The sequence below is a fragment of the Neospora caninum genome, chromosome XI, assembly GCF_000208865.1.
Source record: "Neospora caninum Liverpool complete genome, chromosome XI".
NCBI lineage: Eukaryota > Apicomplexa > Conoidasida > Eucoccidiorida > Sarcocystidae > Neospora > Neospora caninum.
In genome coordinates this window covers 1,915,543-2,191,093 of record NC_018397.1, presented here as the reverse complement: position 1 = coordinate 2,191,093, position 275,551 = coordinate 1,915,543, and the positions used below count along the sequence as shown (strand labels likewise).

At 55.7% G+C, this 275,551-nt stretch overlaps 33 protein-coding genes across 33 annotated transcripts in view; 19 read left to right on the top strand and 14 right to left on the bottom strand.

The window, feature by feature from the left end:
• Window positions 1-1,948, top strand: part of NCLIV_055730 (hypothetical protein) — a gene marked incomplete at both ends in the record, with an annotated part of 6,494 nt that extends 4,546 nt beyond the window's left edge. The window contains 3 exons of the mRNA XM_003885127.1: window positions 414-647; window positions 1,210-1,383; window positions 1,802-1,948. Of these exons, the coding sequence (XP_003885176.1) occupies window positions 414-647; window positions 1,210-1,383; window positions 1,802-1,948 (555 nt within the window). The remainder of the gene's footprint in view (window positions 1-413; window positions 648-1,209; window positions 1,384-1,801) is intronic.
• A 2,723-nt stretch (window positions 1,949-4,671) lies between these two features.
• On the bottom strand, window positions 4,672-10,817 carry NCLIV_055720 (hypothetical protein; the record flags this gene model as incomplete). The annotated part of the gene is made up of 4 exons (XM_003885126.1): window positions 4,672-5,118; window positions 5,600-5,916; window positions 6,145-10,737; window positions 10,790-10,817. 4 exons carry the CDS (start codon window positions 10,815-10,817, stop codon window positions 4,672-4,674), a joined length of 5,385 nt encoding a protein of 1,794 aa, XP_003885175.1.
• A 4,170-nt stretch (window positions 10,818-14,987) lies between these two features.
• NCLIV_055710 (putative 60S ribosomal protein L23) lies at window positions 14,988-17,167 on the top strand (the record flags this gene model as incomplete). The annotated part of the gene is made up of 4 exons (XM_003885125.1): window positions 14,988-14,997; window positions 15,863-15,904; window positions 16,429-16,502; window positions 16,874-17,167. 4 exons carry the CDS (start codon window positions 14,988-14,990, stop codon window positions 17,165-17,167), a joined length of 420 nt encoding a protein of 139 aa, XP_003885174.1.
• Window positions 17,168-21,165: 3,998 nt separating this feature from the next.
• Window positions 21,166-33,422, top strand: NCLIV_055700 (conserved hypothetical protein; the record flags this gene model as incomplete). The annotated part of the gene is made up of 17 exons (XM_003885124.1): window positions 21,166-21,206; window positions 21,647-22,220; window positions 22,685-23,095; window positions 23,627-23,766; window positions 24,605-24,794; window positions 25,136-25,265; window positions 25,676-26,110; window positions 26,772-26,925; window positions 27,312-27,396; window positions 27,829-27,945; window positions 28,252-30,218; window positions 30,332-30,478; window positions 30,998-31,143; window positions 31,283-31,407; window positions 31,844-32,625; window positions 33,113-33,234; window positions 33,397-33,422. The coding sequence occupies 17 exons, from the start codon at window positions 21,166-21,168 to the stop codon at window positions 33,420-33,422; spliced, it is 5,592 nt and encodes a 1,863-aa protein (XP_003885173.1).
• Window positions 33,423-35,876: 2,454 nt separating this feature from the next.
• NCLIV_055690 (hypothetical protein) lies at window positions 35,877-39,494 on the bottom strand (the record flags this gene model as incomplete). The annotated part of the gene is made up of 7 exons (XM_003885123.1): window positions 35,877-35,923; window positions 36,435-36,558; window positions 36,666-36,739; window positions 37,360-37,487; window positions 37,878-37,961; window positions 38,324-38,462; window positions 39,446-39,494. 7 exons carry the CDS (start codon window positions 39,492-39,494, stop codon window positions 35,877-35,879), a joined length of 645 nt encoding a protein of 214 aa, XP_003885172.1.
• A 3,520-nt stretch (window positions 39,495-43,014) lies between these two features.
• NCLIV_055680 (hypothetical protein) lies at window positions 43,015-59,974 on the bottom strand (the record flags this gene model as incomplete). Its single annotated transcript, XM_003885122.1, has 18 exons — window positions 43,015-43,139; window positions 43,443-43,719; window positions 43,980-44,135; window positions 44,370-44,758; window positions 45,050-45,267; window positions 45,881-46,242; window positions 46,541-46,666; window positions 47,283-47,339; window positions 47,708-49,453; window positions 50,674-50,770; window positions 51,464-51,579; window positions 51,711-51,777; window positions 52,192-52,340; window positions 52,731-53,254; window positions 54,001-54,257; window positions 54,540-54,739; window positions 54,938-55,200; window positions 55,468-59,974. 18 exons carry the CDS (start codon window positions 59,972-59,974, stop codon window positions 43,015-43,017), a joined length of 9,636 nt encoding a protein of 3,211 aa, XP_003885171.1.
• Window positions 59,975-63,547: 3,573 nt separating this feature from the next.
• NCLIV_055670 (conserved hypothetical protein) lies at window positions 63,548-67,659 on the bottom strand (the record flags this gene model as incomplete). Its single annotated transcript, XM_003885121.1, has 4 exons — window positions 63,548-63,697; window positions 64,439-65,054; window positions 65,455-65,745; window positions 66,308-67,659. The coding sequence occupies 4 exons, from the start codon at window positions 67,657-67,659 to the stop codon at window positions 63,548-63,550; spliced, it is 2,409 nt and encodes an 802-aa protein (XP_003885170.1).
• Window positions 67,660-70,597: 2,938 nt separating this feature from the next.
• On the bottom strand, window positions 70,598-73,406 carry NCLIV_055660 (conserved hypothetical protein; the record flags this gene model as incomplete). Its single annotated transcript, XM_003885120.1, has 5 exons — window positions 70,598-70,685; window positions 71,214-71,279; window positions 71,750-71,907; window positions 72,308-72,456; window positions 72,734-73,406. 5 exons carry the CDS (start codon window positions 73,404-73,406, stop codon window positions 70,598-70,600), a joined length of 1,134 nt encoding a protein of 377 aa, XP_003885169.1.
• A 5,126-nt stretch (window positions 73,407-78,532) lies between these two features.
• On the top strand, window positions 78,533-85,402 carry NCLIV_055650 (hypothetical protein; the record flags this gene model as incomplete). Its single annotated transcript, XM_003885119.1, has 12 exons — window positions 78,533-78,668; window positions 79,339-79,480; window positions 80,016-80,112; window positions 80,587-80,713; window positions 80,945-81,032; window positions 81,510-81,742; window positions 81,995-82,296; window positions 82,819-82,965; window positions 83,173-83,407; window positions 83,780-83,846; window positions 84,482-84,662; window positions 85,280-85,402. The coding sequence occupies 12 exons, from the start codon at window positions 78,533-78,535 to the stop codon at window positions 85,400-85,402; spliced, it is 1,878 nt and encodes a 625-aa protein (XP_003885168.1).
• A 2,447-nt stretch (window positions 85,403-87,849) lies between these two features.
• NCLIV_055640 (putative Wd repeat protein) lies at window positions 87,850-94,754 on the top strand (the record flags this gene model as incomplete). The annotated part of the gene is made up of 13 exons (XM_003885118.1): window positions 87,850-87,876; window positions 88,228-88,509; window positions 88,941-88,986; window positions 89,575-89,678; window positions 90,289-90,438; window positions 90,837-90,929; window positions 91,483-91,579; window positions 91,810-91,898; window positions 92,106-92,338; window positions 92,792-92,907; window positions 93,604-93,692; window positions 93,851-93,992; window positions 94,609-94,754. The coding sequence occupies 13 exons, from the start codon at window positions 87,850-87,852 to the stop codon at window positions 94,752-94,754; spliced, it is 1,614 nt and encodes a 537-aa protein (XP_003885167.1).
• Window positions 94,755-96,738: 1,984 nt separating this feature from the next.
• NCLIV_055630 (conserved hypothetical protein) lies at window positions 96,739-106,682 on the bottom strand (the record flags this gene model as incomplete). The annotated part of the gene is made up of 2 exons (XM_003885117.1): window positions 96,739-97,222; window positions 97,612-106,682. The coding sequence occupies 2 exons, from the start codon at window positions 106,680-106,682 to the stop codon at window positions 96,739-96,741; spliced, it is 9,555 nt and encodes a 3,184-aa protein (XP_003885166.1).
• Window positions 106,683-112,133: 5,451 nt separating this feature from the next.
• NCLIV_055620 (hypothetical protein) lies at window positions 112,134-113,467 on the top strand (the record flags this gene model as incomplete). The annotated part of the gene is made up of 3 exons (XM_003885116.1): window positions 112,134-112,268; window positions 112,663-113,003; window positions 113,236-113,467. 3 exons carry the CDS (start codon window positions 112,134-112,136, stop codon window positions 113,465-113,467), a joined length of 708 nt encoding a protein of 235 aa, XP_003885165.1.
• A 752-nt stretch (window positions 113,468-114,219) lies between these two features.
• Window positions 114,220-115,361, bottom strand: NCLIV_055610 (conserved hypothetical protein; the record flags this gene model as incomplete). The annotated part of the gene is made up of 3 exons (XM_003885115.1): window positions 114,220-114,456; window positions 114,730-114,789; window positions 115,215-115,361. The coding sequence occupies 3 exons, from the start codon at window positions 115,359-115,361 to the stop codon at window positions 114,220-114,222; spliced, it is 444 nt and encodes a 147-aa protein (XP_003885164.1).
• Window positions 115,362-119,522: 4,161 nt separating this feature from the next.
• Window positions 119,523-125,090, top strand: NCLIV_055600 (hypothetical protein; the record flags this gene model as incomplete). Its single annotated transcript, XM_003885114.1, has 10 exons — window positions 119,523-119,752; window positions 120,366-120,418; window positions 120,697-120,749; window positions 120,914-121,001; window positions 121,801-121,893; window positions 122,125-122,336; window positions 122,924-123,043; window positions 123,336-123,402; window positions 123,875-124,011; window positions 124,311-125,090. 10 exons carry the CDS (start codon window positions 119,523-119,525, stop codon window positions 125,088-125,090), a joined length of 1,833 nt encoding a protein of 610 aa, XP_003885163.1.
• A 496-nt stretch (window positions 125,091-125,586) lies between these two features.
• Window positions 125,587-128,163, bottom strand: NCLIV_055590 (conserved hypothetical protein; the record flags this gene model as incomplete). The annotated part of the gene is made up of 1 exon (XM_003885113.1): window positions 125,587-128,163. One exon carries the CDS (start codon window positions 128,161-128,163, stop codon window positions 125,587-125,589), a length of 2,577 nt encoding a protein of 858 aa, XP_003885162.1.
• A 3,983-nt stretch (window positions 128,164-132,146) lies between these two features.
• Window positions 132,147-136,190, top strand: NCLIV_055580 (putative endonuclease/exonuclease/phosphatase domain-containing protein; the record flags this gene model as incomplete). The annotated part of the gene is made up of 7 exons (XM_003885112.1): window positions 132,147-132,500; window positions 133,024-133,422; window positions 133,693-133,786; window positions 134,012-134,188; window positions 134,888-134,944; window positions 135,056-135,490; window positions 136,075-136,190. 7 exons carry the CDS (start codon window positions 132,147-132,149, stop codon window positions 136,188-136,190), a joined length of 1,632 nt encoding a protein of 543 aa, XP_003885161.1.
• A 1,477-nt stretch (window positions 136,191-137,667) lies between these two features.
• Window positions 137,668-138,642, bottom strand: NCLIV_055570 (conserved hypothetical protein; the record flags this gene model as incomplete). Its single annotated transcript, XM_003885111.1, has 1 exon — window positions 137,668-138,642. One exon carries the CDS (start codon window positions 138,640-138,642, stop codon window positions 137,668-137,670), a length of 975 nt encoding a protein of 324 aa, XP_003885160.1.
• A 1,560-nt stretch (window positions 138,643-140,202) lies between these two features.
• Window positions 140,203-145,038, top strand: NCLIV_055560 (putative alcohol dehydrogenase class III; the record flags this gene model as incomplete). Its single annotated transcript, XM_003885110.1, has 9 exons — window positions 140,203-140,292; window positions 140,736-140,870; window positions 141,112-141,302; window positions 141,617-141,686; window positions 142,350-142,441; window positions 143,047-143,231; window positions 143,557-143,656; window positions 144,148-144,285; window positions 144,927-145,038. 9 exons carry the CDS (start codon window positions 140,203-140,205, stop codon window positions 145,036-145,038), a joined length of 1,113 nt encoding a protein of 370 aa, XP_003885159.1.
• A 1,317-nt stretch (window positions 145,039-146,355) lies between these two features.
• Window positions 146,356-152,970, bottom strand: NCLIV_055550 (putative platelet binding protein GspB; the record flags this gene model as incomplete). Its single annotated transcript, XM_003885109.1, has 1 exon — window positions 146,356-152,970. The coding sequence occupies one exon, from the start codon at window positions 152,968-152,970 to the stop codon at window positions 146,356-146,358; it is 6,615 nt and encodes a 2,204-aa protein (XP_003885158.1).
• A 4,668-nt stretch (window positions 152,971-157,638) lies between these two features.
• On the top strand, window positions 157,639-162,250 carry NCLIV_055540 (hypothetical protein; the record flags this gene model as incomplete). Its single annotated transcript, XM_003885108.1, has 5 exons — window positions 157,639-157,981; window positions 158,567-158,826; window positions 159,137-159,513; window positions 159,692-161,033; window positions 161,303-162,250. The coding sequence occupies 5 exons, from the start codon at window positions 157,639-157,641 to the stop codon at window positions 162,248-162,250; spliced, it is 3,270 nt and encodes a 1,089-aa protein (XP_003885157.1).
• Window positions 162,251-165,992: 3,742 nt separating this feature from the next.
• On the top strand, window positions 165,993-168,710 carry NCLIV_055530 (conserved hypothetical protein; the record flags this gene model as incomplete). Its single annotated transcript, XM_003885107.1, has 1 exon — window positions 165,993-168,710. The coding sequence occupies one exon, from the start codon at window positions 165,993-165,995 to the stop codon at window positions 168,708-168,710; it is 2,718 nt and encodes a 905-aa protein (XP_003885156.1).
• An 8,692-nt stretch (window positions 168,711-177,402) lies between these two features.
• NCLIV_055520 (conserved hypothetical protein) lies at window positions 177,403-179,681 on the bottom strand (the record flags this gene model as incomplete). The annotated part of the gene is made up of 4 exons (XM_003885106.1): window positions 177,403-177,480; window positions 178,120-178,210; window positions 178,715-179,097; window positions 179,436-179,681. The coding sequence occupies 4 exons, from the start codon at window positions 179,679-179,681 to the stop codon at window positions 177,403-177,405; spliced, it is 798 nt and encodes a 265-aa protein (XP_003885155.1).
• A 1,832-nt stretch (window positions 179,682-181,513) lies between these two features.
• Window positions 181,514-187,562, top strand: NCLIV_055510 (conserved hypothetical protein; the record flags this gene model as incomplete). Its single annotated transcript, XM_003885105.1, has 3 exons — window positions 181,514-185,372; window positions 186,129-187,004; window positions 187,516-187,562. 3 exons carry the CDS (start codon window positions 181,514-181,516, stop codon window positions 187,560-187,562), a joined length of 4,782 nt encoding a protein of 1,593 aa, XP_003885154.1.
• Window positions 187,563-188,642: 1,080 nt separating this feature from the next.
• On the bottom strand, window positions 188,643-194,389 carry NCLIV_055500 (conserved hypothetical protein; the record flags this gene model as incomplete). The annotated part of the gene is made up of 4 exons (XM_003885104.1): window positions 188,643-189,020; window positions 189,518-189,852; window positions 190,132-190,374; window positions 191,593-194,389. The coding sequence occupies 4 exons, from the start codon at window positions 194,387-194,389 to the stop codon at window positions 188,643-188,645; spliced, it is 3,753 nt and encodes a 1,250-aa protein (XP_003885153.1).
• Window positions 194,390-198,763: 4,374 nt separating this feature from the next.
• NCLIV_055490 (Heat shock protein 70 (Precursor), related) lies at window positions 198,764-202,050 on the top strand (the record flags this gene model as incomplete). The annotated part of the gene is made up of 4 exons (XM_003885103.1): window positions 198,764-198,866; window positions 199,595-200,254; window positions 200,578-201,221; window positions 201,457-202,050. The coding sequence occupies 4 exons, from the start codon at window positions 198,764-198,766 to the stop codon at window positions 202,048-202,050; spliced, it is 2,001 nt and encodes a 666-aa protein (XP_003885152.1).
• Window positions 202,051-204,033: 1,983 nt separating this feature from the next.
• On the top strand, window positions 204,034-206,055 carry NCLIV_055480 (conserved hypothetical protein; the record flags this gene model as incomplete). Its single annotated transcript, XM_003885102.1, has 3 exons — window positions 204,034-204,307; window positions 204,440-205,234; window positions 205,373-206,055. The coding sequence occupies 3 exons, from the start codon at window positions 204,034-204,036 to the stop codon at window positions 206,053-206,055; spliced, it is 1,752 nt and encodes a 583-aa protein (XP_003885151.1).
• Window positions 206,056-206,936: 881 nt separating this feature from the next.
• NCLIV_055470 (conserved hypothetical protein) lies at window positions 206,937-211,454 on the bottom strand (the record flags this gene model as incomplete). Its single annotated transcript, XM_003885101.1, has 2 exons — window positions 206,937-208,298; window positions 208,626-211,454. 2 exons carry the CDS (start codon window positions 211,452-211,454, stop codon window positions 206,937-206,939), a joined length of 4,191 nt encoding a protein of 1,396 aa, XP_003885150.1.
• A 5,612-nt stretch (window positions 211,455-217,066) lies between these two features.
• NCLIV_055460 (conserved hypothetical protein) lies at window positions 217,067-220,787 on the top strand (the record flags this gene model as incomplete). Its single annotated transcript, XM_003885100.1, has 6 exons — window positions 217,067-217,176; window positions 218,123-218,214; window positions 218,755-218,866; window positions 219,171-219,250; window positions 219,623-220,421; window positions 220,730-220,787. 6 exons carry the CDS (start codon window positions 217,067-217,069, stop codon window positions 220,785-220,787), a joined length of 1,251 nt encoding a protein of 416 aa, XP_003885149.1.
• Window positions 220,788-223,712: 2,925 nt separating this feature from the next.
• On the top strand, window positions 223,713-224,798 carry NCLIV_055450 (putative FUN14 family domain-containing protein; the record flags this gene model as incomplete). Its single annotated transcript, XM_003885099.1, has 2 exons — window positions 223,713-224,072; window positions 224,589-224,798. 2 exons carry the CDS (start codon window positions 223,713-223,715, stop codon window positions 224,796-224,798), a joined length of 570 nt encoding a protein of 189 aa, XP_003885148.1.
• Window positions 224,799-227,624: 2,826 nt separating this feature from the next.
• NCLIV_055440 (conserved hypothetical protein) lies at window positions 227,625-228,965 on the top strand (the record flags this gene model as incomplete). Its single annotated transcript, XM_003885098.1, has 1 exon — window positions 227,625-228,965. The coding sequence occupies one exon, from the start codon at window positions 227,625-227,627 to the stop codon at window positions 228,963-228,965; it is 1,341 nt and encodes a 446-aa protein (XP_003885147.1).
• A 4,434-nt stretch (window positions 228,966-233,399) lies between these two features.
• NCLIV_055430 (putative SET domain-containing protein) lies at window positions 233,400-241,686 on the top strand (the record flags this gene model as incomplete). The annotated part of the gene is made up of 7 exons (XM_003885097.1): window positions 233,400-238,091; window positions 238,583-238,667; window positions 239,384-239,516; window positions 239,945-240,073; window positions 240,402-240,536; window positions 240,878-240,994; window positions 241,623-241,686. The coding sequence occupies 7 exons, from the start codon at window positions 233,400-233,402 to the stop codon at window positions 241,684-241,686; spliced, it is 5,355 nt and encodes a 1,784-aa protein (XP_003885146.1).
• Window positions 241,687-243,985: 2,299 nt separating this feature from the next.
• NCLIV_055420 (putative leucine rich repeat protein) lies at window positions 243,986-249,859 on the bottom strand (the record flags this gene model as incomplete). The annotated part of the gene is made up of 2 exons (XM_003885096.1): window positions 243,986-245,682; window positions 246,391-249,859. 2 exons carry the CDS (start codon window positions 249,857-249,859, stop codon window positions 243,986-243,988), a joined length of 5,166 nt encoding a protein of 1,721 aa, XP_003885145.1.
• A 4,838-nt stretch (window positions 249,860-254,697) lies between these two features.
• NCLIV_055410 (putative WD repeat domain-containing protein) lies at window positions 254,698-272,437 on the top strand (the record flags this gene model as incomplete). The annotated part of the gene is made up of 10 exons (XM_003885095.1): window positions 254,698-258,282; window positions 258,666-259,191; window positions 259,737-261,272; window positions 261,579-262,339; window positions 262,496-263,242; window positions 263,603-265,402; window positions 265,771-266,147; window positions 266,545-267,425; window positions 268,332-272,150; window positions 272,400-272,437. The coding sequence occupies 10 exons, from the start codon at window positions 254,698-254,700 to the stop codon at window positions 272,435-272,437; spliced, it is 14,070 nt and encodes a 4,689-aa protein (XP_003885144.1).
• Between the last annotated feature and the right edge of the window lie 3,114 nt (window positions 272,438-275,551).

The following is a 275,551-nucleotide window of genomic DNA, read 5'->3' as shown; positions in this document are numbered from 1 at the left end:
GTTTCCACAGCGGCGACTGCTCAGGCAGAAGCACGGCTCTCAAACACTCGCGACTCTCCTTTCCCGCCTCCCGGCAGGCTCTCGCGTTGCCTCGTGTCGGGGCGTGACATCTGTCGTAGGAAACTCTTTCTTCAGGGCGGCCTATTTCCACGATCGAACAGTGTGCGCACCGTGTCTGAACCTCTCCTTGACCCTGTATTATTTAACTCAGTTAACTAGTTTTGGGTTCTTTCGAGGCCGAGACAGGGGAAACGTTGCCTTTCCCGTTCCATGTGCATTTATGCGAGTGACTGGGATGCTTTTTTGGTGGAGCGGCTCGATACCTCAGGCGCGCGGCATACGCTGAGCAGATTCGAGTGTTTCTGCGGAGAGACGCCCAAGTTTTCAACCCCTCTCGATCGCTGTCGTTGCAGGAAGCCCTGAGTGTGCGGTCTCTGCCGACCTTGGTTTGGCTGTCGAAGGAGGGGGAAGTTTTGACGAAGCGGGGAGTGCCGAGCGTTTTGGAAGATCCCGACGGTGAGAGGTTTCCGTGGCAAGACAAGGACATCAACGACGTGAGCGAAACTGTCGAAGGCATTGCAGATGAGCCGGCGCTGATCCTCTTCATGGAACAGATGGACGAAGGCGCGAAGGAGGAACAAGAAAAGGTGAGCAGGAAACACCCAAGGCGTGGACCACAGCAAAAACGCGACAAAAAATCACAACGCACGAGGAGCACCACCTTTTTTCACGCATGAGGGTGAAAACGAAAGTCGCCCCCTGGCGCGTGCACCGAGGAAAATCACCGCTGGAACGCAGCGGCACCTTCGTTTCCTTTCTCCTCCTTCTCTGTGTTTTTCGTTCCCCGTTTCGGCGCGAACCTCGGTCTTTCTTCAGCAGCCGACGCGGTTTCGAGATTGCACTTTTTGTTGCGCGGTTATGAAAGCCTCTCACGCGTTGTGTGAAGAGGCGGCGAATGCTCCTTTTCCACCCACTGCCCACGTAATACGCCGTAACCGCCGCCGCTGTTTCGAGTCCTCTAAGTTGTTCACGTCGCAATACGTTCCTTATAAGTGATACGTGGATTCCGGTTAGCACTCGCGCATCAACGGCGAGAGAAGGCGACTGCTCAGATGCGAGCAAATAGATCGGCAAACTCCGTGCTGGGGTCCTCTCTCTCTGCGAGAGCGAATCACTGAAAGATTTTTCTGGGGAATTTTTCCGCCGCAGGCCCTCGAGGACGCGATGCGAGTCCTCCGAAGTCAGAAGAACGACGGCGGCGTGCCTCCGCTGCCTCGGCTCTTCACAGCCAAGAAGCTCTCGCCTCGCTCCATCGCCCTCCGAAGAATCTGCCGACAAGAGCCGGCTCCCGGCACAGGCAAAGAGACAAAGGGGCCGACACTGGTAAGCACGCGCCTTACACAGAAGCGCACAGCAGTATCGCGAGCGACACACACATATACGGAAACACACGTACATGTGTATATGCCCGTGGACTAGAGATGAGGACGTACCTGTGTGTATCTAAATATCTCGACTGCAGTACACGCACATGAATCGACGCATCTTCTTACACGTGCATGTATTTCTTTGTCTAGAAGAGATAGGTGTGTGACTGGGTGTACAGGTATTTCTCAGAGAGTTCAGCCTTCTTCTCGACGCTTCGACCTGTTGTGTGTGACTGGGAGTGTCGCGCCTGCATGTGTCTACGGAACGCGGGGCCTTGCGGAGAAACGCCGGGTCCGGTGGAGGGAAACTTTACGGAAGTGGATCTGGAAAAGTCGGAACTTTTGTGAGTGCGTGTGTGTGTGTGCGCGCCCAGACGATTGTGGATTTGATCGACCAGAGCTACTACACTTATCCGCAGGACGACTCGGGAAAGATTTTGACGGCAGACGAGATCGTTGCTTTCGTTAAGAAGTTCCGCAACGAAGAGCTGGAACGGAACTCTCTGGCTGTTCCCGAGTAGACAGCGCCCGCGAACGCGCTGTCGGACTCCGACAAATGTGACTTGTGCCAAGATACATGTGGAAACCTATATATGGGCCATGCATCTACACAGACCTCGCCCTGCATCTGGATATCTACACGTGTGCATCCATTTGCACGCCCCTCTGTCTGTAGATCTGTATAGTCACGAAGACCGAATCCTGCGTGTAGCGTCTCTTGCAGAGAGTGTGTGAAAGCATGCATAGGCAGTGGAAAGGCGGAGCGCTTTTTGGGAGCGGTCGGCTTGCCTTTGAAGGCCATCTGGAGATCCTAGTGACACCACTTTGTCTTTTTGGTCGGTTCTCTCTCCTGTCTTTGGTCCCAAAGCCCCGCGGATCCTCTCTCGCTCTTCCACTTTTTTTCTTGGCCCAGCGTGGTGCCACGCTGCTCTCTGGGTGTGGACCGAGAGAGTCGGGCGTTCGAGCCGTTACACAAGCACACGCTTTTGTCTCGTGTTCTCTCCGCTGGCCTGTTTCAAGTCTTCTTCTTCTCGGTCGTCTTTTTATTGTTTGTCCATCGCTCGCTGCGTGGCGTCTTGCGCCTTTTTACGCAGCGTGTTTTTCTTGCACCGTCTCGCGTCGGCGCCCGTGTTCCGGTTCCTTTCTCCTCTTTTCTGCTCTTGACTCTCAACGGACTGTCTCTCCGCCCACCCTTCGGGAACACCCTACCAGCAAGCTGCGGGCGTTTTGCCAGAGTGCGTCGTACATCTCTTTGCGCGCTCAACGCGATACAAGCTGCGAGGGGCCGCAGCCCTCCGTTCTTGTGGGACGAATCGGCGCCTGTGTGGCGCGTCTCTCTCTCCGTCCGACAACCGCAGTCCACACAAAGATCGAATGCACGCAAAACTCTGCACAGTGCACATCTGCCTGAAAGATCTGGGTTGCCTGTCTCTAGGCGGTTCGACTCCTGGAAATATCTGGCGAGATGTGAGAGCGAAAGATCTCTAGCGCGTGAAAAACGGTATTTCGGCGGCAACGCGAGGGGGGCTGATGGGCGGGACCGCCCTGCATCGACGGACCAGGGACACAGAAAAAAAAGTTTCCTTCCGATCCGCGTGCTGCGCGGGGAGACCAGAAGAGAAGCAAAAAACGATCCATTTTCAAGCAGGAATTTCAGAGTCGCGCGCCCAAAGAATAAATGCGACAAGAACCTCTCTCTCCCGGCCCTCGTCACTGGAGACGAAGCCACCGGAGAAGCGTCCTCACCCCGCATAGCGAAGCGAAAGGGTTCTAAGAAAGACACCCGGAAACCCGTAGAGAACAAGCGAGATCGAAAATCGGGTCTTTCGCCGCCACACCAGTGTTTACGTACGGGCGCTACGGCCCATGAAAAACGCGGAGACACACACGGAACTGCGGGCACGCGGGGGGGGGGGGGGGGGGGAAACGGGGCGAGAAGAAATGAAGAGAGGCGCTTTTTTCGGAAAACAGACGAAGCACGATGATGTGCCCGTTCAGCTCGGCCCTCTCTGCGACTGGATTCCCTGTAAGCTGTATATCGAGGGGAATGGACGACGCTCCCAGGCTGGCAGGCGCCCCCCCAACAGAGCCGACACAGTGTCGCGCCTCCAGATGCCAAAAAGCATATTCGTTTTTCTGCATATATATATATATATATATACATATATATATATATATATATTGATAGGCAGGCATGGTGATACGTAGATGTATCGGTGCAGGTTGATACGCATGTACAAATAGATAAAGAAAAGACATTTAGGGACTTGTCCGTGGCGCGAATTCGGGTTCCGAATTGGGCCTTGAGGCACGTTTTTCGGCGATTCTGGAAGCTTTGGACTACATATGCTCCCAACGTGCAGGCGGGGCCGAGGAGCCTGGCATGGCGCGTTGAGAGTCTCTGCCACAAAGCATTTTCTTCACCCTTCTGCATGTCTCAAACAGACGTGTCGCACGAGCGGATGAATCGGCGCAGCGGCGAAAAAAATCAGTGAGCCGCGCATCGTTCCACGAGAACGCGCGAAGCAAAAAACCTGATTTCCACTCGACGGGTTTCTCCATTTCCCACAACACATCGCCTCCCACGGACCCTCAAAACATCAGCTCTAGACGGCTATATGTGTATAGGTGTGGATAGGTGGATGCATGCATCTACACGTAAAGCTATTTAGATATTTTATGAAGCGCCACATGAATGCAAACACGTGAATACAAGCGTACATATTTAGAGATCGACAGGCGCGCTTAAAGATACGCACATCTGCGTCATGTGAGATGGGACTTGCGATGTGACCCAGTTCTCACGTTTGATGCTTTCTCCCCAAAGGAAAAAACCCACTTCACACGTGTTCTGCAGGGAGACGCAAAAACCGCCCACGCTTCCCCCCGCCCCCCCCCCCACCCGCCCCGATTCTCTCGCGTCCTCTTCCTTTGCACACCGGTCCGTTTCCACGGGTGGACTTTCTCTCGCCTGCTCGGCTTTTCCTCAGAACCTGCACGCCTATGCACCTGCTTCTCAGCCACGTTTCCCTTCGCCTTCGGGTTTTGTTTTTTCCGGGGGATATATAGCCGGGAGTGTCCTCGCTTCAGTGTGGAAGGGGCGTGGGGGAGGGGCGGGGAGGGTTAGGGTAGCAGCCTTGTCCCTGCTGGCCTCGCTTCTCCAGCGCAGCAGTTTGTCTCTCTGCTCTCGCCTTCGCTCACACGTCGCGCAGGCTTCCCCTTGTCTCTCTGTGTCTTTGGATCTTCATCGCATCTCGACGAGGCAGCCTGCCCCCCGCGGGCTCGAGCCGCCCGATCGATGCTGGCGCGGACTTCCACGGGCTCCCTCGCCTCTGCCAGGCGCGAGACCTCTCCTGGCAAGCGTCGAAAAGGAAGAGATGCCTTTGCTCCGGCCTTCTCTCCCGCCTTCGAGGCGCCGGGACCGGAGGCGGGAGAGAGTCATCAGGCGCGCCTTCTTCGCGTACTTCTTCGCAAACGTGTAACTCGCGAGTCCGAGTCTCTCGTTGATCCGGCCGGGCGTTCGGCCACGCAGCTCGAGGGCGATGCTGTGTGTCTCCTCGAGCATCTCCTCGCGACTTCCGAGTTCGGGAGCAATCTGGTACAGCCATGGAAAAACGCGTGGCAGCCGCCCCCAGAGCAAACCGCCGAGACCAATCAACAGACTCAAGATCCACTGCTCGCGGTTCAGACCCTGAAAAAGAGAAAAGCAAAGAGACCGAACAGAGGCAGAGTTCACAGGTGCGGAACGAGACGGGCGAAGCGGCCAAGGAAAGCAGGAAAAACGCTATAAATAGAGAGAGAGAGGCCGGAAAGGAAACAAGTGGAAAGACACAGGTCTCAAAGGGACAAAATGTGGGAAGCTTACAGAGAAACCATGCATGAGTCAGAGAGGCGCCTACACGGCGTCGACAACACGGAACTTGAAACCAAGGGCGTTTTCTGGGGGAAAGGTTGACACTGCGGGACGCAGCTGGCGAGGTGTCCAGGATTTCTCGTTTCTGAATCTCGCTGTGGTGAAATCGATGTCGCGAAACAACGCGGAGAGACCCAGCGTGCGCGCGAGACGTCTGCTCGAGCGCCGCCTTTCCCAAGAGGAAACGTTTACCACACGGAGGGGTTTCAAAACACATTGCACGAGAGACTCTTGCGGCTCTGCGCCTTGGACTGCTGACCTCTTGATTGCAGCCCAGAAGCCTGCCGCCGCATTCGGTCATGAGCACCTGGCCGACGAGAATGAGGACCCAGATGCCGAGTCCGAGACGGTTCCGCATCATCCCGAGAATAGACGCGGCGAGACTGGTTTTCTCGATCTGGGTGTCGTCGACGTCTCGCGCGTTGATCATGTTGAAGATTTGCATAAAGACAAACGTGTTGAAGACGAACGTCCCGTGCCGCGAAGGCCCGACTTCCCGCAGCCAGTCCAGTTTGTAGTCGTCTTCGGTCGAAAACAATTTGTACCGGCGGCCAGAGACCATGCGCGTGCCTGTGTCTGAAGATCCGCAAAAGCGCACCGCAAAAAAACCGCAGTTTCGGTGAAGAAAACCCCGCGACACCCTCGGCCTGCCTCTCTCGCCTCACACCCCTCTTGTCTTTCGTCTCGTGTGTCTCCCTTTTCCTTTTCCCCCGCTCTCAACCCCTCGTTTCACCTTGGTTCGGTCTCCGTCTTTTCGCTTCCTCTTCGCTTTCCCTTCGCTGTCTTTTCGCTGTCGCCGCTTACAAGTGGCGAAGTCGCAGTCGGAGAATTCGCAGAATCCGAGCGTCTTGCGCTCTTCGTCAGTGAGGAAGGACCATTTGGTTTCGGGCAGGAAGCGTTCGCCCCAGAAGATGAGGCCGATCATGACCGTCAGCTGGTATATCGCAGAGGCGACGATGCTCGTGAGCATGGTTCTGGAAATCAGATAGCTGTCTCGGCCCTGGGGCTTCCGGTTGAGGAGATCGTCGGTGGGGCTCTCGGTCGCGAGGGCGAGCGAGGCGAAGGAGTCCATGATCAGGTTCACCCAGAGCATCTGGACAGCGGAGAGCGGCGCCTCGCGCTCGACTGCCGCGCAGACGACAGTCAGCACGACAGCGACGACGTTTACAGTCAGCTGGAACTGCAAGAAGCGCCGGATGTTGTCGTACACGTTGCGGCCCCAGCGAACGGCCTTCACGATGCAGGTGAAGTTGTCGTCGAGCATCACAATGTCTGCCGCCTGCTTCGCAACTTCCTTGCCGGAGAGCCCCATGGCAAAGCCCACGTCGGCTTTTTTCAGCGCCGGCGCGTCGTTCGTGCCGTCGCCCGTGACTGCGACAACCCGGCCCTTCTGCTTCAGAGCCGTGACCAGTGCGTACTTGTCGCTCGGCTGGGACCGCGCGAGAACTTCGAGGCGACTCCAGATCTTGTCGAAGGCGTCAATGTCGCGCACGACGTCGACTCGCAGCGGCCGGTTTTGCTCCTCCGCAGTCTTGGTGTCAGTCGCACAGGCGCAGACTTCCGTCTGACACGCCTGACAGACGACGCCGCCGATGGCCCGGGTGAAGTCCGGGCCAAGCATGGCGATCCCGCCCGCGTCCTCGTGGAAGATTCCGCAGCGTTTCGCGATCGACTTCGCCGTGATGATGTTGTCTCCCGTTACCATCCGGACCTTGATGCCCGCCCCTTGACACTGCGCCACAGCGCCCGGCACCTCGTCGCGAACCGGGTCTTCGATTCCAGCAATCCCCAGGCACGTCAAGTTCGTCTCCGCCTTCAGGCAGCACTGGAGCGGCGGCTCACATCGCTCGCGCCAGTCAGACTCGACTTCGGGGTCAATGTCGCGAAACGCGAGACAAATGGTGCGCAGCGCCTCCGACGCCATGGCATTGACGACGGTCTTCTCGATCTCGGCCTTCTTCGCAGCCGTCAAAGGCTCGATCGCCCCGGAACTCAACGCGACGGACGAGCACTGCGCGAGGACGCGCTCGCCGGCGCCCTTGACAAACACGCGGAGAATGCACGGCGACCCCGCGTCTCCGTCTCGAGGGACACGCACGACGGAAGTCATCATTTTCCGGTCGCTCGAGAAGTCCTCCCGGGCGATGAGTTGCACTTCGTCCTCGCCCAGAAACCGCCGCCGAGTCGACGCGTAGTCGCCGCCGCAGTGTTGATCCTGGAACGCGAGGAGAGCGCATTCGGTCGGCGACCCGACGTGCTTGACGTTCGTGACCGTCGTTTCTTCGTCGGTGCCTTCCGCGACGACCACGTCTTCGGGCTCGAGAAACGCCGTGCTGTTCAACGCAATCGCCTGCATCAGAAGTTCCCACTTGGTGTTTTCCTCTTGCAGCTGAAGCAACGCCTCGCAGTCGACTTGCTCCTCCCACGAGCCGCCCTCGACGGCCTTGGCCGAATGAGGCGACGCGGAAGACGCCGTCGTAGACGTGGCAGTCAGCGGCATGTACCCACTGGGGGGTCTCGAGTTGTCTGAGCGGGTCGTGGAGTTGAGGGCGAGCTCGACCTCGCCTCCGCCTCCAGAGAAAGCCGCGCCTGCAGCAGGCCTGCGGGAGGCGTCTCCAGCTGCGGCGGCACGGGCGGCGGAGCGCGTCGAGGGAATGACGACGGTTTTTTCTCCGTCCCAGAACTGCGTGACTGTCATTTGGTTCTTCGTGAGTGTGCCCGTCTTGTCGCTGCAGATCTCGTTCGCGCCGCCCATGATTTCGCAGGCCGCCAAGCGCCGAACGTAGTTCTGGTCCTTCAGCATCTGGCCGATCGAGTACGCGAGGGAAATCGTCACGGCGAGCGGCAAGCCCTCGGGAACGGCGACGACGAGCATGGTGATGGCGGTGACAAAGAACTCCACGTGATCGTGGACGACGTCGAGGGCCGACTCGCGCGTCGCCGGATCCTGGAAGAAGTACATGGTCCAGAACTCCAGGAGCAGGACGAAGAAGGCAACCACGGCGCTGATCAGGCCAAAGTTCCCAATGTCTTCCGCAAGCGCGTTCAGTTTCCGCTGCAGCGGCGTCGGCTCGGCGTCGTACGCCAGCTTCTGGAACATCTGTCCCACCTGCGAATAGCGGCCTACCGCCACGACGAGAGCAGTTCCGCTTCCCGTGCTGAGAGTGGTCCCGGAGAGGAGAACCGGGGAGGCGACCTCGTGGTGTCGCGCGAGCTCGGACTGGACGTACAGCGCGCCTTCGGCCTTGGGACCGTCGGAGACGCCACTCGCTGTCGACATGGGGTGCGTCAGCGGCAAGCTGCACGGCGGGACGGTGTTGTCGGCCTGCGTGGAGGCCTCGGCCTCGTGCTCCGGCTCTTTGACCCGCTCTAGCAGATCGTCTCCGGCTGCGCTGAAGTCCTGACTGTCTCGCGCGCGAGGCGAGACTGCCTCCTGCGCTCCAACTTCGCTCAGGCACTGCTGGAAAGGCGCCTTTCGAATCATATCGCTCTCGCCAGTCAACGAACTTTCGTCCACGGTCAGGTCGCGAGCCTGGACGACGAGGGCGTCCGCGGGGATTTCGTCGCCGGCCTCCAGGTGGAGCAAGTCGCCGACGACGAGCTGGAAAACCGAGATTTGTTCCTTCTGGCCACTCCGAATCACCGTGCACTTTTTGTCGTCCTTCACGACGGACAGCTGCGCAAACTGCTGCTCCTTCATCCAGTCGTTCCCAGCCGTCACCACGACGACGACGAGCACCGCCACCCAAATCGCCACGCCCTCGAGGATCTCGACCTCCGGCTCCTGCGAAAAGAGCAACGCTAGGATGACCGAGAGGAGTCCGCAGAACATCAGAACCCGGAGAGTCGCGTCGCTCGCCGCCTCAATCAGCAGCGTCCAGAACGAGGTCAGCGGTCGGTGGGGGATGCGGTTGACGCCGTACCGGCGCTGCTGGGTTCGGACGAGGTCGTCGTGCTCGGAGCCGGTGCTCCGCCGGAGCAGCCGGCCGATCCACCACTGTCGGCTCGTCAGCCCGCCAATCAAAGGACCGTCTTCCTCGCTGCCTTCGCGGCGCCGTTCGCCGTGGTGGCCGAGAACGAGGCCGCTCGCAGAGCCGAGCGAGTGGAGCACGCCCAAGGTCCGAGACACCGCAGACTCGCCGCGGCGCACCGACCCTTCTCTGCCGCTACGTTCGCTGTCGAAGGAACCGCGCAGGGAAGAGTCGTGCCGCTTGAGAATCGGCAGGCCTTCGCCGACGTCGGATCCGACGCTCTGCGAGATGGCTCGGATGCCTCCCATTTCGTCGATCAGGTCGAGGTCTTCGTGGTGGAGGCGCGTCACATAGGCGTGCACAATGTCCATCAGCTGTGCGCGGCGTTCAGCAAAGACTTCCTTGTCCTCGTCGTCGGGCCATATGTCCGACGGGGAACCCTGCGCGAAGGACGTCGCGGGGCCATCGGCGTGAACAAAGAGAACCGGCTCGTCAGTTAAGTTCTTGGAGTCGTGTGCGTCCGGCGACTCGCGGATCAGCGCGCGCCGGAGCTGGCCGCGTCGTTCTTCGTCGGCGAGGCTGTCAAGACCTCCCAGGAGGCGCCCAGCCAAGACGAAGGCGTAGGTTGCGGCGACCGCGAAACCCGGGAACGGCAAGAGCCAGCACGAAGCAGCCCCCACCAGAAGGAGCGCGAGGATCTCCGCTGCTCGCCAGACGTCGGCGCCGCCGTCGCGCATCAGCCGGTTGCCCACGACGTTTCGGAGGAAAGAGAGGAACGCGACGGTGATCCAGCAGCCGGCGAGTTGCCAGTTTCGCCACTCGAGCGAGAAGGGGGAGAAGGAGAGCGTGGGTGGGAGGCCGCCGGCGACCAGCGAAGGCAGCAGCAGGAGTGCGCCCGAGAGGTTCTGGTAAAAGTTCAGTTCCGCGCCGTGGCCGCAGGGGGTGTGGAGCGCTTTGGGTAGGAAGCACGCGCGGAAGAGGACGGTGGCGAGCGTCGAGAGGAGGGCGTAGAAGAAGAACGTCGAGCCGCAGACTGCGCAGCACAGGAGGGACGGCCCCACGAGGAGACACGTGGACACGCAGCGGAGCGGCGAGGGCCAGTGCGCGCTGGAACAGCCGAAGAAGTAAAAAAGCTGCGTGGTTCCGACGGCAACGGCCGAGACGACAGGCAGGTAGAGCGGGTTCGGAAGGTGCGCCACGAGGACGTTCGAAAAGAGCACAAAGAGACAGTAGGACACGGAGTACGGCAGGTAGCCGAGGAGCGCCTGGAAGTCGGGCCAGCGGAGACGGGGGAAATAGCGGAAGTTGTGGAACGCGTCGCCGAACTCGCCGAGGACGAACGCGCACAGGAGAGAGCAAGTGAGTTGCCACCAAGTGAGCAGAAGCGGCGCAGGGAAGAGCTTCAGGAACCAGAACGTGAGGAATACTTGGCCGAGCGTGAGGGCGAGAAACGAGACGAGGAGCCCGGGGCTCCTTACCGCGTCCTCGAGAAGGCCCGCTGCCCATTTGTCTCGAAAGAGACGGGGCAAATCCCGGATCTGGTCCTTCAACTCCTCCATGCTTTGTCGCTCGCAACACAGGTGCGTCGCGCTCTCAGTACACAACCGGGGCTGGCCGCGCGCAGCGGCCGACTCTCTGCAAGGAAAAAGGCGAGTCGGATTCAGAAGCAGGAAACTCGGTCGCGTCACGGAAACCTCGAAAAAGGCATCGTGGGGCCCTACAGCGGAGACAGACTGCGAGAGATGAAGAGACCGCCAGCCCCCCACCGGCGACAGCGGCTGCGGCCGGAAATCGAGTGGAGAATCGGGCGGATCTGCGGGTCGGAGAAGAGCCCGAAACAACACCCGAGACGCGGCAGAGCAGGTGAGGGGAGAGACGAGGTCGGAACCGCGGCAGACCTAGAGAAAACGGATAAAGAAGCAGGTGTAACTGAGTCGAGGAGCAGCCGCGGAGACCACACGTGAGGCGGAGCGCGGTCTGCTGTCTCTCTGTGGCACTCGAAACATTTCGGTACGGAGGCTCCCTTTTTGTGTGTGCCTGCGTGTTTCCATTCCTAATCGCGAGAAGAAAGGCAAGACAGGGGAGGGGGGGGGTGCGTGGACAAGGCCTGTGGACAGAAAACAGCCAAGGCCCGTTCGGCTGGTGACGGGTGGCCGCGCCGAGTTGGCTGAGCGCGCAGGAAGAGAGGCGAGATCGTCCTTCCCGTTTTCTCTGTGTCTCGAAAGATTCGCGCTCACGAAAAGAAAGTGGAAAATGGACCTGAGTTCGCTCCCTTCCGCGGTTTCGCCGACGCGCTGGACCTTTCGACCTGCTCGTGCAGCGAAAAGGCCGCACAACGCCCAGCTGGTGTCTGTACGGCGCGTTGAGTGTCGCAAAACCCGAAAGGCCGGAAGAAGCGAAGCATGGCCGAATCACACCGGACAAGGACGGGCAAGCAGCAAGGACGGGAAGACGAGACAGAAACTAAACGCGTCGTTTCAGGGGACAGCGCTGAGCGAAAAGCCTGCCGACTGCGCGAAAAACTGCAGCCAGCCTTTGAAGACACCCAGCCTGCGCGTGGCACATGTCCCGCACGCGGCCAGATATTTTCTCGCGCTCTGGCCGCGAGTAGGCTAGCGAGCGACAGTGGCACGGGTCGAGGTTCGCCAGAGAGAATCGCAGATGGGAGGCGCTGCAAAAAAAAATCCGGTTCTCCACGGAAGAACGGAGGAACTGAGAAAAGAAACGCTCCTCGGAGGCGGGTTCCAAAGAAACCGCACAGCTACGCAAGCTAGAAGACGTCTCGATGCTCGAGAGAGGGCAGTCGACTGCAGATACGTAGCTTCTGGTTCACGAGTCGTCCCCTGAAACGCTATTTTAGCTGGACAAAGGGAGGTCCAGACCCTATACTCTGTGTTCTTTCTGCAGAAAAAGTGCGAAACGTGTGTGGTTCCCCTCGGTCCAAAAAGCGTTCGGGAACCCACCACCCAAGGTGACGACACCGCCGCGCGGCGGAAGAGGCAACAGCGGCCAGATAAGGGGTTCCTCACTTGTCCCCTTGAAAAGGTAATCCTGTACAGAGTTTTGGCGGAGAGAAATTCCGGTTGTAGCCAAAGACAAGCTCACTGGAACTCCGGAAGGCTGTTTCCATGCAAGGAGCAGTCGCGGCACTACGCGCCAAAACGCACGGTGTCCCGGGATCGCGAACGCCTCGTCTGGGACTTCGGACGAAGAGTTGTCACACTGCAAGGCATGCGATGCTCGTGCCTGTTTGGGAGAAAGCACACTGCATAGGCGAAAAGGAACTCGAAGGCCGTGTATTCAGAAACCTGTCGCTGCGTCAGGTGTACTGCGCAGAGCGGCCAGTGCGAAGCCATCGCAGGGCAAAGAAGAGAACCTGCTACCTGGTTTCGCATTTGTCTGTGGAGACGGTATTCTTCGAATTTGCTATGGTGCTCCAAGCGGCAGCATGCGGTGAGCTCTAAAGTGTGTTCGCGACACGATGGGAATGTGTCAATCTTGCGGAGCCCAGACTGGTACTCTCGTGGAGACAGTGGCACATATTCAGGAAGTGCTAGAAGCGGCCACCGTGTTAACGCTGACGCTTCTATCGTTTCATGGGCCGATCTGCAACGTACAACGTTCTTTCGCTGTGCCGCTCCAATTTCGTACCCCGAGTTTTACAGCACGCCACACCATCGGTTTTTATCTGCTTGACGGATCCCAAAGATGCACGGTGGCCTTCAGAGGAAAAACAGTGATGGCTTTTTTTCCTAGGATGTTGGGTCGGCCCCCTACGAAGCGGCTGCTAGACGGGCGCGCCGTCCACACACAAAACTGGCAGCCGAGAGACGTTTTCTTCGTGCGTAAGAGAGTGAACGCGAGGGATTTTGCCTTCGTTGTCTGATCTTGTTGACAGCTGTCAGTGCGGGCGAAAAGTATCGCTCCGTTCAATACCTATGACGGACGTTACAGGCTTTCAGGTCTGGGCCGCTCATCGCATGCCGTCTGCTTTCGGCAGCAAACTGGCGTGAACCCAAGCTTCGCTCTCTGAAGAGTTCTTCTTGCGACTTACCACGCAGGGAAAAGCTCTTGCACCAGAAACGAGCATGTGCCTGGGAGTTGGCCCTCGTTTCTCCGAGGGCAGCGGTCACCAGCTTTTTCCGCACAGACGGATGAATTCTGTGACCCTGTGTCCATGAAGCGGTTTCGATCCATCGACTACACTCGTTTTGAACTTGCCTTCGCCATCTCTTTCGGACAACAAAGGTGTGAAGAGGCCGCGCGCCGAGATCAACACAGTTGAAGGCCGGAGGGGCTCTCCTGCGTTGGACGACGAGTCGTGTCGCCGACTCTAGCTGTCAGGGAGTGCGCCTCTCTCAAGGTTTCTGACAGACTCATTTTCACCAGTGTGTTCGTGGGATTAGCCGGACTGTTTCTTGATTCCTCTCGGAGCAGTTCACTTCTTTCTAACGGAGTCGTTAGTCACGTGTGCCGTTTGCGTAGGGCAGTGTCGACACTGCAAACCTAAACGAGTGCGAGTGGCGGCGGTACATCCGTGAAGTTCCCCGCCTACGGACCCCAAAGGCACTGAGGGGGATTCATCATTTTGTTGCCATGCTTCGAAACTCATCACACAGTTCTCGCTGTCCAGGTCCGTGGACGTGGTCAATTCCACGGGTGGACTGTCCGCCGCATTTTCTGTTCCCGTTTGCTGTGGGCGACGTACAGATATTTCCGACGGAAAATGACCATGCGGAAAGTCGTCGTCACCACGCTTAACTTGTGTTCGTGCGGTTGCCTGCGACCGGCTTCATCGTGAACTTTTTTTTCATCGCAAAGTGCAAGTGACGGGTGCATTTGGACCGGGTAGCACTTTGTTGGGACCAGTATAGGAAACCGAAAAGTACCCAGAGAAGAGATGTGCAGCGACACATAGCTCTCCGCCCACGATCCGTATGTGACCCGACGCTTATAGAGCCGTTGAGGCCTACGGGAATATCACGCCAGAGAAAGAGGGTTCAGCCTCTTCCAACGCAGAGCTGTCCACGCCGAGGGGACACTCGGCGGTCGTTTCTCCTTCTCAGAGAACTAACCCGCAAAGATTTCGGAAGGCCGAAAACCCCATGCTCGTGCGTTCACAGACTTCGTGACGCACATTAGGGGGCTTACTTTCCAGACCAAGGGACCAAAAAAACGAATCGGGATATGCAACGAAGAGCGTCAGGCGCGGGCGGTAAGTTCGCGGATGCCCGAGCAGGAACGCCCAGTATACTCCAGAAGTCGTATACACCGCGAGGCCTCTCTAAAGATCCGAAATTCGCGCTTCTCTGTCATTTCTCCCCTGGGAAAAAGTTTGTTTCTTGTTTTCGCCTCTGGCAGGGGCCGCTGAGGCATCTGTGAAAAGCCGGAGCCTTTTTTGCTTGAGTCTCTCTCGACTTTTGTGTGCCGCCGCGACTGTGCGGTTGGCTCTCTCCGAATGTAAGCCGATGTGTCTCCCGCCTGGTGAAAGCATGTAGAGGCGTCGTGGAGAGCGCCCTCTTTTCTGCGAGTTTTCGTTTTTTCTTTTCTGTGGGGGATAGGCCACATCGCGCGCCAACACGTCGTCCCTTTCGCTCACTACTGTCGGAGTTCCGTTCTCTTTTCCTCCGTATCTCCGTTTTTCTTCGTCGGCCTTTCTTTTTTTTTCGCGACAAGATGAAGAGAGGTACGTCTGCGCTCGCTTATGTGGGGAGCGAAAGAAGGGATCCCCGAACGCGGTTTCTTCCGTTTTTCGGGGGGCGTCGATTGCTTTCTGGGAACGAAAGTGAACTTTCAATCCTTTCCCCCTTCTTTTCGTCCACGCATTCGGCGTTTTCCGCCGCGATAAATGCGTCAAATACGGCGTTCCTGGCGCCACGCTGTCTCCGCCGTCTTTCTGCGGCGGCCTCGCCTCCCCAGCAAGCAGCGACGGACACTGAGATTTTTCGAGGGAAGAGCGAGAGTGTGTTCCGCGCTCTTTTTTCCGATGCCGAGTTTGACTCGCGTTTCCCTTTGTGTGATGGGGGAGAGACACGGAAGCTGGTTGAACTGCATTTTCCATCGCTCGAGAAATTCCTTTCCCTGTTTCCGACCTTTTGAAGCGCACGGGGGCCCTCGCGCTGCTGCCGGAACAACGCCTTCGAGGGCGGGGCTCGGCGGCACACTTCTGGTGTAATGAGGGGAAAAAGAGGCCGAAAGACGCATATGAAGTGCATGCATCGACGGGGTTCATTGGGGACTTCTTTCTAGAAAGCCGCATCCCCGGAAGCGCCTGGCTGCGCCGCCGGGGAGCGCCCTCGGGCTTCCCGTCTCCCCTGATCCCCGGCGTCTTGCGAGCCGCTCCGTGGCCTCTCAGAGAGAAAAATCAACTCGTGACACACATGGAGGACTCCGTAGTGCTGCCCCACAGCGAACGAATCTCCCGAGCGGTCCATAGTTTATATATATATATATATATGTGGTTGTACGGGCATCTCCACCCAGCTCTGGGTTTCTTTCTGGTGTGCGTGCGTAAATTTCTCTCTCTGCGTGTGATTCGGTTTTCCGTTCAGGCAGGGGAGGAGCTGGTGGCAACAAGATGAGGGTGACCCTCGGTGAGTCTCTCGTGAGGGGATTGGGCTGTCCCAGACAGACGCCAGTGGGAGGCAAACAGCCAAGTTTTTTCGCGCATTTTCCTTTCTCGACTGCCTCCCGCTTTTGACGCAGCGCACCGTATAACTTTCCGCGCATCTCCTGTGGTACATCCCGCATGGAGAGGGGTTGTCACCCCCGTGTGGTTGACTTCCTCGCACCCCGAGGAGTCTCTGCAACCGAGGTTCAGCGTCAGCGTGTGTCATTTCAGGGCACTCCCAGCTTTTCGGCCGCTGTGCGGTCTGTACACCGTGGCCAGTCTGCTTCATGCGGCCTCCAAAGAATGTGCGGCTCTCTTGCGCCTGAGCACGCTCTTTTCTCTGTTTGTAGCACGGCGTGGGGAGACCGTTTTCTGACGCCGATTCGTGCATCTTGGGTTTCTCTCTGTGTTCCTCCGCAGTTTCCCCTGGGTTTTTGCACGCGCTCGCCTCGCGAGAAGCTGGAAGGCCTTTTTCACCGGTGTGGTTTTTTGTTTTTTCCCCCACAGGTCTCCCCGTCGGTGCCCTCATCAACTGCTGCGACAACAGTGGCGCAAAGAACCTGTACATCATTGCCGTCAAGGTGCGTCTCTAGGCGGTCGAGCACGCACATGTAACACCCTTTGCTCTTTCACATTTTCTCCCGCGTCGAAACACACAGATGCATCTGTGGATGCATATATCTTCTCGCGAGAGGAGGGTCTCTGTGTGCATGCGGAAGCCGTTGTTTTCTCTCTTCCTTCTGTCAGCGGCGATGGCCGCATGTCTGCCGACTCACAACACGGCACATATAGCCACCCCGCCTGCATATCTCCGTGCCAAACCTTAGGAAAGAGATGTCTATCAAATTTACAAAAATGTGTGTGGCGATCGAGGGAGGAGGCTCTGTTTTTTTCCGTGCCGATTCGTGGACTGATCTGGACTTTTTGTGTTTCAAATGCGTGGCTTTTTTAGGGCTGGGGCAGCTGCCTGAACCGTCTGCCGGCGTGCTCGTTGGGCGATCTGGTTTTGGCGACAGTCAAGAAAGGCAAACCCGACTTGAGGAAGAAAGTCCACATGGCCATCATTGTTCGACAGAGAAGAGCGTGGCGCCGTGCAGAGGGCTACTTCATCTACTTCGAGGACAACGCCGGAGTTGTCGCGAACAACAAGGGAGAAATGAAAGGTTCTGCCGTCACCGGTCCCGTCGGCAAGGAGTGCGCCGAGCTGTGGCCCAAGATCTCCGCTGCGGCCACTGCCATCTGCTAAAAAGAACCTTGCGTTCCGTCTCTCTCTTCTGCACGTGCGTGTGTGTCTTCGTTTCTGTCTCCCTAGTTCTCCAAGAAAGAGACTCTTTCTTGCTCTCTGACTGGTCTGAAGCGCCTCGCGCGCGCCCGACCCCCTGTCGCTGTTTGACGCAGAAGAGGTTTAGTGTCTGAAGGCGCGTCGTGGCGGGGGCGGGTTATCCGCGCGCAGAGAACGCGGTGGACTGTGAGAGAGGAAAACTGACGCTTTTCTTTTTTCCTAAAGAGAAGAACAAGTGGCTCCGAGTCTCCCCCCGCGCGGCCAAGGGCCGTCGCGCATTGCGCGCACAGCCTTTCTCCGCTGCGACCGACTTTCCTTCCCACACACGCCTCTGCCCAGCGAGCGATGGAGGCCAGCCCCACCCTGTTTCAGCCGGTTTGGCGCCTCGCCTAGGAGACTGCGCTTGCCTCACTTTGCACAAGCGTTGCGGAAACAGGCCTCGCTTCGCAAGAGGAGAGACAGCGACGCACCAACACAAAACAGTCACGACCACATCAAAAGCAGAAAGAAGAACAAACCCCCGACGAGGCACGCCAGCAACACAAGCCAGTATAAAGAGGCAATGTGGGGGAAGACACACGTCTCATGCGCCGCTTTCCAGAAAGCGCTCTCGACGTGTGTATATACGTGCCTTTTTTTTCGCATGCAGAAATGCATGTATCTACATATACACCATTATATTGGGACACTCGGAGGCAGCCTGTATGGGCACCAAACTCCCAAGCCTTCTGGGACTTTCTGTACGACAAGCGGCAAACTGGCAGCGGGGGACGCGGAAATATGCTTTTGGGGACTCGGGGAGATTTGCACGTCTTCCTTTCAAAAACGGAGGCGGTTCTTCGTACAGCCACGGAGGCCTAGAAGACTCCGGTTTAGCGGGGGAAAGGCCAAGCTGTATCGCTTCCCTGTCTTGTGGACTTCACCTCTGTTTGGTGACAGAAAAACGACCGCCTCGTTTCAACTCTCTCACTAAGAACCAGAAATGGTTTGACACAGATGGAAGTGACTTCGGTTCACACCCAGAGCGCACCTCTCTCCGTTCTCGCCTGTCTCCTGTAGGCACGTAGACCTGCACGAGATACACTTACCATGCACTGACATACTCCCACATATAAATGTGTCGCTGATTTTACAGACACCTATATTGTATGTATCATTTATGAATATAGTTTACGGATATTTATCTGCGATCGGCTGCAGAGCTCTACATGTCTTGAAATGAGTCGAGAGGCCAAGACTACCTCTTTTATCCATATATCGGTTTTCTGCTTTGGTGGATCGCCACCTCCTTTTTCGGGATGTAATATTCGAAGTCGTACACGTGCACCGTTCACACGGACGCGCAGGCCATTCTCTTCTCCGCTGTGGCGAGGACGGAAAAAGCAAGCAGTCGCGAGGAAACGAGTGACTGATGGCCACGGGGCTGGTTCAAGGAGCCAAACACTGTCTTCCCATCTTCCCTGAATGTCAAAAAAAGCCCGTTTCCACATGTACGTACACCCGACTCGTGCTCGTGCTTGTCGAATCAATATATATATATATATATATATATATATATATAAAAGAACCTCTGTCTCCAAGGTGTATACGAAGTTATCTACACATCTACGTATATATGTCTATATGGCGTGGCAGAGGTATTTATCGATGGTAGTCCTGTTGCGGAGATACAAGGAAGGCCGATGGAACTCGCACGGTCTCGGCAAATGCTTCGCAAATGAACAGGACACGTCGATGCTGCGATGCCTTGGGATGCACACCGTCGGTCACCACCCCCCATTTTTGCGGCTTTTTGCGCGAGTGCGCTTTTCGGAGGCATTTTCCCGCGAGGAGCGAGGCAAAGCAACCCATTTTCCCGCGCGTTTTCTTGTCCTCTCTTCGTTCGCCGTGAAAAGAAGACTTCTCTGACCGACGCCTGGAAAGAACGAGACACCGTCTACTTCGCTGGGCACACTCCCCCCTTTCTCCGCTTTTCTCAGTCCTGATGTGTTAGCCACCCCCTCAAATTGCCTCCCTGTCTTGTCTTCTCCCTCGAACCTTTTTCCAAAAGAGACACATCTCTCCTGAATCAGAGAGAAGGGAGAACTGTAGCGACAGAACGCGACGGATAAGAAAAACGCAGCGACGAGGTCTCAGCCTCTGTTTCGCAGTTTGCGCAGCACACACTCGACGGTGAGAGACTCCCTGCGCCCGACCACGCCTGTGTTTCGCACGTGTTGGGTGTCTCCATATTTCCACCCGGAGAACAGAAAAAACACAGATAAACGCAGAAGAACGGATTTCGCGCTTTCCGCCCTCGCTGCAAGGGCCGGCGCTGCCTCAGGGAAGATCCCGGTGTTGTGTGGATGCCGAGAGGACAGCGCCGCTCTGGACAACGGGGACATGTCGAACTTCGCGAATAAAATCTGTAAACGTGAATGTGCACATGCGATTGCATCCACAATTTCTATTCACTCAGATTTGTGTGGAAATATGGAGCCTGAAACTTTGTTTTGGTGACGCGTTGCTTCCAAGCAGGCACTCCCTGTACGGAAACATCTGGAGCGCAGGACCACGTTTCCTCTGCCTCTCTCCTTACTCAGTTCTCCTTCCTCTTCTTCCTTTCCTTCCTCTGCTTCCTTTCCTTCCTCTGCTTCCTTTCCTTCCTCTGCTTCCTTTCCTTCCTCTGCTTCCTTTCCTTCCTCTGCTTCCTTTCCTTCCTCTGCTTCCTTTCCTTCCTCTGCTTCCTTTCCTTCCTCTGCTTCCTTTCCTTCTCCTTCTTCCTTTCCTTCCTCTTCTTCCTTTCCTTCCTCTTCTTCCTTTCCGTCCTCTTCTTCCTTTCCGTCCTCCTCTTCCTTTCCTTCCTCTGCTCCTTTCCTTCCTCTGCTCCTTTCCTTCCTCTGCTCCTTTCCTTCCTCTTCTTCCTTTCCTTCCTCTTCTTCCTGTCCTTCTCCTTCTTCCTTTCCTTCCTCTTCTTCCTGTCCTTCCTCTTCTTCCTTTCCTTCCTCTTCTTCCTTTCCGTCCTCTTCTTCCTTTCCTTCCTCTGCTCCTTTCCTTCCTCTGCTCCTTTCCTTCCTCTTCTTCCTTTCCTTCCTCTGCTTCCTTTCCTTCCTCTGCTTCCTTTCCTTCCTCTTCTTCCTTTCCTTCCTCTGCTTCCTTTCCTTCCTCTTCTTCCTGTCCTTCCTCTGCTTCCTTTCCTTCCTCTGCTTCCTTTCCTTCCTCTTCTTCCTGTCCTTCCTCTGCTTCCTTTCCTTCCTCTGTTTCCTTTCCTTCCTCTTCTTCCTGTCCTTCCTCTTCTTCCCTTCCTTCCTCTTCTTCCTGTCCTTCCTCTTCTTCCTTTCCTTCCTCTTCTTCCTTTCCTTCTTCTTCCTTTCCTTCCTCTTCTTCCGTCCTCTTCTTCGCCCTGCTCCGGTTTGTTCTGCTGTTTTGCGTGGCCTTTCTGGTTTTCCTCCACGGGAGACAACCTTTCGGGCCCTGTGGCGGCTTTCCCTTGATTTTCAGATTCTCCTGAGCCCAGAGTGCTGAGGAGAGCGTCAGAACACCTGCTTGTCTGGTCTGCTTTTTTTTCGTCTTTCTTCTCTTCCGTCTCTTCTTTCTTCTCCCTCTTCTCCGCTTTCTCCGTGTGCTGCCTCAGCTTTCGTGCTGTCTCCGCTTCTTGCTGAAGTGTGGAGACGACACATCCAGTCTGATCCGAGAAGATCCCCGCGTCACTTCTCGGCCCCTGCTTTCCACTTTCCCTGCACACTGTCTCCGTGTCGCCCTCACTGGACTCCCTTCGCAGTGCCTCTATTCATCTCTTTCGACGCAGACTTTCCCCGCGTTGCAGAGAGAAGACTGGAAGACGCGAAGTCATTCGTGAAAAGTGAAGCCTGCCGTGATCCCTTCCCCGACAGAGAGACGCCTGTGTTTACTCCCGGATCCTCGGAACTCCCCTGGGCCCGAGGTGCCGATAGGCTCGACGCGTTTCTGACAAAATCGGAACCATGGAGGAAGACGAGGAGTTGTCTCTCCCCAACAGGAAAACGTAAGTCCGAAAGGGTAGGCCTTTCGCAACTACCGCGAGTCTGCGCCAGTCCAACATGTCTCTTTCCACGACCGAAAATACCCGCAAGCACCGAGATGCACACTATACAGTCTGCCTTCATCAACACATTTCCACATACCCGTATCTATCTATATGTGTATATATATTTGCCCATATATCTCTATATATATCTATATATCTCTCTAGACAGTTATATCTGTGTATTTTCTTTAATAAGCTGTCGGTCCGAAGGACAGACTCTAAACCTGCGCGTCAGAGTTCCTCAGCCGCACCGGTGCACATCGAGGAACGTCTGCAGTGAGGAAAGTTTGAGGTTTCTAGCGGGGCGAGAGTCTCTCGTTCCTGCGGGTCTGTGGGACAGCTTGACTTTCGGTGTTTCGTCTCCACTTCTTTCCTGCTCGGAACTGTTTTCTCCTCAGCCGTCGTCTTGTTCGACCGCAACTCGATGACAGCGATGACGAGGAGCCCTTGAGTTCTTCCTCGTCCTCGTCCTCCTCTGCCTCTTCTGCGTCTTCTTGTTCTTGGAGCAAGGGAGGGGAGGGAGTTCGGCGGCGTGAAGCAGAGGAAGAGCGCGAGAGGTCGGGCGACTCTCACGGCGCGGCGCACGAAGACGACGCCAACCCCGTCGCTGGTGCTTCACCTGTGGCGGTTGCAAGAAAGGAGAAGAAGAAACGCTGGGTGAAGAGAGATGAGAGCGAGAAGGAAGAGAGCGAGAAGGAAGAGAGCGAGAAGAACGAGCATGAGGACGCAGGAAAAGATTCGGGTCTTGATGACTGGAATTCCTTTGCAGCTGAGATGCGAGAGGGAGAGGAAGAAAGCGAGGGAGAAGTTAAGAGGCGCGGGAAAGAGCGAAGGAAGAAGGACAAGAAGAAGCGGCTGGAACTGCTCCGGCGGAAACTGAAGCAGAAAGACGGCAGGAAAAAGAGCAGAAAACACAGAAAATGTGGCAGTAGTGGAGACGACGGCTCGTCCCCAGACGAGGATTCTGAAGAGGTAAGACCGACGCCTTGTCCCTCCTTTTCATTTTAGAGGCATTCGTCTTTCCCCCGAGTTTCCTTTGCGCTCGTGGCCCCCACCCTCGCTGGTTTTCACCTCGCTGTACTGTCCTAACTGTGTCGTCCTTTCTGCAACCTCTCGTTTTCCTTGCCTGTCGCCTTTTCTCTCTTTCGGGCGCTGCCTTCTCGCCCTTTCGTCTCGCGCCTTCGGCAGCTTCCGTCTCCACCCCTCGCCTGGGACATCTTCTTTGCTGTTTCTCTCCTCCCTTCGCCTCGCCGCGATCTCTTCCGATCTCTTTCTTTCCTCTATCCTTTCCGTCGTGCGCTTCGCTCTCGTGCCCTCGGTCCCCCCCTTCTTCGTTTCTCTCCTCTCTCCTTTGCCGTCTCCACCATCTCACCGTCATTTTTCATTTCCCGTTTCGTTTCTTCTTTTCTCTCTGTCTCTTCTCCGCCTTCCCACAGAGTGCGAGTTCGAGCGACGGAAGCGTAGAGAACAGTGCAACCGAATCCTCCGCCTCTTCACTGCTCTCCTCTTCGGACGAGGACGAGAACGCGTCAGGACTATCGGACGACTCTTCGCCCCCAGGAAAGGGCTGCGGGAAAAGGAGTCGGAGACAGAGACGGCGTGCGGGAGGCTCTCGAGGCGAGAAGCTGAGAGAAGACGAGAGCGACGGCGACAAGCAGTTCGCCGAAGATGACGAGACAGCTGCATGCACACTCGAAGACGCCCTCGCCTGGTGTTTCGACTCCATCGTGAACGAGGAAGAACAGGGAAACCCCTTTGGAAGAAAAAACGTTTCTCCAGATGATCTGGCCTTTCTTCGCCGCGTCGAGCACCTACGCTGGGATGACGAACTCACACTCGGCGGGGCTGTAAGCGCGCAACGTTCGTCCAACTGCGCATCACACAAACACCTCTACGAGAATCTATCAGGCTATCTATCCTTCTAGGCCTATCTTGTCTCGATCTATGTACCTCTCTACCCATTTTTAACTATCTCTCTACCTTTCGATTTCTATCTGTCTATCTATCTATCTATCTATCTATCTATCTATCTATCTATCTATCTTTCACTATCCATTTACTCTCGTATGAATGCGTTTGCGTAATAGACTCCGTGTGGCAGATATACCTGGAGACTGTACGTGTCACCGTTTCAGATACCTGGCTAGCCACATGTATAATGCATGCATGCATCCAGATGCCAGGCAGTAGGCGGGAGTGTGTGTGGATATGGCGGTTCGTTCGAGAGAGCTCTCTGTTTCTGCGGTCGCTGCAGTTTTCAGATTTTCATCTGTCCTTTTAGCTGGCGACATGGGCGTGCTTGTCCATCTGGATCTAGGCGCGGTCTGAACATTTTTCTCACCTTTTTCGAACTGTCTCTTTCCTGTTTTTCTTTCCAGCGACCTCTGCTGGAGGCTTTCGATTATCAGACGCCGAGGCCTGTCGTGACACCACAAGTCAGTGTGTTGACGAAGGAGCAGAAGGCGATTGTTTTTCTTGATTTCCCGAACGAGATGTACAAGACCGAGTACCTTCACTTGTAAGGAGAGGAAAAGACGAAACGAGGATACGCAAAAGAGTACAAAAAGCCCTTTCTCCTAAAGGATCCCAGATTACCTTGATAATCTTTGTCATATTGATGCATGATGTTCAATCTGTTCTCTTTCTACAATAGTTACCATCTGAACTATGCTCTGCTTTTCTTGACTGCTTGGCAGCCGCCGGTCGTGCTCCATGCGACGCTGAGGGGGTCACGCCTACACGGCAGCGTCCAGGCGGTTCAGAGGAGTTTTTCACGCATTCAAACAGTGGAAATATCTCCCTTTTCATCTCCTGTCCGCGCTGCAACTGGCTGAGTGCTCTTCTCTCTGCGTCCCTGCTTCTCGTCCTACGAGCCCGCATCCCGCCTTTTTTTGATGTGTGTCCCTCTCTCCTCTTGCTGTCTCTGGTTTTCGTTTTCTCTCAACCTTCCTTGACCCTTTTCCAGCTACGATTCTTCGCGAGATCCATCGCCCTCGCCCTGTCAGCCTCTCTGTATCTTTCCACCTTCTCATCTCTCTCTGGAAATATTCCCCTCTCGCAATTCGTCTATCTGCCTCTCTTCATCTGCCCACATCCACCGCTATCTATCTATCTATCTATCTATCTATCTATCTATTTCTATCTGTCTATTTCTATCTATATATTTCTATCTATATCTAAATCTATCGATTTCCATCTATCTCTAAATCTATCGAAATATGCGTCTCTGTATCTCCAGCTGTGGCTGTCTCTGCGTAGCTATTTCTATAACTCCGCTTGCATCGGTCTCTTTCACAGGTCTTGAAAAGTGTGGATTGGATCTGTGTTTTTTCTCTCGTTTTGATTTTGTTTTTCAGACGCGTGTTTGACTGGAAGTCGCGGCGCGTGATCGTCGCAAATCTCCTCAAGTGCGCTGCGCAGCAGCTGGCGGCGTGGCGCGACTTTGATAGCTGGTTGCAGGAGACGAAACGGTTTGGCGCCACGCGCGAAGAAAAAATCAACAAAATGTTCCAGTGCCGGGTCGCGGAACCTCGGGGCTTGAGGAAGGTGAGAAACCGCAAACGAAACTCGTGAGACAGAAGACACCCAGGAAACCAAGAACCTTTCTCAACCTCACCAATCCACATCGAAGTCCGACACAGAACACAGAGAACCCATCTCACGTCTCCTGGTGTGAGTCGCGCCTTGTCCTTTCCTTCCACTTCTCTCCTTCGCCTTCCCGCTCTCCGCATTCGCGTTGTCCTTGCTCTCTATCTTGGTGCATCGCGTCTTTCTCCTTCTATCGCTCTTTATTTCAACCTTTCTCTTCTTCTCGTTCTTCGCCGCGGGATGGCCTTGAGGTTGTCACTCCGTTCGCAAGCTGCTTGCCCGATTTCGTCTTTGTTCAGCTTCAACATCTCCTACTGAGAGCCGAACAGTGCGGCCTGGTCGAGCGGAACAAGTCTCTCAGCCTTCGTCGCTGTTTGAACATTCCTGCGTCTCTCCTCGCCCAGACCGATCGGAAACAAACAGTTCCCTGTAAGACGACTACCGCATGGCGCTCAACACACATTTACGTGCACCACGAAACTCCTCTTTATCTCCGTCGTGCTGTCGCACAATTCGCGCTTCTCAGCCGGCGCACCTGCGTCTCTCTTTTCTTTATCCTCTTAGATGACTTCACCTCTCTCTTCACCTTCCTCTATCCTTAGCTTGCTCTTTCTCTTTGCCTCTCTCCCTATTTCTCTCTTTTCTTTCGCGAATGGTCTTGCGTTTTGGGAGCTTCTCGTTTTTTCTGGCGTTTCGCATCTGTCTCTTTCGAGGCGTGCAAACCTCGATCTCGTCCATGCGGCACTTCGCGTCCGTTTGGTCCTTTTTACCGTCTCTTTTTTCTTTACCACTGCCAACCGAGGCACGTGAGAGTCTCCTATTTCCGTGTCTCTTTCCAGCGGGCGGAGTCAAGGCCGAACAGGAAGAACAGGCAGAAGCGTCGCCTGAACCTGCGGAGGTTAAGGGTTCGCAGACTGCTTCGGATGCGGCGACTCCTCCCTCTGTCTCGCCTCTGACAGCGAGCGCTTCCATCGGTTCCCTGTCCTCGCCGTCGGCGTCCGCTCCCTTCTCATCCTTCTCCGTCCTTGGCGAGAATGGCGACTCTCTGGCGCCTCCAGGCAGCGACAACGCTTTCCTGGCCGACGCTGGGGGGCTGTTTGCTGGCGAAGATCTCTTGTTCAACGACGACGACAGTTCGCTCTTTGACGGATTCGACCTAACGAGCCGGTGGACTGCCTCCGCCGAGGCCAAAGCTCCTGGTGGCTGGGGCGCCCTCAAACGGACAGTCAACGAAGGAAACTCGAACGGAAAAACCGTCAAAAGCCGCGACCAAAGTAAGCACCAATTCAATCCCATACCCGGCCCTCCTTTTGCCATACACACAGGCACATACATATTCATATATATATATATATATATATATGAATATCTATGTAGATATAGAGGTAGACCTGTTGAAAACACTGCCTGAATCTAGGAACCTCTGGATGCCACCGAGTGCTCCCATACATCCAAAAACACATCTGTCGATATGCATCGACCTATCTCTGTATATATAAGCACATGTGGAGTATGTGTTGAGTGTGTGTCGAGGTGGTGTGATGAGGTGAAACAGCAAGTTCGTTTTGAAAAAATTCTCTGTACAGTGGCATCGAGAGACATAGACTCGCAAGTTGTTGAATCTGTGTATCTATAGCCATAATCCTCTTCCGCGGATATATATATATATATATATATAGATATATATCTTGCCTGTGGAGGTATTTCTGCGGTAGATACGCAAATCCACATAGGTACGCAAATGTGTACATGTTTGTACGCATGAATGTCCATACATGCATATGCAAATATATATATATATATGTATACACATGTATATATATGTATATATATATATATATGTTTATGGTAGAGCGTGTGGGGGGTGGTCGAAGCGTTTCGGGGAGTGATTGAGGGGCGTGACGCACGTCCGTGTGTTTTGTCGGTGGCTGTCAGTTGCGAAGGAAGTGGAAGACATGAAGATGCGAGAAAAGGAACTGAAGAGACAGCGGCGAGAACGGCGCGACGAGGAGAAGAAGGACGCGCGCATCCTGGCGATGAAACACCAGTGGAGAGAGTTGCAGAGAATCGCAAGATGCACGCACGAAGGGTAGGGGAACAGAAGCCCAGAAGCGGAGAGACCTTTACAGGTAGCACGGCAGAACCAGATGCGGGGCAGAAACGCTGCCTTCGCGTAGACAAAGAAAACATTCCTTAATATCTGGAGCAGTAGATTATGATACCAATTAAGGCGTGTAGCATTTCCTATGCTCATCAGCATCACAGCTATCTCATCATAAAAAACCTGGCAAGACGAAAACGACGCGCTAGGACGGAAGAGAAGGAATTTGCAACTGGCGAGACCCAGAACACCGGAGTCTAGGCAGGTGACGCAGAGGGAAATCGAGGACAAGAGAAGAAATGAAGCAGCGAAAAGAGGAGAGGAAGACAGATCGAATATGCAGGAACCGGCGTGCGATTGTTTCTTTTCTGCAGGCCGCGCTTCCATCATCCTCGCGAAGAGGAACACGTGAAAGGCCAGGAAGAGTATACATCCAAATTCCGGGTCTTTGCTCGAGAAGTAAGTCAGAAGCTTTCGTCACCCTGAGAATCGCTACCTTTCGCTTCTGCGAGTGCTTTTTCCACTTTTCGTGCCTCCGTGTTGTCGCGCTCTCCTTTTTCCTCTTCACGGCTGGGCAATTCCTTTGCTCCCCGCCTCGGGCTGCGTCGGTACTGCCTCGCTCGCTTTTGCCTCCGTCTCTGTCTTGGTACCACTTTATCTTTTCTCAGTTCTCCGACGCCTTCGGGTGTCTTTCCCCCTGGCTACCGTCCGCGGCGTCTCTTCCTTTCCTGGTTCTCCCTGAGCGTTCTCTCGCTGCGTTTTCTGTTGGCGGTTCGCCCGTGTTCTTCTGGATAGCCTCTCGCGCATTTCCTTTGAATCGAAGTCTTCTCCTCCTTTTTCTGACGGCAAGTGTCCGTTTCCGGTCGCTCTGCTGCCTCTCGCTTTCTCTAGGAACTGGTGTACATCCGCCCGCCGCAGGAGGTTCACAACAAACAACGCGAGGCTCTCGACCTCTACCTGGCTCAGCTGCGGCGCATGCCGCAACTCATGGAGGCTCCTCACAAGTTGGTGCGTCCATTTTGGTCCTCTCTCCCCACCTGCCGTTCCCCCGTATCTTTCTCTGCCTTTCTGTCTCTGTCTTTACCTCCCTTTCTCTCTCTCCGTCCCTCTTTCTCTTTCCCTGTCTTTCTCTGTCTCTCTCTTTCTCATTCTGTGTCTCTTTCTCATTCTCATTCTCTGCCTCTTTCTCATTCTCTGTCTCTCTCTCTGTCTCTTTCTCTGTCTCTTTCTCTCTCGTGTGTCTGTTTTCTTCCGCGTTCTTTTCTCGCCCTTTTCGATTCGGCTGTGAGCTGCGCTCCGCCGTTTCCTTTGCAGAAATTGGCTGCGAAGTTCGGGCTCATCTCGCTGCAGTCGAGCTCGGCGGACGCGCTGGAGGCTCCGACTGTGAAGAGGCTGAAGGCGAACGCGCCGTGGCTAGCCGAAAAAGACGAGCAAGAGAAGGCCTGGAAAGACCTCGCGACTGCGCTCGGTCAGGAGCCCTGGAACGTCCCGCTGCACTTCATTCCTGCGTCCATACAGCCGCAGTGGAGCGAGAAGAAAAAGCAGGAAGAGGAGGCACAGAAACGGAGAGAGGAGCAGAAAGAAGAACAGAGGAGACAGGAACTCGCTGCCAGTGCCCTTGACAGACCAAGAAGTCGCAGCAGCAGTCCTCTCAAAACAAAACTCCCCACGCCTTCCCCTTCGTCTTCTTCCCCTTCGTCTCCCTTGAGCGTTTCAAAGAGAAGACACAAAGTTTGTGCCTTTTCAGCTGCGTCGCCTGCGGGGCCTAGACGCGGCGTATCTTCGGAGACCCCGTCGGCTCTGGCTACGCCTCAGAGCAAGAAAAAACATCTGCTAAGGCGACACAGCTCCGGCAGTCTCCACAACTCTTCCTCGTCCTCGCCTTCTTCCTCTGCGCCTTCCTCTTCGTCTTCCTCTGCGCCTTCCTCTTCGTCTTCCTCTGCGCCTTCCTCTTCGTCTTCGTCTGCGCCTTCTTCTTCCGCTGCGCCTTCCTCTTCGTCTTCGTCCTCTTCGTCGTCGTTGCGTTCTGAGGAGGTTTCCACTCAAAGCGCAGGCCGGCAGGAGCACGAAATGCCGAGAATCTCGGAGCCGAACGAGGTGGAGGATGAACAGGCGAGCCGAGACGGTGCAATGCTCCTGGAGGCACGCGGAGAAGCGAAGGAAGGTGAGAAAGGGGCGAAGAAAGGTGAGAAAGGGGCGAAGGAAGGTGAGAAAGGGGCGAAGGAAGGTGAGAAAGGGGCGAAGGAAGGTGAGAAAGGGGCGAAGGAAGGTGAGAAAGGGGCGAAGGAAGGTGAGAAAGGGGCGAAGGAAGGTGAGAAAGGGGCGAAGGAAGGTGAGAAAGGGGCGAAGGAAGGTGGCGTCGAAGAAGGGAAGAGTCCTGAGTTTTGCCCCCGAGACTTGCAAACTGAAGAGACCGCAGAAGCGCCAGAAAAGCTTCTCTCCAGCAGACGAGAGGACCAAACGACGCCTCGCCGAGGCGTGCGAGAAGGCTGTCCTCAAGACGAGGTAGAAGAAAGGAAAAGCGGCGACGAGGGAGGCAGCGTGCGAGACACGAAGGGAGACGGGAAGGAGATTGTTGCCGAGAATGAAGACGTGACGATGGAAAGCGACAAACCGGCAGAAGTCGCGCCACCAACCCTGCTCTCTCTAGCCGAGAATCGCTCGTCAGCTTCCGCACTGCCTTCCGCTTCTTCCTCCTCGTCCTCTCCGTTGCGGTCTGCGTTGTCTGGGGAGGGTCGAGGTTCGTATAACAAGCAGAGAGGCCCGCGACAGATGAAGTTGACGGAGTTGTTTCGGTTCACGCTGGACAGAGCGCAGAAGAGGAATCGCGCGTTCCCGTCTCGCGCGGATGTGCTTTTGTCGAGTCTCCGAGGCAGAGAGCCGCCTCGCCCGGCCTTCACTCCGAGCGCAGTGTTGGACGACGACGGCGAAGAACTTGCGAAGCAGCTGAAGAGGAAGAAGAAGCGGAGACTGGTCACGGACGACGGAGAAGATGAGCGCGGAGAGGGACAGGAAGAAGGCGAGAAGGAAAAGAAACCCGAAACGCAGGAAAAAGAGAGCTCAACAGACCGAACAGACAGTGCTCTGGAGAGAGAGCAGAAGAAACGGAAAGTGACACTACCAGACTCTCAAGAGGAGGAAGAGGAGCAAGAAGAGGCAGATGGCAAAACATCCCCAGGAGAGAAGGAAGGCGCCCACGAGAAGAAAACCCCCCCCGCCGAGACGTTTGCGGGACGGCTGCTGGACGAGGCCAGACGCGCGCGGAGGAAGGAAAGAAGAAGGTAGGAAAGTCGGACATGCAAAGGGCGTCTTTGGTGAGATTTTCCTCGTTGGAGGGTCGCGGCTTTTACCTGAGACCTGAGGTCACCCACGTTCCCTGGGATGTTGTTTTCAGACAAATGAAGGAACTTATTCGGCAGATGACGGAATTCGAGGCGGAGGAGAACGACGAGGAACTCGAGGGAGATGAAGAGTACAAGTCGGCTCTCGCAGAACTTCGGAGTCGGCTGATGGAGCCTGAAGAAGACGAGTTGAGTGACAGGTGAGGGATGAGGATGAGAACAGATCCTTATATGCTCCTGAGATTAAGCAGGTGTGCAGAAGGAGAAACCGAGCAAACCCTCGGCCGCCCCTGTGTCTCTGTCTCATTCGCTCCGCTTGGAAGACCGAGAAGAGGCGATCGAAGACACGCAGGGTGCACATGCCGCGGAACGACGGGGGGAAAGGTTCTACCCTGTGTTCGCTATCTCAGCGTTCGGATTGATATTCGGTACCTGTGCAATCTGAAATCGTTCACGCACCCCTGAAAAAGAATAATCAGAAACTGCGAAGGGAAAGCAACCCGACAAAAAAGGCGGTCGCGCGCCTCTCGGTGTTTTCTGCGGGCGGGGCGTCGCCGCCAGAAAGGCCTGTAGGCGAGAGCCGCACGAGAGAAGAATTAGGGGAAGAGAAAGAAGCGTGGGATGTGACGGAACCGTAGATTCCTTTTGGGAAGAAAACGTTTCTTTCTCGTGCGTGGAGCGTCGCCTTTCACCTGCGCATTTGCCTTGCTTCTCAGCAGCGATGAGGAGTTTCTCGAAGGCTTGTTTGCTGCCAAGGAGGACGAAGTCTTTGATGCAGAGGTTGAAGACACCGAAGCGATGCAACGGAAACTTCGCCACGATCTCGAAGAGCGAGAAGACAAGATCTACGAGCGTCTCATTGGCCGTGAGTCTTCCGTTTGTGTGGGTTTTGCTTTGCCTTTGCCTGGGGGGAAAGCCTCGGCGCCTCAGCTTTTCTCCGCAGGCTCAACCGCCGCGATTTCCCTTCTCGCTTCTCTCCCGCGTTGTATCCGGATCTTTCTCAGGCTTCCAGAAAGGCGGCGAAAACGCGGTGGAGCTAACTGAGGCGGAGCGCAGGGAACTCGAAGAGGAAGAGAGAAGAAGAAGGGAGAGGCTGCAGCGGAAGAAACGAGGAGATGAACACTTGGCGGTAAGTTGAGGGGCATAAGCCAAAGTGACTCCTGCGTTTGGTTTGCCGGCGAAGGAGAGAGACATCTGTAAATAAAAGAGGCAAGACACGCGCGAGAGAAGCTGCAAATGGGTGTCTCAAGAAGGAGGAAACAGGTTCTTTTATGAGTCGAGAGACCTGCTGCTGACAGTCCCTTCGCACTGTGTTCAGTCGATTTTTTTCCGTTCTGCAGAGAACGCGGAGATTCGTGGCCAAGGACTGCCGAGGGAACGACAGACGTTTTTTCGACCTTTTTGGGCGTGTCACCCTCGCTCTTTGTCTCTTCGTTCTGTGTTTTTCCCCTAGCCTCTGAGTGTTGCTCTTGCCTGAATTGTCTCTTCGGCGTCTGGAGGCCCGGCCCTTTGTTTCTCGAGTTGAAATCGCGTTTTTCGAGGTTTCTTTTTTGTGCTTTTTCCAGGGCATTGAACTGGACGACTGGCTGTCTGACGACAGTGAAGACAGCTCGCCTTCGGAGGCCGAGTCTGAAGAAGAGGAAGACCAGGAATCCCTCGCTGCTCTTTCTTCCCTTTCCAAATGGTCTTCTCTGGACAAGGTGCCGACCCTCGCTTCTCTCGCTTCTGCCTCTTCTCTCGCTTCTCCGGCTTCGCTCGCGTCTCTCTCCAATCCTTCGCTGCTGGTTTCGCAGTGCCGGGAAAACGCAGAGAGGCGCAAGAAGGTTCTCGAGCGGCGCAAGAGGAAGGCTGGAGACCGAGAGAGAGAGAAAGGCCCAGCGCTGGGCAACAGCCGAAGACTCAGTGCGCGTGGGGAACCCCGCAAAAATTGCGCTCTCTCTGCGCATTCTGCCGCGACGGGGCGACGAAGGCAGCGCGACGCGGACATGGAAGAAGAGGGCGGCGTGGACGGGAAGGAAAACCGCCGGAGAGAAGGCGAGAAAGACGGAAACAGAGTCGCTGGTCTCATGGACAAGGCCGCCCCAGGTCTCGCCTCGTCCGTGTCGGAGAGAAATGAGAAGCGAGACGAGGTCGGGCTTCCCCCTTCAGCTGCAGCTGCGCATGGATCGAAGAAGGCGAGTGTGTCGAAACAGAAAAACCTTTTCAAATCGCGTCTCTCGACAGCAAGCGCGTTCTCCGCCTTTGGAGTCTTTGGCTCTTCTAGCCACTCGTGCAGTGTGCGCTTTGCAGACGACGATAGCAGCTTCGGAATGCGAGGAGACTTTGAAAACAGCCTCAGCAGCCGAGGGTGAGCTCGCCACGCTCTTGACGGTGTGTTCGCGCTGTGTCGGTCCTCTCCCCTCTCTCATATTGCTGTTTGAATTTTTTCCCTGTGTTCTCGCGGTTTTCGTCTTCTTTGCGGGTTCTGCTGGTCCTGAGGGGTTCTTTCCCAAGGAACAGGTAGACAGCTGAGGAGAAGTTTAGGGAGCGACCCGAGCAGCGAGGGGAGACAGGCAGGTGCGATGTCTCCCGGCGGCACTGTTGTCCTCTCTCCTCCCTTCTCTTCCCGCTTCTCCGCGTGTTTTCCCCTCGTTTCTTGTCCTCATCGGCGAACCTTTTCCCAACTCGCATCTTTCTGTTTTCTTTTTCTGCTCCTTTTTCTTCGTCGTGTTTTCTGTCTTCCCCTTTTCCCGCCTGCTGCGTTTGGTCTCCCGCGCTTGTTCGCGCTCGCGTTCCCAGGTTTTTGCTCTTCGTGAAGTTGTTTGCTGTCCGCGTTTCTCTCTGCTCCGCTTCAGACTGCCTGGGGGGGTTCCCAGTCGAGACGCAGCCCCCAGCTGGAGCGGCAGCGCGCGCAAGAGCAAAGCCGAGAAGACGGAAAGAAGTTCGCACTCTGCAGGGGAGAAGAAAAGGTCGACAGGTGAGCGAGGACAGGGAAAGAAATGCGGCTTGGCAGAGAATCGAAAGGGGAGAGGGACGTCTCGCCGGACGTTTGAAAGCCAGCCCGAGACAGCGAGACAAAAAGACAAGCGAGAAGAGATGTCCGGGAAAAGATTTCGATGTGTCCGCTTGTCCATTGCAGGGTTCGCCGGACTCCTAAAACGCTGACCGAGACAGGGACGCACAGGCACCGGAGCGCGATGGGGAGAAAGAAAACGGGCGTTTTCGTGAAAACGCACGCGGAGGATTCAGAACAAGACATGTGGAGTTTCTCGCTCCGACCAAAAAGGGTGGCGGGGGGAGAGAACGAGAAGCGAAGAGACACTGAAAGGTGACAGACGAAAGCGACAAACTGTTTAGCCTATATGCGCCCCATCTGTCTGTACTCTGCACGGGTCTGTATATCTGTGGGGTTGGAGATGTGCATATGTAGATTGGGGGCGTCACACGTGTCAGTCTTGAAACGTAGTTCAAAAGGTTTGGGCGCCTTTCATCATTATCAGCCTTGACTCCTGTGCAAGCGTCCACAGTTTGTCTCGCGGTCCTTTGGTCTTGCGCATGCGCTGTCGACTCTGCGTAATCGGTGTATTTTTCACTTCACGTGTCTCAATCGAGGCGTCTGAACGTCTATTGAATTCAACAGTTTTTAGCTGTCTACAGCAGCCAACAATGGCGTGCATGCGCGTGCCTTGAGGCCCTACGAGATCTCGACGTCTCTCCACTTGGGATGACGCCGCGCGAACTGAACTCGCTTTTCTTCTGTCCACAGAGCCTCTCTCGGTTCCTCTCCAGCTGCCTTTTTTGCGCCTTCCGTCTCTCGGCGAAGTCATCGTTCGTTCGTCAGCACACACTACACCGCCCGTTTCAGAGTCGCCCCCCGTCTCTCTCACTGTGTCTACGGACAAAACTCCGCTCTCGCGTTAGCCTGGAGGGCTTCTTGCGTCGCGAGGCCACAGGAGACTGTCGAGTGTACCCTTGTGTGGTCTTCTTTCACGCGACTCCTTGCAAAAAAAAGCTCGGGTCTGTACCTCTCCTGGCTTCGCTCGTCTCTCGCCCGCAACAGCACTCGCCCCGTCCAGACACCTCAGAACCTGCGGCCGGGGAGACCGCGCAAGCAGTTTGATAGGCGAAGGCGTTTTGCATGTCATCTCTTGGAACTCCTAAGAACGTTATAACGTTATATATATATATATATATATATATATATATATATATATATATATATGGTCATGGAGTAGAGACTCGCGCGGTCAGATTTAAGGAGGTGACTTGGGATTAGGGGAAAAACGTGCACAAATTCTGAATCGTTTGACGCGGGAGACATGAGAGGAGAGAGACAGCAAAGGGCTTTCGTTCCAAAATTGCTTCAGAGTTTGAGAGACGGAAAGCGCTTCACAGAGCACCTGAGGCGGCATCTGCTGCGATGTCAGAGACAGAAACGGGGCCGTAGAAGACCGGGGAAAAGGCGGAAGGGGGCGGGGGGGGGATCAAGTTTGCACTGTCCTGGGCGTTGAAAAGGGCAAAGAGAAGGCCGGCTTCCCACGCGGCCTTCTCTTTGGCGAGAGAAGACGCGGCAAAAAACGGCGAGAGAACAGGAGAGACTGGAAAGCAGAGAGCGCAGAGACAGGCAGGGCTGCGACGGCGATGCAGAGAAGTTCGCGGCTCTTGTAAAAGCCGAGAGAAACCAAGCGCCGTCGCGTCTCGCGAGAGCTGTGGATCCCTGGCAACCAGGAATGTGCGTTTTCAAAAAAATTTAAAGGAAAGAGAGACAAGACTGAAGGGAACGACGTCGGATAGAAGCACTTTTCACGGACGCGAGGAGAGGCGAGATCTACAAAAAAGGACGGAAACGCCGCTGTCCTTCAGAAGACACGGAAGAGACGCGAAAGTGACACGGGCCTCGTGGAGCCTCTGAAGGCATCTCCGAGCTGAGGGGTCAAGGAAAGGTGTTTCTCTCCTCTCTTTTGTTTTCGAAATCCTCTCTCCTCTCTCTGCCTTCCTTTCCTTCCCCTCTTCATTAACCACCCCGAAAAACTGAGCACAAAGCTGGAAACAGAAAAAACACATGAAATTAGTCTGCCCCACGTGCTTCGTCTTTGCTTCCATCTCTCCTCTCCCTTCTTCTCGTCTCTCTCTTCTCTTCGTCTCCTCCTTTTCTCCCCTCTCGTCTGCACATCTCTCTTTCCCTGACACCTTTCTTCTCTGCAAATAGACAGCCCGCGCAAATGAGCGAGTCCGGTTTAAACCATGTAAGCGGAAAATCCCTCGTCTCGTCTCTGGGTCTGGACTCTTCACTCTTTCTTCCCTTCTCGTAGGGCGAGTCTCCTCCCCTGTTTCTTCCTGCCGTTGGACCCTTCTTCTCCTCTTTGGAGCCTCCTCGCTTTTTCGCTCCTTTCCTTTACGCTACGCCGATTGCCGCCCCTCTCCCCCCCTCTCAAACTCTAAACTGCGTGTCTTCTCTCATCATTCACGAATCCGAGTACTTCTCTCTCTCGGCAAGGATTCACCCTTGGCCATCCCTTCTCGCCTTTCAACGAATACATGCGCCCTCTTCTCTTCCGCTAGGATCGCCTCTCTTCACTCTTCATTCTTTTGCCTTTGAGAAATCTCGGCCCCTTCCTCTCAGCAGCAACTTGCCGATCTCTGCTCCGCCAGGCTACGCGGTTGCTCTGAAAGAAACAGAAGAAACTCCGACAAAAACTGAAAATGCAATCTGGGCGACAACCCCTCACGCGCTAGCTAGAGAAAACGACACGCAAAAATGCAAAGAAACATACCGAAACATACCAACGAGCACCCTAAAAGAGAAAAAGAAGGCCTTTTTTGCCACATGGCTTTCGAAAAAAACTTCGAAAGACACCCCCGCATCATTCCCTCTAATCCTATCCAGAAATATCTACGCAACTCCCATCTATTCGTCAACCTACTTCTCGATATAAATATTGCACGTAAAATAATATATATATATATATATATATATATATAGTAGCCCTCCATGTGGAGAAGCAATCTACAAAGAGTGTCTACACCTCTATCTACATACGCATGTGGGTGTAGATGCTTTCTGTCCCGTTGTTTGTTCTCCGTGTTCTTGTTATGTCGCAGATGATGCAAATGTACAGTTAAGTGCCTGCACGCAAATGTGCAGGCAAATGTGCGCGCATGCACGCAGCCCCTTACCTGAGCCTTGGCGACTGCCGTAAGAGTTGATGGGACCGCACTTAATGCCGTGAGCTTCGTTGCTAAGGTCGTATATGCCTCGCTGGATGTTCTCGTAGATCTTTCGCGCCGTCAGAATGAACGCCTGAAAGACGGAACAGAAACGGGAAATCAGCAAATCCTTATTCCCCCTGACCTTTTTAAACCAACGGTCTCGCGAGTTTCAACGGGGACGGCGTTCTCTCTCCTCACCTCGTCGACATTCTGAGCAGTCTTGGCCGAGGTCTCCAAGAAAATCAAACCGTGCTGACGCGCAAAGGCCGCGCCTGCAAAGAATCCCATGTTCCACACGAGAAACATTTGAGCTTTGCATGCACCCCCGTCCGTAAACACAAGTGTACTAACAGATATACACAACTGTAAACATCTGCATCTGTCTGTATAGCTGTATGGATACGCAGAGGAAATAGATGGGTAGACGTGAACGAGAAAGAGAGCAGGAGAGTTGATACTTCTGCGGAACACAATTCCGATCGAGGGTCAATTTCTGCGTCATCCCGACATGCAAAACCCCTGTCCATGTGTCAGCCGAACTTATCTCCGTGCACATTCTCGATGCCACAAAACCGTCGAAATCCGTAGACACAAATACGCGTTATGAATCCACTCGTATATATATATATATATATAAACATATTGTTACGGGCATGTGTGTTGACAGAGGCAAGCCTGCATGCATGCAGGCACACTTGAAAAAAAGACTTCTCGATCGTGTTCGAACCCTGACGCACGCCACGCGATTGAGACGCCTTACACGTTCTAAACGGGTTGTTACACAGCCTCTTCCCGGTGTCTTACGCATGAAGAAAAGCAGTGTCTTTTGTGCATTTGCTCCGATGGTTTTCACCGCTCACATGGATCCTGACAGCTCTCCGCTGTTCCTCACCTTCATCAAAGCTGACCTCTCGGCGCTCGAGGTCGCATTTGTTGCCAATCAACATGATCGTCATGTGAGGGTTCGAGTTTTGGCGAACTTCATCGAGCCACCGCGTCAAGTGAATGAACGTGTCTCGCCTAAAAAAAAAATTCGCTCATCCATACATGCATGCATTCGCCTCATGACATGCATCCAAATATATATATATATATATATATATATATATATATATGGGCCTGCATACATTGATAGATTTGTAGATCAGTAGACGTAGACGTGCACCATCATGTGTCGGTAGGCACTCTGGCGGACGTCGAGAGCCGGTGAGGCAAATGAATGGGGGCATCCAACGTGAATGAAGCCTCGCGAAAATTCACAAGACTCCGATGTGTCTGCATCATTGGGAACCCTAATCGAGACACAAATACACGTATTTATACATGCACGTATAGACACATTGGTGACCGAACGTGACAAACGTGTAAACGGCTGCATGGCGACAACTTGACTGCGGAAAGTGCAATCACCTTGTGATGTCGTAGACGAGGAGGGCGCCCGCAGCTCCGCGGTAGTAGGACCGAGTGATCGATCGAAAGGACTCTTGTCCTGCGCTGGAAAAACAAAAAAGAGATGGGAGAAGACCAGCCGTAACGACTGAACTCAAGAGGCGACGAGACAACTCTCTTTAGCTGCACGCGTGTGTGAGAACGTGGAGGAGTTTCGCGAAGCTTGTCTCTCCGCGAACGACAGCACGCGCAAAAATACAAAAGTAAGCGCAAAACGACAGAAGAAAGGCGCCCACGCGGGTGTCTCCTCATCCAATCCACTTTTGCTGTTTCGTCGTTCCCTCCTACCCTCTCCTCTCTCCCTGTCTCGGTGTTTCCCCGTGTGCTTTCTGTCCAGCGGTTGAGGGCGTCTCTAGCCTGCTTTCATTTCGTTCTTGCTTTCCCTCTCTCCCGCGTGTGTGCCTCACGTGTCCCATATTTGCAGCTTCACTTGGCGCCCTGCGATCGAGATCAGCCGCGCGCCGAACTCGACGCCGATGGTCAGGTCGTGGTCAGTCCGGAAACGCTTGTCGGTGAACTGCAGGAGTAGGCAGCTTTTCCCGACACCTGTGCACAGAGGAAGAGAGGAAGCATACAATTTACACGCGAGAAAACGAGCTCTACAGCCCTGGAAGTCTCACAAGCGTATGTTGACGCCTGACCCCGTGTCTCGACAGCCGCCTCGCAGCGGGGTTTGAAACCCCACCTGGACTTTCACGCCGAACAGACCGAAGAACGGGATGCATTCGACAACGGTTCTTGTTTGTCGGCGGCACACACGGATACTGCACGTGCAAAACAGATTTATAATCTAAAAATTCCTATTATATCATATGAAACACCAAAAGCTTATAAAGCTCACACACAGGTGGAGAACGCGGCGAAGAACGCCGAAACCACGAGCTGGACGCCAGTGCTTGAAACGACTTTCGAGACCGAAACAGAGAGGGGAACAAGCAAGCAGTCCTCCCCGACACAAAAACAGAGCGACGCCTACCTCCCCGTGTGCTTCACTGTCACCGAAATGACAAGAACTGGGCAACGCAAACAGAAATACACAAGGAATTATATATATATATATATATATATATATATATATATATATGAAGATGATACGAATAGAGGGAGATGACAAAGCTGTCAGTATTTCCACCAGCAGGTACGAACAGGTGTGCACACGCAGAGAAAGATCTCTTGAGTCTAAACGTGAAGCAATCTAAACACGCAAGTTTGCAAGTGTATATAGATAAAACATTAAGGCCTATACGCATCCCGAGATTGTCTATCGAGATGTACAGGGGACATCCCGTACCCCGTGCCTGAAAATCCTCCTCCTTCCCATTGACCATCTTTCCCCAGTTGCGCATACATGACACGACTCACTTCATCTATACAGACGCAAAAAAGATATATATATATATATATATATATATATATATATTTAACGATAGAATCCCATGATAGGACCGCCTTTATTTGTCTAAAGCAGTCTTCCCGGGATTAGGGATGACGCGCAGAAAAATATGTGCGTTGTTTGTTCCGTGAGATACCTGTGTCTCCAATGATGATGTATTTGAAAAGGTACTGGTAAGGCGACATGGTCTCGACTTCCTCGGTGGAACACGAAACACGATAGCGAAGGCGACCTCCGCGCGCCGTCAGCGGTGTCTCGCGTGAATGCAAAGGACGGCGCTGAAGAAGGATCCTCTTTTCCCTTAGACCAGGTCAGGGAGAATATACCCTCTAGAATGCGGAGAAAAGTAGGAAGCCGCCGGCTTCTTTAGCTACTTCTACCGAAGGTTCTGCGTATGTACCGGGGCACGCCCAGCCCCTCTAGAGAAACGGAAACGAAAAATCTTTCGGGGGAAGGAGGCTGAACTTTTCGACCCCTACGCGGCGGGGAACGCCCTGTTCGCAAGAAAAAAACGAAAAATATTCGTAACCTTTGTTTAGCTTGCGGGGGCAAAAAGTCATGAGGACACGGGAGCTCGACAGCGAAGGGAGAGGGGGGAGGCCCCGTGCAAGTCGCGTTTTTCGGCCGTAAAACAAGGAAAACAAACGCCGCGTCCCTCTAGGGTCATTCAAAACCAAAATCAGGGGAAATTTGCAGAAGACGGACGTTAAACAGACGAAACTGACCAACGTGAGGAAAGCCACAATGGCGCAACCTCATTTCGAGAGCCGAGACGAGGCGGGCCAGGCTGTACATACACAGTAGCCTGGTCGGAGCACTTGGGGAAACACGAGTCGAAAAAGCTTGTGAAACCGCGAGAAAGGAGGCGGATGAAGAACGCGATACAAACCGTAAGGGCGTTGGAGAAAGCGGAGAAAAGGAAGGCGACGGACAAAACGCGAAGCACGAAGGCTCTACACGATCAGCAACCGTTGCCGCGAAAGACATGCGGAGGTTTCAGTCTTGCGATGCCGGACGCTCTCTCTTTGATTTCACGAACACAAAGTTTCCCTTTTTAACGGGAGTAGCCAAAACGAGCCAATGGACAATCGATTTCGACCCAAAGACAAAGTCTCAAACGCCAAAGAGCCGCTGCAACGTGGAACGCAGTTGCGAAAGGTTGCCCCCCGGTCGACGAGGTGAGCTGTCGTCGCGAAATCAAGGTCTTTTCTTTGACAGAGCCAAAGCGTCGGTTCACATGGATTCTTCCTCTCGCTCTTGCTTGCTTGCCTTTCATAGACTTTTGGAGATGGGAGTCCGCGAACAAGACTTGCGCAACCAGGCAGAAGAAATACAGATCCGAGGGCGGCAAGCTCACCGCTTCAACAGCGGCACGGCTCGAGAAAACGAAGCTGAGAGATGACGCCCGAAGAACGAGTCGCGGAAGATCTCGTTCGCATGAGGACGAGATGTGAGATTCTCGTGCAACTGCGTCAGGTTGCCGTCGTGCTTAGATGAACTTCGTCCCTCACTCAACCAAGACAGCTAAACAGTCTTGCCTTGTGAGCGGTTCCTTTCCGGTCATTTGTATTGCCCTCGCTCTGCTGGTTCACCCGCTGCTGGTGTTTGACTATGCTTGGAGAAGAATCAGAAGAGAAGACCATAAAAGGTGTTTGAGCATGACCATCGTAACACGAATACCAGCAACTCGCGACGAGAGGGAAAGAAGTTTCGGTTGGGCGGCGGCATTCGGGGCCGCTCCTTACCTCGTAGAGAGTCGCGATTACTCGCACAAACTAGTTCCTTAGATAAAAACCAGTAAACCAAATTGTCGTATCATGCGTCCTCTGTAGAGTTTCCATCCGTTTTTATCGATGACAAGTATTCCTTCCCCTCTCTCACCTCGGAGGCGGGAAAAGGCTCACGGGAAGACCAGCAAAGCACATAAAACCCCAGGTACCTCCAACACCTCTCTCCTCTAGACACAACGCGCCGAAGCAGAGAGCAAGATCAGCACAGCGCCCAGCAGCCATCGGAGCACAGATTGTACAGCTCTCGCGTGCATCGTAGTTCACACCTATCCCTCTCTGTGTCAAAGGAGTGTAAAAGAAATGTTCAGGGGAGCGGGATTAAGGCCCCACGAGCACCAGCTTCTTTTCGTCCGCTATCCACGCGGTAGAGACAGTGGAGACAGAGCGTAATTGTGTGCGAATTCTGAATGAAACCCACCAAACCAAATCCAGCTGGCTGCCCCCAAAAGCGACAAACAGCCAAGAATTGATCTCACACCGCGAGCAGCGGCCATCGAAGGCACCTTTCCACAAACGGGATTCAGGCCGAAACGCCCACGGACCCTCCGTCCTCTTCTCAAACCGACTCTCTGGCTGAAGAAGGATGCACACAAATTTCTTGGTAGCTACCTATGCCTACAATAACTCGCAGGCATATCCCCATGCGGCAGTCTAGCCTTCTGCGTACCTCTGTGTCGATATATATATATATATATATATATATAGTTCCATCCGGAAACCGGTGGAGATGCCTGTGTTCATATAACTATAAATCTGCAGATTTACATATATACATGTATAGGACAGCATTTGCTCAGCCCACAGTTATATGAGACTGAAGGGGACGAAGGTGCGTGTCTCTCTTTCGCTTCCTGTTAGTCGACCTGTGTAACCGTATCTCTCCCTAATTGAATACGGCAAGATACGCAGCATTCAACATGCGCGTGTCTCCCTCGTCCTTTGGACGTCCACACAAATGCGTGATCAGGGGAAGACAGCGAGAGAGCAGCCGTATGGCAATGAGAAGCGTCGATCTCGCGTTCAGTGCAGGCCTTTTGGGGTGATTGTTGTCTTCAAAATGGATTTCAGACATCTTTCAAAACCCCGGTTGTTTCCAGAGTGATTTCTCACCCAAGCTGCAACACGCGACCGTGGCTCGAAACCTTTCTTCCGCGCTTTTTACACTTCCCAACTTCCCTAGATCTCGAGCGATGATCCGATACAGAGTTGCGAGACTCTAAAACGGCGTCCTGTCTCACCCGATCACGGGAAGGATCTCAGCCGAGGCTGCCTCTCAGCTTTTGCCTCGAGATGTCTCAGGCAGCGAAGCTCCTAGGCAAAACTCTGGCGGTACACGTGTGTCTGTTTTTCTCTGGGCTGTTCACTCCTCTCTTCTTTTCGGAATGCATTCAAATGCTGACGCGTGCCGCACGCCGCCCAGTGCAGAGGCCCGAATACAGTCCCCCCCGAGAGTCCGTCGCAGACCGAAAGAGACTTTCTCGACACGGAAAGACGCCACGAGAGAAGCGGAGATAAACAACGCCCCGATAGCACAGGACACACAAAAGCAAACACCGCCAGCACGGAAAGACCGAGACATCCCTACGCCGGCACACATCGTCTCTGTGGACGAAACCGAGAAATATACAGGCGAGTGCCCGTATGACTAAGTCGACCGCTCTGGTACCTATCCGTGTCTACCTATACCTACGAGCATGCACCGCTGACAGTTACGCGTACACAGGCGCGTGCGCGAGGGTTTCAGTGTCTAGGCCGGACAGGCGACCGTTTTCCCCGCAGAAACCTGGTTCCTGGTCAGCGCCTCGTGTCCGGAGTCTCCAGAACTGTCTCGGCGCCGTCGCGTCTTTGAGTCCGGCGCGAAGACGTGCGGGTCTCTGTGGAGCGTTTCGCGCCGCCTGCATGCGTTCTCTTGCTGTCACAAGGCGCCTTCGTGGAGCAGCGGAGGCGGCGTTTCCGTCTCCGCAGAAAGGCCCGCTTGAAGGCAGTTCTCGAGGGCGATGACCCTCCAGAAGAGCAGGCAAACCAAGAGGAGAAGGAGGCCTGAAAGCACGAGAATTTGCGCGAATGGGGACGGTACAAGCGTCAGAAACAACGCGACAGACTCTCCATCTCTCGATCGCAGGAGCGTTGCTGCTTCCTGTCTTACTCAAAACATTCGTGCTATTCTCCGGTCTCTCCTCGCTATCCCTTCCGTTTGTTGTCTTCGCTGCAACAGCTGCACGTGTCAGACGCATTTCCCCCCTTCTCGGCTTTGTTCTCGCGGAGGGCGTGCTCGCCCCCTCTTCCCGGGTCTTTCTTTCTTCGGACTTGTTCCAAACCCGCGAGTGTCTCTCGCGTCCTCACCTTCGCAGAGTGTGGAGGGGACGAGGCGCGAAGCCAAGCGGAGCAGCGAAGAGAGGCTGCAGATATTCAGCAGGATCTGCCAAAAGTCTGCCCAGTACGCGGAGCCTCGTTCCCGCGCGCGAGCGAAGGACGGCGAAGAAAGAGGAGACAACAGAGACCCGGGCGCACACGAGACGAGCAGTTGCAGGCGACGGCGCGTCCGCGCGTCTGCGAGAGTTGCACAGCCAGAATGCGCGCTAGGAGCCGACGCGTCAGGTGGAAGAATGCCATTTGACTCCTGAGAAGGACACACGAGAGCGCATAAAAACTCCTTGAGATGGGGAAATTCACGCAGGCCTCAACACCACGTGATACACGGTTCTTCCCTCTCTTTGCCCGTTTCGCTCCGTTTCCTCCGCTCGCGCGAGTCGCGCCTTTTTTGTCGCATCCTTCCTGTTTCTTCTTGTGCGTGCCGTCCTGTCGCCCCCCTCTCTGCCCCCCCTTTTCTTGCGGGTCTCCAGGGTTTAGGCGTTCAGCCTCTGTTTTTCGCCGCCTTACTCGGGAGGCCTTGACGGATTCAGCCTGCTTGCCTTCGCCGCGCAAACGACCTTCTTCCGCGGCCTCAGTCGCCGCCTGCAGAGCCTCGCGACTGAACTGAAGAAACTGATTCAGAGCCTCAACAACTTGTGCCTCGCCCTGCGACGTGATCTTCCCCTGTCGAACACGCGCACATCCACAAACGCATGCCCCAGCTCTGATCGTGTCGTCGGTTTCCCCGCCGCAAGCAGCCAGGGAGACAGAAACGCCGAGAAAGACGAGGCGACAGACACGGAAAAAGAAGAGGCACACCGAGAAAGAACTAACGACAGACAGGCAGAGAGAGAGGTTAATAACAGTGGGAGACAAAGAGAGACATGAGAAGAGCGAGAAGCTGTGGGACCTCGTTACCTGGAGAAACGTGCTCTTGACGAAGACGACTTCGTACTCGAAATCGAGTTGCGTCTCCGGCATCTCCACTTCGTTGTCTCGTTGTCCGCCTTTTCCCCTTCCGCCCTCTTCTCTGTCGCCTTCCTCTCCACTCTGCCTCCCTTCCTTCTCGCCGCTGTCTGCGGCTTCCCTCAGTCGCTCGAAAGAGAAGATACCCCGCGCAGCCGCGTTGAGAGCTGAGAGGCGATACCGGACGCGAGTGAAGAAGCAGTCGGAGAGAGGAAGCCCCCGCACAAACGCGTCTTTCTGGACCACCACGCTGGAGTCGGAGAGGACAAACCCCGTGTACCGCTCCTCCAGCTCGCCTCGCGAAGGAAGACCCAGCAGGCGATTCAGCGTCGTCACAGGCACTGAAAACAGAAACAAATCGGTATCCATTGCCCCTCCAGCGCTTCATCCTAATCTCGCTTATCCAGAGAGGTATGGAGTCCGACCTATAACGTACACGTCCCTTTTCTCTCTCGTTCTCGCCGTTCCCCGCTGTGTCCGTTTTTCGCGCTCTCGCCGTCTCTCTCAAGAAACATACGGCCCGCCGAGATTCTAATACGGCGTCTACCTACTGCGCGTAGCAAGCACTACCCTGAAAAACCCGTGCTGTCTTGTATTCGCTCGGTTTTCTACGTTCCCTGCACTGCACGTACAGCTCATCTCGTAGGTGAGCTGTCTCTGCGGCCGTCTCCGCGTCAAGTCCATAAACACTTCCTCATCCTTTCTCGTCTGTTCGTCCTCCTTTTCCGGCTTTGCGTTTTCCGGATTCTCGCCTTTCCCGCCGCTGGAGACAGCCCGCGAAGCGAAGGGAAGGGCCGGCGTCCACACCGGGAACGGCGGCTTCATCGACGCCTGCTGAGCCTCCATCGCGCTGCAAAGAAAGAGAAGGTTTTTGGCGTCGCAAAGAGCCAAGCGAATAGAACAGAGAGTGGAAGAGAGGGGAACAAGAAGGGAAAGAACCACGTGCGGAGAGAAGCCCGATTGAGGGCTGTTGATATGCAGGAAAAACACGGGCGACAAGCGCCCAGAAAGACGGGAACGGAAAGGATGAAGCGAAGCGCGATGCTGGCCAGAGACGAACCGCGTGGAAACGCGAGGCAGTGAAACGATCCTCGCAAAGGGAGTGAGAGGTGGAGCGTTTTTCCCTTCGCACGAGGTCTCAAGAATGCGGCGTTTTTTCCCCTCACCCTCTCGGGTGTTCTTGCTTGTGTTTCTCCCTGCGCATCAGTGTGCACTGCTATGCTTCCTCCGTTCCATCGTATCTCGCTGTGGTCCACACCCTCTCCGTCTTGTCTGTTCTCCCGCTCACGAACGCTAGACGCCCTCTTTCCCCCACCCGTTCTTTGTCTCTTCTCTCCTGGTGACGGCGACCTGTCGCTCTCTGTGTGTCTCTCTCTGCCTCTCCCTTTTTTCTCTGCCACTCTCTGTCTCGCGCTCTTCTGCGCCGAGTGTCCTGTCCCCCCCTCGCCTCTGTATGTCCTCACCGGAAAAAAGGGTTTTTCGGGTTGTCGAGATCCTCGAAGAGGATGTGGAGCACGTCGCCGAGATTTAGGTTGTACTTTTCCCCCGGGACAACCGTCCGGAGAGGCGCCGACGGGCACGGCTGCCGCTCGTCTGGATCGCCTGGCTCTTCCTTCACTTTCTCTTTCTCCCGTTCTTCGCTGCAGGCCTGGTCGCCTCTCGCTTCTCTTTGCCGATCAGCTTCGCCTGCCTCGCCGTCGCCCTCGCCCTCGCGTGAGACGCCGGCCTGGCGCCTCGCTCCTCTCTTTGCCAGTGCCTCCTTCACCTCGTCTATAAGCCGATCCGCTGCCGCGCAGTCGGAGGGAAACGGAGCCGCGGTCTCAGCCTAGAACCAACAGATGAGGACGGGGAACGCGAGGGGTGAGTTGAGCAGACCACGAGGCGCAGCCGTGGAGACGGAAAGAGAGTGGAAAAAGGAGAACGAAGAGGAAAGCGAGGAGGAAAAAGCGAGAAAACAGGAAAGAGTTCAGCGGGAAAGCAAGTGGGAAGCCGGCTGAGAGGCAGAGAGAGGCACATGCTGGACAGGTGTAGGGTGCATCATTACATGATAAATATGAAGACACATGCGTAGACAATAAGAACCGGAGCAAAGGCGAATGGATTTCCACGGGCCTTCAACTTACTTTGACCGCGATGAAGCGACGCCGAGGCGCCGCTGAGCGCTTCTCGGGCGCGGGCGATTCTTCGCAAAGGCCCCCCTCCTCGTTCGCAGCTTCACCGTACAGAGAAGATTCGATCATGCCTCGATTCTGAATAGAGAGACACAATTGCAAACGCTTCCAATATACACACGCCAGAGCCAAACGAAGCTCTGTAACCCAGCCATGGATGCATAACCATACGCACGTCAACATATACATACAGAGATTTCTAGAGATACAGGTGAAAAGAAACAGATACATCTATGCGTATTTATATATGCCTTCCACAAAGACTACTTTAGCACAAGCCTACGCGGAGCACAAGCATTGATGTTTGCAGAAAACGCGAGTGCATGCATTGGCGAGAAATCACCACCCTGGGCCTCGAAGACCGCGAGGCTCTGCAGGAGCGTCCCGGCCCACGGAAAGAGCAGTTCACAGATCTCACTCGGCATGTGCTCAACTGCATGCACGCCACGCGGCATCAGCTGTGACGATTTTGACGACGGGGATACTCCACTCACATTTAAATAGGCACACAAAACAGATCGAGAAACAGACAGATGAAATGTATACATCGATGCATCTGCAGATATGTAAAATCTGATATACATATATATATATATATATATATATATGGACAAACGTGAGTGCACAAATGTATTCGTTTATTTGATTATGAAGGGAGTCCTTTTTTTGAACGCTCTCGAGGTTTTGCGCCCACCCCGTGCTCGATCATGCGTTTGTGGATTTCCCACAGCGCGAGAATGAAGTCAAATGCCTGAAAGAGACACACCGAGAGACAGGTTGCAAACTCAGAAGAAATCTCTGACTCCGCGAAGAAACGAACGGCGCTTGAAAAGAAAAAGAGAGCGGCTGGAAGAGGCCCAGGGGCTAACGGAAACGACGAGAGGGCGACAGAAAGAAGACTGCTCAGAAAAGTGCCCGTCTGCCCAGACCCGTTTCGAGCCTTCCTCACGGAACAACGCATCACGCGACCGCATGCACCAAACGCGCAAACGAAGAGGACACAAGGTCTCCAGCGGCCGCCTGTGTCTTGAAACTGCTCGGTCCTTTCTCTCTTTTTCATCCGCCTGAAATCGCCTCCCGCGCCGCCTTCCTGTCCCCCCTTTAGGTGTCTCCCCTCACGTCTGCATCTGGTTCTTCCGTCCTTTGTTTGTTCGCGGAGGGTTCCCCGCACTTCGTTTCTTCGTTCTGGGCTGAAAGCCCATCCGCCTGCTCTCTCCCGTCGCTTCCTGCTGCCTGACCCCCACGACCGCGTCGGGCTCCTAACTGGATATCTGTCTCCTGTGTCTCCTCCCGCCCTTCGAGCGCGGCCTTCGCGCTCGCCCCACCACAGCCGCGAAGCGGCTTGTCTTCTCTGTAGCCTCTCTTCGCGAAAGATTCTTTTCCACTTGTCTCGTTTTCAGCCGCAAGTTCAGAGCGGCAGAAAACCTCCCCGTTTCCCTTCCCTTTGAGATGTCTCTCCAAGAGCGCGCGCAAGAACGCATGCAGAGATGGCAGGCGAGACCTCCGAGGCCCCGCCCCCAAAGGGACAGATGAAGCGGGGCACGGGCAGCGAAGCGGCAAGGCAGCATCCCTGGAAGGCGAGAGCGGCACAGACGGTGTCTCTCTCGTCTCATTGCCATCGGCGTCGCGGCGGACAGCCCGAGCTGGATGCGAGGCCGCAGGGAACCCGTCTGCTGCTTTTCCAATGCTGTTCAAGACCGACGGAAACGAGGAGACATCGGGAAAGGGAAGCGCGACGCCGACTCGAGAGACGACACCCGGGAACTTGAGAGTCTGTCGCCAGGTAACTCCGTGCCCGTGCACGCTCGCGTGCGAATCCAGATCTGGGCACGTCTCTTTCCGATATTCTGGATCTCCGTCACTCTCCTGCTGTGCCGTTTCTCCTCTCGCGCCTTCCTCCGATCTCGTGTCGTCTCCCTTCCCTCCCTCAACTCCCTCAACTCTTCCACCTTCCTGTTCCTTCCCCACCACGGCAGGGGCTCTTGTTGGGCGCCGTGCGCCGTCCGTTTTTTCCGAGGGCGTCTCCTCCCTCTCCCTCTCCCTCGCGCCTCTGCTCTCCGTTCGCCCCGCTACTCCCTCAGCGGCCCCCTCCGGCCCGGTCTCCGTCGCGTGCGCCTCTCCCCCTTGCCGTCTCTGTCGTGGACTGTCTCCGCTTCTTCTCCCGGGCTGTTCCCTCTCTCCGGCAGACTGGTAGAGCAGACGTTTCGCCAGGCGCGTCCCCAGAGTGCCTGAACTCGACAGTCGCCATGCTTCGTCCGCCGCTCTTAAACAGCCACCCGCAGGCGCCAAAGAAGAAGAAGATCGAGCAATCATTTCTTCACGGGCGCGTCGGGCGGCAGCGATCGCAGCTCGTGCCTTCATCGCCGCCAGAGCGACGGCTTCTCCGGTGTCTGGAGAGGCGCGAGAGGAGAGAGAAGAGAGGGACAAAGAACGCAGCAGAGAAGGCGAAAGGGAAGAGCACGCGTGGGGCGAAGAGGAGGGATGAGGCAGCTGCGTCCGGACTTGAGGGCGATCGTTTCCGACGTTTTCGCTGTTGACGCGGTTCTCTGGGACAAGAACACGCGAAGAGCCCCGTTCCGGAGACGAGGAGAGACGGGGCAGAGTGTAGGTTCTCAGAGAGGTAGACGCAGGCTCTCGATCAACACGGGGAGAAAAAAGAAAAGAAGCCTCCCGCCCTTCGAGAACCTCCGCGGTGGAGGCCTCGCCCATCTTCGCCCCGTCACTTCCCCACATTAGAGGTTTACGGGGGAAAATGCGCGAGGACAGAGACCGGAACGGAAAACGAATAGGGCATTGAACAGACGAAAATGCACAGCCACTTGTTCGATCTAGGCATTTACGCATGCGCCGACATCCAGGTATGGCCTGCACACAGACGTGTATCCCCGACTATACATACACACATAAATATATATATATATATATATACATATATATGACTACAGGCGAGCGGATGGATCCACAAGTGTGTCTTCCATAATACAGACGCGTGCGAAAGTGCGCCGTGAAACGGAGAGAAGAGAGACGAGGGTAATGCGGTTGGTGTGTCTACGTGTGTTGCGGAAACGCGTGGAGCCGCGGGGACAGTAAACGTCCTCCTACGAACCCTCCACCCCACAGCGGAGCTTCGAAGATAGTCAGGGAGATTTGGTCTCGCACATTTTTGCGAGAAGAGAAAGCGGAGGAAGAGAAAAGAGAGGAGACGCGAGATACGGAGGATGGCGAGCTTTTGCGGGGCCCTCGGCTTTGGGGCTTTCCGTAGTGGGGCCGGGTGAGCATGCAGCCCCAAAAATAGTGAGGGAAGTCCACGAAGGCAAGAGGCGACTCAATGGGCGTCGTCGAGAGAGGGGCCGAATCCCTACGCCTGGATTCAGTCTCGTCCTTTTCGGCTTCTCTCTGTCGAGATTACGGAAGAGAGCACGGCTGCCCCTCTCCTTCTCCCCCTCTCTGTTCTCTCTGTCGTACTTTCTCCTTCGCCACCCCCCTTCCACTTTCGGGATCTTCCCTTCTTTGCGAGATTTTCGACTCAGCCACAACGCAGAAAGAGCGAAACAAACACACCAAAAGGGCGAGGAGACACAAGCGAGAAGACACACCAAAAAGGCGAGGAGACACAAGCGAGAAGACACACCAAAAAGGCGAGGAGACACACCAAAAAAAGCGAGGAGACAGAGGAGAGAAAGGCGAAATCCGGTACACAGAAGGGGGCAGAGGAAATCCGAGGGCCGGGGAAAAAAAACCGGCAACGCGTGGCAGTGCGAAAAGAGAGGCGAAAGAGCGTGACAGAGAGAGCCCAGCATAATCCAAGACCGCAAGAGTAGGCGAGCCTTCATTTTTTTATCTTCATCCAAAACGAACAGAAACGAACCGGAGAGCGACAGAAGAAGAGACTAGAGAAAGACAAAACTGTGCAGGCCTCCGTGATCGAGGCAGGAGACAGAACGAATGGAAACTTTGACGAAGATTCCGTTGAAGATAAGACAGAGAACGGGAGTGACGGACAGAGAAAGGGAGTTGTGAAGATAACTGCGGACTCATGATTCCCCTACACACGCAAGGATGCATGCACTTGGAAAGAGCCGTACCTTGTCGCGGTTGAGGAAAGTCGCGAAGAAGTGCCGACGGTCACCAGTCAATTCGATCTCGATGGAATTGTCGAAGAAGAACGCATTCACTTTCTTTCTGGAAAGACCCCAGACTCAGAATTCAGTTCAAGGCATTCAAAGAAACGCACAAAGAAGTCCCCCCTGGCGGCACGTGTACGCTTGATACATCCACGTGGATACAGGCATATATAGAACGACAACATATATATGTATATATAGACAAACATACGTAAGAATATCTATGTTTATGCATGTATCTACGAACAGTGCGTCTCCGCGCACATTTCTCCTCATAAATACAGAAAAACACTGAGAACCCCAGAGACAGCCCCACAAGCCATATCTCCGTCTAGAGACAGAGACATATCTAACGATATACAGAAATACATATATATATATATATATATATATATATATATGCACATATGTGTATACATATATATTTGTATGTATGTATGTATATATATATATATATATATTTGTATATATATATATATATATATATATGGAGATTTGAGAGAGATCCACAGATGTGCCTGCAAATAGACGTTTGTGTGCATCCGCGTTGCATCAGTGTGCACCGATTTCTCGTGAAAAGTGAGTTGAGCAGGCACGGAGTACAGGGAAACGCGTCCTCATAAGTACCCAGACATATTCCTCTACGAGAACACCTGTCCGTATTTACAGACTGGCATGGAGCTATGCATAGACATCCATGAATATATATATATATATATATATATGGAGAAGAACTAGCGTTTGAATTCACCTGATTGCGACAATGTCTTGCATCTTCATGACGAGGACGGTCTCGAGACCAAAGATGGTGGTTTCGTTGAAGAAGGAGAAGAATGCGAGAGTGTTCTGCGTCACATACAGCCTGCCCTGAAGACCGAAAACGAGGACAGCAATAAAGCGCGCGTGCATGCACAGTGCGTGCATGCGCGCGGAGGTGCCTAGACAGCTGAGGGGGGCAACCATGGAGACACTGTGGGGCGTTGAACGGGTTCACTCACTTGCAGAAGAATGCGCCTGGACAGTGCGCAGCTGTACGACTGCAAGACGAACTCCGCGATTCCAAATCTGAAAAAAGCCCACAGAGAAAAGGAATCTTGGACTGGAAAACAGAAACACAAAAGCAAAGGCGATACGCGCTAACTCTGTACGATAAAAGACACATGGTCCGCTCTCCAGATGCACGCGCATCGGCATGCATATTGTCAGAAACCTCCTAAACAAGATTAGAATACATATATCTATATATATATATTTACGGAGGACCTACGTACTTGTGAAGAAATGATAATGTTTCTGTAAGCAAATGATTCGGACTGCGTTCCTCCCTGGTTCAAGACAAGTGTGTCTATATATATATATATATATGTCTACAGAACAGCTCTTATTTCTAGTTGTTCTTCTGATTTTTTTCTGACGTCATCACACCACGGATCTCTGTATCGGTGGCTCTGAAAAGATCATTCTTCTGTGCTCGGTCACCTCTGTCGGAATTCTTCTTGCTGCATGCGGTCGTAGCTGCTGAGCGAGGCAGCGACAGCGGCGGCGGCTGCAGCGGTGGAGTCTCCTTTCGGGCGGGGCTCGAAGCCGTCTCGGGACCAGAAGTTCGCCGCGCTTTCAGCTCGGCTGATCTGGGAAACACCCGCAAAAGACAGCCCTCACCGAGGCAGAACAGATGGCGACACGAGGAGCAAGTTGGAAAGGCACGACACCGGGAAAGCGAAGCGAAAAGCACCCCCCACGAAAAAGACGTCAAGAGCGGCATCCCCTCACCCCTCTTCCCCCCACCGCCCCCCTGAAACCAGCCTCTCGGAACTCTTCCCGTTGAGCACCTTGTCACCTCGACTCTGTTCCACGTCCCAGCCTCTTTGTACCAATCTATATTGGGGGTTGGAAGTCGTTTTCCCAAGAACTGACGCGATCTCCTATTTCCTAGTACCATTAGAGAACTCTTTTGGTCTCTCCTCTCTCCTCGCCCCTCCCCTTCCTTCTCTCGTTTTCCTCTGCGGTTTTTTACTCACCTGTCGCGAGTCGCCGCCGGTATCCCTGGAGTCTCTCTCTGCGCCTTGTTCGCCGGGAGCGCGGCCTGGGAGAACCGCGGCGTCAGCTCTGTGTTCTCTGCCGAGAGAGTCGCCTTCGCTGAACCCCTTCCGAAACACAAGTCTGTTGCGATCTTCCGCTCTCTCTCTTGCTTTCCTCTCAGCCTGCGCGTCAAGCTCCACGTCTTCCTGCGTTTCCATCTGCTCCATCCCCTCTTCCACTCGTCCTCCACCCCCTCCCTCTTCCTTCTGACTTTGTCCTTCCGCGATTTCCACGCCCGACGAACTCGCGTCCTTGCCACTGTCGCTGTCGCCTCTCCGCCCGCGCCTCCGCTGCGGCTGAATGCGGCCGGTGGGTTTGAAGCACGGCGGGGGTACACGGCAGGACGACGAGCGTCGACGCTCAGCGGAAGGCCCCGCTTCCTCGGGCCCCTCCGTGGCAGGCTCGCCCTCGGGAGTTCCCGTCGCAGTGAGGAGCGGCGCTCGATCTGGAAAAACAGGAAGAGCTGCGCACAAGACCAGGGATCGGCACAGGCTCAACAGAACGAGTGAGAGACCGGGCGGAGTACCGAAAAGGGTCTCAAATGAGGTGCACGCGGAGAACCGACAGGGAAGGCCCCAGGGCGGAGTCGCACGCACGCGGGGAAGGACACGGCCTAGGGTGGAAACGCAGCTCAAGAGAAAGGAAGCGAAGGAAGAGAGAAAACACTCGTGGACGACGAGACGCGAGCCGTCCAACGTCGGGGCAAGCGGGGAGCCAGAAGCAAAACGAAGCCGAGGATGCAGAGGTGCGAGGAGAAATGCCGCAACTCTGCCAAGCCTTCCGCAGTGACCGCCCTCCTCTCCCGCGAGGAAGCGCTCTTCTGGTGTTCCTGCGGGATGTGGAGGCGCACACGCGCGTTCGCCTCGACGCCCCGAGCCACTTTCGTCTCGGGACGAGAGCCAGAGTGTACAGACATCCGACGCAGACACATCCGGGAAAGGGAACGGGCGCTCTCGCGACGATGTCTCCTCCCCAGTGCGCCGCGGTTTCGTCTTCGTCCCGGAGCGCAGGACTCAAGAAAACCCGTTCCGTCTGGTTTTACGTTCACCGTTCGCCATTCGACGAACGTCTCCGTTTCCGGTTTCCTGGTTCCTCGACACCTGGAAAGAGGGCGCTCGATCGGGCGATGCACGTTCTTTCCACGGCACTTTCACCAACAAGGGGACAAAAAAGGCGGGTGTGCCGCGCTGGCCCGACCCGCTCTCTCACCTGCTGCTTGTCCCTCGCTGGTGGTCAGACTGGTGTCCTCAGACCGTTCATCTGTCTCCTCGCCTTCCTTCGACTTTCCAGCAGCGCGGGAAGCGCCTTTGGTCGTCGCGTGGAGGAGCGGAGAGGCAGAAGAGGCCGTCGTGCTGGACCCTCGAGCAGAGAAGAAATCCAGGACCAGGCGCTCCAAGGAGCCCCGGTCTTTCTCCTGGATCGCCGGCCGAGTCGCCCAGACGCTGTCTGCCGGGACGAAGACGCAGCTGAGAGCGCGAAAGCGAGACGAAAAACGCGAAAGAGATGCATGCAGTTGCGGCACTAACTACGTACGCAGAGCGGAAACGACAGTGAAGAAGGGAGAAAAGAAGGCAGAAACGAAGAGAGCGACGAAACGCAAGAACTGAGAGAGAAAGAGACGAGAACAAGAAGGAAGGATATGTGAATGTCGACCTGCGTGCGCACGTCTGTCGAAGGAGCGTGCAGAGACAGAGAGGCCGCGCCTCGCAAGTTGTCTGAAATTCACGCAAGACGGCCGCACAGCTCACCTAGCAGGGAAGACGCCTGCGACTCCGCGAGGGTCGAGGCCTTCCCACAGCGGCCCGACAGGGACTGTGACGCGGAGGATGTCTCCGCGCCGAAAGAAGAAGGCGCGATTGGGTCCGAGTCTTGAAACGGCGGAGGAGAAGGACGACGCGGTGAGGGCGTCGAACTCGGAGCCGTCAAAGTCGCAGAGCGCAGCGCATTCCTGACAAGCGACACACGCAAGGCCGACACGCACCTCTCCTCTTTCGCCGAGAGCGGAGAAGTGCGTCCAGTCGCGGAAAACGGACGCCGCTCACCCACACGCGCCTTCGTCTTTTCCCCAGCAGACACTAAAAAAAGTCGCACGTTTCTGCCTTGTTGCCGCAAGTGAAGCATCGGTTTATGCAACCCGCCTCCTCACTAGCTTGATTGAGCCTTCTTCCAGAGCCATGACGGCGGAGACCGGCAGCTCTCGCTCGAACTCCTCGGCCGTCTTCACCTGCTCGCGAGGCTTGTCGCCGCCCTCTCCGCGGCCTCTACTCTCGCAAGTCGCTTTCCTGGCTTCTGCAGAGACTGCACGCGGCGCAGGCGTCTCGGAAGGCCCGTTCACGGAGAGCGACGACCCGAGCGAAGCGGCCGGAGACAACGGAGAGGAAATTTGAACCACCTCGCGCCACCAGAGGGCTGGGGGAACACAGGGAGAAACACAAAAGGCGGAAACGGAGACATCGCAAAAACATCGGAGAAAACGTGGCTCAGGGTTCCTCTGTAAGCACTATCCGTTTCCCTCTCGCTCGTATTCTCTCTCTATCACTCGTAGTCTTTGTCTCTCCCCCCTCAAAAATTGAAGCTCCAGATACTCGTGTTTCGTGCGTTCCGTCTCGCTTGTCCCCTGACTCTGCGTTCGCGGTCTCCTGCGCGCGCTCCCGTTCTCCTCGCTCCCGCGCTCACCCGTCTGCTCGACGCGCTTCATTCGCTCCGCAGCCGCCAGGGCAGTCGGCTGTCTCTCGAGTTCTCGTCGCTGGTCTCTCTCTCGCCTGCCGTCTCCTCTCCCGCCGCGCCTCTCCTTCCGCGGCTCGCCTCGCCTGTCGCGCCCCACCCAGTCGCTGCCAGTCTGCGACCGCCTCGCGGGCGACGCTGGCGAAGCCGCCGAGATGGACAAAGGCGAGAAGTCGGCCAGAGACTCTTCCGAGAGCGAGCGCGACCTCGCGCGGCGTCCCGCGGCGAGACCCGCACCTTCCCTGGCCCCTCGCCTGGCGAATCCGGGGGAAGACGGAGCGGAAGAAGCCAAGTCGACAGACGTCAGTTCCGAGCCAAAGGGAGAAGACGGGAGCGATGCAGGCGACGCAGGCGGCTCGACACCTCGGCCCTTTCGGGTCAAAACGCCGGAAATGTGCTGTTCTCCGGTCCCCGGCGCGACGTCCAAGTGTGACAAAGATACCCCGGTCGCCAACGCCTTTGGCTCTGTCATCGAAGCCATGGTGCTCGCCGAGGTCTGCAGAGAGAGAGACGCCTGCGGGCCTGGGACCGATGCCTTGTCCTTCTCCTCGTTCTCCGCGCCTTCTGAACACCGGATGTCCTCGACCTCCGGCGCCTTCCTGGTCCCTTCCTCACTCTCTGCAGCCCGATCCGCGGGGTGTTCCTTCTCTCTCTCTCCAACTGCCGCGCTGTCTGGGAGTCGTCCTTCCGCCCCTGCCGCGTCCTCGCTCCTCGGCCTCTCTCCGCGGTCTCCGGCCGCGCTGAGGCTCAGTCGGCTGCCGTCGCTCCGCGTCTTGGCCTTTGCGTCTTCGTCCCGGGACTTGAGTCTCCTCCACTCGCCCTCGCGTCTCCGCTCTCTTCTCTCTCTTTTGCCCTCGAGCCCGCGAAGAACGCTCCGTTCGACGACGGGAAATACCTCGGTCAGCCACCGAATGAATGCCGGTCTCTCGCGCGCACGCTCCACCAGTTGACTGGCCGCCCGGCACTCCGCAGCCGCTACAGACACCGCCTCAATGCTCGTCTGGTGCACTGCCTTCGCCTGCAGAAGGAGGAGACTGCATCGCTGCGCCTCGCCCGCACAGACTGTCTTCAAGAGCTTCTTCAGCCGCCCCGCCGCAATCACCTCCTGGTCTGTCACGCGGCCAGTCAACTCCTGCAGCAACTCCAGCGACGCACTCGAGCGCGCAGCCTCTTCAGGCGACGCACCCGGCGAAGCCTGAACAGAAGGCAGCGAACCAGCGGGGACCGCTCCGCTCGCCTCTTCGCGCACAGGCTCTGCACTCGAGACAGAACTGGAGGAATTCGAAGAACTGGAGGAAATCGAAGAACTGGAGGAAATCGAAGAACTTGAGGAAGAAGTTGAAGAGGTCGCAGAGCGGCTCGAGCTGTGTTCGCTGTCTGATCCACTGGTTCGTCTCGAGTTTTTCCCTGCGTCTTCGGAAGTGGGTGTCAGCAGAAGACTCGCTCTGTCTTTTGCGATTTGGTTCAGCGTTTCCGCCTTCGCTGCGCGCGAGGCGCTGAGGAGCCGCAGCATGTCGCCTTCTGCAGATGCGAGCTTGCGAATCATGGTCTGTTGCTGCGCCAGGCTCTCGTCCAAGAGCCGCAGAAGGTACTCCCCGCAGCACGTATGCAGCGTGTAGCTCACCTCGGCAACCTCACCGACACAGGTCTGGAGCACCTGCCAGCACCCCGCCAGGAGGAGCGGATCCGCTTCCGCGGACGACGCGAACGCCCCAGAGCCGCCTTGACCCGCGGGCGGCTTCTCTTCGCGCCGCGCTCGCGACGCGCCGGGCGAAGGCGTGGACGAGGCAGATGCGCTGAGGGCGAGCGGCGCGTCCGGCGAGGACGCGACAGGCACGGAGGGCGAAGACTGAGAAGACGCGAGACAGCTCGCGGACAGAATCGCCCTGTGGTACGTGCAGAGGGCCTGCATGAGGAGACGCACAGCATCCCGCATCGCCTGCAGGCGGCGGTGGACCGCGCGAAGCCGCCCGCACAGATCTCGGGACTCCGCCAACACAGCGGCCAGCTCGTCGCCTGGAGAGGAAACACATAGACAGCCGCGCGATTTCTGCGTTTTATGCTTTCGACACTTGTGCTCTTTCGGTCTCGACAACACGTGGTCTGCTGACGCACCTGCAGTTCTCTCGCCTGACCGTCCTCGCTCGCTCTCCGCCCTGCTCCCGTCGCTTTCCCCCGTCTTATTCCGACTCCCAATGACTGTGTCCGCGACTTCGTCAGGCCCGCGCCGGGGCGCCTGGCGGCAGGCCTTCGCCTCCGCAGGCGAGGCTCTTCCCAGCGAATCTGCAGCCCCGTCTCCGGGGACACAGGTCGAGTCGTTTTCTTCCTTCTCTTGGACTGTCAACGCCTGCAGTTCACCTTCTTTCTCCGTCTCGAGCGTGATCTGGCCGGGCGCCGCAGGTAGGGGCTCGCTGTCTCTCGGCTCTCGCCTGTGTGCGGTTTCCCACGCACCTGTCTTGTCGTCTTCGCGGGCTTCCAGGCCGTCGTCGCATGCTGGATCTCTCTCAGTCTCTTCTTCCCGCTCGTGTTCCTCGGCGGGTCCAGAGGTCCCGTCGACAAAGACGCGGGCGGCGCAGCGTGCGCTCTCGCGGTCGCCAACGAGGCACCGGGTGACTCTTGGCAGCAGCTCCTTCTGGGCTTCCGCGAGGGCGGCTTCGAGCGCTCTTTCCGCTTTTTCTTCGGCGTCGACGAACCGCGACAGCGCGCGGAACACGCCGACCAGTCCCGCCTTTTGTTTCCGCAGAAACTCGCGCTCCAAAAACTCCTGCTCCTCTGCCCAGAGGTGCGCGACCACCGCCTGCAGAGACTCCGCAGCCTTCGCCGCCGCTACGCTGGCGGCCCCGTACTCCCGTCTGGACTGTATGTACACCTGAAACAGCTGGTCCGCGCGCTGATTCTGGCGCTGGAGCTGCGGGAGAAGCACGGCGACCGGTCCGCTTTTCTCCCGACTCTTTGAGTCGCTCGCGAGGCGCAGCGGAGCCGCAGCGGCTGAGCTCGCGCCGGCAGCATCCGGCCGTGGGCTGTGGTTCGCTCCGTCGCGCCGCCCTACGGTTGGCCCTTGGCCGCCGGCAGCCGTCGCAGAGGACGTGGAGGCGGAGAAGGACCAAAAGGGTGAAGACGTAGGAGCTGCCGACGCGCTGCTTGATGCACTGTTTAGGTTTTGCGTTTTCAGCCGCTCTCGCATGAGCACAGCCGCCTCAGCGTCAGCGACGGCCTTCTCGTACCTCGAGAACGCGCGCGTCTTTCTCTCCCGCGCGAGACGGAAGGACGCAGTCAACTTGGGTAGCAGCTGGTCGAGCCGGGTTTTCTCGGTTTGGAGAGACAGGTGCTGGTGCGCGGCCGCTTTGCCGAGAGCCGCAAACGACGCGCGCGCCTCGGCGTGGTGCTGTAGGCAGCCACAGACGAAAAAGAAAAGCGATCGACCGACACGGGTGACAACTTCTTCGCACGGCGCGTACGCCTCCAGGCTGCACTCCCCATCGAACGCCCCGGGCACAGCGGCAGCGCACTCTGGGAGCGGCGCGGAGGCGGCAGCACCTGGAGCCGAGGCGCTCTCCAGAGGAGGCGAGGAAGCGGGAGCAGCTGAAGAAGAGAGACAAGAAAAGGGAGGTGAAGGTCGAGCCGACAAGGCAGGAAGAGAAGTGCAACGCGAGGCAGAAGGCGACGGCGGCAGCCCGACAGATGATGACGAGGGCGTGGAGCTGGGGGAAGACGCGAGCGGGTGGCCGCAGGGATTCGATTGCGGTCTAGACGGCGCGGGAGACAGTTCAAGGGCGAGAGAAGGCGAGGCTGCTTCGGCATCCCCGCTGGCTGCCTGGGTGCTCGCGTTGGAATCTTCTTCTCTCGTGTTCTTCCGCGATTCGCCGGGCTGTGAAGAAGGAAGAGACGAAGCAGCAACGCCGAACAGGGAGCCGTCGTCCCCCGTGGGCCGCGTTTCCGCTTCTCTCTCCCTGCCGGCTGGCCAAGAATTCCACGAAGCCGAAAGATAAGGGGAAGACGAGGGAGAAGAAGACGGGAGCGAAGACGCGGAGAAAGAAGAGAAAGAAGACGAGAAAGCAGAAGATGTGGAAGAGGACGAAGACGTCGTCAGACCCTCGCCCTGTTTCTTGCTTTCGTGGAAGAGCAGAAGCTCCTGAAGATGTTTGCGCGCATCTGCGGGCGAGAGAGAAGACGGCGCACAGCTGTCTCCAGCGAGTGCTTTCGCCTTGGACAACGCATGAATTAAATCGTTTTCCGCAGCAACGATGTCTTGACAGAAACGCTCGAGAACCTTTGACGCCCCCTTCTGCTCTTCGAGAAGCTGCAGCAGCGGCTGCAGCGGCTGGTCGCTTTCCAAGCAAATCACAGAAGAGCCGCGGCGCGCGGCTGTCGGCGAGGGAGACGAGCACGGCGAGCAAGAAACTGACGGGGAAGAAGATGCAGCCGACGAGGGATGCAGGTGAGGCGCGGAAGACGCCATTTTGAACACAGAGAAAGCGTCCAGCGGAGATGCAGAGGAAAGCAATCCAGAGAAAGGACCCCGAGGGAAAAGCGAAGAAAAAAAAGACGGCGAGCCAGGGGGAAAACGTACGGCAGACAGAAACAAAGAGCGCGTCAGAAGAAGGACGGTCTACGTCAGTTCGAATGTGCCTGGGCGTGTTCGCTTTCTTTTGGGGTTGGCAAAGATGCAGGTCGTCGGACGATTCCAGGCAAGAGATGTGAAGAAGAAAGACGAGATAGAGAACCAGGGAAACAGGATGCGCATGCAAACACTGCACGGCGAACTGAACGCCAACCCAGCACACAAACACACCGGCAGAGAGAAAACAAAGAGAGAACTCAGGAGATAAGAAAACGAAGGGGAAGGAGTGAGAGTGAGGAAGATGAGGGACAAATGCGAGGGCCGTCGACGAAAGCGCCTATCGGGAGGCAATCAACCTTCCAGTGGCCTCATGGCGGGAGGAGAACAGGAAAACATAAAGTTGCCTCAAGAAGCAAGCTGCCAGCTCTCTAACGAGGTCGCTGTGAGGCAATGATTCGCAGGCCATCTTCTCAGGCAGGAGAGCACAAAACGACACAGCGGTGTACATCGTTTTGTGCCCACCTGCCTCTGCGTCCCCGCCAGACTCGGTTTCTGTATTCTCGGAGACTGTTGGCTGGGGATGAAGAGAGACCTCGTTCCTTTGTGTACACAGGTGAGGGTTTTTTCAAGGTCTCCCCTGGTAGTTTGTTTCCCTCCGTAGCGTCACACAAGCGATTACGCCTCGCTCGGTGATGCGTCCCCCCCCTCTTTGTCCTTACTGAATGGCTGCTGTTTTGGCTCTTCAATTTGCATTGAGACAAGCCTTCTTCGCGTCCAGATATGTCGGCTTGTGAGCAAGCGCACACAGAGCGAGATGCACGCATAAAAATCTATAAATGCGTGCATGCATAATCTGCGTCAGGGAAGTTTCCAGGATTCCCCGCCAGCGGCCTCGGCACGCAGATCACTTTCTGTCGTACACTGACAGCCGTCAAAAGCACGTCCAAAACTGTGCCCTGTCGTGACACAGTTTTTGTAGAGGCTACCGAGGAAAGACGACTGTGAATTTTTTCCGGGAAGATGGGAAAAGGTGCCTTCTCGCTCAGGGAAAAGAGGCACGAGCCGGCCAGCTCTCGAGTGTAGGTCGACGCCGTGTTTTCACGAAGTCGCGCCACAGGGATGGCGAGAGAGGACGAGAAGGGGAGCAGACGGAACGGAAGACCCAGGTTTTTGGGGAAGGGAACGGAAAACAAGAGCAAGAGGGTGAGGAGAAAGGCATGTCTCATATCGCTCAGTGGCAGAACTTAATTCGCTATTCGAAGGCGTGTCCGACTGTGCGCTGTGTTGGCGGTGTTTCGGGTGTACATGCACCTCAGACGGAAAAAGCTGGAAGCGCGGGAGTCGAAGCGGGAAAAGGCCAGAGAATGAGTCAGGACAGACGCGTTTTTGCCGTCCACTGAGGAAAAGAAGGGTTCTCTGAAGACCGAGAGGTCCGCGAAGCCCGGCAGACAATCTAGCTACGAAGAGAGTCACTCAAGTTCCAGTTTCCCTCGAAAAGCAGGCTCGCGGGAATGAGCGGGCAGCGCACAGCGCAATCAGCTGCCGGCAATGCAAAAAAGTGCACAGAGAGTACACCGGCTTAGTTCAGACAGAGTTTCCCGTCGAGCTTTTTTCATCGTTAAGTTGTTGAGACAGATTTTCCTCTCGAGTTTTTTTCATCGTTAAGTTGTTTTTGTGCACTGACAGAGGTGGTTTTGGGGAAGACAAGCGTGGACGGGTCTGTGTCGCGTATCCACTTCTCTCAAATCACCGAGGCGTCTGCCGGGAAGCCCAGAATCCCCAGCAGGATCGGTTCTCCCCGCCGCAACACGAGCCTTCAGCAAGAGGCAGATACTCGAGACACACACGTTGTTCCCAGCTTTTCGTATCAGCAGGCGGAGCCTGACTCCGGGACAACCTCACTCTTTCAGCAGGAGCTCCCTGGAGTCACCCCTTGCCACACAATCCTGGTTTCCTCGATGCCTGCACAGAGACAGAACGCGGAGGTCGTCCTGTGCTCAGTGTCTTGATTGGCATTCGATCGTTGCCCAGAAGTTTCACTCGCGAAAAAAAAGTGGTTCGTTGCAGGGTTCCCTGGGAAAGGTGGTAAGCGAGACAGGGGCCAGTTTCGTGGAGTCGTACGAGAGGCAGTACCCGTTGGTCCGTTGCGGCAGCTGCGCTCTGAAAAATCACAGACGCATTCACTCGCGCCTCTTGGAGGCGTTAAAAGAAGCGCCAAGGAGGGAACTTCGGCAACCGAGAAGGCGTCTGGGCGAAGAGCGGGGGCATCCGTATATACGTATCTTTCTTGAATGGTGTTTTCTAGCGGATGAAGCGGTTTTAACAGTGTGGCTTCCTAGGTAGTCCCAAGCGGTAACCTCGTTAACTCCTACGGCATGTTTCAAAGAACTTTCTCAACTGCTAGTGTAGAAAGAGGGTTTGAATCCGAATGACTCCCGGTGTTCCGGGAGTCCTATTCACTAAAACACCGATCCACCCCGACACGCAGCATGAAAAACTCGAGGCTTCACCGAATCTGTGTGTCATGAAGAAGCGGAAGGGGCATCTCCAGTTTCTGCGTGTATCTCCGAAAATGCGCAACTCAAAGGCAGAGCTCAACCTCCAGCTCCGCACTTCTGTGAGGTGTTCCTGTGTGTACTGAAAACGGACGGGAGATTTTTCTCCCGCTTGAAAAACCCTCTCCCGTTGTTAGACTAGGAGGAAACCCCTGTTAATGTCACGAGGAGATGCATTCAAAGTTCCGAGGAAAAGTGCAGAAGACACGCGCTCTTATTCGTCGTGCGCAGAGGAAGCTGCTGTTAGGAAGTACCTTACCAAAAGCGGCTTCGCTTGTTGCCATGACTCTGGTTTCTTTAAAAGCGGCGCGATTCTACCGGGAAAAACTTGTCGTTTACCCGAAAGATCCCTCTGCTGCTTTGGAGTGACGGTGTAGGTTTTGCATCCCAAGTTTAGGAGCAGAACTCTAGAATGCCCTTCATCGACAGTGAAAAGAACAGATCCAGCAGCTGAGACAGACATAAAGGGGCGTCTGCTGTCAGTGGGTACCCGCTGTAGCGTTTCTTCGTCTAAGGCGTTCTCCGTTCCTGTGGATAGTCGGTAATGACAATCACTTGATAGTTGTGCCTCCACCCGAGGCACGAAGAACGACACCGTTCTCTGGTAGAATCAAAAGCGCCAAGACAAGGACGGAACGAAAGTGAAAAAATCGCCGTGAAGAGGCTCGACACACTTTTTACTGGGTGCGCGGCAGCCTCCGTGTAATGCAAGTTTTTTCCAGATAGAGAGCGAGTTTGCATTAACCTCTGTGATCGCTTAAAAAAACGTTCTTGACACGCGGTAACGGAAATCCTGTCTGTTTTTGTTTTTGCGAGGAGGGCGGAAACCAGGCGAGGCCAACTGACAACGCTGAAAGCGTGTCCTGCATAGGGGCAAGGGCCCCCGGTGTCGTGGAGGCGAAAGTTTGTTTCCGATTTAAAGGAAAACCGAAGAAACAGTGGAGGCGACAGATGCACTCGCTGGGCCCGCGCACGCTGCGCGAGCGCAAGGCATGCAAAGAGGAACGCGACCGGGGGAGAGGGAAGGGGAAAGTTCTTTTCCGGTATGCGGTACTGTGAAGAGAACCTGCAGCATAGAACATGTCCCGCAAAAGAGACCCGTACAAACATAGCAGCTACTTATGCACATCTAAACATATATAAATTCTACATGAATATATAGACAGACGGAGACTCAAAGATGGTCACCGGGACCCGCTGGAATGTTCACACCTATGGACACGAGTGATGAGAGGCATATCTGTAGATACTCGTCACAGCGATGGAAGAAAAGAGAAGGACGAAAGCGCGGACACCAGAAGACGCCTCTACAGAGGCATGGCCCCTATGAAACAATGTAGGTTGTGCCCAAGATCGCCGGTGTATTTCAGCATGCCAACTACGGAAGGCGCGGCGCGCTGCGCGAACTACAAAGATCAATACTCCACAGTACATCTCTCCGTTGCTCCCTCGTCCTTCACTCCCCTATATATATAAATATATATCGACATCCACTGGTGTGTAGGAGATTGACAGCAACATCTGTATCTGCTGCTCAACAGGCACGCCCTTGCAGGTGCATATTTGTATCCATTTGTGGTTGTGTGTACGAGCTGTACATCACGATAACGTCTTCTGCCAGCCTCTCTCTATTGGTTTCCATCCATATATATGTATATATACACGTATATATGCATATATATATATATGTATATATATATGGAGAAGTGGAAACAGACAAAGGCGTGTCTGCCTCTTTGCTAGACAGTTTCACAGTCGTGTGTGTTTCTTGGGCGATGTTCGGCGGAGAGCACCTCGCTCTGCCTACCATTCGCTGATTCGTGTCCCAGAGCCCTTCGTCAGCGAACGCTCTGGGATCGCACACGCCGTGGAAGCAGAGAGCGCAAGGCCGCACTTGTGCCTCTCCGTGCGAGTTGTCTTTTCGCCCACTGTCCTCGCATTCGACAGGCACCGGCGCGTTTCCCGCACTTCCGTTTTTCCTCTCGGGAGACGGAGACGCGTCCCCTTCGCGAGACGAGAAGGCGGCCACACAATCGCCCTCGCCGGGGGACAGAAGAGAGAACAAACCCGAGACAGGCGCCGCCTTCTGCGATGTCTTCAGTACGTTGGAAACAGTTGAAGGGAAATTCCTCTGCAGGTCCAGGAGGAACGCGCGAATGAGGAAACTCAACGGCGAGGGGCGCGCCGCCAGCGCAGCGTCAGAGGCAGGAGCTTTCGAGCCCGTTGGAAGCGTCTCTGCGTCGGGCGGCTGAGACGTGAGCGTGGACAGAGGATGCAGGGGAGAAGCTGGAGACTGGAAAGGAAGAACAAGGCTGTAGGGCTGTGTGGAGAGAAACGGCACGCCGGCGTACCGGCAGTACAGAGCCGCCTCCTTCGCGGAGATCGACAGCAGGGGGCGAACGAGGGAGTAGGTAGGCAGGAGGCTGGAAAAAGAACCAAAAAGCAGAGAAAGCAAATGGTGAAACGGCGACTAAAAACACGCCGCGTTGTGTGAGGGCCTCTCAGGACCCCGGCCGTCGAGCGTTCGTTTTCGTCTCCTGCTCTCTTTCACAGAGACACTAGAAATACCCTCATCTCGCAGAAAGGGTGACGGGACTCTCTAGGCACGCGCTCCTGTGTGGGAGACGTCCTTCATGATTCTGCTTAGGTGCAATGCTCAAAACAGCTTTTTGAAGCAAATGGACACGTAGTGGAGAAGCGGCGAAACGCCGAGATAAAGGGTCAGCCTTGTTCTCTCTTGGAAGACGTGTTCGCCGGTGCTTCCTTCCAAAAGAGAGGCCGGAAAGCCAAGGCCTGCACTCCAGCGTCGCCCCTTCCGCTTACCGATGATCCACGAGCTGGGCGTCCTGCTGAAGCGTGAGGCCGTCGCCCTGGCACGCCTTGAGCAGGAGGCGGACCGCGAGGCGAGTGCTGTTGTCTCCAACGCACAGGAGCGCAGGTTTTCGGAGGACACTCCGGTGCGTTTCGCTCTCCTTCTCTTGGCCAGTTTCAACGCTGCGTGAGATGGTCTTGCTCTGGGCTTCCAGCGCTTTTTGCTTCTGTTCACAGGGAGCGGGAAGTCTGTCTTCATGCGGCGACGGCGTATGCAGGAAGTAGTGGAACAGGGACCGGAAGCTGAGAGGAACAGGCCCAAGCGAAGGCGAGACACAGGACACTCAGTGGCAGCTAGGGGGGGTACTCGGCAGAACCGCCTCGGAAAGGCTATACGGAGACGGAGGACATGACGCGAATGTGGAGGGAGGAAAGACTGCGCAAGCAAAGCGAGGTGGGTGAAGGCGGCAAGAATCAACCAGGGCGTGCAGGGACAAACACCGCTCAGACGCACGAAGCGAGAACTCAGCGAGGCAAGATTCACAATCAGACAGAAAAAAATCGAACTCGGAGGTCGCCGCAATGGAAGGCAGGCGCAGAGAGAGAAGAAGCCTTGAAACGCCAGAGACACGGAAGGATCGAAACCCCCAAAAACGACGAGAAGACAAGACCAACCGCTCGAGTCGCGAGACGGATGCGCGGCCCCATGACGACGGCAATAATGGCAAACCTCGCAAAGACGAAAAACACGGAGCGAACCACCGGGTAACGACACCGGGAACCCCTGAAAACAGTTATTTAGAGGGGTCGTGTTATCGTGGCATTGTCCGGTTTGCTGCTCTAGGACGGGAAACAAAAAACCTACATGATAACCCGGAGAAACGTCTCGAAGGCGTTGCCGTCCTCAGCGAGGACAGCGTGCAGATGCGCGCGCAAGGCCGCTTCGAGATCCTCTTGTGAAGCAGCTACAGACGAGCAGTGCGAACAAGGGGACTCAGAGGAAGTCGCAGGACACGCGCGCGTGGGAAAGGAGGAACCGGACGTGCCGTATAACGCGGCCGTCGGCCGAATAACGCGCAGGGGGACACCCAGACCCTCAAGGATCCCCCGCAACTCCTCGACGAGAGGTGAAGACGCATCGCTCTTCCCTTCTTGTCGGCCTTGAGAGGATGCGAGACCAGGAGGCAAAAACGACTGAACGTCGACATGAACAGCTACCAGCGGCAGAGCCGCAGACTCCTGTGAGGACGTTGAAGACGACGAAGAAGACGAAGAAGAAGACGAAGAAGACGAAGACGAAGAAGACGAAGACGAAGAAGACGACGAAGAAGACGGAGACGAAGAAGACGACGAAGAAGGCGAAAACGATGAAGATGGAAGAGTTGATGATGGTTCGCGCTCCGCCTGCGTGTCCGGCGTACAAGTCGGTGACGCCGAGGAAGCCGCTCTGCTCTGTGGGCCGTCCGCTTTTCGTTGTCGCTCGGCCAGCGCCAGTCTCCGCAGTCGGCCTTCTTTCTTCCGTTCCCACTTTCGTCGTCTCTCGAGAAGGTGGTCTCTGAGGACGTGGACAAGCGCAAGCGACGCGGCCCCCCCCGACACGGCTACGTGCCACACGCGCCTCTGGTCCTCGTCTTCGGCTGTCGTCGCTCTTCCGGCTTCTCTCGCTGTCTGTCCCTGTTCCTGGCAAAAACGCGTCGCTCCTTCGCCCTCCTCGCTTCCTCGCTTACGCTGTGTCTCTTCACCGAGCAGTGCATCTTGGATTTGTCCCTTGGCCCCGTCGCCCGCGCCTCCGGTTTGCTCAGACGTCTGGACTTGCCGGTGTGCCTCCTCGACTTTCCCGAGGTTTGTAATGACCGTGGAGCGGACGAGACTCAAAAAGCACTGGCGACAGCTCTTCTCGCGGTCATCGCAGACGGCCCAGTTTGTCTTGCATTTGTAACAGAGAAAGCGGCCGTTTTCCAGCGCGGTTCTCACAGGTTTTTTCGGCACCGACGCTGGCTGGGCCGCGTCCTTGCCGGCTCCTCGCAACGACCGCAGGCGAGCGTCGGCATCGCCGGCGAGGGGACGGCCCGCGGGCGGCGCCATGGTCGGGAGAGAAACGCAGGCGCCAATGGAGGCGATGGACGAGAGCAGCGAAAAGGGATTCAGGAGAAGCGGTGAGAAACGGACGGTGAGAGGAAGCAAAGGTGGAGAACGCGGCCCAAGACGAGGGACCATACGGGGGCAAAATCTCGGAGTTTGAGCTGTTGGATAGACAGAAAGAAGCCGCGAGGGAAAGGGAAGACTGCAAGATTGGAGAGGAAGTAAAAACGGAAGAGCCAGGGGAAAAAGCCGCAAAACTCTATCAGAAGCACAGCCTCGGACGAACACCGGAGACACCCGCGATCGATTGCGCAGCCAACAAGGGAAAAGGCAGAAAATGAGTGCAACGCCCGGCACGTTCCTGACAATCGAGTGCCCTGGAGCCAGTCGGGTTTTTTCGGGGCCTGACAAAGATAGTAAAGAGGAAACGCAGGGTTTTATCTGGATGAAAAAAATCCCATCGGTTTTGAAAAGAGTTTATCTTACTTTTACCCGTGCGTGCATGCGCGCATGCAGGGGATAAATACCCGCTGGACCCGCCTGATGGTAAACCCAAATGCCTGTTTCCTCAAACGTGCTAATGGCCGGTGCTGAACCATTGTACTCGAGTCGACCCATCTTCTTACAAGCTTTTTTAGTTCTGATGGAGCCTCCACATCATATCACTCCGTACCAGTCAACCGGTTCGTCTGTACATAGTGATATGTCTCCACGTACATCGTACACGTGTGTTTCAGACACCGGGATCTATATCTGTTTACGTATATGCGCCTAAAAGGGTAGCGGCCGCATCCAGATGCATTTGGAGTCGTTTTGACCGCTGAGGCGTCTCTCAGTAGGACGGCGGCACTCGATTCGCCATTCAAGAATCGCCCATTATAAGGTTTCCACCTTTTTTGCCCGACTCGCAGACGCGACAAGTTTCTGACAAGGCAGGAACACCCTAAAACGTGTGAACCCTAGTCGAGAAGCAAACAGGGAGGAACGAAAGAGACGGGGGAGAACTTGGCTGTCGTGTGATCGTGCGGAACCGGACCTGCTGGGGGCATACGACCACAGTAGAGTATGTTTGAAAGTCAGCATAGACAATTGCGCCAGTTTTTCCATGGCGCTTTTACAATGTCACTTTAGTCCTGTTAAAGAGAAATGGAGGCAAGTTTGGACATGTGCGAAAAGCAAGAAGCATAAAAGCAGTGGCAAAGTGTGTGTGTGCGCCTCATGTACACAACACGTCAGGCGTTGGTTTATCTATTTTACACGCACTCGAAAAGGCCGTTCTGTCTTGCGTTTCTCGCCATGTCAGGTTCGCGCAGCTCTGCATCGTTTGGGGGTGTCTTCATCTCAAAATGGACACACGTTCGCGTGGCGAAGCAGCGCTGCCGACTCTCTCCCTCGTGTTTGTACGGCTACTGACACCAGACGAAATCGAGTGCAGGCTGTCACCGAAACCCACAGTGCCCTTGAGTAAAACGCAAAGATCGAAGTGAGGTGTTCCTGGAACGCGACCCCCCTGATGTGCCAGGTAACGTTGCTCATTCAGATGAAGGCAAATTCCCTCTCTCCTCCCGCTCTCAACAGACTAGACGAAAACAATCACCGCTGCTGAATCTTTCCATGTTCCTCGTTTGCCTGTTTTTCGCCCAAGTGTCTGACGGTGTGCTTCTCACTCACGCGACTCTCCGCGATCAATGCGCCCGACACCGGAGTGCCTAGGGAATCCACAAAATCCTCCCAAAAACCGGGGCGCGCCGGAGAAAACCCCCGCGCGGACAGGGCTCTTGGAATGGAGTGGCAGTGACAAGAGTTGAGAGGCCTGAATGCGCGCTCATGTTCACGGACATGGCGTTTGAAATGTTCCCAGCAATCGGAGATGCCGATTGACGCTGTTTTACGGTTGTTCACGCGACGGGGAAGAGAGAGGTGTGTTCGCGTCTCCGGCACAAAAGGGAGCTAAGCGTTCCTTTGAAGGGAAGTGACTATCCGTAACGACGCCGCGCTTGCAAAAAAGCTGTAGGGAATTTCAAGTATCAACCGCACGAGTTACACACGATCGGAAAACACTAGATGCAAGCGGCCGCGTCTTCGATTGTTTGTTTTTGCGAAGCATGCAATGGCCTCGCGATCTTGCGGTCTGCAGAGCCAGCTTGATGCAGTTCTTTCAAGTCACACCGGCAGTTTCCCCCCTGGAGCTGACAAAGCGTTGTGCACTCAGCGTCTGCGCTCTCCCTCTAGTAACATTCGGCTACTTACACGATGTGTTCGCAGGTGCGAGTCTGAGAATGCCGGGACGTTTTCGCGGCTTTAGCTACAGCTGCGCGGTACCGCGACGGGGAGCTGAAGGACACACTTCTTCACACATGGTCATTATTCGGAAAGCGACTGCAGAATCAATTTGCCCGGAGGCCGCGCCGTATTCCCTCAAGACTCGTGCGACTGTAAAGCGCCGTCACGGCCTGCCGTAGCGGCGGAAGCACGGCAGGTGTTAAACGTTGGAATCCGATGTGGACGCCTGCTTCTGGCCTTATTCAATGTTTGGTTCCGGTTGATCACGAAGACAAACGGAATCACGATGCTGGTACGTTTGCCATCTGGGTCCGCAGTAGCACACACTAACGGGACTATCCATGTGACAAGACACACATCCGTGTCCCTGCGAATAGTTGTCCGCCTCCCAAGCTGCGACGGTGAGGTGTAAAGCCCACTTCGTGTGTTCCGTATAATCTCGCAAACAATACCAAGCGAGACTCGGGAAGGTCAGGAGGACAGCACGTTTTCCTACCCTGGGGGCCATCCAATAAAAAGGACAAATATCGTCGCAGCGAAGACGCGCGTTCAACGAACACGTAACACAACGACAGTTCCACCGGAACCACGCACCCCCACGTGTCACCAAGTTCCTCAGTTTTTTCGCTTGTAAACGGCATAAGTGTGATCTCGTGCCTGGTCAGGGCCACTTGAAGTGGGGAGCCCCTCCTGTTTACCCACAGGCACTTTTGTCATCGCTGCCTCGTGTGCATCCTGTTCCCCCAAGAAACAATCCACGAAAAGACAGGCGAGAAAAGGAACGGAGCGATCATCTAGATGCCTTTTTCTCAGCTTCCTTCGCCTTCTGCATCATGATACGCAAAAAGAAGACGAAGCCGTTCCTGTGCTCCTCATCCCTGAACGAACACACAAAGCATGCGGCAACTTCACGACGGAGATGAGAGCGAAGAATCGAGCGAACCTCCCCAGGAGGATTCATATCTGTACTAAAAGCACAGAAACAAGGAAAGCGACTAGAAGTCCACGTTTGCACCCGATCACGCGGAGACACAGACCACACGCTCCCGCAGTTAACCCCACAGAAACATGCGGGGAAAAGGCGACGCAGAAACCCTGACGGAGGACGCAAACACACCGCAGGCCATGCCTGCGAAACACCAACATACAGGCGGCTCTCTCGCTCTGTCCCTTTGTGTGCGTGGCGTCGGTTGAACGGTGACCTGAATGTCTTTACCCGACGTACCACAATGCCGACATCGAAAGGTTTTCATGCACCACGCTAGATCACATCTCCTAACTCGTGTGCGGTCGGATGCAAAAAGTTCCCACCCGAAGCCAAAAAGGCGTGTGCCGGGAAACGAAACGACAGCAAGGGCGCTCAAAAAAGACTGGACACCAGGTTCCAACGAGGCAGAAGAACTTACACGAATACGAGGGAAAGGGTTCGGTAGGACGGAAGGTGAACGACGGCGCAGAATTTTGGGGACGGCCTGCAGCAAAACGTACGCGGAACGAAAACGAGACATGCCCGGAACGTTCACTGTACGGGAAGAATCGTCGGGGAGCCGCGAGTTCCCGTGAGTTCTCGCGACCTTTTTTCCCGGGAACACACTTGAGAAAGGGGCAGAATGCAGCAGAATTTTGCGAAAGGGGAGCAGAGAAACAGTCGCAGGGAAGCATCGGTCAAAGGGAACAGCGGGACGGGCACGTTGTGCACCGAGAGGGAGACACAACTACTTCCGGAACCGAAGGCCCGGAAGGCGCCGTCTATTCTCCAAGGAAACGCTTCGTCGAGGGGTTTGACGCACAGCGAAAAGCTGTATATATATACGTATACGCCCGTGAAGATCGATATCCTGCCGCTTGGACAGGTCTCTGCAGGGGACAGTCGCCCACCTGCGCGCGGAACATGCCACGGAATGCATCTGCAGAACCACGCCGCCCTGGATCCGGATCTTACAGCTTTTCGTCGAGTGTTCCGTCCTGAATCCGTTTCTCCATGGCTTGGAACTCCCGCGAGTTTCGGCCAAGTGAGACGGACTCAACGGACGTCAGGGCCACCTTGCGCGGGTTGATCGCCGTGTGGAGCCAGTTGTTGGGCTGGGCGATGATCAGAAGCTGGACAGACACACCAGAGACGCGCGAATCACACAGGCGACGCATGACCACGTTCGGATGTCCAAGAGCGAACGAGTCTGCGCCGCTGGGGGGCAGGGAAGACGGCAACAGACATGTACAGATTTTTCGCAACGACGGACGGAAAACCCTGCTCCGCCCTTGCCCTCACAGAATCAGAGAGGAGTCTGCACAGGAGACACGCATGCTTAGAGTCTTAAACGCTCGATTCCGCAACGTTTACGGCTTCGGAGCAAGGCTTGGGCTCGATGGAGAACGAGGCGGAAAAAGCTACGAAACAGCTGACCCCCGTCGCGAGCGGGCAGCCTTCCGCGCACAGTGCGAACGAAGGAAACTTGTGACGTGTTCTCTGCCACTACTTGACTCGCTTTGCCGCTCTTACGCAGTCTTTGATGATCACATTTCTGATGAAGGCCACGCCGAGGCAGTTGATTTTCACAAGAATCATGCCATGCCTGTAGCCAGCCTCCATGCTGTTCATCCACTGGATCATATTGTTGCCCAGGAATTCGCGTTGCATGTCGTTGAGCTCTGCGCGCGGCAAGCAGAAGAAAAACGGACGGCAGACGCTACCCCAGTTTGTCATTAATGCGGTCCGAGACCACACGGCAACCGCGACACTTCCCCCCCTGAAGTCTCGCCTTGTTTTCCACTCTCAAAGTCCACACTAGGTTTTTACCGAACCAATCGAATCCTCGTGAGACGAACACGGGAGAAACGGAGAAGCCGCGTAGGACAACCGGTTGCCTAGCTTGCCTGCGCCCTTCAAACCGTACGCCTATCCCAGACCGAGGGTTTGGAGGCCTACTGTGCAGATCCTGAGAGGTGAAGTCCTCATCGTCGTCATCATCGTCTGCGCTGTCTTCGTCATTCGCTTCGTCTTCGTCTTCCTCTGCAGTCATTTCGGTGTGAGATGATTCCGCAATCTTGGCGAGCGCCTCAAGCTGCTGCGGTGACAGCGCGTCTGGGGCAGCCACACTGTAGCGCTGGATCGTCTGGTTCAACGCCGCCTTTTCATCAATTTCCTCCCGAGTGACGGTGTCTTCCGGCAACTGCTCGGCCTCCGCTTCAATGTTCTCGATGGCGTCCAGAAGTTCGTCTCGGTTTTGTTCGGCGAGTATGGACTTGCCTCGCTCTGTCTTCAATGCCTCCGGGACAGTGGCATACTGGTTTCCCCACCCTTCATCCCCGGATTCGTCATTTTCTTTGTGCATGACTGAGAACTTCTTTCGGAGACTTTGTTCCTGGTCTGTCTCGCTCTTTTCCGCAAAAGACGTTTGCAGTTTGAAGACAGAATTGCGCGCATCTGCACGAGGCCCTTGTCGTCCCTCAGAAACAAAGTGAATCGCTCTTTCATCCACAAACACACGCTGCTGCCGCAACACGCGCAGCAATTCCCCTTGGCCCTTCGAACTCTTTCGGCGGCCCTCCGCCGCGACTTGGAGCGCGCGAAGTTTGTTCCGCTGCGGCTGGCTCGACATCGTGACAGGCTGAGGAATTATGTAAACAGCCCGAGGAAAGGAAACAAAGCACGAAGGCCAGTCTACACGGCCGCTTCGCTTTCAAAACTTTTCTCGGGACACTCACAGTGTATCAATACAACCGTGGTCTGCAACTGCAAGTCCTCGCGCGGGGAGACGGAGTAGTATAGCATACGCCTCTGTTGCCGCTCCCAACTCACGGGGAGAATCGTCGAAAACCACGAAATCGCAAAGTAACAGACGATGCCTAGTGGTTTGGAGACAGAAGATAACGGATGAGACTTTGATGCTTCGCGGAATGCTGGAAGCGTACCGTGGCATCGGCAAAGCCGCACGGCCAGCCTAATCGATTCTCACGCCACAGAAAATACGTTGGGTGATGTGCACAGAGGACTGCGGGGGCCCTTAATCAGTGAAGGATCCTGAGGTATCGCCAAGGCTTCGGAGAAAATGGATGCACCGCGATTGTCGCTATCCTTACCACGCGACGTTTTCGCAACAGCGGAACGAACCAGCGACGGCAGCTTGGTCAACGGCTGGGAGAAAAAGAGCTACTAATGCTAGCCACACACCCACGGTTCACTACGTGAAACGTGTCAAAAGTTACGTTCACGGATACGGGAGTAAGGAAAACGAAAATCCAGGAGAAAATCACGCGATGCAGGAAATGTGTACGTGAGAGCCACACAAACTGGTTTCATAATTCCCGCCGAAACGGCTGGTGGAGCAGTGCTTCACCGGCGTGTATTTCGGGTTGAGGGTTTCCCTCGACTTCGTGGAAAACAGAGAGTGTTCTCGCGAGAAAAGTTCCTTTGGGGCTCAACCGAACAAAGCGCAGACGAAGAGGACCATGAATCGACAAAGTCCGGAACCTTTCCTGTTTTTCACCCCGTCAAAACGATCGCGAGATGCTGTTTGACGTGATGCTCCGATGCAACCGGCCGCAGGGCTGGGTACCCGCGTTTGCCGAACCCGCCCACGTGTAACTTCGCTGCCGCGAGGCTGTCGCCGGGCACTCGTGCCGGGGTCTGTTTCACCTCGTCGTGTTTCCCGAGTTGGCGTTTTTATTCTGGCAGTCTGTGGCCAACAGATAACCACTCGCCTCGGATACCAAGTTCTAATCGACCGATTCGCGGTTTCAATCGCCTCTCTGTCGGGCGACGGCGCGCCAACACGAAACGCGCCGATCCGGGGGTGGCTCGAGCGCACCGCAGCTGCAGGCTCCCCTATAAACGAGACACGAGAGGCGCAGATACACAACCCACGCAACGAGAGATGCTGCAAAGGTGCTTGGGCAGATAGTCAACGCCCTCGATCCTACTTCGTGTCCTATCATGCTGCACGTCCAAACTGCTTCGTCTGGTACAGATCCTTTCAGCGTATTCGTCTGTAAGCGCGACTAGTGCATGTGTCATCCAGACACTCCAAGTTTTCGCTGACCTCCCAATATGCCATGTCCCGGAATCAAGCTCCACACGATGTTGGACGCATGCTCTTGAAGGATTGGGAAAAAGATGCCTGGATTCGGGGAGGAATCAAACACAGAGAAAGTCGGAAGCCCAAAAAACGGTGTGTGTGCCAAGTTCGAGACTCGTTCACGTAGTCTAAGGCCGAGGGGTAATCTAAGCGAACCCCGCGAAACAGCCTCTTGGATTCGACGATTCTAGAAAACAGACTACATTAAAGGGTGCAGTTAAAGTATTGGTACGGGTTAGCGTCAGGTATGTCTGCTTCATTGGAGGCGCTTTGCTCACCACACGTACCCGAGGAAAGAAGCCTCCGGAGTGGCAACTTTCATCATGCAAAGTCAGGCGTTTGAATCGCACGAGACATTCCGACGAAGTAGTCGCTCGTAATTAAGACGACTGCAGCAAATTCTAATTTGCAAGGGGGTGACATCGTAAAACCGACACAACACAGAGAGACATAGCCGGTCCAATCGTTGAGTATCATCCGGCAACCAAACTGTACAATCGGTTGTCTGCCGTGTACAGGAGAAACAGGTCGATTCTCCTCCTTGACCAAGTTGTCAGCGGTCTTTAAATGCCCTTCCAGAGCAGGAGTGCGCAGGTCGCCCGCACTCGTAGCCTTAATCCACAGTGTCAGCCTGTCCTATTTGTGCATCCGTCGTTCCGGGCGCGAGGAGTTCACGTTGTACTACAGGTAACTCAGGATATTTGCGTTTAACTGAGGAGCCTTAGATGTGAGATTCGAGGAGCCGAATACCAGGCTGCGTACAACGCCGGTTTAGAGTCTTGGTCTTGTGGACAAATTTAGTTAAGATGCACGACAGTACGAAAGTTTGTTCTGGCGGGTGCGCTATTCGGCGGGGTCATTTGCCGGATGCACGAATATGTCTTCCCCAGTGGCTATATTGTCAAACTCGATTTGCTTGAGCAATGCACCTAGAAAAAACAACGGTTTGTCCTGGCTTTGATGCTCCTCAACGACCGCGCAGCTAACGTGTTCATAAATATCAATTCGCGGTCACTTCATTGCCAGTACCAAGCAAGCTGGTCTGAGCCAACGCGCTATTTATGCATCCCAGCTATGAAAACATATCCGTTCAGTGACAACTCAACCGAAAGATAACCCTCTTGCCATCCCCACTGTACATAACAGCAACTTCAGGTCAGTGTTTCCTTTACCATGTGAAGACGGTTTCGTCCTGTCGCGCCTCGCCAGCGACCGACGCAGCTAGACAGCGCATTAGAACACCCAACAACCACTCATTTCACTATTTCCCACGAACACGCATCGGCGTATGTGCCCACAAGGTTGTTCCACGCTATTGCCGATGCCTGGACGGCAGTATACACAAGCATAAGGCTTCAAAGTCTCGACGCCGGCCCACAGGACAGAAAAGAAGACATGACTCAAGTATACGCGTCACGCGCGGTGATGCCCGCCCGTGGCATTCCGTGTCAACACAAGGCAACACATCTTCCAGCTTGAGGGAAAACAACAACCCGGGTATTATTGTTGTTTCTTCCTCAGTTGTGCCCTCTATTGTAGAAAAGGAAGTCAGACAAAAATTGTCTCATTTTACGAAACCACGGGGAAGTCGTCAATCAGCTTGTCTACATGTCGGTGGCAGACGAGCGAGCGGCTTCGCGTGATAAAAGGGGAGGGGGCCATACAGATGGGAAGGGAGGTAGCGAGGAATTGAGTGTTGACTCTCCCTGTACATCATAGTCTTGCTGTGTTGGCTAAGAATAACGTCAATTGCAGGGTCGCCATTATTTTGTAGAACTCTCTCACGTCTTCGTCTTGTTGCAGTCTCGCTGATAGCGAGGCATGCGAATCCCTCACGGCCGTAGCCACAAGTTTCTGTATCGCTTTTCCGGTTCTTTCCTGCGCCCGTGTCGCGTTAATTGCCTCTCAGTTGTTTGCTATCTACTTTCGAAACTATACGCATGGAAATTCTTTAGGCGAGGAAAGTAGCCTCTGTCTTCTTGCGAGCCTCGCAACACCATCCGAACGGACGTTGTTCGTGTTATATCGGACGCCGTTTTTTCTCGTCTTGTGGCGTCGCATTCTTTTCGTAAGGGGGTAGATCTACATTATCGACAAGGTGTCTACACACTGTTTGTCTGTCTTGTAAATAACACGCGACTACATGAAAGTACGAACTTGTTCCACAATACTACCGCAGTTCCTTCCGCTGCAGCTCCGTCGTGTTACGGCGTGCCTCCATTTTCGCTGCCAGATGTGCAGTACGCCGATACCGATGCGGGTAAATACTGCCGCTTGTTCTTGAGGAAAGCGCTAGAATCGAAGTTCGCGTGTGCACAGATTCCATCACTGCTAATGTAGCCCGCTTCCCCGCAAAAAGCTCAGCAGACGAGTGACAGAGCACTCATCACCCAACAGTATGACGACGCCAAGAAATTACCGACCTTGCTCCGGTGTACATACACTGGTGCATTCCCGGCATCCTGGTCAAATACTCAACAGAAAGTGGCTATAGAGCACGGTGGACAGAACGGGGTTCGTATTCCTGGTTTCAGGACTTGTTCATGCATCTTGTATTCAGACACGTACCTCGTGGTCTTTTTCTTTGGCGTACCGTGTGGAGGCAGTGGTGTGTTTTTCGGGGAATCAATTCTCTGCCAAGTGCCGCACTCGTCTAGACGGGTTGTCAACTATGGACATGACGTTCTGCCGTGTATGTTTGAAGGTCGATAGTCTATTATTTGGCCTCGAAGAGAGTTTTTTTTTTGTTACCTTCTCGCTTCGACGTGGGCGCCGGCGGCCTCGTTCTTTCCATGGGTGGAGCCCGGAGTCTTGGTCTTCCGTGTCGATGCACGCCTCCGCCCACCCTGAATTGCCTCTTTGTCCTTTATGCCATCTCATTCGTCCTCGGCGTTTGGTTTGCGCTTTTCCCGGCTCCCTGCTCTTTCCTGTTTGTCTTTTTCCACGCTGATGCCCCTCGTCTCAGACTACCCTCTGCCTCAGTCAAGAGTTTCACAAGATGGATAAACTTCTCGAGCCCCTCACTTTGTCATCTCCTGGTGGTCTTTCTGACGACTCCTCTGATGATTCTCCTCGAACTCGACGCCCCGTTTATCCGTCGAGAACCACTGACAGTGCCCGGCATCCGGATATAGGAACACGAACGCGCGACCGTCCGCGTGAAGAAAGAGACAAAGAACCACTGGATGTCTCGTCCTTATCGTGGCGTCTGCATTCCAGAGCGTCCAAAGATTTGCACGGCCTGTCATCGAGTGACGAAAAGCTGTGGAAGTACACAGATGAAAATGGCAACAGCGGGGTAAGTGTCAGACCTAAGGCAACTTACAGTTCCTGCGTACGCGTACCCTGTACACTTCGTTTTGTCACGGTGAGAAAAGCGGACAAACGTTCTCACTGCTACGCGCTGGCGTATCCATCAATTTCCGTGTGTAGAATTGTATCTGTGCACCACTCTATGTCTCTCACTCCGCGAGATGTGTTTGCCGACTGAGCGCCGTGAACGTTTCCACTCGACTACATTTCTCTGTGAGCACAAACGGCAGAAATCTTCATTCACAACCACGCGAGGCACTTTGCGCCTCAAAGCCTCGATTCGTTCCCCACGAACGTTGCGTTATTCTTCAATTCACCATGTGCATCAACAGGGACCGATGACGTCATGGAGAGTCCTCAAGTGGCTGGAGGCAGGTTTCTTCAGAGGCCGCGGAAACCAAGTGTTCTTCAGCTCCGTTGGAGATAGCGCTCCGCCGCGAAGCCTGACTGATGCGTTGCCGGCAATTTTGCAAGGTAAAGGGAAAGCAGAAAATGCCAGACAGAGACGCCGTTGATGGGGTGTAGTCTCAGTGGTTTCCGACCGAACTGTAACACAATTGGGCGATGGACAGCGAAGGTGGATGTCTCGGCGCACCGCGGGAAATCTATGGAGAACGAGAGCGAGCTGGAGAGAGACGAGAATAACATGATCAGGCCTCTTTGAGGGATGAGCGCATCTCGCGTTTCGTCTCGTCGGGCCATGTTCAACGGCAAAGCTTACTCTTCATCATCTTTTTTCTGTACATGGAGAAGCAGAGGAGCACAGAGTTTTAGGTACTAAAGTTCGTCGATGCAGGCATTTAGCTTCACTCCAAAGAAAAATGGATAGCTCGGTCACCCCCGAAAAAAAGGGATCCGGGGAAGGCAAAGCAGCGTTATCGTTTGATCTGATGCGTGAACTGTGTGTGGGGGCTTTACACGGAAACGTTTGAACGCGATTCAGAATGCAGTCAGGGCGAGTTCTGCCGGTCTCACTGCCTTTCTTTTCACATGGTCCCCATGAAGGTTTGCCTACGTTGATCGCGCCTTTCGCGAGAGAAGAATGTTCCATCGAGATCGCTGGCCGGCAGCCATGGCGGCGCCCAACATACTGCAAGAACAGCGTCTCTACGGGAATTTGTTTCTTGTGGTGCTTCGCGCGCAGATGCCTACATTTCGATGGAGAAGCTGATCGCGCCGCAGGCGCCCGGCGAAAAAAAGGACGAGACGATTGAAGTCGTCGAAGAGTCTCCCATGCAATTTGCTGACGACGCTTTCTCCACCGATGCCGTCCTCGACATCCAGAAGTACGGCAATGAAATGGATCCAAAGGCACTGACAACACGTCCTGAAGGCTTCAGTCTGCACCAGGGTTCAGCGATCGAAGAGAATAACTGACAGCCTGCATAGCGAATCGCCATGGGGGAAACGTGTCGCCTTCGCATCGGCAGGAACCCTCTGGGGAAGATGGACCATCCATGCCTAGGTTCTTGACTGTGGTCTCTGGCGAGGCGGGTACTACGATTCCGCACTAAAGAAAGGACCGTTTCTGCACAAAGAGACTGCTGCATCCACTCAAGACCGCGAACGACCGAGTGTGCATACACCCGCCCGTCGTCGCTCCGTGTGGAAGCCTGAGTACTTAACAGGCGAAGTAAACTCCGTTGAGCTGTCAACGTGGACGCTCTGGGAGAAGCTCACCTCGCGTGGCTGAGCGAACAAACACGTGCAAAAACGAGGGTGTCGTGAACTGCCTGTTCCCGTTTGGACGTCCCCAGTGCTGGCGACTCAGTGCTTGAGACACACGTCTGTTGTTTTCTTTGTTTTGTGCTTTGTTCACAGACTGCACAAGAGCTTTGGATCTTGCGACCTCGTCGTATGGCTCGTACCGCCTCAGGAAAAGACACACCCGGTCGACGAGACTGCGCCAGACTCCCAGGTTCGTTGTTTCTGTCTCTTCCAGCAGCAGTGCTTCCTCTTTTTAGCGTGGTCTTCTTCTTTGGTGGGTCCTTCCTCAGCCCAGCCTCCCGAGCCTCCAATTGCCTCTTTCCACCCCGGCGTGCCCCCGTCATCTGCATCTTCTCTTCTGCCTCTGCGTATCGTCTGCGTTCCCGGGTCTCCTGGCTTTGCAGCGTGTGCCTTGCTTCGTCTTCTCGCATTCCGTTTTGCTTCGTTGGTCTTCAAGAGAGAGGCCTTTTGTGTCACAAGCGTTTGCTCTGCTATTCCAGCTTTCAGCTCTGTTCAAAGGTAGAAAGATATGCCGTTGTGCTTCCAGTAGAGCGCACCCAGATAGTCGTGTGGGTGCTTTCGGCATGTCGCCTCGTAGATGCATTTAGGGTAATTGTCTGAAGCTTTTCTGAGCCTTCCCTCACATTTGCGTCTTTCTCGATCTCACCTGCCTTCCTCTCCGCAGTTCACTCCTCCCCCAAAGACGTTCAAGATTCCTGTCCATAGCGCGCTCCTGCGCATTTCATCGCCCATCTGGCTAAAGGAGCTGACCGTCGTGGAAGCAAAACACCACACAAAGATGAAATACCAACGTAGGCCAGTTCTGCGTGTCTCATTCAAATCCACCTCTGCTGGAATCGCAAGGCATGCGTAGGCGCACATGTCCATACAGCCCAAAAGCGTTGACCCGGGGCGTGTCAGCGCGGTTTCACGTCTTCTGCAGTCATCTGGGTTCTGCACGCGTGCCCGATCGGGAGGTGAAGGACCGTGCCTCGAACGCGGAAGGATTTCTCTTGCTGAGGCTTTACGGTGATGGTTTTCAGGGAGCAACGACGGCAGTGTTTTGATGAAGCATGTGATTGAGACTTTCCACCCTGCGGCGATTCGCGCGATCATTCAATACATCTACGGGTGAGTTCGGGGTTAGTTTCTCTTCGGCGCCTGTTGGTGATCACAGCTGTGCGCGTTTTGGTGCGCCTCTGTAGATACATGCAGATAGAGATGGACATACAGAGGTAGATCAATAGAGAGGAGAGCTCATAGGCATACAGTTAGACGCAGATATACATACAAACACCGAGAGACACAGACACAGAGAGGTAAGGATAGGGAGACGACGCCCTGTTGAGGAGCCTCCGGATGCTTTCTTTGTTTTGCCGCCTGTTGGTTCCGTCGCCGATCTGTGCACACTGAATCGTGAAGTCGCCGCGGCAATCCAAACACCTGAGCGTACGTGTCCACGTGATCCTGTCGAAGTACGTGTACACACGTTTCACATTTCTAAGAAAGATGGAGATCCGTTCGACACACCGGCGACTGTAGCCGCTTTCTGAGGGAACCCGATGGGACCACTTCGCCCGTTCGTGTTTGGATTCACTTCGATCGCAGATACCGTCAGGAGGTTTTGCAAGCAGATCCTTTTCTTCAAGTGGCGGTGTACAAAGAGGCGTTCAGACTGGAGATGAAGCAACTGCAAAAGGAGGTGTTGCGAGCTCTCAGTGCCCCCATGAGCATCGGCCCTCTTGTATCTCTCGCAAAAGCTGCAGAAGTGATGAAAGTCGATCAACTTCTTTTGGATGCCATTCGCATTCTTGCAGACTGTGCCTACGCTCTCTTTTCAGGTAAAACGCCACACATCCATTTCTCCATCCGTCGCTCTTTTTGCATGCGTCTCCTAACATATATATATATATATATACATACATGCATCTCTTTCTTTATAGTAAGTATTTGCGGGGCCGGGCTCCGTTCGCTGCTGTGGCTTGTACGCCAGTGCAGGGCGATGCGCGCAGCCGCGCCTTCTTCCTCTGCTGCGTCTTTCGAGTCCGGGAGTCGAGTTCTGTCTTCTTTTTGTCTGTGGCGCGCGTGCGTAGGCATGCGGCACCTCCAGCTCGGCCCCAAGGGTCTCCAGCTTCTTCTCCTGCAAGACAATATCCAGCTGGACGAGCCTCAGGTCTACATTTGCGCAACTGCGTGGCTGACCCAACAGGGTTCCGACCAAGCCTCGGCGTCTCGTTGCGTCTCTTTTCCGAATGACGCAGTTCGGTCTCCTCTCCTTGTGTCTCCACGGACACAGAGAGAAACAGATTTCCTGCATCAGTTGGAAGCGGCTGTCGACAGCAGAAAAAACTCGCTCGATGACCATCAACCGAATCGCTCGCGCGACATGGCCATGGTAGGCTGGTTCCCGCGGAGCGGAAGCTTGGTTCTTGTCTCTTGCTGGTGCTTTTTCTGGCTGACTCCTGAGCTGCCGCATTCTCCGCCTTTCTCCTAGCGCTTTATTCTCTGGAACCACACGCGAGACGTTCATGGCGAACGGTCCCCTGCCCCACGTCTCGTGCACCGCCTTCCTTCGCTTCTTCGGGCTCTCCGGCCTTGTCTCTCGGTACACGCCCTAAGTCGGGTTGTTTTTTCATGTGTGGGATCTCCACGTGGAACGAAAAGCCGACCCGCCTCTTCTTCTGTCGTGTCTTTTCCCAGTTGCCTTCGCCGTTCGCTTCCTGCTCCCTCTGTGTCGTCGCTGCTTCATCTCCCAGTTTTGTTGCGCCTCTTTTCCCTCGTCTGGCTCAGCTTCTCGCACGCTGCGTGCTTGCCTCTTGTGCTCGCTGCTGCACTCGTTTTCTTCCTGTCTCGCGCGACTTGTTTCTCCCGTCGTGGTCTGCACTCCTCCGCCCTGCCGGTCTTTTGTTCCTCACAGGCAGTCTACCAATCGATTCGCTTCGACTCCATGTCTCCCGGCCAGATCCAAGTCTGTCGGGATCCTCTGCTGGACTCGCTGCTGCTGGAGGCCTGTCTCCGAAAATTCTCTCACAGGGAGGCGAAACCGCGAGTGTTTCCTTGGCAGGTGCGGTGCCTCTCCTTTGCTTCCGCGTGTGTGTCTGTGTGTCCATTGCCCCCGATACATCCTTCACTATCAGCCTCTCCAACACCTCGGACTGGGGGAAGCTTCGCTGGGCGGACACCTGGCGGCGCGTGGGTCTCTCTCCTCGGAAAGGTGGAAAGCGGGAATTGTCGTGTCTCTCTGTTTCGCTCGTGCGCGGTGTATGTACAGGCCAATGACCAATTTACAGTTGAGCGTGACGGTGGGCTTTACCCTGTTCTGATCAAGCGCACGAGGCGCACGGTGCAGAGGTTCAGAGAAACCGACGGAGAACCCTTGGTCTGGGCGTGGACGCTCGGGGACTCTCGGCCGGTCAACGAGGCGCTCTGGGCTCTCGAGATCGTGAGGACCATGCGAGGCAGGATCCACTTTGGGATCGCCGTGGAAGACAAAAGCACGCAGTCCAGTAAGCACACGGGAAGGCCGGGAAGATGCGAGTCCGCGACAGCGTAAACTGGGAAAGAAACGAAAGAAATACTGGACACCAACTGTGAGGCAAGGAACGTGGACGCCTCAAGGTACCGTGTGCTGACGATGTTGCAAAGAGATGCGACACTCTACTCCAGTTAACACTACAGCTGGGGCAAGAGCAGAAGCCGGAGGGCGCGCACAAAACGGAGGATCCCAGAAGGCAGGGAGAGATTCTGAGCGTAGAACAGGAAGGCGGGGTACACCCGCGGGGGGATAGGCGGGAGAGGGGGGACTGGATCCACATTAGGAACGTCGCATATTGAAGGTGGACACCTCAGAACCTAGATCGATTTCTTTTTTTCCGCAGGAAAGGTTTGCTACTTGGACCCGGCGGAGAGGGCATTTGTGACTGGTACCATCACCAACGATCCAACGTGAGCAATGGAAACAAAAGGGGGGAAAGAGCAGGGGAAAGGCCACCGCGGGATTGGCCAAAAGCGAGACGAAGGAAAATGGGGAGTGCAAGCACGAGAGACAAAGAGCGCAGCAAGACGAGAGGCACAAAAACGCGTACAGGCGAGACACGCCCAGGAACCGCGCTCGACGGGAGACGAAGGAAGCTCTCAGCTAAAAAGTGCGCGGGCGATAAGAAACCATAGCCATTTTAAGGGTATGCAACAGGCGACGGATGTGCGGCCTCACAGAGAAGAACCGCGAAAGCTCAAATAGAGACCTGCCTGGCGTCTTTTCACTGGCGCTCCCGCAGCGACATGGCGGATGCACTTGCGACAGATCCAGCGTTGCAGCCATCGCAGAACCCGAGCTCGGAACAGAGAACTTGCGTCTGTAGGGTTGATTCGGACGGCTTACACGGCCTCGTTTGTCGTGCAGCCTGATCGTTTCGACACGGCCCGTGTTCTGGTTGTAGAATCCCACGCTGCGTTAAACCACACACGTCGGGGAAGTTGGCATCGAACGGACGTTTAACTGGAGCTTCGGAAAGAGGCCCTACGGGGACGAGGGCGCTGCTGAGAGAAAAGAGTGTCTCAGGTTCCCCTCTTTTTCTCAGGGCTGTTTCGTACCGGACAGTTCAACCAGGCGGCGAAGTGCGATGGAGCCGCCGCATGACCGACGGGGACATCGTGGTCATGCGAGTATCTGTCACGACTTCTGCTGTCCACCTGACCATTCAACTTTTGCGGAGCAAAACTATGAGGGCGTCTTACATGCTGGCTCTACGTTCTCCTGTGGTGAGAAAGAAAAGCCATTTGACGCAAAAAGAAAAGGCGCAGACAAAAAAAGGCGGGAAGAGAGACAGATGACGCTCAGTGACCATCTGCAGCCGAATCGGTAAAAGCGTGGATGGGGCTGCGCGTGGCGACTCCTGCGGCGGATGTGGAGAAATGGAAACCTCAAATGTTCAGTAGAGCGCCACTTAAGAGTCGTCACACAGTTTGAGTAGGGTGGCTGTATGGACGGGAGGTACACGCCTGTCCATTCGCGTTTAACGTTGGAGCTAAGGGAGCCTCGTGCGTGCCGGCGGGGTAGGGTGAAAACGAACACAGGGGGAGAAACAACAGAGTTTCTCAAGATAGAGAAAGGAAGCAGAGACGAAAGGCACAATGGAGGAGAGGCGTTCAGTGTTCACGAGCGTCGGCGCCAAGCCTAAAGATGTGCGTTGTACTCGACAGGAGGTGACCTCGAATACCGCACGCAGGGTACAAAAAGTTTGGACGGAGACGGAGGCAAAGACGAAAACGGGAATCATGTCGCATACGAACGCACGCTCTAGGGATTTGTGCCCGTCCTCTCCCGTTTCGCGAATAATGGGATAGCGCGTTTGATTTATTTTCTTTTCCCTGTACAGTCTTTCCCCGGTCAGCTTCTTCAGCGGCCATTTCTGAAAATCTGGCCTTTCATCGAGGCCGTCGACATTGGCGACACACTCGGCGTTGCGGAACTGCAGGTTGAACCGATCGACATTCCGTAGAAAACGGAACTGGAAACGCACGAGCTACCATCACTCAGAGCGACAGACGGGGGTGAACACCCGACGCATGGAACGCTCTTCCTGGATACGCCGTGGCAGGTGGGGTGAGCTCTGGGCTGACTGCGGACTGCGTGCGAAAAAATGGAAGTGTCTACTTTTGTCGGGAGAAAAGGGAGGACGCTTCTTGACTGCCTCTAGCAAGGCGTCGCGCTGAAACATGTGTAGAAGAGTTTCACCAATATCCTCGCGGGTTAGTGCGTCAGCACGCAGAGTCATCTCGCGCCGGAACCTAAGGATGTATCAACTGCAGCTGCATGGTGCGATGATCGAAGGAAAACGCTGTCCTTCTAGAGGTCGAATGGGTTCGTTCTCTCGGCGCGTGCTGTTAACTCGGGCGTCTCCGCAAAGTCGGAATTCCCGGGGAGTTTGCATTTGCAACAACAAATTCAGAGGGTCAGTGCACGGGGTTCTGTCAAACTGTGCGCGTCCAGCGTTTTCTACGGACTCGAGAAGTGCAAACAGGAAGGAGAGGGTAGATGTTCGTTTTTCATCGAGATCGCAGCGAGGAAACGCGTCCTACCTTCTAGGAAACGGAGAAATGACGACCCTCGAGCGCCTTTCCTTTTCCTGACGCCGTTCTCCACACGCTTATACGCAGGGCTACATTAAGAACGGTACCTGTGTATTTCCGTGGCTGGCCAACGGTATGCATTTTTGCTCTCTGTTTGACCGGGGTGAAAGTACGTGGCGATTCTCGGTGGCCACAGCCACGGTTCAAACCTCTAAATCAATGAACTTTTCAGGTGTACGTTTAGTTCCGCTTTCCAGTGGAGTGGGGCACTGCGAGAAAACCGTACTTTGGCGAACTCTCTAGGTTGACGGAGCCGAGGAGAATGCTGACGACTCACACCAAATACACACGGTGTGCCAGGAATCGTTTCGCCTTTTGCCGTTCTGTAAAGGAACAGCAAGTCTTTGGAGAGGCCTCTAAACAGAAATACCTCCTTTCCCCTCCACAGTTCGTCATAACTCCGCTCGCGTCACCTCCACATCCTCTGCGCGCCGTGCACACCCTGTCCATTCGTCTACGGAGAACTAGCTCTCCGTAGCGAACTGAAACCGCATATTCCTTTCCTTCGCTGCAGCGGTCCCATGACGCTCCCTTGTTCGCATGGAGCCGCTCATATCTTTCCGCATTCTCCGCTCCATTTTTATCTGTTGTCTAACGAACTCTTCAGGGGATGTCACCTTCTGAATTCCAGTGTCTCGTGCGGGCAGTCCATCGCCGCGCACGCCTTGGGATAAACTTCAGAAACACAGACGCCACTTGTGGGAAGTAGTCGTTACAAACATAGCAGCACACTAGGATTGCACGATTTCCCACCTAGCTTCTCTAGGACGGATCGTCTCTGCTTTTTCTATCCACACTCTTTCGCCTGTATAGAAGCCGAGGCTTCTTTCGCGCCGCGCCGCTGGACAGAGGACGAATTTGCGTGGAACGACGGTGAACTTTCCTCGTACACCAGATGCCTTTGAAAGCGACAGAGTTGTGAGGACATAGCCAGCCTCACCGGACCAATTTAACCGCAAGTGGAAGCAGTGAACTCTTAAATAAGTTTGGAGACGTGCCAGGGGATCCGGTCTCTGGGAGACAGAAGCATTGGAAATCCCAATTTATAATACGTAAACGCGAGTCTAGCTTCAGTTATCTGATTTGTATTGCACGCCCTGAGTACGGAGAGAACAGGAAAGTTAAGAGAGGTTACCGGATATTTCAACCGTAGCTGGAGATCAATGCTAAATCTGGAGTCGCGCGGGGACGACGAAGACTTCCTCGGTTCCCTTCTTTCTGGTTCAAACGATCTTTGTCTTTCCTCACAGCGCTTTATATAACTCACCAAAGCGACAGAGGAAGAGGTGAAACGAGTCGCAAATCATCCAGCTTTCGCCGGAGCTGCTTGGTCCGTTCGCCATACGCGCGCGACACGGGGACCGCAACGCTTTGTCCACCGCAGACAAGAAGGAGAGATAACTGGAAGGTGGTTTTTGTTACTTCCGTTTTCCTTTGACGCTTCTTCCACACGGACACTCGAGATTCCGTTTCTTCGGCTTTCGGAACGGTGTGCGCGCTCCAGCGTGAACTCGCTCCCCGCGCAAAGAAGACTGCTGAGAGCATGCGACACAAGTCGAGAGGCAGCACAGAGACAGCGAGAGAAGAAAAAGCGAGAAGAAATGTCGAGAAGACCCAACTTCGTTTTCTAGTTTTTCTCCTTCCGAAAGGAGCGGTCTGAAGCGCAACCGAGAAGCCAGTTCCCCGTTCCTGCCGCGACGCATCACAGCCAATCTCGGCTCTTTGTGGGGCCCAGCTTCTCCCGTCACCCAAGGTCGATTGTGTCTCCGGTGTCTCCTTTCTCCTTTTTGTCGTCCTTCGCTTCTTTCGTTCGACAATGGGGAAACGCACAGGGGGAGATAAGGTGAGCGAGCAAAGAGACGTACTCTTCCGCTGTGCCGTCTAGTCGTCTCGTTTCGTTGCCATCCGCAGTTAAACCTACATAGACATACACCTATATACATATCGATACACAAATATATATATATATATATATATATATTTTCATCTGTACACACGTATGTATATATATAGAGCGTTAGAGAGTTACTAAGATGCATGCTTCTGTTTGCATATCCGTAGGTCATAGACATGTAGGACTGTAGTGGGCGTGCAGCAGGTGCCTCGACAGCGTTGCATTTGCGTTTACGTTGCTCCGCCGCTCTCGTTTTCTGTTTCGCGTAAAGAGGAGGCTGCATTTCTGTCTTTCTTTCAGGCTTCGCCTGAGGAAGAACTGCCGGGTGCGTCTGCGGCTCCGCATGCACAAGATCACCAAGACGGAAGAGACAGGAAAAGGAAGACAAAGGAGGGCGAAGAGCGCCGCGAAGAAGAGGGAGAAGAAGGTCTAGAGTTTGAGGATCCCTTCGGCGACGAATATGACGAAGAGGACGAGCTCGCTGCGCAGATGAAAGCGGACGACTCAGACAGCGATGCAGAATCTGAGATGGAAGACGACAACGACGGAGATACGGAGGCGACTGGAAAGGAAGATGGAAAAGTAAGTGATTCTAAACGGCGACAATGCTCTCGCTCTTTCCGTCGCTTCGCGTTGACTCGGTCTTTCTCTGTCGCTGCTGTGGCCTCGCTGTAAACGACATCCACATGCATCCACTGGCCCCTCTACATGACTGTCTGTGCTGTTGGTAGGCTCCTTTTTGGGTCCTTATGTGAATGGGCGGTTGCCTGTCCAGATATTTGTAGTCTGTGGTTCTCCCTTCCCATCTGTTGCGTTTCTCTTGTCTCGTTTCTCTCCTCGTCCGCGGCGTCCACTGCTTCAATCCTTCTCGTTCCCCCCGCCTTCCCTATCGCAGTGGTGCCTTCGTGCGCTTTGTCACTCCGTCTCTGAGAATCTTCGATTCGTCTCCCTTTCACGAGCCGGGGGCGGAGTGAACAGAGAAATGTCTACCGCGCTGTCTCTTACCCTCTCAGGTTGTAACTCGCGCGTGGCGACCAGGAATCGACAGCCTTGCAGAAGGTGAGGACGAAGACTCAACTGCGAAACTTCCACTCTCTCTTCCTTTCCATGACAACAGCCGCGACTGCCGCGTTGTACATTCATATATACATCCTCGCATATGTGGAGGGAAACTAGAGAGATACTAGGCGGTGCAGAGATACATGCTTAGTTCTACTCTATATATATATATATATGTATATATATACATATATATATATATATATACATATATATATATATATATATGGAGAGAGAGAGAAAGGAAGAAAAGGAGACGATTCTCGATGAAGGGGCTAGGCTGCACATCGTTAGTGGCATTATAAGAACATGCGTTTATATACATGTATTTATATTTTCGTGTATTTTTATATATTTGTATCTACATATATACATATATTACACATGGGAGATAGAGAGGTCTGGACACGTTTTACAAAAGAGTGTGAGAGGGGCAAATTCGCGTTTTTAAGGTGGAGACGGAACGCGGGCGAGCCGAAGAGAGGGGCAGAGAGGAGAGAGACGAGCTTTGGGGAACACAGAGAGAAGTGAAAAGACAGCGCGGGCGAAATGAACTAACCAGCCGCGTCTTGTGTGTCAAACGACCAGGTGAAGAGCTGGATTTCGATCCCTCTGCTTACGAGATGCTACACCGCGCTACGATGGAGTGGTCGTGTCTATCTTTCGATATCCTTCGCGAGCCGCATGGAGTGGTAAGAGCCGAGAGGAAGACGGCTTCTCTACCGCCCGAATTGTCTTTCCGTTTACGTTTCTTGAGGCTGCTTCCTCTGGCTTTCGTGTTCCTGCGGAGGTGTCGGTGGAACGACAACAGCGATTCGTTTCCGCACACCTTTCGCTTCGTGCTTCGTAATTCCACTTTGCCGCCTATCCAGCTCTCTGCCTCTCTGAGTCCTCGTTGAGTCTGCCGCGCTTCCCTCTGCTTTCTGCATCCTGTCTTCGCTCCCCTCTCAAAGTGTCTCCAAACCCAGTCCTCGGAGACTCTCTTTCTTCTCCGTCTCTTTTTGTCGCTTTGCTCTTCGTTTCCATTTCTTCTCCAGTCTGCCTGCGCCAGTATCTCGGCCATTCGCTCTCTCTCCTTGTTTTCGTCTCGCGCTTGTCGCCACCGCCGTCTTTTGCTTGGCCCCTCTTCCACCTGGGTTCGCCTCGAGTTCCCGCGCCTCTCGAAGCGTTGCCTGCGTCCTGCGGCGCGCGCCGGTCTGTCTCTCTGTCGCCCATGCGCTTCCCGTGCTTCGCCTTCACCACGGCTCTCCGTTCGGGCCTGGCTCCAACCCCTGCCTTGTCTCCCCTTTCTCTTCTTTTCAGCACCGCACAAAACCGCCCCACACCGCATATGTCGTCGGCGGCACGCAGGCAGAAACTTCCTCCGGGAATCGGCTCTTCATCATGAAATGGAGCGACTTGCACAAAACGAATAAAGACGCGCGCGACAGCGACGACGACTCGAGCGACGATGTACGAGGAACCAAACCAGACAGGCTGCCGTCAACAAGGAAACAAACTTTCACACGCGACCCCGGCGACGTTAAAACACCCATCTGCCTCGGCAAACCTACCTCCATACACAAAAGCATTTAAATATATATTTATACAGATTTTTCCAAACGTGCATCAATACGTGTCTATCGTTCATATATATATATATATATATATATCACGCGAGCGACTTGGATATATATATATATATATATATATATATGTCGTTCCCCCGTTCTCGGGACTGTCTCTGGTGGATCTCCGCTGGTGAGGCTGCTCTGTAGAGTGGATCTTTTTCCTGTCTCCTTTTGGTTTTCTGGACTGTGTCCCCTCGGCGTGATGTTTGGACGGGTGGTGACTCCGTGTGATGCTTGCAGAGCGACGACGAAGGATCTGATGAAGACCCGAAACTCGAGTTTCGAATCATCGCGCACAAGGGGACCGTCAATCGCGTCAGATGCTGCCCGCAGGTACGCGCGCGTTCTCTTCTGTCATCTCGGCGCTCACAACCCGATCGGTCTCTGCATGGGACGGACCCGTGCGCGAGTGCGAGGTTGTACGCTGTTTTGCCCACACATGCATAGAGGCTCAGTTGCAGGCGGTCTCTTGGCCGTTCACGGCACAGGGTTTAGGGTGCACACCTGTGCATGCGGAACCTGTCTTGTGCCTTTTCTTTCGCGAGTCGCCGCGATACGCAGGAAATCAAACTCCTGACGTTTTCTGTCTCAACGTTGTAGAGACTCGTTTTCTTCCGCGTCCACCTCTTTATCGTGCTGTCGCATGCAGAGAGCGCTGTGCATCGCTGTGCGTGGCCCTATGTACGTATATGTGCATATTTATATATATATATATATATATGTATGTATTTATGTATGTATGGACATCCATGTATGCGTGGGTGCGCAGTAGGTTTGCATCAGATAGTCGGGGGGCTGTCGCTCGGTTTCTTTCGGTTCAGCTGCAACCCGTCCCTGTCGCTTGCGTGCACGGGAACTGAGGAAGGTGCGTTGTTTCCGTTCCCAGATGAATCGCCTGGTTGCTACCTGGTCAGACGTCGGCGAAGTGAACGTGTGGGACATCGACAAGCAGGTGAAACGCCTCGACGACCCTGGCGCCGCCGGTGAGAGACACCACAGACGCTTGCCATCTCTGCTGTAGATCTCCGCTTGTGTTTTTGGCCGGGGGTTTCCTGACCTTTGCGTCTTGAGAGTGGAGACTCGTTTGTCGTTTCTCGGCTGTGGCCGCATTCGAGCTGCGCTGCGTCTCGTGTCGCGCGTTCGTTTTTGCGAGCGGTCAATGCTGCAAACGTTGCGCGCTTGTATCTACTTCGTGTCCCTCGCCTGCGTTTAGGTCCGCCTCCGACTCCCCAGCAGCCGCCAAAGTTCACCTACAAGGACCACGGCGTGGAGGGCTATGCCATCGACTGGAATCCTGTCCACGTAAGCGCCAAGATCCGCGAGCGCCCCGGTTTGGGCTTGAGGCTCGGCCTCGTTTGTGACGGGATGCATGCGTCGCCAAAGCAGGCTGAGGCTGCGCGTGTCTCTGGGCGGATCTGAATTCGCGGCCTCGCACTCGACGCCTTCCACGTTTGCCGTTTAGGGTCTACGCTCTTGCGTTCTTCCGCGCTTCGCTGCTGTGCCTGGCAGACTGGCAAACTCCTCTCGGGCGACATCGAGGGCGGCGTGTGTCTGTGGGAGCCTCAAGCGGGAGGATGGGCCGTCTCGAAAATCATGCATGCATCCAAGAAGAAAAAGAAGGGCGCGCCGGCGCGGTTCACAGGCGTCTCGGAGGGCGCAACCGTTGAGGAAACGCAGTGGAAACTCGGCGGAAGTGGAGCCGGCGATGTCTTCGCCACGGCTTCCAACGATGGCGGCATCAGGTAGAAACACCAAAAACCCAGAACCCTTCACACATGCAGATTCTACGTATCCACATGTGGATGCATAGACTCGTTTACGTGCATACGTAGCCGTAAATGCTTCTGTATACTTACGGTTTAAGGTGTACAATTACGTATGTACCAACATGTCGCTTCGCCCACGTGTATCGGCATATATATATATATATATATATATATATATGTTTAAGTACGTCTGTACGTAGGTAACGGATTTACACGTAGACACGTGCGTTTGTGTGCGTGCACGTGCCCGGCCGCGGAGGATCGAGCTCTTTGTGCGTTTCTTTACGAGTCCGGGTGTGGGTCTGTATGTGGGGACAGAGTGCATCTGAAACCTTTGTCTGCGTCTGTAGCGATGTGTGCATGTGGAAGTCTTGCTCGCCTCTGCGTGCATCTGGTTCCAAGTTGTGGGTGGCTCTGCGTGTGTGCCAGAATTTACGACACGCGAAGCAGCACGGGGGCCCCGTCTCTCGCTCTCGTCCACGCACACGCCTCGGACGTGAACGCGCTTCGATGGTCTCCTGTTCACCACGACCTTCTTCTTTCTGGTTCGTTTTCGGACACGGCATGCATACACCGTCGCTCTTAACCTTCCCCTTACGTGCGCACATGCCCGCGCGTGTCGAGTTCTGTTGTGCTTGTCACGACGACGAAGCTTGAAGGCGAATCCCACGGACCCTCAGTGGCAGTTACGATGGTTTCATCGAGACCGCATTTGCATGCAGGGCTAGGTAGACAGAGGTGTGGTGGGGCATGTGCGAAGCACGCCAAACAGGATTTTGAAGGGAGAATGAGTCAGCGCATGCAGGGAGAGTCACACCGGCAGGACGGACTGAAAGCACGATTGCGGTTCTGTAGCCGAATTACGCTTCAGCGTTCCGGAGCTTCGATGGGTTTCTGTGTTTCTAGGGGACAGGAGAAACACTGCCCCATACATGGCGTTTCGACTTGATAAAGCTGACGACGGCATGCGGCTGTGAACCGACTGGCCACAGTGCTCCACTGCGGAGGCGCGAGCAAGCACAGTGCCTAGCCGTATCTGCGCTTGTGGTTCTGCATGCAGAGATGCATGGAGAACCACTCTGCATACAACTAGGTGTCAGTCCACACATGGAAGCTCTGTCTGTTTCCAAATGGAGACTCGCATGTGCGTGTCTACGGCCCGTGTTGGGGCGGCTCCAGTTGGCGGGGATAGGAGCCGAGATTTACTGGCTGTCGTGGCTTTTCTGTTCGTTTGCTTCCAGGAGACGAGGATGGATGCGTGAAGGTGTGGGATGAACGGTATGGGGACGTGCCTCTCGTCGTCATGCAGTGGCACAAGAAACCCATCACGGTAAGGCGTTGCAAAACCGAGTCCCGGAGCTGTGATGCTTCCGATCGTTTTTTCGGTGTCGTGTGCGCTCGAGGGCTCGGCGCTCTCTCCCTCCAGGCCTTTCCTCTCGCCTTTCCATCTTTCGTTTCCGCTTTATCGCGTGTGCCGTCTCTCTACAGTCGGTGGACTGGCACCCCACAGACGAGGCGACATTCGCGACCTCGTCGTTGGACGACAGCGTCGCTCTCTGGGACATGTCGGTTGAAGTTGACGAAGACGCTGAAGAGCGGGAGAAAGGCGGGATGGCAACGGAGAAGAGCGGTAAGGCCCTCTCGCTCCGGGAGGCGTGTGCGTGTTCAAGAAAAGACAGGGGCGCAAAACGCAGACTGCGCAGGCGATCCTTCCTTCGCCTGCACGCTGAGGGTTGCACAAGAATAGCCTTGCAGATGCACGCTCACAAAAGATACACATGTTTATATCTATCTCCGTATGCACCTCGTGATGTACGCACATGATTGCATGTTCCCCGTCTGTAGATGTGCTTCGCATGCGATGCATGCGCTCTTTTGACCTCTCGACGTGCGCGGAATTGTTTGGATTTCGGTTTTTGCTCTGCCGTGCCGCACTTTCGCGAGCGACCTTTGCCGTTAGCGACGCAGCATTTTCCCTCTGGGAGACGGGCGGCTGTGAGGCGCGGCTCCGGCTCTGAGTTTGAGGCGTCGGGGACTTGGCGCGCAGAGCTCGCAGGTTCGCAGGCTGAGACCGCGAACCGGGTCGAAACGCGGTTTCTCTCGGAGTTTGCACTGCGAAGAGGAAGTTTGCCGCGGCGCAGCGAGCTCTCGGGAGTTCGTGCGTGTGCCCCGCTTCAACGGGCAGAGGGACTGCACTCGACGGTGGTCGATTGCAGAGAAGTGGTGTTGTTTCTGTGGTTTCGTAGACGACGCGAAAATGCCCGAACAGCTTATGTTCGTCCACATGGGCCAGGAGCACATTTCCGAGATCAAATTCCACCCGCAAATTCCCGGCGTCGTCATCTCCACTGCATGCGATGGCTTCAACTTCTTCAAGACCTGCAACATTTAACGTTTCTCCGCACCCCCGTCCCCCTGTTGTCCGATCCACGCCTTCCTCGCAGCGGAGACAAACGGTCAAATGCGTGCGTGCATGTCGAGATGCATGTTTGCAGCTGCCTCTCCTTATACAGACGTGTGTCTAGTCTCGCGGACTCGCCGTGCTTCTGCCTGCTTGTGTCTGAACTGAGAAACGAAATCCCTTTGGCTGTCCATACGAGTCTCTGGCCGTCGCGAGCGGCTCACGGGGGCAGCCGAGGGAGCAATAAAAAAACGGCCTCGTGCCCCGCCTTAGCCGCGCTTTCACAGGGAAATCAAAGCCAGAGCAGTCGCCGTTTACCTCCATATTCTCGCGCGACTTTCAGGAATCTTTCCAAGGCACTAGCTACGAACGTGGCACTCTTCTGCGTCCGTATCGTGCCTTTCGTTTCCAAAAATCTATTTGGTCTTGACCACAAAACTCAAGCGCCGGCGGCCGAGCTTGCCAAAGGCCCCGAGGCGTCTCCAACGCCATTGCAAGCCACACTGGAGAGAGCTGAGGGTGCGCCCTCACGTGTGCCTTCCACGAACCTAAAGACGAAAGCGGACTTTGAAAGTCGTGGACGGCGTCTCCACGTACTAGCCTAGAAGCAAGGCTGGGTACATAGAGAGACGTTGTGAGAGACAAACGGTAGAAGGCACTAGTGAAAAAGATCTGGAAACAGAGACGCGCAGTTCATGGACGGATATATCCAGGCCAAAGTGCCAGGGAAACCGCAAAACGCGAGGATCTCTCTGTCCGGCCCCCCGCTGTGCATGCAGCCGTGCCTGCCCGATGGGAGACAGAGAGACCCGAAGAGACAGCAGACGCGAGGCTCTGCTGTGGAAAGCGAGAGAACGATGAGGCGGAACTGAAGCCGCCTACTTCTCTTGTGTGGGCGGCAACCTGCTGGTCTCAACACCTACCGGGGTCAAAATATAATTATACCAGGAGAGATATAACAAGCGCGAGAGAGAGAACAAGCGGTGGACAGAGAGGCCGGTCTGCTGTATGAATATCATGGGTATTCACTTTGGTAGCTTCGACAGGGGACACAAGCGCGAGAGAAAAGGCGAGCGAGAGGACGCTGCTGGGGGGAGTGTGTGCGCGCAGCGAGGAAGAGAGACAGAAGAGGGAAACAAATAAACACTGGACACGCGGGGGTGGAGAGAAAGCGAGCCAAAGAAAGCAAGAAGAGAAAGAGACGAACGAGGATCAAGGAGACGAAAACGAGGCAAGCCTTGACGGAGAACGCATCAGTGAAGGCGCTCCGCTGAGAGCGAGCGACCAGAGCGAGTTTCGCGGTGTCGTGAAACTTAGCCCCGCCTCATCGTCTCCCGGGTTAAAAAAGAGAACAAGTGACTTCTGGGAAGCAAGTTCGCGCGCTACCGCCCAGGTCTGTCGTTTCCAAAAAACCACGGAAAACGTCTGGAAACGGTGACGAGAATACCACCACACCACCATCAGGACCATCTCAATGCATCCGGACCGAAGTGGGGTGTGAACGCGTAAAACGGAGGCGTGGCGGCAACGCGAAATGAGCGAGACCGATGTGACCCGACCGTGCTCATCCCTTTCAGCCACGATTTCGGCAAAAAAGGTCTCTTCTTCTCTCTGCACGGACAGTTCCTCTCTTTCTGTCTCTGCCTCTCTCTCTATCTCTCTCTGTCTCTCCCTCTCTCTCTATCTTTCCCTGTCTCTGTCTCTCCCTCCATCTTTCTCTGTTTCTCTCTCCTCCTCCCTTTCTCTCTCTCTGGGGCTCCCCCTTCTCCATGGAGCATACGCCGGTGTATGCGCGCCTCTGCGATTCGTCTTGTGCCACGCGGTTCTCGACCGGAAACGGTCCGTGCTTCTTTCGGTCGCTCTTCCGCTCTCCCCCTCTCGCTGCTTGCTTTCGGTCGCCGTCCTCTCTTCTTTTTTGCGGCCTTCTCACAGAGGCGCACACTAGGACCATTCGTGTTTCGAGGCCCCCGAGCGTTCACCCTTCCCCTGGGCGTCTCGACAGGCTGGTGAGTCTACCCATGCCCCTCGCCTTCAAGTGCTCAAAGTCTGGGTGGTTCAGGCGCAGCTCTCTCAGCCACTCGGTCACTTTCACCTTTTCCTTCTCCATTTTTTCAGTGAATTCGACGGTTGCGCGCTCGCTTGTGTCTCGTGTCTCCGCCGCTCCGCCTTCCGCTGGAGGGCCCTCGAGGCTTCGGGTCCCGTCCCCTCCGCCTTCGGCCTCGGAAGCGTCTCTTTGGCTGCCATCCGAGGCGTCTCCCGCCGGCGAAGACGCCAGAGGCCGGTGGCCGGTGTGGATGAAAAGCGGAAGGTCGAGACGCGAAGGGATCGTGGCAAAACGCTGCAAGGTCGGAATCCCAGTCGCCTTGTCGCGCGTCGCTCGGAACCGATAGTACACGAGGTAGGATGGCGCCGGCGTCATGCGGAAATCGCGCTGAACCGCTTGCCAATACACGCACAGCCTGCAAACAAACACAGCCGCCCAAACAGCGCGGCCAAAAGAAAATGAGGCGAGCAAATCGCGAAAACGGCAGACAAAAGACAGCACGGGAAAGAACATAGAAGGGTTCTCCAATTCCTCAATTTTGAACGCGAGACTTGCGCAGGCGGAGGCGAAGCAAGTCGCGAGCGGCGTCCTAGCGCGAACCCGGGAAAACGAGAGCACCGCACATGCAGTCAGCGTCACAAAAAGACACACACAACGGCTCTTGCGAGGTCAAAACTTCTGCGGTTGCGGGGTACGCGGACAGGAGTCCCATTTCCACCTTCCCGCGTCCAAGAGCCTCTGTGAAATGTGCACAGCGCCCCAAGGACCAGCTGCCACAGCCCAGCGGTCGCGCGGCGGACTTACCAGGAGAGATCCTGGTCGAGGTCGTCGGACTGGGAGACAAGGAGGTTGAGCTGTTGACTCTGCATGACTTCTTCGCCCTGCAGGAGTCGCTCGATCTGTTGAAAGAGCGGGCGTCTTTGGTACAGCAGCCGCACCTCCGTGTACTTGAAGCTCGGCTGCTTGGCGGCGTCCTGGCCCGCAGAAGTTGAGGACGTCCAGGCGGCTGGGGTGCGTCGTGCCACCACGGGGATCGTGAGGGGGAGACGCAGGCCTTCCTTTGCGTCGTCGCTCGCGCTTCCGCGTCTCTCGGAGCCTTCTGCGTGTCTCCCCGGCCCGCCTCGGCTTTGCCCCGCCCGCCCCGGCTCCGGGGCAGAGACACTCGAGGACCGAGAGACGCCCGCCCCAGAAAGAACAGGCGACCAGGCTGCGCGCCCTGAAGCACTCGCAGGGAGGCTGGGCGTTCCATTCGGAGGCTGCGCGAAGGCCGAGGTGGGTGGCGAGCCGTGCACGCTCGTCGCAGCCGACCGCGCGCCCTCTCGCGAGGAGACAGGTGTCCCTCGATCCGAGGCGCCTGTGGGCAGCGGAAGGCCCTGCGAAGGGAGGAGCGCGTCGCCGAGCGACGCCGAAGCGGGGTACAGGTGGAGAGCCGAGAGGTACGGAATGTAGACGACGAAGGACAAGTTGTCGTTGGCGTCCAAGAACGGGATCTCGAGCCCGTACACGCTTGCATCCTCAAACGACTGCCACAGCGCCTCGAGAGAAAACTTCACTTCTTTCGCATCTCGCTCAACGCTCGACCTGCGGGAAGAACAAGAGGACCACGACGAACCCCGAGACGCCGCAGGTTCTTCGCCTCCGCACTCCCGCGTCTGCCTTCCCCGCTGCGTCTCCACGCGGGCTTCCCTCCCGCCTTCCAAGACCTCGCCTTCAGCATCGGAACACGACGGGGTGAGTCCCCTGTCGCCCCTGTCCCAGTCCTCTCGCGCTTCCCACACCTGCGAATCCCTGCCTTCCTCGACAGTCGAGCCCCCTTTGTGAGCGACTCCATTCTGCTCGCTTGCGCGCGCATCGTCTCTGTTTTCCTTTCTCTCGCTTCTCCGCGTCTTCTCTAGCTCCTCCTCCCCCGCCGTCCCGCCTGCCTCCGCCCCCGACTCGCGACGCTTCTCCCTGTCACCCTGGGCCTCTGCCGAGCGTCTCCGGCGGTCCGCATCCAGCCGTCTCGAGCGCCCTCTCACGCCGGGTTCAGATTCACTTCCGTCTTCCTCGAGACAGTTCGCTGCAGGAGTCGTGCAGGCGTGGAACGCCCGCAGATTCAGTTCTGCTCTCTTGCCTTTGCGCAGCAAGCGCGCCGTGGTGCGCGAGAGACGCGTGTCCACCATAGTGTGGGGCCTCGCGCCTTCCAGCGACGCAGCGTCGGTCAACGGAGAGGCAAACACGTCTGCAGGTTTTCCTGAGGCATCGACAACTGCCCGCCGCACTTCCTCGCCAGAGGAGCAACGGCATTGCCCGCAGGGAGCAGAGCGACGCCCCCCGTCTCGCGTCTCACGAGGCGACCACGCCCAGTCAGACCGATCTTCTGTCTCCTCTTGCGAGTTCGCCGGGCCGTCTCGACCCTGCGGCACGCGCTGCTCAGTCTCCCGCGTCGCGCACCGCGACAGAGTCGAGCTGGACGCGGCGGTCTTCTTTCGGCTCGCCGCCCGGCTCTCTTTCGGAGCCCCGCAAGACTCCGAGACAGTTCCGAGATGCGCGGCCTCTTCCTGGGGGCTGTGTAGGGCTTCGCGTCTCTCCTTTCCCCTCGACGCTGGACGCACATCTGTGCCCGCAGGCTGACAAAACGAACAGGGACAGCTTTTGCCCGAGTTGTTCTCGCCCATGTGCGGTCCGCATCCACAGCGCGCAGCCACGGCTGCCGGAGAGCGCGGCCGCTCGGGTGTTCTCCCGCCGCTGTCGGAAGCCCGCGAGGAGGGGCAACAGGGACACGAGCACCTGGACTGCGGGGACGACCGGCCTGCAAATTGCTCCGGGGCAGAAGCCCCAGAGCGCGCTGCCGTCGCGGCTGCGGTCGTCGCGGGGACGCAGGAAGGCGATATGTGGGGAGGGTGACAAGAACAAGGCGACTCGGACGCGCGCGGCCCACGAGCAGGAAGCGAACATGAAGACGAGCGACTGCGGACGAACGGCGGTCGAGCGCCGTTCGACTCACCTGTCTCCCTGTCCGTCCCCGTGGCCCAGGCCCCTGCCGCCTGGCTAGCTGCAGCAACAGGGGACAAAGAGCCCACAGGACACGCCCGGTCGAACCTCCGTGGCTTGTGTGCGGCCTTGTCCACGGCTCTGGCGTCGTGGACGAAAGGCGAAGCGGCGTCCGGTTCACCGCACGCCTGAGGTGCGCCGGTAGGATGCAGGTTCAATGTCGCCACCCGCGGCCGAGCTCCCTGCTCATCGTGCCTGCCCCAGCGACAGGAACCCGACGCGCCTTCTGCCGTTCCTTCGTAGTCTGCTTCTGGAGTTTCTGGGCGTCTCTGGCCGTCGAGCCAGGCTCTCTCCACTGCTTGGGGCTTCTCGTTCCCCTCCCCACCGTGCTTCTCCTGCACACCTCTCCGCCTCTCAGCTACTCCCCCCTCCGCATGCATCGCCATCGGGGACTCCCACTCGCATCTCTCGAGCATGTGAGCGCGACTGGGAGACACCGCCGCAGTCTCTGCTGCGAGCCCCTCCCCTGGGCCCAGCTCCTCGTCTCTGCTCGCCGTGTCCCTTTCGAGCTCCACCGAGGCGTGCGAACGGCCGGACGGGGCGGGCGACGCGAAACGCCGGGGGGGGTCTCGTGCGTTCTCGGCGCCTGTGTCCAGTTCCGGGCTTCTGTCTCCACGCCGACCCGAGGGTCCAAGGCTACCTCGCTCGCTTCTGGCGACGCCAGAGTGTACAGGCTCGCCCTGCGTCGTGGGAGACGCGAACGGCGAGGCTTCCCCGACCCCCTGGCCTCCCGCCTTTTCGCCTCCTTTTTGGGGCGGCATGGGCACAGCCCACGTGAGCGCACGACCGGCTTGAGGCGGGTACGCAGGCCCCGAAAGCGACAGAACGACAGGCATCGGCGGCGCGGAGGGTTGAGCAGAGGCGGGGACTGGCGCTCCGGCTGCAAAGACCAAATTGTTTGGGCGCGCGTCAGCCAGATGCGAAGTCGAGGAAGGGGGGAACCTTCTCGGAACCGCGAAGGACGCCGCAGTCTGCAGGAACCCGGTGGCGGCTAGTGGGCCAGCGACCGTGGCGGACGAGGAGCCTGCAAGGTAGCTCCGATCTGTCCCTAACGACGCCGGAGACCCTGCAGCCCCAGCGCCGCCCTCGGCGACCCCGGTCGGAAGCGGGGACGGCCCCAAGAAGGTTGGATGTGTGTACGGGGCGACGAGGCCCCCAGGCCCCCACGCCGGCTGAGGCAAAGCCTGCCCGACCACGCCGGGGTACGCCAGCGGCCGCATCAGCACGGGTGGGAACGGGGTATGGCCCAAACACGCGGCGCCCTCGCCGGCAGGAGCGAGCGAAGGGATCTGCCCTGGGACGGTCGGCGTGACGAAGGGGCGAACCAGGCCGGCGCCTATGCCTCCAGGTGCTCCAAGCGGGGCGTGCGCCTCTGGGGCCCCGGGGGCCTGCGCGTAGCCCCTCCCGGCTGGAACGAATCCCGGCAAATACGGGGAGAAGGCCTGGATCCCTGAGTAGGCCAAAGGCCCGGCAGTCGTCACCGGGTGCGCCTGGGGAAGAAGCGACGAGAAAGGGAACAGGTGCGCGCCGGCCGGCTGCGTGAGGCCTGGAACGCCCGGGCCAACGCCCGCGAGCGTCGAGAGGCCCTTCGCCTGTGTGAGGTCTTCGGGCCCCGGGCCCACCTGGCCTGGAGGGCCCGAATAGGGATAGAAGGCGGGCCCAGCCCCGAGCCCGCCGACATTCCGCATGTAGGGTAGGGTATAGTACATCCACGGCGAGGCGACAAACGGTGGGCCGGGGGGCCGCTGAAGGAAGCCGCCCTCAGTCGGCAGAGTCCCGGCTGCGGGGCCGGCGAGCCCGTTCCAAAGGAAAGGGCCTGGACCACTCGCATGAGCGACCGGACCGCTGGGCGACGTCGCAGGCGCGAAGGTGCCGGGGGGAGGCGCGGGAACGAAGCCGGCGTTGAGGACATGCGCCGGAGGAGGCAGAGCTGGTGGAGACGATGTCGGAAGGGCGTGGGCGACGGACTCGGCTGACGGGCCAAGGGAAAGCGAGGCTGAGGGCAACGAGGGCACACCTCGGGGGGGCGTCTCTCCTCGAGTCCGGTTCCCACCCCCCTGGGGTTCGCCTCCGCACCTTCTCGGTCCGGAAGACTGGCCAGTCCAGTCCTGACCGTCTCTGCCCCTTTCAATCTGACGCCCCAGCAAATCGTCCCCCACCGGGTTTCTCGACCCAGAGGCGACATCCACGCCTTCGGTCTGTGGCAACGGTCGACACTCGTCCCGGTCTCGGGCGCCGCCAAACGTGTTCGCCTCGCCCCAGCTGCCTGCGTCCTCCCGTTTCTCGTCGGGCCCTCCAGCTGCGGCAGTCGCGGCGTCTCGGTCGACGCGCTCCGGGCCTCTGTCCTCGCTCCCAGAGGGACAGTGGCTCGAGTCACTCGGACTTCGAGGCAGCGCCCCGGCGAGTCCGCAACCGTGGGGGAGATCCTGGAGCACGTGCGGGTGCCAAGCCGGCGTGGCGAGGGCCGCCAGAGGGGACGCGTTCCAGAACGGACCAGTCTGCGGCGGAACGAGCGGAGAAGGCGGGCGGAGGTAGCCGAGATTCGGGCCTCTCGCCAAACCGTTGGGGGTGCACGGCGCGGGCCCGTCGGGCGTCGGCGTCGCCCCCGGCTTCGGCTCGGACGCCTTGCCCTCGTCGCGACCGGCCACGTGCTGCTTCGCAGACAAAGGAAAGAAAGGCGCCACGCGGGACGGCGGCAGGTTCGTCTGTAGGTGCTCGTAGAACCTTGCCAACCACGCGGCGTACTGGATTTGAGACGCGCGCCGCAGGTGGAACTGCTCTCCCTGGAACCGCTGCAAGAAGATCTGGTGCCAATACAACTGCTGACGCTGCCACGTCCCATACATCTGTCGAAAACGAAAGTCCTCGTCTTCGCGCTCGCCGGCGCCCACGACGACGGAAGGCGGGTAAACCAGGAGCGATCCCGGCGGCTGACGCAACGCCGCCACGGGTACCACCGGACTGTCCCCGCCCAGAGCGGAAGACGGGTACGGTTGGAGGTTGAACTGAGTCTGCGGATCCCCTCGACTCGGCTCGTGACTCCCCTCGCCGCTGCCTGGCGCCGCTTCGACCGGCTCTCTCTCACCCGCCTGTCCCTTCGCTTCGCTGCCTCGCTCGTCGCCCTGCCCCGGTCGCGCCTGCCGGCGCCCCGGCGACACAACTGCCGTGGCGCCAAGCGCGTCGTCCCTCTCTCCACAGCCTTCTACCACTGCGCTTGCTTCCTCTGGCTCGGAGTCCAGTCTGCGCGCGAGCCGACCCGCTAGTAGGTCCCCCGTGCCGTCCAGAGGCTCAGGACGAGACGCCCCTGCGGCGCACGCAACGGGTGATCTGCTGCGACGTCCCTCCTGCTCGCCGCTGGCAACGTCGAGCTCTTTCTGCTCGAAACCCACGCCTCGTGCAGAGGATGTGTGCGCCACTGGGCTCTCCTCGCCTCGCGTCGCTTCGAGTCGCCGCGCTGCCACTCCCGGATCCTCTTTCTTGTTCTTCTTCTTCCTCCTCTTCCGCTTCTCGTCGGATGCTTCTTCTGGTGACCCGCGTTCCGCGTTTTCCGCAAAATCTCTTCCGGGGTCCGGCCGCCCCGCGACCGCTGTCCATCCCTCTCCCGCGCGTTCGGTTCCCTCTTTCAAGACGTCGCCTGCGGCCCTGAGAGCCGTCGCCGGGTGGGCTTCGCCTTGAGACGCAAACTCCGACGGAGAGAAAGACGGCACCGACGCCGAAGGCGGAAGCGAGGACGTAGAACTGGGAGAGGCGAACGAAGGATCCGAAGCGCTAGAAGGGGTACGAAGAGTACGGGTGACACGAGAAGGGGACCCCATCGGGGAGGGCGGCCTGAGAGATGAAGTGTTTGAGTTGGGGCGAAGCGCGTCATTCTGATGCTGAGGCGAAACACAGTTGGTCTCTCTTTCCGCTGGCGCCTCGGCTGGTCCATCTTCCGTCTCTCCTCCGTGCCTCGGTTCCTCGCCAAGTCCCGTCGCCGCTCCCCTCGCTTTCCCTCCTCCGTCTCCGCCCCCTACCGCCTCCACCGCGGCTTCGTCTTGCTCTTGAATTTTCACATCCAAAGGTGGAGCGCAAACCGGACCGCCTGCAGCACCTCGCTGCTCGCTCGCTTCCTCCCTCGAGAGACAAAGCGGCTTCTCAACCACCTGCAACGCCGAGACGTGCCCGAAACCCGGGTCCGGAATACAAAGGCCGTCAGCGCCTGTGACGGATCGTCTCTCCGTGACGTTCTCCGCTTCCGGAGACGCGCTAGACATGCTCGCCGCGGGGGGCATCCCCGCCTGGTTTTCCGGTGACGCTGGTCTTTGGCCGCGAGGCGAGACTCGCTCGTCTCTGTCTGCCTCCGCATTGCTGTTGCCCGGGAGGCCATCACGGGGTGGGGAATCCCCATCACCAACGTGTCCTGGAGTCGCTACACCTGGCACCTTTGGCCATAACTCTGCGGTTTGCGTCAGAGGAAACGGAGAGGATGCATGGAGCGTGGGCCCCGCTGGATCTTTGCCGCCGAGGAGATGCTCCTGCATGTGCTTTCTCCCGGGCGCTTCAGCATCTCCGTCTCGCCGCGACAGCAAGACGACGGAGACAGGGCTGTCGTCGTCGCAGGGACGGTCTTCGGGCTCGCCTTTCGTCTTACACAAGGAAAATATCGGGAAGACAGCCGCCCCAAGATACAAATTGACATTGGGGCGCCATCGCGGATCCTCCGTCCCTCCCAGACGCTCGCTGAAACTCACGTCTTCCAGACTCGTTGCACTTTTTGTCATCGGTGCCTCCTGGCCTTCTGTCTGTTTGGCTTTGTTTCCACGAGAAGCCACCGCAGATCCGTTCTCCTCGTCGACGATTTCGACCCTGGCGGGAACCCAAGGAACGGGCAGGGACCCGCCGTCTTGAGCTGTCTGTACACCCTGGCTGTCGTGGCTGGGCTGCGCGCTGTCTTCTTCCGCCTGCAGCTGGCCTTCGTCTGCCCAGTTCTTGGCGCGTGCCGCCGACTTTGGGAGCGGCCATCCGGCGCTACACGGCGGGAAGGGCGCAATCTTCCAGTCGACGATCCGAACCAAAACGACGCACAAGACAACTTCCTTGACAAAGAGTTTCTCTTCTTTTCCGCACATTCGCGAGTCCGCGTCGAGACTCCTGCTCAGCCCGCCCGTTATCTCTGTCCCTTCGCCGCGTGTCTCTGCGGTCCTGAGCCGCGTGGCCTGCCACGAGACACGCGCAAAGGCGGTCCCGCATGCGCTCAGGGAGAGCCATCGATCCGCCTCGCAAGCGCACCACGACGAAACTTTCTTCGCTTCTGCTCTCCGCTTGCTTTTCTGGAACCGGAGGAAACGCGCAGATGTCGACCGATCCACCGCAAACGCGACCACGCGCTCCGGGCCATCGGCAGTTCCCGCGCGCTGCCCGAGAAGCGAAACGAGGACGCGCCCTTCTCTCGCCTCCGACTCTCCCTCCCCTGCCGCGCTCTCTTTCTCAGTCGCATCTGCGCCGAGGAGCAGTTCCTCAAGCGTCAGCCACGGCGGCGGCGAATCTGAGGGCTGTCCACTCGGGTCCTTACTCGCCGGGGCAGAAGCACACACGTCCACCGTGTCGCCTTCCTCCGGTTCGCTGGGCGGGTTTCCACGCTCCACACAACACCCTGACGCGTCGCCGCCCGAGCTACGCGAACCGACCTCCCGAGGCTCAAGGGAAGTGCTTTCTGCGCGAGTCTCAGAGACAGAACTGGTCGCCTCCCGCGGCCGCCGCGGCCGCGGATAGAAACGAAGAAGCAGAAGCTGCGAAGGAAGGCCGGACTGCCGCAGTTTGCCCACACTCGCCTCGAGCACCTTGAAGGCGTCAGGTGTATCGACACTGCAACAGCCGGAGTCCGCTTGGCCAGTGTCGCGTTCGGAACTCGTGAGCTTTGGCCACTCTTTTTCGTCTCCCGTGACAAACAGCTGTTTCCCCTCTCCTCTAGCATTCGACCCGACCGTCTGGGTCGTGTCTTCGGCCGAAGGAGATCGCGCCCGCTGTGGGTCCGGCGCCGACGGTGCGTCCTCCCTTCCCTGTTGGAAGTCCTCTTCGAAGAGACTCCCGTTACGACACGCCGCGCAGGAACAGTGCTTGGCGGGACAGAAAAGGATCTTGCGCAATTCGCCGAAACTCCCTGTAGGCACGAGAAGCTGCTGCGGGTTCCCTAGTGACAGCCACGACTCGCCTTCTGTATATACACCTGCTCGAGCCACTGTCTGACCTCCCTGTGCATCTGCCCCCGCTGGGTCCCTGTAGGGACTCTCGAGCTCCCCTTCCTCTTTCGCTTTGCTTTCGTCGAGGTCCGCCGCGCAACCACCGACCCCAGAAGCCCCAGAAACTGCATTCCCCGTCCGATTCTCTCCAATCTCTTTCCCTCCTTCGCTGAGACCCTCACAGCCCGGCCGAGTCAAACGGGGCGGCCTGCAGAGATCCTCGTCTCGTGCACTCGCCCCCTCACATTCGCCTCTCGCGCTGCTCTCCTGCACGTCTCCAGCCGACGCCGCGGTTTGCCCGGTTGGGCCCACTGACTCAGGAGACCCATGCACAGGCGCTCTCTCGCCGTCTGTTCTGGTCCTCCTGTGGAGATCGCGAGGAGACACGAGTGCATGCCCAGTTTCGTTGCCATCTGCGTTAGGGGGAGCCGCGGGCGAAAGGTCGGCCGCGACAACTTTCCACATCACTGCCTGGAGGGCGCGGCTGCACGCCTCGGCGTAGACAGCCGCCGTCGCCGCCGTTCGGCGACAGTGGCCAAAGTTCTGGACACATCGGCTGGTCGCTGGGCAGTTTGCACCGAGCGGGGGGAAAGAGGAGCGGGGCCAGGCTGTTGGGCGCGACATTAGCGAGAGCGCTCACCCTCCAAATTTCTCGCCCTCTCCCCTGCTGGCCGCGCAGAGACCCGGAGCGTCCGGCACACCGCGAGAGATCCAAAAAAAGCGGTCCGCGAGAACCTGTGGATTGTCCTGTCTCTGTGGGGAAACATGGATTCACCCACTCGGATCATGCACGGCTGTGTATGCCAGCTCCTGGCAAGTGTATGCAGGAGGCATCCACAGATCGACTTCAGGTATATCCGTGTGCTCTGTCCGTTCAGGACGCACACACTGGAAGGGGACGGCTATTTAACCAAATCTTGGTCCCAGTTTAGGCGCGAGCAGACTCCCGCAGGAGATTCCGACGTGCACCAGCGAGAATGCGGACGACGCAGAGAGCCAGAAAAAGGTGAGGCAGAGACAAGACAGAAGAGACCGAGGAGACAGAGGATATGTGGGCTACCGACGAGAGAGGAGCCGGGTTCTCTGCGGTGCCAGCAACGCGTGGCCGTGAACGAAGAGCAGAGAAACAGAACAGAAAGAAACAAAACGGAGAGAAACAGCCAAAGCAACCAAGGGCCCCGCCATCGCTGCCATCAAAAGGCACGGCGAGGCTCTGTGGCGCACGCGAGCGACACACTGGAGGTGCGCCAGAGAAAGCCGATTTCTGTTGTCTCTCTCTCGCTCGCCACAAAACTGCACGACTGTTCAGAAGAAACGCGTTACCGATTGGCGGCAGAAGCGCGCGTCGGTTTTCTCTGCGTGCGAAAACGCCGCGTGCGATTAGGCCTGCGACACCGCCCAGCACGCACGGCCGAGGCGTGCGATCCCGCCGTCCTCTATTTCTAATATATATGCCCACAGAAGGGACAGCGAGGACAGTCGTTCATCTCGATATAAAGACGCAACAGCGATTACAAAAAGCAGTATGCGTGCAGAAGACTTGCCGACCCAGAGAGCTTTCAAAGGATCCGAAAGCTGGCAATCCGTTTAGGCCCCGCACTTCGAACTATCAAATTGCCGCTCGGGGTCAGAGAGCATTCTGTGGCGCTCTCGCAGGCAGAGTTTCCCAACTTGCTCCTCTCCTCTTTCACGGCGCCAAAATCCACCCTCTTTGTATGACTCTCGCAGCGGCCACGGCGTGCTTTTCAGTCTCCCTCTCGATGCTTTCTCCTCGCTTCCCTTGGTGGAGAGAAGACACCCAAATCGAAAAGGACGGACTGTTGCTTTCGTTTTGACAGTGCAATATGTGTGCGGACGAAGCGAAAAACCCGATCCAGATTCCCGGCCGGACTCTTTCCGAATTGGGGGCCGGAGCCTGGGGAAAAGGCTGGTTCAGAGGAGAAGAGGATTGGACCGAGGCGAGAAAAAGTGAGGAAAAGGATTCAACGTGGTGGCCAAGCAATAGGGAACCACGCTGACAAGAGGAAGCGAGGCGATTTCAGCACCTTCGCGAACAACAGGGGGCTGCTAACCGGCGCCAGGAGAAAATCACAAGCACGCAACGTAACGACAGCGGCCAGTGTGAGGGGTTCTGTTTGACGGGGCACAAGGCTGAAATTATATAGGCGAAACCGGGGAGGAATGCTATTTTGAACAGCAAGGATTCATGTATGGGAGCATTCGCAATAAAGAGTCATTAGAAACCTTCCCTGAATAAGAGAAGAACCAGACGAACGCGTGTCCAACAAACAGGGAACACATCCAGGGGGGGGGGGTCAAATTTCCTCGCATGAAAAAAAACGGAGCGTAGCCGTAAGAGGCGGATAGGCAAAGCCGCCAGAGTTGACACGATGAGGATGGACGAATGACTGTGAATTTTACAGATAAACTGCAGTCGGCGTGTGCTGCGCTGGGCGCCCTGTACAAGGCATCAATCGGGGTTGTACATGGAAACGGAAGGAAACTCAGACACTCAGAACACGAATAGGCGCATATCGAATCCACCTGGTGAAGCAGAAAAGAAAAAGAAAAAGCTTCCCAACGCTGCCAGCACTCTGCGGGGGTTTTGTTGCCCAAAACTCCGCTGTTGACAGCCCTGTCGACGAGAACGCAGGAAAGCGGGGGGGTAACAACTGCCGCTACGACGCGCCACTGGCGAGAAAAGCAGACGCGATGTTTTCGCAGCAAGATGCCAACACGAGAGAATCCCACTACAAGGGTCGGCCACGTACACCTGTCGAAAACCTCTCAAGTCCATTTTTCGTTTCGCTGCTGTTCAGCGAGGAAAGGAAACAGCAGAAGTAACATATGCCCAACGCAAGCAGAAAGTGATGAGACAGCAGAAGGCGCGCTGAGGGGCTCAAAATTCTCGAGGGGCCCACCCCGTATTGGAGTTGTGTGGGCTGCTTGTCTGAGCAGATCTGTTCTGTTTGACCGAACTCTCGTGCTCTTCCTCCTCCAATGCCAGGTTTCGGAAGTATAGGACATAATGGGGTCTTTGAAAGAAGCGTAAAGAAGGCGAGAGAAAGCCAGCAACTCCGGGGGTCTCAGGGGACGGGTTTCCTGTCTCGGCGTTCTTTCACCCGTTTGCCCCTCCACGGCTCGCAGTCGCCAGGCTGCTTTCTGAGCCAGCGTCGCACTTTCAACACTGGAAACTTGTGTCTTGTGCGTGTATATAACTGCAGCATTGCTCCCACCAAAAAGAATTAAGCGGCTCTTCGAGGACTCACTGTGACCATCGCATGTTCCCTAGGCAATTAGGTTTGGAGGCACGGGTGACCGTGTTGTTTTTAGTTGTCGTGCTCTTGCCGATACTGTCAAGTCAGAATTGGTCACGCAGTTTTTATCACCTCGTCATTCCACAACGAACTATTTGTCCACTTCCTGGAGCTTGTCGCTAAGACCATGTATCTTGTAAGATCTGCAGTCAGTGCCCTCTGACGTTCTGCCAGACTACCAGTGCTCGTGGAGCCGCTCAGAAACTGGACAGTATTGATGTGTCGCTTCGTCCGAATTTCTGAGGCCTTGCACGCTAACTCAGATCTCATCTGTTTCTCCGGCCGATGCCAAGCTTGCCAGCTCTTCTCATCCACAGTTTTTCGATGATACAAACCAGCTGCGGCTTCCTGGTCGTCTGTGGCAAGGTAGCCTACAGTCCAACTTAGGTTGTCCTGTACGAACGTGAGCCTGGTCCCATCGTCGCAAGTGCCCTTTTAGCTGGATGACTTTGCCGTCGGTGATCAGCAAAAAAAAAGCGAACGTAGCTCAGCCATAGAAACGGATGGTTAATCGGGAAGTCAAGTCGGAGGGGAATGGGCAGCGCTCCTGACAGCCCGTCGGCATGCCAGTAACAAATTCTGCACCATTTCACGCTCCACGGCAAATAGTGGTGTCGAGCAAGATTCCTCGAACGCAGGGTGACGTAGACATATTAGGAGAGGTGCAGCGGTGTCACTAACGTGTAAGTGGCCCGTTGAGTAGGGTGCAGTACACGATGAGCTGCTGCCGACTAGACAGTATCAGTCGAATGTCCTACGTACATACTGCCGCACACGTTCCACGACACAAGCGATTGCGTGATTATCAAAAGCTGAGGATACCCATGATTGGTCAACCCTTGATGGCTGTGGAGGCTCGAGGAAGGTTCCCGCAATGAAGCGGCCGCCGCGCGGGGGGGCAGACGGTCTCGTCCCCTGAATGGGGGCCTTGCCTCAGCTCTGGTTTTCAAGATTTTACCGTTTCTGAAGGTACAGTGGAGCCTAAACACCAGACGGGAGCTCTCTTAAAAGTCCACTCGAAGGCACCCTGCTTTGTTTTGGGTGTTTCGGTGTTCTGAGGTGCAGCTGGTGTCCGTTCCAAACCAGTGATGTGCTTCTGATGGGGGGGCGGCTGTTTGACTGTTCCTCTTGCGGCACATACCGACAACCGGAGGCTTCGCTATTGTTATGAAAAAAGGGTCGGAATGTATTTCAGAAGCAGACCCTCAAGCACGTGTGGTGTGACTGTGGGCGTGGACTATCAAATGAAACGATGTGCTCCAACGCTAGTCTAAGTCTCCAACATACCTTTTACCTACAACTGTACGGAACGTAACAAACCTCCAGGTTTAAGTGGGCGCGACGTCTTATTAGTGCGCCGGTGGTCGCCAACGCCAGGGCCACACGACGTCTGTCGCTCCGGGCGGCCCGCTAGTCTTACCTTCAGCTCTGTGCCCACGAGCTGCACGAGGAGACGAACTGCTGTCATTGAGTTGTTCCCATGAACTGGGCTCAGTTCAGTAGCTGACCCAGTGGGCCCCGGAAAAACGGCCGTGCATCAACAAAAGGAATCCGTTTATCTCTCCTTCGGTCGCCTGATCCGTCTGGCATGTTACAGTCTGCTTCTCGAGAAAGGAATGGCGTGCTCGTTATATTGAGCCTATTTGTGACCGCTTTCGTTTCAACACATAACTGGGGTACGGCATGGATGGGTCACTAGACGAATTTGGTGCATCATGAAACGACGCATATTTACTGATGTAAGGCAGCTGGGGGCGACAGGGCTCTCAACCGCACTCTACAAGCATCTCGCCGTCTGCTAAATCGGGCATAGATCGTTTCCTTACGTACAGATGGCAGCGTGAACACGCATTACGCACACTAAGAAGAAAACGGATCCTTTGCATTTTTCCCCGTTATACTTGGGTGATGATGCTCGAGATAAACAGCGCAACGCGCTGCGAGCTCGAATGGCCGTGACAGCTACCGGGAAAACGGCAGGCCAAGAGTGATGGAAGCAGTCGTGGGTTCAAAGCAGCACCTTACGGAGCCCAACACAGTGACACTTGATTGAAATTTGAGTCGGCAGATGATCGCTGCAGCTTCAGATGTGTTAAGACCGTCTTTTCAGTATGTGCTTACAGTTCAATCCGCTAGTTGGCACGGGCGTGAAACCATTGCGACGCTGAATCATCGAGCATTAACATAGACGGTGTGATACGCTAAAAGTGTGCTCAAAGTTTTCGCTCTGTTGTTGAATAAAGTTGCTGCAAATATCGCATAAACCGCACATGCCAGCTTCTCTATCTTTGCCTGTTTATTTCACTGGCAAGGCCCCTCTCCTCTTTTGAAGCATTGCGCATGTACGAGTTGCAGTGTGCGCTCTGTCGTCGTAGCAGTTCCCCGTCGTGGCGACGATGTTTCGGTCAACAGGACACCTGACGGCATCATCGGAGACAGAAGCGAGGCGAAATTCTCTTTTCCACTGAACGTGTCTGTCTAATTCGCAGCGCACCCCTGGTAATGCATCTCGCATATTGTGTCGCCTAGGCTTTGTTGGTCTGTCCATGAAGAACAAGCTGGGAGGCTCCAGGGAAACCCCACGCCAGGTGTAACTGCCTTACGGATGGTGCCGATAGTATCTTGAGAGTTAGCAATTCCTTGTGGTCCCTCAAAGTAGCAGCTGCTATTGACCGGCTTCACCCTTCGAGTAGTCGCGTGAAAAATAGTACCGACAGAACGGACCACGTGCTCGAACGTTTTTTCTGTAGGCACTACGATGGGGTCACCCTCCTTTCGAATGTCCCGCCAGAGGCTGGAGGGCGTGATGCGTTGGGGATATGCTTTTCTGTACATTATGGACTCACTTCTCTCTCTCCTCGGAGTTTACTCCCTGATATATTTCGTCTTGAGGGTAAGTTTTCGCAGCCAAGGACGGCCACCGGGAACAGGAGCGAAAGGGAAAACATATAGCGGGCTAAGGGCAGTGCAAAACATGCCTCAGTTAGATACTTCACATGCCAAGGAATCTGCCCAGCCCGGTGCCTGCCTGGCTGCTCGCAGGTCCGTTCCTTCGACGTGGACGGACGGCCCGCAATTTAGACTTCTACAGTGTGTGCGAGCGAAAATCACAAAGAGGGGATCGACGCGCCAAGGCTCCGGCTCTTTGACAAAGCTCAGTGTTATATTCCAGAGGCCCCAAAGTTTCGACCGTTTTTTTTCGAAGTCGTGATGATATGGTGTTCAAACGTTCGGACTGTCAAGGCACTTTATACGTTTGTGTTGACTGCCTCTTCGATTACGCGTAGGTATGCAGTTCCCCGTCCGTAGAGGCCGCATCGCTGACGCCTTCCTGGCCCATGGCCAATGAAACGAATTTCTCTGCCGACAGCAGTCGGCCTCTCCTGTCCAGTCCTTCTCTACGGCAGGAGCTGGCCCTAAGTGATGGCGCTCTGGGCGATGAGGTGCACTCAAGTTGGGACGCTGCGATTGAGGTCGGATGCATTGCAAACTTCATATTTCTAATCAGTGCTCTTCTGGCGAGGGAGGCAGCTAGCTTGTCAGTTACGAGGGCAAAGCACTACGTCAGTACAGAGGCATCAGATGATAATCCTATTAGGAGAGCCTGGCGGCTTGTCAGATTGCACAGGTAAGCGCGTGGGTATCCCAGTATTCAGCGAAACACCACATGTGTCTGGTGATTTCTGGAACATGCTTTTGGCAGCATACACGCCAGGAGAGAAACATTCTGTCCTCACTGTGACTGCCCGCCGAGCATGTGTGCCCCGGCCACGTATACCGACGAGGCTGAACGTCCACGTCAAAAGGTAACTAACGGTACACTAATTCGTCTTCATATGCGATCAAATGTGCTTATACAGGCTCGTCGGGAAGCTGCTCTTTGGCGTCCTGATACTTTCCTGGGCGTCTTACGTGTGGCGGGCAGCCCAGCTTTGCTCGGGTCACTTGGACGGGGGAGAAGATTGGGACTACTGCTATGCCTCCTATAGTGCACTTTCTGGACCTCATTCGTTCTGTGTCACTTTCATTCATTGCATCGTGCTACCATATCTCGTTCTCAAGTTGCTGCCTGACGAGCCGACTGATCTCTAACTTTCTTTCCATCTACTCCAAGGCTGGAGGCGTCCTCCCGTCGAATACGTTTTGTAATTTCTGCTTTAGCGGATAACCATCAGTGGGACAAATGCGCTGCGCATGGCCCCGGATTCTACCGTTGCTCTGATGCTTCCTGCAAGAACTTAGTCCGTGTATCTGAGCGTCAAACTGTGCTGCATTACAAAGAAATGGCTTCAGATCGCTAGATTTTCTGCATTTCAGAGCCGGTGATTTTTAAAGTACTTGACAACTGATAATCACACTTACAGGCACATGCCACGAGTGAGCACATTTTTTCGATTCCTGACGCGCGATGAGAAACGCCGCTGGCGAGGGCAATTCATACTCTGGATAGTCCACGTACTGCTACCGGACAACGGCGGGGATCCTCTGTGAACCAGATGCGTGCACAAGAACTCTGGCTGAGGCAGTGAGCTAATCTGCACCCGTATGCGGGGACAAAGTCGGGGCGTTACGTAGCAACAAAGAAAGCTGCTACGTCCATGGATTGTCTTACACAATCTTGTCCCTCGCTACTATGTTATCTGCATCCCGGGAAAATGGCAACCGGGGGAATCTGGGTAAGCGGTAAGGAGGCGGTGGACTCCGGAAAAGCTGCTAAGGCTCGTGCTGGTCTCGGTCACCACGACATCGATAAACAGTTCATCAGCGAAGAAAACAAGTGAAGTACAGATTTTATTCTTCAACGAGGTTTTCCTGAGTTCAGAATTTTTGCAGACAGTTAGCAGTCAGTCATCAACAGCCATGGTCTCTTCAGGGTCAACGCTATGGAGCGATTTGCCGAGGCCAAGCGCCTGCAGCTCTGCGTCGTGACGCTTTCGCATTGACGATATCTTCTCTTTTATTAGTTTCCCAAGCTTCTTGCGTTCTTCTCGCTCTGCAACAACTTTTTTCCGCAGCTTCTGCCTTTGTTTTTTCAGCTGGGCGACTTCGCTCTTCATTTTCCGCCACTCCGCTGCTTGCCTCTAAAAACAAAATTGACACTGGGAGTTCTATAAGTAACACGGGGAGGGAAGGACTGACTGCGCCATGCACATAACCACAGTCGACACTAACGGGCACGGCGAGCTCAATAACCCGATGCTGGCATGAAAAGATTACACGGCAGCATCCTTCTCTCCAGGAAATGGCCATGCAGCGTTCTGTTCTGGTGGAAACCGACTTTGGCAAACCTTCATCGACACGTCACCGGTCTAGTAAAATCGAGCAGATGACGAGGAAAACAATAGCGAACCTACCTTGTGAATCTGCCTGCCTCCTGTGCCAGGCTCTTCCGCATTCTCGCTGGTGCCAACCACCTGTAAAGGAGGCATTCCAACACAGCAACGCCTAATCAGAAGCAGACAGGACTCCATGTGTGTGTACGGAAGTCTTTAGGCTACAACCGTTTTTTGGAAGGGGCTGGCATCTCGATATACTTGTGGTATGAGATGGGAACCGTCGTCTGTCGCACCGCTCGCGAAGAACACCGGGTGTATAAAGATGAGAGCGTTTTCTCTTGAGGAGGGAAGTCACCCACAGTACGGGAAAGCGAGACCACCGGCGAGATAGCTTCTGGAAGGTATGTCTCCCAGTCTCAAAAAATCCGCGATCAAAGGTAGAGGTACGATGAACTTGGCCTAAGAGGCCAGTTTTCAAATATACCTCTCGAACGAAATATCACTCCGAAGTGGCCGTCATGCAGAATGAAGGAAAGCGTTTAGATGTCGATGCCCGCTCTTACTCCATTGTTTGGTTTATCGGACAGCTTCGAGTCGTCGATAGCCTGGTCGTGGTTCGAGTCCTCCGCGTCTCCCACCATGGACTCATCGACCTCGTAAGGCGCCGCCCTGCTTCCTCTGTTCTTACGTTGCTTCTTTGCCTTCCCCATTTCGCTGTTCTGTGGCCTATGGCTTGTAAGACGGACAACCGAGCTACCCAAAATCTACGGCCGATTTGCGCGCCGCAATGTGGGGCCCCTTTTCGTACAGCGGCCAGCGGCACGATTCGCGCCTGTAGAAAAAAATTCATGCCCCTGGAAAAGGCATGGAAAGATTGTGATGGGTATGAAAGAAAACAAAGCAAAAACAAAGCAAACGCCACGAAGTCAGACCAACGTACAATAGTTACAACGCACAGCATCGTGAGACTGGCTGATGAATGGCATCCATCCCAAGGGAAATACGGCAAGAAAGTCAAATTGCTGCATGCGACTGCAAATTTTTTTCAACGTCACGCATGCACACAACGTAAAAAGTGCTGCGAGGTACTGGCAAGCCAGGAGAGCGATGGAAGGCGAGCTGAGACGACAGGATACTGTAAAACAAGAGGTACAATGATTTCGGTAAAGGAAGTTGCGTTTCATACTGTAGTGGGCAGGAAAATAACGATAACGAACTAACTGGCTGGGTGGACTCTTCACATCTTCATGCGCCGTACAGCGAATTCGTGTCCGGCAGCTTGAACCACGCCGTGGAGCCTCAGGGCTATAGGAGAGGTGTATTCCACAAACATTACATGATCGAACAGTTCATAGTCGAAGCGGCATCACGACTTTTTGCTCCGTCTGCAAACCACACTGTGGATGGGGCGGTGGCGTCAGCCCCATAGTTGACCGTAGTTGAGATATCGCTTGTACGCAAAACAGGTTTTGTGCACTATGGGTGTTGGGAAGAAAAGCAGATGCTGATATAGATAGATGGTGGTTCACAATATATCTACCCTAGTTCATATTTAGGGGCCGCAGTGCAATAGAAAAGGCGATACGTGCCTGTAGACTCGCCATGTGCTGGCACGAGTCGGGCTCCTTCGCGCACTGACCACTCTTATTACTAAGTTGTCTTCTCATGTACGGCTTTCTTCCGTCATGCATCAGCCATCTTGTCCTCCCACGTGGCAGAGGCGGTCGTGGTATGCTCTCCATTTGGTGGCTTATCTCCCTTGCTCTCCTCGTCTCCTAGGTTCGTTCTGTGCCCTTTCTGTGTGCATATCTTCTCTTTTCAACGTACTTTCTCCCTTCGCCGTTCTCTTTCTTCTACCGAAACGTGCGTGATTCCCTTTTCCAGCTGTGACTCGGCGCCGTTTGCCTCGAGTAAGAGCCTATGACTTCGATGTTTTGGTCAGATACCTTCACGTTTATGGTGCTAGGTCTTTCATCGGGGTGGTAGCTGAAACGCTATATATATGTTCTATCAATGTGACTCACACTCGATAGGGGATTTGGATTGAAACGATCATCTGATCCGCATTGACTAGTTTCGAATGGTAGGCATATGCAAGTGCGACATATTAGTGGTCACTTGGGCGATATTGCTGGCAAAACTGAAAGTAATGCAGGCAAGGTCAAAAACGCGGAACTGCGTTGCACAGTTTGCATATGACCACCATTCGTAGAAGCTACTGACTCTCGGAAAGTTTTGTTCCCCTCCCCACAGCGGATTCGAATGCAGTTTCCTGTTCACTGTTTTGTACCAAGGGGTCTGTTGTGGAATTCCGTAAGACGGCGCCTTCTTGGTGACCCTAAAGCACGGGAACACCCGCCGTTCATATGGGGGTCTTCTATCGCGGAGATATATCAACCGAAGCAAATATTTCAATGCGCAACGCAAAAAAGTACACTGAACGGCACTTTTCTGCAGGCAGTTTGGTGACCTCTGTGTCAACGCCACGGAACAACCCCTGGTAAATGCGCCTCCGCTTTTTCAGACAGTCCATGCATTTAGAACCGTTCTTGCTTCACAAACGACTCTCTACACCGGTCGCTCCATTTCGTTGACGTCGCATGTCAGAGCTCTCTCTTCAGCAAAAAAATGTAGCTCTGATGATACCTGCGAACTCTGCAGGCGCAGGCTGTAGGCCAATGTCACAGAAAGACTTTTGTAGAAACATAAATAGCTGGCCGCTCTGTGGGTTGGTAGCAAAGGCTCGAACCACAACGGTGTTCAACTGCACGGTGACCTGGGTTGTGCCGCAGACTAAGACTGTGAATCCACGACGTCAAGCGGTGAAACGTCAGAGCAAAAACGAGGTCTGAATTGACAGGACATGAGCCAGTACAATGGCTTGTTTTTGCATGATTTCCTGCGTCAGCTTCTTCAATGCAACGTCTGCGGTGGTAAGACACCCCATATCAATAAGTCCAAACTGTCTCCTTCTTGATTCATATTTTCTTTCTTTTTCTGTTCAACCGAAGCCCCTCCTTCCTTCAGCAACGGATTGCCATGCGGTGCACTCGTGAGGGAGTGTTTTGCCCAAGTAAGCAGTATTGCACCGGCAAGGTCGTGCCTTGGAAAACACGTACACAAAGCCAAACTGCTATTCTGTCCTACAAAACGCATTCATCCCAGCGGCGGCTACCCAGGTGGCATCCACGGGGGCCCACATTCTGCCGGAAAACTCATGTGTACTGGTGCCGGTGCCAATAGCAGGGAAACAGTTAGCAGCCAAGAAAGTTCAGGGCCAAGGATCGATGGACGGCGGCCGCGAAAAGAACATAATTTCAATAAAGGAATAACGAATGCTTTTTATTTTCGCTCGACGCGATGCAACATCGAGTGTGCAGCACACGTTGTGGTTCGTATGGACGCTGTCGTGGCACGCCGAAACAAAAAAGTCTACACTAGTCTGCCTTTCGCCTTTTATCGTTCCGCTTGATTATGGCAATAACGATTCAGGTAAAAAGAGGTCACAACAACCATACGCCCTTGTGTTCGCCGTCTGATTCTTGCTATGTCGCTGCCGCATTTGCGTTCTAAACGCAACCTCTCCAGTCCGTGGTGTGCCCCGCAGACACTGGTGCACAGCCTGCTAAAGTGTATTGACCTTTCGCAAATTTAAGATCAATGAATGTGGAGGTCTCGGTCCCTATGAGTATTGCTGTACATGGGCCTTCTTTAAAACTGTGACGAGGTTCCTCTTGCCCCGCGGCCACATTGACGGCGCTGCGCTGCAAGAGCGAATTTTTATCAACGAAAAGCCTGCAACGACGACTGACGACTACAGCGATAACGCCCGCGAAGAGTTTTGGTGGATGCGCACTACGTGACCACACTTCAGAGGCAGGGCCAGGGAGGTAAACTTGCGTGTTTGATGCGACGTCTACAACACACGCACAGCGGGCCCGAAAAAACTAAATCCGGGGGCAGAGTACGCGAGGTCGTCACCCCCAGTGCGGCCAGTGTAAGAGTTGCGAAGCAGCTCATACCAACCGCCCCTCACTGTGCTGGACAGAAAGGGCTTTTTGTGACCGAATCCCGCGCAACCTACACCAATCTGAGGATGATCAGCGCCGCAGCGAGCTGGAGCACACTCTTCACCCCATAGCACTAAAATGTGCCACCGGGCATGTCGTCCTCTGTACTACCCTATCTCAAGAAATTACGGCATCAAGCTGCCCCCGTAGTCTCGTCAGGGGCAAGGTTATGCTGGAGGCAGCATCAAGCCACTTGTTCCTGGGGCACAAACCTAGAAATAATAATTCTCACCTGACCGACAGTCAGACGAAAGAGAGACTCCAAGGAAACCAGAGTATTTTGTTTGAATTGCAAGAGAACAGAGTGGCACTGAGCGCCTGCAAAACGCTCGGCGGAAGTCTACAAACCGATGCTGGGCGAGCAGGAACAAGATCGAATGAACAGAGCCCCCGCAGAATATGTTCGTTCGCTTGCGGCACGTGACAGGATGGATCGAACCCGCAGCTGTCTGTATATGTGAATCGGTAGTCTTCCACATATTCTGTGATGCTCATGGTCACATACCCTTTCTGCCACTGTGCGTAGAAACAACAGCTCGCCTGTAAAACGCGTGTGTTTGTCATCAAGTGCAGTAACCATGATACCTGCTTTCGGGCAAATGAAATGACACCGGGCCCCCCGTTTGAGAAGTCTCGCTCTACCTAGAATGCAAACTGGACTGTCGCAGGTGAAGGCGATTCACTCGCGTTTTTCGATTCTGTCTCTCAAAGCAGCAAGAGTCATAAAACAGGTATCGTTTTTTCAGTTACGTCTCATATATCAAGTGGTGAATTAAAGAGACAATTCAAGAGGCAACGATAATGGCCAGCTATCCAACCAAAGATGAAGACGAAGTCTGCATCAGCGAAGAGTCCAGCGAACACGGATCCCCTGAACCATCCTCGGGTTTCATGCCCCCGATTGCCACGCGTAATCGTCCGCGGATTTCAACATGCGAAACCGCCCATGTGGAAGCTGTGACTGTGTTCGAGCTTTTCGACTGGTCGTGTGAGGAGGGGAGTGAAACGGAATCAGATTCCTCTGACGAACAGTACGTCCACGAGCATGGAGCTACTGACCCGAGAGCACCTGATAAGGTGCCTTTGGTCCCGATCGAAGAAATACCTTCTGAGCAACAGTCGGCGTGTGCAGGAAAAAGCACACAGAATGCAGAGGCTTCCGAGCGGGACGTGCTTCTACCAGAAGACTCCGCAGAAGCAAACGCTGATCTGGAGGCCTGTTTCGTCTTTAGAAGATGTCCCTGTGGCCAAAGCCTAGGCCACGAAGAGAGAACGTATGGGAAAAGGAAAAGGAAATTACGTTCCTGGCGCGATAGCTAAATGCCGGTTTCAATGTTCCTCGGAACACCATCGTGCTGAGGTCGGGGGACGCCTCACATATTCTACTTCTTCCGCCGGTCCGCAGTAGCAGGAGACTCACCAACCACAGCGACGTTTTCCACAGTGTGAAAGATAGCAACTTCTGCTGTAACACTGCAACACTATTTTGTGTTGAGCGACAGGAATGCCAGCCGTGGACTTCCATGGGGAAATCCTCTTTTCTCTGAAGCGTCTATCCCTTCAAATCCCTACGCATCAGTTACCAGGCCTTTGGACTCTGTAAAATGAATTTCGGAACCTCTTTATGTGGTGTGTCTCCTGTAGGATGCGGTGGTTGATTCTGGCCGGTTTCTGCTGCTGCATCCCTTGGGGCATAGGTTCGTCATTAGCTACGCGGTATCCATTACCCTGTCATGACAGTGGACACAGGCGCGAAGCCTGATAGTCGAAGGCTTACACCATCGGCGCTTCGTTTTATCGAGCGCAGTCATCCTGCAAGAATCTTTTGCACTGGGTGGTACAAGACCAGTTACGACTGGCTAGCAATACCGTTCCACCTTCAGCCAGCGCTTATGATTCTTCACTCATCAATATGGGCAATCCCCACCGCTGAGCGATTCACAAAAATCCTGGATAATGGGTGCCTTTCTTTCAGGCATGTACCTTGGCCTGTTCACAGAACGCAAGAAGGATCGCGGTTTAAGGCTCGTAAGGGAACACGGCAGTGGGGGAGTCGGCCGTCAATGAAAATGCTGCAGTCTTGTGCCACTCTTGGTTTTTTGCTGAGACGAGCTTGAACGTATCCAAACCTACATCATTTCAGATAGGCTGTCTTTCGGCCGACTTTGCTGCGCTGCGTCTGCGATTCACAGCTCGGGAAGCTTGCGGCGCTTCTCTGGGCGATTGCATGGGTGGTCTTCATTGGCCTTTGCATTCTGGTTGTAATCACTATTATGAAAGGTACGACGGGCTACACGGCTACACGGTTATGCTATGGGTTTTGTTCTACGATAGTGAACAGTTAGGAGATCGTTATAAGAAAACGGGGTAACAACAGCACTGGCTTTAAAGCGCTGAGTGCATCAGGACACTGCGGATGTGCATAGCTTCCCGTGGAAATCAGGTGGCAGTAGATCGTCCTCAACCGTAACGATTGGGCACTTGGAGAGATTAGCTGGTTACCATGCTCTGGCTGCATGCTTTTATATGGATGGTTGCTTCGAATGAGCTATCCATTCTGAGAATGGCAGGAGGCAAAATATGATGCGTCGCTCGTGCCAGGCAGTGAGCGTTTTCCACAGCATGCACTACTAACACAACGTAAGAAAATGACAATTTTTGCTCTAGTCGAAAGTACCCATGTTACTCTATGGACAGCTCTGATGTACCATTGAGGAGAGGAAGTCCTTTGGTGTCTGGCTTCAGGAGATACCCAGATACTGATGCCTGTAAAATGGGACAGTCCGTATAATATGCGCCAGACCACACGCTGCGGGACACCCGCAGAATCAATCAAAGTTGAGCATGAAGCCAGTAGGTAATTCTCGCTTGTCTACTTAACAAGCTTTCACAATGCGCTGGATTTGCAGTCCTGGTTAATTCTACGGCACACAAAACGCTCGTTTGCGACCCTGCCTCCCAGCGATGTCTTTGCAACGAAGTATGCCTTATGAGCACACCAGAAATGTGTCTGAGAGAATGCACGCCGCATTCTATAACGCTCATCAGCGTTGTTGGTGGTGCTGGTGCTGGCGCTCAGTGACGCATGGTCTCAGCGAAAAAACGTACGGGACAGTGGCGTTCATGGGTCTTATGCCTGCGAGAACGTGGTCAGATGCTGACCTCCTCGAGCGTAAGTAACAAAGATGGTACTGATCATACTAGCATCTGAGTAGTAGTTTTCTCTCGCTGTTGATACGAGTGACAACAGTGCCTATTACGCCTAGAACATAGCCGATGTGGAATAAGCACCGAAACGTACCTCTACGACAAACATCGAGTGCAAGCTACACAGGCGCTTCCCACTGGCAATTTAAGACGTAAATTCATAAACATATGTCCCATCCGTTTCTTCTGCCTACAGACGTGTACAACCTCGGCTTTGACGCTATCTCCATATCGCCGCCTGGCATCGGTGACACGACAAATATTACTGCCCAGAAGGGAGGGTTTTACACGGACGAGAATTTCCTTAGTCAAGTCCTTGAGTCTTGTCTCGACATCCGACTGAATACAACCGTGTTCGTCTCCCACAGCAACATCGTCACTCGTCAGTTCTTCTTTCCTCTCCTCATGGTATCAGGCCACACAAGACCACGTAATAATAAATCTCTAATAGTGTGGTGCCCTGCGGAAAGGCAGTTGGTTTTCTAAGCGAGAACACAAAGCCAACAAAAGCAGTTGGAACCTGACAAGTGTCAGGGCATGATTCTATATCTGTTTCACTGTTTTGAGGACTAAGCGGTTCGCGGCAGCATTCTGTTCCCACATACGTCATAGGCTTGCAGTGTTATCGATTCGAAACACCCAGTAGCTCTCAGATCTAACTTATCCACCCGCTGACACAACATGTTGAGGTGAAACTGTCAAATGCTCTGCTCAAAATGGTGCAAAGTAAGGAACACCGAAATTGCCTTCTATGCGTGCCTTCTTTTCACCGCTCCTCACCCCATGAGTGGGAGCAAGAAGTAGTCATGGTCTTATGACTATTTGAGTGTATGCGTAGTGAGCTGAGAGTGACCTAACGCCCTCGTAAACTGCAAGTGGTTTAGAGGGTAACTGGAGAGGTTCAGTCACCAGGCTCTCGGTACAAGGCATTATTCCAGCTGCGCAACTTCACGTCTTCCAGGAGGTGCTCTGTTCTCTATTCTGTACTCTTGCAGCACCAGCCGCTGTTTGGCTTCGTACTCTTCGACACGTACACTGGAGACGAATGGATTACAGAAGTGAACCCGATGATGAATGACCATGAGTTCTACATGCCAAAGACACGCAACTACCGAGTAAGGCCTTCCACGGTGATAACGGGATTTGTACCGGCGTTCCACCACGTTGTGTCTGCTGCTCTAACCGCTGTGGACCTTGACAAGCGAGAAAGAGTGACTTCGGCTGGTGCGAATTCAGACGACGTAAGAATTTAACTGTGTACCAAAAGAAAAAGCGGAATCTGCGTGCATGTATATATATATATATATATATATGTATACTTTATGATAAATGTTGCATGGATCTGAGACGCGTACTAACTAGCATGGGGCTCGCTTGAGTTTTTCTTTTGCCTTGGTGTTTTCTCAGTATGTCGGCACTCGTCGACTTTCCGAGAATGCTGGTAACCCAGGGGAGTTCATTCACAACCACGTATGTCAGACCCCACGGGTCCCCGTGCGGAGTTGGGCTTACCTACGAACGAAGAAACAACAGATGGCGGTCCTCTGTTCTACGTCGTCTCACCTGTGTGAACTGTTACCGCGAAGCTAACAGAAAACGTTCAGTGAGGGGCAGATATCAAGGCAGTCTCACTTTAGTTTTGAGGAACGCGGCAGCGCGTACCATAGTGCGCGTCAAAAACACTGTGCACCTGATGGGTAAAACTGGGAACTACTTAACGGACTTTTATGCCGAACGAAATAAAGTCACGTTACCTTTTTGTTGCCGCACCGTCTTCGAAGCCCATGCCCGACGGTTTGTCTTCGTTCGACCGACCTTGGAGATAATTTGCTGTGCTGTCAACTTACTGTTTCAGGTGCCACAGATGCTTGAGGCTTCTGCGAAAGGACTGCGGTTGCGATATTCGTCAAATCAGACGTTTTTATTGCCAACAGATTCCGCTGCAGCAAGCTTTCCGGTCATGCCTCGCGTGCTACAAGCTACTCAGTGCATCGCCTCTCCCACGGATGATACAGATCAAAATTGGGATAATGATGAGCCGGATCTCTTGGGCCCATTCCAGTTCTTCAAGGGAAAGTACAAAGTAAGATGTCCGGCCTTGCGGTTGGTCCTCAGAATTCTGGCAGCGCCTTCTTCCGGCGTGAACAATCCTCGCACTCCCGGGATGCCCGCGGTGTGGCGGTGAAACACAGCCTCCAAGTGACATGAGAAGAATGCAACGATGTAGCCAAGCAAACTAGAGTGCAACTGAATAGATGGCCTCTCGACCACGGGGGAGTCTCATCTGTGCCAGAAACTGTTTGGCTGAGCTGGGAGTGCTTTCTCACAGGCGACAAGTGATTGATAGGAACCTGTCTCTTACCCTACTCTGTTTGGAATCAGGTTCCAGGTTGGGGAACAAAGGAGCAAGCACTTCTCACCCATCCTCTCGACCCACCTCCCAGCGATAAGAAGTCCTTGTTGTCTTTGATATCATCTGGAAAGCTGGCGGAGGAGGCGGATTCCACACGGGCAGCTGACGAGGAGCGGGCGGCTCGGATCCGGGAGATCCCAGTAGAGTATTTCGATGAACTGAAAGTTGCGCTCAGTGAATTTCTTAACGAAATCAAGGACCGTGTCGACATCGATGACTACCATCCAGATCGCTTACCCGTCGTCTTGAGAGAAGACCGGAAAAAAGAATATATACGCGCCCGCGAAAAAACGACGATTATCTCGAAAAGCAACATCTATTGTCTCTCGTCGGAGGCTTCAAAGTTTCCCTCTGGTTCTTCACCACAGCGCAGTTTCCAGAGCAGTGAGAGGAAGGCGATGGCTCATTCTGGGACATACGGTACAGCAGAAAAGGTGTTGCGTCCGTCAAGGCCCCTGCCGCAATTTGGACCAAACGAAACTGAAGCTGACGAAGAAGAGTTACTTTTGCTGTCCCCGCGGCTTCGAGGGACGGATGCGCACGAACGCGTTCCCACAATCCTAAGGAAACTGCCTTGGGAGCATCTCGGACCCCCTGCACCTGCCGTTCATCCTGAAAGATTCTCTGCTCCTCAAAAAAGGAAACTCAAGAAATATTACGCTAAACTTGACCGTAACAGAGCGAAACAGGCCGCAAGTAGGCAAAAAACGTCAGCAGAAAAGCTGGAGGGTCTAAAGAACAGGACGTAATTCAATGAAAAGGGAAAACCGCTGTGGAGCGATTGAAGAAACTATCCGTAAGGGAGAGGGCCAGTTCCGGAAAAGCCTCTGACCATTCACCTGAAATAAATCCCTCCTGCACCTTTTCAAGGTCGAGTGAGTACCTTGGAAACTCGCCGAATGGTTTTTTAAAGGGTTGGTTCTGCCTTCTACAGCAAAAATCGACTTTCCGGGGGCTACATTCCTGCGTCAATAATACCCTTGCTTCTGTGGTCTCTCTAGTTTTTTTCGAATGCATATGTACTTCCGTCATTCGTGTTCCGTTCTTGGGTACGTAGCAAACGTCCTGCTGTTCCCTCTTTGTGCCCTCGGCCGAAGGTCCGCTGCGTTTCATAAATCTTTGGTGTCAGAAATATCCATCGCATATCGTGCCCTGTGAGTAGCGTGGACACATATCACAGAAAAACTCGGTGGGGTGCCTATGGGTTCGACGCAAAGCTCTCGTTAACGCGTCCTTTATACGGTTTTAGTCCGGTTCGTAAGTTGGAGTTTCTGAACGCATGCAGCTATCAAATACAGGCACACGGATGCCAGCCCTTCGCAACTCTTGAGAGAGGCGGAATCGATGACGCTCTTGCCATCGAGAGACCATACAGCTTCTTTTTGTGCCGCCCACACTGTCCCGTTCCTGTTGCCCAACATGCTGCAGAAGAGAAAGGCCCCAGATAAATTCATCCCTCCACAGGGCTTGAAAATATTTTGTGAATCTGCTGAACTCTGCGAAGCACAGGTTGGCCGCACCTCCTCGACATGGCTGGGCCGTGTCATCGGCAAACGCATTGCCGGACAACCTTGCAGCGACCGCAAGGCCAACCGGCTTCTCCGCGGAGTTAGCCAGAGCATTTGCGACTGTCTGATCTGTTGGTGCATCCTTGGTTGTTGCCGGCCCCATGGGATGGCCGGAGTCGCATTCCGTCGCATGCGCTTGCGCCTTAGTGCCTAAAGAACACCGATTCGCATACGCTGAGCATCGTCGGACGTAAGCGATAAAAAGTTCCGCTCGTCCACACCACGGAGCCTCCAAGTGAGGGAATAGATGGAGAACTTCGGCATTAAACTTGAGGGCCTCGGTGAGCAAATTATGAGCCGCTCGCATTGGACCTGCGGGCGTCGTAGGAAAGTCGCTTGCAGGGGGATCGGCCGTTTCGCAAGAGGCAAAAACAGACGCAGGCTCCTCGGCCTGCAGCAACTCCGACGCCCCGGACGGCAAGAGGATGGAGCACAGAGATTCCTCAAAGAGCTTTGAGATATGGTGAAATGGAGCATGCGAATGCGCTAGAAGGCCGCACTGGCACTCCACAAAGGACCTAAGCCGCTGCATGGTTAGATCTCGTAAAGCTTCAAGCACCGCGTTGTCCTTAGCTCCGCCTATATGTATGGTTTCCTTTCTTCCGCTTGCTTGCGCCGCCGGAGTGTTGTCAGCCGAGGGTTGGTCTACGTGCAGACTGCGAACATGAAGATGGCCATGCAATGCCTTCATCTCCTGTTCTATTTTCGCGAAGTGCTCCCAAGCCTGATAGCTGTGAGGCCGCTGTGCAGCATGCTCTGCCACCAGAGCAAGCTCAGTGTCTAGAAACCCAGACAGCTCTGCTGTCAGCCACCGCACCGAATCGTGGTCTTCAGCCGCGTCCACGCGTCTCTGCAGGAACTCTGGTGCACAGGTCCTCTTATCGTCCCCTTCAGGGATGGACGCACGCTCCAAAACTCGCTGAAACTCGGAATCTCCTGGGTCATGGACATTCGATTTTCGTGCAGTGGGAGTGTCCACTGGTTCCACCGCGTGACTGCACGCATCGCTCTTGCCAGGTGCGGCCTTGGAGAGCGCACCAGCGAGTTCTTTCGGGCATATTTGGAATTCTCCTACATGCGAACAAGATTCAGAAGCATGTTTCCTCTGACGAGCGAGACACAACAGAGGGCGAAGGCTCGTCCGGCACACGAAGCGGCGGTACGCCCACAGGTCACCACATTTCGGATGAAGCTCGAGCAGAAGTTTCACCGACGCAAGTTCTTCTTTTAGTTCCTCCCATACCTGAAAAAAGAGAGTTTTAGAACTCTCCGTTTTCTTGCTTCCGTCTTCTTGGTGTCCGCTGATACGCAGATCCGGAAAATGAACACCACTCTGTCCTTCTGGAGACGAACCTTCGTGTGCCTTTGCATTTATCCATCTTCTTTGTGTCCCATCGTCTCCCTCTCCTTTCACCGTTTTCAAGAGATGACTCGTTCCCTTTTGGCACACGACGTCTTCGTCTTCTTCAGTTCCTGTTGCCTCCCCACCTCTACGGCCCTCGTTCTCACTGTTTTCCGCTCGGTCACAGAACGGCCTACGGCTGCCGGTAGGACAGCTCGACAGATCAGAAATAAGCCGTTGTGCCTCCTCTCCGAGCTGCTGTACGCGCTGCTCGGCAAGCGTTAGAGCGAAGGGAGAGCTTCCATTCATGAGCAGCGCCAAGCGAGCCCACCCAACCCAACCCCTTTCCGCGATTTTTCTCGAATCTGTGCGAGAGATACGTTTGTCACGTGATAAACGGGCGAGCTCGGATAAAGCAATTGTGTAAAACCACCTTTCTTTGCACTGGCAAATTGCCAGAGAGTTTCCCGCGTCGTCAAAACTGACTCCAGTCCATTCCTTTCCGGGATTTTGGTTCCCGTTTTCTTCAGAGGGGACACGAATAAGCTCGCCTCTGAGATTCTCTTCTAGATTCGACTGAATCGCCTTCTCTTGAGAACACCGATGGACACCAGCGTCTGACACACCCTCTGGTTTGCATACCCCTTCACTGACAACATGTTCAGCCGAGAGCTCTCTTGCGCTGATGTTCTCTGGCGAGCCAGCTACAACATCAGACGATACGGTTAAGTGCGCATGCCGAGGGAAGAAAACGTCAAAGGTGTCGCAAGGAAGCACCGCCGCCTCCACAAGGGCGCTTGGAGGCGCCAGAATGTTTGCGACGGAAGACGCGAGAGAAAATTCCCTTCCTCTGCTGCCGGCCAACCTCTCCCGGTCAACATGGGTCACCGAGGCAAAGCTTAGCCGCTCCATAGCTTGGATTCACCAGTTAACACGTTCTGCTTCAAAAAAAAAGTATGTTCCCTGCCCTGTGGTCCCAAAGAAGTTGAGAGACACTGACGTGCGCTGACGGATCCCTCTCTGGGTCGTCAATGTGTGAACCGTCATACGCACTCTTCGAGTCCCGTGATAAACGTAGTACGGGCTTACAGGACTACCCCGGTAAAGGTCCCATGCGCATCTTGGGGCAGTTCAAAACGCTTAAAGAAGTGCATGGATTGTCGGATGACCGCATTGGTGCAGCCAAAATAGAAGCGAATCGAATCTCTCTGCTTGAACAGAGTCCGTGCGCATTCATTCACTTCAAATCAACTCGGCTGGATTCGTCGTCGTAGGCAGACAGAGCGGCACAAGGAAAGACACACGACGGAAGTGCGCTGGGAGCTGCATTTGTCCCTGCAAAACGGGAACAACACAGATGACTCCTGGGTAAACTCATAAGGTTTTCTTGGAGGAAAATACGCAAAGCAACGGCTGGGCCAGTTCTGACCAAAAGAGGCGTCGCCGCAACGGCTGCAATATCAAGACAAAGGCTGGAAGAGAGGGGAAATCGGTGGCACACAGTCGAACTCCGTGGAGGCGAAGGAACGGGACAGAACGGGGCAGAAAGCAACGGACAAAGGTAAGACGAACTCTAGAGAAAAAGGGGATGAACTGTCTTTTCTGTTTGCCGACAACATCCACATTCGGGATGGGCGAGAGTTACCGGAGACACCGACGGCAAACGCGACTTCGCGCTACGGTAGAGACGGCGCATCACGCTGGATCAGCGGTTTCACATGGTCTCCGACCTGAGTAGCGCGTTTTTCGGAATTGTTCGCGTCAGTTCCAGTATTTGACAAATTTCCTTCGTTCGTACCGAGAGGCAAATTCCGATTTTCGTCCAAGTCAGCCATTGATCCCTCCTAAGGCTCCCTCTCGTCTTCGGGTGTCCCACCAGCAATCGTCTCGTCGGTACGGAGCTCGTTCAGGCCTACATGCCGTGGCTGATTACGCGTTACCCAATGGGACTGTTCTCCGATGGAACACGCTTTCGTTGATGACACAGCACCTCCAGCGACACTCGAGATGGCAAGACGTGTGTGCCTCTCCCGTGAGAAGAAGAAAGAAACTGCAAACCCTAGTTCCCCCTCTTGTCGAAAGTAGTTGCCGAGAAAACAGAACGACATGGCATCCGTTAGCTCTCTTTAAAAATCATTTCCAGCGTTCTTCCTACCTCATTCTCTATGTGTGGCAAGCTTGCTCTACGTTTTCGGTATTCAGCGATTGGGCGTCCATTTGTACGGAAGACAGAAAGCCAAATCTGGGCTGCTCTGGTCAATTTCCGTCTCCGACTGCGTTGCCCAGTTGATCCCTCTGAAGGGGAGACGAGCGAAGCGTGGGGACGCTGCGTTTTTTGAGGGGGAACGGAGCCTGTTTATGTTGCTCGAGTGTCGAATCGCATTCACTGGGCGTTTGTTTTTCTTTCATTGCAGTGTTTCCTCATTCGCTGTCCTCAGCTTCGTGTCTCTCTGCTCGGAATCGTGCATCCTCTGCCGTTGCAGGTGGCCCCATTCTTGTGGTTTCTACCGTTACGTACCCCTCCATATGGAGAGTGGCAGCCATCGTGTGTTAAAGGAAAGATGCTGCAGAGCACGGAGTGTCTAGGAAAGCCTGACAGAGCATAGCTCGCCAGCAGTAGAGCATGCAATCTGGTCTTCCCATTCTACGGTGGCAAGCCCTAGCGTAATGCAGTTGAATAAGCAGGAAGACGAGTTTCGTAAAGCTGCATTGTCTTTGATACTTACCTCCATGGCCAATCCTCCTTACGTGGATGCCGAAACCCAGAAACGCTGGCTGCGATATTGTACACAGACAAGTTGAGCCAACAGAGGGAAAGACACCATATGAGAAGAAAGTTGAAATGCTTCGCAAACAACCTTCCGGGTAGGGGAGGGACATCTTTGAAGAACGAGGACAGAGAGAACGGCACACGTAGAGAGCCCGACACAGCTTCTCTATCGCTTCTCTTTGCATATGCACAAACAACTTTCTTCCTTGGAGACAGCGCGTCGCGCTCACCTAGGAAACACATAAGGGTGGAGCGACTCGAACACAAGAAAAAAAATCTGCACGTTACAGAAGGATAGAATCGCATCTTTTTTATCATGCACGACGCCAAGAAAAACGAAAAGGCCATCCGCCATTCACCTTCGTAGGTGGTTTCATCTCCTTTTTTCCGTCATTGCGGCAGGCCGGCCAAATTATGCGATCTATTGTTGTCGGCATGAAATTAGATACGACAAAAAAGAAAAGTCAAATTTTTTTCCCTACATCAGTCTCCCTGGTCATTCCTCGTCATCTTCATCCGCCCATCTCGTTAGCGACCAGCTTCGTCTGCTTCTTCAAATGCAACAAGGAAGCCAGAACATCAGTGACGCCCCATCATCATTCAATTCAGGAACTTTCAATCAGACCCACCCTCGACTTACGGGGCTCGCCACGCCACTTCTTTCCACACTGTCTTCTAGTTGGCACCGTACTGTATAGCGGGCTGTTGGAGTGGTGCACAGATCCGCTTACGTACTACTGGCGTTGAATGTATTTGACAAGGCACGAACCCCAACCATATTTTGTCGCCACAAAATGTTCAGCTCGTGGCTCCTCAAAAGAGAGACCTACTCAAATACAGCCCCGGTAGTTCTGCAGAAAAGTCAAGCGTTTTTCAACTAATCTGCCAAACGCGCCCCTGGACACCCCTTGGGTAGGATCTCTTTTTACACTTTTCACAATCCAGGATACAAGAGGCAACCAATATACTTTCAATTAAAGGCATGTAGTAAGCAGGTATTCTGCACCGACAGCCCTCTGGCAGGCTCGGATACAGAACCTCAGGCTGGCACACAGCTCCTGAACAATACCACGTGGCGGGGTAAATATGCGATCAATGAGGCTGCAAACTAACGAACGATGGCGATAAAAAAATGATGAGATACAGACGGAAGCGTAAAAGATGTACGTTGGAGAGAATATGGGGCAGCTTCATGGCTCATTGTTAATGAACGAGCGCCATGCAGGCGGGCCTCATTCGATTCACACATACCCTTTTGAGACGACTCACCAAGCTGACGGCCACTCAAGCCAGGAGCCTCAGCGATGCTTGCATGCACGCCCTGCAGAGATCCTCGTCAGCTCGCTTAACACGATTTTCATTCACCTTCGTTTACACAGCTGCCATATCGTTTTGGAAGAGGGAGGATCGATGCCAGCCAGCAGATCCCCATCTTTCATTTTGTGTAGCTAACCAGGGCTGGACACCACAATCGTTGCTTCTCCATGGGATCGTCGAAGTCTCATCGTGGTCACGAAGACACCGAGCAATAGTGGCTTGCCTATTTCTTTTTGTACCCAATGGTTCCTTGTGGAGAGCAGGATCAGTGAGTTTGGAAATGGGGAAGCTGTGAAGCAAGGCCTGGACCGTTCCTACCCCTCCAAGACAGCAGAGAGTGCAGATCATGTTGCTGCTTCGAAATACTGGGAGCACCCGCGGTCTGCCCAGTCTTCTCACGGAAGCAAAATTATTGGCAGGTTGGCAGGTCTCCATAACTTCTTCCTGACAACAGGGAGCTTGTTCTCCTGTTGAGTTTGTCCGGTGCGTTATCATCACGCGGCCCTGTTCTCAATTTGGTTTCCGCGTCGATCTCAGCAGCGGCAACGGGTACAGAAACAGAGTGTGAGGAAAGCCGCCATGGACGCAGCCTCTCCGACGAGCCGGATGTCCCGCTAATCTCTGCTGCCAAGTCTCTCTCTGTGCCTGCGTGGGTAGCGTTGTGTCTCCCATTTGTCTGGTTGGCCCATCGAGCCTCGCGGAACGCTTTCCTTGCTCCTGCCTTGGCGGTTCCGAAAGCTGAATCTTCGCATTCGTCAGTTAGGAGCTCTCTCTTGTTCGATGGTCCGCCGTTTCCTTTCTTGCAAGAATGAGTACTGAAGAAAATTGGATCATCGAGGAAGATGCCGAGGGACAGCAGACTCCAACTGCGCAGATGGCGCAATGGGATACGGCAAGAACAGAGAATAGCAACACCAGCAGCAATGAAGCGTCAAACAGTGCATATGCGGCACGTGTTTCGGGTTCAGAAGGGCCTCGCAGTCTCCACATGTCTTTCGGCGTCTCGAGTACCGCATCTAGTGATGCAAGCGAAGGGGTTTACGGCCCTAATTTGAGGATTCTTGTTCTGAACGCTTATCTTGTGCCGCCGTCTATAACGTGGAACCCTTACCTGTGGGCTCCCTTCTGGTCGTGCAAACGGCCTTACCAGCGGGCAGAAGACGTAAGGCCTTTGTAACAGCAGGGGGAGTGTCTTGAAGGAAGCGCGTTAGAAGGGGTCATGACGAGAAAGCAGCTGATCCCGTGGTCTTTCCTGCACCTTTTTGCATATAGCAGTAAAGAGATTGGCCAAGAGAACGCGAAGATTCATTTTCGGACGCTAAGTTGGAGTACGGTTTCCACTTTGTAGTAGAACGGGCCCGGCCCTGGTTGTTGTTGTGTCAGGGTCCATGGATAAATTAAGCAGAATCATCTCTTCATACCCTGCCGCTTACGAGAATGCGCGCTCGCCCCGGTGATTGCCGGCAACAAGCCTTGTGGCTTTAGAGTAGACGAGTTAGGACTACGACTGTTAAGCAGTTTCGGCATAGGCGAACAGCAACAACTCTTGGTTCAGGATATAACACTTCACCTTTTCTTGGCAACTCTGCACGGGAGGCTAGGCGTGTGTGTGCTGTAGCATTGTTTTTCTTAAGACATTTTTCTTCACGTAGTTATTTTCTAATTCCTGTGGTCTCTGTTTCTAGGTCGGCCACCTTGCCGCTCAATATGACATTGCCTGCCTCCAGGAAGTGTGGGGAACGAATATGGCAGCTATGAACGCGCACGTTCTTCCGACTCATAGTATTCTTCCACAAACTCAATCGGGAAGCAGGTTCCCTTGCGTCGGCGAAATGATTGACCCACTGCAGTTCTACTGGAAGAAGACGGGAGGTCTCTGGTTTGCCTGGCGTCGAAGCAAGTGTGCCTTTATAAGCATGGCCAGCCATTACTTTCCCTCTGGCAGTCAGATGCCTTTCTCCAACCAGAACGTGACGGCTGTCGAGCTCGACGTCAGTCCTGTGTTCCCAAAGCACCGGATTATTGTCTTAAATACCCACTTCTCGATCCTCGGAGTCAAATCTCGACGAGTCAATCTCGAGTCTGTAAGGAAGTTCATTAAGGAACTTGCTTGGAAAGCATATCTATTGTCTCTCGGGAGGCAGTATGATGCCGGGATCAACGCAATGAAAAGCCTGTCTGATCCGGATGTCGCTCCTTCTTTCCTGCCAGACGTCTCCATGCTTCTATGTGGAGATTTCAATATTGATTCTGATAGATCGCCACGACAATATCGACGCCTGAAGACGATGGACGGAGATGTTGTCATGCGAGATCTTTTCCTCCCAGAACATAACCCAAATCATGCATATCAGTACACGTATTTCACTCAAGAAACCTTCACGGAGAAAAAGAAGAAGCATTCGGTATTACGGAAGGGAAACTCCTTGTATCCTTGGCCCTTCAAAGGTAAGCGGTCCTTTGCCTCTCCCTCTCCCCTGGCCGTCAAGGGCCGTGAGGTTGCTCACATCTGTGGCTGGTATAATTCGCCTGACACTACGTGATCGTATGATTTACATACTAAGTTAGCGAACGGCGTTCACGGATCCTTAGAGAGACTGAAAAAATCTGCGTGGACACGTTGCAATTCTGCTTGCCCATATCGATTAGCTGTATTTTCCGTGTTTCTGTCAGGGCGCGTGGACTACATGTTCGCTGTAGATGAAGTGCGGCTGTCATCACAGGAGGTTTTGGATCTCGTTGAAAACTTTCCTCCCGAAGTCGTTATTGGTGACGATTACGAGGAGATGGATATCCCAGTTCTCAAAGATGGCTCGTTGGTCATTTTGTTCAAGAAAATCTACTGTCTAGGTGGGTGGCGCCCAGATTTCTTGTCAACTGCACAATGTATGTGACCATATCATTCACTGTCAGCAATCTGTGTCATTCCTGCTCATGGATCTTGACTTACGGTCAGTGTCGTTAGGCATTACAACTTGTGAGTCCACCAGATCACTGCAACGCGCGATGATAGAGTTCTTCTCCCGGCTTCAGTATTTGCACGGCATAACTCGCCACCGCTCCCTTTTTGGGGCGATCACGGTCACAGTACAGGGGATGTCGATTTCACCGTCTGGTGGTAAAGGTGTTTATAGAGGTATGAAGATAGTAGTGTGCATTCGATCCTTAGATAGTACTTGCATTGAGCGGTACGAACTGGTATCCATCAGGCATTGCCCTGGTGGCTAACAGCTACATGCTATAACATGTTAAGCTTTAGAACCTGAATATCAGCCATGCCGGGGTTAAGGGTCCGTCTTCATTCGAGCGCAGTTGCGGTGTGTCCGCTGTGCTGACAACTTGTACCAGACTCATGGAAGGGGTCCTTCTGAAAAGCTCTTCTTGCGACAGAGAGGGCGTTCATTGATATTTTGCTAGAGGTTGGCAAATAAGGCTGAGTTGGAGAGACTTTCGGAGCTTTTCGATTGCTTCCTTGTTTGTGCTGTTGACTGTTTCCAGTCTTCATCCACTGTGCCGGTCCCAGGCCGTGTCTTTTCTTTCCTTGTACAGGCATGGACATTGTCGCGCAGCGACAAGGTTTTGAGTTGTCTGACCACTGGCCGCTAAGTGCGCGTATTACAATAGGCGCTCCAAGTGTCGAAGCGGACTCTCTTCCAAAGCCACGTAAATGGCAGTTGCTTCGAGGGGACTCCTTTTGTGTGAATAGCTCGTATTCAGGGGCGGGTAGGTCTGACAGCAAGGTTCCGACAACAGATCGGAACTTCAAGGGTGCCGACCAATCGAGGCAGCGGCGCGTGACGGCTATGAGAGACTTCGAAATTGGTCCAGCAGACCGGGCTCGCCTTGTTCAGGAGTTTGGCTATAAAGGACGCCTAACGGTTGGTAGACAGCGCCCGACTCATGCTGCCGGGCAACGCCCATCCACCACTGCACCGTCGGAATGGAAGGCCAGGACCGTGGCAGGCACCGTGACGACGGAAGAAACTGTTGAATCGGATGAAGAGGAAAAGCAGAGATGGAAAATTGCGGAGCATGACCCCCAATCTGCCGTGCCCCCTGACGCTGAGGACACACAAACTGAGGAGGTGCCTCTGCGCTCGGCGCTTCCTGAAAGCAGGTTTCCTGCTGAAGATGAGAATATCGCCACACCAGGTGAGTAATGCACATGCATGGATAGCTCTATACCGCGTTTACTCGAATTGGAGAACTACGGAATAGAGGATACAGACAATCCCGAACCGCGATGCAACGACTGGAAGACAAACGCACAATCGCACATTTGCTCGGGCGTTTCCGTCCACAGAGGTCATAACATTTCCAGGGAAGAGTACTTCTCTTTCCACTATGATCGGGAGATGTCTGACTCCCTCCGACTTGAGGGTCCAGCTGAGTGTTACACCTCCCACACCACACGATCAAGTGCAACAGGTGTGAGCTTCACATGCCCCGAATCGCGTCAGCAGATGCAGCCCGATTGCTGGCACTGCGAAATGTGCGAAAACGGTGCCGCCTGCGTTGTAAAGTGGCTTAGCTGACAGAGAATCGTTTCAGGTTGCCGGGGAAGGGGTGGCGTTCGAGACTCTTGTTCTGCACAGTCATCCGTCTGTGGTATTTAGGTCCTTGCCTCAGGGAGTTTCTTAGGAGTATTGTAGTAACTAGACGCTACGCTTTCACTACTTCATGCTCATAGACTTCCTGTTTTGTCTACATGCGTCCTGTGTTCTCTACTTTATCAGAGGTGGTCCACCGACCCGCACGAGTGCCTCTCGCTATGAAGCGCGCCCAGGAAGTGCAGCAGGCTCGGGCCAAGGCGATGGGCGAGTACAACCAACAACCACTCCGCAGGTCGTGAACATCTTGTTTTCGTCTTGTCTTTTCTGGGAGAAGAGCGAAAACATATAAATCGCAAGGTTTTACCTTCCGGGTCTTCGAATTCTACTAGCATGCTCGCCAGGTGTCCGTTGAGGAAAGTTCACACTCTTTTTCGATGGCTGATTGAACACGCGCAGGCGAGCTTGGGGAAATTTACACTCGAAACAGCAATTCCAGGATATCTCACATTTTTGTTTCCATTTCGTGTCGCGTTCTTCTCTGTGCGAGCATCCGAACACAGTAGAGTTGGCTGTATTTTGCGAGACCTGCAGGTTGTACGAGGGTATGGGAACACGCCTCGGGGTTGTATGCATTCTACTCAGAAATTCGCTCAGGCTCAGCTGTTCATGGCCGTGCTTAGCTGTGAGCGGACAGTCGGTGACGGATCAATCCAACTCAGGAGAGATACGAGGAGATGGAAGATTACGGCGCCGTTGTGCAGGTGCCTCACCTTCCAGCAGAAGAATCCCCACTTGTTTACCGCCACTGGGAAAGACACTATTGCATTTCGTATCTCTATCAAGCGATCATATTACCGTCAGTCTCAAGGGATTATACTTCCACTCAATAAAGTGCGTCTTCAGGCTGATAGAAACTGTCTGTTCCAGTCAATGATGTAGGTGTACTGTCCCCTACAATCGCAGAGGCGCGCGCTGCTATTCAGTCCGTTCACACAAAGAAACGTCTCATCATCGGTATTCACGTGTTCAAGCTTCCCAGTTGACACAGAGGTGCTGCTGCAGCTGACTCACCTCGTCTTTTCTAGATTTTGAAAAGGGTACACGCATCGCTCGCCACATTTTCTCTGCGCTAGAGTAAGCTCCGGTCCATCGCTTACTGGAAAATACAGCGGCAACGCCGGTTACCCGGCATTAGCCGCTCCCGTTGACCCGATAAAACAACCTTTTAAAAGTTCAACAACGCAACCTCCACGGCACATGCAATGATTTGCAATCAGTTTTCGCCCCCGTATACACTCTGTGTCTGCATGCGGATATTTTTCGTGAGAAACAAGCTCATCTGACGGTGAGCTCTGTAGAAGAGGAAATAGGTGAATCCCGTCATAGGCGGTACGCAACGTAATCGTTTCACTCCACTGTCTAGGGAGTTCGTGTCTCTACGACTGCCGTACAAGGTGCACTTGACCGCCGCATGAACAGACCGCCTTCTCAGTGACGCAGCCTCAGTCAGAGAGATAACACCGACGGAGCACGTGAATGTCCCTTCCTCTAAAAACCCAGCAACTGCCGAATTCCTGTCTCCTTTCTTTCACGGGATAGGGGATGAAAAAGCCACGTCTGCGCTCGGGGCTTCATTGCTTTTGTCTCACTTGGCACCCATGCGTAGCCTCACCCCCTCCATCGGCAAAAACCCGAATACGTGCCAGGTCTTTAGTTTGCTTGCGACGGCATGACAATGCAAGCGACACCCATGGCGCCAGTTGAATCCTGACACGGTCACGCCGTCGCCTCACAGGACCCGTCGGCACTGGGCTGACGCTCACATTGGAGAAGCATGTCTTCGCTGTCGTTCAGCACATGAATAGCTCTGCGGACACGCTGTGCGAAGTTGTCCAGTACCTCCTCCATGATCGTGAGATCCTCTGTATCATTTACATCTCTTCCCAGGACATCCTCCACGAAGGCAATCTGTTTTTCTCGGTTAATGCGGGCGTTCATCCAGCCCATTGCGATGCATGCGCGGACAACTGCCTCAGCTTCCTGAGGACTGACGTGTGCCGTTGCTGCTACGGTGCTCTGAATATCTGCTGAGACTGCATCTGTCCGGTCGCAGCCCTCGAGTGTATGTACACCTCTGCGTGTACGCACTGCACCTACCTCCCCTGCCTCAGTGGCCGCACCCCACTCACAGGCCGCACAGGGAAAAATATCTTCTTCATTCACAGAGAGTAAAGAGGCAAGGGTGGCGAAAGAAAGCTCTCGACAGTAGGAGGCAAGCGTCAGCGTGGTGAGCATCCGCAGCTTCCTCAAAAGAACTGGAGGCAGAGCAGGGAAGTGCCCGGAAGCAGCTTCAAGAGACGTACACTCTTCCAAGCAGGAAACCTCCGGCACTAGACCTTGGCGCTGCATATCGCGCCCTCCGCGATAGTCTTCGACGGTCCCCGTGCTGAACAGCTGCACAGTGGCCAACAATTCAGTAAGGCCCAGAGCGAAAGACGGGGACACATCGAAAAATACAGAAGGTGCATCGGAGACTTGCCGAAGGCGCGTTATCTTCGGGTGACTGAGCAGCTCCGCGAAAAAGCAGAGTGAAGGGTGCAGGAGGGCTTGAACGAGAATTTCCCCGACGGCCCGGGGCTCCTCGCCCACCTCGTCGAGGCGGCGGCAGAAGCTTTTCATGCAGGCTTCCGAGGATGAACCGGACGGGGAAGAAGAGGTGGAACAAGCGGAGAGTGACGTTGACACAGACATCTTGCACAGTTCAGAGATTCTACACTACTCAACAACGTGCCAGTCCACGCTCCCTCTCAGTCTTCGCCGCCTCACCAGCTTCTTCTCTCCGGGGCGAAAAGCGGCAAATCGTTCATCAAGGGGAATGGCACGTGATGGATTTCAAATGAACGAAAAGGTGGAGGTGTATGGCGTCTTTACACTCGCGAACCGAAAAAGAGCACTGCAGCGACAGGCGTAAGCCTAAGGCGAACAGGCGCGACGCTGAGAAGAGGCAAGAAGAACGGCGGGAAGAGGGCACCGCAAACCAAAGGGAAGGCGGTGTAAACGTGTGTGGGGAAGGTAGGAAGGAAACGAGAACAATGCGAACGAGGACTCAAACGCTTGGTAGGAGACCTTGTCTCGACGTGTGTGGTCCGGAGACGAACGACGGAAATTCTTTTTTTCAGGTGGAAGAGGACCTCCAGTCTCAGAATGTCGAAGCAGGCAAGTTCGGAGGAAAAAACGAATATGGGGATCGCGTGTGGGTCTCGTGCGTGGCAGAGGACAAACGAAGCCGTCGACATCGACACTTTGTGTGAGGAGACGGAAAGGCGCTCGACGGTAGCGCTGTGTTCGTGAACTCCCCGCCTCTATCGAGGAGGTGCGGGAAAAAGGAAATCCACCTTCAGTCTCAACATAGAAAACAGCAGCTGCAGTTGAACATCACTTTGAGCCGAAAAGAAGAAACACGCAATGTCTCCGAAATCTTCGTGTCTCGCCACGGCCCGCCAAGGCACACCGCCGGAGTGCATGCGGACATTTGGAACACCGCCTCGTTTTTCCGTGCAGCAGAAAGTCGTTTCCTTTCTTCACAATGGGCCACAGATAAACTCTGAGGTTTCCAAGAAAAGAGGAACAGTCTCCAGATGTCGTTCTGGGGCAGCTTCTTGCTTCAGGGGACACCAAAAACGCGGCCGTCGCGAGAAAAACGAGCGAACGCGGCCGCATGCACGCAAACACTGTCCCGGACGCGCCGTGGAGTTGCGTTCCCCTAAAAGAACGAGCCAGCGAGTCTGTGCTTGCACTATCCCTAGCAGACCACTCCTTTTTGTATAGTAGCTTCCCTGGGTTGTTTGGTGGCAGTCGCCTCTCCGGTGTGCTCTCTAAAGTGTCGAGCGACGGCCTGCTGGAGAAGAGACAAGCTTTCCGTTCGGGCCTCGCCTCGGCTTCTGATTACGGGAAACGGGGTTGTTCTCGTGTCTGTAGATACACCTTCACTTTAGGAACCCGTGCGGTTGATCCCCAACTGGTGTGCCAGGCATAACGCGGGACTTAGGATGCCTTTTCCCGCTGAGTGGGTGCATCCGTGGCTTCCTGGTAAAGCAAACTGACAAGATGGAGAGCGAACGCGAAGATGCTGTGCAACCCAAGCCCATCACCTGCAAGGCCGCCGTGTGCTTCGCCCCGGGGGAGCCTCTTCAGGCAAGCAGACAGAAAGGAAGCGAGGCATTTGAGCACAATTGCACACTAGGCGGCTGTTCTAAGCCGGAGGGATTGCTGGGACATCACCTTAAAGACGCTCTTCGCTTGCTCTGCGCAATGCAGGTCACCGACATTGTGGTCCACCCTCCCAAAGAGGGCGAGGTGCGCATCAAAATTCTCTATGCCGCTCTCTGCCACACTGACGAGGTGAGGACCAGACGACGCAGGACGGCGCCCCTGCCGCGCCACTCTCAAGGGGTAGTCCCTTTGACGCTCGGACCCTCACGCCACCACATACACAATTGGATACAGATAGCTAGCTATGTACAAACTGTCATATATATAGATGTAGAAGCACACTTCAGATGTCTATATCGCACAGATATAGGTACGTCAATGGGTGAATGTGTAAACGTAAGTGTGCCTCGAGAGCTACACGCTGAAATCTATGTTTTGGCAGGTGTGTAGGTACGCACAGGCACACATACCGATGTTTATGTGTGTGCGAAGCATCTGAATACAGGTACAAAACTGTAGGTTCACACCTCGACCTCTAAAATGGCGTGTTTGTGGGATTCCTGTAGTGTCTGGGCTCTCGTGCGAGGAGTTAAATTCTTCGTTTTGCTGTCTCGTTTTTCGGCGGCTTTCAGTTCTCACGAAGCGGAGCGGATCCCGAAGCGAAGTTTCCTTGCGTTCTCGGACACGAGGCGACCGCCGTGGTCGAGAGTGTCGGCAAGGGCGTCTCGACGTGCGCAGTCGGAGACTTCGTCATTCCCTGCTTCATGGTAAGACGCCATCGGGAAGAAGAGTCACAACGCAGGCGGTGATGAATGTGGGCCGCAAACGGAAGAAAAATGGCGCCGTAAATTCACTTTTGCCCGTTCAAACCGCCTCCCTGTTGTTTGGCGACTGCCGCACTGTGGAGCGGACCTGGTTTCTGCTTCCTTCCCACTGTTCTCGCGGTCTTCATCTTCTCGTTCTTCCGCACATTCGTTGTCCCTCCGCCCGTCATGCTCTGTCTCACAGCCGGAGTGCTTCGCAGAAGATGTCCAGGCGCGCACATGCGGGATGTGTGAGGGATACGAGAAACTCAAGACGCACCTCTGCGGCAAGATTCGACAATTCACTGCCCAGGGCGTCATGGCTGCTGACGGCAAACCGCGTTTCTCGCTCAAGGCCGACGGCTCCCCGGTCTACCACTTCATGGGAACCTCAGCGTGAGAGGAGAGGGAGACAAGGCGACAAGAAGCACGGAAAAGTCGTGACGAGGAAGAGCCTTCTGTCTCCGCTTCGAAAAACACACTGCCTTTCCATCTGCCGCTATTCGAAGGAGGCCCCCTTTCAGCTTTGCACGATCCGTTGCGTCCAAGAGACTGCTAGGCAACACACGGTACAGAACCCGCTACACGGCGTGAAGGATAGGCTGGAACCCCAGGGAGAGAACACAGACATTCTTGATATGAAAACGCCGGCGCGCTCAGGGCTTTGCTTCCTTCGCACCTCGTTCCGTCGTCCTGCTCGCTTGTCTCAGGTTTTCGGAGTACACCGTGTGTCACCAGGAGTCCGTGGCTGTGATCCCTCGCGACGCACCTCCCGAAAAGGTGCGTCCTCTCCTTCACAACCCGATTTTCGCGCGTCCCATCCCCCTTTGTAAAAGCCCAGTTCGACGCCAGAAAGCCGGTTTGAATGGGACGTTTCCAGTTCCCCATTAAAGTGGCAAGCAGGCACATGTCAGCCGGCAGAGAGGCAGCCTCGTGTCTCCGGAGGCGTGTGCGGAGATTCCATGTACACAAGTGCGTACGTGTGTAGCTGCGTCTGCGTTCCAATTGGCTTCACCGTACACAGAGAAAGGAAAGCCCGACAGTTCTACGCACAATCCCTCGATTCACAAACCGCAGAGCACAGGCGACACCCCTGCTGCTCTCCCGTGCCACGAACAAACGGCCGCGGGCTGCACTCGAACCTGCGTCCGGGTCTCGCGTGTATAGAGTTGCAGGAGACACCGATCGCAAGGTCGGTGTCTGCATTCTTTCTGACACACTGTGGCGAGCACACTGCCAGTCTCCGTTTGTTGCGTTCTTTATAAACGGCACTGTTTGTTTCCTGCCGTTCGATGTGAGGCTCTTCTAGCTGTGTCCTTTTGCCGCTTCCTCCCGACTGACCGGGTGTTCATCTGTGAAGTCCAGACGGGCGAAAAAGTCTGTGTTTGTTTCGAAGTGTGTTCACTCTGAAGGCGAAAATTCCCTTCTGTCCTTGCCACTCAGGTCTGTCTCCTCGGCTGCGGTGTCGCGACAGGCCTCGGAGCCGTGTGGAATACTGCGAACGTCGAGGAGGGATCAACTGTCGCGGTCTTTGGGTGAGGAAGCACGGACGATGGCGCGAGTGGTAGAACTCATGCGGCGGTTTAGAACGACGGAGAAAGCCTATCCTTGTGTGCACTTTCGGACCTACGAACTTGCGTATTCCCAGCGGCTAGCTGGCCAGAGTATCACACTCGAGTTTATTCGCAAGATATGGCGAAGACAAGGACTTCTCGTTCTAGACATCGAGTACACACCGCAAACAAGACGACTGCGGCGAGTGTGTGCGGCTCCACAAGAGGATTCCTTCACCGTTCTGCATCCTGAACGGGACTCTGGTGCAAAACGAATCGAGGCGGCTTTTCGTTAGATCTCCATCTTCATATCGCGCTCTGCCATGCTCCCCACTTCGGGTGTCCCCCTTGTTCTCTGTCGCCTTTGCTTCGTTTCGCCTTCTCTCGGCGTTCTTGCGCCGTCGGTGTTGGCCCTATTCGGTGCCCTCTTTGGCTCTCCGTGTGCCTTCACTACCTGGCAATCTCGGCCTGGTTCCGCGTCACCCTTCGACTCTTCTAGAGTGTTTTTCTCTGTGGAATGCTCTCCCGTTTTGCCACCGCGCTTGCGTCGCGCTGTCTCTTCCCTGTCCGGTCCACTCTCTGCCCAGGCTCGGGTGCGTCGGCCTTGCGTGCGTCCAAGCTGCGCAACGGCGAGGCGCAAGGGAGGTCCTCGCAATCGACAAAAACGAGAAAAAATTTGATCTCGCTCGGCACCTGGGGGCGACAAAGTGCATCAACCCAGCCGAATACGGCGATCGCCCCATTCAAGATGTCATTGTCGAGCTCACGAATGGTGGGAAGCTTCAGAGACATGCCCGATCTGCGTTTCCTGCTTCTCTCTGTCCTGAGAAGTTGGAGGACGCATTTTCAGAGCTCCGTAGATCAACACATCTTTTGTCAAATATCCGCGGATCCACCTGTAAAGATGCACATGTTTTATACCCTTTCACCATGTGTTGGCCTTGCGCCTCACCCACGCCTACCCTTGGTTTCCTTTTTGGTGTGCCATGACACTCTGGCATCTCTCCTGGTGAGTGTGGCGAGGGAGTGTGTGCGCTTGAAGGGCGAGAGCAGAAGTCGCGTGGTCTTCTCTTCTTTGTCCCTTTTGCTTCGCTCAGGCGGGGTTGATTACGCGTTCGAGTGTGTAGGGAACCAGCACCTGATAAGAGCGAGTCTGGAGTGCACGCACAAGGGATGGGGAGTCGGCACAGTCGTCGGGTAAGGCGCTTTTTGACGGGGAACGGAGGCGCGAAAGATCTTCTGTCCGCTCGGAACTGACAAGAATCGTGGTTTTTCTCATTCGCGTTTTGATGCTCCTTTTCTTCGAACCCTTTCTTTTTCTCTCGCCCAAAAATGCCTTCTTCGAACGGTATGCCCGCTCCGAAAGAGCTGCCGCCGTTTCCCGCGGGCGGACCTTGTGCCCGAACCGGGACAGCAACCGTGGCAGGTGTTTTGCGCTCTGCTTCGTCGGGCCTCTGAATTCTCAACCCTCCGGCTTCTCCCAGTTACTTGTCCCTGTGCTTTCCTGCTGGCATCGCCCGTGTCTCGCCTTTCCGGCTCAGAGGAAACGACGCCTGCGTCGGAAAAAGAAGGCTCCGTTTCGCGAGCGTTGCTTTCAGCTGTTTGTGACTCGCTTGTCTCTGTTCCTCGCGGGACTCGTCCCGCTTCTGCACTGTGTTTCGTTGCTTTGTCTCGCTGCGTGCTCCCAGAGTGTGTGCAAAAGAGGTTTCAACGCGCCCCTTCAACCTCATCCTCGGGCGAACGTGGAAGGGTTCTGCCTTTGGCGGATGGCGACCGCGCACGCAGGTGCCGCAGCTCGTGCAAAAGTACCTCGACGGCGAAATCAAGTAGGCTCGGCGCGCGGCAGCTGACCTGGCGCAGACTGAGCGGACGAGCCGTGCGTCGCTCAGGACGCTCCGCGTGTTCACCTATACGCTTCCCCGTGTCTTTTCCACGGAAAAAGCTGAATCTTGTTCAAACACAAGGGGGGAGCCATGCGCCGACCAAGTCACTCGTGGAATAGCGCTACCTATCGTAATCAAGACGATCATAGAATACACCCAAATGCAACCCATCCCCTGACAACAGTTTGTGTCGGAAATGGGTGACGAATCAGCATCCGGGTATTTTAAAGCTCGAATCTCAGGGGAAGTGGGACAACGCGGCGCCGTAGGGTACAAACAACTGGAACACTGGGACTTCTTTCGAACTGCCCTCGCTTTTGTGTCGGTGATAAAGGCTGAGCCGAGCAGTGAGGAAGGCGCCCGCCGCTTGTCCGGGTGGGAGCCGAAGCGTCGACCGGGTCTCTTTCGCGTTCCGTCTGAGAATCGATGTCGCGCTTTCTTCGTCCTGCGTTTGTAGCTGCGCGCAGCCGGTACAGTTCCGTCTGTGCGTTTCACGTCGTTTCTCTGGGAGCTCGGCGGTCACATAGAAGGTCCAGCAAGAAGCGAACGACGGATGCTTTCCCGCTCTGCGCGCCTGTCTTCAGACTGGATGAATTCATCAGTCACCGCATGACGTTGTCGGAGGTGAACGAGGCGATCCGCCTGCTTCACCTTGGCGATGGCATTCGAACGGTCTTGAAGGTTACCGCTGACTAAGACACAGAGGCGCAGATTTATCCCCCTTTTCCGGAAAAACGAACCGCAAGTGTTCTGTTCCTAAGCGTGGGGCGGGGGCACCCCGGCTCCAGGAAGGAAAACACGCGTCTGTTTTTCCCCCGCTGGAGAACAACCACGACGTTGGCCTGTTGTCGAAGCGAGTATCCCGTGTGTAGAATGTGAAGTGTCATAGGTGTATCATCAGTGTGGGCTCTTCGTCACGTAAGCGCGGTGCTAATGGAGAATAACGGTGTCCCGCTGGTGCTGGTCCTTTGGGCGTTTTATTCCCGCAGAGACGGATCTCGAGGTTCTCTGCCTCGTATGGGAAGAGGGAAACCTCGAACGCGTTTCGCGGGTCTGTCAGCAAACCCCAAGTCTTCCGCGGCTGGGGAAGGTATGTATCTGTGATATACCTATGCATGTGCATGCATGTAGATTTGTGCATGGGCAGGCCAAAAGGGAGTCCCTGGAATGACGTGTCACGCTCAGGTAGGCGAATCGTTCCCCGCATCCTCTTCTTCGTAAAGAGGAGACCATTTTTTTAATCAGCCCCAAGCTGACAAGGGACCGCGTATTTTTGAGAAAGAGTGCCTTTCTTAGAGATGCTGCTTCGGTCCTCACTGAATTTACGTGGTAGCCGCTCGCGCATGTGCTCGGTAGCCGCGTGGCGGTTCACGAGGGGAGCTTGTCAACCGCTCATGCTGGCGTTCGTTTCCGAGTGAAAATTTTTAATCAACATGAAGGTCCGGTTTGTTTGCAGAAGGCAAAGGTGAAAAACCCCACTTCGAAAGGACAAAGCCACACTTTTTTTGATACGAAATCGCATTCCACGGCCTCAGCCAAGCGTGCATGTATCGGACAGTATCTCGGCTAGTTCTGCTGTCACACACAACACGATAGGATCAGTACGAAGAACTCAAAACACAGAGAGTTCAGCTTAACTGCTGTTCCGCATCCGGAAGCACGGGCAAACGTAACTCGGAAGGGAACACGACAGATGAACCGTGGTTTCTAACTTCATCTGCCTCGACGAGACCGTTTCTGCACTGGAGAGAACAGCCACAAGGGTGGACTGCGGCACGTTTGCGCAGAGGTTGCTCCTCTCCCCTGGACCGCTTATTTCATATGCGGATGTCTGTTTTGTACAAACAAGTGACCATGCACGGAAATTCTGTCGTCTCACGTTTTTCAATGCACACACGACGTCCACCGCAACTCACCTTCCGCACGCAAACTTATCGCGCATGCGCGCTTTTAAAAAGAACCCAGGTATTTTTCTCGAAATTCCATAGGCTCCTTCGCCTGACCCGCTTCTTTTCAGAGGCCTCTTGCGGCCTTATATCTGTCCTTCCACCTCCCGACGATGCTGTCGCAAGCTTCATACTTCTGCCGCAAAGCTTCTGTCTGTTCGATACCGTCGACAGCAGGCAAGCTGCGGCCCCGGACCACTTCATATCCATTGAACGAAGGGGGACGAATGCCTAGGTTGCCTTTACTCTCTTGAACTCGCACTCCGCCTGCTTCTCCACGGTGTGCTTCGTGAAAGGAAGGCAGGAAGGTCGATGGGAAGCGGCCGGTTCCTGACTGCGGACAGCTCGGAACCGACGCGTGCCCCTGTCGCGAAAGCCGAGAAGGAGAAGCTGGGTGCACGAGGCTCGCCTCTTGACGGTAGAAAGACGTGCGTGGAGACATCACTGTTTGTGCGGGGGACTGCATGCCACTGTACGTGTCTGGAGTGCGGAAACTTTGTCCATGTGAAGTAACAAACCCTCCAACGTTGTCGTGTGCCGGCAGCCGTGCACGGTCACTGGCTACGATGGGGGAAGACGAGGCATAGAAAGACTCGCTTTCCCGCGCAACAGTGGAGCCGACCTCAGACAGAGCGTCGCCACCCGATACAACTCTCACAAAGGAAGCGGGCGGGCCAGGTGAGAGAGCCTGAGATAACTGTGGAAGCGCTTGGGAACTTGGCGGGCACGGCGCAGCGTGTGCGCTCTGCGTGCCTTTCACCGATGAGCAGTCGAAACCACACGCTAGGCTGGCAGCGAACGGAGGTCTGTCTCTTGGTTCAGAGAGATTGTCTACGTCTCTTGCAAGCCTCCCTTTGCCAGGGTGGTCACGGGAGTCTGAGGCAACCCAGTGCTGTCCGTCGCCGTTCTCCCAGCGAGGGAACGGCCTCCCGGGACGCGTGTTTTCTCGGGAGAGGACCGAAGGATTTGCCTGATGTCCATTGGGCTCTGAAGAGCCGGAAGACGAGTTTTTCATTCCCGAAAGAGCGATGGATGGGAGAGGTCGACGCACCGTTGTCGTCGTGGGCAACGCCACCTCGAGTGCTCCAGAAACTGTCGCAGAGACGCCAAATGCGGAGCGCTCACAATGCCCGTCCCCTCGTTCCATTCCGACTTGCCTCGGCATCGTGTGAGCCTCTGCAAAATCGTGGGAAAAGCTCCCATCGTGGCACGCAGTGCGCTCCTCTCCGCCGTCGGTTGAAGCCACGTTGAACCATGCACTGCTGCGCAGCAGTCCACGCCGTTCGTCTCCGCCCACCTCCATTGGAGGCCTGTCTCGCGTGTGGCACAGGAATTCCTGTCTCCTCGCTGCGTGCAAAGCACTCATGTAGGTGCTGTCTCCGTCGAAACTCCTGGTGCCCACATCAGGCTTCTCCATGTGCGGCCTGTCGCCTCCAGGTAAGCGAGGGGGAGGTAACGCGTCGCCGTCCACCAGAGTGTCCAACCCCTTCTGCAGCAGTGTAGCGATCTGCTTAACCATCGAGCCGCCCTTGGCAGCGGCGCTTCCAACCTCGTCGACAAACTTCTCGCCAACGTCCAGCAACTTCTCTCTCGCCGCTGCCGCCACTCTCCCAGCCAGGCAAGTCCCTCGAGAGTTCTTGACGCGTGGCGACTCGCAGCCGTCTCTCCCCGAACACGGCCCTCCGCTCAGCTCCTCAGGCTGAAGCATAATCGGGGCGGGCGCCGCAAAAGGCAGGCGTCCCACCCCGCATTGGGCATGCGGGGCATACACCACATCCAGATGCTGTCCGGGAAGGCTGCTGTGAAGCGGTTGAGAGGCAGCCTCGTAAGAGAAACCCGCATTCGAAAAAGGTGCCTCCGCGAACTCGCCTAAACGTGGAAGACTCGCAGAGCGGCTCATGCTGCCGATCTGGGAAAACGGAAGAGCAGCCGCGGACGGTCGCAAAGTCGGCTTCGCGTGTTTGTCCGACAACGTGGCCGAGGCCGCGCAGGCACGGGAGGGCCCGTGGGTCTTCAGCCCTCCGAACAGCCGCGTGGTGCCGCCCAAAAAGCGCTTGCGTGGAGTCGAAGACTGGCCGTTCTCCTGAGGCATCTCACTCCGATAGACAGACGGCTTCCCGCCGAAACCTAGTGGCGGAACAGAGAGATCCGAATATGTCGCGTGGAGCGGCACCGCCTGCTCGTCTGAAAAGAAGGCATCTGGGACAACTGTCTCCGCCAGTGTAGCCGTCGTCCCGCATGCAAAAGCGGATTCGGGGCACGGACCGCTGATTCCACGAGGGGTCATTGGTTCAGTCGGATTGCGTGCCCGGCACTTCACAGTCCGTTTGAACGGTCGAATCGGTTCGTGTGGACATGTGACGGCAACAAACGGCCCGAGATGTTGAGGCATTTGAGGAAACCTGGTCATGTGGCTGGCGGCGGCGGAATTCTGAACATGTGCTTGCAGCATGCGAGACTCGGCGCTGGCAAAAAATGTTTCGTCGCCTGCCGTGTATGGTTGCCCAAAGCCTCCAGAAGCCAAGGAGTCGCCGTGGGCGTACCCACCGGGGATCGAGCTAACCGTATCATGATAAGACCGAGAAGACTGCAAAGCAGGGGGGTTCTGAAAGCCGCTAGCCACGGCGGTGCTTGGTATTTGGAACTGCGCCGACGCCTGAGAGCATGCCACCGACGACGGTGCGCGTACCTGCGCATGTTCGCCGTGGAGAGCGACTGCTGCGCCTGCAGGCAGACCCACAGGGTAGCTCTGCATTTGTGGGACGCCTCCTGGAGAGACCGTTTCCTGTCTTGGTCCATGCGATGCGCCAGGGTGAAGATTCCCGGCTCTCTCGTGCTCTACCGGCCGGCCTGCGGCGGCCCCTCGATCCGAATTCACGTAGAACGCACTCGGCAAACGCGGGCATTGGGTGCCACTTGCGGTCCCCAAGCCTGCCGTGTTCCCGGGGGCGAATGCGCCAGACTTATGCGAGGCCTGCAAGACTCCAGCGGCCGCACTCGCCTGGGCCGGAAGCGTTTTCTGCTCAAACGCAGCTCCTGGCGCTGCAGTGACGAGCGCATGCGATAGAGAACTTTCGGGTGCCTTCGATGAACCGGAAGGGGAATATACCGTTCGGCTACACGCCGCTGGAGGAAGGGAGATAACCTGCGGACGGAGCGTGACAGCCGATGGCGCCATGCTGTCTGTTTCTGTCGGCAAAGGATGGGAAGACGGCGAGCAGGCGTCAAAGCCGCTGGACCGCGTCGACGATCGCGGGCTCAAGAGCACCTGGGAAGGTGAGCACAGCGAAGCGCAGGTCAGCGAACTTGCTCCGAGGGAGAGGATTGGACTCGATTCGTCCAAGCACGTTGACCCCCAGCCTCGGCTAAGATGAGAGCTCTGCGAAGGGCTAGGGTCAGCCTCCTGAGTTGCGTAGCGAAGACGCGGTGCCGCCGCACAGGTAGCGGCGTCCCTGGGATGCTTCTCGTCGGCAACCCATACACCATGGCTGGCTGGCAGAGAAGCAGTGCTTCGCTGGTTGAAGGTTCCTGTTTGTTCGTGAGACCGCACTGCCGCCGGCTGCACATCCTCTTGAGAATCTGGACACAGATTGTGGTAGTAGAGAGGCTGGTCTGTTCTCGAGGCCGGAACCTGGACGAGAGCGTCGGAGCTTCCTGGGAACGAGAGAGGCGGCGAGGCATTCAAAGGGCTGTTCGATAGCGGTGTAACAGAGCCTGACGTGGGAGAGACAACGACGGCGCCACCCACGCCTGAAAATAGGGCACCTAACGGACGGGGAGATGGCGGGAGTCTGACTGTCTCTTCACAGGTCAGAACCGCCGAGGAAAGCGACATATTCTTTTTGTACTGGATCCCTCCATTCGGGCCAGGAAGGCTGGATGACATTGCGCTGGAGGCTGAAAACGCGCCGTCTTGCTGGGCAAGCTCAAGGTATCGCGCCCTGCTGGGGGAGGGCACCTCTGTCCAGCTGAGACTCGCGTTCTCCTGAACGGGAAAGAGTCCTTCGCCTACATGAGATGGGCTAGTCTGCTGGTCTCTGCCCGCATGGAGCGGGAAGGACGGAACGGGGCCTGGGAGGTCAGAGCGAGACGTGGGCGAGGCGTTTCCCTGGTCCTCCGTCTCGCGCTGCGGCGTTTGAAGCGCCGCTCCCATGCAGCTACTCTCCTCGGAGCACTCGTCCACAGCCTCTCGACCGCGTTCTTGTGCGTCATCGTCGGGATCGAAACTGTCATCTGAGCTCCGCATCCCCCCGAACGAGGGCAGTCTGTCTTCTGCGCGGCCGTGCTCACAAGCAGCCGCTGCGCGTGTGGGAGAAAGAAGAGACGCTTGGCCTTGCCTCGCTTCCGTATCTGTTTCCTCTGCGGCGTCGGCGCCAGGCATGAAACTGAACTTGCCTGCGTTTTCTTCGCGGGCGCCTTCAGAGAGTGGAGCCGAAGCGCAAACGTCGTCCGCTCGTTGTGGAGCGCGAAGCGTCTGGACTGGCGAGGGGGGGGGTGGCAGGCAAAGCTCTCGCTCGTCCCCTGGAGGTCGATGTGTCCCCGATCCAAACACCGCCGTTTGGTTCCGCCCTGGCACAAACGACGCCCTTTCGTCTTCAGTTTCCACGTGCAAGAACTGTCGCTTTGGATCCTCTAGAAGTACGCGTTTCTGGTTTTCGCCAGTCTGTCGAGACTCGCGCACCCTCTCCTGTTCGCGCGTGACAACGCGTGCGAGACGACCTTCCACGGGTGTGTGGCCGGTCGCTTCTTCCCCGCGCTTCCTTCGCAACTCCAGCTGCGCCAGCAGTTCCCGCTCGTCCTGTTCCTCCTCGAGACGCAGCTGCTTCTCCATCTCCGCCCGCCGCAGTTGCCGCAACTTCTCCAGCTGGGCTTGCAGCCGCGTCCATTCGGCTTCGTCGTCTGTCTCGCCTCGAGCCTGTTGACTTCTCGACTGCCTCGGTCCCGCCACGGAGCCCGGACCGCCCGAGACGGACTGAAGAGGTTGGCAGTGCGTCAAGGGCGTGCCTGAGCACATGGGGCGGCGAGGCCTGTCTTGCGGAAGAGGCGTGCGGTGGCCCAGCAACGCCACATTCGATCCTTGTGGCGTCGAAGGAGGCGTGTTCCACAAATCGCCTGGAGCAGGCGCTTCTGCAGGGACTGGTCTTCGAGACGAAAAATCGCTGGGAGATTCCTTCAAGTCGCGCCTCCCTGCGGGCAGATGCGAGGGAGATGCCACAGGGGAAGCGCTAATGAAGAGACTCGTCAGGGCCGGAGGCCGAGACAAGATGGGAAGCGGCGCCGGCGCAGAAGAAAGAGGGGAGAGCACGGAAGCGGAGGGTACGGCACGCGATGCACACGAGCGCGCGGAAGAGCCGAAGGAAGAGGGACTGGAAGACATTGGGAGGCTACGTGGCATATCGGCAGGGGTGTCGTCGGCACTGGATGCAGCGAACGGCGAGTCTGAGGAGTCGCAGTGGAACGTTGGGGGGATGACACTGAGTTCGCGACTTTTTCCGGTGTTGCAGGCCTCCTCGAGAGTTTCCGCCGAAGGCGGGCACTCAAACCTGGGGCGTTCCTTCGCGTCGCCAATTGGGAATGTCGGAGCGGATTGAGAAATGCAATTTCTCGTCTGTTCTGGGAAAAGTAACGAGGGTTCCGAAGAACACAGCTGCGTGGAGGACGGAGACACAGGAGCAGAGGCATAGCTCTGCCACGGGCCACTAGCGTCTCCACAAGGCTCCTGAAGGGCGGATTCAGACACGTAGCTCGTAAGAAATAGGGAAGTTTGACCCGGGAATACCGCCTGATCTTGCGGGGCGCTGGAGTCGCTTTCCTGGTGTTCGCCCCCGGGGCCCAGCAGCTGCTCGGAAATACACCCTTTGCCCTCTTCGCATTCCTCTTGTCCGAACTCGAGATGCGAAGCTTCTAGCAAGGCATCGTGATTTTCCGTCTCCGCTGGGATCGCCTCAGGGCTTTCGGTTCGAAGCATCCTTGTTTTTCCTGACGCGTTCGACTCTGAATCGGTGCCGTCTTCGTCAGAACCGTACACATTTAGCTGACTCACGCAGCCGAGTTTGACATTTTTCCCGCTCGCCGCCACCGGGGATTCCACAACCGAGCGGGGCGACACACAGGCATCTTCGTCCTCGGAAACGCCCGCCAACTCCGAACCACGTGCGCAGCGTTCCGAGGCGTCAGAAGAGGCGTCAAACACCCCCTCTTCGGTGCACAAAGTGTTTGATGGTTGGTCTTCTGTGCTGGCAGACGGCGCGCGGATATCTGCGTCGGCTTGACCTGCCGGACCTTCGGTGTCGCCTTTCGCGGTTGACGATGAAACGTGGGAGTGGTCGGGCGTCTCTGAAGCTGCAGCGAGATACGGTGGAGTCAACACGTTTGCTTGCAGGTGAACTGCGCGGGAGGGAGAGAACGCCTGGCGGTTGGCGGGATAGCTCTCGCTGTACACTGCGGCCGAGGAGGCTGCGCCCACCGTCACACCACAGACGTACTCTGCCTCTGGTGGACTGTCGCAGGTGAAATTGAAAAAACTTCCGGCCTCCAACTCATCTTCAGACAGAAGGTCCCCATCTGGATCGTAGACACCCCTCGCGACCGCGGATTCTTTCGGAAAAGTGTCGACTTGGGGCTCGACGCTGTCCGGCAGCGCGCCGTGCGCCGCAAGACAGTCCACCGACTCGGGGTCCATGCTTCCGTTTTCGGTCGAGGAACGGCGCCGAAGTGAACCGCAAAAGAAAACTTAGAGGGTAAGTCACCTCAGGCAAGAAAACAAACGACGAGGAGTAGCCAGAGATTCATATCGAGCCGAGCGGCGCCGTTCGCAGTCGATGACAGTAACCAAGACAGGGGCGCTCTGTGCTGGTGCGGGTTGGTCTGCAGCAGTCGACGCGGCTGAAACATAGACAATGCCACAGGCACCTAAAGTCTAGCATCCTTGTTGGGCGGCCGGATGAGTCACCGAGGCCGAATCCTGCACAAAGACACGTGAAGACAGAGCTGTGCAGCTTCTTTTGATGCCGCAGGCCTGGCGCGATACTCGAAAACCGATGCTGCCAGGAACGACGCTCACGGGGTATATACACTCGCGGAATGGGCACTTGACCGTTGCCTCAAGACAGACAGATTCAGAAAGATCGAGAGAGGAATGGACTCGACTCACTAGGAATGTCTCTCGCGTCAGAGGTAACAAGCGTTTTAAGAATGTGAGATTTAAAAAGCTCACGCAAACAAAAGACGAAACAAAGTCCGGAACCTGCCACAGCAAACGTCGAGCGCCGCGCGATTTTCGCACCAGCGTTCGCTTCGAGCTTCGATGGCTCGGGCCACATGAGTCTCGTGGGAGGTGCCAGTGCATTGCAGTTTCGACCTGGATTTTGCTTCGCTGCGCGGTCTTTTTTTCCGCGTTTAGGGAAGGCATCCGCGCATGCGTGATGGTAGCTCGAGTCTCTTAAGCGCTCAAGCGCCTTACGGGAAAATTTTTTCGGTGGCCCCATAGAAATGCATAGACTTTTGCCAACCAGAGTGCTTAGAGTTATGTCAACCACGCGGCTCGCTCTCTAGACACCGCTGGGCGCTAGTAATGCTGTCAAGTTCCGAGTCGAACGTGATTCCTGACAGTTCATCTTGGCAAATTTGCCGCTCCGTACACAGCTACTTCAGACATCTAAAGACACCGCCAGACAGGAACGCAAATAGACAGTCGGCGACGTTGCAGCGCAGTGGGAGGCGTCCATGAAGCTCGATTGCTTCGGTGCATACCGCGAGAACGAAAGTCGTCGCCAGAGGCTGCAGCAAGAGGTGCACAATTGAAAGTTATCTGTCCGTATCCTCAAATGCTCTGGATGGCTCCTGCGTCATTCCATTAAAGCAGCCTGGTGTCTCAGAAAATGCAGCAGCCCACCGAGCTTCCTGTAGTGTCAAGGGCTGAGGGTTCGCAAGTTATCGCACGCTAAATCTTGAGGGGTGTATTCAAACGTACGACTAAAAGGGTAGAATGCCGTAGTAAGGTTTTCTGTAGGAAAGCGAGTCGGTTTCTGGATGGCACAAGATAGACCAGTTGAGATATCAACGATATACGCCGGGGTCACAACAGAACCAGGGACACCATTCACCGTCATGACTTTGCCACCTGAATCCTCCACGGGAGATGTGGACGTTCAGGAATCACAACAACGATTCATGTTGTGTTGGTGGAGTCTTTTCACGCGGCCTACTCACCATGGTCACAGATCAGTCAGACTGGTCCTCTGCTAACTGAATAGTCATGAACGGGGATCAGGCCTCTTAACTAGGATAAATGGCGTGCTCGCGATTGCTTCTTGCAGTTAGCGGCTCAATACCAAGAAGTATTACTCAGAGGAGCGTATCGGAACATGTGTTCCGTTTATTACTGCTCCAACAGAAAGGGGGGAGGGTGCGACACGGCCGCTGTATCCTCTGTTTTGCCGAGAAGGCCACCTTCTGCCATCGTCTGTGTCAGGCGGTCCCCTCGAAGATGAAGAGCAGGACAGAAGCACCGGACGCAGTGAAGAGATCCGCCGCAACGCTCCATGAGGGAGGAAGCGTGCAGCCCGGCATCCCAACAAAACGAAGCTGAAGTACACAGTGTCTCAATTCTTTGCCTGATTGGCCGAATCGCGGGCGCATGCAAGTCAATCTAGAGAGATACAGAGGTTGAAAGAGAGGAAAACCCAGCGCAGTACCTCCTCTTCCAGTATTCCAGTTAGAGTTTTGGCAATCATCTGGTTGCCTGTCACTCCTGCCACAGGTTGTCTCGTTACGAGCCCCGTGGTCACTATAGTGCTTATCGATAAGGGTTCCTCGCCTCGTGGAACGTGCTCCACCAGGGACTACGAAGCCTGTGCTCTTTGCTTCTGCTTTTCGGCGAGTCTTGTGTTTTTCCTTCGCAGAGGCGGCTCCGATGGAGAAACAATGGATGCAATCAATCGGGAATTCCTATGCACCATTAGCTCTGCATTCCGCAAAGCCCTGGTGTCTTACAGAGGCGTCTGACAACTTATGTACAACTGTCGCTGTCTCTGCATTACCTTCCTCCGCCTTGAACAACTCGCCCTCTCCTACCGCCCGGATGACCATCGCTCCACAGAGAATGTGTAATTGAGGCTGTTGACATCCGAAGGACAAAGTGAAAAAACTAATACTTCGTTGGGGTTCCCGCTTCGTCCGCAATTTCGTTACTCATAAACCGAAAGCATGAGAAGACCTCTACTACAATTCCCAGTTGAAAATACGCTCTAACCTGGATACACTTGACAGCTTTGCAGATGCTCCGAAAGTGTTCGGGAGCATACCCAGTTTGAGAGGCGCGGAACATCCCCGTTCCACAGCCGCACGAGCTGCTACGAGATGTGCGATGCCAGCAGCGTTTGTTTCTGAAAGCCAACGGTTCGTATTCATACGGCGCCAGGCACAGTAAATTCAGTGAATCGCCGGGAATTATGCTTGCCGGGAGTTATGCTTGCCAGAACAACTCTACATCGCACGTGTGCCTGATCACCCATCCAGCAGCACGAACAGACAGAAGAGCGCGCGTAACGGTAAGCACCGCTCCAGATGATCTGTCAGATATCTACCGAAGCGATAGGTTCCACCCTGATGTGGATTCTTGTGTGTCACATCCACGACCAAAAAAGTCACGGGAGCGTTGTTGCTGGTTGTCGGTCAGGCGCCTACATTCTTCATTGTGTCTACTAGTAGCGTCCGCCAGAAGACCACGTGCCCCGTTTTCACGCCCCATCCTCTTGTCGTGTTTTCTTGCAGGCACTGCCAGCAGCAGAACTAGTAGGCTCAAAAAGTTGCAAACTTGTTAGATGAACGGAAAACAAGTCCTGGTCATGTGTTCATTTCGAAAGAAGCATCGCTGTAAACGGCGACTGGCCGAGATCTCCAGAAGGCGCTTGCCCGACTTGGACGAAGCCTGTTCTCGAATCAGAAATCGAAGCCCGCGGACGTTTCTCCCGCCTCCCCCCACATGCCAGGTGAAAGTCAGCCATCGGGCCGTCGCGCGCAGCTGCAGGAAAAAAGACGGTGCATGTGTGTGTTTTGCCCCCTTTCCCGTCGCCGCAATTTTTTCCTGCCCGTGTGCCCCAAAAGGCGAATGCAACTGAGAAACAAACGTGCAGTTCCGGGCCGACGTGGAATTTCGAAATCGATTTCACCTTCAGCCGTTCACCTGCTCCGCCCACAGCAGGCGCGTTGCTGTACGTACACCGGGTTCTCTCCCGTTTCGAGGGACTCGATTCGTCTCAGGCTTGCCAACACTCTGTTTTCATGTCTGAACGGACAAAGAAAAGTTATAGTCTTCTGTTTCTGCTGCACGCGTGAACCACTATGTCGGGAGAAGGCCACTGTTTTGTCTCGCTCGGTCTCGGAGCGGTTCATTGCGTCCTCAGCCCTGCGTAGGAATTGCCTCCAGGGCTTGATTTAACCGAGAGGACTGCAGTCGACGGCAAGCTGTACTTCTTGTTTAATGATGCGAACAGAACGGTGCCACGCTTCTCCGGCTGCCAGCCGGGGAACGGGGACTCGTCGTTTGCGCCCTGCTTCCGGGAGGGAGGACGGCCAGGCGTTGCGCGCCCCCGTCCATGGGCCGTTGCGATCTCCAGGCTCCGCCTTGGCTACGGTCCCCGGCACGCGAAAGTTTTTCGGCGACTCCGCCCTCCACGCGTCTCCACAGCCCGCCCTCTTCGGGGTGTCTGAGGTTTGCGTGGAGGAGGCGACTTCCGACTGCGGGTCGGAGAAACAGAAAGTGACTGGAAGGCCACTCTGGGTGTACACGAGGACAAGGACGTGCAGACACGAAAGCCCGGAGTCGGATCACCGGAAAGCAACAAGATTTTTTTCAGTGTTCTTTCTTCCCCTTGCCGCTCACATTCTTTGGTGCATCTTAACAGCGTGTTGTGTCTGGGCTTCGGATCCAGATTCCTCGACCTCAGGTGAACGGGGACCCGAGAGTCGCAGCGTTGGGGGCGACCCCCCTTCAGATGAAAGTTTTTTTTCAGGCCCAAAGCGAGGGCGTGTCCCCTTTGCTTCGCCGTTTTCTGCTTTTAATGCAGTTACCAAGCACACCCCAAATCATCCACTGTCAAGCACCGCAAACGGCGGTGAGGCAACGGTTGTCTCGCCGGGCGATCCGCGCGGGGAAGCTGCGCAGACTCTGGGACTTGAACAGCTCGCCCATGGCGTGGAGGGGGACCGGGAATCTATTTCTAAGCAGTATGAGGAACCCAACAGAGACGAAAGTTCACCATTCCGTGGGGCGAATGAGCCGGTTCCGTCCACGCGGGAAGCGATACGCAGCGAAGGCTCACTTGACGGCAACGCAGAGAGAAACGGAATGTTCAGCGGGATACCTGAACGTCCAGAAGCTGTACAAACACTTCTGAACGCGGCAGCTTCTTCGAGCTCGACTCTGTACGACGGGCAAGAAAAGCATCGTTCTGCCGATGTGGAAAGGGGCGGGGGGAGAACACGAGACGAGGGAGGCTCCAGCGTAGCTACAGGAGGTGGACGGTTTTCGTATTACGCAGGCGACGTGGTGCTCAAGCGAACTGTCTCTCCGGACGGCAAGAGCTCTTCAGAGTGGCGTCCGGCCAGACACGAAGGAAAGGGAGGTGGAAAGAGACAGTTCGTGCGAGGCGGAAGCAACAGTCTCCATGTCGGCCCTCCGACGAGCACTGGTAAGCAATCGAAAGTCAGATGCAGACGCACTTGAAAACCGAGGAGCGAGCTCCAGCTCAGATGCTGGAGAGGCGATGGATGCGAGAACACGCTTTCCAGAGAACAGGATGTGAACCGGGACTCAGAGGTTCACAGTTCCCGTTCTGGACTTCGTAGCTGCAGTTTTGCAACGCAGAGAGCCTCGTGCACACATGATCCGAAGCGTGTGTGGCAGTCGGAAAGGAAAACCTTTTACACGGGCACCTTGCGGTCGCACGGGTTTTCTTTTCACCGGCCCTGATGATAACAGCGCACAGGTATCAGCGTGAAGTGAGGAAACGCGTAACTTCCGAGCGTGTGCGCGGGATCGGCTCCTTTCCCGAGTTGAACGCCGTACGGCTGTGAAACAGGACTTGCCCGTCGTGGGCACGAGGCCGCCGCTGTAGTTCTCCCAAGGCGTCCTGTCGGCTGATCGATGCCAGGCGGCGGACTCTGGTGAGGTGGCCGGCAGTCAAAGTGTGGGGGGTTCTTCGGGTTCATCAAATCCTAGAACGCTTCTAATGGTGCGTGCCTGCCTTGCATTGCGCATCCTCTGTCCCCCTCAGACTCCAACACTTTCTTCACCCCATCGCTGTATCGCCGCATGTGTCTGAAAGTCTTCGTCCACGACGGGTCGGCTCGGCTGTTCGCGGTGCTTCTGCTCCAGAACCTCGAATGGCCAACGTTCACAAAGTACCGCCTGGGCACTGCCATGTTTCTCAACAACCTCAGGAGGAAGGCTGCGAGTTTCGACGAGCACCGAGACTCGCAGTATGCGTTCCTGGACTGTTGTCCTCTCCACAAAATCGCAGCGAAAGGGGTGAGCGTTGACGCGAGAAAGACCCGCGACCGGGCTTCTGTTCGTGAGACGAAAGAGCTTGAATCGCCGCAGGACGGCAGAGACTCCTTCGAAGTCGCGTTCAGCGACTTGTCCTGGCGCCCTAACTGTGGGAACGGCTTTTCTCGCTCGTCGCGTGCGCGCGTGCCGAATCCTTCCGCTCGGTTGGCCCTTGTGGTAGCCCGCCTTTTTGCTTGCGTGTCCACGACGCATTTTGGGTCGTTTTCAGGCGCGTTCTCCTTCCCCGTCTTGGCGTGGACCCTCCCGCATGCTCTGGCCTTGTTTTTTTTTCTCGCAGCTGAGTTACCTTCGCGCTCGCGTGCATCGCCACTCGGACCTACGGCGGATCAAGCGCGAACTGCAGACCTCAAGCCGGGAGTTCAGCTACAGCGTGCGTCACTTGCCTGCTGTGAGGAAACAAGTCAGCTCGCGCACGGGTCTGTTCCAGGCGCTTCTCGTTACCTGGGACCTCTTCGCAACGTCCATTTTGAAGTTCAAGCTGTTCAAAGTCGGGGGCCCTGAGGCGCTGATGACTCACGGCCAAAAGTCGCGCTACTTCATGGATCTCGCCGAGCACCTCCTCGATCTCTGGTTCAGCGAACGGGCGTTCTTTGCTCCGCTGATGTGGGCGTACGGAAGCTTCGCCCCCGTCGTCAACGATGCGCCTTTCCGGCGGTGAGTCAGGCACTTGGTTCCGACAGACAGTGTCGGGAGGCGCGTGGAAGCACGACGGTTCTTCGAAGGGCTCTCGGGCACAAACCGCGAACTGCAGAGAAGACGCCGTCTGGACTCTTTTCCGCTCTCCACGGCGTGTTTCGCGGAGTGTCTCGGATGCTGCGTTTCTGCGTCTTAGGCCCCAGCAGAGCACGAGCATTCTCCTGATGGACGGCATGAAAGACTATCTCTTCGGGGAGCGGCCCCACCACCAGATGGGGGCCGGACTGTTGTACACGAGCCGTCAGCTGGACGCGCTTCGCTGGTTGGAAGGCCGCGTGAAGGAGGCAGTTTACCAGAAGCTTCAGAAGGCGTTGCGGCGCTTCCAGGGTTTCCCGGTGGTGTCTTCCTCGTCCGCGCCGTTTTACCGCGGCCACCGTTCGCACGCGGCGGGCGACGTTCCGTTTCTCGATCATTTTCCCGCGCTCTTCAGGGACAAGCGTCTCCCGACGGTCCAAGTAACTGGCTATTTTTTGCGGGGAGAGCGAGGAGACGAAGTCAAGGCAGGCGTCTTCGGAGACAAGATCGCCGACGACCGCGTCGAAGAGCTGATGGCTGGCCTCCCGGCCCACAGTGCGCTTCTCCAGCTGACCATGGTGGACGCGTGGGCGTGGAACAGATGCACTGACGAAGGCGGCGCGAACGGAGAGTGTCCAGAGGCACGCGCAGGCGGCCGCGCGGCGCCGAGCTGGTCCCCCTATGGAGTTCGCTTGCAAGACGACTCAGCGCCTCTAGGCCGTTACCTGCCGGTCAGCACCGCTTCGCAGCTCTTGAACATCGAGCTGAGGTGGGATCCGTCGCTTCTCAATGCAGCAGGGAGGACGGTCGTTCTCCTTAATGATATCGTCGGCCTCGACAGCGCAGGCGTACAGGGCCCAGAAGCCGATCCAGCGATGGACCTGGATGTCCACGCCGTTCTTCTTCTGCCTGTTCGAGACTTTAGCAGCGCCGAAGACGTCCGACGCGATGTCGTGCGCCTCGTCTCCTCTCGCACGCCCTCTCGTCTGTACGCGAAATCCGCTCAACAGAGCGGCCTGCTGGACCCGTCGCGCGTGAAGATCCTAGGCACAGCTCGGTGGGTCGGCAGCAATCAACCGCGGCTTTTGTTGGGCGAGTTCGGGCGCGGGATCTCATCGCGGGGCGTCCAGGGCTCTCTAGATCTTCTCGAAAGGGGCTCCATTCTCGTCCACATTTCAATCGCCGGCATCGCCAGGAAGTTCCGCGTTCCCGAAGACAAATCCAGTGGCCAGACGGCGGACGACGGAGTGGGCAGCGGCGCGGGGACTGCGCAGGACGGACAAAACGCGGCACGAGCGAGAACCGCCTTTCTCGGTGGAGCTGAGGAAGCAGGCCTCGGAGCGGCAGCTCAGGCAGGCTGGGGAATGACCGCGAAAGAGGCTTACCGCAGGCTTGTTCGCCGCACGCAAGGCGGACCCGCTCGTGTGGTGTACGTACAGACATCTGTCGAGGAGTTCCCAAAGGTGAGCGTTGTGGAACGGCGGGACGCGAAAATCGAGAGGGCCAGGCGATCTGAGCTTGTCAGTCTACTGCAAAGTTTCACGTGTGCCGAGACTGTCTCGTGCAGCCAAACCAGTTGAAGATTCCGTCCTGGGCGTGTCCACGCGTCACGCGCGGGTGTCCAGTCTTGTGCGCGTTGTGTGTCGCGAGAGACTGGGGCGGTTTGCTGACATGCGCGACGCAGATCAGATGTTCGGGGTAGGCTTTGTGTGTGTCCTTCCTGTGTTGCCAGGCCAAGGCAGACAAGAAGAAACAGCGACGAGGGGGCCGCATCCCCTGGATGGCTGTGGCCATCTCGAACATGTGCGTTTTTTTCTTTTTTCTGATCATCTTCGTTTATCTCCATTGGCGTAGGCACGTCGATTTGCCGTGGTGGCTGAAGTGTGTGTGCACGAGTGCGGCCCCGTGGATGGAGGACGACGACGCTTCTGAGGCGGCCGACAGCGACAACCAGCGGGAGTCCTGCGACAGCAGCTGCGAAGGTTCCGAGTCTGTGGATGAGCGTTCATACTCGTCAACAGCAGATCCTGACGGGTTCTCGAGTGCGAGGGAGCGGTCCTCTTCGCTCACTTCGTGGAGCCTAGGAGGCTGCCCATCCAGGGCGAGCCGATACCCCACCGCAGCCTCCGTGCCACGTGAGGGGGGGTCTCCTTTCGATTCGTATTTTCAGTCGCCTCTTTCGCTTGTTCCGCTCGTGACGGAGCTGCCTTCAGTGATGGGCAGGGAGTTCTCGGGGAGTGCAGCGGTCCCTCTCGGCTGCGGGTGGCCCGGAGGTGCAGTCCAGTCCCCTCTCTACGTGCTCTACAGGGCCCAACTCCCCCACCTTGAATGGGCGAGGCGGGAGCGCGAGAGCGCACACGCTTCGTTTCCCAGACGGGGGAGTCTTGGCTTGTCACTCCCGAGAGGGGGCTCTGGCGGTGCTCTGCCCGTATCGAGAGCCCAAGAGAGCGCACAGACAGGGATCAGCAGGAGCGCAACCGATGGGGACACTGTGGGGAACCGCGCAGAGACGTTTGCAGGAAGTGCGGACAGACAAGAGGCGCTCGAGACAGGCTCTCCAGGACCGCGGGATGCGTGCCCGGGGACCGATGGGGAAAAGGACGGAGCCGAGGCGGGATGCGATTATGAACTCGTCGTCAGATTCGTGGATTCCCGCGAACGCAGGAGCTCGTGGGTGTAATTCCACGGGACAAGGTCCTCCGTCTCTTCGCCTTTCTTCCGAAGTTTTTCTGGGATTCGCGGGAAACCAACTAGAAAATGGTGTAGAACAGGCCTCAGTAATTTTGACCACTCCAGGTAGTCATATAGCGTACCAGTGTGCGAAAGGATAGCGGCGGCGTTGTGCCTGGCGGCAGGACAGCGAAACTGTGCCTGCAACGCTGTCAGACACTTCGATCAAAGAAGCCGCTAGCCCTCCCAGTGGATGTACACCCGACCCGGGGTTGATGTGCTATCAGTCGCGTGTCCTGCTTCACTTTCAGAAGGCGGGCATCAGCTCATCTATTATAACACACAACCTATAAAAGGCAATATAAATGTAATACAAAGCGTCTTTTTACCTTTTTTGGTAATTGAATATACATATACTTTAGTAACGAGGTAGCTCCACAACCAGGGTGGTCTGTAGGCATGCGCGTATACGCATGGTCTGTAGGCATGCGCGTATACGCATGTTCGCATATGTATATACATGAATATATATGCATATATTATGGTACTGCACAGAAGACAGTGGGGAAGCCGACGTGGTTGTGGTTGGTCGTTGCTGAGCACAGTTTGTAGAAGGTCCGTGTGATACTGATGATTACCTGAGCGGTGAGACAAGTCTGAGGGGCGATGTTCATTTGTGGGAAAATCTGTTCGTCGTCGGGCAGTTTTTGTGCAAGGCCTTTACGAGCTTTTCCTGTTTCGCTGGGGCATGATGTGAATTTAGGGGGAAGGATGCTGGCTATATGCCGTCGTCTTTCCTGTGTTGCCCGGGCTCCTGCATCGCTGACACCCTTGGCCTTCCGGAGATGGCCTGGTAGATTGTTCTTTCGCTGGTGCTGGATGTATTCTTTTCCGAGTACCAAATAGGGGTTAGTGTGCCCTGAGACAGCAGAACCGTACAGGTGTTTTAGTCGAGTTAATCCTCGCTTATCCCTCGTCGACTCCCAGTTGACTTGCTCTCGAGTGCATCTTCCGTTCTTTTGAGACTTCAACAGTCTTTCCATTTTCTTGGGGAGGCAGGTGGTTTTCTTGTGTTTGGTCGGCAACCAGTAAAGCGCAACTTGTGTTCGCAACTCTAAAGCGCCAATCAGGAGTCACTGGTTCCTGCGCATAGGTATGGTCATTCTGATTTGGTTTCGCTGTTGCAACCAATCAGCGTCCAAGTGGCACAGCGACGTGCGGCTAGGCAGACGGCTGATGCTGCCCGTCAGTGACTGCAGTTGCTGTCGTCCAGCTCCTTACTTTTGTGGGTGCGTCTGTGAACTCGACTGCATCTGTGTTTTTACGGCCAAGTAACGAAGAAATTTGAACGCCCTGGGACGCGTCACAACGTCGCGATTGCTTTCCGTCGGTTTGCCGCCAAATTAGCCGAAGGCACAGAAAAGCACAGAACAGATGTTTGCAGCAGCGACAGGTTACCGGGGATGCGAGAAAGCAGCAGGTGAATGACCCTCCTCGACGGCACAGAGCTCTCCATTTCCCTCGCAACAGTGATATTCCCTCCGAGGAGGTCCGCTCCAAACGGCTGGCGTTGCTGCTTGGTCTCATTTTCGGAAGTGGCAGTAGTTTGGGTAGTCAAGTGTTCTCTAGTGGATGCTCGGCCCGGTGTTCGGCGACGCCGAGTATTTTCTCTTTGCCGTCAGACGAGGACGAAGCGCCTCATAGGTGGAGGAAAATGCGGACCGTGTGCCTGGTCGAGCTCAGTTGCATCCAGTGAAGATGGTCCATCTCTTAGAGGGTACGGAACATAATTCAGGTTCTAGAACGATAGGGTTTTTTCCTTTTACACAAAGGAGCAAGATGGTCATCCGTCAGATATAGGACTAGGAAGCAAGACTAAAAACCGACGGTGGCAGCGGGGGCGCGTCAGTGGTCGCGTTTATTTGTGAACTTTTCTCGACAACGTGGAAGGCCGTAAATACTGCTGTTCGCGGGTGCGATCCCTCTTCTTCCCAACGGATCGGAGGACCGTGTCATTCGTGCACTGCTGCACGGGATAACCCGACATCGCTGTAATACTCTAGGCTTGTTTGTGTAGTTCTGTAGCTTTACGCGGTTACTTGGCCAATGGGCCAATGCATACTTCCTATTTCCAGCCGCTTCTTCTACAGTAAAAGCGTTCGTGGAAATTCTGATTGTTCGGCGTATAATCCTGGCACAGTCTTCTAATTTAGCGATGACAGAAATCTGCGGACTCTGTCTTTGCCCCTCGGCACAACTTTCCTATAGGCGCTACACACACGTACTCCGAGATATGCCTGTGGAGCCTCTGTTGTCCATGATCATCCGGAACTCATCATAGAATACGCAACGGCGTAAGATTACTGCGATGACAGTGAACGGTTATTATTGTTCAACAGGCTGGCGGCCCATTTTGTTGTTTGTGTGGTTCAAGAAATTGAGTGACGGGAAACATTGTCCTTCGAGGCGACGACGGGGGCAGTGCGTGCGCGGCTGTTCCTTTTTCCCTTCGGCTTCGCGATGTGCGCTCCTCCGCATTTTCTGTCAACCTTTTGCAAGTTCCGAAACATTTTATACTGGCCGATAGCCTTGAGTAACAACGCAACCGTGTGCCACAGAGAGTCTTCCACATGCACAGTGCGGAGGCCATCCCGGTGGCGCCTGACACGAAACTCGCGGGGACGCCGCCGAGCGTGCCCATACTGTCCATCCGACTGGACCGCCTGCCCGTTCACCTGCTGGTGGCAGCGTCGCGCTTTTCCTCCCTGCTGACTCTCCGAACTACGCAAACGTGTGTTCTTCGTTTCGCCAGGGTGTTGAACTCCTCTTTTTGGAGTCGAATTCGAAGAAATACATCGTCCTAGCCTGTCTCGCATGCCACCTGCATCTCCGCACGGTTGTGGTTTTGCCGTTGGGGAACGGGTTGCCCATCGCGGGCTCCTGGGTGTCAGGCAGGGTTTCCCCGCTTCGTGTTTGTTTTAGCAACGAACCACTATTTCAGGCGTACTTCCGTTCTACGGATATTGCGGGAGTTTTGTGCCGGAGTGAAAGCTGTGGGGTCTCTCCTTCACGCCGGCCTACCGGCTCTTCACGGGGACGAAGGAGCGCGGGATCGTGGGGGTCCACGTCCGGGGAGAGTCAGACTTGCGTGTTCCGTTGCTCTCTTTTCTTCGGAGGAAAGACAAGCCCTTAACTCGAGTCACATCGGCTTTCCTCTTGCAGCCGAGACGCAGAATATCCAGGCCGCATGCACCTGCCGTCCGCTCTCCAGGCGAGTTGTGATTGGGGCAACCGTATTGGGTTGGGTCCACTCCCAGGTGTACCTACGCTTCCAGCTGTTGGCCACTTCAAAGTGTAGCTCATCGGGGTTTCTCGCCAGTCCCGCATGCAGTAGAACCGTTTCATCGTCTCTCTGACTTCTGGACATCGTGGCTCCCTGCCGATTCTCATCCATCCGTCGGTCTTCCTTCGTCCAGTATGTCATTCCACAACGCCGAGGTTTGGCCATGGCTCAACCCATAGCCTGGTCTCATGAACAGTATCCGAGTTAGAAACTGCTGGACAGAGTGTGCCAAAAATCGACAGGTTGGGGCACTGGCGAAGAAACTGATGTGTGTTTAATGACGCTTTCGACTATAGAGGCTCTCACGTCGTACCACAAAGTCGCAACTTGCTCTTCATGTCCCTTGCAAACATTTACGCTGGGAACGAAGTAGTGCATATTGCACTTGGATTCCACAGGAGGCTCCCACATGCCACGGGCTTCGGAAGATATGCCTGGCACCGTTGCCGGCCTCGCTAGCTGGGTTACGGGCTTTACGAGAAGCGAGATAAGTTGTGATTCAACAAAAGCCCTGGCTTTCGAGGGAATTTCGGCGCTACGCTCGTCCGGCATGCCTGCTCTCCATGACCGACAAGATGGGATACTGCTTTCAGTCAATCGTCCCTGCCACCTGAATCCTTCCCCTCCGGATAGAATGCGCCATAATCTCCAGGCGCCCTATGAGCCTTCTGGATCTCATGGATCTACTCTGGCGCAGACTCGAGGAGGGCTTCAAATCCCGGCGGTCCCTCGCCATTCTCCTGATTCACGTGACTGGACACAAGATGGGATGTGTCCGGTGCGAGCCGGGGTTGGTGGCTTCTCGGGACCCGCATGCCGGAATACCCCTGGATGCAGGTCTTCCCCGGCAGAGACATTCCCCAGGCGAAGTGCGACATCCAGCTCCGCAACGGTTTCCTTGCGCCTTGTCTCTGGCGCCTTGGCCCCGGGCGGCTCTAAATTCGCCGTTGAGAACGAAGATGACAGTGACGCCGAGGCAGAGGCAGGATGCACCAATAGACAGGATTCGGCGACGTGCACCTCAGGTGCCAGCCCGCGCGTGCTGAAGAAGGAATCCGTTTGTGACTGGCCTCTGAAGTCCGCAGGAAAGTCAAGCGGGCGAGAGGTGTCCACCGGTTGTCTGCCGGCGCCGTTTTCTTCCGCCTCAGTCGATTTGGCGTCTCGCGCGATCATTAATCTGTACACCGCAGCCGCGAAAGAGTCTACGGTGACGGCGGGAGCGCCGACTCTTGAGGCAATGGACTGCCGCAGGGAGCATGGTCACATGAATCTCTTTATGTGGCTAGAGCGGAGGAAGCTGAAGCCGACGCTTGTCCGGTCACAAGCGTACGACGCCTTCAGGATGTGGTGTTGTAGTGGGAATTCATCATCCTGCGCGTGTGCGCATCAGGCGTCTGTGGGCGCAGAATCTCCCCTGAGCTCAAGTCAACGTGTACAGCTGTTGTCGCCGGAAATATTGCCTCCCCTCGTGAAAGCATCTTTTGACACCGTTGGAGCGAGGAGGATCCGTGCTGGATGCCCGCACCAGTGGACATGGAAAGGCGATAACGTTATCATGGCGCTGCCGCCCGCGAGCGTCCTCGCCTCGCGTGGCATGCAGCCGGCTCTCAGCGAGCAGAGCCGCCCACTGTGGCGCCGAGCCAGTACTGACGACGGCCGACTCCAAGGCTGGACGGAGGAGCAGCTGGAAGTGCGCGTGGCCGTGCGACAGCGCCAGCCTCGGGCGTCGGGCCTGCGAGGGTTTGTGCGGCGCATGTCGAAGAAAGTCACCTTTTCTTTGGACACGCCTGAGAAAGTTCGTTCTCGAGACGGAGAAGATGGGGGCAACAGACAGTGGATTTCCGGATTCGTGCCGTCTCCGGTCTCGGAAACGCATGCAACAGGCGGCCATTTGGGAGGGAATGGTCACGCGCTGCGGACAGCAAACGACTCGTGGAGAGAAGAGGGAAGGCTCTCACGACAGTCGTCCTCAGGAGGGGAGGAAAGTAGCCGACGCTCGTCACGAAGCATGTCTAGAACTAGCGACACCAGTCAAGATGGGACGCCTTCGTCAGTCACCCGCCGAGGCCGGAGCGGGGGTTTGTCCCGGCGGAGGCGCGGCCTCTCGCCGCTTCCTCTTCTATTGGATCTGCTCGGAGAAGATGAGCCTTTTTTGTCCCAAGTCGTTTTGGAGCCTCAACTTGACCAAAACGACGGGAACTATTCGGCGCACGCCGTCCCTCGGGCGGTTATAGGAGCGGCAGGCTCAGGCTGGGGGGACAGTGCGTTGCTGCCATCGGGTCCAGGAGTTCCTGGCGGGACTTCGAGAGGTCTGTATCACCCGCTTGATAGACCCGAGACGCTTTTTCCACAGGCTCGTGCGCGGCATTTGAGACGCCAGTTTTTTCGTCACAGGTCAGCGCCTGGTGGAAGCCCGATATCGTGGGCCACATTGAACGGAGAGCTATCGAAATACCCTAGTTTATTGGTGTCGCCTCCTGTGTCGACTCCGCTTGCTCCAGCAGGTGTGTCGACTGCCCCTACATCTTGTTCCAGCAGTGTGAGCAGCCGGGGCAACCCAGAGAGCACACTCTCTGGGAGCGAATCTGTTTCGAAGCAAGAGGATTCGGTGCCCTGTCCCGACAGGGGAAAAGGGAAGAAATGGTCTGCGGTCTGTAAGCTGCGAACAACGGCACCTCCGGCGAAAGGCCAAGTCAAAAACCGTCCTAGTCGACTCTCAAGGTTCCTCTCACATTGGAAGCTGTCTCCGGTGACCACCTTGAATGCCACAGAGCGGGAGCCACCACCCCCAGCTGTTTGCTGTCAATACACTCTGTCAGAGATCGATCAAGCAGGTCGGCAGGTCATGGAGCTCCCCGATGGCCTGTGTGGCAGCCAAATAGCTGAGAGTGGTTGTGTGGCACCAGGTGTTGGCCGCGCCCCGCAGTTTCAGCTTGCTGGTTCGTCGGCGGAGCGTGAAGTCGAGACAGAGAGAGAACGGCGACGATTCTCTGAAGAAGCACGTACAGCGCCGAGAACCCGTGAAGGAACGGAGAGTCCAGTGTTTTCTCGCACGCCACGTAAAGGAGTGGACACCGAGACGATTGACGATACACGGCCCCCGCTGGCGTGGAGCGGGGCTGTCTAGTGATGACAGGAGTGTCGCCTCCTTTGAAATTGCGTCAGAAAACTCCAGCGAGACATCACTGTCACTGCCCATTCCGGTGGAGACGGTTTTTTAACAGCGAGGTCGGGCGGACGGAGTAGGCCGGAGAATGAAGCTGTGCTGAAAAAAGGAATGCAGGATCCGACGCTCAAGGAAACACTCCCGGAAGTGCCGGGGGTTTCAGATATTGCACCCGTGACGGCCGCCGACAAGAGAGAACGGACGAAAACCGTTCTCTCTGGGATAACGCTCGAGCTATCGGCGATGATATGCGGCGTCTCATGTCGCCTCTACAGAGAGAAAGACAGCATACCGGAAGAACCTAAGGCCCCTTCAAAGCGCCAGCAACCCGCGTTCCAGCTGGACGGTTTGTCCATTTAGGTTCGATGGGCCCTGCCAGTCGGGGCTTACACAGTGATATTTTTGCTAATATCCATGGAGTCGTTTTCTTGGCCTGCCAACGCGATGACAGACAAGTCGTCACCACGTCTGCGCTTGTCTGCGTAGTTCCATGAGCCTGGCGAGTACGATAGGTACATTGCCGAAGGCTAACGAGCTGGAAACCCCTGAGTACACTAAAGTATAACAGGTTCGATAGAAGTGCGGGCGCCCCTCAGCGATGAGCTGTGGCACAAAGCTGGCAGGGGGGGCATGTCTTTTTTTTGGAGAGGCCCCTGACACAGTCTGCGCAATTGAAAGCTAGCAACACTCACTGCGATACCCATCAAGGACACAGCCAGTCGGGCAGATCGGCTTCAATCTGGGAACTGTTCTAATTGGTATCATATACTGTGTCAACGTGCTACTGGAGTCGCCCAGTCGCGCGCTTCGGGGGATCCTGTACAGTCTCGATTCATGTGCGCACGCGTGCAAATTTCCACCGCCGCACTGTTTATGGAATTGTTTACATAAATGGCAGTAAAGTTGGTGGGGAGTTTCACTGAGAGGCTCGTTGTCTTTCCCCCCCCCCCCCCCCTCCCCGTCTCTATTTTTCCCCTCCAAGTGGCTCTCCCGGTCAAACGGGGGCGTCATGGGGGCAGGTCTGTGTCAGCGCATCGATCTAGAGTTGCTAGAGGATCAATGACCGACTCTGTGCGCAACTTGGACTTTCGCTTGCGATTTGACGGTCGTTCCTGGTGCCGTAAGAATTGTTTTCTAATGGGCCTCCGGAGGCAGTCTGGGTGGTGAATAGGACAGCAACGATCCCGAATAGAAGCATACTCGAGAAGCTGGATGACAGTGTAGTCAGACGGCCGACGGCTTATGCAGTAAGAAACGCCGTCCGCATCTAAAATTGCTGCAGCATCAGTCAGATCCTGACGACTGCGCCTCTTTGGAGTTGACGGATTTTGTTTCGGCGGCTACTGTGTCACGCACGCACATGTAAAGATCGTAGGATCCCATCGACCGAACACAAAGCTAATCTCGTATACACCCGTCGGAGAGGTAGAGCACCGCAAACTGCAACTGCAAAACTAGACCTGGCGACAAGGCCAAACACTACTACGCCCACCAACAAGGATCGTTCGGCTAAAAACTGCGCGTTTTCGTGCTTTCCAAGGAGGCAGGCATATTGTGGCAGCAGATTATGACGATTTGCGCACCTTCCGTCCCGTGTACGTCGGCTGCTTCATCTGAGCGACAGTCAGTCCAGGGGGCAAATCAAACAGCTAGTCTACAAGTCCACCGCCGAAGTTCTCATCTGCTTTGATGCCTTAACTTTGTTGATTTCCCCGGAGGTTTTGAAATACAAGCCGTTGTGATATCTACATTGTCACTCGTTATTCACGCTAAGTATGCACCAGTGGCTCTCTTGCGTCCTGTCCACTTTTGAGGGAGCTAAAACAGCTTCTCGCTCGATAGCTTAGAATATACCAGCGCGGGCAGAATAGGATGAGACTACCTGGAGAGGGAGAGAGATCGAGGCGAGCGGAAACAGGGAGAATAAAGTGGGCAGACAATTCCCCGTATGCCTGGTACAACAGCAGAGTAGTTGGTTTTCCTGTCAGGGACCCCATCGTATGTCTGGTGTTCCTTGCTCCAACTCAAGCATAGATTGACATCCCGTAAACGTAGAGGCCATCATCCTCCTGGTTCCTGGAGGCCACTTCGTTGAGCACAGACACATTCGTCTCCAGGACGTGGTGACCGTATCAGTGATGGCCGCACTAGGCGCACCAAAAGTAAAACCAACCCCAGAAGGAAAACACCAAGCGTAACGTTGTCGCCCTACCACATCCGACTAAAGATTTTTACAGACTACAGGCAGATGGCATTTCTGGATGCTTTCTTGCTAGCCCGGAAATGGAGATTCCTTCTAAATATTCGTAGTGATCAACATCAAAAGTGGAATGTATACGAGTAAACGGGCACCTCAGTCTCGCGTACTACGAGCTGGAAGCGCTGCATTAGGTCTCGCGCAGAGTATAGATTAGTGTATATGGAAATGCATGCAACCAACCGGCAGCAAAAGGCTAATCCTAAACAGATCGCGTCGAAAACCGCGGAAATGTGCTGCTTTAGGCGGGTTGTGTCGGCTTTATTGCTTCTCGGGTACATATCCGGGGATTCGCTGCAAGATGTATAAGCTTGACATGTATGACTTCCCCGTGTACGCGATACTTTTCAAGCAACGAGCGTTTTGTTTAAGGATTCCTTCTTTCGCAGAGGATCGGAGGCCGCCTGTGATCCAGGACGGTTGTGTGCAGACCAAAAAGATGACAAACGTGTTGATGTGCTCAGTAAAAAACAGAATCTGCCTCTTTTCTTGTACTTTTGGGTATTCCATATTCTGTTAAAGATGTTACTCTTCTCCTAATATGTTGTTTCGGGAGGGGTACCTGACAATCCGATACATGGGGCCACGTTGCGTCCGGAGGTTCGGCCTGTTTGCTTACTTGGCAACTTCCCATCCAGCTACAGCAGAGTACCGAGGACACTCCCCTGTTCCAGTGAATTTTGGATGCAGACATTTCCTCTGACATTTGCCTGTCTTGTGAACATTTTCCCATGAAAGGCAGGATGCTGCGGAACCCCCGGTACGCGAAAATACTCACTTTTCGTGGAACTTGCCGCGAAACAACAGCAGAATGCGCTCGGTGCCCACGTGCGCCGGAAGGAATGTTCACTTTCAATTCCGTTTAACTGTTTGGAGAAGTTTTTCGAAAGCGTCTCAACTTTTCCTCAGGGCCCTTGTTAGCAAGACACCACACTGCACAACGTTGCCGTTGTGCTGAGTTGCACAGCTTTGTTTACATTCGTCTGTTGAATGGGGCATATTGACATGTCAGTGTCCTCTTGGGCTTGGAGATTACGTGTCCTCGGGGAAATGGTTACGTCCGAACGGGAAAATGTCGTGTGCCAAGACCCAGGATCCTGCACACCTTGAACTTCTTTGGATCTCTATATGTCGTTAACTCTTCTCAGCAGTATGGGAGAAATAAGACCGGACAGAAGTAGGTGTACTGCCAGGTTCTGCCGGATCAAGTTCTCTAGCCTGAGTGTTAGAGATTATTCCAGGCGTGTGTTAGTGCCCAAGCGAAACGTCTACGGTGAGGAAAAGCCCCACCTGTTCTTGCAGTTGTTATTATGTCTCGATTTGATATTTCCACAACGGGAGGTCTTCGGGCAGAGGAAAGCATTGCCAGTGGGATCCGCTTTCGCACATTGATTACAGCAGAGTGTCGCTCGCTCACTGAAGTCTCTTTGAATTTCTTTTCTCCGCCGTCTACCCCTTTTCTGAATGAACAACTCGTTCCTGTCCCTGCTGCAATATACTGTCCTATCGATCGTCTGACAGAAACACGGTCTTCTGCGAATTCGGAAGACAGCCCACGTATCTTCAGGAAGAGGATTACGTCTTCGTCGCTTTGAGGAAACAAAAATGCCCAATTTCTTTCACGCCGAAAACCGATCTACCTGTTCACCTAAAGACTCTGGCAGTCTACTTTGCTTCTCTGTCGGCCCGCTGTTCCTGCCTTGATATCCATGGTTGTGTGTTAGACATGGGGTGCAAGCAGAGCATACCATTCAAAGAGACTCGAAAGGATGCGATCGAACGCCCTTCTCCTCTCTCTGTTCCTTCGTATTCTGAAACGACTGGGACGCACCCGTCTAGACAGGTCGCTGCTTCACAATCCGGGAAGGACGAAAGGGGGCAAAATCTGCACAGACATGTTACTTTGCGGGGGAGCTCTACTTTCGGAGTTGGAGAGGCAACTGAGTCGCACGAGAATAGTTTTAAAGTGCCACAGAGTTCATCATCCAGCGCAAAAAAAGCAGGCGCCTCCTCAGTTCCACCTTCTCTTGAGTCTCACTCAGGAGCATCAGCCGATACTGATCCTACACGCGCTGGGTCGGGAAAACCGTGTCGGCGAAAAGCAGGAGTGAACAGTTCTGAAAAAGAGGAGTTGTCTTCTGAGCCACCATCACAGGAGACGGATCTATCTTCTTGCAAGTTCCGAAATTGTCGTATGCCTGGTCGTCGCCAAGAGGCAGCAATTTCTTGCAGAGAAACACGGCACGCGCAGGCTTTTTTGGGATCGGTTCCGAGAGATAGCAAGAGAGAACAGTGCCGTTCAGCAAACCCAGGATTGCTGCATGTACTGGAATACCGGACAGAAGAAGAAGGATTCCCCATCTCTACAACGAACTTAGTCAAGGACACACTCCAAGGGATGCTACCACAGCATCATAAGAAATGTAGAGATCCGTCGGACTCTATGGGGGGCCCTGAAGAGGAACCACAGAACAGAGAGGAAGCACGCTGCGTCGCGCGGTTTCAGGAAGTGAAGCGAGTTGAAGTTTCATGTACCACGCCTGATATTGACAGCGCTGATCGTACGCAGCCACGATCCGGAGAATCGAAAGAATTCATAATATCTCATTTTTCAGCCAAGCAGAGACATACCACCGACACCAGGGCTATGCATGAGCTAAGTCACGTGTATAGGGTATTAGGAAACAAGAGACCGCAGAATGCTTACGGTAGATGTAGGCTCAATTACCCGGATTTTTTTATTTGTCTTTTTAAACAACAGGCCACTAATGAACTTCTAACCTGATTCTGTTCTCCAATATACAACCATACATTCGTCGTCCTGTTAGGGCAGTCTGGCGACCAGCAGGGCTCGAGCAGATGTATTCTTATGCTTGACCCGTCTGCTGCGTACTTGACAAATAGATTCTCTCAAAAGTTATTTGGTCGTGTTCGAAGATTTAAATTAATATTCTTTCTCGATCACCGTTTCCTCTCTATTATCTGCCTGTTGTATTCAGAGTGTGGCTGTCTTTTTGCGGTCCGTTCTCCCTTCGTGCTCACACGTGGAGGCAGCCCTGTTTCTCGATGCGTTTTTCCTATTCGAGACCTCTCGCTTGTTTCACCTTCCCCCTTGTTTTCTTGTTTCCCATCCACTACAGGCCACAGTTCGTCAAGCGACGAAGAAACCTGTTGCGCCCGCCGAGAATGTGATTCATCAACGGCCGTGAACTACAGCTTCATTGCTCGCCCTACTCCGTGCCGTCAACCCTGGGAATTGGACGCTGATGGCCGATGGACACAGACCGGCGTTCTTCCCCGCGAAAAATTGATTGAGGTTCGCCGCACACCCGTTCCGCAGCAAACTACTAATCAGGGAAGTATTCCGAGGCGGTTTCGCTCTCCCGGTCACCCGGGAGAGGCCTTTCCACCGGGCAGCGCATCCTCCCTCTATTTTGGAATACCAGGCCGGCGACCACCAGAAGGCCAATTCTTTCCACTTACCGAGCAGAGTCACAGAGCCTGCCGTGCGGTCGCTCTTGTTTATAAGGCTGAGAAACAAAGGCGTGCGAGTTGTGGGCCGACCACCGGGAGTTACCACCCGACAGGGTACGTCGCAACGAACGAAGCCGTGGCCTCGAAATTTCGAGAGTTACGAGCCCAGAAACACACGACAGCAGTCCCTTCGACTGACAGCAGCCCCCGTTTCAATAGAAATCAACGAAGGGAAGACGGAGGTGCACAAGGCCGCTACGTCGCCGAGTGGAGCGGAGAGGATTCTGGCGAGCTAAGGGGTGAACCCACGAATGGCGACCTCGCTTGTTGCACAGAAGTTCACACAGCACTTGGTGATAATCTGTATTATCTGGTGAGTCACACAAAGAGAGAAAAGGACACAACAAGTGACGTGACAGGGTTCTAGTCAACCCATTGTCTACTGGTCTACCGAGAGGGGTCACGGAGAAAACATTGTTGACAGACTGTGATCTTGATCAAAGCAATTTTTTTTACTAGACACAAGACGTGGGATCAAAATCATCGGGGGAGCCGCTCGTTCTTGACAGGATGGATACACAATGGCATTAAAACTTTATTCCTGATGGAGAAAGCGTGCCACGTATAGGCCCGTGGTTTTAGTCTAGAGACAAGAGACGGTTTGTGCCTCTTTCCAAAACACATCGCCTTCTTATTTCTTCCAAACACACAGCCTCCGGTATCACATGCGATATATTGCAGTTGAAGGAGACGCGCACGGTGAGAGTATCGGAAGCAGAGACGACTTGCAAAATATGCACACATTTGGAAGCGTATGCAGGTGCATGTCACCCTGTTTATGTTGTCACTGAGTTTTTTTCAAACGCCCTACACCGTACTGGATTGTGCGCACAGTAAGCTCCAGGCAGACGAGACCAGAAAACACAGGGTTTCTTCATCACGAAAGGCAACATCGATATCATGTAATGCTTCAGAGATACCCTTTGTAGAAAGCGATTCTTTACCTTCAGCATATTTATTGTTCTTCTGTTTTAACGTGAATGCCCGCAGAGGCCAGGGCCCCAAACTGGGTCTCAGCGGTCATCCGCGTCTTGCACAGAGGCAGTGCAGAGAAGTCTCGCCGCCCGCCGCGCCGCCAAAAATGCATTTATTGCCCCTCCTTCAACAAACATGGGTCCTATTCTCCAGTCATGTTGCTAGTCGCGTTTTCTTGCTGAAACAAAGAAGCAACAGGTTTTTTCTTCATCTGTCAAAAGGGAAAGGAAAGCAATTCCTTTTCTTTACATGTCTTGTCAGTTTTGCTCGTCGTGTGAAGCAATAGGTGAATAAAATGCACTGGATATGCGGTCAAACAAATGCGAACCCATTGCATGGTATCCCACGGCGTTATGTGAAACCATTTTTGTTGAATCATTAGTTGTGTGGAGATTGAATACTTCCGCTTCTCTACCCGTCAGCATTCGCCTGGCCATTTTCTTGTGGTTTCACATCTCCGCAACCCTCCAGATGCTGGATGTCTCTGCAAATTTGCTCCAGTTTTCTTTCACGGAAATGTGTGGTAGCTGGTTCACCTTTCGGTTTGATGCTGAAAGTGTTGGTTCGGTAAATGGTCGCCGGGGGATGCGGCATCGGTTGATCTCAAGATTGATGGACAACGTCCAGAGTATGAATGCTTGCGCCTCAGGAACTAACGTATCGACAAGCACTTCCTCGGATTACCATATTATAGACAGAGAACATATTTTTTTTTCGCTCTTCATTATCCCACGATGTCTTCACAACTGCAACATACTACGAAGACCCTACAATATGTTCGAGCACTGAATGCTTTGGCCCAACACAGAGTTGTGTTATTCAGGACCAACATACTTATGACACTGTACGCTGCGAACACTATTGATGTGGATATCTGCCCTTTCGCTGGGGCTCGGAGTCAAGTTCGTGCATAAGGAGAATGAAACAGAAAGCGGACAGTACAATGATCTGATTCATTCCCTACAAATGATTTGCGGATGATAATTCTCTCTGAACAAAAACACGGGGAATCTGACTGCTTCTTCCGAAAACATACATCTCGCGTACACCTGGGACACAATCCACTTCATAATCACCTTGTTTTTTGTGTGCTTCCAGAAAGTCTAAACCTCCTCTCCCAATTCTCTAGATGCGCCTGGATTTTGGAAAATCCAATAAGCCAGAGTATAGGGTACCTGCTAATATATGGAAAGGAGGCGAAGTTTTCCTCTACAGGCGTGAATAAAATGCTCTCAACCGTTGCTTCCTATCTGTACCGTCACTTTCCTGAAGTAACACGTCTAACCGGCTCGGGGATACGAGTCTGCACTTTTTCTGTTTTGTCGAAGCAGTCAAAAACGCAAACCGTGGGCGATCTTGTTTTGTGATTCGACAAACAGCCCACCCTGTAGCCTCCTGTGACTGCTATATCAAACGGTTTCGCATGAGGGGGTGCAGCGATACCTCATGCAGACGTCTCGCGTTTCGAAGGAAATCGCCTCCCATTTGATTTTCTGGGAAGCGAATCACGGAGCGTACGTAACTTTCAGTGTGTTCCTCCTCTTTGTGCGGCGGCTTCCTTGCTTCATACGGCTGAGGTTTTTCTCCGCAGAGTCTCCAATATGTGAGAGAAGTGTGGTAACGGGATATTGCCAGAGAAAAGCATGTCAATTCATGCGTTGCTGCAGCTTCGTTTAGGACACGAGCAACAGTACGCAGACGCGAAGGGATGTACGCCCAAACACTACATTCACGCAAGCCCTGTACACCCAGCCCTCTGAGTGACCAACAAACAGGAAAGTGAAAGGGAAAAAGTGCGCTTGGCAGCCTCACCAAACAGTTCCCACGGGCACAAATTCAGGTCGAGTTTCCTGATAAACATGGAGACTACAAGAAGGCCTGAAATTGTTAATTTTTCTCCAATTCTGCCAGGCGACGCTCTAGGTCAGACACCTCTGCATCGAGCTCCTTCCTCCGCTGCAGCTTCTGCATACACCACAGAAACACGACTACCTCCAACGCCATTATCCGGGAGAGCTGCTGGAACACCACCTCCTCGGGAGCGCGCATTACGGGCAAGCGCAAAAAACTACATCCGTACGGAGACCCCAGAATTCCTGCACCCATCCAGGTACAATGTCGCGCATATGCCAGGATCCAATCACGCAGATGAACGACGCCCTTCTTCCATAACTTCACCCACTTTGCGTTCCACAGAGAGGGCCGAAGAGTCAGTACTCCTTGAACCGATAAGTATTTCGTGTACACATTCTTCTTAAACCACAAATTGTAAAACCGGTAGACTGGCTCTTGGCGCGATAAGAACTCTGGCAACTACTCGTAGAGCTCTGCATTTGCCAGGAAAACTCTTTGGCTCCGCAGTATTCGTGTTTCGCAGTCGACCAGGTGTTTTGTAGACAAACACCGGAGCACGCGTCGTTTGTCTCCGCAGATTTGAAGCCAGAATATGCAAAAGAAGCAATCGGATACGCAGCCTCAGTCATTGCTCCCCCTCCGTAACGCGGTGACGCTCGAGACGGAACCAAGATCTCTATCCTTTTCACACGGGAGCGGAACGCGTGCGCACAAGTCGACACACATACGGGAAGGGCGCTGTGGACTCACACTCGACTGTTCGGCGCCGAGAGTCTGGCCGCCGTCCACTTTCTGTTGGAGCGCCTCAATTTCCTTCAGCTTCTTCTTCAGGTTCCTCACTCTGCACGTCCACCCAGACGCCCACAACACCACGCACCAAAGACGGCGTTTCTGTGCCGCAAAGACCTTCAACAGAGTCTGCATGCCTTGATCCACAGAGGTGACTCCGGCGCACCTCGTGGAGAGAACATCGGCGTCAAGCGGGCGCCAGCGGAAAACGCGAACCGTTGTCCCCGCCTTGAATGCAAACGCCGAGTCCTCCGCCACGGCACGACAAGAGAAGAACAGCCCCAATGAAACCCCGACGCAAGAGTTGCCGCCGCTCACAACCTACAGCCAGAACGCCAGTGGAGAGATGCACAATGTCTGCTGGGACGCAGCCCTACATGGCTCTCCCGTCTCTCCTTCTTGCTCGCACTTAGACCTATACATGAATATATATATATATATATATATATATACATAATAAGGGTTTGCATTCACATGTGCGTAGGATGACTTCCTGGAAGTGAGTCTCCAATGGAGACGCTGATTTCTTTTCCCCCGCCTACAGGCGGTTTCTCACCGTTTCTTTAGACTTTCACTTTCTGACACTTGCGGCGCTTCCTTCTCTTCCTGGTCGCCTGCCACGCTCAAATTCTGCATGCCTTGGCAGAGTTCGTCGGCTTCACTGGTTACTTTGTGTGCGTCAGAGCCTCCAGGGCGTTTCTCCTTCGCGCTAGACCCTGCAGACTTGATGCCTCTCTCCTTTTCCTCGCCTTTGTTTTTCTGGCGAGTCGACGCCGGAGCGCCTCCGCCGCGCTTGCCGTTTAAACCCGGCGACGACGCGGCCGGCGAGTATCCGGGAGGGAAAGTCGAGGCAGCCAACCCTGGGATGCTTCCAGCTCCGGGCACTTGCCGCTCGCTCCGAGACAGTTGCTGTCGCGTTTGGAACGTCCGGCGTTCATCCTGTTGCGCAACGAAAAGGCAAGCAATGACGCACGCGCCTCACGAAAACAAGCAAGTCCCCTTTCCCCCTCACCACCGCGACCTCAACACACTCCACGCACTCCACGCTCGCGTCGCAGTTCCGCTCTCAACCCTCCTGCATTTTAGAAGAGACAGACCGCCTTCTTCTTCGAACGCATGTAGATATATATAGCAGAGTCAACTCGCCATCACTGTCTCTCCAAATCCACACACACACGCTTACTTACATGACAGATCTAGATATCAATATATAGATGTAAATGTATATGTATATGTATATATATATATATATATGGATGACATTCCGCTTTATTTACCAGCGGGATGTATCCTGCGCGGACGCGGATTTCCTTTCTGTACGTGCCGTCTGGCCTGCGTGATCCTGGGATGATTTTCTCTCCAGTCGTCATGTCGACGAGGTACCGCTCGCCCATGTCACTTCGCTCCTCGACGCGAATGCTGCCGTCGGTGCGCCCGTCTAACTCCGGAAATCGCCCAGGAACTCGGCCCCGGCTGGGGGACCCGGCCGCCCCATCCATCGCGCCCTCGCGAAAGGCCCGCATGCTGTCAGAGGAATAAGAGAGTTGAAAAGCGGAAAGAGCCAGTAAAACACGCCCAGAGACGGCAAAGGCAGCGGAATGCAGAGACACAGACGACCACGCAGGTTCTTCTTTTTGGCGGGAGGCCGGCGACGGACTACACAAACGGGACGCGAAAAAAAAAGAGGCAAGAGACACCAGAAAGAAAGGGAAGAAAGGAGAGGAAGAGAGAGATCTGTGACTTGCACGTCTGTGACTGGAGTTTGAGTCCTTAGACCGCACGCGATTCTGAGACTGCTGCCAGCATTGAAAGCGCTTGGAGGCCTGGCCGCTTCAGGTGCAAGCCTGGGGAAGATGCACGAAGAATTTCTGTACGACCAAGGCACTGGCGAGTCTACGCATGCAGAAACTCGTCGCTGGCGCGCCCGATGGGCACGGGAAGGTTTAAAGGCGAATCTTTGAAGGCGAAAATTGAGCGACTCTGCATCGAGCCCGCGGGAGAACCCCGTCAAACGTTCGTTCGAAACGGAACGGAGAAAAGCAACGCAGACTTAGAACGAGAAAGACCGGCCAACCAGAACCAGACAGGAGACAGCAACACAACAGAGACAAAACAGAAACAGCGAGGAAGATTTGCAGCCCAGGAATTCCGAGAAACCCTGAAAGCGAGATATATAACCTCCCAGTCTCCCAGCGCCTTTGGGGCCAGCGAGGAGAAAAAGAAAAGACACAGGCTGGGGAAGAACGACGACAAGAGCGAAGAACAAGCTGGACAATCTCTTCTGCACTTCGTTGCAGCGGTGTCGGCCGTCTCGAGCAACCGCGGGGGAGAAGACTCTTCTGTGGTCTTCGCTGAGCCGGCCTTCTTCTTTCGAACAGACAACCCACGCGACACGACGATCAAACACAGACAATCAAAGCGCCGACGAGGAAGTGCCGCTGGTCGGTCTGGATCCTCGGGAGTCTCAAAGTGCTCGCTGAACAGTCAAAGAGGCCGTTTTGAAAGGACTCCTCGGTCGCCGGGCTTTTCGCGAAGAGTCTCTCGGTGCGTTCCCCTGGCCCGTCTCTCTGTGTTTCCCCTGAAAACCGGCGAAATTGAAGACACGAAACGCACGGAAGGCTGAAAAGGCAAGCACCGGCAAGACGCAACGAAAAACCTCGAGAGCAGACACACGCAAATCACTTGCCTGGTCACTGCGGTTTATGCTGCCTTGGTGCCAGTCAACCAAACAGCCTGCTTAATATTTTCAGGATTCGGGCCGCTGCATGCGACCCGCGAATCCGCGAAAAGCGTGCGGCGTGTCTCTTCGCGGTGCATCTGCATGCCCCCCTCCACGTCATGTTCGAAACGGAAGGGGCAGCGGAAACGCGAAACGACAAACAGCACGGGCGGTTTTTCCGGTGACTGGACCTGCTGCCTTTCTGGTCCTTTCCTGACTGGGAAATGTGGAAAATGTGGACGAGAGGAACCAAACGCGCGGAAGAGTCGACATTGGCAGCGTGCTTCACTGGCAGGCACGCCGGGACAATCTTCCAAAGTCTCTCGAGGTTTTTCGTCCTTTAGAGCAAAGCCCTGCTGCTTCTGTTTTCGTTTTCGCTTCTCTATTTTCGAATCTCTTCTTTCCACCATTTCGTGTTTCTCCGGTGTACGGACACCCCAACGCCTGGTGAGACACCGCACCGCCCGCCTCGCTGGCGGTGAGTCGCAAGTGTGCGTGTCTCCGCGGCAAAATCTGCCTTTTCCCGCGTTTCGCCCGGAAATACGTGGCCGAGACAGGGCTGCATCTCATTGCAAGCGCCGCCAGTCTGACCTCCGCGAAATCGAAACGCGTTTCGACCAGATTTTCGTCCCTGTCATGAACGGCTGCCCGAGTTGGCGCGCGGCCGAACCCGTGCCCGGCATCGAGCCTCAGACGCCAGTCTCTCCTCGCCGGGATCAAACGAGCGTGGCTCCACAGAGGGAAAACGGCGCTTTCCACTCTCTGGCCGTGGATGCTCAGCGCTATCGAGCCCCTTCTTCCCAACTCGGACGCAGACTCGCCTCACGTTTTCCTGGCGACGATATGGGTGCACACAGCCCCGAGGCAGGCGGCGTCTTACGCGAGAGAGGCGCCGAGGAACCGTATGCCATTTCCTTCAAGCGAAATCGACAAACTCAGGCCGCCAACGGGGCTACTGGGTCTGCTGAGAGGCACGGCGATTTGACAAGCAAAAGTTTGATGCATGCGACCGCGGCTGCTCCGCGGTGTCCCCTCAGAGAACTCGACAGCTGCGTCTCTGTCTCCTCGCACATCAGATCGCTAACATTCCACAAGCAAGTACGCGAGTGGATAATACTTGAGTCGTCGAGCTTCAACGGCGCTCCACACAACGACAGGTCAGACGATGAACCAACCCGTTTCCTGTTTCCCTCTCCTCTCTCTTCCTTTTCATCTTCTTTCTCCCCCGCGCTTTCTTCGTTTTCCTCTCTTCTTGGTCACGTCGCTCCGGCGTCTCCAGCTTTTGAGTCGGCAGGTGGAGGGGAACCTCGTCGCCATGCACCACTCAACGAAGCCTCTTCTTCCTCTCCGTGTCCAGTCGCCTCCGGCGTAAAAGCATCCACGGAGAATTTGGAGCTTCCAGAGACTCCTGGCGCCTATGCTGCTTCCTCTTGTGCGCATGTGCCTGGATCCGCCGTCAGCCCGGAAGAGAAAGACGCGGTCGATCTCGCCGCCCTCGCGCACTTGCGCACGCAGCTAGTTGGACTCCTCGCGCGGGCGACGCCGACCGAGAGAGAGGCGCTTCGAAGAGGCCTGCACGCTGCCGGGAAAGACCAAGGGCTGCGCCTGGACCAGACTGATTGGCTCTACCTTTCGGTTCTCTTTCAAGTGCCTGCCTTTCTGCAGACTGCAACTCGAGCGACTGGAGCTCGCCGACCGCGGGACGAGCCCAGAGAGCGCGACAAGCTGAAACAGCCACAGTGTGGAAACAGTGAGGAGGGAGAAGGCGACACGGAACAATCGAGCGGTGACGTGGCTGCGCATGCAACGACGGCAGAGAGACGGAGAACCGTGCTTAAACAGAATGGGACAGAGCAGGATGGCAGCGAGAGGAAGGGAGGCGAAAGGGTGACGGAGGCAGACCCTCGCGGGGGCCCGAATCTCTGGGAACGTTGGGGAGAACACAACTGCGAGTCGATTTTGTCCGCGCAAGGAAGAGCCGTTCTCGGTGCTGTACGTACACTCCAACAGTGGGCGCTCTCTCACCCTCTCGACTGCCACGCTGGTTCCCCTGTTTGCTCTTCTCGCTCTTTGCCTCTTCACCAAACCGTCGCGTGGCTTCTCCAGGCTGCTCTGGAGCTTCTCGCGCACGAGAGCGAGGCAAGGTTGGAGCGGAAGGGAGAGAGAGAGGCGAGCAGCTGGTGCGAAGAAAAAGAAAACGGCGCCCCCGGAGAAAGGAGAGGGGCGGGAGTCTGCGGTCAGTTCTGCGCCGGGGAAGACGGACTAGGCCTCGCCGACGGCAGGAGCGGGAGAAGAGAAGCGTCTGCCATTCCTTTTGTTGCACGGGGATCCGAAAGAAACAGAGAAGGGCGGCGGGTTTCCTTGGCACTTCTCCAGCGCCTCTTCTTCTGGACGGCCAGTCCCCACCCGCCCTTGCAAGCTCTCGCCTTTTCCATTTGGAGGCAGATCGGACTCTCGACGCATTTCCTTTCCCTGTCGCTCCCCGCTCGTTCGCCGTGTGTCGACGCTTTAGAGTCTTGGAGGAAGGGCGGGCACCCTCCCACGGGAGGCGCATGCGGGTCTGTGGAGCGAGGAGACTCGGCCACGAGCCGACCTGGAGAAGACGGAAACCAGGGTGTTTTCAGGGTGTCCGAGGCAGGCGGTCTCCCGCTTGGGAGGGCGGGACAGGAGACACACGCGCTGGAGAAGAACGCAGAGAGAGGGGTCAACGCGCGAGAACTGCGTCGCGTTTTTCTCCTAGGCAGGGCGTCCATGCATCTTCTCGACTGTCTCTTCCTGCTGGCCACACGAGCCCCGCAGTGGGGTGTACTGGCGACTAACGAGGATCTAGGAAACAAGACGGAAGGCGAACAGAGAGACCAGGTACATGGAGACGGCGGAGCTCCTTGCGCGCCACCGGGCGTTCGCTCTCAGGGGAAAACGATGGGGACGAAGAGAGGAGACAAGGAAGAGGCCGAAGTTCTTCGAGGCACCGAGGCGCGTTCTCTCTCTCCTCTCCTTCTCCAGTTCGCGCCCTCGCTGTCCCAGCTGCATCTTCTGCAGTGCCTCGGCGCTGCGCTGGAGATTGCCAGCGAGGAGGCTCGGAGAGAACTCCTCGCTAAGCGCTTGCTGCCCTACGCCGTCCGTACCATCTCCTCTTTGAAGCATGGGGCTCCCTCTCGAGCACCCGAAGGCGAGAACGCGGGAGGCGATACAGACCAAGAGGGGCAAGAAGGAAACGAAGGAGGCGGAAAAGAGAGTGCGCCCGAGCGAAAGACAGGCCGTATCGTCGAACAGCGCAGGCTGCCAGAGAGAGCCACTTCGGTGCTCATGCTGCTGGAGATGCTTCAGAGCCTTCCAGCCTCTTTTCTTGCTTGCCCAGGTCGCCTCCAGAGCCGAGGGAAGCAAGATTCGAAAGTGAACAAGACGCCCAGCTTTTCTCGCTCGTGTGAGGACACCTCTAAGGAGAATGGCTGCGACCTTCCGTCTCCATGTGTTTCCTCGCAGCAGGGCGGCGGGGCGGCAGATCTTGCCGACGGCTCTCCGGGGTGTACAGACACCTTGATGGGGTGTATGGACAGCCTGCTAGAGGCGCTACTCGAGATAGCGTTTGACCGAGCGATCGCCCAACAAAATCGGCAGACGGCAAGTCGGAACGAGCTCCTCAACGGGCTCTCCGCTTCACTCCAACGAAGAATCGACACCACACTTAAGAGGACTCGGGAAGGGGCGTCGTACCTCCGCTCCCGCCCTCACAGCGAAACGCCTTCCTCTCCGTCTTTGCTGGGGTGCCAGAGTCCGGTCTCTGCTTTTTCCCGAAAGTCCCCGATCCCAGACGCTTCCGAAGGCACGAAGCATTTGAGCGGAAATGGAGACGCGCCTCCAGCAAACGGGTCCACAGCGGCGGACGTGCGCGTGATGGAGAAAGTGAGGAATTTGCTGAGCCCGGATCGCGTGTGCGAGGCCCTCCGAGGTGTACATACACCTGAAGTCGATGAAGAGCGGATCGCTGTGGAGCTCGTGTGTCGCTTTTGCACTTCCGCGCTCCGCTGGAGAGACAGCAGCCGGCTGCCCGGATGCATTGTGTCTCGCCACTCTGTCGAACTTGCGTCCTTCCTCGAGCACTATCTCTGCAGTCCGCAACACGTCGCTCGAGGCTTCCTGTCGCCAGCGTTTTGCAGCGGGAGAGTTAGAGGGGAACCCGGCCAGCGAAAAGGCGGAGACGAACGCAGCAGAGGCACAACGACCTCTCTCCTCTTCGCCGCCGCCCTCGCCGTCTGCTGCTGCGCCTCTGTGGGGCACGACAGCCAGGAAGAGCGCGCAGCCGAGACCGCAGGCGCCCGACGAGCGGCGAAAGAGGGCGAAGACTCGACGGAAGATCTGAACGGGCGGGGAGCCGGAGACAGAGAGAGCAGCACAGAGAGACACATCGAGAGACTGTGGTGGGTGATCGAGGGAGGCCTAGGGCCGATGCTTCGCAGACGGCCGGACTTTCTTCTTCGCGCTCTGATGAACGGTGAGTCGGCGCAAATGATTTCGCGAAGAAGACAACGACGCAACGGATCGGAAAAGGCATAGATGCGATCTGGCGTCTCTGAGAGAACATGAAACAGGATAACGCAGGCGCAATCGCCCCCGTTTTTCGCGCTGCGGAACACCAGCGAGAAGCCAAGGCAAAGGTGTTCGAAGGAACGCTACGCTAGTTCAGACAACGATGGGTCAAAAAACACTTGAGTAGAGCACACCCGCGTAGAGTGGTCAGCGCTGAGTGAGTCTTCGAAGTGAAAATACGGAGGAACTGGAGAGGCAGCCTCTGAAGGGGTCAACTCCCGGGAAGAGACAGGAAAGACCGTGCTGCCTTGTTCTGCTCTCTGGCCTTTTCTCGCCCAAAAAAATAGTCGCGTCTCTTCTTGTCTGTTGGACCCGGCTGCCTGGGGCCCCGAGTCGGCTCGTTTACGAGTGCATGCCGACGAGAATCGAGAGCGTGCGTGGAAAGAGATTCGAGGAGCCGAGAACGAGGGCGGCGTTCGAGGGTGCGTGTAGAAACGTAAGGCTCAGAGGCCATCCGCTATCTGTGCCGTACATACACCAGGACAGAAAGGGGACCTGCGACAAATGCATCGACTTAGATTGCACAGTGACGCTTCCGGCGGCACAGCCATCCCGCCTGCGTCGATTAGGCGCTGACGGGAGAGAGGGAAGGAACGGAACCAAAGAGGAAACTCCGAAGCGCAAACGATGCCGAACTCCGCTGTTCCGTTTTTGTTTTCAGCGATCGTGTTCTTGGGCACGGACGGCCGAGGCACCTGCCGTCTGCTTCCGCGCCTGCTTCGCGCCTCGGAGGCCGCCGCAACGCTGCTCGAGGCGTCTGGCCCTCTCCTACCGCTTCGAACTCTCCGCGCATGCATTTCGGTTTTCCAAAACGCCTCCGGAGAGGTGCGCCCTTCTGCGCGCTGGAGCGCACCTTCCGACCCCACACAGGTCGCCTCTTCCGCCGACAAGATGCCGGCTGGCGCGTTGTCTCTGTCTCCGGCAGGGGTCAAAGACGGGAAGGAGACTGGACTCCTCGGAGGCGCGGGAAAGCATCTGGAGAGCCACGGAGACACCGGGGCAGGGAGCGGAGGAGTTGGATCAGCTGAGAGGCAGGAAGAGCGGAGAAAACTCACTCAGTGTGTTTTGAGGCACGCGGAGGCTGCTCTCCGTCGGGGTGCCCTGGCTGCCTGGCGAGAGGAGCCGGAGTGGGAAGAAGAGGAGCGGAAGCGCGAGAGGCCGCTGGACGAGGGCGTGGATTCCGCAGACTCGGGACAAGATGCGAGGCGAAGAAGGACGGGGACAGAAGAGACCAAGGCGCGGGAAGTGGCGAGACTGCGCAGGCAGGCGTCCAGCGACGACGCGAGCGCCACAGGAGGCCGTGGAAGCGATGCGTCTAACTGCCCCAGTCGCAGAGACGAGAAAGAGGAACAAGAGACAGAGATGGAAGAGGACGAAGAGGAAGGCAAGGGGAGATCGAGAGGCGAGCCTGTTTCGCGGAAAAGACGAGGAGAGAAGGCAGAGAGAGAAGACTTCCTTCGCTCCGTCTTGAGGCGACTCGGCATGGCAGCTCGACAGGTCGAAGAACACCACGGATTCGCAGCCCTTGAACTTCGAGGTAAGGTCTCAGCAGGGAAAGAGGCATCGCTCAGACAAAGCGAGAGACTTTCTAGACAGAAAACGAACGTCTTCCGCTTCGGGGACAGACTCGCACGTCCACTGGCGCGCGCTGTGTGTATGTACAACCCGGGACGCGCGGCTCCATACATCGAGGCCGCGACTTGGTTTGCAGTTTTGTATGCGAGGATCCCTCACAGCAAGAAACCGCTTCTCCGAAAACGTCTGCGGTGCGAATTCAGAGTCTCAGAAAAGCATCTACTAGACTGGTTCTTCTACCAAGGCATGGTAGATTGTACTTATATATATATATATATATATATATAGGAAAAGTGTCGAAAAGATCTACGCTGTTCCCTACCTGTACTCTCCTTATCTGTATATATATGCTTTGCGTGGTGTGTGTATAGATAGTTTATCGTTTTTCTTGTTCTTCGGGTCTCCTGTCCATGCACTCTCCGGCGCGCGTCGTTCATGTCTCGTTTGTTGCTGCTGTCTCCCCCCCTTCGTAGACTGCGTTGCTCTGCTCGACGAGGAGTTTCTAAGCGCCAGGTCGTAGGCGGGCTCCAGCGCGAGTCTGGCAAGGCGCAGGAAGCGGAAATTGGAAACGCCAATCCAAGAGGCAAAACCCAAGCGAGAGAGAGACACCAGCTGTCTTCTCGATCCACCAGAGGAGACAGTGTGCCTCATTGTGCGACAGGGGTTCTCTCTTGTGTCGAGGGTGCCGCGCTAGTGGCAGCGAAACGTGGCGTCACTGCAACGCAACCATCGCACGTCCCGTCTCTTTTTTCAAGGAAAACCCTGCAGACGGGATGTAGTTCCAGCGACAACTCGCGTTTCCGTCCACGATTCCAAAGGACGACAACTTAACGTTCGGCGTCTTTCGTTGCCGTAGATACGCTTTTTTACACGAGGGACCAATGCCTCTGCAGTCTTGACGTGTTCGGTCCTCTGTGAAAAGCTACAGACTCTCCCCTTGGAACTGTAAAGAGACAAAAGGCTGTCTTGAGAGAACAACCTGCCTGGGCCTCTAGACGAAGGCCTGTGCTCACAGAGAAAGGCTCCCTTGCACGCTTTTTCGTCTAGGCGCGTGAGTCCAAGACTCCTTTGGTCCTCGCTCGCAGCTCTCGGGGTGGGTGCATGTCTCCTTGCCCGAGGAGTACCTTAGACGGCAGGCCCTTGAGGAGGATGCCGTAGCTACCCGCTCGCTTGAGCCTTTCGTTCCGGAGATGCGTCTCCATGTTTCTTACTCGTGTTGTTTCTCTCTACTTCCCTCCTGCTGGTTCAGATCTTGAACGCCACTGTTTACCGGACCCAAGTTCTATGGTGCGCCAAAAAGTGTCCCAGATCCCTGATTATACCCTGATTCTCTTTTCTGAACAGAACGTTCTCAGCGGAGACCGTAAACACTGCGGGGGGCGCTGGCGGCGAGCCGTCAGGGGGGGATTGAAGCTGAAGCGTGGCGCAGGGACACTCCAATTCACTTGACTGCCAAGAAAGTTCACAGACGCGTCCGTCTGAGGATACGATACAGACGTTTAGACATCTGCGCATATATGCAGACACACCGTACCTGTCCAGGAAGACATGCATTGACACATATACATACCTTTCTGCACATATATGCATTCACATACAACTATATATATATATATATATATATATATATATGTCTACGGCATTTGTGCACGTGCGTGCAGGAATGTCTTTGCACTTGCATTCTCGTCATGGTGCACAGTCTCTTCGTTCGGGTCAGCTTTGGGAGGAAGAGCGTCGCACCATGGCAGGGCCAGTCACGAAAACCGGACCGCACATTGCCTGGATTCGTCCCAGCGGGAAAGGTTAAACTGGAGAAGAGTCCAGGTGGTGGAGGCGCACGAAGGCAGTTCACTTTTTCCTGAGCAGTCCTTTCCCCTGCATGCGACGACTGACGCATTTTCGAGGCGGGACGACGCACTCCGGCACGTCCTTTGTTTCTCGCTTCTCTCCCTCCCTCTCTCGCTCGCCCGTTTCTCTTCTGAGCTGTGCCACAACCTGGACGTCTTCCTCGAACTGGTCGGCGGCGGCTTGGCCTCTGGAAGCGCCGAGGTTGTCGACGCTTGCGTTCCAAGGAAAGTTGTTTTCTTGCTCCGAGGAAGAGAAGGATGTGGCCGCCGGACAGCGCTGTGAGACGTCGCAGGTCCAGGCCAAAGGTTTTTCTGGAATCTCTCTCTGCGGTGGTCTGCAAGGTGATTCGACTGAGTTGACGGGAAAGGAACCAGCTGAAAGGGCGCCAGGAGACCCCCGAGTCTTGGCTTTCTTGCCAGCTTGCGCAGGACTGTCCGCTGGGGTGTCTAGACAGCCGAGGCCGACCTGGCCCGAGGCTCTTTTTCCGCACAGCTCGCCGGCAGTGGTAAAGCCGTTTTCCGTCTGGGTGCCTGTCGGTCTGTTTTTTCTGCCGACCTCTGGCGCTGGACGCCACTCGAGGCAAGATCTGCTCAGTTTTTCGTCGACAGGTCGTTCTTGACCCTCCACGCGTCGTTCATTTGCGCCAAAAAAGGAAAAGCTCGTCTCAGCGTCTATACAGTGGACGAACGCCCGCGGTGGAGGCGCTCCAGAGCCCCTGTCGCGTTCCAACAGTTCTCGCTGCTTCGCGGCCAAACTGCCGTGGCGAGGACAGGCCAGCGCCTCGGCTTCTCGGCAATCGCGGCGCAGTGTCATCCTCTTCTTAGCTGCGTGGACTTGGTTCCTGGACGTTTTTTTCTGCCGCGCACTGGCAGCCGAAATGCACGTGCGGCCTGCAGCCAGAAAGACAGAGGAGACGTCACATGCCTCCATGAAGAGCTGCACGCCCTCGTCGCCGTCGTAGGCTCTCAGCTGCGCGCAATCGCTTGCGGGCGCATAGAGAGACAAAGAAGAGGAAGAGGAGGAAGAGGCAGGGAACGCAGACGCGTGCGCAGGGCGAGAGGACCCGTCTGAAGCAGAAAACGCAGACTGCGGGGAAGCGGAAGGCGGCGAGGTGGACGAACAGGCGGGAGAAGCCGAAAAGGAGGGAGGGGAGTCGCCGGCGGGAAGTGGAGACAAGGACGCGGGAAAGGACCGAGACGAAAAGAGAAAGGGAGAGGCACGAGACGTTGAGACGGTTGTACGTGCTCCTGGAGAGTAGGCCGTGGGCAGCGCTACCTCTCCCCTCGAGACCGAGACGGACTGCCGTAGTTCTTGGGAAAACTCTTGAACAAAATCGTCTTCCATAAGCAAATCCCCCACAGTCAGCGCCAAATCGCCTGGTGCTTCTTCTCTCTCAGCCATCAAGAACGCCAGTTCCGTTCGGCTAACATTCAGGCGCAAACTCGGTTCCGGCAGGCTTGCACACAGCTGCACGGAGCCATGCTCTGGACGGCCAGAAGCTCCAGGACAGGGAGCGAGAGGCCGAGGAGAAGGTGGAGCAGAAGGTGAAGGCCTCCAGGTGGAAGAGGCGAGGGCCGTGGAGGTGTCGGAAGCCGGGAAACTTGGATTTGCGGAAGAGGCCCAGTTGGCAGCCGTGTCTTGGCAAGCGGATCTCTCACTGCCCACAGATGAGCGCCTTCCTCTTGAGTAGGGACACGGGACTGGCGAAAGGAGAGAAACAGCTTGGGGCTTGAGGGCGAGCGCCAAACGACAGAGATGGAAAAAGTCGGAATGGGAGGAGTGGAGGTGAGAGAGAAACAACGGCTCGCTCCCGTCTTCAGAAAGAGTGGATGAGCGAGGCAAGAGGAACTTCAAAGAAGAGGTCGAGTCTTGCGCCGCGCTGCTGCCTACCCAGCCTTGACAAGCACAGAAGGCGAAAAAAGATGCGCATGCACACAGCACACGTGCCCCGCGAGCTACGACAGAGTTTCACCACACGCCTCCATCAGGCAACATGCCTCGGCGACACGCAGGCACAGGCAGAAGACGAAGCAGACAAAAAGCATTCAAATACTTATGTGTTTGTCTCCATCTGGACATTGACATGCATCTCGATATATGCATACACATGTGAAACTGCGTGTATACCGTACGGAGAGGGAGAGAGAGAGACATACAGCTGTGTAAAAGTGGCGTCTAGACAGACGGATGATGGTGTGAGGGCAAGTGCTAACGGAATATACGCACGAGCAGTGAGTAGCATCATTTGTACACCTCGGTCTGGGCAGGAAGGTAAACCACGAAAAAAACGAAAATGCACACTGCCACTTCAGATCGAAGTGTCATTATACAGTCAAGTGTGGAATATGCGTACCTGGAGGGCCACATGAAAACGGACCTACTGGTTCACTTGCATCCGCGTTCATATGTATATATATATATATATATAGGTAGATACATCTAGGTAGATATGCTGGCATATGTGTACATACGAGTGTACATGTATACGCATATGCACATATATGCATATGTATCCAGATGGTGGAAGGCCACCAGAAAGATTGGCCAAAGAGGGACGCGCACCTTCATTTATCTATATTCATATGTATACATATACATATATATGGGTGCGCGTGTCGCGAGTGCAGATACCACGTCCGGAAGCAACTAGTGGCGACAGGTTGTGAGCGAGAAAGGGCCTTGCGCGAATGAGAATGGTGTACCTGAACAGAAGACGCCCACGACAGTACGCGAGAGGATCTCTTCGTCAGCCTGGCGCAGATTCCGCGTTTCCATTCTCTGTGTCCGAGCTGAGCTCCGGTGTCTGTACACTGCAGATTTCCACTGGTTGTGGAGACAAATGACACACCGGCGCAGCAGGTGTCGGCTTACACCGAAAACCCGCAGTCCAAACCCCTCAGTCTTCCCGTCTTCCTGCCCTCTGTATGCTCCTTTCCCACGACCAGCGGCCGTCCCACGCTCGTCCTCCGTTTGCCTCGGTTGTGCTTCTCCTGCCGCCGATGTCTCTCCTTCGTCCTCCCTTCCTTCCTCTCTCTCTTCCTCTCCTTCCTCCCGCCCAATCTCTCTTTCGCCTTCTCCCTCAGTTTCTCGGATTGCATCCCTTCCTGTGCCTGTGTTGCTCCCTTGCGTTTCCACCGACGCCGTGCAAGACGAGCACGCGAGACAGGGGAGGCAGGGACAGCATCCGCTGGATTCCGTTTTCCCGGGTCTTGAGGCGCCCCGCATCGAATCGGCGGCGGGCTGGCGAGTGTCTCCCGACCTGCTCTGGAAATGCAGAAGTCTCGCCTCGCATGCACTGCGTCCACTCTGTCGACGCCGCGAGGCAGAAGACGCGCGTCCCTGCTGACAGGCCAGAGCCCGCTCGAGTTCTGCGGGCAGACCTCGTCGAAAGTGAGCAGACAAAACAGAAGGCTGGAGATACACCTTCATCGCTTCGAAGCGCGCAACTGAAACGCTGATTGGGACTCCGAGCTTCTGCGAGAGAGCCGCCAGCAGGTCTTCCTTCCCCAGTGAATCCGTGCCGATCAGAAGCCAAAGAGAAGCTGGAGACGAGGGAGAAACCGAAGGAATAGGGGAAGAACCAGCGGGCGAAGGTCGAGCCCTTTGTTCTCGGTGGAAAGTGCCCCGCGAGGAGAGAATGCAAACAAGCGAGCGGACGCAGGAAACGAGTCGGGAGAAGCTGTCGCGGGAAGACGAAAAATCAAAGACAGGGTGAAGATAAGTGTTGTCGAGAAACAGGTGATCTACGTGTGCGGCATCGAAACTCGAACAATCGAAGCCATCCAATCCCTGCCCGCGTTCCTCGTGAGAAGCCTCAACAGACAGAGAGCCCACAGAAGACGAGACATACGAAGATGAGAGAGAAGACGGGAGAGAGGAAGAAGAGAGAGAAGAGGAGGTCGACGGTTCCATCACGGACGGGGGGGCTCTTGATGTCGCTGGTGTATAGACGGTTTTTCCGCAGACAAGCTCTACATCATTTCCCGTCCCGCCATGAAAGAAATGGGTTTCGTCTCCGCCGGCGGCAAACGGAGTCGGCGAGGGGCAGAGACTCGGGGTGTTCTCATCGGCACAACGAAGTGCAAGAACTGCGCATTTTATGTCGCGAATGATCCTATCAACTGTGTCCGGATTGCAGTTGAGGTCTCCCGTGTGTACATACACCCCAAAGGCAGGCGATTGAAGGACAAAGAGAACAGCCCCTTGGCAGTGGTGGGCGTCGACGAGCATAATCTGAACGCAAAGGGAGTCATCATTCGTGTGCGTTCCGTCTCGCTCCTTCGAAACATCTTCGCGGCCTCCATTCTCGGCCGTCTCCACGAGGTAGCTCCCGTCTCTTCTTTCCTCGGTCGCATCTTCCTGGGGCCTTGCTTTCTTTGTCAAGGACCCGCGCGCGTTCTCGTTCGCGTCTCCAGTTGTTGGGTCCTTTGCATCCGGTGGATGGACCGAAGGAACGCTGGCGCTGTCGCATCGGTCTTCCCGGGAACAGCCGGCGCTCGACTCCCCTCTGTCTCCGCCTGGTGTATGTACAGAGCTGTCTCTGTTCGCCGGCTGGGCAGGGTCAGTCCTCGCTTTCGATCTTTCGGAGTGGAAGAAGAAGCGATAGACTCGGTAGAGCTCGAGGGCGGCAACGCGAGAGGCGAGAGCAGGAAAACGAAGAAGAAGGAGACGCCGGGTGGTGGGGGAGCAGAAGATGGACCCGTCTTGCCAGCGGCCATGCAGGCCACCGATGTGATCAGCGTGGAGATGAGAAAGCAGGAAGACCCACGGGTTGTCCGAATAGAAGTGAAACTCGGCATTCCCTCCTGTCCGCTTCTCTTCCTCTGCTCCTACCCCTTGACCCAGCGGGCCTTTCCCGTCGAAACCAGCATTTGGTCCTGGTTTTTCCTTCCCATTTGGAAGGCATCGTTCTTCTTTCCTCTCTCCAGCGGTCTCTCCTCGTCCTTCTCCACCCTTGTCTGTTCCTCCGCTTGGCACGCGTGTTTCTCCTTCTCTGCCGACGCTTCTTCGGCTATCTAGTCTGTCTCTTCCGCCTCGTCCTCGCGATTCACCGTTTTCCGTTTTTTGCGCGCATCGTCGGTCTACCTCGGATTCTCGTCTCTCGACTTCTTGATCTCGCTGCTCACTCTTGTTGTGGGACGACAGCGCGTTCGAGGGAAGAAGCGCAGACTGGCCGGCGGGCGGAGACGGAGACGACGGCAGCGACGACGGCGCCCAAGGACAGGAAGATGCACAAGAGGAAGGACCAAACGGATGGAGGGAAAGAGAAGAGGAAGGGAAGTGAGAAGAAGTGCGCTGATCGCACGAAGAAGCGGCAGACGATGAGGACGATACCGGTGATGAAATGGAGACCGGAGAGGTGTTTGAGGATTCCGCTGTGACGGAAACCGGGGTGCCTTTAGCTGTGCGCTGTTTCTCGGTAAGGCGCCGAAGGTGGAGAGGAAGGCGGAAAAAGTCGACGAAAATGGTTGTGAAAGGAAGAGGGCCGGGTAGTGGCATCGCGGGAAAATGGGTCCATTTGATGAGAGAGTCCCCTAGAAGAAATCTTGACAGTACCTCCTTCACGTCTCTGTAGGCACGCGTGAGGATTCACTTGCTTATCCATAAGCGGCACGAGCTCCTTCATGTCTACAGGTGTACACGCATGCATGCAGAAACGCACACATATTCAGATGGAAATCGATCAGCAGGCATAGTTACGGTTCCTGCCGTATCCGTGGATGACTGCGGAACGTAGACAGCCCACGCAGCGAGGCAGGGAAGATATGGGCACCGGTCTGGCGAAAGTGTATGAATATATGCATGTAAGTTATGTGTGTTGGAAAGTACAGAAGTATTTGTGCATGTGTACGTAATTACCTTCGTAATTACCTTCGTATTCGAGGGTGCATGTACATACACCGGCGGGTGAAGCGTTGCACGCCTTTGTCACCGCAAAGAAGCGCGTTTTCCTTGCATCATTCCTCCAGCTGACCGTCGGAAATTCCCATCTGCAACGGCTGTCTTGTTCCTTATCTTGTTCCACTCACTTCAGAAGGTCAAGTGGACAGGTGTGCAGGAAATATGAGGAATCCATGACTTCAAGGACACCCTGAAGTTGCACGAAAATGCAGACACGGCTGCTAGTAAAATGCATGCATCAGCGCTGACCTGCACACCGGGGCGTCGAGACACTGCACGAAGAAGCAGACAGTTAACGACGCTTTCCTGAGGAATTCAGTGGAATGGAAGCCGCCGCCGTTAAGGATCATGCGCAGAGAGGGGAAGTCTAGGGAGAAAGGAAACAAGCGGCAGTTTCAAGGAAACCCCGGTTCATCGTGACACTACACCACTGCCGCCGGTATTCGAGAAGCGCCTTGCCTGTCCTAGCGGCGTGTGTCGCGACAGACCCCTGCGAGAAATCCCCCACCTCCGGATTCCCTCCTGGCGTCACTGCCTGTGCTACTACCAACTGGGATTTTGCGACGACTTGGGGGGGGGCCTGGTGACCAGGATTGTGTTAGAAAAGTTTCCTCTGCGTAATCACACCCACAAACGCAGCTGCCGCCGGCCGAACTCTCCACGCTTTAGGAGCCGAGGCTCGAGCACTGGTGTGACCGAGAATAGATGTTGATATAGTACGCTATCTCCCGAGTACATAGAATCATAGAGTTCTGTATTTACTTGTAAATGCAATAGGGCCACAGAAAGCAGCTATTCCTTCAGCATGACTCAGAACTGGTGAAAATAGACTTCTCTGGTCGGATCTCCGACGCAAACCGTACTCTTCACTCCGTGTCCCTTTGTTCGTTTCGGCGCTAGTGAAACGCGCGAAGCGAGCTTGGAAAATGTCCAGTCCTGGAGAGCGCTCCCTTTCAAGGGGAATGCTCAGAAACAACTCTGGATGTTTGTCGAGCCCAGCCAGTCTTCTTTGGGATACTTAACGCGGCCTCGTTATTCTGCAGCCGGTCGGAGACACAGGCGACATCGAAAAACTGTCACGGACCGTTTTCCTCACATTCATGGCGGTCTCTCTCCCTTGTATCTGCCGTTGTGCTCTGGCTACACACTTGAGAAGAGCACACCACATACATGGTCTGAAGCTCTCGGATATGTAGTTCCTTGCGTGCGCCGAAAATCGGCCATTTTAGAAATGTGCTGTGGGGGCGCCCATAGTCCTGTGGATCTATAGCTGTGAATAGAACGGCGGTTTCTGTTCAATAGACCACTCTGGCTTTTTCACTCGGACGATGGAGAAATTCCAAACAAAAAAACACATGCTCAAAAAACATCCGTGGGGGTTAGCTGAGCTTCAGTTGACCGGTCTAGACACGCAGTCCTCTTTGAATCGAACCGGGAGACACGCGAAGACCAGCGGCATCCTACTTGGATGTACGCCGTGTTTTGGACGAGTAGCAGCGTTATATTGAATGCACTCTCAATCTGTTCACTTTGGGGCGGTCCATCTTTTCTGCACTATTCGCGATGCAAGTGGCTGACAGGCACAAAAACACGCCTTGGTTGTGCCGCATGTGCGTATCTCTTTGTTTCTTTTTCTGATGTCGTCCTTTGTCGTCTTGGGTCCAGCCGCCGACCTGTCAGCTGGCCTACTTGGTCTATTTCAGGATCTCAAATCAAAAGAGTGCTCGTCCCCATTGCGCCGGCACACGGCCCTTGACTAGTCCCCACCCCCCCCCCCCCTGCGGCTGTCGAATACTTGCCTGTCGCCTTCAGGGTTGAAATATACTGTTGCTTGAAGAATCGGGCTGGGAACTCGTCATCACGCTTCCACAGTAGTCATGCCCCAACACATGGAGCACAGCCATATCTTTTTAAAACGTCACAGAGGAGCACGAAGCAACTATTTAAGGATGTCGACACGGAGAACAAGACAGTACCTTCGCTACCCCCGTCCTTGGATGCCGAGCCTCAAGTTGCCGGAAACTTTCCCTGTCTTCGATTCAGAAGCGGTTTGGTGCTTCGATTACCGAAATGTACAATTTGACGTTCCTGAGCAAGTCACTTGACTGTACGCGCTAGCGTTGCGAAGTTCGCTTTTTCCTGTTGTGAAAAGGCCCCCGTACACAACCCTTTCCGCGGTTGACGCCCTAGCTCTAGGGTCTCCTAAAAGATGGGAAAATGTACAAGGCGATAGTTGCTTAGAGGCCTTGCAGAATTACAGACCGGCCTGGAAGAAGCCGCGGCACATCCACCAACGCAATTAACGTGTACAGCACGTTCCTCCATTTCGAGTTGCCTGGTGAAACCCTTTCAGACCCGGGAAAAAAAAAGTCTTCCACTCGAAGCTGTGTTCTGGGTACCGCTACTCTGCAGATCTGCCAACAGACAGGCTGTCTGGTGTGCAGTATATCACCCCATTCCAGGACTCCCCGTGTGTCTTTTTGGAGGAAGTTTTTCGAGGAAGCTTGGCCACAGGCAGATCTCAGGTGAATCCTGTCCCGTGTGTCTGTGTGCGGGTGTATCGGATCTGCGGTGTGGTATGTGGCATGTGATAAAAAATGCCGTTGCTCGAGGTGAAGAATCCTCCCGACGCGATTGCCCTTGTTCCCTCGATTCTTCGGTCTAACGTTTCGCGAAAATCCAGGTGGCCCTCCCGAGCGCTTCATAATTCTAAAAAGGGGAACAAGTTTGCCTGAAAACGTGCCTCCGTGGCAAAATGGAAAGCGTTTCGCCTCTCTGCCTTCGTCTGCCTGCGCAAGAACCCTGTGCTAGCGCACGTTCCTATCCTGCACGTCACGGCACCACGTCTATCCCGGAGGTGGTTCTTTGCGTCACTTGCACTTGAAAAATACCTTCTTCTTTCCTCGCACCGCGTGCCCCGCAGGAGGCCCGGCGAAAAGGTGTGGACCACCGCTGGAGACGCGTGGACGAGGAGCGGAAGGTGGGAAACCCGCCCAAATAGGCGCGCGGTCTAGGGAACCCTGTCACGTGTATACGGACTACCACCCACAGGGAAGCCACGCAGTCTAAACGGGCAAAAAGACGAAAACGCTCCAGTTCGGGGCCTGCCATGCCTGTACACAAACCGGTGGGCAGTTTTTGCGTGCGACTTTTTATAGGAAACGCAAGGGGCCGAGACCGCCTTCGGGGGAAAGTCCGTGGACAGTTCCCAGGCGAGAGCTTTGTGCTCTGTCGCGCGTCCCCAATGAGAAGAGACAGGGGGGGGGAAGTGTTTTATAGAGAGGAGAGGCTGCTAGCAAGTGGGCGCGAGTTGCTTGCGCCGGCAGGGGAAGCCGCTCTTCAGGTCGTCACTCAGCTGGGGGGGGGGGGGGTTGTGGAGGTGGTCCATCTCGCTCCACCTGTTTTTGGTGCTGCGGCCTGCATGGCGGCGTAGTCACACTTCCTTCCGTATTTTCACAAGAGACTGTCGTGTGTGTGTGTGTGGCTGTCCGCTCCGCCGGTGCTACTTCCAAATCCTCGTTTTCTGTCTTTTTCGCAGGAAGTCTGGGTGTCTGCGGTAGTTCTCTCTCCGCCGGCGACACAAACAGTGTGTGTGTGGAGCGGTTCTCTCTGCGACCAAACTCGGTGTACTGAAACGCGTTCGGGGGGGCTGACGGCACAACACAGAACTGGAGAAGAGGGGTTTGCTTTTGTCCGTCGCTTCTGCAGTCTTCGTTCGCGTTGCCGTTTGCTCGTTACACGGAATTTTTCTACCTTTCGTTTCCCGGTTCCACCGCGTTTTTGACCGGATCTTTCTGCGCACGCTCTACGTTCAGTGACACTCGCCCTGGATCTCGTGTCCGGCAGTGACCCTCTCGCGCGCTGCCTTTTTGTTCAGTGTTTCCTTTCTCCCCGCCGTCCTGGTGTCCCGTCTCTTTTCCACACGCCCTGTCTCGTGGATATTTCTTGTTTTTAAAGTCGCGCATAGACAAAATGGCGGTTGCCCACAAACTTCTGAGCCTCCTGGCTCTGTTCTGTCTCGTCGGCGTGCCGACTCTCCGCCCCGTCGCTGCCGACGAAGCCGAGGAAGGACAAGGTAGGAGGCAAATCCAGTTTTCATCCGGAGGGGCGTTCCAGAGTTTGCTGCCGCAGCCTTTTACCTAGAGAGACAACCCGCGATTTTCCTGCCTGGTGTTGAGACCGTTCGACGATAATATACCGCTTGTCTCCACGAGGTTCCTCATACCGAGTGGACCGTGCTGTGCGAGCGTTAATTTCTTTTGAGCGTCGATGCTGTCATCCCGCTACTCTATCCAAGTGACACTTTGCTATGAGCGGCCTTTCGTTTCTCTTCCACTCCGGTGTACTTTTTAGGCAGATATTGGTGGCGCCTCTTGCCGGACGGGGCGCATACAGCTTAGGCATTCCCCTCGGGTGTCTTTGTAGTGTTCATCGCCTTCCATGCGGGACAATGGAACCCCTTAATTTGTAGACACGAAACAAAACTGAAGCGTTCGATTCTCGTAGCTCCGTTGGTGACTACAACCTCTCCCCATGCTCACAAAACACGCATTAACACAGGGTACGGTACACGGACTAGAACGTACCAAGACACGGGGAATGCAATGCATGTGGAGATTCCCTTTGGTTTCTTCCGTTTGGAGCGAGAGCCTGCGGCAGTAAACTGTGGTGTGGTGCGTGCCACGAGAAACCGGAAGCTGTGCCCCAGTGTCCACGTGGGAACGAGGTTACACTGCAACACCTAGTCCCTGTCCCGAAGTCGTTTCGTTCTCTCTGTTCTCTCTCTCTGCCTCTTCCCTTCAGTCAAGGATGTCGTCATTGGTATCGATTTGGGAACGACGTACTCCTGCGTCGGTGTGTACCGCCATGGACGCGTCGACATCATCCCGAACGACCAGGGCAACCGTATCACCCCGTCGTACGTTGCCTTCACGGACGATGACCGTAAGATTGGCGAGGCCGCGAAGAACGAGGCGACAATCAACCCGACGAACACTCTCTTCGACGTGAAGCGTCTCATTGGGCGTCGCTTCAACGAGAAGGAGGTTCAGAAGGACAAGGGGTTGCTCCCGTACGAAATCATCAACAAGGACGGCAAGCCGTACATCCGCGTCATGGTCAAGGGACAGCCCAAAGTCCTCGCTCCCGAGGAAGTGTCTGCCATGGTCCTCACCAAGATGAAGGAGACTGCCGAGCAATTCCTTGGCAAGGAAGTCAAGAACGCCGTTGTCACTGTGCCGGCGTACTTCAACGACGCTCAGCGCCAGGCCACGAAGGACGCCGGTGCTATCGCAGGTCTGAACGTCATCCGCATCATCAACGAGCCGACTGCTGCTGCTATTGCGTACGGTCTAGACAAGAAGAACGAGAAGACCATCCTCGTGTACGATCTTGGTGGTGGTACCTTTGATGTCTCCGTCCTGGTCATCGACAACGGTGTCTTTGAAGTCCTTGCCACCGCGGGTAAGTGATGGGGACACGCGTCGCTTTTCCGGGTGTGTGCAGCGGCACGTCGGGGAAAAACCTCAATCCTGCCCGCAGTTTCCGGCAGGATAGAGGTTCCGTGCTTCAGCAACGAGCCGTCGTTGTGTCTCCGTCGTGTGCTCCGTACGTTTGTCAGGACCCGTGTTCGATATCTCCACGGGACGCTCACAACTTACGCTTACACGCATTCAAGTGTGCGAGAGGGTGTGACCGCAGGACGGGGAGTCCCGCGGTTGTGCTCGGTTTCTGTGAGGCCTCGCAGTCCGGCGCCGTGGCCGTTCCGGTGGTTCGTGTGTCCTCAGGTGACACTCACTTGGGAGGAGAAGATTTTGATCAGCGCGTCATGGATCACTTCATCAAGGTGGTGAAAAAGAAGTACGACAAGGATCTCCGCACTGACAAGCGTGCGCTGCAGAAGCTCCGCCGAGAGGTCGAGCGGGCGAAGCGCGCGCTCTCTTCTCAGCATCAGGCCAAGGTGGAGATTGAGAACCTGATGGACGGTGTCGATTTCTCTGAGACTCTGACTCGCGCGAAATTCGAGGAGCTCAACGCGGATCTGTTCCAGAATACTTTGAAGCCCGTCAAGCAGGTTCTGGAAGAAGCTGATGTCCAGAAGAGCCAAGTTGATGAAATCGTCCTTGTCGGTGGATCCACCCGTATCCCGAAGATCCAGCAGTTGATCAAGGACTTCTTCAATGGAAAGGAGCCGAACCGTGGCATCAACCCTGATGAAGCCGTCGCCTACGGTGCTGCAGTCCAGGCCGGTATTCTCTCTGGCGAAGGTGCGCAGGATATGGTTCTTCTCGATGTCACCCCCCTCACTCTGGGTATCGAGACTGCTGGTGGTGTCATGGCCAAAATTATCAACAAGAACACCGTCATCCCGACCAAGAAGACTCAAACCTTCTCGACCTACTCCGACAACCAGTCTGCCGTGCTTATCCAGGTAACAGAGCGTTTTGCTTTTGGCGCGTGGGTGACGGGCTCTCTCTGCTTTTTGTTGTTCTCCTGGGTATACGTCCCAGTCGCGCTGTAAATGCAAAAAACCATGCCTGTGACCGCATCTACAGTGTATGGCTTAGGGATCGGGGTTTTTGTACTTGCACCAGTTGCATTCGTGAGGAGATCGATCGCTTGCAAAATAAAATACGGATTTTGTGCATGCTGTGTGTTACGTGCAGGTGTACGAGGGTGAGCGTCCGATGACGAAGAACAACCACTTGCTCGGCAAGTTCGAGCTTACTGGAATCCCGCCGGCGCCTCGTGGTGTTCCTCAAATTGAGGTTACGTTCGATGTGGATCGCAACGGTATTCTGAGTGTCTCCGCCGTCGACAAGGGAACTGGCAAGAGTGAGAAGATCACCATCACCAACGACAAGGGACGTTTGACTCCGGAAGAGATTGAGCGCATGATTTCCGAGGCTGAGAAGTTCGCTGAGGAGGACAAGAAGGTGAAGGAGAGAGTCGATGCACGTAACGCTCTGGAGGGCTACCTGCACTCGATGAAGACGACCGTCGAAGACAAGGACAAGTTAGCAGACAAGATTGAAGAGGACGACAAGAAGACCATCCTCGACAAGGTCACAGAGGCGCAGGAGTGGCTCAACACCAACCCCGACGCAGATGCAGAAGAGACCCGTGACAAGCTGAAGGATGTGGAGGCAGTGTGCAACCCCATCATCTCCAAGGTGTACGGACAGACCGGCGGACCCGGCGCCGGTGGTGCCGCTGGCGGTGCCGATGATGATGACTATGGTGGACACGACGAGCTGTAAAAAGCAAGTCAGAAAGTATCTTTTTTCAGAGCCGACCGAATAATTGCAGACTGCAAATATATGGCTTCTGTCTTTGAGACCGCCAACGTTTGTGTCACTGTTCCGTGCGCTCCGTGTATCTGATATGTCAGTCTTGTACTCTGAAGACAAACTGATTTCTCGGTTATTTCGTCTCAGAACAACCTCTTTTGTGCTTCACGCCATCGTGGATTGCGATGTTTTCTGGTGTGTAATTACGCTGGAAATGGCTGTGTGTGCCTAGCTCTCAAACTTCTTGGAAAACTTTCTCAACATCCATCTGCCTGTCTAGGTTCATACATCCCCATAGCCTGTGACAGCTGTCTGCAGGCGCAAGTGAAGAAAACCCGGTTATACAACATCGTCTGTCACGTCATATTACCCCGCACGCTGCGAATGTCAGACGAAAAACGCATTCCCGTGCTTTCTGCCGACGGCCGTGCAGCTGATGCCCAAGCAGCGAACCGCCTACAGTACGCATACACTAATTGCCTTGCAATAATTTCTAACCTACAACTCCGATTGCTCTCTCCAGTTGAAAAAAAGTGTATCACTGTGAAAACTACCGTCCGGATACGATAACTTCGCGGTCCCTCGCTCGTGGATCATTTCGCATATCGCAGCTTTTAGGCGAGCGTACTTGTGTTTGCCCCATTAAGAGCAATTTTTAAAGTGTTTGGTGGCCGAAAAGGTTAGCTTATTCTTTTCTCGACCTACACACAGACAGGCAGTTCAGTCATGTTTTTGGCGGAGTAACGCGAAACGAGACTTCGTAGGGATCCACAGCTACGGCAGCTCCTCTTAGGATCATAATGCAAGACGGTTCTGATCCACAAAAGTAGGTACGCTACTAGACAAAAAGTTGAAGCTTAAAGCCGCACTAAGGACAGTGCTGTGCGTGCGTAAGCGCGCCAAGAAGTAGTCCATTCGCCACTGGCCACCCCCCCCCTCCTTTACCTGACCGATCGTAGCGTACGCGGAGTGCGCCCACGGTTGCCGTCAAGGCCAAAGAGGTCGCCTGCATGTTGGTTCGACGACGAGAAAGGGGGAAATGACGGAGGGCTGCGTAGCCTCTTCGGATGCCGCATGCCTCCTTTAGAAGGAATATCTCACACCGCACTACTACTGCGACTGCACGATTATTACTGAAGCGACCACCAAGTCCCGGCGCTTGTTTTGGCGGAGCCGACCGCTGTTGTGTCCCGCGCACAGCGCTTGTACAAACGAAGTGATGTAGCCGTTGTGAATTCGGCCAGCCCAAGACAAAAGTATTCAGTTCACAATGGCGCCAAGCGAGTCTCACGTTTGGTATTATATTTCTCGAGGCCAAAGTACCCTGGATTTTGGATGACGGACGGTCTCTGTCACACATGATTCCTGAATTACAATAGATCGACAACCTGGCAGCCGATTCTGTCAGCCACGATTCCCGAATTGGAAACTTGAAAGTAGGTTGGGAACTTTTTTTTCGATTTTCACGAACTTGAGGGTTGAGGAATCCTGTTACGATAAGCTGTAGTCTTGTTGTGATTCGGCTCTTGTCAGCTTATCGACGAAAATACGACCCTCAGATGCGAGTCTCGACTCAGGTTCTCTGGTGACGGTCCCAAACAGCTCTATTGTCTGTGACAACGCAGGACGGTGATAGTCTGGAGCGGTCTAAGTCATTGCTTGTTAAGACTCCCAGGTGAGGCATCGCGCACAGGTTTTCGAAGTTCTGTCTACGGCGCAGTGAGCCTTTACACACAGAGAGGGCCGCGCAAAAATCAACCGCCACGCAAACCGTTGGGAAGGGCACCACCACCCGAGCAGCTCGAAGCTAACGAGCATCGACGATGCCGCTCTCCAGATCGGGTGGTCTATGTGTTCTGGTATGTGCTCCGTCAGTTGTAATCCTTTTGTGTCATTGCATCTCTTTTCTTTCTGCGTCGTTCCATTTGTGCTTTTCGCTAAAGTTTTTCCACAATGGCGCCCCGGTCAATATTCATCGCAGTTCTTGCGACTTCCGGCCTCAGTTGCTGCCTGCCTCTGCAGACGGCCGCAGCTGATGATATGGAGAAGTCCCTACAGCGCCCGGAAATGTTGCCTTTTTTGCCTTTTCTGTGGAAAAATGAGGGTCTGCTCTTCACCGACGTTCTCCTCCAAAAGCTGTTGCTCCCGTTCGGCCTTACTTCTCCCTACACCAATTTTTTCCTTACCGAGGCAATCCGAGATATTGTGAACGATCTGGACTTTTCAGGTACGCCCACTTTGCAGAATACAAGAGGCTTGCTTGTTTTCTCATCTAGAAAAAGGAAAACGCAGTTCCCTTGTTAGTTGAGACAGGACTCACGATAACTATATGTTCTCTTGCTTTCCCTGTTGTTCGCAGACGTGGAGGGCCGGCGACTCCGGGGGCGCCAGCTACAGTCATCCGAGTCACCTAAGGAGGCCATCCGTTCCTTCGCGAGAAGCTTGCATGGCGCGCTTGGAGGCAACGTGTTCGATTTGACGTTTGCCGATCAACTGATTGATCAACTGCCTTCTTCCTTCTCTGAACAGCTAGCTAGTGTGACAGAGGCTTTCGGAGGTGAAATATTGCGGGTTCTCGCAGACGCAGAGAACCCCGCCTCAGTGATTATCCAGCAGCTGGTGGCTCCGTTCGAAGGAGATGGGATGCCCTTTCTTATGGGATCCGAACCAATGCAGGCAGCTGGTGATTCCCCACGGACCTTGCAGGAGGTGAAGACAATCGACGGAGCGCCAACGGCGGAAGTTAACCGGGCGGACGATGCTTCTGTCGAAATGCTCAAGATGATTGAGGCGGCGCTTGGAGAATTCGGCACTTCATCTGCTGACAACAGTGTGGAATCTGAACAATCGGCCTCCTCTGTTGAAGAGAATCTCGCAGCTCGTGTAGATGTGGTGAACGTGGCACATGAGATCGGCCAGAAATTTGGAGTTGCAGAGCTTTACGCGAATCTCGCTGGTGCCTTCTGCGATGAGTTCTTAATCCCTGCTGGCTTGGTGAAAAAAGTTGCAGCCTTGATTCTTGAAGCCAAAGCCGCTCTAGGGGAAGAAGACTTGAACCAGTGGAACCCCCTCAGCCTTCTTGTTGGCATGATTGGCTCGAAGAACGGCGATCAAGCTGAGCTGCACGAACTGTTGGCGCTGGCTGAGAAACTTGGTAGAACTCTGGGAGCAGAGAAGTTCTACGTCAGTGTCGCGAAATCATTTTTCTGCACCTTCTTGGTCCCCTTCAAACTGGATAAAGCTGTTACAGCATTGCTTTTGACAAGGAAAGATGCTCTTTTCAAGGCGGCAGCAGTGAAAGCTCTTCTTCTTGCGAAGAGTTCTGCCAAGGCTTTTACCACTGCTCTCCTCGTTCCCAAGGCACTCTCTGCGTTGGCTCTGAAAAGTTCTGACTTGTTGAAGCTCCCGACGCTAATGGGAAAAGGGTTTGACGGCTTCGATCTTCTGAAAATCCCGCTCCTTCTTGGAGGCGTCAAGTTGCTGTATCCAGAAGCTTGCCTCAAGATTCTGGGTCATGCCCTTCAGATCGGAAACAGAGTTGGCAAGGGCCTCCTCTACTTGGCCGTGAGTAAGGCGGTGGTGCACACTATTTTGGATCCTCTGGGGTTGACGGAGATTGTCGCGGATTTAATCGCGGCAAAGTTCGAAAAGGCTGGCGGAGACGCTGGGCCGTTTTCGGGGCCGGCGAGAACTGTGACAATCGTGGAAGCACTACCCTCTGCTGAAGTCCAAAATATGGATACGAAGGAAAAGATTCTCGATCTTGCTCGACAAGCAGGAGAGGTGACAGGGAATGAGGAATTATATGCAACATTGATGGGTTTCTTTGTCGATAGCGTTCTGGAACCTCTTGAACTCACAGACGCTGTCGCGGAATCTCTTTCTGACACTGCAGCAACAATATCTACTGCAGCTGGAGATGTGAGCATCACCAACGTCATCGAAGATCTTGTGGCCGCTGTGTATACATCCTAACATGCCTCAGCTTTTCCCGTCCGTATTTCCTGTTTTTCCATGCAGTGAACAATGAGACTTTTTAATCGCAGCATGCCAACAAGGCCCCTAGAACAAGTGTTTAGTTAGTGAGGCTGAGCGCCTGGGTGATTTCCCTATCAAAAATCCGGCTGAATCTCCCACATTTGAAAGCTCCTGCTGTGTAATGCTCGGACAACACTTTTGTTGTGGTCCAATCGCCCAGGGGCCTCCAAAGTGGCAATTCTGCATTCGTGGAAAAATATGGACGGTTCGCGCAAGCAGGTTCCTAAGCCGTTTCTCCACGTTTACAAATATAAATGGAACAACGAATATTTGTGACAAGACAAAACCCGACAAAACAGCAGACACACAAACCAGCACTAGCCACTTTACCAGAAACCGCTTTCTCTCTGGCTTAACGCTACATATAATTGAGAGCAGTTTCCACTTCGACAGGAATCACATTTTTACGAGGATGTTTTGTATGGATTCTACGGCTCGAAACAACACCCGATCAGTCAGCAGTACGTTGCTGTGTACTTCTCTCCAACGGAATTCTTTCCGTCGGGCACGAGGCCTCCCCAACTCAGGGCTCGCAGAGAAGACCTGCGACTGGATTCCTCGCTTTGTTTGATCAATGAAGATATCTCTGGGTGTCTTCTCGCCGGCGGCTTGACCTCCTCTCAGTAGTCAACAGCCGAGCACACACGGTTCTTCTCCCTTTTACTTTGCATATTCCGCCGCCCGCACTCTTTTTTGATTGTCTGGAGGAGACGATGGGTGGGGTGGCATCGTTCCCGAGCCTCGATGGAAGCGGCAGCCGTTTGTAGGCGGCGCTTCGAATGCGGGTGTCCGCACCTGAATCTTCTGCGTCGCCCGATTTAGATTTTGCTGCATCCCCTCACGCTTCTGGCCGCAAGAGTGGACTCCTCACCGGCATCTCGAAGTCTGTCCTTCCTTGAGGCTGCCACGTCATGGCCTGTGTCCTGCGCTCCGACGCGATCGCCCGCGAAGCTATGCGAAGCGTGCCTGGAGTTGTTCACGCTATGTACACTGCCTGTTTTGGTGCGAGATGACGCTCCATAGATGTGGCGAAGTTCTTCATTCTCTCCCAGGTCTTTGAATGCGTTCCACTCGTCTCGGTTGTTCTGTCTCCCTCTTGAGCGCGCAGCGGTCTGGCCCCCCTCTTCGTCGAATGACGGGCTACAGGCAGTCCCTCTCCACGGACCCGTGCCATCCTGCTGTCCTGCAAGGCCCGCGAGAGCAGGCGCGTTGGTAGCGGCGCTTTGGAGGAGCTGTTCGAGCTGATCCTGTGCATCCCAGGAGAGCGACGCAAGGCCTTCGTCTCGTCCATTTCCGGTGGCTATGAGGAGAGTCTGTTGGAGTTGTTCGAGCAGCTGCTCTCGCGATTTCCCCTGTGTCCCGGTCCAGTCGTGATCATCAACGAGGCTACTGTCTCCGTTCCTCCGACCCCTGCGTACAGCACCCGAGTTCCCAGCCATCAACCCGTTTCTTCGGGTCTCGACTGCGAGGCGCCGATCCGAAAATTCGCCTGCGTTCCACAGGTGCTCGTCCTCAGACGGGACCGGGCTGAACGGGTTCTCCAGGCGGCGGATGTGTTGCCCGCCTCCAACTGCGTCGAGTAGACCGCCTCTCTGGCCTTTCTTCGTGTCTGCTCCAGCGCGTCTCGTGAAGCTCTCCGGCGCAGTTCCCGAAGGACGGCTCCGGCCCGGGTTGCTTGCAGCCGTTTGAGCAGTTGCGGTCGGCAGGAACTCGGCCGTGCTCGCGCCGAATTCTCTTCTGTTTCCGCTTTCTTCTTCCTCTCGCCGGTCCCTGTTTGCGCACCCGGAAGCGCGCGCCGCGAGCGCCGGCGACACACCGCGGCGCGGACTCTCTGGACTCGCACTCTTGTTCGAGAAGGCGGTAGCCACGGCCGACCTTCCCGAGACGCCAAGCTCGGCGCCAGCGTCACCGGCTCCCCAGCCGTCTGCCTGTCCTGGTCCTGACTCCCCGGCGAAGCACCGGCGGCGGCTTGTCGGCTGGTTCTGCCGCAGGGTTCGTCCGACGGAGTCTCTGAAATGCCGAATGCGAGCGTGAACAACCGCCTGGACATGGTCTCGAAAGAGCATTTGCGTCGCGGGGTCTCCTGGGAAGACGAAGGAAACGAGGAACTCGCGAAGCTGCGCCCGGGCGGGAGCGTGAATGAAACACGTCTGGTACTTGACGACGATGATCAACAAGAGCTGCGCAGAAAACACAGAGAGAGAGAGCAGAGGAAACGGCGAATCCAGTCGACGGTTTCTCAGCCACGAGTGTGGGCGCTTCCCTACCCCTCGGGCCAACGAGAGGCTCACGAGTTCCAGGCTGCAGAAAGACTGCGTGAGACTGTCCACTTCGAAAGTGATGGCGACCTCTTTCTCCAGTGTGCACATGCAAGGGGTGGAGCTGCGATAGTGACTCGTGCAAACTACCCTGTTCCTTCCCTCTACGGGACGCACAGGGTTCTCCTGCAGATGGAGTCCGTCCCCCCTCCTCGAGTTCTGCGGTGCCCCGCAGAGTTCCCACGGTACCTTGTTGATGAGAGAAGTGAGAAGTTCGTCCATTTCCTCCAGAATTTGTTGACCCGGGCCGCCTGGGACGAGCACCGAGCTGCCGCCCGCCTCCAGGCGCTTGCGGACTCCGAGAAGCGCGCGCTGCTCCACTCCGTTGATGGGGACCGCTGGCATGAACGGGAAGAGCCGGATGGCCTTCGTGCTGTTCTGGGCATTGTTGCCCGACGGCGAGCAGACGCAGCTTTTCAGGTGCCTCTTGATGTGCAGCTGGTAGAGAGCAGACTTGAAGCTGAAGTACTCCTCTGCTTTGCTCAGAACCTCGTAGATGTGCTTCAGAAGCGCGACTTGCTGCTCGCTGAGCGATTCGTCTTCTCCGGTTATCAACGTGTTGGCTGCGCCTTCGTCTTCGCCCTCAGGGTCGAGGAACTCGAGGTCCTCAGCCCCCGCGCCCGACGGCTCTTCGCGGTCCACCCGGTCGTGGCTTCCCGCCTGTCCGATCTTGTTGCCGGCGCCTCTGCTGGGGCCGCGTTCGCGTTTCGCGCTGCCGGGTTCCATGTCCCGAGAGCTGGATGCGGCAGACGCGTCGGGCTGGGGAAGCCTGTGCCCATCCTCGCGCTTCCCCAAAAGCAGCCCACTACAGGAAGCCTCATCGCCCGGCACTTCGGAGCCCAAAAACTCGCTCCCCTCGTCGTCGTTATTCCTCCGGCCTGCCGCGCCCGCGCCACGGCCTGCGGCGCCTCTCGCCCGATTTCTCCCGGCCTTGCTCACTTCGGCTCTCGGGGATCTTGTGTCCGCTCGCCCGGGAGGGCTCGCTCCCGGTTTTTTTCCGCGGCCGAGGGAACGGATCCTCTTGACCACGTCGTCTCCCTCATCGCCTAGTGCAGAGTCTTCCACGTCTTCGTCGGCAACGGGGCCTCGTCCCCGCTTTTTGTTTGCCTGCCTATCGTCGCCACTGCTGCGATCGTCTCCTCGGTCATCAGACTCCGCACCTAGCCACATGGACTTGGCTCCACGACCCGAACTGTTCCCCTCGATTCCCCCGCACCGCCCCTTTCCGGATGTCTGCTGCATGGAGGACCGCCTGCGTTGGTAGGGACTTTCAGTTTCCTCTGGGTCTCGAGAATTCCTCATGTTGCGGTCAGGGGGGAAGTTGCCGCGCATGTGGACTCTTTTGGGCAGCGACACGTGATCTCTGTACGCTGCAGGGCTCTGCGCGCTGTCCTCGTCCTCTCGCGCCTCGTCCTTCGTCAAACGCTGGTGCTGCAGGTTCGGGAAACGCGATATCAAAGCAGACAACAGGGCGTCCTGTGTCGACTCCTTCTCGTAGTTCATGCCTTCGAAGGCCCCGCCTCGAAGGGACCGGGAGGACTGGGGCCCATTCCTTGCACCCGCCAAATCGAGCTCGTGCCTGCGGGAGAAACTCTCTCGATGGTCCATGCCCAAGGCACCTGGGCGGAGCAAGTAGTCGATAAGTGCACGGACGTCCAGGTCGGACGTCTCTCTGCCGCGTGCATCCACGCCGGTCTCCCACTCTCTCGCTGCCTCGACTCCCTTTCCTGTCCACGCTCCGGCACACTCTTCATCCCCCTGCCTTTCTGAACCAGAATGACCATCTCTTCCTCCGTCCCCCCTGCGGAAGTCTCGGACGTCTCCACCGGTGCCTCGGTCCGAGACTCTCCCCGCGACGACCCCCGAGGAAAGTTCACTCGCGGCGCCCATCACGCGTCGAGGCGAGAGGCTCCAGGACTCCTCACTGTCCCTACACTGGAGCGATCGAGCGGCGCCAAGTCCCCGGCTTCGGGAAGGTTCCCGTCGACTGAGCGAGGCTTGTGCCTCAGACTCCTTCCCTTTCGCCGACGCGCCCAGACCCTCCGCAGCTGCGGACAAGAGACTCAAGGCCTCGGGGCTTCCGTGCCATCCTGCGCCCCCATCTGCTTCGCGCTGAACCGCAGAGAGCCAGAGGCGCGCCGCAGAGACATCGGCGGCAGAGACGCCCTGGAGGCTCCCACCCTCGTGCTGCACGTCCTCGCCAGGCGCGGGTTCCTGGTACTGTTTCATGAACTGCATGAAAACGTCGACAAGGTTCTGCTGGTACGCACTCTTTGTCCCTTCCCCGTCGAGCTGGCAAGCCGCAGAGTCGGGGGACGAAAGACTGTTTCCCAAGTTATCCGAGGAAGACATCTCGGCGGTTCCAGTGGTCTCTGGCCGGGACGGAGTCGGCGAGCCCGCGCACAGCTTCGCGGGTCCCGCGTCAGATGTGACCGTCGCGGAGGAGTCCACGATTTCGCTTTCTGGGGCGCACGGGAGAGCTCTGTCCTGAGATGTGCAGTCTGTGTGGGAACCCAGGGGAGGCTGCTCGGCGTTTTCGGCCGGAGAGGAGCCCGCGTCCCTCGTCTCGCGCTTCAAATTCTGTTCCGAAGGCTCGGGAGTACAAGCCTCAGTTCTTCCCGTCAAACACGAGTCCGACGAGATCGAAGCTTTGAGCCCAGATGAGGAATGCGCTGTCGAGCAGGCATCGATCGTCAGGTCGTTCTTCGCCTCGGGAGTCTTCGGCCTCGGTCCGTCCTTTCCCTCGAGGCAGTACGCCCGCACCTCGAGTTTGAACTCGGGGTTCGTTTCCGCCGGCGCGGAACTGCAGTTCTTCGCAGCGGGCTCTTTGGGCGAAGTTGCATCTCCGACCGTCCGAGAGGGTTCAACTTGTGAAGCGCCCTCCATGTCTGCGGCCCGAGTGTTCTGGTCGGGAGTTTGCGGATAGCCACCCATGAAGGAAGACAGGAGCGACGGATCTGCGGAAGAAGAGTCACTGCCTTCTGGGTTGCTTGCTGGCCCTGGAGTGCCCGGCTGCATCTTCACGGGGCGCTCGAATTTCGAACAGATTCCTTCGGGGAGGGGGACACTTCCAAGGCAGAGTCGGTCGCGCCCTGAGCGTGCGGCGAAACAAGCATCTCCGAGTGTCGAGCCGTGGACTGAGGTATCTTTGCAGAAACCCACAAAGCGGCGAAGCCGATAGGAAGCAGCGCTATCGCTTTTCCCTGGTAGAACTGCAGGTGGACCCTATCTGGAAATCGAGCGGTACGGAAAATTTCTCGCAAGCGTCTCCGGCTTGTGAAGAGCCAAAAGGCTATAGCGGGCGCTCTGAGAAGAGAGACTCTGCACGCTCAGCGCCCTGTTCCCTTCTTTGGAGCGACTCGCGTTTTATCTTACCGAGAGAGCCTCTCTCTGCTATCCAACTCCGCACCTCGGTGTGAATGACCGGAAACCGCTGGGAGACCGCTTGGCTGATTCGAGAGAAGTCTCTCGAAACCCGACTCTCGCAGTGGGATGCGGAGGAAGGAAATAGCTGTTTCAGTCGAGGGGCTAAAACAGCCAAAGATCTGCAAAAGACAAACCGGAACCCGCCACAGGCTGGTGTTGCCTTCTGGTGCACATGGCGTATTTTGCCGTCCCAAAGCTGCAACGCGGCCTAGAAAGGAGGGAGAACGCGGGGTGGTTGGGTACACTCGTGCGAGCAGCACACGCGGTAGTGAAACGACGGATGCAGCGGGTGTCTAAGTTGCTGGGACCAGAAAGCTTGGTTGCCGAGAACATTCGGAGCCTCGTTTCCTCAAGCCCGATAGCGTTCACGAACGCTCTTGCCAGGCTCCGCCACGCGCCATCTTCTGTCTACCCCACGCGTTTGCAGCCGGCACCTGAGTTGTGAAGCTGGCGCCGGTGCCCGTTGCCGGCTTCCGTAAAAGCCAGGAGAGCCCAAACACGAAAGTGTTCGGGTTTTCTACCCGTGTGCCAAACGCGACTCGTAACGGGTCCAGATTTCTGACGCCAAGAAGGAAAACGTTTTGGAATTGCGAACTCGGACAGCAAAAAGGCGGAGAAAACGCGCGCCGTACTAATCGCCGCAACACAGAGGGAAGGCGTGTTCAACACAACCCCGCGGTGAGAAGCACGGCCTAAAAGGACACCGTAGCGAGAGAGAGAGGGGGGAACATATATCCGCGAGTATACAGAAGTTGATGAATGCGTTCCACGCGGCTTTTCAGAAGAAACACTTTAGCAGCGAGGAACCTATTTTCGCAAAACGACACAGCTTTCGCTGAAGCAGCAGAAAGCTGCAATGGAAATAGCGACCCGTTGCTCGAAAATCTGCGCAGATTTATACCTGCCAAAACATTGCCCCTGTTGGGCAGCGGATGCGTCGGGCTGCCAGCTTTCTTCGGCCACCTCTCCCCCCCACCGTTCACGCGGAAGAGGACACAAACCGGTAGCGCTGCTTTCGGTCCTTCCGAGCAGGAAGGAGCAAAGAGACAGTCTCTCGCCGATGATCGGCGGTCGCGTGCATTGCGTCCCCGGTCCAGGAGGGGGGGGAGGGAAAGACGATGGAGGGGGGGGGGTTAGAGGATGGTGCCGGCGACACGTAGCAGCAGCCGAGCTGACCTGGGGCGGCGGCGAAGGCTAGGTTACAAAGTGAGAGGAGCTCGAATCGAACCGCGATCGGACTAAACCTTTGTAAAGACCAGGTTGGAGGGAGTGAGGTCCAGGAAGGCGTACACGAGGCTTTTTCTATTACGGTTCTGACAGTGGAGTCACACACACGTTGCAGCAGAAAACACGCCATGTCCCAGCAGAAACAAAGCTGCTGGCACCCCTTCTAGACACAAACGCTCTCCGATAGGACTCTTGCGACGGTGAGGAGCAGGCGGATAAGCACGAGCGCGCGGCGCGTCCGCGCAGCGGCTGAGCGAGTCAGGCCCACAGCCGTTGCCGGGCGCACACGCCGATGTTTGTGCGCGCAAAGTTCGGAGAGTACCCGTTTCGAAACTGGAGGGAAAACTGCAAGACGGCCGTCTTTGTTAGCCTAGACCTCAGCAACTCGAGGCCACCAAACGCCGTGCACCCGCCGACGAGCCGCCCGTAACGTGAACGCGCAGGAACTCCTGCACGGATGAGCACGGATGACGCGGGGAGAGTGCCGGAAGACGGGAGCCGGCACACCTTTAGACAGATAGACAGTTATGCACACCATGAGAGAATCCCAGAGGCGGACGCTTGTTGCGACAATTCAGTTTCACGTTGACGGGAGAGGCAGCATCAAGCGACAAGTAGATCGGCTTCTGGAACCGCACTTGGGCAAAAATAAGCACGCCAGGGGCGCCGGGACGACCTCACGTGTCGTACGCACTGCGCAGATGATCCGTGTAGACGGTAGAGGTAGTTGTGTGCTGCACACCGAAGGCAGTTCGAATATCGCCGTTCAAGAGCTGGACAGGAAGAAAAGCGAGAGTAGTGGGAGGCAGATGGGTAGGTGTGTGCAAGTCACTTCGCGTGACGGTGTGTACACCCCGAAAGGGTTTTTTCCAGGACTCGGCAAAACCCGGCTCCAGTGGTGCGTCCTAAGCTGGTGTATACCCCAGGTGGCTACTCTCTGCTGAGGAGGGAAACAGAAAAGGGAGACTCAGAAGATACCTTGTGGAGAGTGGATCCTCCCCAAACGATTACTGAACCGTCTACACTGCTCAAGTTTCCAGGATCTCACTTTCGGCGCCGAAAACACACCGGCAGTTGAATGTGACGTCCCGTGCCAGCCCTGTTGCACACGCAGGGGCGCCCTGTCTTGTCAGGCCACGATAAAAAACCAACTGCTGGCGGATTCAGTCGGTCCCAATATTCCGCTGTATTCGATGGCAGAAGGTGGCAAGACGGCTCTTGCCCAGCATCCAGCGGATCACGCCCCACGGCCGCGATTCCTGCCTCCACACTTTATGCGAAAGCCACCTGACAGGATTCCGAAACTGTCTAAAGCGAGAGCTCTCGGAAAGGAACCGTGTCAGGTCGCCTTCACTTCCGCCTGCGCTGCCGCAATGCTGCCCAGAATTCTCACTGCACTATCCGTGTGTGGCATGGAAGGAGGTTCTCCGGGGATGCCCCGCTGTGGCACGCGTATGAACACAGCTTCAGCCCAAAAACCTTACCAGAAGTGTGATCGAACGTCTAAAGACACTTGCTGAACCGGCACAGTTCTACTCAACTGATATTGGAACTGATGTTGACCGTCTTTTTTCACCTTGCACCTGGCCGCACGAGGTTTTTGCCGCCTGCAACTCATGGTCAGGTGTTCCACACAACCCAGATGGACCAGATTTATCCGGCGACAGCGCACAGGAGCCTACCTTCCAGTGGAGTATTCCTGTGCACAAAGGACTTGAGGTTTTCTTCGCCATTGGCTAGCGGAACTCCCCTTCCATGGAGCATTTACCACAGAAAAAAGCTAGGCCAGAGATTTTACACTGCAAGCATGAAGTTCCAAGCCCGTCCACAGGTAACGTTTGAACCGTTCTGGAACAAGAGGTACAGAAAGAACAAGCACGAACGCTGCTTGATCCTGACTCTCCTCAAGGGCGGGGTGTTCGCGAGAGTTGTCACACATATGACGTTTCGGTGGTTGCCGCGGGACGCCGTTAGTGGCAGTGACCACCGAATTGTGCCGCGCAAACTGTCCTGCCCAGATCGTTCGGGCTTCCTCTATGCCCGCCTTCATTCTTTCTTGTGCGGTACAACAGGCTCAGTAGCCTCTCTTGGCCTTGTCAAAACAGCCTCGCTGCACTGTAAAGCGCAGTGGCGTGCCACCATCAGGTTCACACAGATGCCATACGGTGAAACTCACACGTTCCCGTGTCGCAGACTCGCAGTCCCCCCTTTAGAAAAGAAGAGCCGGGCCCTTTGCCACGCGAGCCAGGCTCGGTATCACAGATAGTCTAGCAGTTCCTGCATTCGCATGTGCAGTACTTCCATTTCGCGAATCTCACCTACTGTCACTCAACGACTGCCTGCCTGCGATCCCCCGCTTGTGGAGTCTTTATGCTGTGCGCCATTGATAACTCGAACTCGATCAATGCACGTGTCGCCTTTCCAAACGCGAACACGCTTAGACGATGGGTTGGCCTTGCTCCGAACAGAGAGCCGAGCCCTCGCCTTCCCTTGCCTCGCGTCACAATACATGGTTCAGCTATGATTTTTTTGTTCAGAGATTATCGTGCCTAGGATACTGAAGAAGTCTCCACTGCGCTACGCCATTTCTGTTCTCGGCGAGGCCGAAGGCACGAACAGGAAGACTGAACCATTTAAGCTCTTTTCTCCTCATACGGTAAACAGGCGTACGAATTCTTCACTACTCCAAGCCTTAGCATCTCCATATGCTTTGAACCGACTGCTGCTCAATGTGCTTTTACCTGGTTGCTAGTCAACGTTGCTTTCTCGTCCTCCGTGAATGCTACCCTTGGTATATACACAAGTGAATACATCGTAAGCAGACAGGCCAGCTAAGTAAAAGGATGGAGTGAGCAAAAACCTGTCCATGTGTAAAGCGTTACATGCCCAACCTCATCTCAAAACGTAAATGCATGTCTTCAGTTGACTGGGAACCCAGCTTCCGCGGCACCTGCCTGGAGTTTCTTCCCACCTGGGAAGATCCGGCTGGTTCGCTTGCCAAGGAAGGGGACGAGGGTCTGGTTCCGCGCAAAAGCAAAAGGCAACAAAAGGTTCAGCCAACAGAAGATCGAAGTTCCGAATTTCGTTCTTCTCCTCTCTTTCACTTTGTTCCGTGGACCACAAATGTCGAAAGTGGAGGGGGAGACATAGATCGTGGGGACGGCTTCAGTCTTTTCTGGTGCTAACCAGACACAAGGCCACGAGGGACATCCTGCTCTCTCCCATGCGCTTCCCTTTTCGGTAAAAGAAGGAATCTTTCTCTGTCTCGTTTTTCCGCCTCGCTCTTTCTTCCTTTTCCCTTCGCTTTATTTATACGGGGAAACTTTTTCCGTCTCTCGCCATTTTTTTGGAACGTGGCTATCCCTCGCCACGCCTCGACTGCTGACCCTAGTCGTGGGTCTCTGGGTTTTGCCCTCGTCTTTTCCACTTCTTTCCACGGCCTCTTGCTGAGAAACATCTTTTCCATTCTGTGCATGCTCACTCTCTCCCTTTTTGTGAGTATTCATTCTTTAGGCAATCTCCCTTTTCCCTTCTGTCTCCCTGCTTGTCCGCCGAGATCGCCAAGGCCTTTCTCGAGCCCGCCGCGGCTTGTCTGGCTCGGAAGGGACCTCCTCTCGACTCGGATTCTTGTGGTTAGTTGCTTCTTTTTCCGTGCGCTCAACGTTTCTTCCCTCTTTCCTCTTATCTCCCCGAGAGAACCAGGGGTTTTTCTTTTCGTTTTCTGGCAGGCACCCCCCAGCAGGAACTCCTGCGTGGCGTGCGTGTCTCTTTCTGTCTTGAGAAAATCGTTCTTCGTGCCACTGTCTTCTCGTATCACGCGTGAGGCAGCGCCGTTTCGCTGATTTGCCCGACCAAAATAGTGAAGACCACGAGACTCCTTTTTCCTTCTTCCGTCTTTGTCCTCGCCAGTCGCATTTGCCCATTTTTTTGCGGGCGTGAAGGCTCCTCGCACGTCCTCGTTCCTCCTCGAATTCAGGATGGCCGCGTCTCAGGACTTTCAAAACGAAGTCATCCCGCCTCTCTCCCAGCAAGACAAAGACCGCAGATGGGCTGTCCAGCTCCGCGTCTACGACCTCTCCAAAGGAATGTCAGTCGCTGTTTTTTTCGACACACGAGACGCGGCTCCTGTACATTTCTTGCAGAGATGCGGCTCCAAGATGGGTTTAGGCTTTAAGCCGACATGCATGCATTCAGTCAGATCTGTAGAGAGAGACACACGCCTATTCCACGGGACTGTGCCCTACTTCCACTCTCTCCCAGAATTCCTGCATGCATGTATCTACGAAGATGAACTTCCTACAGCTCCCCAGAGTGCGACACATACATATGTTTGCGTCTGCACTGCTAACTATATCTATCTATCTATCTATCTATCTATCTATCTATCTATCTATCTTTCGATCTATCTATCTATCTATCTTTCTATCTATCTATCTATCTATCTATATCTATCTATCTATCTATCTATCTATCTATCTATCTATCTATCTATATCTTTATCTACCTATCTATCTATATCTATCTATCTATCCATCTATCTATCTATCCATCTATCTATCCATCTATCTATATCTATATCTATATCTATATCTATCTATCTATCTATCTATCTATCTATCTATCTATCTATCTATATCTATCTATATCTATCTATATCTATCTATATCTATCTATATCTATCTATATCTATCTATCTATATCTGTCTATATCTATCTATCTATCTATCTCTATCTATCTATCTATCTATTTATATCTATCTATATCTATCTATCTATATCTATCTATATCTATCTATCTATCTCTATCTGTCTATCTATGCATATCCATGTGTAGCAGAGAGCCGGAGAGACACACGTACGCAAATTCGTAGCGACAACCCGAGGTGTGTGCGGTTCGCGTCCGTTTCTTTCCACACGCGTTTAGATGCAAATTCTTTTTGGCTGCAAGATTCGAGACACGAAAAAAAGCACTTGGGTGCCATTTTGGTGGCCAGGCTGTTTCTGCGCCTTCGGCACTTTTCTCGTTTCTTTAGGGCCCGGCAGATGTCGCCGATGCTTCTGGGGAGGCAGATCGACGGCATCTGGCACACAGGCATCGTCGTATATGGAATCGAGTATTTCTACGGTGAGTGCTTCGAGGTTCAGGGTACCCCCACACACATGCACAAGCACACACCAATATATATATATATATATATATATATATATATATGTACCAATTGCTTTCGCATATGCATGTCTAGATCTGCTGGGGACATTTGCATACATATACATCTATATATACATATATATACATATATATATATATATATATATCCATCTGTACATGCAGATGAAACTCACAGTTAGATACTGACCAGCACATGTAGGGCGCTGTCTGCCGAGGCTACGGTTTCCAGTCCAGTTCTGCCAGAAACAACGGAAAGCACACTTATAAAGGTACACGTTTGAAGCTATTTTGTGAAAGGTGCCGAGAGTCACTTTCCTCCCTCGCATCACTTCCTAAAGGTGTGCATGCTGGTGGCGAAACACGAAGACACGGACGGCGCTTTGTTTGGTGTCTTCAGTTCGCTTTATTTTGTTTTTTTCGCAATTTGGAGTCCAACAACCTCAGCAAAGCCTGTTTTCTGTTTGCGTCGTACTCGGTACAATGTCCTGTCTTCAGGAGGCGGCGTGTGCACTCTTCCTCCCGAGGAAGTTGAACGAAACTACCACATGCAGCCAGAGCGCGTTCTCACCATGGGGTTTACCACCGTCGATAAGGCGACATTCGACGCGTAAGATGTCGCCCCGTTCGCTCCACGACTAGGGAGAGTAAAGCTTGTCCACAGCATTTTCACCTCCCTACTAACAGATATAGCCGTGTATATGTGAAGAGCAGTACTCCTCCGTCGCGATGTACATATCCCCAGATATGTATGTATTTGTTCGTGCACACGCATGGGTGTAACTATCCATGCTTATGGCCGTTTATCACTCTACCCTCCTACACATATCTATAGCTGCACATGTACGGGCTTCGACGTTCAAAGACTCCTCCAGAAGACATCTTGATCGTGGGACGTGTGCATGTGCGCACAGATTCGTCCAGCAGATTTCGCCTCGGTTTACGATGGCAACCTACGATCTTCTGAACTGGAACTGTAATCACTTTACGACAGGTACGTCGCCTGCGGCCAAGGAAGAAGCAAGAGCTGACTCGGTTTGGGTCCACACGCTGTGGGAGCAGAGGAAGCCGCCTGCTGTCTGCAGCAGTCCTAAAGAACTTGGTCGTCTGTATCTCAAGAGCCCCTCCTCCGAGGCGGCCTGAGTGTGACGAGTGGAAATGTTGATTCCTCTTTCTTTTTCGCGGCACCGCTCCTTTCTGGCGAGAGCCATGTCTTGGCTGCCTCCGAACAAGTCGCCGCGAGTTTCAACCTCGCTAGGTGTGGCCCGTGACGCCTCGTGGGTCTCGGTCGTCGCCTGCAGCCTCGCGGACGTCGCCGTCTTCACCGGCTCTTCGCCTTCTCTGATGTCTGTGCTTTGGTGCGCAGAGCTGACGCAGTATCTCCTCAACAAACCCATTCCGGACTACATTCGGTTTCAGGTCCAGGAAGTGGCGCAGACGCCGACGGGGCGGACGATTCTTCTGATGCTCCAACGCCAGCAGCAAGAAGTGCAGCGCACTGCCGCTGGGATGGGCCAGCGAACGCTGTGGACGCAGGGCGGGTCTCCGCAGGCTCTCGCTTCCCCTGCTGCCGAGACCTTCTCAGCGCCCGACATTTCCAGTCCGTTGGCGAATGTTCTGCGCAGTGTGTGCACCAGCGGCGAATTGGTCCGGAGCACCAAGAAGGTGTTCTTGTTGACTCTGCTGACTCTGGTGAGCAACTTGTTGAAGCCGGAGCGCGACCCCAAGTTCCTGCGCCTCCGCCGAAGCAACGAAGTCATCCAGTCGAAAATTCTGCGGATCCCAAACGGCCAACAAGCTTTGGAGCTGCTCGGGTTCGAGCTGCAGACAGGCGAGCAGCCCGTCGGAACGGAGGCTGGGGCGTCGGACACGACAGCCCGAGGAGAGGCAGGCGGTGCCGACGACGAGTTTGTCTTCACCCTGTTCAATGACTCTTCGTCAGAGGCGAGCGTGGTGGAGAAGTTGACCGCGCAGAAAGCGGAGATCCAGGCGTTCCTCGACGCTCTGGAGAGCGCTGGAGCCAGTGGCGCCGCCGCTCCACAGGCTGCTTCGAATCAAGGACGCGGTGTCCAGGGCGGGGCGGCACAAGCCCCCGAGGAAAGATTCCGATTTCAGCTGCAACAGCTCGAGGCGATGGGGTTTGTAGAGACCCAGAAAAACGTCGAGTAAGTTGGGAGAGACGCTGGAACCTTCGCGGCGATCGAGGGCCCTGCCTGCTCTCGCACTTAGACACAAACCCATGCACACCCGAAAACCATGCATCTCCAAATGCCTGGATACTCTGTTTCGCACGCGCGCCTATCTGCGCACATTGCATTTTTGTGTGGAGAGTGACGAGAGGCGCGAGACGGACGGAGACGAACGGCGCAAATGTATGGGTGTCGTTGCCTGCTCGGGCGTTCCCTTTTATAGCTCTACGCGAAAACTTCTGTAGAGTGGTGTGATTCCACGTGTTTATGCGTTTTGCCTCCAGAGCCTTGGAAGCAGTAAATGGAAACCTGAACGCAGCGATCGATCGCCTTCTCGGCTGAAGGCGTCCGGCCGGGGGTTTCTGCCTGAAGACTCCAGACGCTTTTGTGTGGTTGCTGGAGTGTCTGGACGCGCAGTGAGGAGACTTGCTTTTGCAGGGGTTCCCCGAGTTGGCAGTCGGCGGATAAGAAGCTATGCAGACGTTTGCAGGCACTCAGTGAAGTCACGAAAAACAGGAGATTCGCACAAGAAATACACCGTCGAACAAGTTGAAGACGCAGCGACACGCCTTTTGCTCGAGTCTCGCATCCCTCCGTGTCCACACACACAGTCGAGTTCTTGGTTGAGTTTTCCTCTCCACCCCCGGAACGACATGTGCGCAAAGAGAGACTGGAGCATAGAGAGCCTCGTCGCTTGTGTCTGTCGCCTGGCAAATCAGAACTTACAGGGGCCACCTAAAAGACAAGCCTGCTTCTTGAGCAGCTGTGTGCCCCGCTTCCTGGCACCGAGATCCTTTTGACATGCTGGTCTCGCCCGTTAATGGATTTTTGTCCCCAAGGGAATTGCGCGGTTGTCATTGCGTCTTTTGGATGTGGAAGGTGTTTCTCGTGTGTAGGGAACTAGGCTACGTGTGTTTCAGAGGCGACAACTGTCGCATTTACACAATCGCGTGCTGGTCGCCGTTGCTTGTCTTTCACTTCGTGTGTACAAGACCTTTTCAATCCATGTGTATGTTTCCCTTTCAGCTACAGAAGTACCCCGCTGTGCTGTTGAACAGTTGTCGGTTTCAACGTGCCAGTCTTAGGAACAAAGCTTCCTTTTATCGAGGATACGAGGCGGACCAGCAGCGTTTCCGTAGTAATTGTTTTCGCAAGACTACCTGTTGCTGCTGAGAGTGCAGGATGTTGATATACGGCGTTGTTGTCTTCCCCTTTTCCCCCTTCTGAAGAATTCTCGAGACTGGCAGAGGAGAGTCCCAAACCCCGAGCTGTTTCTGTGACACATATTCTCTAGTCGACTGTCGAGCAGCTGCTCCTCTGTAGGGTGCGTGAAAGATCTGAAACGTGCTGTAAAAGCCGGCCTACTATGGCCGTAGTTTCTGTGTGTCGCTTAAGCTTGCAGGTCGAGCTTTCCTAGAAAACTTGACGTGTTGCGGCCCACCACGCGAATAGAGTCCACCCGTACACACACACACAGAATCGACATCACTTCCTGATAAATCTGACAATTGGAAACAGCAGTCAGAAGGCAGGGACAGTTCCTGCACAACATACTTCGCCAGTCTGAGCCGTGGACGTGAATCGCGCCGCGAAAAAGCAAGATCGGGGGGACAGGACGAACCGCTTTGCCCTTGCCGGCTTGCACAGAACCTAATGCAGCTTAAACGTCTATGTTGAGCCCATGGGTATGAGCAGGTTCTTTGCCGAGGAAATAGATTTGAAAGCATTGGGATGCACTTCCGGAAGCAAATGCACTTTGGAAAAGAATCGCTGTCCGTGTGTTTCTCGCGAAGAAGTTCGACGAAGCGTGTGCGAACACTGCGCTGTCGGCTGCCCGAGGATCAGTGAGTCGTTTGGGGCAACACAGAAACTGTCTTTTTCCCGTTATAGGACCTGGGAAACATTACGCTTCGCTCAGGAAAATGTTTGATGAGTCGCCATATGACCAGCCATATAGAAAGAACCGGAACAAGGAGCGTGTTGCTGAGACCGCGTGTAGTGGCGTTTCTTCCGGTACTGTGTAAACAACGTGCAAAAACGCTGTGTCCGTAACCGTTTTCGCAGTCGAGAGGAACAGATGGTCTTGCACCCTTGACACAGTGAGGCGTGGCAAACAGCCCCTGGCTGGTGTGTGTTGTTATACGTGGAAAACCAAGTTCACTAGACTCAGCAAACCACCACCGCTGAAACCGCGTCACCAACCAGGGACGCTTTCGGTGCAAAGAGGGCACGAGTGAGGACCGTCTTGAGACTAACTTTGGAGGAGTGCTTGTGGAAAATTGCCTCAGGGGAGGCGCGACTGGGATTAACATCCAAAGACAAACTTCAGTGGCATATCTACGCTTCATAAGGAGAGACGTAACACTGGATAAGGCAGAGACGTGTAACCCATGTATATTGCTGACGCATATGTGACCCGTTCATACTTATCTCTCCGGCAAGGGTAACTGAAATCCGCCAAGCTGTTTATCGTTAGAGAGGCGATCCACTGAAGACCGACAAGTCCCTGTGTATGTAGGTCCAGGCTAAGGCACACTGGAGCCGGCAAAGGACTTCTCGCCTGCGCGTGGATCGTTCTGTGTACATGTCGCATCAGTATGCACACTGGAAATCCAGGCGGAAAGTGGGAATACAAAACCCCGGTTTTGACTGAAGAGTAGGTGGACCAGGCGTATATCTTGTGGGGCTTCTTGCGAAGGCATGCAGCCCGGCAGCCAGTCCAGCAGAAACGCTGAACTCCCGTGTGTCTACTACGCGCGGTCCTGCATGATGGAAAGACGCATTGATTGGCCTAGGCACGCGTAAAATCAAAGGATCCGCAAGAACTAGGATAAGAAGCCCGAAACAGACATTTTGTTTGTCCCACTTGCCCCCTTACTTTTCCCTCTCCCTTCTGGGTAGGTTGCATCTACCAGTGGCGTGACACAACTGTGCGCGACGCTGTGCGTGTCCTCGGCGACTCTGGCGACATTTTCGGACACATCTCCTTTTTCCTTTCCATATTTCTTCTCAAGAACTCCCCTTTACCTCTCTAAACACCGAGCTTTTCCTCTGTTTCGCCTACCAAACGACACTTGAGCCGCTCTTGTGTTGTCGCATTCCTGCCGTATATCGGTCTTGCAAATTTCAGCTGTTATTCGTTGGATCTTCTCACTTTCCGACCGCCTCGTCCCCTCCCTCGTGGTTCGTGTCCACCTTGTAGCAGCTCCTGTTCAGACGGGAGTTCTTCCCTTTTTTCTCAGTCGTCTTCCGTAAACAGTGGCAATAATGGCGTCCTCGACTGCTTCCTCCCCGCAAGTCGAAGCGGCCAAGACTGCAGAACTGGCGGGTTCCAGCAACAGTTCTCTTTCGCCTGCTTCCTCTCTTCCCTCTTCCGTTTCGCAAGCATACAATGACTCGTTCTTCAGCCGTCTGTCCAGCAATCTCTCTTCCTACGCCTTAGCATGCAAGAATGTTTCGAGCGTCTCAGACTGGATGCAACTCAACAACAAGTACCTCGGATCGAGTATTCTCTACACCGACGAAATCAGTGCCGGGCTCATTTTTGGCTATTGCGCAGGTTATGCCGTGAACAGGGCTCTTCGCTTCGGCGCTTTGCTCTGTGGAATTGGATTCATCTCTGTACAGGTGCGAAACTGTTCACTGTAACACAGGTTGCTCACACAGATCAACCGCATGCTAATATTTGCTCGCCTCCGGAGAGAGGGAAATTGCTACGAACGAGAGAAACTCCCACGTACCGATATCTTCACTACTTCCTGACCTCTATATATTTATGTGTGCGTACGTCACCAACTATGTATGTCTTTAGTAAGACCTGGGAACACGGTGACAGCCTGCATAGTTTCATCTTTGCTTTCCGTAGTGAGAAGCACCAAACGTACTTCTTATGATTCATAGACAGAACTTTCTTTCTTTCGGATTTCTTCCAGGCGTCGGCTTCCCAGCGCCGTCGAATGAACTGTTAGTGACAGAAGACTCCCCTGGTGCATGATGTGCGCCCTTGAACACTTAGGTGTATACGCGTATACGTATAGCAAGTACATGCCACGTGAGTGTCAGCAGGTAGAAATTGATGTTTTCGAACCACAACCAAAAGGTGGGCTCTGGTGTTTTTGGGTGGGCTTTCATGTGCTATTTCAGACGCTCAGTCACTACGGCTACATCAGGGTGAACTGGAAACAGGTTGAAGAGGACATTATGAAGCCGTTGGATGTGAACGGAGATGGGAAGTTTGACCACGAAGACATTGCAGTCATCAAAAACTCGTTTATGCGAATGATGGCACAGGGTCTGCCGTCGACAGCGGGCCTATCTTTTGGCCTGCTGTATGGCCTGCGCGCTTCCAAGTAGCTTCTCCGAGCTCGCTCCGGTGGCGGGAGTTCAGGGGGGTGGTGATGTAGCTTGAATGAACCAAGGATGTTTGTCGACAGGAGGAAAGAGCTGTGTCTCGAGTCCCAACCGGTATCGACACAGAGTGGCATTTGCGGACCGTTTTTTTTGCATTCAACAGAGTCGAGTGCGCATGTGAACTTAGCCCGACCAGGAGGCGTTCCGTGTGTATGGACACCGTTCCAGCATCTCGGTAGCCTGTGGACGGCATCGCGGCAGAGGCCCGAGGCTGTTCCCGTTGGTTCTTCACAGGGAAGATAAGCGCACTTGCTTGTTGGCGTCAGAATGGTCATATTCAGTATATATATGTAAACATGTCCTAGACATGTCTACTATGCATCCACATTGTACCCCGTTGTGCCGTACTCATTCCTCCGGTGTTCCCGCGGAGGATTTCTGCCTTCGTTGACCGAGTTTCAGGTGGATTTTTTGCCCTCCTTCCCAAGGTCTCCCGTTTTTTCCCTTTTTCGACGTAAGACTCACGCTTTCGTTGTGACAACTGATGAGAGGGTTTAAGAATGTACTCAACAGCACAACTGTTTGTGCTTTCCCTTCAAACCGCCGGTGGTCCAGCTAGGCAGCATCTCTTCGTTAGCCACGCCCTTTCTATTCAACCCGCAGGTTCCCTTATCGGACTCGCAGAAAGTGTTCGTTTCGAAAAACACAACCAATGATGGTGGCAGTAACGTACGTACATTCGTACGTCTGCTCACAAAACCATAGAGAAATCTCACCACATATATCCAAGAGCGCCGTCATGATCGGTATACTGTCCAGCGCCTGATTCGTAGTTCTGTATCAGCTGCTCGTTTTCCCTCTAGAGCGCTCCCTCCCTCCGGAGCGAAAGAGGCTCACCGTGTCAGTTACACTTTAGATGAAAAGGCTCAGATCTGGCGGGTGTCCACACTAAGGCGAAACACCGCTGATCCTCGTAGGTGCCAGCCTTTACAGAGAGCATACGCATATTTGTCCTTGTGTGAAGCACGTCAGTGCAGGAAGTGAATCCTGACACGCAATGTGAGGCGGCGCCAGTTCAAAAAGTGACTGAAGCGACAAGGGTCCGCTACGATACTGTTTGACCTTGCTTGCACTCTTCTTTCCCACATCCATTTCTTCCAAATAGAATTCCTGGAAAACCTAAAATGATGTTTCATTCCCATTTAGTCGCAGTGAACAGTGGAGCCTTACTACATTGTCGCGAACAAGGAGGCCTGCGTTCCTAGTCACGTGCAAAGGGTATAATTACAGAGAAAGTACAAGTGACGCAGAGAATTCAGGATGAACTTCAAGCTGTGGGGTAGCAGACTCGCAGGTGGGCTGCAGGACACGGATTTGCCACTGCGTGTGCAACTACGTCTGACCTGTCTGGGGCTGACTGCGTGATCGCGCTCAACTGCCTGAAGCAAAATGCGTTTTTCCAGCGTTCAGGTGTCAGGGTGTCGCCCGAAGCCTCGAAGAAATGAAAAGACGGGCCGCCCCAGCCAACGAACCGGGGATGCAGCTTTTCTCTTGCGCTTTTGCAGTTTTCCACACGTTCCTCAATTTGCCGGGCTAAAAAAGACACCCACAACTGAACTGTTTCATGCATTGAGGCAGGTAGTGCGTGAGCGACTGCGTCCGTGAATAACTCGAAAGCGCGACTTCTAGAAAGGCCAGGCTCGACTCTTCTGGAAAATCGAGCGCATCGTCCGCATGTTCCCACGGCGTCATGTGCCGTGTGGACTCTGGTGTGTCATTCGACAGCCACCCTCGGAACCGAACCGTTTCTCTGCGAGAGCGAGTGGCAAATGAAAAGCCATGTCGAACATCGCGAGAAACTGGAAGAGGCAACCCCGCAGAGACCACAGAGCTCCCGGCCGACAGAAACAGAGCAGAAGCAAGCGTACGCGGAAGGCAGCGTTCCGAGGCACTGCCGCAACGGCCGGTGCGTCGTACCCGCCCGCCCGTGCAAAGCCTTTTTTCACCTTTCTATCAGCGGAAGACGCAAGTTGTCCACCTGGCCGTTCAGGGGTCACTAAACACCTTGCGGTTTCTGGAGAAAACTAGACGTTTCAGTGTACCAGGCCCAGACGCTCGGCCTGCATGCACACCTGCGGCTTTTTGCCGTGTGTGTGTTGGACGCGGCAAAGTCGGGTGTTGCTCGCGTCGGGGAGAACACGCCTTTTAAAGCTTGCTCTGGAACTGTCCAGAAGAGGGGGGACAAAAAAGCGTTCGGTTTCACGCGGTTTTCATACGTGGTGCAATTCACGGCGCGCTTGAGCGGCTTCTATACGCAACGCGGTAGCAAACACCATGCAGCGCGTGTACACGGCTCGAGCACCCACATCTGTATACCCGCCGCTGCAAGGATTCTCCTGCTTTTTCGCCCGCTTTGTCCCTTTGTTTTGTTCCAGAAAATAGACTCGGAGAGTTGCGTGGTGGGCACGCTGACAGCTCTGCAAAAAAGGGCGTGGACTTTTCTCAGTCTTCATTCTGCAAACTGGTTGCGCGGCAGAAACTTTTTTGTCCCTCTGCCGACGACAGTAAACTGCGTTTGCGGACGAGGAGCGGACATCTCGCGATTTCGCACTCGCCTTGTTCCCCGCTTCGATTCGAGGGAGACTTCTTGGCGTCTCGGCGAGCTTTCGTCTCGTAAGTAGTGACAGCGTAGGCGACTTCCTGGTTTCAGTGTAAACATGCGTGCGCGTTCTGAGCGCACAGCGAAGGACGAGGAGGCTCGGTTCGTGCCGCACGCGATTCTCGCGGATCTTGCAACTCGCGTTCCCTTCTGAAGAGAGGGCAGGGACGATGCTCTGCGTGGAGGTTCTGGAGTTGCTCCTTTATTCATGTCTGCACGAGTGTTGCTGCTGTGGCCGCGGAGGAAGCGCCCAGAGTAGCCTAGCACGGAGGGAAGACGATTCGCAGGCAGAAAATGGCGGGGAAGCCCCGGTAATCTATGGAGCGGACGAAGACGGGTGCCCCTACAAACAGATTCGCAACATTCTTGTGGTGTCGCTGTGTGACGGCGGCATCGTCGCCGCTGCCGTTTCCTCATCACACACACAACCGTTCGCCGCAAAGGCCCTTTCTTTCCCGCCCTGGCACTTTGCGCCAGCATGCATGATTGCCAGCGAGAACGGCAAGCCGCGCTCAGACGCGCCGCCGCGCGAAGCCGTCTCGCCAGAACCCAAAAGGGCTGCGCGTCAGAGAAGAGAGACAGAGCACGTGAGGCACGGGCCGATCGAAAGTCAACACAGCGGCGCTCAAACCGTTGCCGCACTTCTCGCCTCGCTCTACGATGAGTTCGTGTACGTGCTTAGCGACCAGCCTGCCGCTGACATGCAATTCTGCTACGCCGACGGCAGCCGGTGTCCCATCCGCTGCCCGCGGACGAAGGCACTGAAGCGCGAATGCGCAGCTTGCGAGGCAAACGGGACAAGCGAGCAGCAGACTGTGCAAGCGCCACACACTTGCTCCTGCGCCGCCGATCTGGAATCCGGAGATGAGCTGCCTGTGTTGGTGGTGTCCTGCGATAGAGACAAAGCCGCAGTCGGGCCCTTCTGTGTTCGCGAGGGCGAGTTGCCCCCGGAGGAAGAAGCGAGGCGGTATGCGCAGGCCCAGAGAGAAAGGGAGGCGAGACGTCAGGCAGGCGACAGAGACCGTGGAGAGGCAGTGCAGGCCACCGGTGCAGGCGCACAGGTGGACCAGAGAAAGGCGGGAGAGAGCGGGGCAGATTTCGCCCCCGGTGCGCTGCCTGGCAGAGACGGGGGACACGTAGAGGACGAGGCGCGAGAAATCCGCCAAACACGTGCGGAGGAAGATAGGGATCTTCAGGTAGCGAACCGAACAGTCTCCGAAGGAGCCGAAGAGGGACAGGTGCCCAGTAGAACTGCCAACGCCCAAAATGCTCCGTCTTCTCTCTGCGTCAGTCAGGCAGCAGCTGGCAGCCGCAGCCCGGATGAAGGTGTGGCGAGCAGCAAAAGCTGCTGTGCAAGCTGTCCGGAGTTGCAGCCAAAACCAGAAGACGGGATCGAGGTAACTCTCGTGCTGATCGTCTGGGGAACTGAAAAGGCGCGTGAGGGTCTTCTGCTTCAGACGTACGATAGAGTGCGCAGGCTCCTCAGTAGAAAAATGGTTGGCCTGGTCTGAATGCACGTTGGAGAAACCGAGGCGACGCGCAGCCTAGAGCGTCCCGTCCGGTGTCTGTACACCTCAGCCGCGCGGCTCTGCACGGCAGATGTTGGCAGCGTGCGGCGAGTCCGGGCGTGGGGCACTCAAAGTCTCGAAAAGGTGGCGTTTTATTTGTCTAGTTACGCTTGCTGTGTCATATTTTGAAGGAGTGACGGGAGGAAGGAAGAATGCAAATTTATTCAGGTCAAGTGACGAATCTCTTTGGCCGGTGGAAGACGCAGATCCTTCTGAGTGGGTGGCGCCATCATCGCTGAAGCCGAGCGTTCATTCAGGTCGAGAGTCCACGTCTCGGAAGAGCGAGAGCGGCCTTTTTCGCTGCAGAAAATAAAGAAAGCTCCGACATGGCCATTGGTGTAGCGCGCGTACACGTGGCTGGTGTTTGCCGAGAGGTGCGCTGTTCTGTCTCTGCGTTCGACGCACTGACACCCTGCCGTACACGGCTTTTTTTGCACAAGTTGAAGGCAACACATTCAGGCGCGTGGGTTGGAGCTCTTGCTCCCTGCGACGGAACAAAGGGAAGGAGTGAGAGATACGGACACACAGTCGCTTCGCTCCGTTGTGTCGTTCCTTTTTGTGCGCTCTCTCCTCCTCCCATGTTTTTGGCCGGCGTTTTCCCTTATACCCGCTTCCCATGCCTCACTGCCACTTGCCCCCTCTCCGCTGCATCGCCTCTCGAACCTCGAGAAGCGAAAAACGCCGGGAAAGAAGCCGAGCGGCGGACAGAGAGAGCTCTTCTTTTCTGCTGAAGGCGCACGCACTTCCGGTCGAACCCTTGTGACAGTTTTTTCATTCGTACACAGACCGACGTCGATTCCGCCACGCAGCGTAGCCCGCCATGCCATCTGCTGTCAGTTTGTTTTGTCTTCCTTCCATTGGGCGAACTTTCAAACTCCGTTCAATGACCAAGGACTGAAGGAACTGGAAAGCACCACGGGATCCCATGCGTGTGGCCGCGCACCCGTAGACGTACCAGGGATTTCCCACAAATCTTTCCGTTCCGAGTGTTTTCGGAGCGCGCGGACTGATGGCGCACCGAACGTGCGCGTGTCGCTGGCAATCGAATCAGTCGACTTCGATATGCTCAGTTGCTCTCATATATTCTTTACTAGATAATGTGACCCGAGAAACGCTTTGGAGAAACACACGCCGCAGCCCTCCGGACACCAGACAAAAAGCCACCTCTGCGTCGCCGATGGAACAGCGTTTTGTGCTCCCTTTATACTTTTTTAAAGGCACGCTTACTGGGGGGTTCCACAGCGTACACAAGTTTGAAACACAGTGCAGGCGAGGGACTTGACGGGCGGCAAGACCAGCCACAGAATGACTCTCGAGGATCTGGCGCCTTTGCAACAACCCTTTTTTGCAGGGAAGGGCCCGAAACTCTGGCGTGCTTTTGTCTCGCACACGTCGTTCGATAGGTGCCTCGAAAGGCGAACCGAGCAGGAGCACTACCTCGAAATTCCCTGCGATCTCCTGATTGCTACAGTGTCTGACAAGAAAAACGAAGCCACTCTCCAGAGAGAAGGCACGGCAGAGCTCCTAGTACTTTCCATCTCTTGTGGGCCACTTCATTTTCCGAATAACGTTTCTGCTGTGTGGCTGCTCACTGCGTTCAAAAACTAAAGCTATCTCAAAATGTGCGTATGTGTTAGATACTCTTGATTGCGAGATGGATGCCGAAAGGCATACGCCCTTTTAGGGTTTGCGCGAGGGCGTCTAGGGCCCGGACGCGCAACAGCATGCGTTGGTTCCAGTGGGACACGGAAAAAAAGATGAAGCAGGACAGCAACACACACAGCGGGAGGCACTTATATTTGGGAAGCGCCGTGGACAAGGAGTGAGCAACTGCAGATAGACAAGGACATCACGTGCGGGAGAGAAGGCACAGATGCCAAGGAATAGCGGCGAGAAGCGACTGCGAGAAACATTTGGATCGAGATAGAGCTAGAAAGTGATTCGAGGTTTGCTGATTATTAAAAAAGCTTTAAAACTGCCTACGACAGCTACACGTGTTGGGTTTGAGCATTTCACGACATCAAGGTTATTCCATATCAGTTGTGCTTCGACGAGGGTAAAAGGAGAGGGTTACGCACACACAACTCGAGATACATTGAGTCGCCGAAGGCCGAGTACGTAACGAACTTCGTCCGCAAGCCTACGAGAAGGATTAAGATCTTCCAGCAGAAAAACGAGACTTAGAACTGAAGACGGCTAGTGAATCACAGAGCGTGACACGCTAAGACGTGCAAAGTACGTGTGGCTAGAACTCCTCTTTCTCACCGCAACAACTGTGCTGTTTCAAGTGACCCCGCTCCTCCCATCTGAAAGAGACAGATACACCCAGGTGTGCAGGTGGACAGCTAGCCAGCGAGTGAACGAAAAGCAGATTTCGTTCTTCGTGTGTAATCGCGCTTCCATAGACAACCGCCCTAAAGCGTGGGGAGTGGAACTGTTGAACAGCGCGAGGTAGATTTGCACAAAAGCAATTGGATCAGCCAAACACGACGGAGCATGGCCGTGCAAATCGGAGACGAGTACAAACATAACTTGAGAAGAGAACGCCGCAGCGCTTCGGCAGATATCGAGTCAAAACGCGTCAGATGGACACGCGCGGACCGACACACACACAAACACACACACACACACACACACACACACACCTCGTCTCCACTTGGAATTCCGATTACCTCTCAACATCTCTTAAAGCGACGTTTCTCCGCTGTCCCCCTGTTTGGGCTTTCTGCCTATACACCTGTATAAAGTGGTATCCGTCTCCAAATCAAATCAGTCTGTGTGACCCTTTTTTCTCTCAAGACGCAGTCGGTAGAAGAGCTAAGGGGCGTTCTTCTGGCGCTCCAGTGCAAAGCACAAAAGCCACAGAAAAACAAAGGCCGAGCCGCATGCAATGGCGTGCATGTGCGGAACCAAGGGGCAAGCGAAAACTGCCTTTTGCAGCGAACACGATCTCGGGAAAGGGACTCCAGTTCTCATGTTTCAATCTCCCGAATCCATTCCTCATCTTTTTGCCAAGAGAATTGATTCCTCTGTTTGTCTCGGCTGCTCTCGCCGTTCTCGCGTCGCTGTTTCTTCCGTTGCTTTCCTCACCGACTTTGCGCACACCTTAGTCGAGGGACTGCACGCGTAACCGCATAACCGTGTTGCAGTTTCCTTTTGATTTTCGCGTGCTCGTCCTCCACGCCTCTTGTTCGTTTCAGGAAAGCGTAGACGCGCTGAGTGCTGCACTGTATACTTTTAGTTCCTCACTTCCGGGCTCTTCTTCGCCTCCCGTCACTCAAGTCTAATCACGTTGTCTCACAAGCTTCAACAGCGTTTCTCGTCTGTCTCGGTCATCGCCCTCTCCTCTCTGATCTCTTCGACCGGCTTCGTTCACCCTTTTGTTTCTGCTCCTGACTGACGCCACTGGCCTTGCTTTCCTCCTCCCAATCCACCCCACGAGGCCCGACCCTTTTAGCTCCTCAACGACCGAGCCTCCCATGTACATCTCACTGTATGTACACAGGTACGCTTCCACATCTGTATCTATCTCTGTATCCACATACTTACCCCTCTGCCTGTCTCTCTGCCTCTCTGCGTACAGCCGTCTGTCGATTCCTCTGCTCTTCCATATACATATACATCCACCTCTTCTTCCAACCGTATCTACACCCATCTTCAAGAGTATAGGTCTACGTGAAATATATATATATATATATATATATATATATATATATGCATTCGTGAATTTTTGAATGTCTGTGTGCCTTTGCTTGTCGTTGTAAGTGTGTCGGAAACGAATGAGGTCGAAGCCTTTCTTGTCCACTGTTTTTTACATCGCAGTTGCGGCTGATTCCGCCGTTCCGGCGCAGGGGGGCTGTCGCCGCTGTTCTTCACGACGAAGCAAGGATTCCCTGATTAGAGAGGACAGATACGTGTCTAAACAAGCGTACGTGGACAGAGACACGTAGACGCACTTATTCATGTGTATGGATGTGTGTGCAGGTGCTGTCTGGCGCCGGCGGAACACGACCCGTTGTGTGTACATACACCACTGCTCCTGCATGTGCACCTCGATACGTTTAGGGAAGGGTTCGACACACCACCCAGTTTGTCAAACAGAATCGGTTTCGGCTTTCTCGCCCGCGACTGACGCGGCGGCTCGTCGTTCGAGGAGAGAGCGGGCGGACGTGGACAAGGTGAAGTCAAGGCGCGAGGGGACAGCAGAGACACCAGCAGAATGTGTGCTTGACGCGCCAAGGCGCGGACGTGAACCGGGTGTATGTACACCTGGTCCGAGCGCCTGCATGCGGCTGTTCCAGCATTCTTCGCGGTTGCGTTTGGCCCGATTTGTTTAGGATTTTAAACACGCGCTGACTGAACGACCCCTCTTCCAAGATGGCGGTTCAAACCTCCGACTCGTCGCCCCGTTCCCGTTCGTCATTTCCTTCGTCTTCTTCATGCTCTTCACCTTCGTCTTCTTCCTCGTCTTTCTCGTCTTCCTCTTCTCCCTCTTCTCCCTCTTCGGGCTACTCGTCTTCCTCTTCGCCGTCGCCTCCGTCGCCTGCGTGCCGTCGGCTGCATGCCTTGGCTTCGGCCGCGCGAGATCAGCAACGGCTGCCTCCGGCCTCCTGTCCATCGCCTCCCCTCTCTTCTTCCGGTTCGCTCCCGTCTTTCTCTGGTGCTCGCCTACCGGGGCATGGAGACAGAGCCGAGGACCCTGCGCGCCTGCAAGCACAAAATTCTCGACTTTTGCCTCGGCCTCGGTCTCTCCAGCTCCTCAGTCAAAGGACAGCCGTCGGGCCGACTGCGTTCCCGCCCCCCTCTTCAATTCCCGCGTTTGCTTCTGCTCTCCCTCCTTCTGTTTATCCGAGGTCTCCGGGTCTGCCTCCGTCATCCTTTCCGTCCTCTCCCCCCCAACCTTTTTCGCCGGCTTCGCTCCTCTCGTTGGCTGCATCTGGAGCTTCGCAGCGCGCTGCTGGACCTCATTCGGGTTGTGGGAAGCGCCACGTAGAGGCAGACGGCATGCAGGCGCAGGGAGCGAGAGAGGCCGAGCGCGAATGGAGAGAGGAGAGTCGCGCGGCTGCGCCTGCGCGGCCCACACTCGAGTCAAACGCCCGTGTGGGAAGGAAAAGAGAGAGGGGCCGCGTGGGCGAACGGAGAGCAGGAAGGTCTAGCTTTCCTCAGGGACGACGAAAAGTGAGAACTGCGAATCGGGAAACCGACGCAGCAAGCGCCGAACCCTCCTTAACCGCTCCGCCAGAGAATGCCGACCAACGCGCAGCAAAAAGCGAACACTCGCCTCACGAACTCAGCATTCCTGGAGCCGCGACCGCGTCCGCTGCCCCTCAACTCTCCGGCCCTTCCTTGCCATCGCCATCGTCGACATCGTGCATTGCGGAGGAGAGAGAGAAAGTGTCCTGGAGTGGAGCGAGGTCCGCGAAGCGCCCTGCATCTGAGAGAGAGGACCGTCCTGGGTCTGCGAAGAAGCCCAAGGGCGCGTCACAGAAACGGTGGGCGCACAGAGCCAAACCTTCGGAACCCATTTCAGCTGCAAACCTTTGCTGGGATGACAGCCCCACCATGCAAAGCGACGCACATGCCTCGGCCTCGTTGAATGCCGCTCCGTCGTCTCCTGGTACCTCGCCTTGGTGTGTGGAGACACCACGCGCAGGTCCAGGAGAGGCTCGCGTCGCTTCCTCAGCGGTGAGCACCGCCACCACCGATTCAGAAACTCGACGTCCTGGAGACAGCGCCTCCAGCGGGGCTTTGTTGGAGACAAGCGAGGCTCCCCTTCACCCTGGCGGCACAGGAGAGACGCAAGCGCCACGTCAGGAGAACCCGAGGAAAGAGGAGAACCTGAGGAAAGAGGAGAATCCGGAGCAAGAGGAGAACCCGGCGAAAAAGGAGAACCGGGGGCAAGAGGCAGGAGAAGAGAGGCGGGGCGACGAAGCGCGAGAAGATGTTTGTTCTCCGCAAGGAGAGAGCGCGTCGCGTGTGGCATCGCAGCAAACAGAGGAAGAACGCGGAGGCGCCCGGTCGCTCGCTTCTGCGCACCTGCGGCCGCCTTCGCTCCGAGACGTCATTCGCCTCGTCGCTGCGCCGCACCGACTGCGCGTGTTGCTCGAGGGCGAGGGGCCGAGAGAGCGCAAAGGCAGGAAAGGCGGCAATGCAGCGCAGAACGGAAGCGAAGGCGAGGAAGAGCGAGTCGACTGCTTGTGTTGCGGGGAAACGTGTCCCGTTTGCAGCTCAGCTCCCAGTGCTGCGCGCCAACTCTTCCCGTGGCGAGCAGCTCTTGTCGCGCGGCAAGACGAGGCGTCTCTCTCCTTTGCCCTTGCGAGTGCAGAGAACGCGCGACGAGACTGTGGCGAGGAAGCGACAGAGAGAGAGGTAGAGGAAGGCGAGGGAGAGGAAGAGGGAGAGGAGAGCGTCGTGACGCCTGAAGACTGGTACACGATTGAGCAACTGAGGAGATGCGATCGAGGAAACAAGTTTTTCTTTCTGCGGGTGCCTCCTGACATCACGGCACAAACTGCCGAGATGCTAACAGAAGTCCTTCTCACAGATGTCGGGGCGTTCCACATTTTTGTGCCTTTCCAAGAGACTCGAGAGGTTCCCGCCGCACCTCCCGAGCGCGCCTCGCCGTTCCCCTCTCGGCTTCCTTCTGCTCCAGCGGCGTGTGACTCCTCGCCTGCTTCGGCGTTGTTGCGCGCGAACGCTGCGTCGAGGTCGCAGGCGTCTGCGTGCACGCAAAGGGGGAGCGAAGCGTCTTGCGGCGGGGCAGGCACAAGTCAGCAGGCTCTGGAGACAGGCGAGCGGGGCGAAGGGAGAGGAGAGAAGGACGGCGAGGCGGGAAGCGACAGACAAGCAGGCGCGCAGTCGGAAGGCTGCATGTCCGGCGACGCCGAGGGAGAGGGCTTGGCGCCTTCGTCCTCTGGCTGTGGGGGGCCAGAGAAGTGTGGAGAGCGCGGCGGCGAGGGCGAGGGTTGCGGGGTGGTGAGGGACTCTGACGAAGAAGCACGGAACGTGAAGGAAGAAAAGAGAGCAAAGGGAATAGCAGAAGCCGACGGCGAGACAGGGGGAGAGGGGCTGCCGCCGCGAGGAGACCGAGAAGGGGAAAGGCGACAGAGAGTGGACGAAGAGAGCATTCCCGGAGGAATGAGGAACGCACTCCGAGTGAAGGACGAGCAAGAAGTCAGAGACGCCCAAACAGAGGCCGAGCGACTGGGAGACTCCGACGAGGAAGAGGGTCGGCTGCTGGACACCCGCCTTCGCGCTCTCCTTGCCTCGCCGCGGGCGTGTGCAGTCCGGCAGCGCCTCGAAGGGGCCTTGAGGCGTCTCCGTCTTCTTCTTTCTCGGGGCGAATCGGCTGCGCGCGCGGACGCAGAAAGACCTGAGGGCGCAGCGGAATCGGCCATCGACCGCCGCTCGGCCTCGGGCGCCGGAAGCGGAGACGAGAGAGAGGAAAACAGTGGGCGACGGCTTCGGCGAGCGAGCGAGGCAGCCATCCCGCGGGGGCTGTGCCCGTTTTGCCAACCAGGAGCGGACGAGGGGGGACATCCTGGGACGCACCAAAGGTCCCCTGGCGTCTCCGCGTCTCAGTGTCGTAACAACGGAGAGGATGAAAGGGGCGAAGGGGAGGAAAACAGGGGGAAGGAAAGCGAAGAACACCTGCAACGCGCTGGTGAGGTGAACATGACGGAAGGCGACACCCAGCCAGAGAGGAAAGAAGAAAAAGATGAACGGGAGGAACTACAAGAGAAGACTCCAGGAAGGCGGGACGCTCTATGGCTGCTCCATCGTCTCTGTCATGTATCGCCCGCGAGCCGTCCCTCTCCACCTACGTCTGCGGCTGTCTCTTCCTCTTTTTCGCCTTCGTGTTCTTCTGCTTCTGTTCTTTTTAGCCCGGCAACTGCCGAGCAGCCAGTGACGGAGAGACAAAGTGAATGGCCGTCGGCTTCACCGCTTCCAGAGCTTGCTTCCGAGAACTTGGAAGACGCGCGACAGGAAGACCACCTGTTTGCAGAACTTCTTCTCCGCCTTTACAGCAGCCCGTGGAGACGTTCGCTTCTCGACGCGTGCACATCTCGTTCGTGCTTGCGATCCTCTTCTTCTCGGCCTCCTTCGTCTCGTGGGTCTTTTCTTTCTTCGAGCTCGTCTTTCGGATCGGAATTTCTGCCCCACGCGTTCGCTATTCCTGCGTCCCCCGCGTCCTCAGACGGAGCGAGTAGCCCGCAGAAGGCAGACGCGTGGTCTCTCCAAAGAGACACGAACGGGGACGGGCGACGTCTCGGACCCCCGGCCCCTGGTCCGGCTTCCTCTCATTTTTCTGCTCCTGCGCAACGACTGGCAGTGGAAAGGCTCCTGGCTGTCGACGAGCCTCTGCCGCCGTCGCAGCGCGGCCTCCCTGGGCCCTCTGTCGCTTCGTTGAAAGACGAACGAGGAGTGAAAAGGGTGAGGCAGACCTGCGTTCTCGTCGAACCTCTGCAGGCAACTGTGTGCCTTGTGGATCCATACTTCCACATGAGCCGGTGCGCTCTGCTCTATCGAAAGTACAGCGCTCCTCTCTCCCTCGTTTCCCCGCAAGAAGTCGACAGTTCACAGGAAACAGACGCAACAAACTCATCTCCCTCTCTTCCATCGTCTCCGCCTTCTCCGTCTTCTCCGTCTTCTTCGTCTTCTGTGTCGACTCTTGCTGTACCTGAGGACGATCCGAAACGTTCTGGGCCTTCTTCGGATGCCCCGGCCAGAGGAGGCAGAAGCCGAGGCTCGCGGGGCAGGCGCGGGCGACGTGGTGCGTTTTCTGCTCGGCGAGGAGAATGCAAAAGAGCGAGCGAAGCGCGCGAAGGCGGCGACCCTGGGGCGAGGTCGCTGGCGACCGAGGAGACAGTCGAGGCGAGAAACAGGGCGCCGACGGAGAAGAACGCGTCTCACGAGAGGGGAAGAGAGAAGGAAGGGGGGAGAGACAGGACTGGGGTTGCGCTGGGGGGAGAAGACGTAAAAACGCGCAAGGTCGAGGAAGAAGCAGGCCTTCGTTGTGCGCCACTTCTCGCGCCGCCCCGCAAGCTCTTCCGCGGGTTTTTAGTCAACGTAAGAGACACGCAGAAGACGAAGAACAGCCCGCCCAGATGTTGCCGAGCTAAGGGCGAGTAGGGCGACCAGGGAGGTTGGCTGACACCCGAGTGGAAGCGGGAAGAGAGCAGATGGGGAACACGGGCAGAGAGAGAGACAGAGAGAGGTTCCATGGGATCTGGGCCAAGCAGAGCAGTTGTCTGTGTGGGGACACAAAGAGGGGAAGACCAACTCCGAGCAGAACCCTCGCGTCTGACCCCAACGAAGAAAGCACCTCAACCAAAAACGCCAAGTCGCGTTGACCCCACCGCTGTCAGCGCCGAGAAACCCATGCTGCGTTTCGTCGTTCCGTCTTCTGCCACAGAACCTGGTTGCCCGTCCTCGCGCCGTGGAGCCGTGGAGCCCAGCGCCGGACAGTCTGCGCAGTTTCGCCGTTTTTGTGCATCTCCCGCTTGCGCGTTCTGCGTTCTCACGCTTCGGCCCTTTGTCTCTCTGTCCCGCCCTCTCAGCACGACGGAACGCTGCCCCAGAATTTGGCTTCACAGCTTCTCCGCAATCGCGAGGCTTCGCGAGACGAGCAACGTCGACAGCAAGGTAAGCGCGTCTCCGGCAGGCTCGAGCTTCTCAGGTTTCGCGGGCCCCCGTCCACGGCGAGAAGCGGGTATCAGCGGTGTCTCTTAGAGGGCGGTCGTGGAGGTTGAGGCATAGCGCTGCGCCGCGAAAAATTTGCTGTGGTGTCTTAAAAAGGAGAGGCCCGGAGGCTCGAAACCAGACGTACACAAAGAACTTGGATCCGGTAAACAAAGGCATCCAAGTGCACCAGTCGTTTCCTTCTCAACGAGGGGACGTTGGGGAGCTTGCGAGGTTCGTCGGCTCTCTTGCTAGCGAAGCAGGGCGCGCTCGTGTCCCTCGACGCGCGTGCCGCGACGGGAAGCTTCTCGGGCCTTCCTGGTTTGTCACGCGTTTCGCCAAACCCAGATGGGTTATGACGAACGGGACGCCGGAGTGGGATCTTGTGCAGGAGCTAAAAACTATGTCTTACACATTTGGTCTATCATCTTTACTGCTCTTATGTTAGTATTTACTCTACCTATTCTTACCGGTTTCCCCGTTGCCCCGTTCCCGCGCCGAGCCCCTAGACTCTCCCCCGCTGCGCCGGCCGGGCTCTCGAGAGGACGAGGTCTTCTCCGTTGCTGCCTCGCTTCGTTCTGGGATCTGCACTTCTCTTTCTTGTGGCGAGGGCGACACAAGCCAGGAGAGCTTGCACCGCTCGTCTTTCGTTTTGCTCCTTTCTTTGCCCTTTCTTGCAGCTTTCCTCGAAGCCGAGGTCGTCGAGTGGCCGTCCGTCCCCGCCCCGCGCCGCTTCCCAGATCGCCGACGCAGGCGCTATGAACTCGCCATCACCGCGAAGAGAGTCAAGCTGCAGAAGTCACGCATTCACGGGTAACACTCCTATACAACAACTACACATATCGGGGCCAATATATATATGTATATATATATATATATATGGGTGCGTAGGATGTATTCGAGTTATGTTTTGAATGTGTAATTGCGGACGCGTGCATGCAGTGAGGGTTGTGTGCCTTCACTGACCGTCCCGCCTGTCGCGCTGGCCTTCCACTCGCATTTTGGGAAGCTGCGTTGCACAAGTGAAACCGAAACACGCGTGCTCATCGTCTACCCGTGCCTTCTCTCTCTTTCGCTTTCTTTGTCTCTCTTTTTCTCCTTTCTCTTTCTTTCTCTTTCTGTCTCTCCCTTTCTTTTTTCTCTCTCTCTCATTCTCTTTCCCTTTCTCTCTCTCATTCTTTTTCCCTTTCTCTCTTTCCCTCTTTCTCTTTTGCCTCTCTCGTTTTCTCTGCTTTCGCCAGGTACGGCGTCTACGCGGTGGACTGGATCAAAGCGGGGGAGACAATTATGGAGTACGTCGGGCAGACGTACGCGTACAAACAGCGAAAGGGCGGCCCTGACGGCGAGGAACCGAGCCTCGCGGAAATTCGGTAGGTGAACAGCAGGACCGCCAGAGCGCAGTTTTTTTTCGTGGACATACGTGCCTGTGCACTTGCGTAAAGCAGCACATCCACCTGGGAAGGCGTTTTCACCAAGGCCATTTCCGCGCGCTAGACACCTTCACACACTCCTGTGTGCAGCGTAGGAACTCCCGCGCTCTTCTCTATCTGCTTCTTCCATGTTCAGGCGTCTCGCTTTACGCTTGCATGCGTGTGTGTATGGACGTCGCGAGCCGCTGTTTTTGCGGAATAAAAGAGAGGCAGCAGGGCGTGGAGGGTGCCTCGTTTCTTCGTTTTTCTGCGCTGTGGCCTTTTGCAGCGAAGCGCGCTACGACTGGCAACATGGGAACTGTTACATTTTCTCGCTCGAAGTGGACAAGGGCCCAACAGAAGGCAACCCCAATTTTTCCAAGACAAAGTTTGTCGACGCCACGGACAGTGGCAATCTCGCAAGGTAAGGTGTTTTTTTTGTTCTGGCCAGCCTTCGTGAGACAGGACGCACGAGCCTGGCGCGAAGTCGAAAATAAAGAGACAGGAAAGGATCTGCGCGCTCCCTCGCGCGCAGACCTTTGGGTCTTCGCTGCCTGGACACCCCCACAGAAGAACCTCAGGGGACCAGAAGCCTGTTTCCTGTTTTTCTCGCTTCCGTTTCTCCTCGTCTCCACTTTTTCGTTCTTGCCGAGAACCCGCATTCCCAGCGTCGTTTGTTTTTGTGCCTCTCGTTTCTCAGCTCTGTGGTTCGTTGTGGAGCTAACTTCTGTCGCCTCCTGGCGTCCTGTGGTTCGCGGCTTCCAGGTACATCAACCACAGCTGCGAGCCGAACTGCGAATCGGTCAGGATGCCCCACAACGCCGTCGCCATTGTCGCCCTCCGCGACTTGCTGCCGGGCGAAGAGCTTTTCTATGACTACCAGTGAGTTGGCTTTCTTCGTGGCGCTCCACAGTTTTTCTACAGGCCGCATCTGCGATTCGCACTCTTGATCCCTTTTCCTCCCTCTCCTTCCAGTGTGTGCCGTTCTCCTCTGCCGCTTGAACTTCCTCTCGTCGCGTCCTTCTCGTCTGATTTTGACCGCAGTCTCGTCGCTCCTCTGTTCGCCTCTCCGTTTTTCGCGGCCTGTGTTGTTGGATACCCCCACCTTCTGGGCTGGGCCGTGCCTCTGGAGTGGAGCCTTGTGCCCTCCCCCCTCCCCCCCCATGCTCCCCTTCCGTTTCTTTTTTCTCTCTTTCGTCACCTTGCCTCCTCGCGCTTCTCGGCCTTTCTGCTCTTACCTTTCAACCTCATGTGTGTGACTGTATTCGCCTTCGCCTCTTGGTTTTGTGCTTCCCCTTTCCTTCTCGCCACACTTCGTGATTTTCGTTGTCCTGAGTTCGGAGGTCTCACCCCTCTTGCGTTTCCTTTTTTTTCTCCGGCTGGGGGTCACAAACCTGTTTTTTCGGATCCTCCCTGGGTGCTTTCTTTCTCGCGCTTTTCTGGGCTTCTGCGTACCTTCGTATCTCGCCGCATCCGTGTCCTCTCGCGTTTTTTTCTCCCCTTTCTTCAGCTTCTCGGACAAGTCGAAGGAAGCCTGTCTGTGCGGGGCACGCACCTGCACGGGGAACATGTGAAGGCGCAAAGCAGACCCCCACGGAACGGGAAAACGCCAAAACGAGAACAGCAGTCCGGAAGAAAAGAAGAGGGCGCGAGAGAAGCGAGGAGACGAGGCGCTCCCACCTCTCTGTCCCGCTTCCTCCGGTGTCTCAGTCAAGCAAGACAATGGAAACGATCCTGACACTGAAGTTAAAAGTAGAGGCAAGAGGTCGCAGAAAGGGCGTGTCGCCAAACAGGGACGTCTCCTTGTCACTTTCGCCTTCAAAAAGAAAGGCGACGAAACAAAGAGGTTGGCGTCTGGGGTGTCGAGGCGGTTGCCGCGCTGTTGCACACACACACACACCCGAGAGACGGCGCGTCTTTCCGCAAGAAAGAGAGTTGTTTTTCGGTGCCGCCGAAACGGCCTTTTTGGTCGCCGCGGTTCGACTGTATGTGGACCGACACACAAAGAGGAACGGAACTTGCGCGTTGGCTTCAGTTGCTTGGTGCTTCTCGAATTGAGCGACAAGCGATTTCCAGTGACTTCCCCACTCCTTGTGTGACCCTCGGAAACGGATTTCGACGGATCGCTGCGGCGGTCAACCACCGGGCTTCGCTGGTATTCGTTTTCACACGCCACCGGCGTCCTCAGAGACGCACGACCTCTGGGAACAACTGCGGGGCGGGGAAGATACGGTGACTACAAACGTTTCTCCAATCCGGCAGTTGTTATCTTGGCTCCGTGGCCGGTACTCCGTATATCTGATGACTATTAAAACGACACTTTTCACTTGCTACGTTTTACTGGCATCTTCAGACCATGGCGTGGCGCAGGGAAACTAATATATAGCTCTGTTCGTCCAGGTCAAAGGCGTTTCCACTGATTGACACGATGAAACGCGACTGGGTCGCCTGGACAGCACGATCCGGTAATATATATGTGCGACAATGCAGAGGATATGGTGGCGGCTTAGTAAGTAGTATATATATGTGGCGACGGGGCTAGTTGCTTTCTCAAGAAATAACGCGATCTCCATTCCCTACCCCATTAGTCAACTTTTCACCATATCACATAAAATGCATAACAGTGCATGGTCCTGCTTTTTCTCAATACCGGCTTTGTACAGTCGGTACGAAGTCCAACCGAGGCCTGCCGGACGAACACAATCGAGCAAGCTGTCGGCGGTTTCAAAAAGCCGCAAGTCTTCAAGCTACATTGCTACACCTACTCTTCAAACGATCGACTTACCTAAGGTGTCTAGACACACCTGCGTATATATACATAAATACATGTATATATCAACGTATATATATATATATATCCAAGCAGACCGTACATGTTTTTTGCTTCACGGCAGCGAAGCTCCGCGCAGAATCGCAGGTGATACGTCCGCGAAAGCAAAACGCGTCTTTTCTACGCGCTTCGGGGAGGACAGAGAGACTTGTGCTGCGGCTACCCACAAAAACACTCTTCCCCAAATGGTTTACGGTCGAAGGTGCTCGGAGAAAGCCACTCCATTCGGCTTCTCACACAACGGCAGCGGTCGCTGCACTCTGGCGCGCGACAGCGAGATTCTGCAATTTTTAGAGAATCAGGCGCTCCGTGTCCTCCGCTAGGTTTTCAGGTTAACGCCTGCTACACTGCTTCGCTTGCGCGAAAATACTTGGATTCCAACCGCCTACCGGTATTCATGTTTGCTTGGAAGCTGCAGATAAAACTGTTTAGTGGAACAAGGGTTGTGGCACATGCAGTCGCCTACCACAGCTTCTGTCTCCTCGGGGGACCGCGCCCTCCATTCCCGCATTCTGGACTCATTCGCAACAGTATATATATACACCTAACGATACTAAGGGATATGCCGTCTAATATATATATATATATATATATATATATGTTCACCTATGTATGATTGTGCGTGTGAGTTTGCAGTGGTAGTTGGTCTCCCTCGCGCTCTCTCTGCGTGTGTTGGCTGACGGTTGAACAGCTCGGGAAGGGGGGGTGCATCCTCAAGGCAGACCTCGAGCGAAAGAGGGCTTTGAAAACAAGAGAGAAGCGAGCGTTGAAGACGAACACGAAACTAGGGGGCAAGGGTGCGCCGTTTGGTTGGAACCGCAAGACGCTGAAGAAAGACGAGAGACGAGTTTCGCAGCTGCGGCGGCGCACCAAGACATATGCCTCAACACAAAGAGGGACACAGGAGAGAAGGTCGACAGAAAAGGAAGGTCACGAAACGGATGAGAATGAATGGCTGCGATAACCAACAAAGGAGAACGACACGAGCCCCGTCCATGCAGGACACACGGGAGGGAAAGCCCCTTGAGACATCATTCCAGGCATCAGTTTCGCCCCGATGACCCGTACCCGCTTCTCCGTCTTCCACTGGAAAAACATTCTTCCACTTCTTCTGCCGCGTCCATGAGCAAATCTGTCACTTCGTCTTCGTCCACGTCTTCTTCAGTATCAGTTCCTTCACTTTCGTCCTCTTCACTTCCGTCCTCTTCACTTCCGTCCTCTTCGCTTTCGTCCTCTTCGCTTTCGTCCTCGTCGTACGATTCATCTTCGTCCTCCTTTCCTGCCGGGCTCTGCAACGCGCCGCTCGCTTCTCTCGACTCGCTTCGCGTTTCGTTTTTCGGCCTCTCGACTGCCTCGCGTGCTCCCTCTTCTCCCCACTGTGTCGGGTCTGCATGCATCTGTCGATGACGAGCTTCCCGCTGAGGATCCAGTTCCTTTCTGCGCGGTTGTGTTCCTTCTTTCTCTCCTCGCTCACTTTCTCCCGATTCCTCGCTTGCTTCCCCTGCGTGCTCTGGATTCTCCTCGTCTTCGCTGCCTCCTCCATCGCCTCGGTATCGCTTTGGCGACGTGGTTCCTTCCTCGTTCTTCCTTTTTCGTCCTGACGCGCTTCGCTGTCTCTCCGCGTTTTCTCCGTCTGCGCTGACAAGCCGCCGAAGAAGGCGTGCGCGCAGGCGAGTTCGAGGCGAGAGCGACGGTTCGCGCCGCGAATCTGAAACGCGTTTTTGACAGTGCTTCAACCTTTTGCGGAGCAAAACACTCACGGGGGGGCCGCAAGCGCGTCCACGGAAGAGAAAGCAGCGACCGTCTCCATCTTCTTCTTCCTCTTCGTCCTCTTCCTCACACCCTCGCAGACAACCGCTCTCGTCGCTGCTCTCGTAGCTGCTGGCGTCGCATCTTCCTATCCAGCTTTCTCGATCTTCCGCCGTCTGAAGGGAGTCCCTACGCCCAGAGGAGCCCTCCACGAGGTTCTCTCCGCACCAGGCTTTCGACTCTGGCCAGTTCCCCGCAGGCGCTGGAGCGGTGCTTAGAAGCAGGGTGGGGCGCGCCAGCGCTGACGAGGAAGACGAAGGGAGAGAGAACAGGTCGGAGTGGACAGGCGACGAAGGCACGGAGACGGAGACTGACGTGGCAGCGCGGGGCGATGCGTCTCCGTTTCCAACAGAATACGACGCAGCAGGAGACACTACGCCTTCTCGTCCCAAACACGGAATGTGCGAGGCCGTCTCTGAGTCGCCGTCGAGGGAATCTGTCGTCTCGTCTCCTCCCACACGCCCGGACAAAAAAAGATTGGGCGCCTCGCGACACCGCGACGACGGCGAGCGCCCGGGCCCTCGACGAGGAGACACCCGCCCAGAAAGGCCCTCCGGGCTCTCTGGGGGCGCGAAGACTGTAAACGTCCCCTCGTCACTATGCGAAAGCTGACCTGGACCGCCGCATGCAGCGGCGCTGCGAGGCAAGTCTATTTCGCATGCACGCTGGCGTGCGGGTCGAGGGAAAAAGCGCAAAGAAGGAGACGCGAAAGCAGCCACGCCGGCGTCGGCCTCGTTTCCTCGCGCCGCCGAACGCGCCGTCCCTGGGCGTTCCACAGAGAAAAACCCGGCGGCCTCTCCGCTCTCCTGATCCGGCGGACTCATCGGCGACAGAGACAGAAAGAGCGGCGAGCCGCGGTCTGTGGGGAGGGGGCTGGCGGCGCGCCTGAGGGGCGACGGAGCTCGAGCCCGCGGGACGCAGGCCGACGCGCCTGGCGCAGAAGCAGCAGACACACACACGCACACGCTTCAACAAAAGAAGACCAGAGGAGTCGCACAAATGGACAACACAGAAGAAAAAGACACGAAAGGGAAGGACACGAAAGGGAAGGACACGAAAACGAAGGGCAAGGCAGACAGGATGGGAACCGGCCCCTGTGGCCAGGCCCGCGCTTCTGTCGCTCTGCTGGTGTGCCGTCTCTAGGGAACGGGACCACTGGCGTTGAAAGAGACGGCGACACAGGTGCGAAGCGGCAGGCTTCACTCTGGAGGCCTGCAGTCGCGTTTGTCTATTAATTTCCTCTCGAGAGTCACAAGGCAAAAGGAAGAAACAGGACGGCAAAACGGTGCACTCGCCGCCACCTGCCTGGCACAAAACGCTGTGGAAGCACACCGTCCAAGTCGACGAAACCCCACAGGTGCGCTCTGCTCTCAAACACACACACTCGTCGAAAAGCCCCCATATACATATATATATATATAGGAATCGAAGTCTACAAGAAAAGACGGATATACGCGCGAGCGCGAAAGTGAAGACGTAAGAGGATGGAGCCTTTGTATGAGGGCTCACGTGAATCCTGTGTCTATCTCAGCACATGTCGTGACGGATCGCCTTGGGCTGGAGACTCCACCTCCCAGAGCGCTTCCACTGGCGAGCTAAAATTCCCCAACACAGGGAAGCGAATGACAGACGGACCGACCTGAGTGCCCGCCGTCGGCGGGAAGGATCTCCGCTTCGTCTCCAGCGGCTGTGGGCCTTCTCGCCTCGACCTCGTCTGGGCCTTCGTCCGAAGCTTCCTCCGCTTTTTCAGGGCCCTGCACGGCACCAGATGCGAAGACGTCGGCGGCAAAGCTGGCGTCGGAGCCGAGGAGACGGAGGAACTGTTCGCGCTCGCTCTGAGCCCAAGACGAGAAGTAACTCTCGAGGGTTCTCGGCGCATGCGCCGGCGGCGAGTCGTGCCTCTCGTCCTGCCTCCTCTCTCTCAAGTGGCAATCGCAGATGTCGAGGAGAAACCCACACTGCCAGCCTGAGTTCTTCGTCTCCGCCTTCGTCAGCCTTAGCTCTGTCTCTCCACCTTGATTTGCTTCCCTTCGTCTGCGTCCCCGCCGCCTCCTCTCCCGCGCGAAAAGGGTGTTGTCGATCACGCCTAAACAGCCGACAGGGCGTCGCGCGTGAGATTCCAGAGTTTCGCCACTGCTGCTGTTAACGCACCTGCAGAAATTCTCTCGCAGATCCACCACCAAACCTTGCCAGCATTCCGCTTCGATTCCGGGTCTTCGCTTCCGAGAGATCGGCTCTCGGCTCGCTTCTTCACTTCTGCGGCGTTTGTTGGCATGCGTGTCCTTCCTCGCGGCCAAGAACCCGCCGTTCTCTCCCCCCCCCTTCCGAGCCTGCTCCGTTTCTTCCCCTGCGTCCTCCTCTCTTTCTAACACGGAGAGCGACCCAGACGAAGACAACGCACCTGCCTCCCCCCTGCCTGCCTCTCTTCGGCGCTCCGACTCGGCGCTCCCGTCGCACCTCCCGCAAGTGCTTCCCTCTCGGACAAACGCACCAGACGAGGCAGCGAGCGACGTCGTCTCTCCCGCGCTTCTGGCTTCTCTGTCTCCTGTCTCGGGCTCCAATCCGTGCACCCCTTTCTCGCCTTCGCCAGCGGCGCGCGGTCCTCTGCCTTCCCCCTGTTCGCAAAAGTCCACAGACAGCCCCGCGTCGTCCTCCCTCGGCTCCCACGCCCGCGTGTAGGCTGCGTCTGCCTTTCTTCTCGCGACTGCAGCCCGCAGCAGAATCACCGTCTCGCCATCGAGCTTGTTGTTGGAGAGGTCGAGGACTTCCAGGTTCGGCGCATGTCGCCCCACATATGACTTGAGCAGCGCGCGAAAGAGCGGCACGCCTTCGATGTCGTTCCCGCTCAAATTCAGAGACAAGAGTCCCCCTGGACAGCCCGCCACTGCCCGCGAACTCGCAGAGTGAGGAGACGACGCGGGAGACGCAAGCGACACGAGACGCGCAGCAGATCTCTCTTCGAATCGCTTTCCTGGACCTTCGGGCGGCACCAGGGGTCTTCTTGTCAAGACTCGCCCCCGAGAGAACGAAGGCCGCGGTCGCTCCCGGATGTCGTCTGGACTGTCTCCGTCTTCCTCGGGCTGTCCCTCGTCCTGGAAGTGTCTCTCTCGTCTGTCAGCGAGTTGCTGGTCGCGCGGGGGTGCCGGCGTGCCTCGTCCGGGCGTCTCTCGCGAGACCGCTGTGGCGTGGAAGGCGAACACACGATGGGCGCCGATCAGAGAGAGAAGGACTTGCATGGCTCCAGCGTCCCGCAGGAGGTTGTCGGAGAGGTCGAGAGACTCGAGGCGCGGCAGCAGCGGAAGCGCCAGGGACAGCGAAGACATGTCGAGGGCCTCCAGGCGACAGTTTGTCAAGGAGAGCCGCCGAAGGCGGGCACCGAGGAGAGGAAGAACGGACACGCAGAGGGAACGGAAAGCCGAAACACTTACTCCACAGAGGTGGAGCGAAAACGCCGCAAAGACTTCGGACGGCGCAGCAGAGACAGGCCCAAGAGGCGCGCGGACTGGCCGACTACGCTCGCCTTCCTCTGCTCGGGACGAGGAAGCTCGAGCCTGCACCGTGCCGGGGGGAGAGGCCGGCGCCGCGGTGAGAGACGAAGAGAGACACCTGTCTCCGAGGGATGTCTCTTTCGTGCCTTCCGCCTGACTGCTCTGTGGGCTGCGCCCGCCGACTTGCTCGAGGGCTTCCACAGCGAGTCCAACTGTGTCTCGCACGACTTTCACTGCATGCAGATTGATTTCTGACGCGGAAATGCGGAGTGCCGAGAGCTCACCCGCGGCCGCAAGGAGAGGAAGAAACTCCGTGCGCCTTTCCTCTCCCCCTCGGGGGATGCTGTCGCCTTCGCCCTCGAGGCCAGGAGCAGACGTTCGGCCTATGTCTTCACCCTTTTTTCCAGCATGCGAACGTCCCCGCCCCGCCGCGGCATCCGGCCTTTGTCTCTCCGCCGTTCTCGACCGTTGCGTTTGCACTGGTCCCTCGGCCGCTGCCTCGCACACGCGCAGTTTTAGCTCTGGGTCTTCTTGAGCCTCTTCCGCGGATACGTTTCTGCGCGAAGTCATGAGAAGAGAGGCTCCTCGCGAGGCTTCTTTCTCGCTTCGGCGTTTGCCGAGTTCGTCGACACGGGGCGAAGGCTGAGACGCGCCTACACCCTGCGGCGCATGCGCCCGAAGAAATTTCCAGTGCTGGAGAGAGAAGCACGCCAAGTCAATCTCCCATCCCCGCGCCTCGAGACCCGCAGCCAAACCGGCGGAGGTGTGTGGGGTTTCTGCAGAGGCCGCATCGGGCTGAGCGAAGCAGATGGAGGGCGTCAAATGTCCGCCTCCAAGTGTCTCCGTTTCTGTCGCCCCTTCCTGAAGGCTTGGGCTCTCGGCCGAGCGCGCGTCTTGCCTCAGTCCGCCGTAGCGAGAGAGAAGCAGCGGAAGAGACGGCCGGTGGAGGAGCGAGAGGTGCTGAGGAGTCAGCGTCAGGCGGTAGAGATTTGCGCGTCGGCTGCTAGGTGGGGTGTAGAAGGTTACACTTGGAGTGTCCGGGGGAGACGCAGGCGTCGCGGCAGACAGCCGAGGCGGAGGCGCGTGCGAGTCCCCTTCACGGAGTGGCAATGCCCAGTCCACAGGGACAGGGCGAAGGCGCTCCGGAGGCCTGCGGCGGTGAACCGCCCGAAAGGCCACGGCCAGAGGGAAGACTCGTGCCGCAGGCAGGAGACGGTCGAGGATGTCGTGGAGAGAGAGAAACCGGAGAAGCAGGCACAGCAGATCTGTGGCGGAAAAGGATGGCGAAAGAAAGAGCGCGAAGAACGAGACGCCTTCCGCGCAGAGAGCAGCGGATGTTTGGTGAGGCGCTCGGCCACTACGACTCCTTGCTGACGCCGGAGAAGGCGGAGACACCGCGGCAGGCGCCGCCAGTTGCAGAGAAGGTGTGGAAGGAGACGACGGATCGGAGGAAGAAGACGCCTCGTGAGACGAAGCCGACGAGAGGGAAGAGTACGACGGCGAGGCCGTCGACATTGTCTCCGTCGTAGAAACAGACACTCCGCTCTCTCTCGCGCGCTCCCCTTTGGCCCGCCCGCCCGCTTCTCGGCCGGCTCCGCCGAGGGTGTCTACGGCTGCCATTCTGATCAAAGACCGGAGACAAGGAGTTGCCCGATGTGGTGTGCGAGATGAAGAGATGTGTGAGGGGAGGTTGCGTTTATGTCTCCGTCCTCGTAAGACTGGCGCCTCCAGCTCGAGACGCTCCCGGACGCGACATCTCGCTTCTTCCTCTGCAGAAAAATGCAGCAGCGGCTCCCTCTGCGCACACCCAGTTTGTCGCACAGGCCCCGTCCTAGGCGGGGAACTGAGGAATCTTTCAGAAAACCACGCCTCCCTCTTTACCGGGCGATCTCCTCTGTCGGAGGACAAACAGTGGAGGGAAGAAAGGGCGGGAGAGAAACAGAGAGAACGAAAAGGAGGCGAAAAGAACAAAGGGCAGGACAAGAAGACGGGCAGAAATGCTTGCAGAGGACGGAAGAAAACGCTTTCGCCTCGACTCTAGTGGATATACAGACAGGGAACGGGACCATTCCGCAAACAGCTGTCTAGAAGCGGTGGCAGAGACAGCAGGATGCGTGGGAAGTTCGGATATTTCTACAAGAGATTTGAGCCTCGATTCACGCCGCTCGCCCTGAACAGTTGTTTCGCAGGGAAAAAACTCACTAAACCATTTTGCTTTTCCCGTCGCGCTGGTCGCCAGAACACGAGACCCGGTGTACGAAGCTGACACTCGTTGTACCGGCAAAGCGATCCTCAGAAAGCGCGGGAAAGCTTTCCCTCGGCATGCAGAGGGGAGAAATCCACTGCAGGCGTTCGGAAAGACGAACAAGCGGGGAAGAACGGCAGCCAAGCAGGAAGGCGTGCAGATGGAAACTTGGAATTGTTGCGCAGAACACGAGACAGGGCGGGAGACTTAGGACAGAGAAACGCTGTTGACAGACGAAAGGCAACGACCAAGCTCACCGCGAGAAAGACTGACTGCAAGAGGCGGGCAGAACTCTGACGGGTCGGCCAAGAAGATAGCTTGGATATAGCGGAACACGAGCGTTAGAGAGGCAGGCAACAGACGGCACGAACAGAAAAGAACGCTGTCAGGCTGGCCGATCCGCCACGAGGTTGAGCGAGTCGATTTCCCACCCAGGAGGCAACGACACACGCGCGCGAAAGGAGGACGGGATATCTGGATTGAGAAGAAGAGATGTGCGGAAAAGAAGGACGGAAGGCGCGTCACCTAGAAAAGCCCGCGTGTGGCGTTGAGAAAAGGATGCAGAGTACGAGAGTAAGGCGAGCAAAGAGGCGGATGGTGTGCCGTTGATTTCTGGTCGGAGCACTGGCTAATCGTGAGACAAGAAACGACGAACGACACCCAGAATTGCAGGAAAGTCTGGCGGTCTGAAGTTCTTGTTGGAAAAGGGCGAAAACCCCGAGTTAGGGCTACACAGCACACCGGCTGTCGACCACGAGGCAGAGAAAAGAGGCCCCGCCGTGGATTCAAACAGCGTGAGAAACGCAGCGATTTTCGCCGTTCGCGCCTCTCCGCCTCTCTCGCTCGTTCTCTCTGCTGTCTAAATACGGACGCCGTCCAGTGACTCCGAAGGGTCTTCTCGTGGCATACAAAAGTTGATCTAGCACCAGGTAGCACGAATGCAGCAGTGCAATAACGGCGGGTTCACAAACAGACACGTGACAAATGACTGCCTCAAAAGCGCCTGTTTTCCGGCGTCTGACTCGTGCGGTACCCTTTTCTGCCCACAACGCACCGCAGCGAAAGGCAGGCAAGTCGCTTTTGGCAAGAGACGGTTGACCTTTGGAAAGTTTGGTCTACACTTGCGGAGAACGGAATTGCTTCCCGAGCGCGCACCAAGTTTTGTTCGCGATACGCGCCCACACAGAGGCCAAACCCGGACGGCTAGCACACTGCCGTTTTGTCCTGCGTGCACGTCTCTGCGTTTGCTCGGCCACCAAAAGCTGCAAGAAACGAGCTCCTAGTGGCATGCTACGGCCCCACTAGCCAAAACGTCGAATCGACGGTCTAGTGCGCAAAAAACTCAGGGTCCTCCTGCCTATATAGTCTGTGGCTGAAGCACCGGACGCCCGCCCAACCTCAAAACTGTTTGTTTGTGCGCCATGGGCTCCTCTCTCTCACTTGTACTTTCTCTTCGAGCTGTGTTCGTCCCTAACTTTCCCCTTCGCTCTCTGTCGTCGTTTCCTCTTATCCGTGATTGTCTCGCCTCGAACCGGTGACTTCCAGGTAGATCCCCGCACTGTTTCAGAAACCGTAATCGTTTTCGCACAGCGACTGACACAGCACCGACGCCACACGGACACTTGCATGGTCCACGAAAAAGACACGTTTTGGACACACTTCCACGGCCTCAAGAATACAAATCTTGGGAAGACGACGCATCCGGCATCGTCTGATTTGCACTTCCGCACAGATGCAGGACTGGTGCCAGCGACGCGCGTGTTTAGGTGACACTAAGAAACGCTCCACGGCAGGGAATAACACAGGGGAAGAGAACCCACTGCTGACCACATGCTTTCTCTCTTCTGATAGCTAGAGTCCCCTTGCCGCACGGGGGAACCCACCGCTCGGCGTTTCGGTGTCGCGCATTTGGCAATCCAACGCTGAGAAGCAAGTACCAGCCGGGGGTTTGTAGCGAGAATCGCACTGACTTGTCGAATCCGAGCATGTGTTACGAGTGAAGAACTAACTGATTCCAATAAATAGAACGGTGCGCTGGTGAGAAGGAAGAACCAGTCCCTCAATTTGCGTGGTTTGCAACATGAGTTTCCTCGACAAGGCAACACCAGCAAACTGCACACAATGCCTGACCAAACACCCTGTGTACATGAGAGATCACGACAGAGTAAATTTACCGTCAGAACTTCCCATCTGAGAATTCACTGCAAGTGACCAAGCCCACAGCACGGCATGCTCCGCGAACACCAGGGGAAGATTTCCTCCCCAAGGTCCACCAAAAAGCCTCGTGTTTTGCGGACGAGGCTGACTTTCATCGGAACTGAAAGAGGATGACTACGATGGAGTCACTGCCGCACATGAGGCCCCCAGGCCAGGACTGTGTCGTCACCAGGCAGCGTAACGCGAGACTCTAGACGGCGTGCGGAGAACAACACGGCGTGTACTTCCGCAGACAGAGAGGCAGATCGGTTGGGCCACTCTTGGGCTGGTAGCTCTACTACATGTTTATCTCCTTGTTGTCCCTGTGTTTCGCGTGGTTTCCTGGCGTGACTTCACAGCGCTCCGGCCGTAATTTCGCATATAGGCGGCACGCACACTGAATGCCCTCGTCTTGTGCCGTGTGGCGGCTCCTGTGCGAGGTGCGCAGGACTTGGGAGCGAACTGTGTTCTCGGCTAGTCGGAGGACGCGCAAAGATAATCTGATTTCCAGCTACTGAGTCGACAAACCCGTGTTGTTCGCTGCGCTGCGCTGCGTATGTGGCTAACGATTGCCCAGCCTCGCAACGGCACACCTGGCATCACGGAGGACTGTGAGGAACTGGACCTCGCCGAATATCAGAAACGGTGAAAGGAACCCCGCGTCTCAAGTCCTGAAACGCCTGTGACCCCAAAGGGTGAGACGAAACCAAACTGTCCCAAGGAAATCGTGAGGTCTTGTGCTAGTCGGGTTGGCAGGCCGAACGACTGTTCGGCGTTCGAACCACAGAGGCGTCTCCCGCCGAAACAGTTCTGTTCGTCCTTGCTCCGACCACTTTGTTCGGAAGCCTTTCCGTAACTGCTTAACAGACGAATGTGTCCTGCACTTTTTATTTCAACGTGCGAATTGTGGCAAGGGACTTTCGAGCGGAAGATGTTCCCGCGGCGATGCGGCGAGGGGGGTGTTTCGGGTTGCTAACCGAACCACACTGAACGTGGCATCGTCGCAGCCACCGTCCAGCTTTTTGCTTTTTTGCAGACAGGAAAACACGATGTGGTCTCTTTCGTTGCCTTTCCTCTGAATCTCTCCAAGTGTCGCATCTCCTTTTTTGCCGATTTTCTCCTGACTGTCTGTCGCTGGCCACCTTAGGCAGGCGAAGGGGGGTGGCCATCCAGAAGTCGCTGTCTCCTCCCGACACCCGACAGGGGACCATGCCTGGGAATCTCTAGGCGCTGCCACACGCTGGCATTCGTTTTCGACAATCGAGCTTCTCTCCTTTCCGTCTGCGCATTTGCTTTCCTTCCCTTGCCTTCCTTTCCACGCTGTCCCACTCTCTTCGCCGTCACCGAGACGGTGACTTCCAACCACCTCACAGATCTGGTCGGCTTGTCGGAAAACCAGCGGGAGTTTTTGCGATTTTTTCTCTTCGTTTCAAGTCTTTCTCCTTTCCCATTCCCACCCCTCTCCGTACTCGTTTGCCTCTACGTCATGTTTCGTGCGATCCTGCTCTTCAGTAGCTGTCCTCGTCTGATGGCCGTGCGGAACCCTCCTAAACTTTCCCCCCCTGTCTTTCAACGCCCGAGCCCTTTCCTCTTACCGATCTACAAATCCCCAATTTCGTCGTTCTCACACCGTCCTGCGCTCCATCTCCTTCAGACTGGTTTGTGCCTTTGTGGCCAGCGACATGTTGGTTCGCGTCGACGCTCTCCGGCTGTATGTACAGTGGCAGCGACCTAGCCGTTTCAGTTTTCAGTCGTTTGTGTGAGGCAGTGTTTTTGCCGTGAGCGTTTACCCCGGTTGTCGCTCACTCGTTTCCTTGAAGCGTTCTGTGTTTTCAGAAAAGATCTTCTTCCGTTTTGTCCCGGTCACCGTCTCAGCCGTCAGCCGGGCTTTCTTTGTTTCTGTGTGGCAGCTGCCCCGTCACCTCGAGGACTTCGCCGCGCTTCGGGGGCAACTGGGGCACGCATGAGCATTTGAATCGCCGCTCTCTTGGCCAAAGGATTTCCGTTCCTTCCCGCCATGCTTCCCACAGAGCCGCCAGACGGCCGGAGTTCCGGCGGCGGAGACAAGGGCAACGACTTGTGCGCGGTAGACAGCGAGCAGAGCTCTTTCCTGTTCGTTTCCCCGCCCAAAACGTGCGGCCCAGATGCGCTCACAAGCCGCCGAAGCGCGGGGGATTTCAATTTCTTTTCTGGATGTGAACGGGCCGAGGAGGCAGACGTGACGTCTCGGGCGTTAGCTGTCTCCTCGTCCTATGTCGCGCCGATCAGCGCGCTCCAGCTTCCCGCGGAGGAAGGCACGGCCAAGACTGAAGAAACAGGCGACGCGCCAAAGAGCAGCGATCAGATTCGACACGCACAGGTAGAACCCGAGAAAAACGACGCGCCGTTCTTCCCTTCCAGCGGTGCGAACGGCCTGCCGCAGTGTGCCCCGTCTCTCTACTACCCGTCCTCCTCGCCTTACCTCTCGGCTTCGGAATGCGGGCCCTCCCACGCGATCCACTTTTCTTCGCCCTATTACGCTTCTTCGGCCCTCTACGGTTGCTCGTCGGCCTCGTATTGCCTCTCCTCTTCAGCTTCGTATCCCCATGCGCTTACCCCTCCTCCCTACTGTGCCCCGGCGCCCAACCACGTGCCTCCACTGTCTGAGGGCGCGACCTGTGCCTCGGTTCCGCCTCCGAACGGAGGCGCGCGAGGCGGAAGCGTGACGGGCGAAGTGGGAGTTTCCTGTGCGGAGCCTGCGCCGCCTGCTTGTCCGCCTTCTTCCAGCTCTGGATCGTCTCCCTTTTCGCCTCTGCCCTTCTGGGCGGGTCCCCAGCCCGGTCAAGTCCATCTGGCGGGCGGCCTGGAGGCTGAGACACGCGGCGCGCCTCCGCCCCCTGCTTATCCGGTCGGGGCTGCGTCCTGTGCTCCTGCGTCTCCCGTCCCCCACGCTGCGTTCGTACCTTCTCTTTGGACCTCGTCCGTTGCCGCCGCGCCGTCGGCTCCCCAAGGCGCTCTTGACCTCCCCCAGCCGTTTCCGCAGAACCCCTGTTCAGGAGGTGCGGGTCTGGCGTCTTTGGCAGTGCCTCCCTCGTCAGTCCCTACTGCTCCAAGTCTCACGGACCACGCCTCAGGCTTCCCTGCTGGAGTGCTGCATGCGTCCGCGCCCATCTCAGACCCGGCGAATGCGTGTCCGTCGTTCTCGCCGGCCGTCTCGTCAGCGGCTGCAACTCCCGCCGCCTATCCCCAGGCTCCGGGAGTCTCTGCGAACGCGCTGGCGTACAGCGACCGCCCGTTTCCTCTCGCCTCCGCTGCGGCGCCCTCTTTCTCTGCTCCGTGGCCTGCCCAACCGCTGCCTCCGTCGTCTCTTGCCCTCCCGACCGTCTCGTTCTCAGAGGCCGGGCCCTTGCCGTGCTCTGCCTCCTCTGCCGTTCACTTTCCTGCTGCATCCGCCTCGTCCTCGTCCCCTCCTTCGCCTCTCCCGACCGGCGAGGCGCCGCCCGCAGTGCACGGGGCTCCTGCCCCGGCAGGGGGTTCCGCAGTGAGCCCCGAGCCGTCTACAGACGGCGAGCTTCCGGTACGCGAAGGGCGAGATGGTGACGGAAAACGAGAGGATGACAAGAGCGAAGGGAAACAAGAGAGAGCGCATCGAGCAAGGACTGAAGGCGAGGTCGAAGGTGGCAGTCTGGTCAGGCGCTCCGGTCTTCGCATTGCTTCACGCTTCCCTCCGGCTCTCTCTGTCTCCCCCGATGCCGCCTGCGCACTCCTGCTCACTGGCCCGGCCAGCCATCCCCAGGAAGAAGAAAGAGCAGAAAATGAGGGACGCGACGCGGCCGGAAGGACTAAGAGTTCGCTTGGTTTGGGTGAAGACTCTTTGTCTTCTTTTTCGTCGATTCTTCTCTACCTTGCAGCGGGCCGACTGCAGGCGGAGGGCGAGGACGAGCTGTCATCCGCGGTGTATCGCCACCTGATCAAATCTCGGCAGAAGGCTGCACCCACCCATCTGCCTTCGTGTCACAATTGGAAAGGAGAAGTCCGTTTCTTGGTCCCCGAAGAGAGCGCTGCGGTTCTGCCCCACCGACTTCGGCCCGCCTCGCAACGCTGGAGTCTCGCGGTGCCCTCCCGTGGAGGCTTCGACGGGGACCGCAGTGAGGATGGGTGTCTCCTTGGCGAAGGAGCCGGCAGACGTTCGAGGGGAAGAAGCAGGTGGCGAGGAAAGGCGACTTCGGAGCTAGGAGAGGCAGAGAGCCCGACGCAACAGCTCTTCGCTCGTGACGATTTGCAGCTGAAAGGGGACATGCAGCTCTTCCTCGCAGACCTGGTGGCCCTTCTTGCCTCCCGAGTACCGGGGCATTTGTCGGTTCGCGAGTTTCTTCGGTGGGTGTGGCCGCCGCATCTCGCCGTTTCTTCTGTGTCTTCGGAGAGGCCCCGGGAGGTTGGCGACGCTTCATCCTGTGACTTGAGGAGGCACGAAGGCTCCGCTCTTCGACCGACTTACGAGTCGTACTCCTCGTCTTCGCACCTCCGTGCGTGCCAATCGCCTTTTTCTTCTGGATCGTCTTCCTCTCTCTCCGGTTCTTCGTCGCACTTTTCGTTCAGCCGCAATCTCTTTCTCCTCAACAGGTCCGGGCGTTTTTCGCGTGCGCTGCTTCCGCCCCCACGAGCTTCAGTTCCATCTTGTTCGGACTGCCACACGCTCTCTTCCGGTTTCTTCCTCTCGGGCGCTGCGCGTGCCCTCCTGCCACTGTCGTCTCCCCTTCTGTTGTCCTCGTCGCTCGTGAAAGCATCCTCCACTCTCGGCTCCTTTCCGTGCGCGGTGTCTCCGGCCGCCGCCGCGGCCTTTGCTTCGGGTGCTGGAGCCCAAGCCGCGACCGCGGTCGGAGCCGCGGCGGGGCCGTGGCTCGCGTGGAGTCGCAAGGTCAAGCGCGTAGCGAACGTGTGGGGACACCAGATCTCCCACGAGGAGCTCCTCAGCGGCGAGCGCCCCGCCCTAGATAATCAGTTCCAAATCGGCCTTGTGCGCGAGCCCGCGGCAGTCTACGTGGTGCGGTACGACGCCACAGGCTCCGTAGTCTTCACGGGTGGCGACGACGGACTGATCAAGGCGTGGGACGCCGCGACTGGCCAGCTGGTCTACGCGCTGGTCAAGCACCAGGGAGACATCACCGACATCGACTTGCACCCAAACAACAGCCTGCTTCTCTCAGGCTGCGGGAAAGGCGAAGTCCGCCTCTGGCGAGTCTTGCCCGCAGGGTGGATCCCTATCTGCGCGATGCTGGTTCCCGAAAGAGTCGCGTGGGCAAGGTTTCTTCCCGAACGCCACTGCGAGAGCGAGCGAGAGAAACACCTGCGCAACGAGGACGGCAGCAGACGCAGTAGAGGCCTGCCCGAGGAAGACGCAGCCCGAGGCGAGAACAAAGAACCAGCCGACGACACCTCTGACCGAGACTCCATCTCTCTTGTTATTGTGGGGTGCGACGACCGCAAAATTCGATTCTACGACCTCTGCGCCCTTCTGGAAACGCCGCCAGCCGGTGGACCTGGAGGGAGAACCACCGTGTCGCCGCTTCTCGAGGCCGACTGGGGAGCGCCGCTGCTGCCGCGAGCCATGGACCTAAGCAAGGTGAGGGACAAAATCGAGCGACACGGGGAAGGAGACATTGTGCCCCTATAGGGTTGTCGCCGTGCTTTAACTGTTTTCTCCTATTTTCCTCGATGTGCTCTCCATTTGCGCAACGACGGTGGCGCTTGTGCCGGCGGCGCCTCGCGTCACCGTGTATGGCTTGACGCTGGTGTCTCGAAGTGTCCATGAAGGATGTGTACAGCGGCGAAACGCAGCTGCTAAAAATATCGAACCAGGAGATTAAGCCGAACACGTTCAAAGTTCACATTAGATTCGTTTCAATGTCAACGTACTCCAGACCATGAAATCCCCAAGGCCATCTTAGATGTAACCCCGTTCGTAGAAATCCAACAAGCTAGTGTTTCTTTGTTGTCTTTTTCTAGGTGCCTTTGGACGCGTCCGGCTCGTTCCTCTTGGCCCTGGGTTTGGAAGCGCCTTCGGAGCCGTCGTCGGGAAACGAGACTGGCGATCCGGCTCCATCTCCTGCGGTTCCAACTGACTCAGCTGCCTCTTCGGTGAGTGTGCCTTCTTGTTCTCTCGTTTCGTCTCGGCACGGGTCAGGACAGAGCGACGGTGGCGTCCACACACGGTCGGCTTCGTCCTCGCCTTCGCCCCCGTCGTCGGCGTTTCGTGCGCTTGTCGTGCGAACGCCCTCTTTCGCACACCTGCGCTGCCTGCGCCTACGAAGGGAAGAAGAAGAGAGACAGAGACGCGAGCGGAGATGTGAGGAAGGCGGGAAAATGGGCCTAACTGGTGTGGGGGTCGCCGAGGACCGAGGCCTTCCCGCAGGCGGACCGGGCAGAGACGAAGGGAGAAGACGGACGCGATTTGGCGGCGAAGCGAAATCGAAAGTCGACAGCCCCGACAAACCGGGAAAATTCCCCAGCCTTCTCTTTGCAGATCTCACCCGTAAGTTCTCACTTTAGAACTAGGAAGGCAACGGTGACGGCACGGAAAAACCAGAAAGGACCGTTGCGGCAATCTGAAGCCCCGAGAAGGTGGAGTGGACATGAAGTGACGGAATCGGTGGATGATCGGTCGCAGTCTGGCCGACGGTTTGCCCTTCAGTGGAAAAAACAGACCCACGAAAACAGAGACGTGAAAATAGCCTGAGCTCGGGCGCCTTCGGAGGAAAACAGGACTTGAGGGACGACATGTTGACAGCGCCTCGAAGCGCCACACTAGAGGCCGAGGCACAAAGTTAGCGGGATAAGGGGCGAGCCGCGTTTCGGAGATGCTCCCAAAACCTTGCTGAAGGCGCTGGCACAACAAAACGACAGCGGGGCGAAGCACACAATCACCGCCCCCCCGCATTTTAAAAAAAGAGCTCAAGGGGAAAACGCGGCTGAGACTGTCTGCTTCATCGTTTTTCTCCCTCTGCTCTTTTGCCTAGTCGCGTCGTTCCTCACGTTTGCTCTGGCCATCTCTCCTTTCGTCCTGCCGTTTGTTTTCAGCCTTCCACTCGTCCTTCCCGGACGTGTGTTTCGCGTGGCATTCTCCGGACCTGGTTACGGGAGGCGACGACGGAAACCTGTTCTTCTGGGCGTTCTCGTCGCTATCTGGGGGGTTCGCGTCGTCGTCGCCGTATCTCGGCCGCCTCCGTCAGTGTTCGTCCACGCGTCGCGGCGCGCTGGAGCTCTCCGCGTCCAGCCTAAGCTCGCACAAGTTCTTCCTCCTCTCGCTGAGTGTCCAGCGCCTCCTGGAGGGGCGGTATCTTCCTGGGGGTTCTGGCCGGTCCCAGCCGTCGTCGGCCGCTTTTCCGTGCTCCCTCTTCGCCGACTCGGCGTCGCCTGCGCCTGGACTGTCTCCAGGGCCAAGTGCCGTCAGTGGGTCGAGCCTGCATGCGTTCTCTCCGTCGCCGTTTTCGTCCCTCGCGCACCTCGCAGCTTCGAGACAGGGCGGGCGCGTGCCGGGCGGACGGGTGCAGGCGCGCGCTGGCGGGCCTTCTGGGCGCCACTCCTCCTCTTCCTCCATTTCATCGTCTTCGTCAGATAGCTCGGGCGAGTCGGACTTGGACGGCGAGGCGAACCTGGCGCACGGCAGACGCGGACGGCGTGGGCGACCGACGGTGCGCCCCTCCGGCTCGCGACTCAGTCGGCGCCACGGTCCCAGCAGCCACTGCGGGGGGTTCCTCGCACGGGCGTCTCCGCAGGCGGGCGCTGGAGGGCCGGGAGTCGGCTCCGCGTTTGGGCAAGCGCTCCAAAAGGAGTTGGAAATTTTTTCGGCGGGCGTCGGCGACCAGCCGCGCCTGGCGGCCGACGCCTCGGGCGTTCGGTACAGCCTTCTCGCCCTGGCCTTCTCGTGCGACGATGCACTCGTCTGCGTCGCAGACGCCGTGTCCCGCAAGACTTCGAAAGCACGAATCGAGACCATGAAGCCCGTAGACCAGTCGCTCTCCTTCTTCCCCTCGGCCTCTTCGGCGAGCGGTCCTCTCAAGGCGTGCCGCGTAGGGAGCGTGAGTCTGCAGCGCCTCTCGGAGGGCCTCGTGTCGCAGCTGAAACCGCATCCGTCTTGTCCGCTGCTTCTTCTCTGCTCGACGTTCAGTGGAGAAGTCTTGCTCCTGGACGTCTCGGAGGCGCACGCGCGGGCGCGGGCCGGCATGGGCAACGGCGTCACGTTCTCTACCGGCGAAGATTGCGGCCCAGCCGACGGCTTGGAGACAGAAGAGACAGCGCATCTGGAGCGTGGCAACGACTGGCAGAAGACCCCGTTAGCTTCTGGGCGCGACCAAGGCAGGAGATACGCGTTCGGCGTCGCCCCCTGCGCGCCTGTGACTGCAGAGAAGACGGGGGCCCGAGCCTTCGCCTCGTGGAATGGAGACACAGAAGAGAAGAAGTACACGCTGCCGTGGCACTGGGAGGGAGGATGCACCGTGCTCCGGAAGCTGCGGTTCGGCTCTCAGTGCAGCTGGTTGGACATGGCGTGGGCGCCCAACGGCCTTCAGTTCGCCGGCACGCACCGACTCGGCTGCTTGTCGATTTTCGCCCATGGTAAGGAGGCAAACCTGAAAGAGGAAGCCGTTCCGGCTCTCTCCTGGTCGCCCTTGAGTCGCCCTCTCTCTCTACGGTCGCCCGATCTCGGTGTCTGTTTCTTTTTCTCTCTATGTCTCCATTCCTTACTCTTTCTCGGTGCCTCCACTCCATTCTCTCTCTGTTTCTTTCTCCCTCTTTCGATCTCTCTGTTGTTGTCTCTCTCTCTCGGTTTGTTCTCACCTTGTGCGTGCCGTCTGTCTCTCTGGTGGGGGCGTCGGTTTGGCGAGTCGGCTCTACTGTGTGTTGCCCCATTTTTATGTGCAGGGTCTTCCCCCTTGTTTGAGGTCACCCTCTTTGAGCAGTTCTTGTCGAGCGAGTCGCGGGACACCCGCCGTGACGCTGCGTCGCTTTTTCTGACCGACGCCGGAACTCGGCAGGCCCCGCATCTGCTGTCGCGAGGTATTTTGTTGGATGCAGCCCGTCAGCCGTATCCGCTTCATCTTCAGCCGTCGTCTCTGGTGCTGCCTCTCCTCAGTGTGGGGTGTCGCAACGCACACCTTTACATGTGTCTCCGGTGTCTCCGCCGGCGTCTCCCTGGGGCGCTACGAAGAGACGCAGTCTGCTTCCTGCGGAAAATGTATTCCGGCGAAAAACACCAGCTTTCGGCGCCGTTTGCCAGTCTTCGGATCTCGGCTTGTCCGTGCTGCCCCGGCCCCGAGAAGGCTTGGCAGTTCGGAGACCCTTTCAAGTGCCCGTTCTGCTACGGAGATAGTTCCTTGGGCGTCGGCGCAGAGCGAGGAAGCGAGGCGGGGCGGGCAGAAGCAGGGCCGGAGCGGGGAGATGGAGCCCAACTAGCGTGGGGCGGTGTTTTGCCCGAGGCACTGGAAGACCCTGTGGGGCTGCATGCGCCACGGGCGCAGCATGGAGGGCGGAGACAGGGCGGGGCAGGGGACAGGAGCCTCGTGCGAGTCGGCGAGGGCGAGCGCGAAAGGAGACTGAGACGACTCGAGGGACGTTTGGCAGCCCAGCTCGCAGAGGGAGAAGGCGACAGATCGATGGCGGACGCAGCCGGTACGTGCGAGACTGTATGTCGTGTATTTTTTATAAAAACACACTTCCCAGTTAGGTTACAGAGTGCAGTCGCCCGTGTCGTCCTTTTTTTCCCTCTGCACGTCCACTGGTGGTCTCTGTAGTCGCCCGCTTTTGTGTTTGCAGCCCGTTCGACTTTTCGGCTGTGGCAGAGCCTTCCTCCAACCTCGCACTTGGCCCTGCGGCTCGAGTGTCTCCTTCGCCGCCTCCTTCGCCGAGAAGCAGCCAACCTGCTGCGCTGTTCGCAACAGCAAAAGACAGAGGAGCAGCGGGCGCTTCCCGCGCCCGTCGCGGCTCCTGTTTCGCCCGCGGCGTCTGATCTAGAGCAAGGAGAAGGCGGATGTGAGGGCGGCGAGAAGCCTGCAGTGGGGGGCCCTGGGGACGGGAAGGACGAAGAGAAGGTGGACAGACAGGAGGGAGAGGGAGAACGAGCTCGTGAGAGAGCAGGCGAAGCGGAAGATGGACAGCAAGACCCCGGAGGCGCGATTGGAGGAAATGAAGATGGGACACGTCGAGACTTGTGCGCGTGTCTAGAAGACGGAAATCAAGGCGCGGAGGCGCACGACCGAGAACGAGGTGAAAAGGCAAGAGAAGGCGGTAGAGATGGACACGAAGAGAAGGAAGTGAACGAGCGTACACGGGACGGAAACAAAGAGGGGCGAATCACTGGATGTCCCTCGGCAGTGCCCACTTGGGACGACGAGGAAGATTTCTCCCTCTCGGAAGAAGAGGGGCAACGGAGCGAAGCCAGCGGATGGATTGAAGAGGAAGCTCACGCGGCCGAGGCAGGCAGTGGAGGCATGTCGAGTGGAGGGCACGGGTATTGGTCAACTACCGACGTGGCAGTCAACAACGAGGCCCGACGCCTGGAGGTTCTTCACAAACATCGCCTCGAGCACGTAAGCCGACGCCGTGAGGGAAGGCGCCGAAGGCCGGAATGTGTTGCGATGGCTGCCGTCGTCCTCAGCCGACGATTCTGTTTTCCTCGGTGTTCTTCGCGTCTCCGGGTCGCGCCTCTGCGCTTTGTGTTTTCAGCGTTGTCGTTTCGCGGTTAGATACGTCCGTCTCTGTGAACTGGAAACGCGCCACGACAAGAGTGCTCCCTCCACGCCTTCTCTCCGTTCTCCGCCCCCCCCCCTTGCAGGGCTTCGCATGCACGGGCCTCACACCTTGCGAGGAGCTTGCGCCCTGTGTTTTGGAGTCGCTCCCGTTCGTTTTTTCGCCACCGCCTTGGTTCGTCTCTGCTCTCTGCGCTGCAGCACTGCATTTGGAAGCTGCACCGATGCAGCAGCCGCGGCAACATCTTGATTTTGCGCTCCTTCGCCACCGCTCTTCTTCAAGGGCGCCGCATGCCCGCGGCTCTCGTGCGTCCTCCGCTGGAAGACGACGCGTGGCTCACGCAGGTGAACTGGCTCTCTTCCGTCTCGTCCTTCCCCATGCCCCCGCCTTCCCGGCAACAGTGGGGTCGACCCGGAGCGGGTCCAGGCGGCTCTGCGTCGCGGGTGTCGCCGCCGTCTCGACAGGGCGTTCGATCGCGGCGTGCACGCGACCGCGACGAGGAGGACGACGAAGAGAGCGACAGCGACTTCGAGTTGCAGGGCGACGAGCCGGAGGGCCCAGCGCGCCTGTCGCCGTCGACCTCTTCGCTCAGGCCGGCGCTCCACAGCGGCGGAGCCTCGGGCGCGTCGACCGGGCCGACTGTCTCGCGGTCGGGGCGCGTTGTGGGGTTTCGCGACCTGCAAAGCGGCAGGGCGCAGGCACCGCCTGTCTCGTCGCGTGTCTCTTCCCGCGGCCCACTGCGCCGAGTTGCGGATCTCCAGCCTCTCTCGTCGTCTCTGTTTGCTGCCGGGGCGTCGCACCGCGGCGGCTCGCCAACGAGCGCCAGTGGCAGGCCCCGACGAAGAGGGTCGCGGTGGCGCTTGATGCCGGACGAAGGCTGGACGAGTGAGAACTCGAGCGAGGAGGCTGAGGAAGAACGGGAGCGGCGGGGCGGGAGGCGGTCGTGTCGCCTCGCCGGCGAGTCGACTGTGGACCCGCGGGCGATGCTCCAGGACCCGACATTGCCCTCTAGTGTGCAGCGCGTGTTGCGGCAGCTCCTGGACGACGACGAGCTCAAGCAGCTGCGGCAGCACGAGCGACAGAACCAGAAGGACAAGCAGGCGAGAGAGTCGAAGAAACACGCGGCCCGAGATGGCGCGACCGCGGAGGGCGAAGAAGACGAGAGTCTTTGGGACGAGCTTCCGTCGGACCGCATCGACGCGGAAGGCCGGGAGCAGCACGTGCTCTTCTTCGCGAATGTGCGCAAATCCGAAGAAGAACGCGACCATAGAGAGGGTCGCGCGGGCAAAGAAGGTGACGAAACGACTGAGGACCCGAAAGGCGAGAACGCGAAAGACACTGAGGATGTGAATCTGAAGTGCCGGACACTCGACACAGACTCACGGTGCCTTGTCTCGCAGTCGCCGGCTGTCTCGTCTGCGTCTTCTTCTGCTCTTGTTCCCGTGGGCCTTCGTCGCTCAGAACGCGCGCAGAACTTCCCCGCACCTCTCGCGCATGCGGCGTCCGCTTGCTCCACTGCAGGGAAAGCTCCGAGAGATGCCACCGAGAAGACGGAAGACTGTGTCCTGTGCGCGGTTCCCCACCGCTGTGAGTTGTGCGACGTCGCTGCGAGTTGCGTGACAGTGCCGGACTGGCGCTTCATCAACACCCTGGAAGATTTCGACGAAGGCAGCAACCCCGAAGAAGACAGGAAGGCGTTCCACAGCCGCCTTCTCGCGGGAGAAATCCGCTCCACTTCGCTCCTCCATTTGGTGCTCGGCGAGCTCGTTGGGCCTTTCTTCTTTCCGGCCTCTCAAGAGAGTCTTGGTGGGCCAAGAGGCCGAGGGACGCAACAGGCTGGGACGGAAACGGGCCACGTGCGAGGAGAGCCGCGACGCAGGGCACGTGACGAAAACGGGAGAGAAAGAGAAGCCGCCGGGACTTGGGTCCACGTCCGGTGTCTTATGGCCGTCAGCGACCTCGACGTCGACTGCCATGCGCGCGGCTTCAACAATCTCAAGGTAGGACAAAACAGAGAGGAAGAGCGAGAAAGAGAAACAGAGAGAGAGGCCGAAAAGAAACAGAGCGACACAAAGAGAGACACACGAAGAAAAAAAGAAAGGGCGACCACGATCCCAGATTGGGTAACGGGGACAACAGGCTACGCAGGAGGAGGGACCGAAGTTGTGAGGTCACCGGGACAAGCGCCAGCCAAGTGTCAAAGAACAGAGCGCAGAGTCACTGAGGCGGCGACGAGGAGGGTTTGCCGGATTTCATTCGCTTTCCTTCCAAGTTCCCCTGTGTGGTTCACCCCATCTTTGTGTTCCGAGCCACAGGCTGTGGCTTTCTTGCCTCATTCTCGTCCTCTGTTTATCTGTGGTGTGCCCAGGCCCGCATTGATGAAGCACGGAGTCACCACTGCACCTTTTGCAACGCGAGGGGACCTACCGTTCAGTGTACCTTTTGCCCTCGCGTGTTTCACTACCCTTGTTCTCTCAAGTCGTACCTCGCGTCGGGGTTAACAGCGCAGCAACTGGGTCTTCCTTCTGCTGCTTTCACTTTGCCTTCTTCCGCTGTCTCCCTTCCGTCTTCATCATTTTGTTGCTCGTTTTCCACGTCATTTTCCTCCACGTCGTATCTGGACGACACGCCGGCACTGAACGAGGCGCGCGCGGCCGCTTTCGCCGCTGCCGCAAAGCTCCAGCCTCATCAGCGAACGCGATGCTTGCCTGATCCTCTCTATTACGGGCGCTATGTGTGCGTCTGGTAAGTCTTTCGTATGTTCTGTACAGAGGTCGTCTACATTCGTCGCTCTTGCTCTTCTCCTTCACCGCTCTTTGCTCAGTGGTGCCTTTTCTCATGCTCTGTACACGTGGCCGCTTCATGTGGCACAGGCGCTCTCGGGGCCGTAATCGGATATGGTGGCTCTATCCCTGTCGGCTTGCGTGGTCCCTCCGGGTTTCCCATACACTTCCTATCTTCGGGCTCCTCCTCGAGTCTGGATTTTGCACTCGCTTCGCTGTTTTTGCTTCGCCGTTTTGGATACTTCTCTTTCATTCACTTCGCCGCCGCAAGCTGTTTCGTCAGCACCGCCTGGTTCTCTTTCGTACCGTGATCACCTCTCTGGTGTGTGCTCTTCTCTGTGCGTCTTGGCTTTTCTCAGGTGCCGCAAGTCGCGACAGATGAAAACACTCCTTGCCTACCTGACGGGCGAAATCTTCCTCTCCGTCCAGAGTCGCCATTGGCTCGCCGTCTCTCACCGATGCTCAGCAGGATTCATTTCAAGTCTGCCGGCCTCTGCCTCCCAAGCGGGGCGTTCTCTCTCTTCTTCCTGTTCTTCCTGTTCGTCGTCTCTGTCTTCCTGTACTTGTTCTTCTCACTGCCGCGTCCGTCCGCTCCCACCACTGGGCTGCAGCGCTGCCAAGAAGAGCCATCGGAAGGCGGAGAGCACGCGCGTGCGATCCAAAGCGCCGGAAGACACACCGACCTATGGGGCCGCGGAGGCAAAGAAGCGAGTTGACGAAACGAGCGAAGGGACAGTGGGAGACACGGCGGCGGGAGAGAGGACGACGACAGCCGTTTCTGTGGGGGCAGGCCGGGATGACGGAGCGAAGGGGGAGAGCGCGCTGTGCGGCTCCCAGACAGTTGCGCCGGAACAGAACGCGAAGAGAAGGCGAGAGCCTCCCGTTGGTGGAGAAGGCACGCAAGCAGGAATTGACGCCACCTCGGGTTACAACAGGGCGAAGAGTGAAGGGGGCGAAACGGAAAAAGAATGTGAGAAGACTTCTGCCTTACAAACCAATGGCGAGAACGGCGGGAAGAAAACCTCCATGTTGGAATCCGTTGTCCTCCCCCCGGCAGACGACATTCCCTGCTGCTTCTCCAGTGTTGGCGTGTACGTTCCCCAGCTCGGAGATGTGTTGAGGTACTTTCCCCACCTTCACCAGAACCCTGTGCTGCCTCACGACCGCGTTCAGCTCTGGCAGCCAGAGCTGTTTCTTCCCTGCGACGTCCTTGTCACCAACATCAGCTACGAGTTTCCCGGTACGTACACTTCAACTCAGAGGGCCCGATTGCTTGTGGTAGTTCCCACGGGGGCGCTGGCGAACGTCTGGGAATCACGGACGGATTTCTTTTTCACGTAGTTCAACATGAGAAAAAGCTGTGGGGCCGTATACTGCAAGGGCGCGGCGACGAAATCAGTTGGTGTTGCGACAGAAGAGAAACGAAACCAAAGCGTCGGCCCTCAGCTGCGAGCGTACCCCGCTCTTTGGTTTCAAAGCATGGCCACGAGCGCAAACGTGTCAGCAGACGGGTGGCTAGGTTGTTCACCTATGTCGCAGCAACTTGTTTTTAGCGGGTCGGTACACGTGACTCGGATGCACCAAAGTGGGCGTGTCTTTTGCATGCGCGTAGAATGCGAAGAAGACTGGTTTCTTGGTCCTCCTGCCAAGGACCTGTGAGTTAGTCTCCACTTCTTTTTTGTGGTGCCGCCAAGCGGGATCTCGGTTCGGTTCGCTTGAGGGCCTGAGAAGCCTCAGGCGTCCTGAACTGTGTCGAGAATCGAATAGAGACATTCTAGTACCTAGGATACTGAGTATGACTCCAGTTTTGAGATACAGACAACCAAGTTCTGTATGACTGCTGTACACCACCGCCCCACTGGACTGCTTTTAATGTGTGGCAGGGAGTCTAGCTTCAGTTGTCATCTGATTGGTATGACATGACTGGTGACTTATATTATGATCTTATTAATGGGAGCACAGTTCCCTGGGTATCCAATCCAGTGCTCTAGATAAGCATCGCTGTGCCGCCCTGTCCTTCACGTTTCTTTTATTCTGGCGCGGTTGTGGTGGTTTTATTCGCTCTCGCTTTATCATGTTCCTTTCCCCCCCTTCTCCTCATGTGCTTGCTTCGACCCTGTCCCCTGTGTGTTCGTGTCGCCTGCAGGCCTTCCAGTCGACGAAGAGCCAGTGGCGATTTTCGCCGTGCTCGAGCTGTCTGTGGTGCGTCCCGAGTGTTTGTACGGCCGTCGTTTCGAAGTTCACTTTGCCCCGTCTCTGGACGGTGAGGCTGACTACCTCGTTCCTCTTTTGGACGTGAATAGAGGCCTGCTGCGCCTCGCTCAGCTCCGCGAAGGTGAGGACTGCCGTGCGTATATGGACGGGAAATTCTATACTGCACGCGTCGAGGAAATCAAGAGGAGACCTGACACTCTCCTAACGAAAGCCTTCTCTCCAGCGCAGAAACCGCATTCAATTCCTTTTACCCATCCGCCGTTCCTCTCTTCTTCCTCTGCGTCCATTTCTGGCTCTTCTGCGACGCCTGCTACGAGCTCCAGACCTTGCCCGTCCATTTTGGCCGGTGCCGCTGCGGCTGCGCGAGCGGCTTCGGCGTCTGCGCGAGGCCCCCGAGATGGCGAGTCGGAAGGGAACGGAACAGAAGAGCAGAATTCTGGAAAGGGAGAAGGAAGGAAATCTGAGGAACTGGGAGGGCCTGGTTTACCTTCCCCCAGGCCTTCTCTTTCTGCATCCTGTTTGTCGGCATCTGGCGGCGCGTCGTCCTCGCCGTCCCTCCAAAGCGGAGACGCGCGAGACGGCGGGAGTGAAGATGGCATGCGGACCCGAGATGGGAGCGGTCAGGACGAAATCGACGGGGCGCTGGCCATCCAGGCCTCCCTGGCGTCGTTCGACTGGCCGGTATTCCCTACCCCGGGAGTGGTGAACTGCGCCCATCTCCGCCTACGGGAGGAAACGATGACGCAGCGCGTTCAGCGAGACAGACGCGTGGGGCAAAACGCGGCTTCCCTCTTCGGCAACGACTTCTTCGTGGAGCGAAGCCTGCAACAGAGGCGCTGGATGCAAACTGCGAGCTTAGGCTTGGAGGCGATCCGAGTTCACTACTACTCAGGTGAAGAGGACGAGAAGCGCGCCTCATCCTCAACCTCGCTCGGCTCTGGCGAGGGGTCCGGGGACGCACGCGGGGCCTCTAGGCGGCGGGGAAAGAAAGACGACGAGAGAGGACGAAAGCAGTCATCGTTTGCCCTTTCTCGGCAGGACGACGCTGAAAGGCAGACAGAAGATCAAGAGCAGTGGCTGAATGCATGGGAAGTGGATTTCCCAGTGGGCGAACGCGACCGCATGCACGCGGAGCTCCAGTGGAAGCTACAAGAGGCGGAGTTTCCGCGGGCGCGCCAGCTCGAACTGTTTGCTGCTCTTGACGCACTGATGATGATGCAAGACACAGAGACGAACTTGGGTGAAGACGGGGAACCCGGGAGAGACGACAGCGTGAAGAAGGCCCGACGCCGAGGCGACCGCAGGCGACGGCGAGGGCGACCGAGGAAGCGGCGGGCAGCGGCCGACAACGAGGAACGAGAAGACGAGGACGAAGACGAAGAGGACGAGGGAAGTTCCGCCTCGGCCATTCGAGGCCCAGATGCAGGCGGCGAGGATGGGAAACCAGAAGGCGACGACACCCATTCGTCGCCTCTCCTGTTTGAGTTGTTCCTTGAACCCATCGAGACGATCGGCGAGACACGCGGCGCTCGAAGGGGCGTGCCGTCGTGGCTCGAGCGGTACTGGAAAGAAGTGCCTCTCCCCATCAGTTTGGCGCTCATTCGCGAGCGTCTCTGGAACGGCTTTTACCGCCGTGAGCCTGCTCTCCATTTCGACTTTCATCTTCTCCTCTACGATTGCCGGCTCTTCAACCCCCCTGGAGACCCGGTCCACACGCTGTCGTATCGTCTGGAAGAAGAGCTGATTCGGCAAGGCTTGCTGCCGAAGGCGCTGCTGAACGAGAAGGGAACGAATGCAAGAGGCAAGAGCCAAGGCATGGACCGCGGCGATCCCGAGGCAACTCAGCAAAACCTTCTCCGGCAGCTGCGGCGGCACGCCGAGACCCAACTGGTACTGGCTGGAGAACTAGAAGAACGCATCCAGCTAGCTGCGATCCAGTGGGTCAAAGAAAGGAAGCCGACGCCCGAGAGTGGCACCGAAGAGGGGAAAGGGAGCGAAGGGGAAGTCGAGTACGGAGTGAGAGAAGCACAAGACGAGAGACAGGCGGCGGAAGGCAGACGAACACAGGAAGACGAAAGAAGAGAAGAAGATGAAAAGCGGAGAAAGGCGCGTCTACGGCGGTTTGAAGGGACCGCAGAAAACCAGGGTTCTCTCGAAGAGACAAACACCTTCCCTGCAGTATCGCCTCCCGGCTCTTCGCTGAAGCACACAAGGAAGGCGAGTCAAGTGCCAGGGATCTCTTCGTCTTCTTCCAGCGTTCTCGGTGAGAGCAGCCACGCTTTGGTAGCGGAGCAGAGAGAAGCGTCGACAAACAACGAAGGAAACGAAGGGCCTCGTAAGACAGAAACGGAAGACCGACTTGCCTCGACTCTGCGAGCTGCCCCGAAAAATCCATATCCTTCGCTTGCGTCTTCCTCGTCGTGGGCCACGAGTTCGACGGGGGGGACAGAAGCTAGAGAGACGAAGAGAGAGGGGGACGCCGACGTTTCTATGGATGAGACCGCTGTCTCGCGCACTCGTCGGCTTCCTCAAGACGGTTGCTCGTCCCGGAAAAGGCTGTCGCCGGAGGAAATCGATTTCTTGTCTCCGCTCGACGAGAGTCGATTCGGTGCCCTTTCTCCAGCCGACCGAACAAAGCGTGCGCGGACACTTCGGGACTTCTCGGCCTCTTCTTCTGGAGCTTCTGCCTCCTGTGCTCGCGCGTTCCCAGCATCTGGAGACGAGCCGAACGAGGGATGCGTCACTGTCCCTTCTTGTCCTGGGGCAGAGGCGGCAGGCGCGAGACGGAGGACAGACGCCGAGGAGGGGAAGCGAGAAGGCGAGGCAGACAGGGGCCTTCCTTCGCGACGTCCAGGCAGTCCAGTGGGCGTACACGATCACGCTTCCTCGGCCGTTCCAGAAAGCCACTCCTCAGGTCGCGGCCCTGCATGCGGTGCGATTCTCGGGACGACGCGAAGCGGTCGCGTTATCAAACGCAGTGCCTTGTTCTCGGACTATGGGGAGGGAGACGAACAAGAAAGAGCGAGAGGCAGTGATAGAGAAAGAAAGACGCTGCGATGTAGTCGGGACGAGAGCGGTGCGGCCACAATGCCAGGACGGAGCGCCACGGCAGGCGGCGGTGGGGTTCGGCGAGGGCGTCGACAGCGGTCGACTGCACAGCGGGAGGAAGGAGACGAAGCACCGAGGGACGAATCAGAAGGCGGGGAAGACGAACTCAAGAAGGCGTTGGCTCTGAGTGTGCAGACGTACAAGGAAGAACAGGAGCGGAAGACGCGCCTCGAGACAGCTAAGGGTAGCGGGAGGGGCGCCGAGGAAAACTCAGGGGGGAAGGAGGAAGATAGAAAGGCGAGAAGAGACGAGGAGAAAGAGAGGGGACAGCTGAACGGGAACACGTCAGCGCTAAACAGTGCAGGCAAAAGGCAGAACGAGGCGGCCACAGAACAGAGGCTTTCAAAAACGTGGAGCAGAACAGGCAAAGGCCGAGACGAAGAGAACGACGTGGGCGAGCCCCACGCTGACGAAGGCACAGGGGAAAGAGGAGATCTTGGAAGTGACGATCACGATCAGACTGAGCTTTCTAGTGAGGAAGACGAAGAAGAGGATGATCCAGACGATGATGAAGATTACGTCGGCGACGAAACGGAAGGGCGGAGAAGCCAGCGAAAAGCGCGACCGGGAAGACGGGGAAGGGGCGGCAGAAGAGGAAGAATGCACAGGGGTGACTCTGCTCGCACAAAGAGCACGTGCAGGAGTGAGGGCTTTGACTCGCTCCCTTCTCTCTCTTCGTCGGAGAAAGAGGATGAGGCAGTGTCGCCAACGAGAAGAAGTGACCGTCTTACCCTCCGTGGTAGTCGACCACGGCCGGAACTCGGCAGTTTTCGTCACTGAGGACAAAACATACGCCAAGCTGAGGGTCGGGGGAGACGCTTTGCCTGGAGGGAGGAAGAACGGGGTTTGACTTTTCCCCTTACTGGTCTTTCTCAGTGTGGTTTACTTTCAGCTCCAGGGCGGTATCGTGTCGACTTCGTTGTCCGCTAGTTCGTCTGTATACCGTGGTTTCATTTCCGGGCTCGCGTTTCTTTGAGCAGAAACAATACGCTAATAGCTACTATCACAAAATGGTACCGCTACGCGGCAACTCACTACACAGCGGATCATATGGGAGTCTCAAATCTCGGTGCCGGCACAGCTTGTTCCTTTCCGAGGACCTACGTTTTAACATGCGCATTTGCCTACGAAGGTATACCCTTATGTCCACGTATGTCCATGGCTGCTAGGTTCATGTACATGTTATGCGTGGAAGACGTGTCAACATGCAGACCGCACGCTATTGTTTTCTGAACACACACTCTGTGAGCTTCCTCCTTTGGCTCTGGAAACGGGTTCCACTCTTCTAGCAACCGAACAACTCTCCATTTTCGTGGATATTATTCGAGGTTCACCCTGCCGTCTGGAGGAGGCATAGCGAGCCGACGGTGATTCCGCGGAAAGCTGTGATTCCGCCCCATCACAGGACAGGCATGGAGACACTATTGGTGAAAAAACGGAGAAGGAAGCAAGCGTCTGTCTACTTCGTGCTTTCTACATCCCTCTCAGTTCATTGTCCCTTGCCCTGCGAACTGCGCTATGCGGACGCTAGGTAAAAGCCTTGTAGGACTTACTCGCTCTGCGGTAGCAGCTGCTGCAGCCTGTTCCGCCATCACACAGAGTAAACTCTATGTCACTAGCGGGTGGAGTCGGAAGCGTCCATCCATTCGATATGGCCGGCAGGGCGAATCAACGACTAGAGACTAACGATAGCCGTGGCGCCGTGAAATCAACAACCTGATGAATGATGCCATTGTGCTACTTCCTGTAGACTGACACCGATACAGATACTCCGGGACGGACAGAGCCGTACTCAAAAACTTTTTATGGCTGGCCCTGAAGCTATGAAGACACGAGGCCCGCGTCCACGGCCAGCCAGTCTTGTCTCTACAACTAACACACAGAGGCACGCTGGTATCTGTAGCACGTGAGGACAGCGGAAACGTTTTTTTTTACCCGGCCGCGCGCCCATACTATTTTGTATACACTCAAAGCACACTTACGTCGTTCTCCGCAGTCTTTCCAAGGAGATGAGTTAGGAGAGAACTCATTCATTGTTTGCGGAGTCGAAACAGTTCGACGTATCCCCACCATTCGACCGGCAATTTTCGTGTTACCAGTAGACCGGACACCTTGTCCGGATACGTGTCTGCATCCCATTGCCCGAGTGGCACACGGAGAAAATCCTAATGGGAGATAACTATGGAGGAAAATCGTGACCGGTGAGGTGTTGGTCTGCAGGACCACACACCACTCGTCAGCCAACTCCTCAGTTCTTCCCCCGAGAAGCAGCGCCTTGCTGCTAGCTACTCACCGCATATGTATCTTCATGTGCAACGTCTGCATGTGTAGCTTTCCCTGCACACAGGTGGCAGCCGCACCGCACTGCATTTTCTGTATCACCTCTAAGGAGACACGCACGCCAGCGTGAGACGGTGAGCGTGAGGCTGCCGCTTAACTCCTGGTCCACAGTTTCCGTGTAGTGTACACAACCTGGCAGCCGCATAAAACCTCTGGCGGTGCTGGACGACTGTGTGTTACCTGAGGTAAACATTTCCACTGGAAGGGTGGCGAGCCCATTCAAGTGCCTCAATCTACCGAAACTTGTCCTGCGCGGTCGTATTACCCCTGCTCCTTCCCCCTTGAAGCTGCCGCTGTTCGTGCCCTGCCAGTCAATGACAATCGGCGTGTCTCGGATAGAGGGGCCTTCTCTTTGGCGCCCAGAGTGTGTGTTGACGTCGTATCCCGTTGTCTCGGAGGTAAAACGGGAAAATGTGTTGAGAATGTACCGATTCTGAATAACCGTGATAGGGATCTGGATCCTCGCGCCAGGGAGGCCGGGCAGCCGAAATGACGCACACCTAGGTAACATGCTTCTTGTGTGCGGGCGCTGTTGACCTAGTCGCGACGCCGGGACACACCAAGGTTGGGCGCGTTCATGAAACGAGAGTACAACCGGAAGAATTTAATCTCATCTGATTTTCCTTTTGGGACGTCGAGGTGGAACAACTGCGCGGGCGTCTTCGACACCCCACCGGCACTACTCGATGTTTCGGCGGGTTGTGGTTTCAACACCGGATGCCGTCGTTCCGCATACGGAGAGAGGCCTGGTCAGCCCGCTGTCAGTCCAACCTCACCTGCAGCCGGTTCGAGACAGCACAGGAACCAGAGGGACCACGAGGATATGGCCGTCAATCGTTGGAGATCAGTGTGTGCTAGGCGCGATCATTTTTGCGCCAAGAGGCGCGGTGGAGGACACAACGAACTGCTCTGTGTCGCTTCCTTTGTTTCTTGGCGTCGTCTGTATGTGCACTCGTGGTAAAAGGTTTCAGTCAAGCAGCCTTCAGTGATTTAGCCACTTGTGAGAACTCTCCTTAAACAAGTTGAACGGGCCGTCAACTTATCCTCATAATGAAACTTCGTTTGTTATTGGAAGCGAGAGGATCGCCTACTGAAATAGGAGAGTAAGAGCAGCATCTTTTCATCGAATGCTCCGCTCGGTGAATGCGCGCTTTCCCGGACTATTTTCTTCATTGTTTCTGGAAGGTTGAAAGAGGTGTGTACAAATGAGATGACAGCGAAACCTAAGAGCAATGAGTCCAGATCTCATGTCTCTGGAGGGGCTCGACAGCTTGGAAAGCTGAACGGGAGGGGGGAGCCATTCCTCCTTTGGGTTTTCTTCTCTTTCTGCTTTCGTGAGAGCATGAATGCCTAATCTGAACGCGTTGCTCTTCCAACTGTCCGATAATTCCATGTTGCTCTCCGGATCTGAGAACGTTGTCTGTGTCGGAAGCTGGGCGGGCCACGGGGAGCCAGGCTGGATGAATATGGTAGGGACAGATTGCCGTGGTCTGGAAGTTTGCCAGGATGCCCGTGCTGATTCAACGAGCTGAAAGCGAAGGGTTTTGTTACAGTCGAGCGTATGACTTGTCGCTAAGTTAACCGTCTTCTCAGCGCTTTCGCAGGGCCAATTATTGTACGTTTTTCGTAAGGTCCAGCGGGTGGCTTGTCCGTCTTCGTCCTCGGCAAGGCTAACCGTATTATCTGGTGCGTTCAAGACTCAGA